Raw genomic sequence first — 288,358 nt, 5'->3', positions numbered from 1 at the left:
AGCATTGGAGAATATTATAAATTTTTGCCCTTACAAGTAGGGCAGGACATGTTCAAGGGAATGAGAGACGCCTCCTCTGAGTGGAGTCACTGGGCATCAATGACGCAGCTTCCCACAGGTGCTGAGGACCCAGGACACCAGCCCCCTGGGGGTCACCTAGGATGCTTGCAGTGTGGCCACCGCCAAGAGCAAATCTCTTTCAGCTAAAGGGAGCAGGCTGGTCTCCTTGGCCAACAAGCCTCAGGTCTCCCCTCCAACCCTTACATTTGAGATGCCTCTTTCTGACTTTTTACATTTAGAGACTCTCTATGTAGGGACAGCCTACATCCCAGAGGAGCCTGAGGCTTGGGACTCTGGTCTAGGGCTTAATTTGTCTGTTTGGGGAAGAGAAATGCTAAGCAGATGGAGTAATTGGTCACTGCTTCCCAGAAACCCGGATAATGAATGGACTGTCCCCCCCAGCTAAGCATTCAGCTGCCAGGCCCAGCAACCCGTCCCCAGCTACCACCAACACCCCGATTAGTGATTCCAGCCCCGGAGCTCACCAGTTTGGAGAGTTTAAAGTTCATTATGAGTTTAAATAAATCCATTCATTTAGGTTTACCTTAAACAGCTTTCTGTAATCACCTTCATTACATTTTTAAATGGGGTTGGGGAGGGAAGCAATTAGAGAAAATTTGCTTCAGCCAGGGGCACTTTGCTGTTGTATGCAAGTATGTCACCCTGTGATGCACTCCCCCCCATCATCTGGAGGTGACTCAGCCCTGAGCCTCAGCCCTGGCCTGCCGTGAATCACAACCTACAGAGATGCGGAGACAACAGCTCCAGAGAGAGCTCTAGAAGGAAGGGCCTGGCTGGTGAGCAGGATGGGAATGTTTCCGCTTTGGCCTCTAGGGAAATGGTATTTTTTATAGTGCTTTGCTTTCAGCACTGGTCCCAGGAGCTCCGCTATCTTTGGCTAGCATTGCCTCTGTACCCACTGTGCCCATAAAGGTTTGAAAATTGACTTGAAATCTTCTATTAGGATTGTCAATGACAGATGAAGGCATTGGGCAGTTGCACCGTACTTGGTCTATTCTCTATGAAGTCATAGTCAATAATATTGCCATGTGGTTAGTTTAGACATTTCATTAAGGAGAATATTGTCAGTGGAATTAGGAGTAAAACATGAGTCTGTAAGACCAAAACAGATAAGGCTTTAAGTATAGGGCAGTGAAAAGCCCAGGTTCTTGCTGAAACAGGTTCTTGTTCCTAGGCACCGCATAATTCGCGTCACAAATTAGTTTCTAATTAAACCTGCAAATAAAATTTCTAATGTGGAAGCACCTGCCATGCTCCAGTGTGGAAATTTTCTGAGCTTCTGGCTTTGGAAGCTTTACTTTTGGTTCTCCTGGCGGCTTGACTGGAGATATTCTGGTCTCTTTCCCAATCAGAAAGAATGATGCTCTGAGGCAGCCACGGGGAGTTCCTGGGGTGCCCTTGGGTGTAGGCCCACCTCAGTGATGGGATCACCATCCATAGGCAGAGGTCCTCCAGGTGAGCCTGCCCCTCCATCCCTCACCTGCCCAGCTCTGAGTCGCCAAGCTGTATGTCACTTACTCCTCAGTTCCAGCATGGGAGTCTCACATCTTAGGATGAATGAGTCTGGTTTTGTGTCTCCTCAGGAGAATACAACACAGACTCACAGATCCATGGGGAGCACCGCCCTCTGCCAGCATCCTGATGCACTTGGTGCTCCTCTGGACCCACCTACAGGAAAGGCCGCACCTGACACGTCTTGGTATCTCTTCAACATGTCCTTGCTGGTAAAGGACATGCTCTACTTTAATGTGTGAGGGCCCCATACCCGGGCTCCCTGGGAAGCTGTACTTAAGCATCTACCAAGCTCAACATGACTCAGCAAAACTTCAAAGCACAGGCTGTATTTCTGCCCCCAGCACACATTGTACATCTGCTTCGTTAAAGAAAATAACCAAAAAAGAGCATTCTAAACACAAAAGAAAAAGTAAGAAATTTCCCTGGTTCCCATAAGATTAAAGTCACACAGTCCTGCATATATTAGAAACTTAAGATATGGTCTGCTACTTTCTGAATTGTTCTTTGCCTACTGATTCGTAACTTTTTATGTAAGAAATATGTGTAACCCTACGCTAAGTGTTCCTTTGCTGGAGCCGAGCACTCTTCTCTTTGTAAGGATTGTGTATCCCGGGCAGCCGTCCTCACTTGGGCTTGAAAACAACTTTCTTTCCTTTAGAAAGTCTAAAAGGCTTTTCATTTTGCATTGACACCACCCATGGCTCATCTGCACCCAGTGTCTCCTGTTTGAGACTCACTGGAGGGTGCATCCATCTGGGCAGCTGTCACAACACCACAGACCTGCATCTCTCACAGTCTGGAGGCTGGAAGCCCACAGTCGGGGCTCAGGCTGATTTTGTGCCTGGGGAAACCCTGTTTCCTGGTTTATAGATAAGCCATCCTCATGTGGCAGGAAGGGTGAGGAAGCTCCGGGGGGCCTCTTTTACTAGGGCTCTACTAGGGCTCTAATCCCCTTCATGAGGGACCCACCCTTATGACCTGATCACCTGCCAAAGGCCCCCCTCCTAACACCAGACCCTATACCTCACAAGGGCAGGTCTGACGAGAGAGGGAGGCATCTGGAAACCCTCTGAACCCACATCATCCACTGGGGAACAGAGCTCTGGGATAGACATGGCTGGACTGACCATGGGGAGCCAGTGGACAGGTCAGTAGGCAAGAACCGTGAAGCATCTTGGTGAGCACTGCTCTGCAGTCATCTGCCTTCATCTTGGCTTGCATGTTCTCTGTGAAGATGGGAGGGGTGGCAATCCCCACGGAGCCTGGGGGCAAGCCGGGTGGACCTGGGGTGGGTGTTCTCTGAAGGTCATGCAGAGGACAAGGCCCCTAATCTTGCATCAGTTTGAAATTGTTCTACAGATTATAAGCATCTATTGCCTCCCTTCTGCATGTTCCTTCCATGAATTCTAAGCAAAATTTATGCCTCAGCAGCACTACCCTGGTCAGGTAGGAAGCAGGATACTGCACCAAAGAGACCAGAGGATTGCCGGGGACCAGCAGTCCTCATGATTTAGAGTGATTATGCTTGGCTGTAATGAATGCATATTAGCCTTTCCTTCAGAGCCCACAGAACATTTGAGTCATAAACAAATTACTCTGAGCCTGTAATGCAGGAGAGAAATAGCAGCTAATTTAACCAGTGAATCAATGGCGAGACAGCACAACGTAGATCATGTAATTTGAAGCATAATGGAGAAAATGTAAGTAATAACAAGAAGCCCACATGCTCGTAAGGACAACCCAGTTCTGCAGGCTCTCAGCACCAAGATTCCAGCCAGGGCCTCTGCAGTGAAACTCTGCTTTGCTCTGGAGGATATTAGGAAGACAGCCATGGTTAAGGTGGCCTCCACTCCGACAGGATGTCTTCCTCTAGAACAGAAAACCTGGCTAGCCTTCACTGGATAGCATTAGGCAGTGCACGCCAGCCAGCCCAGCAAGGCACAGATGTCCCAGAAAGACCATGAACTATGGAATCAGCCAACTAGCGTGTGAATCTGGGCTCCCTTGTGGTCATTGTGGGACTTTGGATAAACTACTGTACACTTCCCAGCTTACAGTTCTGGAGAATGGAGATAATACTTAACAAGTAGAGCAGTTGTTTATAAATTAGACGCAGCCAGCCCAGCATGAGAAGCAGAGTCTCTGGCTCTGAATGCTGGCCCTACCTCTGGGCAAGTGCCAAAGACTTGGCTTTTCCCTGTCTACAAAACGGGTTGATGCAGGATTAAGTAACACAAGTGAACAACTAACCCCGGGGCACAGTAAACCCATGATAAGCCAACTAGCCTCTGTACCTCCTCACAAATGTGACACTGCACATGTCCAGCCCAGTTCCAGGCTTGTTCCCCACAAAACCCACAACAAATGTCATTTACTTCTTTCCCCCAAATCCTGGATCTCAGCTCTGGGTGGGGAAGGGTCAGCTATGCTTTCTTGGTATAATTATCGTTCCTTTATTTGGATGTTCCCAGGCTTGTTTTACACTAATTGTTTGAATCTTCATTTCTGTACGTGCTTCATACTGTTTGGGGAGAAATCTCTCAGTAGCAGTTCCCCAGAATGTGCCTTGTGGAGACATGGTGGAAAGGAAAAAGAACCCAGTTCCTGGAGCTCCAGTAGGTGCCTGCATGTGGTCACAGGACTTCTTGACTTCAAGGCGTTGACTTCTACTGAAATGATGAGCCAAGTATGCTACAGGTGGGTTCCTTTCCATTCCTTTACCACCTCAGAGTAGAAACAATTACCATGTGATTGGTAACCCAAATTTCCTTTCTGAGTGTCAATATTCCACCTTTCCTGGGCCGTCTCGGTTCCAATACTTTGTGCCTAAACATTATTTTGATTTACTTCCCTTGATGAACCGTGTCTTCTGACTCAGACCCTGTTTCATCCTGCCTTGACTCATCATTTCTTCCGATTTCAAAAAGAGAGGGGGGAGCCCATTTCTGGCAATATTATGTAAATGCCCACGCACCAAAAATAGTTTACACACTTCAGAAGGGCATGCAAAAATGTCCTGTCACATTTGCTAAACCTCTAAATCAAAATTTTATGACACTGGAGAGTTTGCTCAGACACCAGTCTAGTGATTTTTATGGGATTCATTTTTCTGAAAGGAAAGAGGGAGGTGAAATAGGAGTTGTTAGCCAGGCCATTTGGAAGGATAAATACAGAAACCCAATGGGAATGAGGATAGTTTAAAGGCATCCACGACTGAAGCAATCAAATAGAAAATAACAAAGCTCAGCCACTCTTGGTCAATGTCAACCATATCAAGATGGCGGACTTCAGAGGATCAGGTCCCCTGAGAACGCTGTCAGAGCCTCCGGTTTTATTGGGTTTTACAGTTATAGTTCCAGGAAATAGTACTTATAGGAGCCTGGATGATGGCCTTGCTTGATATATGGAATGAAGATTTGGTGTGATCTTTGCTCCTCAAAGGAAATGAAAGATAACCATGGGAGTTTCCGCGATGTTAACAGTGGGCAATGCATGCATGTGTTACTTCTGAAAGTCTGACATACTTCACTATGCAGGGCTTTTAAGTTAAGAAGGATGGGTGTGTGCAGCCTAGTTTTTGGAGCTGAACTTCCAGCACCTCAGGGAAAGGGAGCACTGGTACTCACTAGCCTGGACACCATTCAAGTGGGCATATATGATGGGCATGTGCAGGTGTCCAGGCTCCAGGCCTGGTCACAAATCTGACAGAAACTTGAGACGACAGGCACGATGGTTGAAGGGGGCAGCATGGCACCACGTTTCTGAATTTGAGTCTGGATCATATGGATTTCCCATCTATAGAATTGAATGGGAGTGTTGGAAAAATCACCTGCTGTAATTCAGCACCGGGAAATGAGTCATGGGTGGTAACAGGTGGCATATTGATGGTGAACACCAGGCTCATGCTGGTTGCTCTGTTGGGAACATTGGTCCTGGACAAGGCCTCTCCTCTTGCCCCCAGGCTCTTTTAGAACACTGGTACTATCCTGCATCCTTGATGCTCTGTCCCTCACGACCTCCCCAAATGTGAGATACGGTTGTTCATACCTGTGACAGATTGCTCCACAGTTCTGAGCCAGGCTGAATGAATGAATGAATGAATGAATGAATGAACGAACATGGAGCCTTCAGGGGAAGGTTTTCCCAAATGGTCTCTGTGAAGGTCTGGTGCCCAAGGACTGGAGATGTTGCTTGCACATCCTATGTATTCCATCTTAGTAACAACATTGCTATAGACTGAATATTTGCATCCCCCTAAATTTCACATGCTGAAATCCTACCCCTTGAGGTGATGGTATTGGGAGAAGGGGCAGTTTGGAAGGTCCTTAGGGACCAGTGTCCTTACAAATGAGGCCCCAAGAGTTCCCTCACCCCTCCTGTCAGGTAAGGAGGACATAGCAAGAAGACGGCCTGGCCATTGATGAACCAGGAAACAGTCCCCCACCAGCTACCAAATCTATGCCTCCAGAACTATGGGAAGTAAATGTCTGTTGTATTAGCTGCCAGTCTCCAGTGTTTTCGTTGTAGCAGTCTGAGTAGACCAAGGCATATGTCCAGCACTATGAAGCCTCTCATAACAGGGGCTCTGGAAAGGCTTTGCCCACATCATCTGTGTTAATGGCTCATGACAACTCCTAAGCAGGAGTCACTCTTTTCTCCACACTGTGGACTCAAGACAGCAAAGGCTCTGGGGGCTGCATCTTAGGCCACAGATGGTAATTGGCTCCTTTGACTCTGAACATTGCAGCTGCCTTTCTTTATCACTGAAGGAGGGGAATCTGCTCACACTAAACCTGACATCCTGTGGCTTAAACGCTTCTCAAAAGAAAAGAGGGAGCAAGACTTCTTTAGGTGATGAGTCCTTGAAATTGATGGTGAGAGCTCAGGGATGGGACAAGACCTCACACAGTAAAGGGAGAATACCAACAAGTCCAAAAGGAGGCTGGCTTGCTCCCAGCTCTAGAACGGCTTATCATTGCTCCCTGCTTTCTCCTCAAAGCCATTTATCCATTCATTCATTCAACAGTTCTGAGCTCTGTGTTAGGCTTCTCTGGAGACAAAGAACCAAAAGAAAATGTATATGTAAAGAGAGATGTGTTGTAAGGAATTGGTTCATGTGACCATGGAGATTGGCAGGTCCAAAATCTTCAGGGAGGGCCAGCAAGCTGGAGACCCAGAAAAAATTGCTGACGAAATCCAAGTCCAAAGGTTGTCTGCTGCAGAATTCAGACATTGCTTGGGAGAGGCCAGTCTTTTTTTCTAGGAAGACTTTCAAATGATTGGATGAGCCTCACCCCTGTCAGGGAGAGCAATCTTCTTTACTCAGAGTCCACTAATTAAAAATGTCAGTCTTCGGGCACCTAGGTGGCTCAGTCAGTTAAGCATCTGCTTTCAGCTCAGGTCATGACCCTGTGATCCTGGGATCCAGCCCCACGTCAGGCTCCCTGCTCAGCAGAGGAGTCTGTTTCTCCTTCTCCCTCTGTTCCTCTCATATGTACTCTCTTTTGTTTTCTCTGCCTCTCAAATAAGTAAATAAAACCATAAAATAAAATGTCAGCCTCATCCAAACACATCCTCATAGAAACATCCAGAATAATGTGTGACCACGTCCCTGGGCCCCATGACCCAGCCATGCTCGCACATTAAATGGTCCATCACAGGTTCCTATTCTAGGTCATGAACAACTTATTCACTGTGGCAGTGATGGCTGATTAACAGTGAACATAATAAAGAAGTATATACAGTTCAGTGGGCCGGCAGGGAGAGATGCTGAGCAGGACAGAACCAGCCAGGTAAGGATCAGCAGTGAGTGAGTGGGAAGGAGTGACTGGGGTGGTCAGGCTCAGCCTCATCAAAGAGGACACACAAGCTCAGACTGGAGAGGCCAATGGCGTGAACCAGGCAGACACATGGCAGAAAGGACTTTTGGATTCACACCCAAGGGGTGCTCAAAGGGGCAGCATGCGGGCCCTGAGGCCCCAGAAGAGGAGTGAGGGGCCACAGATGGGACTGGAGGTGGAGAAGCCATCAGGGTTGGCTCGAGAGCCCCTGACATCTTCTTACTCCCTGGTATGGTACAATTTTAGACCACCAGCATCTTTTCCTACATGTCATATCTTTGACACACTGGAAATCACTGATGTTGGATGAATATACGTGTCTGCAAATTTGGGATGAACTCTCTTCTGCTGTTGGCTGTGGTTTCAATTGTCCAGTATCGCTGATCAGGAAAGTTGTAGCTCTACAATCAGGATGGTATGCACTCAGCACGTGCAAAGGATGGTTCTCCCCTGGAGATGCTGCCCGTAGCCCCCTGGGGATTTAGGGGTGTGAGAGTCCCAGGGTGATGATGGGGACCATCAGTAGATTGTCCCAGAGCTGTTATGAATATTGGGCGCCTCTCATCCTATTTCTTCTGATGTATCATGAACTGCTATCCATCCCTTTTAGTGATTCCACTTGAATCCCATGTTCCCTGCCCTTCCACTTTTCACATTCCTGGATCAGCCTGAATGAAAGGCATCTCAAGAACAGGACACTGGAGAGTGTCACCACTTGTCTGCACCAGAGTTCGCATGTTTGCCCCACAAAATGAGAAACCAAGATTCCTATCCGAGTGGAGTTTTGTCCATCTACAAATCTCTGCATTTTGCTTTTGGTATTTTTGATTCTTGTTTCTTATTGATTTTGCTTTAAGATGATGAAATAGGACCACTTCAGACTTGTGAAATAGATGTATACTAATACACACCAGCGTCCTCTGTTGTCTCCACAATGACTTCCCCAAGGGAAGGGCTGTGCTGGCTCAGGACATTCAGACAAGGGTTGCTTCTGGCTTTGCCACCAGCCCCCTTCACTTCCTCCAGTTGCCAACAAGAATTTTCTCACAGAAATACATTTTTATTTATTTTCTGTTGATTTGGAGGAAGTGGAATTCCTGTGTCCATAACACAGGTGGGAAAGGAGCCCCAGGGCAGCACTGTGTCTTTGGTATTTGTGGGGCCACTATAAGGTTTCCCTTGTCTTGTCCCATCCTCTTGCAAGAGGCTCAGGAGTCTGGATCACAGAAATCCAGACGTGTATGCAGAAGGCTTCTCCTGTCCTTGAGGGTTAGAGAACGGAGACCCAGCAAGGCTGGCAGTCACCTGAGATCCCTTCAAGGAGTATCAGCAAGGTTGGGCCCCTTGCTGATGGGATCACCCCATGCTGAGAGGCTGGGTCTTTTGGGTACAGTGGAGGCAGTGGCCAGGTGACAAAAAGCAAAGAGTAAATGCTCTTCATGTTGATCCATCCAAACCAAGGTATGTGGGTGGCAATAAAAAGAAAAAAAAGGAATCAATAATAATAAATAGTAGTAATTAATATTGTTAGCATTCTTGACAACCATACCAGCCCCAGTCATTTCCTAGGGGTTTGTTATATTCCCAGCATTGCATTAGGCAGTTTGTATGAACCATCCTAAACCCACACGCCCACCTAGAGATGCTTATTGCATCATGCTGTGTCTCAGAAGAGGGAAATGTGACTCAGAATAGTCCAAGACCTCACAGCCTCCATGGTTACAAGCACATGGCCCCAATGGGGTGAGGAAGGTTCTCATTCTGGACAAGGAAGCTGCAGAAACAGTGCCCATCTTAATGGTTTCTCTTTATGACCCCCTAAACAGTTGGCTGTTTGATGAAGGAATGTAGAGCCAAGGAAGTAAAAGGAGACCCAGTGGCCTTCTTGGGACTTATTGGGGACTTTCAAGAGAGAAATATTGCTCATGGGATACTTGCCTCCAGGAGGCATCAGCTCTGGCACCGCCAAGCTCCCACTTGGCTCCTTTGCTTAATTCCAGAATCACCTTCTGGGGGTGGCCACTGAGCACGACTCTCAAATCACTTAGAAGCACAGGCGGGACCTCTGGCTGCCTTCTCTTTATGATCAATTAGTAATAAAATTTGTAGTATGGGTTTGGATAATTTCCTTAAAAGGTATTTACATGCTTGCAGATTGACTCAGAGGTCCACCTAACACCATGAGAGATGGGTCGGCGACAGATGAGGGCCTAGCCCCTCTCCAGCTGTCTCCTGGCTGCCATCCTCCACTCCTGGTACAAAGGGGCTCACACTTCGATCTTTCCATGTGAAAAGGACCAAAAATCTACTCTCAAAGCTCAGAGTTCCAAATGGATCATTGGTGTCCACTCAAGTGTCATGTGTCACCTTCAGAAGCATATGAGTGTAGGGAGAGAAGTGTGTGTGTGTGTGTGTGTGTGTGTGTGTGTGTGTGTGTGAGAGAGAGAGAGAGAAGAGAGAGGGAGAGAGAGAGAGAGAGGGAGAGAGGGAGAGAGAGACAGAGACAGAGACAGAGACAGAGACAGAGACAGAGACAAAGAGAGGTTGATTGAGATTCATTCCCACTACTGGCAAATGTCTAGAACAGAGTTTCCTGATGCCTTATATTTGTCTGACATTTCAAAAAGATTAGTGTGTAGGTGTCCAGGTATTAATATTGATCTCTGTTCATTCCTTTGGGTAAACAACTGCTCGAACACAACACCACTTGATTACTTTAATTCAGAAATAGTAGGAGAAGAAAATCGCCTGTTTTCATCTTTATTTGATAGCTGTAGAAGGTTCTGGGTCAAGCAGGTGAGGTCAGTGGTGGTGATTTTAGTTGTAATAAAGGCATATTTGTGAGCCCTGTTCCTTGCAAAGGCTTTGAGGATCCTCAGTTTCTCCAGAGGTAGAGCAAGGAGCCTGGGACATGGCTGAGGTCCATGGCTCCAGCTTGTGGCTTCTTTTCCATAAGAGCTTCATGGTCTCTGGACCACAGAGAAGAACACTGTTGCTATGATCCATTTTCTCATCTGTCGCCGACCACATAAGTAATTTCTCTAGCTGCCCTCCAGGTCCTGTCAGGAGGGATGTGGCTTTTTCTAGTCTTCCTGTGAGGAGCAAGACATTCAATGTGGCTTAGCCCTGCTATCAGAGGTACAGCTGAGGAGCATGGAGTGCAAGCCTGGTGTGCAAGTCTGTGCTCCTTTCCAGAAACCCTGCCAGCCTGAGTCTGGCAGTCCCAGGGACTCTGTAGTCAGACTGGGGAGCAAGAGGAGCCGATCACATGCTTAATGCTCTAGTGTTAACTGCAGTATTTATTCCTGTAATTATTCATTTATTTAGCCTGTGTGATTGAGAATTATGTGCTTTGGCAGGGTCTGTCCTGCTGATGGGTGGTGATTAGTGTTAAGGGGACAGGTGATTAAAACTAATTTTCGCTCTGGGGTTTCTGGTAAGGACAGCACATCATTCGTGCTCCATGACAGGCTGTTCCTGGGGGCACAAGCTTTGGGCTAACCCAGGGCTCCTCCTCTAATTGCTTTCTGGAGTGTTTTTGTTTTAATAGGTTTCATCTGATGGTCTCGGGGACCAGAGGCTACATCATATCAGTAGCCAAGGATCTCAGTTTCCAATGAGATTCAGTGCAGAGATTTCTCCAACTTACTTCTTCCAACCAAGCATCAACTAATGATCTCTTGAGTGCCCTCTTAGATCTTCTGGGGAGGCAGTTTGTCCTTCCTGTAGAACTGTGGTTAGCCAGTGCGTCTTCTGGGCAGATCCTTGGGTTGGGATGAACACCATATCCATCCTGCCGCCAGGATTCCCTCACAGTTCCCTGAAGCTTACCTTACCAATAAAAGGTTTCTTGGGCAAATGGATAGATGGACAGATGGACAACAGATCTCAAAGGGGAATGCTCTCATGCAAAAATGAAAGGCCAAAGGCTCCTATCTTGATGGGTCCCAGGCATGTCTAGTTGGAGTTCTTTAACCCAGGAGATCTATAGAACATTTGTTGAGCATCAGGGGTTCAAGATTTTCTCCTGACCTTGAGTCACAGAATTAGTAGAAGGGCTACCCCTCAAATAACCTCAGGTAGCCTGGAAACTACTTGCTCCTTAGAGTCAGTATGTAGTCTCTGGAAGAATTAAACTGACACACATCCATAACTCCATCTCAGTCCTAACTGCTATAACATCCCCTCCCATTCAGTCAGCAGAATGGCAGCCCCTAAAGCATGTCCACACCCTAATCCCTGAACCTGTGAATATCCCATGTTATGTGACAAAAGGGGCTTTGTAGGTGGAATTAAGGTCAGGAACCTTAGGATATGAACATCTTCCTAGTTTATCTGAGTGGGCTCAGTGTAATCCCACAGGCCCTTAAATGAAGATGAGGAAAGAGGAGAGTCATTGGGAAAGAATCAAACCATCAGAAAGACTTTACTCTCTGGTGATGGCTTCAAAGCTGGAGTTGGGGGCATCTCAGCCTGCATGGGCCAGGTGACTGGTGTTAATGGACACTTACTCTCACTGTTCTAGAGGCTGGAAGTCCCACCCAGGTTGAGGTGCTGGCAGAGGCAGTTCCCAGTGAATGAGAGCTGCCTGCTTCATGGCTTGCACACAGCCAGCTTCTCAATGTGCCCTCACAAGGCAGAGAAACAGAGCTCTCTGGTGGCTCTAATAAGGACAATCCTATCATATTAGGGCCCTGTGCTTTTGACCTCATTTAACATTGATTACTTCCTTAAAGGTACCAACCCTAAATACAGCCACACTAGAAGTTAGGGCTTTAATATATTAGTTTAGGAGGGACAGGATTCAGTCCATAGCAGAAGCCACGAGTCAAGAAATATGCATGACTTCCAGAAGCTGAAAGCCAGCAAGGAAACGGAGACCTCAGTCCTAGGACACAAGGGACTAGATCCCTCCCTAGAGCCTCCAGAAAGGAAACCAACCCTGTTGCCTCCTTGGTTTTAGCCCAGTGAGACCTATGTCAGACTTACGATCCACAGAACTGTGAGACAATAAACTCCTATTGTTTAAGCCCCCAAATGTGTGCTAGTTTGTTGTAGCAGCAATAGAAGACTAATGCACCCAGGATGCAGGCAGCCATGTTTGACCTTCTTCTCTCCACACTAAGCTCATCATTCACTGAACACACAACTGCAGCATCTCAATAGCCTTCCAGGGCCCAACTATATCCCAAGGCCAAAACACAAGCTTCCTTGTCCTCCACACACCAATACCTTTGCCTGGAATCAAATTAGGCTGTCTTTTTGGTGTCTCTAAAATCCAACTGTCCATCCATCTGCCCATCCACTCACCCACCCACTCACCCACCCACTCACCCATCCACTAATCCACCCATCTACCAACTTATTTACCTATCCATCTATCTATCCATTCATCCACCCATCCATCCAACCACCCACCCATCCAGTCATCTATCCATCCATCTATCAACCATTCATCCACCCATCCACCCATCCATCCCTCCAACCATCCACCCACCCACCTACCCACCCAGCCAGCTAGCCAGCCACTCCAGTGTGCCAGGTACCATTCCAGATAGCAGGAATGTAGCCATGAATCAAATTCTGCCTCCAGGTAGGGAACACTCAAAGGAAAATTGAATAATTAGGTGATTTGTCTGGTGTGGTGAGTGAAAGGAACAGATTGGGGGAGACAGAAGGGTGGTGAACTCCCTGTAAGGCTATGGTTGGTGAAGCCTCTGCAAGACACCATCTGAGCAGCCCCAGAGGAAGTGAGGGAGCCAGATATGCATATATCTGGGGACTTGACAGCCATTTATTGGGGTCCTGCTCTCTGCCAGGATCTGCCTTCAGCACTGGGAACAGAACCAAGACTGGCTCTTGTGTAGCTTGCATGGCAGGGCATTCTTTCTCTCTTTCTCTTCCCTGTCTCCCCACCCCCTACCATGTTCCAAGGAGTGTACGAAAGGCATAAGGGGGTTACAGGTTTGCAATGGGCTCAGTAACGCCTTTTAACACAGAAAAAAACAGAGTTGCTATGACCTTCCTCATCAGTCTGGCCTGGCTGTTCTTGCCCAGGGATTATAACCACTGAGCAAAGAGGAGTCTTCAGCAAGTAGCCACTTCTGAATGATGGATAGTGGAGAATAAGTGTTGATGTTAATGTACTGCCTTTGGGAGCAGCACAGGCATCCAGAATTTTAGAGAGAAAGGGACTCTATAGTGGGCCCGGTGGTGGCCCCCACAAAATCTTCCAAATGCTAATCTCAGAAGCTGCAAATATGACCTTATTTGGAAGAAGAGATTTGCAGGTACTGGAGATCTTGAGGTGAGATTATCCTGGGTTGTCTGGGTGGGCCCTAAATCCAATAACAAGTGGACTTCTAAGAGATGCAGTAGAAACACAGAGGGAAAAAAAAAGGAAGATCTTGTGAAGACAGAAGCAGAGACTGGAGTGACACAGCTATAAACCAGGGAAGGCCTAGAACACCAGAAACTAGAAGGGGTGAGGAACAGATTTTTTCTTAGAGCCTCTTGGGGGATGGGTCATGGTCTTGCCCACACCATAATTTTGTATTTATGGCCTCCAGAATTCAGACAGAATAAATCTGTGATGTTTGAAATCCCCCAGTTTGTGGGACTTCATTAGAGTAGCCACAGACTAATAGAGGCCCAGATCACAAATCTGTGGCATTAGAATTGCTGGGGCACTTTTAAAATGAATATTCTTGAGCTCCACTGTTAAGCTACAGATTTAGTGATTCCATGGTTTTTAAAAGCTCTCCAGATGACACTTATGTACCTAGTCCATGGACCTGAGTTTGAGAACCACTGTTCCCCTTATTGTACAAATGGGAAGACATAATCCCATCCTGACACCCCAGCACACTAACTCCTTAGGTGAGGCTCTTCGGTGCATAGCTAGTAAATAGCCCAACAGTGCAGGTTAGGGATTGGCAGGCCTCCACCTCCTACTTCACCACCTCCTCCTGTTTCCTCTGGATACCAGGCTCAAAGCTGGGCCCAGGCATCTTGAAGTAGGGATGTTAATATCTTTACCTTCAAGGAAGAGGACCCTTGCTTATATTTTACATTTTTCACTCCTCATCCAAGCCCCCTCACATCTTGGAAAACTCCAAAAGAGTACCAAGTTCTACCTTTATCTTGCGTGCTTTCCTCCTTAGCTGAGATTAGCCTGAGTGGTTTCTGACACACTGTATTTGTATTCCCAGGTAGATCTGGGGAGAAGATCACCATTGGCTCCATTCCATTCATTAGAATAATGAAACAAACCCACAAAATCCTAAGAACAGTAGGGACATCCTCATGCAACTCAAGTGTCCTTTGCCCTCCTCTCAGGTAGAAGGAAGACCTCAGCCCCCTGGACAGGGTCAGACATGGAGCCCTAAGAAGCAGCTTTGCTGTTAGTTGTATGATTACTATGTCAATATTCTACTACCATTTAGTTAAATTAAATCTACTCTTCAACTATTTTTGTAAGAAATCAATATATGGCACATGTATCTCTTTGTCCTGTCTTATTCTTTTCTATTTGGGTACATTTTAATGGTTCTGTATAATTCAGAAAGGAAATCGAAAATGAAAGCTGCCAGGATTAATTTGTCACAGATCAATTTTCTTGTATTCGGGACAATCACTAATGTACCAGAGCCCACCCACTCCCACGCTCCAAGGTTGTCATAATGGACTTTGGTCGATACGGCTTTTGATGGTAAAACGCACCCTTTGTGACCTTCTTGTGGTCCCTCCTGTCATCCTGTCTGTGCTGAAGACAGTAACTGGTTGTGATGAGCTATTTTATGTTATGACACACATTCTTTAATCTGAAATATGTTCACTGTTCCACAAATTCTACAGCAAAATGAAAGTCACTTCTCCTCATTGATCAACAAGACCTGTTGCTGATGGTCACTGTGCTGGGAGCAGATGTGGAGGTGAAAGATTCACAATCTGACCACAGTTTTAGTGGGGGACAAGTGTAACACAGCAGTTCCCAGTGTGGGGAGGGTTGTACTAGGGTTATATAGCTGGGGCTTGGGGGGAACAAAGAGGGAGCCCCACCACCAAAAGGGAATAGGTTTAGGGAGGGTTTTTCAGAGGTCTGTGATTCAATTAGGGAAGACCTCTTCCTCTCTCAGCAAAAGTGAGGGAGACAGCTGGTGGGGGGCTTGAATGCACAATGGGCTCCATAGTTTTATATTTCCAAATCCCAACCCCACAGTTAAACAGAATCCCATCCTGGCCCCCAGCACACTATCTCCTTATGTGAGGCTCTTTGGTGCATGGCTAGTAGCCCATCAGTGTGGGTTAGGGTTTGGCAGGCTCCACCTCCTACTTCACCATATTCTCTTGCTTCCTCTGGGTACCAGGCTCAAAGCTGGGCCCAGGCATCTTGAAGTAAGGATGTCAATATCTTTACCTTCAAGGAAGAGGACCCTTGCTGATATTTTACATTTTTCACTCCTCATCCAAGCCCCCTCCCATCTTGGAAAACTCCAAAAGGGCACCAAATTCTCCCTTGCTTTATCTTGCATGCTTTCCTCCTTAGCTGAGATTAGCCTAAGTGGTTCATGACACACTGTATTTTTATTCCCAGGTATATTTGGGAATAAAATGCACCATTGGCTCCATTTCACTCATTAGAATAATGAAACAAACCCACAAAATCCTAAGAACAGTAGGGACATCCTTGTGCAATTCGAGTGTCTTTCCTATGGCCCTCTTCTCCCCTTAAGTAGAAGGAAAACCTTAGTCTCCTGGACAGGGTCAGCTCTGGGGTCCTAAAAAGCACCCATTATGATTCTTGTATTTCTAAGCCTTGTGTGATAGTGAAGATGATTATGGTGTCCTCTTGGCAGAGCTGTGATGAGGTTTAAATGTGATGATCCATGTAAAGCTTAATGCCTGGTACATGCACAGGAGACTCTCGATGGATGTTGGCTGCTAGCCTCATGGTCACAGACACTGTCACCATCACTGTCCTTGCCTTCACTGTCCACAGACTCATAGTTACCCAAACAGCCTGGCAGCTCCAGTGACCTCATGCATGGGGCCCAATCCTGCTCTGTTGGTAAGGGAGATGGTTACCTGGGAGATGTGTCTTCTTTGCCCAGATGATGCCACTTACACAAGAATATCATTCATTTACATTCAACAGAAAAAGTGCTCCAGGGACTTCTTCCACTATAGGACAGATTTTTTTTTGGTCTATTTTTTTATTGGAGTTCAATTTGCCAACATATAGTATAACACCCAGTGGTCATCCCATAGGACAGATTTTTGTAAGAGTTCTGTGTGTGCATAAGAAAAAAGTGTTCACTTACTTGTTGGGCACAAGTCTCCATACGTGCTCCATATATCATGCCCACCAGGGACATTATTCAATTCTGTGTTTTTAGAAATTTTGCTTGCTTCTCTATAATTGAGGTAGGGAATATTGACATATCCCAGTAGGATAGATCTATGCATTTCTCCCATCAGGCATTGCTTTGTGTATTTTGAGGCAATTTTATTAAATGAATACAAATTGGAATTTCTGTATCTTATAGGGAAATTTAAATATATATCTCTTGTGGTGCCTTAGTTAATGCTTTTTTGTGTGTTATATGCTACTTTTTGTCTGATATTAATTAATATAGTGGCCTTGCATTCTATTGGTTATTAATCATATAGTCTAACTTTTCCATCCCTTTATATCCAATTGTGTATGTCCTCAATTTTTAGATATTCTTATAAACAGCATAAGGTTGAATTTCCTTTTTAAAATTGGATCTCACAATCTATGTCTTCAATTTGCAAATTTAGTCCATTTACATTTATTGTGATTACAGAGATGCAACCTTTGTTTCCACCACCTTTTTGTCATTTGTCCACTTTTACCATATTCTCCTCCTTTCTTGCCCCTTATTTTGAGTGGTTTTGTGCTTGTTTGTTTTTATCTATGTGACTCTGGGTAAGTTACGCAACCTCTCAGTGTCTTCCTCTGTAAAAGTAAGGCTAGTAATGGCAAATTACATCAGAGTAACTGTGTGAGGGTTAAATGAGTTACTATATATAGAATTTTAAAGCAGCACCTAGCATATCATGCTTGTAGTTTCTTACTTCCTTTTCCACCTTGTGGCTTAGAACTTCTACCTTTTTAGTGATGTATTCCTTTGCAATTCACCATGGATATCTCAACCTCCCTTCAAACCAGTGCAAGAACCTTAAAATCGTGCTGCTTCTGACTTTGATGCTTCTGTCTAAAATTTTAGGTTTGCTTTTTTCAAACTCTCATGAATTAGAAATGTTATTATTTTTTAGAAATATTTTTCAGGTTAAAATTTATTAATCATCAACTCCGTGCTGGACACTGATCTGGACTCTGGGAGTATAAAAAATGCTCTTTAGATTTATCCATTTCCAACTACACTTTTCCTTCTGGCACTTCACGTCTCCTTTCTGGGTCATCTTCTTCCTCCATACAGTGTATCTTTAATTACTTCCCAGGTTAGGAGGGTAGGTATTGCATTCACTTCACTTTTATTTATTGAACACATCTTTATTTTGCCCTTATTTCTGAAAGATAACTTTGCTCCATCCACAGTTCTAATCTGACATTTATTTTCTCTCCAGAGTTTGGAGATATTATTCTACTTACTGCTGCTATTTTGTACATTTTGGTACATTTGCTGCCAAACTAATTGTTATATCTTTGCAGGTGGCCTTTCTGTCCATATATCTTCTCCAGATTTTCCTCTTTCTCCTTTGTGTTCAGCATTTTATTACCTCTGCCAAAGGAGTAGATTTCTTTTCATTTATTCTACTAGGGTATAGTGTCTTTTATCAGTGCTATAAAATTATTGGTCATTACCTCAATATATTATCTCTGCTAATTTTTTAGCCATTTCCCCTTCTGAGATTTCAAGTAGATTTATATTAAAACCCCTCACCAAGTCATCCATATCTTTTGATCATTCTTATTTTTCCTCTCATTAATTCTCCCTGGTATATTATAAGTGATTGCTTGAGATCAATCTTCCCATTCATCAATTACTTCCTTAGCTGTGTCCAACCTGCCTTTTTTAAAGATTTATGTATTTATTTATTTTAGAGAGAGTGAGAGAATGCCCATGAGTGGTGGAGAGGGGCAGAAGGAGAAGGAGAGAGAGAAAGAGAATGTTTAGCAGACTCCCCCCTGAAAGCAGAGCCCAACCCTGACTTTCATTTCATGACCTCAAGATCATGACCTGAGCTGAAATCAAGAGTTGGATGCTTAACTGACTGAGGCACCTAGGTACTACTCCAATCTGCTTTTTAAACATAGCTTCTAAATTTTTCATTTCAACAATTGTTATGTTTCACTTTATAGAGTTCTATCTGGTTCTGTGCTCCATCTGCCTGTTGTTGCTTCCTCATCTCGTAATTCTATTTTATCTTTCTTTAAATAGTTCTCATAGTCCTATTTGGTATTCTTATTGTAATAATTCTATCATTTCATTTCTTGGGAGAGTAAATCTGAAACTGTTGTTTCTACTAACCATCACTCATGCCTGTTTTTTCTGGCGATTGCTGACCATGAGCTCACACAGATGGACCTTAACTGTAGGTGCCCAAATGGAGAATATTTTCCTCAAAAGAGGATTTTAATTAACTTCAGCCTTGAACATGAGGAAGCCACATCTCAGGGTAATTCCAGCCCTTTCCACATTCCCAGGCTTAACCTGGAGTCTCAGTGTTAGTCTTTCTCCTTGCTGCTCACTCAGAGTCCCCACTGCAAGGAAGTTTTGCTGTACATGTGGCTCGTGGCTCAGGGATTTTTTGTTGCTCATGCTGTTGTTGTTTTTTCACTTAAGGCCTTTTCAAGTTTTCCATGCAAGCCCAGAAAGGCAATAAAAATTATGTTTTATGCAAGAATGAATTGTTTTGTGGCAGGAAGCCTCCCCAAGGTATCTCTCCATTACTCACTGTCATCACCTGTGATTGAAAAGTAAAGGGAAATGTAATAATGAGTATGATGTCATTGACAAAAAATGGTAATGAATCACTTTTCAGATGATTCCAAATGAAGCTTTGCTTCATTTCTCTCTGCTTATGTTATCTTTCTTAGCTGCTATTACATGTTATCATGGTTTTAAGAGTGGTTCTGTGGGGTTGTAGGACCCCCTAGAACATAAACTGCAGAAGGAGAGGAATTGTCTCAACTTACCCACCCATGGTTCCCCATGACATACAATGGTCTGTGGCACATAGTAGGTGCTCATCAAATATTTTTCACGTCTTGAACAGATACTAGATTGACTTTCCAAGCATGTTAAGGAGTAAATTGTGAATCCTCATGTGCCCTCCTCCTATTCCTTCACCACCACTACCACATACACACAAACTGCTTGTATTGGGGGGATTGGATATAATTTCAGTGCACATGGTATTGTACCATGACTTTCTTTAGGCTATGCATACCCACAGAGAGAAGCTGTCTTGTAATTGTGTCATGTGACCATGCCTGGGCCTGTCACAATGGGAAAGTCTTCCCGAATGTTCATTTAGGTCACCACTTACTTTTCAGGAGTGTGACCTGGAGCAGTGGCTCTCACCCCAGAGCTCGTAGCAGGATCACCTTGAATGCTTGTTAAGACACAAATTGTTAGCCCCACTGACAGAGCTCCTGATTCAGTTAATCTGGAGTGGGGTCCCAGAATTTGCACGTCTAACAAGGTCTTTGCTGCTGCTGGCCAGCAACTGTACCTTGAGAATCCCTGCTTTGCAGTTTTCTTGCAACGACCATCTGCTTAGTGTACCTCTCTGTTTTCTCATTTGGAGATGTCTCCAGCTTGACTCTGAGAAACCTCTGCTACTCATAAGAAGAATACCAATGCTTGCTGCATTTTTCTGTACCTTCTATAATGGGGCATACTAACATTATAATTTAAAAATCCAGTGAAACACGCATGCATACATTCAGCACCAACCAGGTCCTTTCAGCCCATTCTAAAGCTCCCTCCATGATTTTGGGCTTACTGAAAATTAACTTAACAGCAATGTGCCAAAGCAAGCATGGGAGAAACAAGTTTGATGGGTACAAATTGCAAGTTCTCCTATGCAAATGTGTAATCATCAGTTGGTTCAGCAGCACATCTTTTATCTCGTCCCTTCTAGAAGGATGACATCTCTTGCCTCGTTTCATTGAGGAGATTGATGGTCTAGTGTAGGGATACAGACAAAGGCTCTCAGTGTTCCCTTTCATCTGCTCCTCATCCTGGAGCACAACCATTGGTAATAAATGCAGTGTAAAAGATGGGGGTGTCAGCGTAATTAGTTCTCAGCAGCAAGATTGCTGGTGATTTATAGACAAGGGTCCATGTGCCCCTTTGTTCTCAACCTAAAATCGATAGCAAAATGAGAAAAGTCCAGTGGACATTCATGGACAAACCAGATTAGTTGTCTTATGGACAGAGTATAACCTATCAGTATAATATCATTAACATCCCCCATAACGATAGATATTAAAAAACCTTTCCCGTTTTTCTTCAACCACATACTATGTCTGAACCCCGACACTTTAGGATGCTGCTCAGAAACTCCATCTCTCCTCTCCTCTTCCTGTCCCCCACCATCTCCCTTCCCTTCTTTCCTCAAATTGAAAGCTTACCTTTACAGAACACCCCTCCCCCTTGGGCACAACCAGGGTATGAAGATGTTCCACACCATTGGATTCCTTGGGGCCAGAATCCACTTGTGCCTTTTGTCCATGCAATGCAGCTGAGCACCCCGCTGTCCCCTGCATCTGGCTGAGATGAATAATGTCCAAAAACGCAGCCTAGCAAATCCAGGTTGAAACCCTAACTCCTAAAAAAAAAAAAGAAAAAAAAAAAAAGAAACCCTAACTCCTGTGAGTCACAGGGGTTTCTCAGAGTCAAACTTGGGGAATCTGAGCCAGTAGAGCTCTTCCCACCGTATCTGCCTTCACCACATTGCCTGAGTATGCAGGCGGGGATGCTTGAGGCAATCACAGCTGGGGCCAGAGCTCACCCTAGTTCTGTAGTGATTGAGGAGCAAACTGAACTCCCGTAACTGATAAAGCAGGTGTTGCAGCAACAACGAGCTGCAGGGGTGCAGCAACAACGAGCTTCCTAATTCTCAACCCCCAAATGAAACTTAACCCACCATGTCTGGGGGATCACAGGCATGAAGAGCAGGAACACAAAAGGAGCAAGGTGAAGATAGAGCCGAACCATCAGAGCCACTTCCTTTCCCCAGAATCATCAATAATTCTTGCTGAGAAGGTAGATGGGAGCCATAAGTGTTACAGTCATTAATATCCTTTCCCATGGAAATGGGAAGCCCGAAAAGGAGGTTCTACTTCACTTGCTTTATGAAACAGATTCCTCAACAACTTCTTGTATGGCCTCAGTAAACTCTGAGGAAGAGGATCCCTCATGTGGACTGCCACAGGGGATTGGGGGTGCTGGGGGTACAGAGAGCACGCTGAGCCTTGATTCCAGGAGGAGATGGGAGCTGGGGCATTCCACTCACAGCCTTCTCTCAGACATCCTCTGGGGTGTGACCCCTCTTGCCATGCTACACATGTCACAAAGAAATTCTCTTCATGGGGGTCTTTAGGGGAGAAGAGGGTGGAGGCAGAGGGGGAGGGAGAAGAAGGGTGGAAGCAGAGGTGTGTGTGGGGATGCCCATGATGGCTTCCGGAGCCCATTATCATCAGTGCCTGCAGGTGGGAGATGCACCAGTCTGATGACCTTGCAGATGGGAGCCTCAGTAGCAGGGAGGGAGAGCTGGCTGGTTCCTCCCTGGAAACATGCCCCCTGCAATGGCCCCACCCTAGTGTGAATGTTTTGCTCAGGTTCCTCCCCCACCCCTCTCCCTCCTTGTCCAGTCCATTCATTTTCATCACAAAGAAAAGGAACAGTCCTATTTGCTTTGGCCTGGCGTCCATCCGGCCTCCGAGATAATGGATTAGCCTGTCTTTAGAGCCACGTCTGGAGGTCAGAAGAAAGACTCCCCAGTGGAAATATCCAGGGGAAATAGTACTTCCAACAAAGACGCAGTGATGAGGTTGGAGGGTACAGTAGAGAAAGGGGAGGGATCGCCGGGGAGGGTCTCCCTTCTCAAGCAATGATCTTATAGGAAGGAAGCTGGGCAGCATGCCCTGAACTGGCCGAGCTTGGCAGCTGCCTCCAAACACTCCACATCTTCCTCCCTCTGGAACTGTCACCTTGAAGCCACTGCACGCTCTTCAGCATCCTCTGGCTTAGCTCTCTAAACACATAGGTGGGACGGGAAGCTTGCCTTTCCCAGCAGGTGCTTTGAACATCTCCCTGGGACGCTTAGTGGTCAGAGAGCAGAGCCTGGTGACCGGAAGCGACCCAGAGTCTCCCCACACTACTCTACAAGGGACTGTGGTGCCCCAGGCCAAGGCCACGTCTCAGGAAGCCACACTTGGATAAACTTCAGAAAGATGGAAGGGAACATGAAAGCATTGTGGGAGAAAAACTTCTTGTTTTCTGATTGTCTAACATCCACCCAAAACCATACTTTTTCCTTGTTTTATCTCTTCTTTGTCACCGTTGTGCTGCAAATGTCTCAATTCATCATTTCTATCCCGTCCAGAATATGGCGCTTGGAGAAGGAAAATCGTTGGTCTCGCAAATCGCAGTGTTTAATGCAGACGACTGGATGGATTTATGCCTTTAATTAAGGAGATGTTTCTGGAAATGCACTGGTTAAACGGCAGCACAGATGTGGCATCGTGCAGATTAGAATGTGCTTATTGTATTTTTCCTTTTAATTACAGCTCCAAGGGCAGCAGTTAAGAAAGTGTTTTTGGTGGAATCAGGGGGCCGCAGTGACTACAGTTGGAGAATCCTGCTGTGGATCTTTGTTGTGTTGTAGTCTCCCCACATCGTCCTTGGGCCTCGAATTGCTTGTGGTCAAATAGAAGCATGCAATCCAATTCCAGCCAGATTGCATGCAAGAGAATTATGAGCATTTTCTAAAATAAAAACCGCATCTCCATATATAAGTACAATTGCATTCCCAGTAGCTAACATTATAGTAATAGCGGAAAAACGGTTTCTATTATAAGTTTCTTTTTGATCGATAATAACTCATTCTGAAAATGGCTTTGAGGCCAAAATCATTTCCTGTTGGTCTTGGCCAGAAAACAGACTCTCCTTCTTCTTTCCTTTTTAAAAGCTTTTAGAACTTAATCCCTGTAGTCATCTTGGGAATAATGAAAGCCATAGGAAAAAAACCAAAATACAATGGTCATGATTCTGTTTAGTGTTCACATAATTTACAGACGAGCCAAAACTATAGCTCCCAGTGGTGACGGTGGCAGCTGTATCTGCCATGCAAGAAAGCAGCCGTCCGATAGGAATAGAGACTTAAAGAGCTTTTCCTGGGGACCTGAGTTTGCCCTGATGCCAAGCCAGTGTACATAATAACACTCCAATCTTACCTTGGCTGGTCCTCTTCTGAGCATTTGGCCAAATCAATTCCCCATTGAAATCAACACATCCTTCTTGTCTCATAAAACGGAAAACACAGGTGATCTCTCATCTCACGATAGGGTCAACAATCCAGCTGGGATGAAAACATCCTCAGCTGGTTATGCGGCTGACATTCACACCTCTCTGCTCGGTTCCCATCATTATGTAGTCTTTCCTTGGATTTCATTTCATGCAATCAAATTAAACTCTGCCAGTATTTTCAGACCCCTTATATGGGCAAGGAAGTGTCCTTCGTCCAGACCCAGAAGTTCCTGGGAGATCTGAATGTTTGATAAGATCTACCATGAGAATATGTCTGTGAGATGCTTCCCATCAAAATGTCAAATGAGGGTGAAGTCTATGTTGCAGATCATTATCACTAGCTAAGCACAAGACCTACTCAAGGGTCTAAGAGCCACTTACATGAGTTATGAGCTCCAGAGTATCCTTTCTTGTTTCTCAGTGAGGAGCTACATCACATCCCACTCTCCTGAGCTCAGGGAGACTGGTCCTAGCTTATTCGTTCCCTATGGGAGGGTCTGTTTCCATGTCAAGGAGGGACATAATCTGAAGTATAAGACTTATATATTCTCTATCTGTGATGCTTACTTAAAATCAATGCAAAAGCTCATCCTATATTCTCAGAAATCACCCATATGTGTACAAGTATATCCCCACATACGTGTGCATACAGGGCATACACATACACACATGCACACACACCCTCATACATTCATGCACATACGCATATGCAGTTACATGCTGCTAGAAGATGTTCTTTTGACATTGTGGCTTCTAGGTCCTTGCTTGCTTGTAATTCTGAACCCATCGTGATGAACTATATAACATTTTTAAAAATTATAATTGCTTATGAATAGAATAGGGAAGATACAGATAATTTCAGATTAAATATTCCTTCTTTCCTATAATAAGCCCATGGCACATGATTTTGACCTTGTGGTTCTTTCCTGCTCAAAATTAACTTGCAAAGGACCATTTCCCATAGATCTTGGAAAAGCTGTTTGTCACAGACCTGTGCCTATGATATCCAAGATGACCCTGCCGGCTCCATCATGCATAAAGGATTAGCTTGGAGCTATCTCCCAGTGGGGTGTCTTTGCAGAGATTGACACTCAGGTCCCCTGTGGCAGCCTGTGATAACCATCTTCATGTTGACAATTTACTTTCATGGAACAAAGTACAGATGTTTGGGCCACACGGGCCCCAAGCCTGCAATTTATGAGTCTTAAGTCTCTGCCATCCTCTTGTCTTTGTGTACTTTGAGAAGTCTCCTGGCCTGGTGGATGGGATGCAAGGCTGCAGCTCAAAACTCATTCTCTGCCTGAGTCCAACAGCCTCAGCTGTGTGAGCAGAACTAGACAGGCCTGGGGGCAAGCAGGGGGTGCCTTCATCTGAAATCAGCTGTGTCTTGTGTACTCTTTTAAGCATTTATGATTTTTAAAAACATCATCCAGTTCAAAATTATATTGTAAGTGGTTCCTCGAGATCAAGGTGAGTGTTTATAGGACCCAGAAATAGAGGAGACTGCATTTTCATCAATTTAATCTGATCGAGAGTGATCAGAAGTGTTGGGAGAAAGGGGCAGGATATACAGTTGTCTGGCTAGAATCCACTCTTGCTTCATGGACACCATTTTGAGTATCTTCTATGATTGTCAATCCTCTAGCTGCACCAGGTAGCACCCAAGAGAGATGAGTAAAGGATGGTGAGTTTGCATCCAGGTGTGTTAACACACGTCAGCCTGTGATGTGCCCATGCCAGTGGTTCCTCCCTTACAGCCCATCTGTGAGCCAGCCTTGTAATAAATGAGCCCCTGTGCTTTCCCACTCTCTACTTCACCTCCCCACCTGATTCCAGGAGGCACCCTCCTTGTGCCAGGATCCAATTCTCCACTGAGATTTCTCGGAGGCTTCCATGTCCAGAGGTCCCTAGGAGCACATGAGTCCATGCTCTGCAACGTTAGTGGACAAACATGCCAAAACACAATGACTACACCTCATCAGAGGCTAAGGCAAGGACAAGAAATTCACCCTTTCATGGGACACTCACAGCAATTAAAACCAGAGTTCTTTCCAAGAAACTGATTGGCAGTTAACTGAACAAGAGAATTCTTTCACTCATTAAACCACGTTTATTGCCGTTTTGGCACCAGGCACATAAGACCCCAACTTGTAAACAAAGCAAACCTCTGAGCCACAGACACCACTTGGGTCCCAGCCAATAGGTCTATGAAATTTCTCTCAAATTCCTAGTTAGCTACAACTTTGACCAGCCCAGTAATTAAGATGCCAAGATCAGAGATGCTTATTTTTTGGGAATTGATAAATTAACATTTGATAATAATCAGGAAAATTGAAGTGCCACCAAAATCCAAGTTCCTTAAAACACAAGGATTCCTCACCCTGGTGAAGTACCAGGAACACTGCAGATGCTAAGATGGTGCTATTGGCCATGATAATGGTTGCACTGGAAGACTCCCTCATTCTTTACAACTTGGATTAATAATTCTGTTGATGAAACATGTGGTAGATAAGAAGCAGCCTAGACTGGATTCCTCAGAATCGTGGGGGTTGTGTCCAATAGCTGATCTAGAGCAAGTCCTCTCCGCCAGTTGCTGGTTGTAGAGTTGCTGGAAAGTGCCCTGTCTTCCCATGCTGGGCCAAAGTGACATAAAAGGTGAAGATTGACCTCATGTGGGTCTTATGAGCCCGAAGGGCACTCTGCTAGAGTCCTAAAACTCTGTGATGGTTAATTTCATGGATTAACTTGACTGGGCTGTGATACCCAGTTTTTAGTCAAATACCCATCTGATTGTTGCTGTGAAGGTATTTTTTTAGATGTGATTAACGTTTAAATCAGTACTAAAGCAGATCACCCTTTAAACATGGGTGGGCCTCATCTAATCAGTTGGAGGCCTGAAGAGAAAAAGATTGGGGTCTCCCGTGGAGGAAGGAATTCTGCCTCTAGACTGCAGATTTCAGACTCGACCCTACCTCATCAACTGTTCTCTGGGTCTCTAGCCTGCCAACCTGCCTTACAGATTTTGAACTTACTGGCTTCCACAATCTTGTGACCCAAACCTTAAAAAAAATCTCTCTAGATAGATAGATGATAGATAGATAGATAGATAGATAGATAGATAGATAGATAGATAGATAATTTGTCTTCCAGGTGATAACAATTAGAGGCAATTGATGTGCCACCAAAATCTAAGTTTCTTAAAACACAAGGATTCCCCAACCCGGTAAAAGGTTGATATAGATAAGTTTATAGATACAGATATGGTATAGACATTGACATCTCACTGGCTCTGTTTCTCTACAGAACCCTGACTAATAGGGTATTCACGAGCCATCGCACTGGCATTCTCTGGGGTGTGTTCTCCTGGGGTTCTTTCCACCAGCCTTCAGACATCCTCCACCCCGGTCTTGGTGAAGTGTGCTCTGGCTGCAGAGAAGCTTCAGAACGGATCTCAGACCTCAAGCAGGAGGCACCCTCCCCTGGAACATTATCTCTAGATTCTGAAATCATTCCTCAATCCTATTTGTGTTCCTTCCTCAATTTCTCAGGGATCCAAGGATGCCCACAATGAGAGGGCAAGCCCCTGTTTCACGTGGGTTTCATACTGCAGTATGCTGCATTTCCCACCGAATTCCACCCCCCCACCCTTTCTTCCTCTGCTACTGCTTTTAGAGGAACTGAGTTTTCCTTCAACCGAAACCATGCTCAGGCTTTTAATTTTTGCCATGCATACTAATGCTGCAGTGCTTAATAAAATAAATAAATAAAACAAGACTGTGTAAGAAGAAATGCTACAATTTAACATTTTTGAGCATTGCTAATTCATTTAGGAGGTAATTTGAACTGAAATTCTCAGGAATGGTTATTACTATTCTGCCCCAAAGGCCATCCACCATGAGTGAACACAATAAGAGTTTTGTGCCCCTGCAAGAGCCCCATTTGTCACAGAGCTCATAATGTGGCTGTAAATCTGCTGTTCTCCTTCTGCCATATGTTTGCATTCTCCATTTGCCGGGTGCTTTGGCTGCACTTGGTCAGACGGAAGCTTCTATCCAAATAGTCCATTTGGATGTGTCAATTTCCCAAGCGGAGATCTGTTAGACTCTGAAATAGAGTCATGGAATTTAGGATAAACGGAGTAGATGAAACATCTGATTTGGAAATATGTCATTGAAACGTGTCCAGTCACAAATTAAAGCTCATCTGAGCCTACGATTCATCTGCCAAAGGAGAAAGAACATTGCACGCCAGGGCCCTGGGGCTGCCGTGGTGTGGGAAAGGTACTGCAGGGCAAAGACAGACCTGTGTGCTTAGGCAGAAGAGGCATGGGCACCTCCTACACAGAAGAGGTCCCTCCCCACCAGCCCTGGCCATGTGAGTGTCCTAGGGGCAGCTGTCTGTGGTGTGGAGTGGCGGGGCTACAGAGCATGAGGGGTCACATGCCCCCCAGGCATCTCTGCTCAGCAGCATTCAAGCTGTGAACTCCGACAAGTCGCTTTGGAGGTGTATGAAGAAGATGCCTCTGGCTCACTCTCATTCTCAGGGATCATGACCAAGTCATTTATTCATTTGGATTCTCTGTCTCCCCTTCTCTCTCATGGGGCAAATCATTCCCACCTCATGGGATTATGAGGAACAGTCAAAGAGGTTGTCCAGAAGGTGTTTTGCTTGGTACTCAGTGCGTGTTGGCGACACAGTAGGTAGGGTGGCCACTTGGTCTCACACAAATCAGACAGAGGTATCACCCTACCCTACAGCAAGGAAGCCTTGATTGGGGAAAGAAAGAGGGATGAGGATCTTTCCCTCTTCCAGTCGCAGGCTCGCCTGCCTGGACTTCCATAAGACGGGGTGAAGACAGATCAACAAGAAGAAAACAAACAGAAGCGTATGAATGTGTGCGTCTGGCACACACCAATGGGAGCGCCCAGCGACCGGTAACCCAAAGTGGAAGCTAGAACTCTGGCCAACAATGGAAAGGAGGTTTGGGGCTTTGAGGCCGGGACTCAAGCTATGGGAAGGGCACTAGGAAATGTATGGTGCATAAGGGTTGTTTGGTAGAATTTCTTAAGCAGATGCAAGACTTGCCTTCTCCAGCGATAAGAGTTGTGAAGAGTCCTCCTCTTCCAGGTACAGGAAGACATCGCCGCAGGTGGGAATTTCCTTTATAAATGAAATTTCCTTTACAAAAGGAAAAAGTGCTTTCTGTTTTTAGATCTTTTCCTGGGTCTGCTGGTTCTCCATGGCCTTTGGCTCAAAGTAGTCCATGTGCCTAAGAAGCTCATTTTGTGGTGGCACTAATGTACCCCTTGGGAGCTTGGTGGTGCTTGTACACTTATCCCCTCCCTTCCTTGGAGGGTCCACCTGCTGTGAGACTTGTGAGTCTCACTGGAACCCCACTGCACCCCAGCCTCTGCGGAGGTGTGGCCCACGTGCCCTCCATCTGATGCCCCCAGTGCTGCTCCACAGATCAGCAGGGACAGGTGTTCATGTTATACTTGCCTGCTAAATAAATAGGGTCTTTATTCTGGGGTGCTGGTGGAGGAGAGGGCCCAAGACCACTTGGGGCAGTGACTGGCAGGCCATGTCCTGGAGGTAGCAGTTTGGCTCCGAAGACCAGCAAAGAGGGTTGTGAGTGTCCAGAATCAAATCACATGCCCCCATGCTGTTGGAGGCAATGACAGACTCCCAGGAAAATGCTGCGTGGGGTTGAGGAGACCATGGGCTTAGAACCCAGATACAGCTAAGTCTGGATCTCAGCTGTGCCCCTCCTTATTGTACCATCTGTAAAATGGGGGATACCCTAATCCTGCATCCCTGCACTGACCAGGTGCCGTGGGGCCCCAGGAAGCATGAGCTGAGGCTGGCAGCTGGGGCATGAGGAAATCTTCTGGGGACCTAACTTCTTTTAACTCCCAGTGGGGCTCACCTTTGGAAGAACAATCCACTAGGTAAAGATGATCTTTGGTTACCACTTTCTGGGGTCATGTTCCACCGGCTGCCACCCTTATAATTGGAAAAAAAAAAAAAACATTTACAGTGATGTGTTGGAGTCTCAGTACACTTCGTCTCCCAGGAGTGCTTGCAGCCAACCAAGAAGGAGCACCTGTCAGGAGCTGGTGGTACAATTCTGCGTATCACATGGAGAGTTATTTTTGACAGAGGGACCCCCTCACCCCGTCATATCCTTGGGATCCCTCTGGACCCTCCCAATGGTGGGGCTGCTGGGATGGATAGGACTGCAGGAAGGGTAGAGTGGGGCAGGTTCTCCCAAGTTGTTAAAAGACAAAAGAGGACTGGTCAGTGAATTCTGGAGGGTCAGGTATGGGGATTTCTCCTCGGTGGGCAGGTGTCCTCAAAAAGCCCCTGCTGGGCCGACACCTCACGGACTTCTGTCTTCCCCACAGATGTCTCCCCAGCTACCCCTTCCTCCCCGGGCTTATCTTCACTGGCCTTGAATACTTAGGGCTGGCCACAGCCTGACCGTCACCAAGCAATCCTATCTGTGTCAAATATTTGCTGAGAGATGCCAGGTAGCCGGCTGGCTTGTTACCTGCACGGCTGATCAGCAAATGTTAGAGAGCTGGATTGTTATGCATTACCTGTGCAGAGGTAATAAAAGTCCCTCTCAGAGCATGAGGTGGAGCTAAATGTGAAGAATTTAGTACAGAGCTGCAGAGAGCTGGAACACAGCTGCATAAATACTCTGCTAATGTGATCTATAGCCTCTTCCCAGCCAACTCCCCGGCCAGCCCACCAGGTCTCTCCACACCAGGACTGCAAAGTTTCCCCCCTAAAACAATCTGTATTCCATATGTCTCCCCGCTCTCCTTTTTTTTTTTTTCTGGACTTAATTTCCTGAGTGATTGCTTTGGAAAGGGGGGATGATCACCAGTTTATTGAGAGGCGATGCAATCCCTAATCGTCTTTCTGGAAAGTTTTTCTTCCTGCATGCAGCAAACTTTCGTCCCAGGATCTTTGTTACCCCTCCTTCCCTGGCTGGCTTGTCTTCACCTCACCACAGGTAATACTGTGGCCCGGTCGACCCAACTGTAGGCTGAGATCCACAACCCTCATCTGTAAACCAGGAGGTCTTAGCCTCTCCACCCAACCTCATCACCAATGGCCCCTCTGCCCCCTTCCCATGCTCCAGTTCCACCTGCCTGCAATTAAAAAAAAATGTTTATGGAAGCATCATTGATATACAAACAATCGCACACATCTTGATGAGTTTGGACGTATGCCAATACCCACAGTGCCATCACTGTAATCAAGGTCCTAAACATATCTATCACCTCTAGAAATTTCTTTGTGTTCCTCTTCTTTTTTTTTTTTTTTTAGGTAAGAATGCTCAACATGAGATAAATCCTTTAACATATTCTAAAGTGCACAATACGGGGTTGCTAACGATAGACAGTGCTGTGCAGGAGACATCTAGAACCCCTTCCTCTTGCGTCACTAAAACTTTTTACCTGTTGAGCAGCATCTCCCCCTGTCTTCTCCCCTAGCCCCTGGCAACCACCATTCTACCCTCTGCTTCTATATGCTTGACTATCTCAGATTCCACATACAAGTGAGATCGTGTGGTATTGGTCTTTGTCTAACTTATTTCCCTTAGCGTAAAGTCTTCCAGGTCCATCTGTGTTGTTGCACATGGCAAGGTTTCCTTTTCCTAGGGCTGAATGGTACTCCATTGTGCATATATCCACCATGTTCTCTTTATCCATTCATCTTCAATGGACATTGGAACTGTTCCCATATCTTGGCTGTCGTGAATCATGATGCAGTAAACATGGGAGTGCAGACATCTCTTGGAGATCCTGATTTAATTGTTTGGATAAATACCCAAAAGTGGGATTGCTGGATTGTAGGGTAGTTGTACTCCTAATATTTTGAGGAATCTCCACTCTGTTTTCCAGAATGGCTACACCAGCTTGTATTCCCACCAACAGTGGAAGCGGGTCCCACTTTCCCCACATCCTCCCCAGTACTTGCTGCTACTTGTCTTTCTGACAATGACCATCCTGACAGGTGTGAGGTGGTGTCTCACTGTGGTTTGGATTTGCATTCTCCTGACAGTGAGTGTTGCTGAGCATCTTCCCACGTGTCCGGTGACCATCTGTGTCTTCTTTGGAGAAATGTCTGTCCAAGTCCTCTGACCATATTCTTCCAGTCTTAGCAACATTGGCTCCCTCTGTGCCTGGGCTTCACACATGCTGTCACCCCTAGATGTTCTCTAGATCCATGACTATCACCTTGTGTTTTGGGTCTTGGCTCAAATGTCATTGCTGATACCCACTGCAGAACCCCCAAATCCTTCCCATTGCCTTGCCTGCCTTTATTGTTCATGACACCTTCCCTTCCACATGTGTGTGTGGCTTGCTGCCACCCTGGAAAGGAAGTTCTGAGTAACCAGAGACCAGCCTGTCTCACTCAGGGCTGTCTCGACACGCACAGACGGTGTTTATTCATATTTGCTGTGCTAATAAATAATTTTTTTTTAAAAAAAATAGCATGTTCTTTTGTTTACCTTCTCCTCTCTCTGCTTTCCAGGCCCTCTCTCTTTTCATGGTCATCTTTTAAGATGAATGGTCTAAACCAGAGCTATCTCAGGTGCCTGTAAATCTCCTGAAGCTCTTACTGAAATGCAGATTCTGATTCACAGATCTGGGGCCTGAAAGACTGCATTTGAAAGGCGCTACCTGGTGAACCAGTTGCAGAATCTCTGACTCAATCCAGCCCCTAAGTAGACTGTGTATTTCACGAAGCTGCTGCCCAGGGGCTCGCTCTGCACTTTTCAGACCAAGCATCATGGTACCAATGTTCATCTGGCCTTCCTCAACCCCACTTCTGTGCACCTCCATCCCTTCCTACCCAACCCTTTGTGCTCCATTTCAACACACGGAGTCCACCCAGAGCCCATCTGAGGCAGCATGCCAAGGCCATGGCTGAATTTTCAAGCCTTGTTCAAGTTTCCGTCTTCCCCTTACTGCACTGTTGTTGCAATGCCTCCTTAGGAACTCATGACTCCAGGATCCTGCAGCAGCCATGTCCCACCTTACTGACCCAGAACCTCATCCTCTTCCCATGTCTGGACCGCGACTTCACCATCTTCTTTTCTGTTCTTTTTGTCTCTATTCTGCCGTGGTGTCTTCAGCTCCAACCTTCCATGATGATGTCCCAGAAACCTATCCACAGCACCTGCCTTCTCCTGGGTCCCTTCCTGACCACTGGACATTTCCTCCCATTGGCCCATCCTTTCTCATCTGGCACCATTGTCAACTACAGCTCCTATTCAAAATTTAAAAAGGAGGGAGGGAGGAAGTAAGGAAGTCTTAGATTGGCTTCTTTTTCTTTCCTGTATCTAGTGTTTCCAGAATTGCCCAACTGAGACTGCTAATCCATATCTGGGATTTCCTGTTTGCTGGTTTAGCTATGATAGGGTGCTCTGGTGGAAGAGGCTTCTACCATTCTGTTCCCTGAGCCCCATTTCTGGACCAGGACATTTTCCTGCATAGCTTATGTCTACAGAACAGGATACAGCATAATCTTTTTTTATTTCTAGCAGCTAAACTTGCTGTCACTTATTTTTTAAAAATCTTAATAGGCGATAGCTTCACTCTTTTGAAAGAAATGTTCTTTATGCAAATGTAAATCCAATGAATAAGCAAATAAACGTCTCCCATAAAGCATTTACTGTTATGATTCAAAACACAAATCAATTCCTATATCTTTCGGGTTTGATGGAAGTGTGTTGGGAAGGAAAATGGAAAGGTAGGCGATTTTTTCTTTAAAGGAATGCGTTCTCATCTGCCACTCCCCCACCTTTCTCCCATTTCCATGGTGAGCTCGTCCAAGCTTACCTTTAAATGAAATAAAAAAGAGATTTGCTTATTCTCTTTCTGTCCTAAGCTAGCCATGCCACTAGGTGCATCCAAAGAGGCACCATTTCCCAGCTGAGATGGAAGAAATTTGCTGGTGGGAGCTCTGTGATCCTGTGCACGAAGGCTTGCATAATTACTTCCCTGACTTAGTGATTGCATTGGGCAGGAGGCTATGCACAGGACATTACTCAGATTTATTGTTATTAATACAGTAGAATCCGCATAATCACCGTTCCTTTAACAAACAGCATGTCTACTTAACTGGGACAATGGCCAGGGGACTTTCCATGTGCTTCACACCAACTCATTTTAATGAGTCCAAGAGCTTTTCCTAGGCATGGCTGACAACCTGCCTCTTGCACTCCAAGCCTCTGGTGTAGCCAGGAACCTCGATTGCACTGGACTCTTAGCTCCGAGCGTCTCAGAGCCTAGAAAGAATGATGTCAACAACAGCTAAAAACACATTTTCTTCTGTTCCAGGTACTTTTATAGACATGGTCTCACGTTAATGCCACAGCAGCCTTGCCAGGCTGGTTCCAGCACACGGCCCACTTTGTGATAAACAGAAGCCTGGGAAGATGTTAAGTTCCTCGCCGAGGTCCCACGGATGGGAGCAACAGATGGGGAATCTCCACTGGGTCTGTGTGTTGCACAGCTGTGCTTTCCTCCTTCCCGACATGCCGTGATCATTAGGAATCCAGGCACCCTCTTTCCCGTGGCCTTTCCAGAACAAGGGGGAATGCATTGTGGAGCAAAGCCCCTTTCTCCATGTGTACATCAACCTAATAAAAGAAGAAGGTAGATGTAACAAGTGAGCTGCCAAGTGTTGGGTGTGATTTTTATTTTTTAAGGCAAATGCAAAACAGATCAAAACATTCTTTATTCTACCACTATTTCCCAAAAGAAACAACCTTAGCCTGAAGGTAGAAATCAATGTTCAAAGTCCTTGCCCATTTTTCAGAAAGATAAGTGCTGTGTTTAATACACAACGGAACGGCTGCTCAATAATCCATTACGGCTGGAAGTGAGGCAGCGGTAGGACCGTATTAGACCATGCCAACATACTAGAAAAGAAGAAAGAAAGAAAGAAAGAAAGAAAGAAAGAAAGAAAGAAAGAAAGAAAGAGTGATCCCTGGGTGGCGCAGCGGTTTGGCGCCTGCCTTTGGCCCGGGGCGCGATCTTGGAGACCCGGGATCGAATCCCACGTCGGGCTCCCGGTGCATGGAGCCTGCTTCTCCCTCTGCCTGTGTCTCTGCCTCTCTCTCTCTCTGTGTGACTATCATAAATAAATAAAAATTAAAAAAAAAAAGAAAGAAAGAAAGAAAGAAAGAAAGAAAGAAAGAAAGAAAGAAAGAAAGAAAAAGAAAAAAGAAAAATCATGTGTGGAGCAGCAGCTCTGTGAGCAGGCAATCTGATATTCTCAAACCAGTCCTTTGCATTTCTGATCCATGCTTTTCTGAGTACTGGGGTCCCCTGGCCACTGATGGGCAGCTGAAGGGGTTTCATCCAACTGAACTCAATTATGCACACACTTGTAACTGGCCTACTCCGTGCTTCAAAATGAGCTAGCTGCTAGATGGGCACTAAAACATGAATAGAACAGGGGTCCTAATCCCTCTGCCCAGTAAGGAAAATAAATGTAGTTATAATCTTATTATACCCAATACAATTCCTCTTCAGCATCACCTCTGTCAACAGGATAACTGACATCCACACTTGGGAAGAACCCGGTTTGGAAGCCCATGGTTTGGAAAGCAGACGTGCAGCATGGTGCTTGGATACACTGTTAGTGAGCCGTGGCAGAAAGAGAAAACCCCTCTCTCTAGGAGCGTGCTTTCTTAGTTCCCTCTAGCTCAGCACAATTAATTAAGTCAGAGACTAAGACTTGTTCTGACCTTAGCAGTCTATGCAAAAATCTCAGCTGCTCTTCAAGCCAGCAATGCATAGCTTATCGCTCAGACCTGGGAGGAAGGTGCTGTCTGCCTTCCTGCCCCCACACCCTCCAGGGCTGGTTCTTGCTGGCTGAGTGGCTCAGGACACCGTGTCTCCTCTCCAAGCTCACTCCAGGCTTGCTAAGGGGTGCCCTGAGATCTGGGGTAGGTCCCTGGCTACTCTCGGCTCCAGATTCCTCCCTGTAAAGCAGAGTAAAGCTTCCCGTGTCTTAAGGCAGTGTCTTAAGAGTAAATGATAGAAATGAGAGTAGGGTCAAAACTAGATTGCATTTGGCCATTGGCCATAGGAAGACACTGCTGAAAAGAGGAGATGATGGTGCCACTTTCAAAGTAAATAATTCTAGTCCACGCATTAAGATGTCAGAGCACTCTACGTGCCCTCCCCACTCACCCTCCACCAATCTTGGCTGCCCCTGGGCAGGTCCCTCCTGAGGCTAGATGCAGGGACTGAGGGGAAACTGATACCTCCGTGTACCATGGTGAATTAGTTTTTTGGGGCTGTCACATTACAGTCACACAGAGGGGTGCTTCTACAACAGAAACTGATTTTCTCAGAGCCCTGGAGGCTGGAAGCCCAAGATTAAGCTGCCAGCCGAGTCGGCCCCTTCTGAAGTCTCTCCTTGCCTTGCAGACAACCTGCCTTCTGAGCATCCCTTGTGCGCCTTCTGTCCTCCTGCTGGGGTGGAATCCAAGCAAGGCTGTGAAGGCAGAGCCGCCCTGGGTTACGACACCCTATGTTCTCTGCCCACAGCTTGGCGAGGAAGCACCGGACTGGGTGGCTGCTCTCTGACGTGCTGTGAGTTTGCTGTACCTGCTTCTCTGCCCACAACAAAGCAGTCTTCAGTCCCCTCAACCACTCCTGCCCCATGACTCCTCTCCAGACCAAGTTGGGCCAGTCTCAATGTATCACAGATCAAATGTGAGGAACTAAGAGGTAAGAAAGAAAATCCCCATTAGGAAGCTCCCCCCCCCCTGCCCCCGCTCTTTAAAGAGAACAGATGTAATGATTTTTTTAAAGTTTAGAAACTAACGAGTGTTGGCCAGGCTGTTGGAGAGAGTGACAGCCTCATATGTTGAAGAGTTGGCAGGTCCTTAAAAAGCTAGACACAAAATTACTGCAGGACCTGCTACTAGGTATATGCTCAAGACCTCAAAACATCTTCAAACAGAAACATGTGATGCATGTTCATAGCTGCACATTCACGATAGCCAAATACGGAAGCAACCAGAATGTCCATGACCGTGTCATGAGCAAGCAAAATGTGGTGGGTCCATGCACCAAAGCCATCACTCGGGCGTGAGAAGGAAGGAAGTGCAGACACCCATTGCAGCAAGAGTGAGCCCTGCGGACATCCTGCTGAGTGAGAGAAGCCAGAGCCCACAGGCCACAGACTGTGTGATCATTTATAGAAAATGTCCAAAATAGATTCATACGGACAAGGGACTAGTCTTGCAGGCTCTGTGAGAGAGAAGAATGGGCAGTGATGGCCAATGGGTACAGCTTTTCTTTCTGGGGAGACTAAATGTTCTGGAACTAGTGGTGATGGTTGCATAGCCTCACCAGTGTTCTAAAAACGGCTGCACTCTTCACTCTAAGATAATTGACACAGAGAATATTATGTTATATGAATTTTACTTTCAAAAAGTGTTATCTCTTTGGTAGGTTGTGGTAAGGAATTTCAAAAGAAAAAGGAAAAAGTCTCCGGAATGTTCCCACAGCTCTTAACCCCCTAGGCCCTATGTTCAGTACTTTGTCCTGTGCTGGGTACTCTGCTTGTGTTGGGTACTCTATCCTCTACTGGGTACTCTGCCTATTCTGGGTCCTCTTCCTGGACTGAGTACTCTATCCTGTGTTGAGTACTCTGCCTTGTGCTGGGTAACTCTATCCTATGTAAGGTATTTTACTCCTGGGGACCCTGTTCTGTTCTGGGTACTCCAACTATACTTATTACTCCACCCGGTCTGGGTATCCTACATTCTGCCTATGAGGGTGCTCTTCCTGTGCTGGATAACTCTATCCTATGCTGGGTACTCTATCCTATGCCGGGTACTCTATCCTTTGCTGAGTACTCTGTCCTATGCAGGGTACTATATCTTTTGCTGGGTACTCTATCCTATGCTGGGTACTCTGTCCTTTGCTGGGTACTCTGTCCTGTGCAGGGTACTCTGTCCTATGCAGGGTACTCTATCCTATACTGGGTACTCTGTCCTATGCTGGGTACTCTGTCCTATGCTGGGTACTCTGTCCTATGCAGGGTACTCTATCCTATACTGGGTACTCTGTCCTATGCTGGGTACTCTGTCCTATGCTGGGTACTCTATCCTATGCTGGGTACTCTGTCCTATGCAGGGTACTCTATCTTTTGCTGGGTACTCTGTCCTGTGCAGGGTACTCTATCCTATGCTGGGTACTCTGTCCTATGCGAGGTACTCTATCCTATGTGGGGTACTTTATCCTATGCTGGGTACTCTGTCCTATGCTGGGTTCTGTCCTATGTTGGGCACTCTAACCTATGCTGGGAACTCTACCCTATGCTGGTACTCTGTCCTATGCTGGGTAACTCTATCCTATGATGGGTACCCTATCCTATGCTGGATAACTCTGCCCTGTGATGGGTACTGTATTCTATGCTAGGTAACTCTGTCCTATTCTGGGTACTCTATCCTATGCTGGTTAACTCTGTCCTGTGTTGCGTAATTTATCCTGTGCTGGGTACTGTGCCTGTGCTGGCTAGTCTCTCCTGCGCTGTGTATCAGAGAGCTTGTTTACCACTCCTTTCCAGCTATAAGCTCCCAGGGGACAGGCTTTACTACGGTATGGTTTTGTGTCCCCCACAGAGACTAACACACCTGTCTGCAGAGTCAGAGCTCATAGGCTGTTTCTGGAATGACTTGGAAGGTCCTACTATGTGCCCAGGATAATGATACGCTAGTATGTGGATGAGGGCTCCCTAGGAGACAGTGCCTGGGGACTTGAGGAAACACACTACTTCATTGTAAAGATGAATTTTCTAATGCAAAATCTTAGCAAATAAGTGAGACCTTATAACACAAAGTGCAGCCTTAGTGAATTGATCAACAGAGTCTAGACTCATGCCCGAGGCCAGGGCTGTGGGAAAGGGGAAGAGATTCAGGGGGACCCAAATAGCTGTTCACTGGCCCCAACTTCACCTTTCATCCATCCATTCTCTCCTGCCACGTGCAGACAGTGGTGAAGAAGGGGAGTGGATTTGCTCTGAAGCCCGCAGAGGCCACTGCACCCTTGAGAAAGGCAGGGTCGTGGTGAGCGGGGAGACGGGTGGGCGGATCGGCACACACAGACCCAGTCCTGGAGCTCTAGGAAGTTAATTAGTTTTCTGTCCCTTCTACGTGGACTGAGAAGAAGCTGGCTGCTGTCCACATTGAATATCGTCCACCACAATCCTGTACACATCCAGCCTAATTTAATTTTGAAATTGCATTTGAAAAAAAGTGTGAAAATACCAATTGTATGGCATAATTTAGAAAACACATTATCTGCGGGTTGCCTGCCAATACAGTGATGTGGTTATGGAGAGTCCGTATTGTGTGGGTCCAAATGATAGCACAGCCTTTGAGTTCTCTGCCTCTCTCAGAAAGAACGAGAAAGAGACCGTGTCCACAGGCTGATTCTGGGCAGCAATTTATCTGGGCCCCCAGGGGATGAATCCTCTGAAAGATGTCAGTTCCGAATTAGAAGCAAGGGCACTGGGACCTTGTTTTTGGTCCAGGAGATGCCCAGCCGACCGTCACTTACTGCGTGCATGCATCCCCACAGCCGTGGTTTGGAACAAGTAAAGCAATAATGCTTGTATGGGACGAGGCAACGTCCCAGAGTCATTATTTTCTCCTTCCAGAATTTATTGCAAACGAGTTGTCAGGCTTCGGGGAGCTTAAATTTTGCACCATCAACTTTCAGCATAAAATATCAGAAGGAAATGGTTTATATCCTCTCATCAGACCCTTTGAGGGTTGTAATTCTCCCGATGCCAATTAGAATTGGACAAATCAACCAGGGTAAGACACCAACCGACCCCAGACTTGCCCTGAATCACCAGTCAAATCCCAAACCTTTACATGATGGCTGATGGAGTCCAATTAAAGAAACGTTTTTATCTGTACATTGCCAAGATTTGATTAGAACTATCTTTCCCTATCAAGAAAAAAATGTGGACATATACGTGTATCTAAGCAAATAGGAGACCGCCCACGGAATTCTAAGTATTCTCAGAAATCATATCCCGCCACTAAAATGCTATGTGATGCAAATTAATTTACTGAACAGAAATATTCCAATAAAGTTGGCTATAAACTGAGCATCTGTATTTAAAAATCGTATTTTCCCACTCACCAGTGTGATGAAAATCAGAATGTATTTCCTCAAGGGAAAATGATGTCTCTGGTAGGCCTGGCTCAGACGCGCTCTGTCAGCGGCTGTCACACCTCAGCATCTTTGCACCTGGGGCATCTGTCTCCAGGCCTGTCCTTACCTGATCTGTTAGCACCTACCTTGTGCCACTGCCCCTGGTGATGCAGCCATGGGAAACCTAGATGAAGTTCCATGCCCTCCTGAGCTTACTTCTAACAAGCAACAAGGTGGGGATGTAGGATATTTGCAAGGTTGGGCAGTGCCAAGCACCAAGGAAGATAGCAATGCAGGCAAGCAGGTGAGTGTGGGTGGTGGGAAGGTTGCAATTTTGTCCTGGTGCCCAGGAAGGCCCCGCTGCTTGAGGGTGAATGTCCCCTGCCAAGACCCTGAGGCCAGTGTGGGGTGTTCAGGAAAGACCTCAGTGGGCTGGTCCCACCAACTGAGGTGAGAGAGATTTGGTGTCCTGGCTTCCTGGACCTCTTGAGTCCTGAGCAGGAACTGGCTCTTTTGGAGAACTGGAAGCCCCTGGCTTGGAAAGATCTAAAACGATCACCACATTTCCCCCCATTCAGCTGGCAAGGTGGGGGGGCGTGCAGTTCCCTGTCTATTGACAATCCGTGGGCTCTGGTTCCTCATGCATGGAGGACCCATCACCTCAGAGCTTCTCCCCATTTTCTGTCATGTGGGTATTTTAGAGTGGGACCTGGGGTGGGCGGGGGTCACCTCTCTTGACGGCTTCCACAAAATCAGGCTTTGTCCCATGGATTCTCTGCGGAAACTTGATCTTCTGAGCACATGGATTTCTCCTTATCAATTCGTTCATTTTAAGAATCTGAATGCCGTGGCTTAGGGGTCTGCAGAAGACTTTTGGTAACAGATAAAACAGGTAAAATCCGAATCACTGAATGAGTGTTTCCGCCCCTCCTTGACTCACAGGAAGGGGCACCGAGAAGGGGATCCTTTGGCCAGATGGGTCTGATGCTTCATGTCTTTTCTGTGGAAGACAGGATTATCTTTGTGATTCCCGATGCAGCCCCTCATCCTGAAGGCAGTGGGCAGGGACGTGGGGACATCTTACTTCCTGAAAAGCGACTTTTCTCAACTATAGAATGAGTGTAACAATGTGCCACCTGGTCCCATCCTCGTACAGAGCACACAATGCCACATGCCCTGTAGCCTCTCCCTGTAGCCACTGTATGGTGTCCTCTATCCCACCCGGCTGCATGGGGTCTGTGCACATGGGTGACGCCATCAGAGGGAGATTCTAGGATCTTTACCTGGTTCTGTGAATTTCTCAAAAGAAGCTGTTGCACATGGGAGCAACATGAGATCCTAAATCCACCTCCCTTCTCCTAGAGGAAGGAGTGAGCCTAGTGAGTCTATTATGGGATAATTTGGGCCACACACACACACCCAAATTCATATATTCATGTCCCTATTCTCAGCATCTCAGAACTTGGCTGTATTTGGAGACAGAATCTTTACAGAAGTGATTACAGGAAAATGAGATTTGGGTGCCTGGGTGGCTCTGTCATTTAAGTATCCAACTCTTGATTTCAGCCCAAGTCATGATCTGATGGTCATGGGATTGAGCCCCTCATTGGGCTCTGCTCTCAGAGGGAAATCTGCTTGAAGATTCTCTCCCTCTGCTTCTCCCCTCACTTATGCATGCTCGCTCGCTCTCTTTCTTAAACAAATAAATAAATCTTTGGGAGAAAAGTAAAAGGAAATGAAGTCACTAGGGCAGACCCTGGTCTCATCTGACTGGTGACCTTATAAGATGAGGAGGTTAGGACACAGACACAGGCAGAGGGACGACCATGGTGGTGACACAGCGAGGACATGCCAGTCTGCACACCAAGGAGAGAGGCATCAACAGAGCCAACCCTGCCCACTCTGGATCACTGGCTTCCAGCCTCCAGAACCACGAGAAGTTAAAGCTGGGTTGTTGGAGCTGCCAGTCGATGGGGAGCTGCTGCAGCAGCTGCCCCAGGAAACCAACACGGCGCATTTCCACGATGGGAAACACGGCCGTGGTAGCATCTGGTAGCCTTGGGCATCAACGGCTGTCTTCTTTCCTCTGCCCCAAGTTTCCAAACCCCACTTTCTTTTGGGGAGAATTGTCCTAGTAGGATGGGGTGGGGGAAGTGGGTTCCTGGATCCTGCCCTGAGTGTTTTCCTCATATCAGGAACGGCGTCCTCATCAGCCGTCAGCCTGGCACCTCCACCAGCAAACAGTCCTGCCAGTTCAGCTCAGTGTTCTGAGCAGGGAAAAAGTTTTCAAATGACTCCTGAGCAGAGTAATTTCATTTGCTGTGAAGTAAAGTTAAAAGTAAATTGCACTAAATTAATATTGATTCAAATTAAGCCATTTATCTCTTTATGCATTTCAACTCCACATCAAATACAATCATTGCTTAAGCTACTCCACAGCAAATAAAATTACAAGTTAAATTGCATCTTGTGGTGGTTTCCCTTTTCTGGGAAACAAAATAAATAAATAAATAATAAATGTGCACGCACACAATCCGAAGCTTACAGCTGAACCAGCAGTGGTTTTCCAGCTGAATGAAACAGAGGAGGCTGGAAGGCTTGCTTGCTCTGTTCGTGGGGATGAGAGTTGCAAGGTGGCTGGATTCCCTTACCTTACGACAGAATGCTGTCCTTAATTGCTCCGACAATGGGTCCCCTGGTTCTGGGGAGGCTACAGGAGCCATGTGTGTGTTCCCCAGATGCAGGCAGAAGGATGCTGAGTGGACACCATCTGTAGCCGAGTCTCCAAGGTGATAAGTCTCTGCTTAGCAGTGAGCAAGGAGAACAGCCTGTCCCCCTGTTCCACGTCCTAGTTCTGATTTACTTCTGCAATCCTCCTCAGGGTCCTAGGAAAGGAAGACAGCTCTGGAGGGGAGGCTAAAGCCCCGAGACCAAAGCCACAGGCAGGAGACCAGTCACAAAGCCAGTTCCAGGTGAGCTAGCACCCTAAGTGGGTGCACACATGTGTGCTTGGTCTCGCCTGTTTGAAGACCTGGGAGAGACACTGATCTGCATACGATGTTGGTGGCCAAAGCCAGATTGTCCCCACTGCCCAGAGCCCATCCAACAGCTGGGCCTGACTGTGAATAATGTTAGAGACTCTTAGGAGTGAAAGACTTCCCGCTTTGCAGAAAATAGAAATCTGATCCTCCCACAGAAGCTCTATGGATCCCAGGATCATGCCCTCAGTTGGTTTGTTCCCTTGTGATCAGAACTCACCTCATGAGATTCCTTCCTGCTGCTCTGGGGGAGACCAGGAACCAGGCTTGTCTGCAGCAAGGGGAGCGGTGTGTATCCACCAGCTGTAACAGAGCACCGCAGACGGGAGCCTTATAAGCCACCAGAGTCTATCCAAGGTCAAGGTGATGGAAGGACATATCCTCACAGGGTGGAAGGGACCAAGGAGGTCTCTGGGGTCCCCTTACAAGGGCACTAACCCTTTCCATGAGGGACCCACCCTCATGGTCTAATCACTTCCAAGCAGCACTGCACTGGAGAGGAAGTCAGGTTTGGGAAACGGACTTTCAGTCCATGGCCAGGTGGAATCGGGGGGCTCTGAGGTGGGCCAAGACCCATTGCATCAGATTTCCACTGGGATAAGGATTCTTTGGTTCTGAGCAGTAACTCTTTTCTTACAAGATGGATGTTTGAGGTTAGTATTTTGCTCCCCAGGAGCATATCAGAGGGAAAGACCACCACATTTGGGTGTACAGGAATAAATGCCAATATTTTCACCTCAGCCTTTAGCCTCTAGGGCTGGTGCACAGGTGAGCCAGCTGGCAGACCATGGTGGGCTTTCCTTGAGCGGTGATATGGTGTGGGGGAAAGCCTGTCAGCCCTGTCCTCTGTTCCTTTGTCCTTCTTGGTGACTGAAATGCCACAGTTAAATAGTTTCCTTCTGGATGCACCTTGTTCTCATTTCTTTTTTGGGTGGAGGAGTCTTGATTTTAAAATCGAACTTTGCTGACAGCCAGTCTGGCCAGTTGACTCCACATTGCATGACTGCATGTCACTGAGTTTCTCGCTCCTACCAGCTATTAGTCTGACCAACCCCCCGCCCACCTCCCAGCAAGACTGCCACCATGTGCCTCCTTCACCAGGTCCCCATCAGGGTGGCACACCCGCTCTCCTATCTCCACTGGCATGCTTCCCACTTGGGTCCAGCCCCACCACCTTCTAAATGCAGCTTCATATCTCCTAGACTTAAGAAACCCACCTGCTCCATTCCCACAAAGCAGTGTCATGTCAGAGCCCAGATTACCTTCTGGGGCATTTCAGAAAGTGTCTTCATTGGGGTGATTTTCCGTGGTGTGGCAAAGAGGAGAATTTTAACAACACATAGGACATTTGGAGTATGGAGGAGCCATTGTAGGTTCCATCGATCACCCCCTCATGCACAGAAAGCATCCATGCCCCCTACCAGAGTCCCATCCATCTTTGCAAGCTGAGGCAGGACCCCACACTCTCAGGGGTCTCCATGGGGTGTGGTGTCTCACTCCAAAGTCTCCCTTTGTCTTCACCCAGACCAGTTTCTATCCTCAGCTCAGACATCGGTTCTTCCAGAAACCCTTTCCTGATTTTTTCCTTGCTTGCTCTCCCTTTCCTGCTGTCCTCCTCACAAGGCTCTGGCCTCAGACCATCCTGACCTTACTCACCTCTTTGCATTTGGCCCAAAGTATTTTCTCTACTCACCCAAGTGTACATAGCCAGGTCCCTCCCACACGTGTGTCCTGATGAGGACATACAAACAAATCTTCGGTCATCCGGAATACTCACCTCCTCTGGATGCGGATGAAACAATGAACTGCCTGCCTATTCAGTTACATGGCTAAGTGTCAGCATGAAGAATTAAACGGTGTGTGAGCAGGAACCACTGCTTCCCCTCCCCTGCTCACACTTCCCAGGTGATCTTCTCCAGACCTGACATGGCGGTGGCACCTTCAGGGTACAGCTAGGGTGTGGGGCTCCTGGAATCCTGGTGTGAGTCTGTCGTTGGAAATCAGCCATGAAGCCCACGGTCTGTGCATAACACCGGGGAGGCTGCTTCCTTCATCCTGTATAGGGGATTCCAATGGTCTCTACTCACCATGCCCTGTCTTATAGCCCCTTTAAAAGGTGCTCACAAGGGCACAAGATACTTGAAATCAGGAGGCTATATGCCAGGAATAATCACACAAACTAGATATAATAATAAGTATTCCTGCCTCTTTCTTTTTTTATCAACTAATTCTGTTGTCTTCATTCTGGGAGCATTGAGATCATCATGGTTTAAGGATGCTCCTGGGTAAGGTGTCCTCCTTGTCCAGCATGGCGTGGTTCAAGAGCAAGAGATCACCAGAGCTTCCTGTTACATGAGTGTCTCCGCGAGGACCTGGATACGGGTTCAGCTGTCTCTTCACTGAGGGACGACTTCCTGATCTCCCCTTCAGACATACAGCCCTGGATCATAAAGGGTGTGCCTTACTCGTGTCACCTGGTAAAAGGTCAGTTGACAATGAATCCATTCATGGGACTGACTGTCAGGACAATCTGCAGGTCCTAGAACACAATCCTTGCCCCAGCATGATCAAGCACTGGTGTGGGGTCCAGTCTGCATACCACACCTTCCACAAGAACCATGGCCCGTGTCCTGCTGTCTGTCCCCTTTGTACCTTATTTCCCACCAAGGACATTGGTTGGCAGCCCCACCCCCTCCCCAGCTCCCAAACCTTGTAGGAAGCAGGTAAACCGAATTCTTTGAACTTTCCAGGGCAGAGCTCAGGGGCTCAGGACAACCATACACACCCCGCACCAACCTGCACACTCCCCAAATTAGATAAGATTTGGGCTATTCTGAGCTGCAGCCCAGAAAGTAACCCAGTCCGCGGTGATGACGCTGTCCTTAATGGAAGCCAGTGCTGCTGCGCGTCTGTCCTCCTCAGAGAACAGCACAGTTGATTAATGGCATTTGGAAGATGAATGCTAGGAAAAGCAGCCCAATGCCATCAGACCTTATCTCGGGTAATGTCTCTCCTGCAAACTGCATCCTAAAGCACTTTTCTGGGTTATGGTAATGGTGATACTGAGGAGCGGCTGGTGGGCCAGACCGGGCGGGTGGAGCTGCATGGGGTAGGGGCCAGCTGGAGTCTGGGGAGCGGAAGTGTCCAGGCCTGGGGTAGGGGTTGGTTCAGGAGAAATCCATGGCATTGAGCTGCACGACGAGGAGTGGGGCAAGGGGATGGGTGGGAGCCAGGGTTAGGCGTCTTCGAAGAAAGAAGGAGAATCCCAACTGTGTCACCTGCCTTCTCTGGGTCAGACACTGGGGGTGCCACTTACTGTGACATTTTTCATAGAATTCTTCAAGCAACCCAGAAAGGCCAGATTGTCACAGAGCAGTTACATCTCCTGCCAAAGTTGTTCTGACGCTGTGACACCCAAGAAGCAGAGAAACCCAGCAAACTGTCCCAGATTGAGATCTGCCCTCCTGCCTCCAGCCTCAGGCTCTTTCCAAGACTGAACCTCATCAAAAAAGCTTGTATATTAGTTTCCCGTGGCTGCCGTATAGATTATCCCAAAGTTGGGGACTTAAAACAACACATTTATTCTCTTGTAGTTCTGGAGGTCATAAATCCAAAAATAAATCCAAAACCATTCTCACGTGGCCAAAATCAAGGTGTCAACAGGGCCAAGTTCCCTCTGGAGGCTCCAGGGGAGAATCAGATCCCTGCCTTTTCTGTGACTCTGACCTCATCCCTCCTTCTCAAAGCCAGCCCTGCAGCCTCTGGCTTCAGGTCACATTGATCCTTCTCTGGTCCATTTTTCCCCTGCCCTGTCCACACGGCCCTTCAGGTGACACTTAGTGTCCACCCACACAATCCAGGGTAATTTCCTTACCTCAAGGTCCTTAACTTGGTCACATCTGACAAGTTCCTTCTGCCATAAGAAAACATTCACAGATTCCAGGGATTGGGATGTGGGTACCACCTTTGGGGGGATACAAAGGACCCCAAAGGGATACAAGCAACCCTCAATCCTTGACTATAAGCCATTTATCTTCATCCTCCAGAGAGGTCCTGGTCATTCAGCTCTCCAGTGTCTCTCCAGCACCATGCCCACATCTTTCTGGGGCATGAAATGCCACAGAGAACTCAGATTTTGCTCGTAACCTCTCCTGAATCAAAGAATTATGAAAGTATGGTCAATTCTGCGGTAAGGCAACATCTACGCTCCCACCAGTTCAGGCCTATGCAGAACCCACAGGGCTCATGGGGAATGGGGTCTGGGACAAGAGTCAGGAACCTGGATAGTGATGCATGCAATGAGATACAGGCCGAATAAACATGGGAGCACTCTGTTCTGTGGGTGGAAAATCCACAGATGCCACAGCCAATGCAGCTCCTCACCTTGGAGGAGCCCTATGGTGGCTTGTGGATGTGGGGGTTGTGGATCTGCAGCTCCTGAGTTACTGAGTGGGTGGAGGGAAGGTTGTCTGAAGTCAAATGAGAAGTTGTCCCAGCTGCCACGGATGGCCTGTCTCCTAACACATGCGGCGTGTGGAGGTGGACATGGATGTTGAGGTGTGTTCCTAAATGGCTCTGCTCAGCTGGGCACAGAGAACTGCGCGCAGCTGCATTCTCTGCATCCCCCTGTTTCTTCCAGACAGAATCACACATAAGGAAACCCAAAATTTGGGGTTGAATCTTGCTCCCTAAGCACATTGGAACAAAGTCTTGTTTGCAAAGCCAGCATTAGAGCAGAACTGACGGGGAAGGACAGTAAGGGGATCCGCATCCATCCCTCTACCTCGGTGGGGATGAATGTGAACTGAGTTCCTAGGAAATCAGGAAGCTGGAGGGGAGAAGTGTCTGTGTGCTGGGGGTGGAGTGTGCATGCATATGCCCCCACACACACACACAGCTGCATGCACCCACATGCACACGCATGCTCACACGTGTGGGACCTGCTCAGTGTGGGACCTGCTCAAAGCCACCTGTTCCTCCCCCTGTTACATCTCCCAAGTCCTCACCACCTGACTATGCTGTTATGTATTCCATCTTTTTATAAAGTTTCCTCCATTTCTTGACATGCCCTGGAGGGATGGGGCCCTCGACTTTCCTGGATAATATGAGCCTGTCCAAAGGACCCAGGAGGTGGAAACTGCAGACAGAGTCAGAAATATGGCCACAGAAGAGTGGGGCATGGCCCAGATATGGAGGCCAGGGTGATTAAAATGACCAATGTGTCAGGCACAAAATAGTAGCTCCTGATATCGACCGAGCGTCGAGAATAAGGCCCTTATATCACCACAGGAAATGGGCAATTTTATGCCAACTCGGAGCAGCGTGTCTTGAGGTAATGGTGGGTATAATTCATGTCGTTTGCACGCCCCAGACCTGCTTGCAAAGAGCATTTCAGCCTCAGCCCAGGTTTCCTGGCTTCTGGGTTTTCAAGCCAGACCCTTAAAATATATATTGAAAATGCTAAAATATTTGCGTTGCTCTAAGGGGGATTAAGTACCGGTGAAAATGGCCAGATTGATGGTCCCTGGAGATAGGACTTGTCCTCCTTATGTCCAGACGAATCAGCCTGGACTCAGTCTCTGGTTCACACGCCCTTCTTACATGCACACGTGCACATGCACACTCCTACTGCCCCTTTTTTGTTCTCACCTTTCATTCCAAATTTCCTTGCGCTTTCATGCCTCTTCACCTGGGCAGGTGCCAGCGGATGCCTGAGGTGGTCCCACCGAGCAAGAGCAAGCTGTTAGATCCAGAAGGCAGTCCGTGGAGTGCGCTGTTTTGGCAGCCAGCACTCCATCGCCGGAGAAGACCTGGCTCCCAGAGCAAAAGTGGGGAGGTTGTCTCCCACAGCAAAGAGGCCTAAGGAAGAGGATATCCCATGTTCTATGTTACTCTTGAATGCTCTAAAATAGTACATATTTTCCTCCCAGCTTCTTCCACGAAGCCACATTACAAGTATGTAAAAACAAAAAAGTGAACCTTTAAATATGACCCAAAGCACTGCCAAACAGAAACGATTGCTGTTAGCAATTTGGTGTATTTTGTTTCACTCCATTTTCTAAATATATGCACACCTGTGTAACTCATATATATTCACACACAAAGACTTCCATTTGGGATCCCATCATCAATAATTTTGTCATCAGCATTTTCTGCATAATATTCTGTTAGATTGGAAATATTCCCCATAGACTGAAAACATGCTGAAGTACAGTTTTACTCTAGAATTTTTCTGCTCATATTATACGGTAGCCATTGTCCCACTACTTAAGTCATTTTTAAACCATAATTTAAATGTGAGCATCCCAAATTTTTCAACTGCTCCTTGGTTGCTGAATATGTAGGTGACCAGCAGCTCTTCAGCCCCCAGAGGAATGCTGCCCCCACCAGAGCCCTCCACACGTGGCACAGGTGTGATGGGTGCTTTAGGACACGTCCTCCATGGCAGCTTGCCAGAGGAGAGCTCTCCACTAAATGGTCTTCTCGGAAGTCTTTGCTGACCACTCTTCCCACCAGCAAGGCATGGTGGTGGGGCTTGGCTCCAGCTCCTGCTGCACTGAGTTGTATTTTCCTTCCTCGTCCTTGCTGGAGTGTGCATGCACTCAGGCAGTGCTGTGTTTGTGAACATTCTTGCACCTGCTGGGTTGTGCTCTGTCTCCATGACTTAGTCTGCCTCAGGGTCTCTTGATTCCATTTTCTGCTCTCTGGCTAAGGCAAGCCCGCTGTCACCTCCTTGGTTCAAGCTCCATATCAAGCCCTCCATCCCCCTCCCCTAACCCCTCCATCCTCACCTGTGTCTGGTGCTGCCTCCAGCAGGTGCATACTCTCCGTTTACTCCCCATTAAATTCCTGAGTTCAGCATGATACCATGCAGGTGCTTAATTATTATGGGCAAGTTGAATAAATGGGTCTCTGGTTCTGAAAGCATGATTGCAACCTCGACAGAGTAAAAAAACCATCTGTTATGGGTTGAGTTGTGTCCCCTGAAAAGATATGTTGGAGTCCTAATCCCCAGCATCTCAGAATGCAACCTTACTTGGAAATTGGGTCATTGTAGATGTCATTAGTCAAGGTGAGGTCATGCTGGAGCAGGGTGGGCCAATCCAATGTGACTGAGGGCCTTATAAGAAGAAGAGAGAGACACTCAGATGGAAGACAGCCCTGTGAAGATGGAGGCAGAGACTGCAGGGATGCCATTATAACCAGGGACCACCAAGGATCACCAGCAGTCGAGAGAGGCTCCCAGGGCCTCCAGGAGAAGTCAGTTCTGCAAATACCTTGGGTTTGGACTCTGGCCTCCTAAACTGTGTTGTTTTAAGTCACAAATCTGTGGTTGTTTGTTAAGGCAGCCACAGGAGCCTCATACACTGCCATCCCCAAAAAACCACATACGCATATTTGGAGAAGCAGGGAGGCTGTGACTTGCCGAGGGTCCTGAGGGTGCTGTGCTAGAAAGAGATGCTTCACAGACACACTGGCCTCTCTCTGGAGCTCATGCAAGGAGAAGGTGGAAATGAGAAACACAGCCAGTTCCTAGGGGTGGGCTGACCAGGCCACTGTGGGCTTAGGGCCACTTCCTTGCAGAAAGACAAAGCGGCTATCTGCTGTGTCCAGTGACCCTAGGTCCCCATCCTGCAAGACAAGGGCTGCTTGTTTCCTCGTGAATATTTGAGCTGGGCTTTGGTTGGGTGACTGCAGTGAAGAGGTGGAGGCTTGTTGCAGCATCCCCCCAAAACCTGCTTTCCAGAGTGAGGAACAAGCAAGCGTGTTATCTGTGCCTCATGCATATGTATTTATGGACATTTAAGGAGACCCATTGCAGAAATGCATATTTAGCTGCTTCACACAATGTTTTATTGCCTATGTAGGTCCTTTGTAATATCCTCTGGAAATTCATATTAAAGGAGATTTCAAACTCAAATGACTGACCCGGCAAGCCCTTATGGTCCCTGTCTATGAGGAGGTTTTATTTAATAACAAAGTATTTTATTCAAAGTTGTGCCTATTGATGAGATTGCCCATGGAGGCACTAACATTTCTGGAATGCAATATTATATGTATTATTGGCCGAATCAACCACTGCGCCTCTGTCGGGACAATTTCCCTTTTATGTTCTGGGTGCTTAAAAAGCCTTAGAAGATTCTCATGTATCTTTCAGCCAAAACGTGTTGCAGATTTTTTTCCCCTCTTTTGAAAACTGGAAAGGCTCTGTAAATCACGTCCTAAAGCAGCCCCTCAAGCTTAAAGTGGAAATAATGCACATTTAGGCAGAAAGACGTGTTCTATTAGCTTTAGTGTAAGACTGTATGCACGCAGGAGCATGTGGGTGAACCAGCAGAGACCAGCGTCCACTGCAATTTAGAGAATTTCCTGGTATGGGAAATCCAACCCCTGCCTCCCAAATCTGATGTCAGAGTATTGGGGCGGGGGGAGACACAAAGTTTTCTCTTAGGGAATCGAAAAATAAATTTTAAAGTGTTTCTTGTCACCCTGCCCACAAACCCCTGGTACCATGAATTGAATTGTGTCTCCCGCACACACCCCTGCAAAGTTTAAGTCCTAACACCTGTGTGGCTGAATTTAGAGCTGGGGTCTCCAAGAAAGTAATTAAGGTACATTAAGGTCATAAGGTGAGACCCTATCCTGTAGGATTGGTGCCCTTACAAGAAGAGAAGCCAGAGAGCTCTCTCTCTCTCTGTACCATGGCAGGATGCCTAAATTGCTGGGTCAGGCTTCTTGCTCCCTAGAGTCCGCCCACCCAGGCACGACTTTAATCCTGGCCAACATGGCATATGTGGACACCTTTGAGCTCTAGGACCTCATCAGCCAGGAGCCTGCAACCAGCGCTGGCCACTGGCGGAGACAGATGGTGGGAAGGGATGTTACAGGCCCAGCCTCGATTAGTACACCCTGGTATCTCTGTTTATCTTTCATCTGTACACATTTTCCCCCTGCTTAGATGAATACCCAGGGAGAGGACGTCCAGTAAATGCCCTTTCGTCCCTGTAAGAAGGTTTATTCAAGCCAGTGAGTCGAAAAGTCAACAAAGAAGGAGACAGAACCAGAAGGGCACGGGGGCAGACAAGCCCTTTCTACGTTTCATCGCACATATAATTATGCAGGAAAGTGACACCCGTGGCTCAGGCATGGATTGGCCCTGAATGGTTGATAATGTCTCTGATTTACCCTCTGTGCTCCTTTGACCACAATTTAAAAATGCAAAATATGTTCAGCAAGAGCGGCCCCTGACCTATTCGCCGGAGAAAAATGAGAACCAAGTAAGTATCAAAGAAAGTCCTTCTCTGGCACTATCTTTACTTATTCTAGGGCCCAGGTATGCTCAGGTTTCTCTGATGAGAGTCTTAAAGATCACAGGAGTGTTCACTGGGTCCTGCAGCATCCACCTGCTGGGATGGAGCTGGGGCAGGTATGGTTTAGTGCCTCACCTGCAGGGGAGATGCCAGTTGGCATCAGTAATGCCATCTTCATATGGAGGGCAGGATGCAGGACTGTCTGAGCAGGAGACTCCATACTATAATAAAAAATATATTTCAACACCATCCCTGGTTTCTGGCAGGAGCTTCAGAAGCCCTTGGAATGACCTCAGTGATAGAAGTGTCTTTGTTATGCTCCTGAGCTGACTCCTGTTAGGCCTCCCAGAGAATGTCAGGATGGGAGCTGGTCACCAGAAAGACCAACCTTGTGGTTCTAGGGCTGGGGCTTTGAGCCAGCCAGATCTCCAGGAGGGGAGAGGTGCCCGGAGGCTGGGTTCAATCATACAGCCGGTGATTTCACCAACTGTGTCTATATAATGAAAATTCCAATCAAACCTCTGGACACCCAGACTCAGTGGAGCTTCCTAGCTGGTGGACACACTGATGTGCCAGGAGGGTTACATACTCGGGCTCCTCAGGGAGAAGGCCCAAAGCTCTGTGTTCCCTCCCAGACCTCCCTCTGTGGGTGTCATTATATATCCTTCATAATAAAACTGTATCATAGCACTTTCCTGAGCTCTGTCTCCAGTGAATTATCAAACCTGAGGAGGGGTCTCATAGCCAGTCGGTCAGAAGTGCAGGTGGCCTGGGTGCTCCACTTGCAGCTGCATTTTTTTTATTTTTTATTTTTTTATGCAGCTGCATTTGAAGTGGAGCAGTCTTGGGAGAGGATCCCCCCTTTATCTATGGGGTCTGCATGTCATGCTGGGTGGTGTGTGTCAGAATGGTATTGCCGGCCACCTAGTTTGGGTGGAAGCAGAACAGACTCTAAGAACAAGGGAACAAGGGAAGAATGAAGCTCTGTGAGGATAAAACCAGCAGAAGGGCTTGGTTTATCTTAGCAGCTGCTGCCATTTCGACTTGGAGGTCTTCGTTCTGCAGAGAGGATGGCACTGCCACTCTGCCATTTAGAAAGTCATTGGTCATGTTGATCATTGTGTTTTCCCATCGTCTGAGTTGAACCATTTAAGAGCAGAAGTTCATAGATTACTGTCATAAAGACAGTTCTGGAAAACCAGTTCTGCCTCTGAAGGCTGATGAGGAGCCAAGAGCACTGGGGCTCATGGAGCTGCCTTGGGGGCTAAGAGCCCTGATAACAATGTTCCTGCAAATTTGATGATGAATGCTTGCCTGAGAAAAACCCACATACATGTTGTACAGGAGCCCAACAGGGGGGATAGCAGGGGTCTCACTCTTGACAGCCACCTAAGGATACACAGGATGGTGGTAAGACTGACTTTGGGGGATCCCTGGGTGGCTCAGTGGTTTAGTGCCTGCCTTCGGCCCAAGGGCATTATCTTGGAGACCTGGGATCGAGTCCCACATAGGTCTCCCTGCATGGAGCCTGCTTCTCCCTCTGCCTGTGTCTCTGTCTGTCTCTCTCTCTGTCTCTGGGTCTCTCATGAATAAATAAATAAAATCTTTAAAAAAAGAAAAAAAGACTTTGACTTTGGAAACAGGCAGCTTCAGATCCGAGCTATGCCCTTAATCTGCTTGGTAAACTTGGATGCCCTCCCTAAACTTATTGGGCCTCACTGTGGGTATCGTTATCTTGGGATCAGTATTAATATTTCCCAATAGGTGGTATTGATTCAAGGACTGGGTGAGAGGACACAAGGAACGCCCCAGAACCTGGCCTGACAGAGAGTGAGCACTCACTCACTGCCAAACGAATTATTTGTTTTACCTTTGTGTTTAAGTCCAGAAAACCAGATAGTAATCCAACCCTGGATCTCAGTATTCAGCTATGAAAATTATACCTGAAAGACAGACGGAGCAAACCAGAAGAGAGCAGGGAGCTTGAGGAAATGGGCTGGCAGGAGACACTGAAGGCATCCATCAGTTTTATTCTCTTTCTGAATTCTTGCATGGGCGCACCCCGCAAGGCACCAGCCATTCCAGCTGCGGGGTAATATTTACAGGTCCAGTAAAAGCCGAGGGGAGTGGAAGCCACAGAAACAGGTGCAGACTCAACCAGCTTCCCCACCCACTCCCCTCTCCTACGGGGCTGTGTTTCCTCACTTAACTTTCTCCTACTGGGTTCACACTTCCTTCCTAATGAGGAGCAGCTACTTAAAGATTCCTGAAATGTGCCTCGGTGAACAAACTCCTGGATGAATGGACAAATTCCTACTGCGGTCTTCATAGTCACGGGGGAGGGAACATCTAATTCTTTACTATGCCAATAAATTCTGTGTCCGATTTATCTTCCATCAGGCCAGCATTAATATTAAAGTCCTCCATGAATCATAAATCTATCATACATCAAGAAAAGCAGCACCAGGAAATCAAAAAAGCCCTCATTAACAAAAGCAGAATTAGTCCTCTGAGGACCCTTCTCAATGGCCAAACAGACCATTTACAGTCTGATCATTGTCCTAATGGACCATGCTCTGTCGTTGGGTCAGCGTTCTGAATCTAAATTGGCCAGCGATGGGCTGGTAATCACTGTCTGGAGTACCTGGGGTGACTTGGAGGCTCAAACTCTCAACACAGAAGACGAGTGAAGGGATGCATGAGCTGGCGGGTGAGAAGGAACACCTGGAGCCTGGCTGGGCTCTGCAAGTGGAACCCTAAAACCTCGCAGCTCAGTGTGAACCATACCATGGTCTATGTGTCTGTACCTGAGAACCTGCCTCCAGGAGGCTGCCACCAGGTGGAACTGCACTTCCCTGGGAATGTGCCAGAATGATTCCAGCACAACAGTCCCCTGGGAGACCCAGAGGAAAGCTGCCTGCTGCGTTGCAGGCAGGAGGTCTGGTCTTTGGAAATGTCCCCCAGAGGACATGCACCACTTTCTTGAAAGCTGTTTCCATGACGGCAGATTTTCACATTGGTTTTATGGAATTAGGCCGAGCCATCCAGGCTGATGGAGCAGAGAGGATGCTGGGTCCCCTGGAAGGGGACTGTGTCTGGCCTACCTGTGGGGCTCATAAATGACTTCAAAACACAGCTTCTAAATGGAAAGTGTCAGCCCTATTCTCAGGGCTGGTCAGACCTTTGGCCTAGATTTAGGACCTTTTCCAAAAGTAGCCCTTGTGCGTTGGGCAAATTCAGTTCTGTTTGTGTGGAAAGGAAGTTTTATCCCTGTCTTGAGAGTCTCCTTGTTCCCAATAGCAGCTTACAAGGTTGAGGAAACAGACAGACGTTTATAATAAAATCTCAGCAGCTGCATTCGCGTAGACGGAAGGAACGAGTCACTCACGATCACAAAACCCTAAAGAAGGCACTTCCAATCTTTGGGGAGAAGCCGTTCCAGAATGTCTCCCGTACACGCATCAGGTGTGCACACACGCATAAACCCACAGTTGGGCCACACCACACTTTTGTCATCTGCTTTTCAAACATGCTGATAAAAATAAATCTGCCCTACGACCCAGCAATTGCACTGCTGGGGATTTACCCCAAAGATACAGATGCAATGAAACGCCGGGACACCTGCACCCCGATGTTTCTAGCAGCAATGTCCACAATAGCCAAACTGTGGAAGGAGCCTCGGTGTCCATCGAAAGATGAATGGATGAAGAAGATGTGGTCTATGTACACAATGGAATATTACTCAGCCATTAGAAACAACAAATACCCACCATTTGCTTCAACGTGGATGGAACTGGAGGGTATTATGCTGAGTGAAGTAAGTCAATCGGAGAAGGACGAACATTATATGGTCTCATTCATTTGGGGAATATAAAAAATAGTGAAAGGGAATAAAGGGGAAAGGAGAAAAAATGAATGGGAAATATCAGAAAGGGAGACAGAACATGAGAGACTCCTAACTGGGAAATGAACTAGGGGTAGTGGAAGGGGAGGTGGGCGGGGGTGGGGGTGAATGGGTGACGGGCACTGAGGGGGGCACTTGACGGGATGAGCACTGGGTGTTATTCTATATGTTGGCAAATTGAACACCAATAAAAAATAAATTTATAAAAAAATAATAAGGAAAAACAAACAAACACACATGCTGATAACAAAGGACAGACGGAATACCTGGCTGTGCTAAAAAATATTCCTTCCTCCAGCTTTACTGAGAAATCATGGATGCATCACGTTGCCTAAGCTGAGCTATGGTGCGGGCATCGCCTTCGTGTATCTTAAGGAAGTATCACCACAATCGGTCAGTCAGCACAGCCATAGCCTCATATTATTACCTGCTTTTTTTTTTTTTTATTGTAGTGATAACATTTAAGATCTACTCTCCCAGCAACTTTCAAGTATATAACACAGTGTGATTAAACTCTAATCACCACGTTGCATGTGAGGGCCCCAGAACATGTCCGTCTTACAACCAAAAAATTGTACTGTTTGACCAACATCTCCCCATTGCCCCACCCCTTTGCCCCTGGGAACCACCACTCCACTCTGTTTCTACCAGTTGGGCTTTTTAAAATCCCATAGGCATGTCCTATTATATGGTATTAGTCTTTCTCTATCTCATTTCACTCAGCATAATGTTCTCAAGGCCCATTCATGTTGTTGCAAATGGAAGAATTTCATATACATATATATTCCACATTTCTTTATTCATTTATATATATATGCCACATTTTCTTTATTCATTTATCCATCAATAGGTGCTTGGGTTGTAGGTCTCATCTGTTGTGGATAATGTTGCAATGAGCATGGATGTGCAGATACCTGTTTGAGACGGTGACTTCATTTCATTTGGATATATTCCCAGCAGTGGGATTCTGGATCCCAAGATCTATTCTTTTTAATATGGATTCTTAACCTGAGGATGCCTCCGTGAGGGCCCATGGTGATAAGCACATTTTTCAGGAGGAGGACTTCCTTCTTTCATTAGACTGTATGAGGCCTTACTGTTAGGACTTCTGGATGGGTTATGGAGGCCAGAAGTTAAATATAGCAAAGAACATCAGCCCGGGTCCAAACCCAGAAAGGAAAATCACAGGTCACTCATGAAGAAGGAACCCACGTGGAGCCAGGGGTGAGTGTGAGCTGAAGGCCTCACCAGGGTTCTGGAACCAAGGCCTGAAGCCAAGCACTTGACACCCACTGGGAGCATCTAAGTCCTTGTTTGTGGGAACATGAATGGGGCCCCACATGGAGCAGCTGTGGCCTGGGCAGTAATCAGTAGAACTGAGAACCCCACACTGGTCATATGGGATGTGGCTTTCATGTTCACAATCGTCTCTGTTGTAGGAACCCAAGTGGGAAATTATTAGAGCTTTGTGTCTGGAATGGAGCGAGCAAGGGGTTTATTATTGTCACGCAATCAACGATCTGGGGGTGGACAGCCACGGCAGGCCACAGGGCCCCCCACAGGATGATGGCCCTGCTGAGACTCAGAGACCTCCCTGAGCTCCCCCACCATTCTCTGGGTGTGGGTTGCACACCAGCTCCAGCTGCATGCATCTGAGAGCAAACTCTTCGGCCCGAGCAGATCACCGATGGATTCACACCAGGGTTCTGCTAGCGAGGGAAACAGTAAGCAGATGCAGAGGGAGAAGCTGGGAGACCCATGAGACTCCAGTGAGAACGCCCCTTGGGAAAAGCAGCACAGGATCCGAGATCAGAGCCGTCAGATCCACCAAGGACAAAATCAGCCCCCGAGCGGGAGACGTAATAAAGAGGTGAGTGAGATTTCAAAATAGGTTAAAATTTCCAGGGGTATGAGAAGGGGGCAGGGACGGAGAAAGCATATGAATAATAACAGGCGAATGTGTCACAGGCCAGACGTTCCTTTCAGAGAGGGACCTAGGGGACAAGGCACAGCTGACAGGTGCCCTGAGAGAGAAGGGTGGCAGGAATGGCTGACGAGGCAGCAGGGGTGCAGGGACGATCTGCTCAAACAAGAAGGGCAGGACGAAGCTCTGGGCAGCCACAGAATCATGATCATACTGCTACCATGCACCCTTCCTCTCCTCCATGATTCTGAGAGCTTCTTAGATATGGACCCAGGCATTCCTCACCCCAACATCCCCAGACCAACTCTGGAACCAAGAAAGGCTGAGCAAAAGTGTGAGTCGGTGGATGGCTGGGCTGCCCCCAGCAGAGAGCCCCTGTATGAACCCCTGCAAGCACACAGGTGATTAGGCTTATCTAGAACCACAACCCAGATTCCACATTGACTCCCACATAATAGGAGTCAAGATGCACAGGGCAGGGGGCATGGTGGTAGCAGGCGATCACATGTCTCCACCTGGATTCTGAACCATTTGAGAAATGATATAAGAAGTGATGGTAAGACAGGAGGTAGAGACCATATTGGAGAATGTCACTTCCACCTGTCACCATGGAAACATCAGGAGAGTAGAGATTTCCCTACCCCCCACCCCCACACACAGCATGGAAGGAAGAGCAGGGGAGAGGATTCCTCTTCCCCCTTCCAATCCCCACCCTACAAAGCCACTGTGGGTCACTTTTTGCCACTTCACTCAGATAAGAAATTGTGGCCTGGGTCATAGGGAAGGTTCATTCTCTCTCTCTCTCTCTCTCTCTCTCTCTCTCTCTCTCTCTCCCTCTCTCTGACTTCAGTTGTTCTAGGTGGGCGGGCTGTCTTGGGGGATGACTGTGACACAGCATCATCCGTGGTCCTCATGGACAGCCGACCACTAGGCATCACCCATGAGCTGCTCTGGCAGGGCGTATGTTGACAAGTCTGGAGCTGTGTTGCAAATCACCCCTGCATCCAGCCACCTTTGGAACCACCAAGACAAAGGGAGGTGGCACATTTCATTTCTCCACAACTTCCCACGGTGGGAACTCAGTGGGGGTGCTAGCTCACCCTATATCCCAAGCAGGTCCTAGAGGAGAGAAGACAGTGCCATGCAAGGGCTGATGTTCTGCATGTGTCTGGTGCATGGACAGATGTGCATCTTTTCACCTGTCCTGTGGTTTGCAAAATAGGCACAGCATCCTCCCCTCATGCAGTCTCTGCTGCCGTCACAGACATGAGTGAAGTCAGGGTGGCAGAGTCCTTTATAAATTGTCTGAAACAAGAAACTAAAAGCACAAACTATCATTATTGCTGTCAGCACTGCTAATCCTTTCACTGGGGATGCCAGGGGTCCTAGACAGAGAACGGAACTCAGAGGTGTGATTAACTAAATTTAGCTCAGGACACAAAAGTCTGCAGCTTTGAGCTTCTCCTCGCTTTGACAAACCGTGAGCTTGGAACTGCTACCGATCTTTTGATTTCATTCCCTTGGTTGCCGAAGGAGCCAGGAGAGAATTACTTTCAGACAAGGATCTTCACTGTTTGCATAGCGCACATTTCCATGAGGCTGCAAAAGCATGCTTTATTAAATTTCCTTTGAAATATAATGCTTTGATTTAGGGACAAGAATGTTTTCTATGCCTTTAAAAATGCCATGTAAGTTAAGACCAGAGCAGAATGTCCTTGCAGGGTAAGAACCAGGCAGGGCCCACCTGCTCCCTCCCCAGTCCTGAGTGCAGAAACTCTGCTTTGCCAAAGCTACAGAGAAAAGAAGGGACATGTTGAGTTAGTTTGCTGGGGTGGCCATAACAAAAACCCCCAAACCCTAGCCTGGAGGCCTGAAGTGCAGACATTTATTCCTAAACAGTCTGGAGGCTGGAAGTCCAAGCTCCAGGTGTCAGCAGGGCTGGTTCCTCCTGAGGCTTTTCTAAAAGCCCCATCTCTAAATACAGTCACATTCTGACCTACTGCGGGTTAGGACTCAAGCAGACAAATAGGGGTGGGCACAGTGCAACCCACAGCACCTGGTATCCTGGGGCACAGAGCAGTGATGGAAGGCCAGTGGAGGGGGTACGGTGCATCTCCCACTCCCTAGGTTGCAAGGACTCACAGGTCCAACTCTGCATGATGCCCAACCAGCAGCACTGTTGTGCTCTTCAGTGGCCTGGGGTCTCTATTCATTTCTACTTCCCATATTGTTTTTGACATGTAGCAGTTTCTCATAGAAGTAGAAGAATCACCTGTTTTCCTAGAAACGGGTGTTTGACCTGAGAGGAGGGTCCTGGACAAAGGCCTGCTTCTGCTTGTCCATCACATCCTAAAGATTTCTGTGGGTAACTGCTCCTTTGGGAGTCAGGGAAGGAATAGAGGTGGGACAGGACCCACCCACCCAAAGAGGTCACTCCAGAGCAAAGGCAGAGGAAAGCACACAACAGCAGGACCCAGGCTTTCCAAAATAAATCAACCAGTGAAGTGGGTTCTCGATCCTCCATGTCCACTGGGACATCCACACAAGGGTGGCTCAGCCGGTATTCAGTCATTCCAGGCACATGCAGCCCTGGTGGAGGACAAGAACAGGGTAGGGTGGGAGTGCGTGCATGGTGTGCATGTGTATGTATGCAGATGTGTGCATATGCACAAGTGTGTGTGCATTGTGTATATACATATGTGCGTGTGACAGTGCATGCATGTTCGTGTGTGTATGCATGTGTATATGTGCGTAGCATTTGTCTGTGTATGTATGCATATATGTGTATGCACATGTGCATGTATGTGTGCACGCATGTGTGCATGTGTGGGCTTTGTTACATATGCATGTATATTGTGTGTTCGCATGTAGGTACTGTGCATGTGCATATGTGTAGTATGAGTCCACGTGTATGTTGCATTGTGCATGCATGTACACATATGTATGTGTGCGCATGTGTATGTGTGCAGTGTGTGCATGTGCATGCTTGTGTATGTGTGTGTGTGCATGTGCATATAGATATGTATGTATGTGTGCATCTGTGTGCGTGTGGGTATGTGCCTCGGCTGGCCTCCCGGGGAGACTTCAGTCACACCCACCCCCTCAAAACATCTTATCCTGACAGCCTGGAGGCCTGTTAACCTCCTGGCAGACAAAGCACTGAGGTGGGAGAGATTCAGAGAAGAATCGCATTAAAACATGGTAACAATAACACTCTTTGATGAATGTTCCCCATCAAACCTCCGGAGCATAAGTCTGAGAGTGTTAAGAAGGCAATTGTCGGAAAAAAGAAAAAAAACTGCCACTTATCCCTTTTAACCTATAGGCTCCATTTAGCCAATTAATCTTATTTATAAAAGGACAAGCAAACAATTTAAGTTTATGTGGTTTTGGTTTTGATCATTTTTCTGCTGCTAACAGACAGGGTCATTCTTCCTGATAATTAAGACTCTTATAGTCAATAAGACCTATTAACTTTAACTAATATTGATGGCCCACACCGTGGTTGCCATCCCTACCGCCTGCCGCGCGCTCCCTCTGTGCCCACGGTTCAAGCGCCTCCAGCCTCATTAAACACCGCGTCCTTATGAATCACAGGTCTGGGCTTCTGTGAGCCACTGGAGGAGCGAGGGGTCGCTGATGCACTGTGCTTCTGGCTACCTGGTCTCCACTGGGATGTGAGACGTGGAGGGAAGTTGTTTTAGTCGGACCCAGAACTATTTATAACAAAACAGAAGAAAATCCTTTGGGCCCCCGCTTCTAAATCTTATGTCTCCTAATCTCACTTCTTGCTTCCACCATCTGACTTCTCAATATATAGGTGGTTGTAGTGTAGGAAAGTCCTCTCCTCTATCCTCTTAAGTTCAGTACCTGGGGGCCTGTGAATTAAAACTGACAACACAGCCTGGCAGGAGAAAGACATACACACTTATTAATTTTTAGTTTTACATGTACAGGGACACTGCCCAAATAAGTGAGATTTGAGAGATTATATGCATTTTACTAGGGATATTCTTCTTGAAGAATAAATGACTTTGTGGTGGGAGACACTAATGGAAGCACCAGTTACTTTTTTTTTAGAGAGAAATGGGTCCTTAGGAAAACAGGTGAGAGTTACAATAGTCCAGAAGAGGAGATTGCAGCTGCCCCTGGGGGGTGGGGAATGGGGATTAATAGAGATGATTCTTTACGGAAGCTTTCCTTTTAAGGAGAAAAAGGGACTTCAAGAACTCAAAAGCTTTTGACTCAAAATAACTCTTGGGCCTAAGTGGCATATTTTAGGGGGCCCTTGGTGGGCCCCATTCTCTGCTTGCATATCCACAGGGATGCTCTGCCTCTATGTCTGTGTCCAGGCTCCAGTGCACTCATGGGGGAGACAGGAATCCTGGCAGGAGGTAGGTGTTGGGTAGGTTGGGTCCATGCCTGGCAGTGAGACGTATGGAAATATCAGGGTGCTGGGAGGATGGGGCCCGTTGGGGACTGTGAAAGTGGACCCTGGACATCAGGCTGGAGTACTGGGTTGGTTCTACATGGTAAGCAATAGAAAGTCTTGAGTTGGTTCTGGTGGTAGGTGATACAACTGGAGCAGTTTGGGGTGGGGAGCACGAGGTTAGTAATAATTGTGAGAGAAAGGAAGTAAGACAAGCCAGGAAGTGACTTTTGGGGAAGACTCAAAGGCAGTATGGATGGAGAGGGGAGTATAGTGGCCAGCTGCTGCTGCATAACAAGCAATTGAGAGATCTCAGGTGTACAACAAGGACTCTTGCTCATGCCTTTTCAGGTCACTTAGGCTGAGCTTTGCTGTGTCACGAGGCACCAGGCACAGATGAAGGGAGGAGCCAGGAATTCCATCCCCCACAAATGTGCTCCTACAACCTAACCTGCTCCTTGCTAATAAGTGAGGTTTTCTGAGGTCTACACTTTGTTCTTAAGGGGAAGTCATACCTGGAGACCCTGATTGCTTCCTACAACACACACACACACACACACACACACACACACACACACACACACACAATTCACATCCACTAAAGTGCCCAGTTTTTAAGTGTCCAGCTGAATGACTTTTGGCAAATATATATATCCACGCTCATTGTGAATACAGCACTCAAATCACGATATAGAACATTTCCTTCACTCTAGAAAGTTCTCCAGCCTCTTCCTGGCCAATCATCCACACCCACAGGCAGCCATCAGTCTGATTTTAATTCCTATAGGGTTTTTGCCTGTTCTAGAACTTCCAATGGGCAGAACAAAACGATGTGTACTCTGGTATCCCTCTTTTCTCAGCATGAGGGTACCTGGGAGCTCCCTAGGTTGTGCCAATGGCTTGTTCCTTTTACCGTTGAGAAGTATCCTTTTGCACCAACATAGAACTTGTCCGTCCTCTTGTGGGTAGGCACGTGGATAATTTCCAGGGTGGGTATGAATGTGGCTGCCATGAACATTCATATACAGGTTGGGTTTCTAACCACTTGTTTTTGTTTCTCTTGGATAAACACCTAGAAGGGGAACCACTGAATCACAGGGTAAATGTGTACTAGCCCTGAGGGATGCTATAGTTTTCCAGAGTGTTTGTACCATTTTACCTCCCACCTGCAACACAGTTCTGCTTGCTCCATATTCTTGGCAAAATTTGGGATTTCTGGGGTTTTACAAATTAATGTTTCATATTTCCTTGTGAGTTTGATATTTCAGTGTTTTAATTTGCATCTTTTATGACTAATGATGTTCCTTCTACATGCACTTTTGGCCATTTGCACATCTTCTGTGAAGTATCTATTCAAACATTTTTCCCCTATTTCCACCCTCCCTTTTTTTGGGGGGGGTTATTTGTCTCTTCATTATTGAATTGTAGGATGACTCTCCTCCTGACTCTTTATCCATCAATTCCAAAGAGCATCATTTGACAAAACTGGAAGTCAAGTCTCCCTCAGCTTCCCTGGAGTGGCCATCCTCTAGGAGAGGACAGGTCAGTGTCACAGACCCACAGAACCTGGTGGCCCAAAGAGAGATGCTTCCTGCTGTTTAGCTGGCAATACTGATCAGAGGAAAAGCTCATTTTATTAGATCAGAAGGTAAGTTATGGTTTGTTGGTAGGCATAGAATATGAAGTCATTTAATTTAGAGGAATGTGTCTAGGTCCCCCATCATTTTATGGAGTGATATACAGCTGGGGTTGCAAAGTTGTAGTAGGACAGGAGTGAGGCGAACCAAATAGAGCATGAAGCTCACTAAGTAGAGGCAACAACTCTATAGTCACGAGGTATAGATACTCCCAGGTGCCCTGGACAGCTGAAGACTCATAGTCTTGGTGACAACATCGCAATAAGAAAAGAATGGAAGCAGATGAGATGAGTAGAGGGGATGGTCAGAGTCACACGTGGCACCCTTAGCTCTCCCGCAGCAGGTCTGAGGAAGGGGTGCTCTGCACTGATGGGTTTCCCCCTCAGAAGCAGGGGCAGGGAGTGCGTGCAGTCAACAGTGCAACAGGAGCAGCCTGCAGGGCTACGAGCTCTGCTCAGAGCCAAGTCTTTGAAGCTGCACAGAAAAGCAGGCTTTTAAGAAACAGCATGTCCCACATTCCTGAGGCAGGAGTGAGGCGCAGAGAGAAGGTCAGTCAAGGTCTCAACACCTCTGTCTTGCCCCACAGGGTCTGGGATGTTACCCACCTCATGAAGCTACTCAAAGTTTTAAATCAGCCCACTGTCGTGGAAACAGCCAGCACAAGATGTAGGCCAAAAGGAGGTGAGTGTTTGTTGAACAGAATGAATAAATGATAGCTTATCTCATGGGGTGCCTGTCATGGAATCCTATGGACAGGAAGGAGTAATTCTTGAGACACTCAGTCACTCCACCAATTCTGGGGTTCAAAAGCAACTAGGCTGCCTTACCAGGGACCTCGAGGGCCCAAAGAACCCACAGAACCCCACAGAACCTCCTAGAACCCCTTGACTTATGACTCAGAGACTTGGTGTTACCCAGAAGGTCTAGCACTGTACAATGATTTTCTTTTTATTACCTACTGTGATTTTGATTCATGGAGACTATATTTGCATTCTGAGGTGAAACCTCCTGGAAAGTATCAATCTTTATTACACCCATGTTGGCAGATCCACCCAGGACTCATTTATTACATTTTTATTTTTAAACCAGGCAATGGGGTACAGAGAGGGATGGTCTGTGACCTGCCACTTCCTTCAAGGCACACACAAAAATTCTAAAGTATGACAATACTCAAACCTATACTCCAGGATTTGCAGTCTGCTGTGGAGGGTCACTTGGTTCTGCCACTGAATTGGGACAGTGGTTGGGAACCCCACACCCGTCTCCTCTCTCACCCTGGTTGTGATGGAGATCTCTGAAAACCTCAAAGGTGAATACCAGAATTATCTCGGGGGTAGAGATTCCAATCTTCTCAAAAAATAAATGCTCTTAACAATCCCCAGATGGAAAAGTCTTTGTAGTTGTCTAAGTCCCATCACTGGCGTGCTCTTGGAATGAACAGTGGGGCCATTCCCAGCATCTACTACTGATTGATTCTAGGAAAAGGAGCTCGTGGCCAACAGGGACCTGAGTACTGATCTGCAATATTGTGGGAGTACATGTTTAATGACCAGCTCTCCAGGGGACTTGGGAGGTTATTTGTAATGTTTACTGATTACCTTGTGTAAACATGCCCGCCATGACTAATTCTAAGCTATTGACAGGACATCACTCAAACACAGAATTGGGAAGAGAGTCTCACCATTGGCCCCTGCAAGCACATGGGCCCCAGCCACCACTGGGACCATTCTCTTCCTCCAGATTCCAGAGAAGCTTTGCACTTCCTGTTTATCCCTGAGGTCGGATCTGTTCCTTTATTGAACATCTCCCATGTGAGTGACCTTATGAGGCACCTCCCAAAGAAGCTCACAGTGTAATGGGTTAGACAGAGATTTCACAACTGTAGGAATGAGAGTGGGGCTCCTGGGACCTTCCATCATGGGGTATCTTCTCTACCCAGATCTGTTGAGGGCGTGCAGGATGAAGTGTGAAGGGGAGAGGCAAGGGGGCCCCACATTGGTCCACACAGAAGATAAGTGCATCTGGAAGCAGCACAAGAGAACTGTTCATGGTCTGGTGCTTCTGATGTTCTCAGGCAGCATAGAGTTGTTGAAGAGGTGCTTACCAGCCACATGCCATCAGCATGGACAGTCTCCCCTACCATTCTATTTGGATTCTTTGGGACTGTTTTTTTTTTTTTCTCTGCCAGCTCTTCTCACTTCTGTCTACTTCCTGCCATTCCAGAAGTTTATACTCAGCTCCTATGACAAGCAAGTTGCCATGGGTATCATCAGACGCCACAAAGAAGAGGGCGTCCCTGGCTCCAAGCGGAGCACAGAGACTCAGTTGAGACCACCAGGCTGCCCATGATTTGCACCATTGCTTTGCAGGGGCATGTGTCCTTTCCTCCACTTTCCATTACCAGAGGAGCCTCATCGCCTGATGGAAAATGTGGAAAATATTTAAAGAAAAATCTTTAAAACACCCCCCCAACCACCAACTACCTTTAGTACTTGATGCATTTCCCGTGAGTCTTTCTTCTGGTTTTGTTTCTTGCACACTTGGAGGACTGCTCATGTCATTGGGATCCTGCTTTTCACCCAAAACCACGTGATTCTCATCTGTCATATTATCAACATCCTTCATATTCATCATTGTTTCTTTTATTGACTGTTCATTGTAATCAGTTACCTGGGCACATAGTTATAGAATCAATTGAGTCTATAAGATTTATTATAAGAATCATTTGCGACTGATCAAACTCCTGCCTCTTCCCTACCCCCAGAGTTTACTGTTTTCCAATTTTCCTCCCACTTCTTTTGTTCTTTTCCCCATGTTTGTACATAACATATGCATTAATTTTTTTCAACTTCCATCTCTATTTACTGGCTTACTGCTAGGGACAAGAAATACCCACTGCCCACTCCTCCACCATCCCACCATGAGGATGGAGTCACCACCCTGGTCAGATTCATGTTGGGTGCTTACAGTTTTATATACATGCAAATTAGCATGGGCTAATATGCATTTCCAATTCAGTGGACACTCTGAGATCTCTTGTCTTTTCCTGAACAACTGTTTATTCTCAATGTAGTTAATCATCTTGGGTGTTGTCTCTTGCTTTCTTTGTCTGCCTGTCTTTCCCTAATTTTGTAGAAACTAACTCTCACTGGAGTCACTGCTCAGTTCATGCAAACACACCTGGTAAGCTTCCTCTTGGGGAAGCCCCTCCCAGTCTCCTGACCTGCTCTGATCTGGACACTGTTCTGATACACAGTTGTCATCCTAGAGTCTCCTTCCCCATGACCCTAGGGACCCAGCTTTCCTATATCCCTCCATTTCCTAATATTATGCCTTCCTCTGTGGTTGATTCCCTCAGGTTCCAGGGAAAAGATGCATGAGCCCAGGTGTATCTAAAATGTCATTATTCCACATTCACACTTCACCACTTGGCTGAGTATAGACTGCTAGTCTGACTCCCTGTCCCTCAAAACTGAAGGTGTTGCATTATTCCATTTTCTCCTTGTTTCCAGAATTGCTCTTAAGAAGAAGTCACATGTCATTCTGATTCTTGATCTTACAGGAAATGTGTTCTCTCTCATCTCTCTCTCAGCTTTTAAGATTTCTGCTTCATCCCCAGGGTTCTGAAGCTCTACCATGCTATGGTTTTATGTCTTAGTATGCACAACATTTTGTCCACTGTGCCAGACACTCCAATGGTCTCTTCAGTTTGGAAACATCAGGTCTGGAAAGCAACCTAAAGAATTTCTTGGATTTTATAAGGCTGTTTTACTGAAAGGCAGTCTAGTGAAGTGATTAGATCTTAGACAAGAGAGCCAGCCTGACTGGGTTCAAATCCTTGCTGTACCATTTACCAGCTGGGTAACCTTGGGTAATCAGACTGCCATTAGTTCTGTGTTTTACTGTCTTGATTTATAAAGTAGGATAAAAATAATATCTACTTCAAGAATTTTCATTAGAATTATGTGAGTAAATATGCAAATGCTTGAGTTAATAGGCAATGCTTGGAATAGTTTGAGGCACCTAGAATTACTACATCATGACTGGTTATCTCTGTTGTTCTTGATGATTTATTCCCCTGTGCTACATCCATTCTCTCTCCAATTTCTCTTTCTTTCTTTCTTTCTTTCTTTCTTTCTTTCTTTCTTTCTTTCTTTCTTCTCTTTCTTTTTGATCAATTCTGCAATTTTCTTATCTTTTTAAAACTATGGCATTTTGCTACTTTCTGAGAGATTTCCTCAGCTTTATCTTAAAACCTTTCTTCTGAGTCTTTATTTTTTGTCATTATCTTTTTAATGTCCCCAAGCCATTTTCTTTGTTTCTTTTCTTTTTTAAATGTTCCTTTTTAATGACATTCTGTTCTTGTTTCATAGATGTAATATCTTCTCTTATAAGTTGGAGGATATTATTGGCATGTTTCTTATTTGTTTGGCTTTGGTTTTTATCTTCCTATGTAATTATTTTCTCACTGGGGTTCTGTCTGCTTCTCTGGTATCTGTCTATGTTACAAGACTTCTTCAAATATTTGGAAATTTTTAAAAGTTTGCTCATATGTAATAGAAAGGCCCTCAAAAGTTGATTAGGACTCCCAAATAATGGTGACACTTGTCAACTGTGGTCTTACAATGGTGCAATCTGCCCAGAATGTCACTGTGGAGACTCTGCTATTCACATCTTTAGGTCTTTTCTCTTGAGCTGGTGAGATTTCCCAGAAAAGAGTCTTCTAATCTCTTCCCTGGAAGGGAGAAGTATGATCACCAGGAGCCTGAGAGTTAACCAGGAGAGAATCTCCATTCAATTATTATGTTTTCAATCTGGCTATTCATATAATCCTCACGTTTTCAGTGACCCTCTGTTTTAGCCTCTCCAGAGAATAAACCTCTAGCCTCCTGCAGTGCCAGCACATGTCTAGGGGAGGGAATGGTCAAACCCCATATTTGCATCCAGGGTGTCAGGTGCATAGAGCCCTGAGCCCCCGGGGGTCTTCTCTGTGTTGCATGTTTTCCTTTATGTTTGTGTTTTCTTCTGTTTTCTATGTTGTAGGTACTATGGACTGGATTCTCCTTTCTTGGAGAATTAACCTGGTTTATTAACACTTGTCTCTCTGCCTCTCAACATCATGCAACCATTTCCTTTTCTGTTCTCATGGTCCTTGTGATCTTGGGTGTTGCTAAAAATTTCCACTGAATCTCCTTTTTAATGGAATTTAGGTAGGCATTGAAGATAAATGTGTTTGCGTTCATTCTGACATCTATAACCTAAAATCCTAGATGCTATTTTTAAGTTACTGTATTATTCCATCAACGTATTTCCAAGTCTTCACTGTCACAAATAAACAAATGACATCTTTGTGTTAAATTCATCATGGGACTGCATATTTAGGCTCTTTCACAGACACGGAACAAATGAGTAAAGTCACACCAAATAGAACAATGAGAGAATTGGGGGAACGTGTCTTAAGTTCGAATTCTGTGTCTATTACTTGTTTTTTAAGATTTTATTTATTTATTCATGAGAGACACAGAGAGAGAGAGAGAGGCACAGACACAGGCAGAGGGAGAAAGCAGGCTCCATGAAGGGAGCCTGACATGGGACTCGAACCCCGGGTCTCCAGGATCACACCCTAGGCTGAGGGCGGCACTAAACTTCTGAGCCACCTGGGCTGCCCTCTATCACTTTTTTTTTTTAAGATTTCAGTTATTTATTCATGAGAGACACACAGAGAGAGGCAGAGACATAGGCAGAAGGAGAAGCAGGATCCCTGCAGGGAGCCTGATGTGGGACTCGATCCCAGGATCCCGGGATCACAACCTGAGTCAAAGGCAGACACCCACTATGGATTCACCCAGGGTTTTCTGTGTCTATCACTTACTAGTTGTATGACCTCAGGCCAATTGCTTGAGATCTTTCTCCTGTTTCTGTCCTCAGAAGACAAAGGGAAGATTATGGCATACCTGCCGGAAGAGTCATTGCACTGGCCACATAGGCCAGGGTGTCTACAGTACTTAGATTTGGACCTGGTGTCTAGTAAGTGCTAGCTATTCTTTTCATGGGGCTTTCTAAAGCCTTTGATAAATATTGCTCAAAAAATCAGTTTATATAGCCACTAGCAGTGACTAAGACTTATCATTTCACTAACTGGTTACTAAAAATGTATGTGGCTCCTTCTAGTTTAATAGGCAAACACATGCACATCCTTGTACACACATATTTTATCTATTGTTTGATTTGCATTTTTTAGTGTCAAAAATGGACATTTTCCAATTAATTTACTTCCTAGTTGTATGTTTACGCTTATGAGTCCCTATATGGCCTATAAACATATATGTTTTACGCATCAGTTGGTATGACATCACCAACACCCACCAAGACAAACTATAATATAGAGGAACAGTCACTGGCTGTCAGCTCCACCTGTTCTTCCTGGAAGCAAGTTTCCATCAGAAAGATTCAGACATCTGGGAGGTGGTGTGGACACCAGTATAGACGGGATGGGCTGCATCCATCAGAGGCTGCTACAGACACACTTTGGGGGTGCTGTTGACATTTAGTGGCATAGGGAACAGTCTACAGCTTCTCACCTCAAGCACACCTGGGATGGTTTGGAGGCACCCAGGGACTGGGCATAACATGTCTATATTTACATAATCAAGCTCCTGCCAAAATAATAAACCTCTTTCCATCTTGAAAATCTTGAGCAGATCTTTTCACTGAGATCCCAGTGCCAAATACCTTTGAGCTGTTCTCGTAGATGGAAAAGTCTGGGCCGAAGATGCAGAGTCAACCATCTGGGGGAGAGCTGTCTTTCTTTTTGACAACTGTTGCAATGGAGAGAGAACAGCAGTCCTTGTCTTTCACTTGGAGGAATGGAGAGGGAGGGCAGCTTCTGACCATTACTGCAGGCCGATTTGTCAAACTGAAAATGCAGAGGCCCGGCAGAAAGGTTGAAATGTCGAAATGGCACCAATGATGCATGTCCTCCAACCAGCACGAGGTAAAGGCTTTGCAGGGTCTGTTTGCCCTGATACAGGCCCAGGAAGGAGGGCAGTTTGTTTTACCCTCAACACCATCTATGGGGAAGGAAGGCTGGTATTATTTTTATTATTTAAGAGTATTTTCTTATGTGCCAGGTGCTATGCAGTTTTGTGCAATTAGCAGGTCACAGAGATTTTATAACTGCAGAGGGCCTTTGAGAACATTTCCCAGCGGTCTTCCTTTGGAAACTACTGAGATGATCCCATAAAAAATAATATTCTGTAGTCAGATCCACCTGGGAACCCGGCATCCCACGCCTGGCTCCCAGTGGATGCCAACATATTAAAAGCTAGAAGATGCTGTTCAAAGTGCTTTGTTTCGTCCAGTATTTGCCAAAGGATTGGATCTGAGGAACCTGTTTACCCACAGCAGCCACCAGCAGGCCTAGAAGAATCTTTAAGAGCCTTTGAATACTCATCCTGCCATCTGATGAGATCTAAAGGAGAAGGAGCTGTCCATAAACTCTCCAGGAAAAGACCCTGGATCAGAAGAATCTTGGCCTCAGGTCCTTCTCAATTTTGGTTAACTCCCAGACCTCAGGACCCCAGGCATCGCTGCTTAGCCTGTACCTCCCAGGGTTTGGAGAGGAATAAGCAGGCGTGTGTGGCAGGGGAGAGCTCAGGACAATGGGTGGCACCCAAGGGGGGATCCAGAATCACTGGTTACAAAGTAATGAGAATCATTGGTTATAAAGTAAATGAGGGTGAGCTCAGGGCAGAACCCAACAGGTTCTCTAGAAGCACTGGTTACAAAGTAAACCTAATGCTGCCAGCCCTGCTGTAGAGTAAGTGCTCTGAAAGGTAACTATTCAGATTTCTTTCCTGCTGCCTGAACAGAGCTTCTCTCTGACCAGACTCTAGTCAGAGCCTGCTGTAATTTCCTCTCAACTGAGCCACTACTTTTGGATTTCCACATCCACCTGTGCACCACCCAGTTGAAACCAGAACCCTGTCCGGTCCAGTCGGTTTAGCCAAAACCCCTGCCCTCAGCATATGATCAATCTGTATTGATTGCATATGATCAACCCCTTTTAACCCTGGCTTACCTTCATCAAGAATCCCATTGGGTCAGTTTAGTGAGGAATTATCTCTTCCTCTCACTAATTTTTCCATCCACTGCCTCCTTCCAACCCTGTGAAAAATCCCATCTTCTGTCTTTGTGTTCAGAGTTGAGCTCCTGCCACTGCAGACCCCTTTCCTGCAGAAGTAGCTCCCCTATCATCACATCATGGCCCTGAATAGAGCCTGACTTATGAGTTTAAACAAGTATCAGAATCATTTTGTCCTTAGCATACCTGCTTCCATTATTTCTAAAATAATTAATTAAACTTTCACCAATCTTGGGCAATAATCAAAAGCCCGTACCTAGTAGTCACAGGCCTGGATCACTGCACTTCATGCATATTAACTTACTGAGTCCTCAAACCCCACAAGATGCAAGTTATTATTACACCCATGTTGCAGATGAGATCACAGAGGCTGTAGAGTAAGTAGTAAGCGACCTTTTCACAGTCCCTTTGCTAAGCTGGGAGCTGAGCCACAGATGCACACCTGGGCAGCCGAGGTCGGAGCATGTGCCCTTAGACGTGGGCTGTGTGCCTTGTCTGTGCTGCAGCCATCGTTCATGAGCAAGAAGCCCTGTCCCTCTTGAGAAAAAGTGGTGGCCCATACAAGCTGAAGGACGCACATAGTCACCAACATTATTTGTCAGAATAAATAACCAATGAAGGGAAAATATGCAGTCCTGTAGGGGAGGGGAAAAACCCGTCTTCCTCCTACCCTTTCAGAGACTCGGCTGGTGCTATGAGAAAAGGCAGATTATTAAGAAAAACAAGCAAATGTAATTCATATAAGGATTCTGTTATATGAGTGTCTTCATAAGGAAACAGAGCCCCACTAACCGGTCAAAGCCTGGGCCTTTTCACACTAGGTCTGACGAAGAATGGAAAGTCACCGGACGGAAGGTATGAGCTCAGCCTGGTAAACTAGGGCACACTCAGCATGGCCAGCTCATGCAGATTCCTCTCAGCACCTCTCTGGCTTTTCAGAGATAAGGAGACTCCTTTCTCCAGGCGCAGCGAGGGCACCTCTCATAGGAGAGTCTGTGACCTGCTTCAGGGAGAGGTTAGAGGGTCCTTCCCACACCTGTCATTTCTCAAGTTCTTTCAGCTTAAAATATTTTATTTGCCAAATTGCCATATTTGGAGTAGCGCGTTCTGAACCCTATCAGTCCACATTTGAAATAAGGGAAGTGAAAACAACAAGATAGGCATGGCTGATCCATTTGCCCTGGGGAGCAGGCATCTCAGCCTCAAGGATCCATGCTGGCCCAGTGCCCCCTGAGTCTCAGGGTCCTATTTCCAGATTCTTATTTAGGCCCCCTTCACCCTGCAGTTTTTGGGGCGGGGGGAGCTCCTCTCTCATATATTTTCCTGGCAGGTGTTGAGGAACAGCCTAACACCCAGGAGGGTCTTTGCATGGTAAGATATGCCTGGTTCTTCCTTACTCCTCCTCTGGGTCTTTAGGAAACGTTAGGAGAAGGGTCTCACTGTCATCCTCTTGTCCCCAAGGGCATTCCTTGATGTTCTCATGCTAACCCTGAGAGTCTCATAACCCTCTCCCAGTTTACTCATCTGGCAAACACTCCCTCAGAGACAGACAGCCACATGGTGTCTCAGAGACCACCATGGTCAACACAAAGGAATGTGACTCTCATGGAGAATGCCAGCTGGTGACCCTATATCTGTCTACAAATTGAGAACCCAGGCTGTGGAGCATCTCAGAGCTTCCTGGGGGGGGGGGGATGTGGATGTGGGAGCAAGCAAAGGGGGGTTCAATCTCCCTGTGCCCAAAGGAGAGTGAAATGCCTCTAGTTGGTGATGAAAACAGAGCAGGATATGCAGAATATAAGAAATAGTGCAAGGGACCATAAAGGAAGGAGGGGAAACTGAGTGAGGAAAATTAGAGAAAAAGACAAACCATGACAGACTTTTAACTCTGGGAAACACACTGAGGGTCACTGGAGGGGAGGGGTTCGGGGGATGGGATAATTGGATGATGGGCACGAAGGAGGACACGTGATGGGATGAGTACTGGGTGTTACATGCAACTGATGAATTATTTAACTCTATATCTGAAACTAATGATGTACTATATGTTGGCAAATTGAATTTAAATAAATAAAAGAATAGAAGTAAACAGAATGAAACAAGCTCATTACAGTGTCCAGCTGCACCAAGCCAGTCTTGAGTGGTCCTTAGAACTGAGCCACCTGGAGAAGGTTCTGAACCTTTGTTTGAAGACCAGATCCTGGTGCCAGGTCCTTGCAGCTTGAAGAAACAAATGTCCCAATTAGAGGGCAGTGCTGCCCTGTCAGCCTCCCCGTGGGCCCTCCTGATCGGGCGAGTAGCCTGACCAGACAAGTCACACTTCTAAGCAAACACACCTTTGAGAGCTATCATTAGCAAGAGCATCTTCCCAATTTATCTTTTAGGATCTGTCTTCTGTCCCTAGATGAAAGTGAGCAGATGTGGTACCTTTGGCCTTGGGGTCCCCAGGGCAATAATTAAGGTATAGGCGCTCAGTCCTCTATCCTCCCTGAATTTCCATCCACAATCCCTGTGCAAACCAAGTCTCCATCCAAAATCTCTGCACTGATGTCCTTTTCACCCCCCACCAGCTGATGGTAGAGTTGGCACTGCACCCCCACGTTATGAATCAGGGTCTGAAGATGACTCCCTCTCCCTCTCTTAGGTTGGCACCCAGTCATGTGAGAGTTCAGAAATCCTGAACGTGCTCTCCTCCTTGCCTCGGGAGGCTGTGCCCATCTAAGATTCTTGAGGACCCCTTTCCCATCCCTCACCTGTGCCCAGGAGCCAGCTGGGTCTTTGCACTGCTGAAAAGCCATTAAATACAATTCTGAGCTCTTCTTCATTGGGTTGGTATATGTCTACTTGGAAGAGAGGCATTAATTGCAGGTGCTGGCACTTAACAGGCCAGGACCCTGGACTAAAAGAGAGAAAGGACATCTTCCCACAGATCAGGGATCCATTCATTCAATGGCCCTGCAGTGATTTGTGTCCTTCTAGAGGCCCCAAGGCCTTCTCAGCTTAGGGAACCCAGGCACTGGAACTGGTATCTAGCGAATCCCAAATCTGTTGGGATGAAACCAGGCTTAGGCTGGGATATTTGTGGTAAATTCAGAAGGAAAGCATAGAAGGGCTTCCCCTCTGGGGTTTTAGGAACACACGAACCTCCCAATAAACTGAAGACAAGTTCACATGCTCCAAGCTCCTTCCACACCACTAATTTATTCATTAAAATATAGGGTCACGTTGTGTTTCCTACGAGCTGATATATGTAACGAGATTTGCATTGGGCATCTCTCTGCCCCCCACTTCCTGAGGAGGGTTCCAGAGACTTGGAGGAACAACCCAGAGTTGTCCCTTAAGACACACGGTACCTCAGTGCTTGAGTCCCATATTCCACCTGCCAAAGGTTTCACCATCTGTCTGATCCTATAAGCCCATGGCTGTGACCTTGTCTAGTGAGTTGGTCAAGAAGTCCTCTCTACTTGCCAAGATGTAAATAGATTCCTCTTGAACCTTGTTGAGTGAGCTGGCCCTGTCACGGAGGAAACTGGCCTGTCTGGAGAAAAAAAGAACACTTCCATCTGTGACTAGGGGTAGATGTGGATCTGCCACCCTTCCTGGATGTTCAGACTCATTCTTCAATTTGCCACCCTGACCCTCAGGCTTTCCATCCCTCTCTCCTGTCCCTTGTGATTTAAGAAGGCAGCTTCAACTTCTGCTAAGACTGCCACTAACAAAACACCAAGGGTCCCCCCAGGTCCCTTGGGGAGGAGAGAGACAGGTACAAACCAGCCAGAAACAGGGGCTTTCAGAATAGATAAAGGGAAAAGCCCACCTACCTGTCTTGCAGAAACGATAAAATGGAACTCACAGAGATCCCTCTGTAGTGGTTAGACTGGGATGTGAATCTCTATACAACCACAATCATAATAAATAATCAATAAATAACCTTGGACTCTGGCAGCCACAGTATTTGCTGGGAATACTCTCCAAGCATCTCTGGATCAGCCTATCACTTTGGGAGTGGGAGATGCTTGACCTTGGCTTTGCCATGTCCAGCACATGCTATCATGTTGGCACTTGGGCCAAATTTAACAACTTCTATTTTCTACTAAAGGAGGTTGGGTTTTCTCTCATGTTGAAAGCCACCACCACTGACCTGCCTGTGTGGTATTATGGTGTTGGGGTGTGGGCAGGAGGGAGAACCCCAGATAGAGACCTAGGTCCTCTTTTATCCCATGGATGGGACAGCTCTGCCACTACGTCCTAGGAGAGCTAATAAAAGAAGCTGTATAAGCCCAGATTTATCCATATCAATGCACTGAATGAATGAATGAATAATGTTTTCTGTCCCCCCTCCATGGCTGACTCACTCACCCACTCACCACCCACCCATCCAGCGAGCAAGGCCTCTATGGGGGCAGGCTGTGCTGGGCTCTGGGAACAGTGAGTTAATTTTAGTTCAGTCCTAATTACTAATCAGCCTTGTAATGAGAGTGGAAACAAAATTGTCAGTACCGGCTATTACAGGCGTGTCAATGTGTCTCACGTGGCACAAGACAGAGACGCAAAGTTGGCACTGGAGCAAATAGGTACCAACCAAACATCCCATTTAAAAAGAAGCATTTCTGTGTGACCATCTCAGCATCTCAGCATCTCAGCGTCTTTGAAACTTTGAAACTTTTGGCAAGTATTTGAAACTCACGCAGGGAACACTCAGCTATGAGTCCTGCTCCACCTCTTCCTTGCTCTGACCCCTTAAGCAAGCTCCTGGACCTTCCCAAGCGTTTCTCCCCTGGAAAACCAGGACCAGGGACCCAGTTAGATAAGGTTGTGAAAGCCCTCTCCTTGGAAAGATCGGCTCTGAGAACCAGCTCCTTTCACACTGCTTTTGTCTACTCACCCAGCAGGGTTTGCATTTTGAGGTGGAAACTGCCCATTCTCCCCTCAGGCTTCAGCCTGGGAAAATGACCCTTGCAGAGCTGATAGCCCCTGGCTCTGGCGCTGGGTTAAATTGCTGGCAAGAGGGTGAGCCGAGTGCCAAATGGTGTGAGATTTAATCTGTGAATACAGGCCTTGCAGAGAGCCTGGGGAGCTGGGAATGGCGAGTTTTGCCGATGGGCCTGCAGAGGTTGGCTCCTATTATCTGGTGTCAGAAATGCTGGTGGGGAAGCTATGAAGGAGGCTGCTTTCTCCTGTTTCTGCAGTTGCTTGGCAGGGACTTTAGGGTGCACCCAACAATGATTAGAAGCCTAAAGGAATTGGCGAGTCACCACTGGAGGACCAAGGACCACAGGGGCCATCTGTGGTTGCTGTTCAAGCACCAAAGGAGCACAGCGCTATGGGAGCACAGGGGAGCCATCCCCAGCCACCTTCCACATGCTCGGGCTGACTCTCCCTGGAATCTTAAATCTTCTGCAAAATGGAGTCAGCGAAACCATAACCCAGGGACATTTCCGAGAAATTGTTCTCTAGAATTAGCTGCAATATGGCTCTAATAAAGAGAACAGTCTATAAAACATTATCAGTTCTAATTGATAATTGGATTTTTTGTGTTGCCATAAGTAAGGCTAAAAGCTTCAGATATTGTATTTAAATTTCTACTTTAAAAATCCGGGGAAACCCAGCCAGACTCTTCCATTAGAGAGATAGAGAGAGGGAGAGAGATTTGCATAATGTGTATCAGAGACAAAACCGTGTGGACAGCAGGGGAGCACGGCTTTAGTAATCCAGAGCTCTTAAAATATTTCGCTTCAATTTACTCTTCCTAATCACTTCACCTCTGGATGACACTTGCTTAGTGTACTGTTACCTCAACGTGTGACAGGCACGGCCTACTCTCTCCAGGGTTGAGAATGGAGAAGGTCCCACAAGGAAGCATCAGGCTGCAGGATGCCATTTAGGAAGGTCTGGGCCCACCCCCAGGCATGTGAGTGCATATGGATGGGGTTGCTGAGGAAGATCCTCTGTGGTGAGATGATCCATCCTAGAATCCCAGGGCTGGAAGGATCCCCAAAGAGCATCCAGCTTAACACCCTTCTCTGTGTGAGCCAAGTGTGCTACTGAGCCCAGCACCTCCCGAGTGTTCCAGGGGCAGGGGGGGATGTCAACTTCAAGCCTCAAGAGGGCACAGCCAGCAGGGAGTCAGCTGGTGTCCAGTGTTAGTAACTGGACAAGAGGACATGCAGCCGTTATATAAAACACTGTCATCCAAGCTTCCTGGCAAAGATCCTCAAAAGTTAAGCATTCTACACTGAAAGATTGATTCTTCAGGTTTAAGCCTTGGCCTCTACTTCCCATTTGTCAATATTGAGAAAGCAATGGCCTCTCCGCAATGCCAGTGGGGGCACTGGGGTCAAGGCAGGGTGGGCGGAGTGACCCAAACACTAGAGCAGGAGTTGCTCTACCTGGTGGGTGTTCTCTGAGAAACTGATGAGAGGCTTGGGGACACAGTAAGGCTGGTGGTTAAGGTTGAGGTGGGGACACAGATCTCGGCTGAGGAGAAGCACAACCTTGCATGACCTTGTATGACCTTGCCTGACCCTCACAAACAAAACAGGTCCCTTTGTGTCTCAAAGGGCAGATTTCTCTGCCTGAGCTGATATGAGCAGAACCATGGCCAGGTAAGACTGCCCAGGGAATGGAGAAAACATCTACCAGTTTCTCTGCATCCCTGAGATTGTGGAAGAGGACCGTGACCTCAAAGGATCAAGTGAATATAGTGGGTCCCACACAGAATGAGGGGAGAGGTCACAGAAGAGGCATGTGTGGTGTGCATGTGTGTGTGTGTGTGTGTGTGTGTGTACATGTGTGCTGGTTGTGTGAGATGTCTGTGCATGTGCAGGGAAGTGCAAGAAAAAAAAAAAAACCTGGGGCTTTGCTGTGGTAAAAGATGGTCCCTCCGAGTGTCCCTGACACCCACAGTCTTGCTTCTAAATCCTGAAAGCACCTAGGTCGACAGTGGAAGAAGCGAGCTCGGGACCATGCAGAGCCAGCAGGGTGCCCACTGGAACCCCCCTCACCGAGCTGCCCTGGCAAGGACCCCAGAGTTTGCGTTAGGAAACAGCCCACAGAGCCAGCCTAGGTTCCAGCAGGATGGTGCAGTCCTTAAATTTGCCAAATTGCTACAAATCAGCCTACAATCACTTCTGTTTGCACTCCAATTATGGAGGAGGTGAATTTTACCGACTAAACAATTCATCAACTGAAATTCCCCTGGAGAAATATTTCTGATGTCGAGACCGTCAGCTTTGGATAGAGACCCAGCACCCGTGAAGGCACAGGTAGAAAGCCCTGGGAGGGGGGTCGGCTCCTGAAACACCTGGCCCTCACTGCGTACCACAGGGTCCAGAGAATCAAAGGATGTAACTTAGGAGAGAGCCTAACCTAGGAGACAGCCGCATGCAGCCCCAAGGAAGGGAGCCCCATGAACGCAGCATCCTGCTGAATCTCCAAAGCCCAGACGGGGCATCCCAGTGTGCTTGCTGTTCTCCTCCTATGACCTTGACCGTCTGGACTCTGACCCCATTCACACCTGACTGGCTGGTGCCCAGTGTGGTCCACAAACAACTCCCAGGAAGCACCAATGGGTTGCATTTGCCCTATTAGAGTGGATCTCAGGAGTGGTCTAACCTGTGCCAGCCTCCTTACGCTGCAGTGACATGTAGGGCAGGGGTCCTTAACAACAGAAATCCATCTTCTCCTGAGTCTAGATGCCCAGAGTCCAAGACCCAGGTGTGGGCATGGCTGCTTCCTCCATTCCAGAGCCCCCCTCCAGCTCCTGGCAGTCTGCTGGCATCTCTGGCATTGCTCGGCTTGCAGAAGCCTCATTCCCGCCTCGTGTCCACATGGCATTCTCCCCATCCACACCTCCCTCTGATGAGGACACTAGGGACATTGGACCAGGGCCACCCCACTCCAGCACTATCTCGTCTTAGCTAATGACATCTGCAATGACCATAATTCCAAATGAGGCCTCCTCCTCAGGTCCTGGGCGTTAGGACCCAATATATGATTGGGGGGAGGTACACAGCCCAGTCCACAACCTAACCCACCTCCTACTGGCACATCCATAATGGAGGAGCTTCAGGATGTGTGCCAGAGGGCCATGCAAATTTGAGAGCCACCCTGTCCCTCAATCTTGCAGACTAGCTCCCAAAGGGATCCTCCCCCTTCCAAAACATTAGTGCACCCTTGTCGTGGTCCTACCTGTCATGCCCCCGGGGAACTCAGCAGACAGTGCCCAGGGTTGTTCTGTGTGCTGGACTGGTCCCTCCCACCTTGGTGAGCCTTGGCCTCCTCCTGTGTAAAGGGGACGTGGGACTCACTCCAGGGAGGCACATGCAGATGAAATTGGGCCAGGTAAGTCCTGGCACCTGCCTCCTGGTCCCCAGCAAGTTCCCTTCCTGGTGTCACCCCCCAGATGCCTGTGCTGTTGTCCTCGTGTCCCCACTATGCTGAGGGGCTGGCCTGGGATCCTGACGGCAGAACTGCCTCCATCCAGAGAGGCTCTCCGGGCTTCCCCCACTTACACCATCATCTCTGCCCAACTCTCCATCCTCCTCCCAAACTCTAGTACCCCTTTCATGGGACTCTTCCTCCAGTGGCCTTGTACTGACAGCTGTACTAGGCCTAGATGTGTCTTCCAACACTTCGGAGGGCTCAGGACCCAAATTCAATGTTCCCTGTCTCTGAGCTCTTTCCAGAGACTGGAATTGAGATCCAGTCCCACTGGCCGACGTTGGTAAGCCCCTGGGTACCCTCGGGTGGCAGATGTCGTGGGGGTGGCTCATGTTAATGTGGAAGGAGCTCCTGCCTTGCTCCTCACTCAGTAGACACAGTTCCCATGGGACTCACCGGAGCACACGAGGCAGGGCAGGTGGCCCCTCAGCACCATGTCCTCGTCACACTAATGAGGAGAGAGTGTGTGCAGTGAGAGCTCCTCTAATGGGTGTCCAGAGCAGCCAGCTCTAAATGAACTGACTCTCCTTTTCTTACTCTCTCTACTGGAAAAAAAAAAAAAAAAAAAAAAGATTCCCTGAAAAAAATTAAAAGTTGAAGGGAATTTGTCAAAAGGCCATTATCTGCAGACATGTCTACCAGGTGCCTCTCTGAGTACTTGTGCATAATTAATTAGCAGCACAGCCTTACAGTCCCTACATAAAAGTTAAAAACCCATTTTACCATGTTCCATATTTTCTGCTCAGCATCACTGTCAAGCGGATTTCTAGGGAGACAGGTATTTGCATACAGTGGCAAGCTGGAGTTCTCACCGAGACAGACTTCCCCAGAGGATTAAGGACGGGCTTCATCCTCACTTTTGGGTTCCTCCCAAACGCCGTGGGCGAGAGATGCCATGTGGGGCCGCGGGCACTTTCCAGCACTAGAGATTGGGCAGCTCTCCATGCCCAGCGATGTGTGCACACAGCAGGCTGAGATGCCCAGCAAAAAAAAGAAAAAAAGAAAAAAAAGTGATAGGTGATTTGTAGTTACAGTTTGAGATTAAGCAAGAAAAATAGAAAAAGAGTAAGAAGAGAAAGAAAAGGAAGAGAAGGGGAGGAGGAGGAGGAGGAGGAGGAGGAGGAGGAAGGGGGAGGAGCAAGGGGAGGAGGAAGGAGCAGAGCATCTCTTTTGACTTTCTTGCCAAGGAGAGATGGGGCTTTCTTCTAAGGATTCAGGCTCCTCTACTCCCGGGAGAGTGGTCCTATGACTCGGGATGACGGGGGAAGCTGGCGTGAGCTGTTTTGCAGGGGGAAGCCCGTCAGAATTGTGTTACTGGAAGGGAAGGCACTGGGGTCTGTAGTCAGGGGAACAAAGAATGGCCCAAACCTTGGGCAGGCAATGCCCGAAGATCAGGAGAGGGCCACCCATGTGGTGGGTTCCCTGAGGCGTGCAGGAGACAGGACCCCCACAGCAGGCACCTATGGAGAGTCGGTCTCTGAATGTGAGGCCTCAGGGTCCCCTGCATAGTGCCCTGTGGCGGAGCTCAGGCACGAGAGAATCCTGGGAACAGGGTCCAAGCAGGGCAAGGAGAGCAGAGGCTTCCAGGCTCCGACTGGGGGTCGCCCAGAGCACTCCACTCCAGGCGACACGGGAGACGAGGTAATAGGAAAAAAGTGAGCTGTGGTGGACTCGTCTCTAGTCTTGGTTCTAAAAGAGCTGGCAAAAACTGCATTTTGGAAATGGCATGTTTTTAATCGCACCTCACACCCGGTGGAGCAGCTCACGCATCTCTACAGGGCGATGCGTTGCACAAGGCTGAACACGGGTGCAGCGGTGGATAAAACTGTGCATACGAGAAAGTGAGGGGAAGGGTCCCCTCCCGGCACACAGTGCTTACACTTTCAGGGACAGAGCCACACGCTTCATGCCTTTCAAGACTTCGGTCAGTCTGGCAAATCAGGGCCTGCACCTCCCTTTTCAGTGAGTGAAACTGAAGCACAAGGACTTGTTGGAAATTTCACAGGTGATCATTGGTGTCATCAATGCTGGCTCTTATCTGCCTTTGAAGAATAATTCAGGATTGCCTCAAAATAGGGGGATCACTGAGATGTCTCATAAAAGAGTGACTAAGCGTTCTGGTGCTGGGGTGTATGGGTTCAAATCCTGCCTCTTCAGGACACCTGGGTGGCTCAGTGGTTGAGCACCTCCTTTCAGCCCAGGGTGTGATCCTGGAGTCCTGAGATCCAGTCCCACATCGGGCTCCCTGCATGGAGCCTGCTTCTCCTTCTGCCTGTGTCTCTGCCTCTCTCTGTGTCTCTCATGAATAAATAAATAAAATCATTAGAAAAAAAAATCCTGCCTCTGCTGTGAGCTAGCTGCATGACCCAGAGATGCACTTCACCTGTGCTTCCTCATCGGGGATGTGGGAAGGAGATGGGATCTCCCTCCCAGAGCTGGGCTGTTCAGAATGACACAGCCACGCAGGGTGGAGGGCAGAGCCGGTGTGTAGGTGCAGGCTTGTGGCTGGTGGTGTCGATGTAGTGAGACAACCGTGACACATCCGGTACTCTTGGAGATGACAGGAATCCCTCCTGCGAGTCATTTTCCCGTACTTAATTTCCCAAAATGCTCACCACCTTCTCCAACCTCGTGAGAGATGTCGTTCCTGTGATGGCCAGTGGGTCGAGGCCGCCTGCCTAAGCTATAATCCCCAGTGATTCAACCCAACACGAGTCCAAACGCTGCTGTGAAGAAATTCAGCAGACGTGGTCACTAGCTGCAATGAGCTGGCTCTCAGCAGAGGACATCACCCTCGATAACCTGGGTGGGCCTGGCCCAATCAGTAGCACCCAAAGCCAAGGCCCGTGTTTGTCTCGGTTTCCCATGACAGATCTGGCGGCCGTTCCAAGAGACCTTCCCGAGCCAGACAGGAGAGCCTTTTCTTGGACGGCTCACTTTGACGCTGAAGAACAAGCCTCCACGTTGAGCCGTTTCATCAGAGCCGGGTCCCTGCTTCCTGTGCGTGCCGCGGGAGGCAGGCACTTTGCCTGTGTTTATAAACACGCATTAATCAGGGGCATAGGGCTTCCTAATTGCCATCAATCTCTGAAACCCCACAATGAACACAGTTTTCTTCTACATTATTTTACATCTGAAAAGCCTTGTTAGGGCTTCATGTTTCTCAGTGATGTATACAGGCAGAAAGGAATAAAAATGCATGGTCTTTATTGTGAATTATAATCTCACGGCGCATTGTGCGGCAGAATGTGTAATAGCGAGAGTGCAGGTGAGCATCTCGGGATACTTAGGCGGTGAATGGGGTATCATCAGGGATGATAATGCCTGCCTGATTAACAATTACAGAATTTACTCTAACACAGCGCCACACGGCTGCTCTTCATCAGCACCTCTGTGCCTGTGCTGGTGGCCGCGATGACATGTCTGGCCTGATGTGGGCTGCGGCTTCCTTACTCTTTCCTGCCAGGCTCCTCATGAGGCTGGTTGAGTGACCCGCGAGTTTATGCCACCATCATAACTCCACCCGTGGGTTCACCGAAGCCCTTTCTGTAGGAGACAAATATGCACCCAGACCCTGCTTTTTAAGGCCTGCAACAGTGTAGGTTGAGCACATTTTCAAAGTGTTGCAGTGATGCTTTGGGGCAGGACATTTTTTTTTTTTTTGATGGAAAAATAAAGATTGGAAACAGCACAGCTATCAGGGAAAGCTAACATGGGGACATGTGATTCCAACCTACCTGCTTTTCTCCATGTGGAACTGTAGTTGGAGGAGAGAGTTTTTTCCTCCCTGATTGTCAAGTAGCCTTTGAATAGTATCGATGATGGGTAGGAACACCATAGGACTCTCTTATTTGCAGAGATGTTTCCCTTACATTACCTAAGCGATCCTTAAATCCATCCCACAGACTGGAGAGAGGAGGAGGAGGAAGGCAATTTAGTGCAGGCCCCAGCTGTCCAGCACATGGCAGTCAGACTGGGATGGCTCATGTGTTGGCCACTGTACCACTAACAGCACCAAGAGGTGATTCGACGTCCTCCCTGTCTTGCAGCTGGGAAAACAGAGGCTCAGGGAGTTCAGCCAGCTTGTCCAAGACCCCACAGACATTTAATACTCAGCTTCAAAGCAGCTAAGAGAGAGACCTCCACGCTGAGCACACCATGAGTATGTGAGGGGACTGTCCTGCAGACGGGAGATCAGGTCATGGGGCTGAGAACCACGGGGGAGCTTTTGCTGAAGAGCAATCAGCTCGTTTGTCTAGAGGGCCTGGTGACCACAACTCATTTCTTGAGCTGGTGGCTGCTGAGTACACTTGGGATTGTGATGTCACAGCAGCATTTGGTGAATGTGGAAAAGGATTATTTGTATGGCTTCTTCTGCAATCTGGTCTAATTTAAAGGGTTTTATCAACCCTTCTTTCCTCATACTAAAGTCCTCAAGGGGAATAGTTTTTTTTAAATATTTTATTTATTTATTCATGAGAGATGCACAGCAGAGGCAGGGACATAGGCAGAGGAAGAAGCAGACTCCATGCAGGGAGCCTGATGCGGAGCTTGATCCCAGGACTCCAGGATCATGTACTGAGCCAAAGGCTCAACCACTGAGCCACCCAGGAGCCCAAAGGGAATAGGTTTTAAAGTGAATTGAAAAAAATAGAGTTTGGAACAGAGGCTGTCCATGAATGGACCCTGGTGGGGAACAGGAGAGCCTGAACAGGGCAGGTGCATCCAGGAAGGCTCAGGTACGGTGCTGTTTAATGAATGAATGGACGGACAAGTCAAGTTTATTCCTAACAAAAGCTTAGAGATGTGCTAAAATCTTACATGTTTAAAATGTCCCAGGCTTGCTGAGCACCACACCCCTCAGACACATCACCTGTTCAGCTTCACATCAACCCAGTGAGGTAAGGGCTATTTCCCCCACTGCCACAGATGAAGGAACTGAAGCTGAGATGTTACCTAACTTTCCTCCAAGGGTCACAGTTTACAAGGATCGGAGCCCTCACTCCACCCCAACCCCCCTTTGACCCTTCCATCCTGACTCCCCATGTCATGTCATAGAGGTCATGCCCCATGGCCGCCACTCACCCCCACCCCCTTGCCCAGGTCGGGGCAGACCAAGGAAGCCACTTCAGTCAAAGCAGGAAGTTGTCAGCTTCCAGCTGGGGAAAACATTTTCACATCCTTCGTAATTCCGAACCAGCAGGTGGAAGCCCTTCCCCATCAGTGGGAGCAGTCTCCATGGAAGCCAAGCTCCATAAATGCCCTTGGGCTTGGAGAGTTTGAGCATAAAGCTGTGTTTGCAACCGTGCGACAGGCTGGCGAGTTTGACTTCTGAGCACCCTCTGGATAGTCCTACATGCAGACAAGGGCTTGCTTCTTCCTCAACCACGTCCGCAGTGGGAGTGATGTGCAGTACAAGCTGCCGAAGTCAGGAGAACCACGGTGACCTGGGCTGGTGTGCGGTGATCCAGAGCACAGAGGACCCCACCTCAGCAACCAGTCCAGACAATGCCTCTCCCCAGCCTATGACAGAGAGCAGTGGCTAACATTCACTGGGCTCTTACTGCATGCCCTGTGCTACCCTGAGCACTTGGTCTGCAACTCTAAACCTCATATTTACTCTAACTCAGTGGACACCATCCTTTTTTATAGATGAAGCCCAGAGAGGTTCAGTAACTAGCTCAAGGTCATAGAGCTGGGAGGGGAATCCAGAAAATCCCCTAGATCTTGAGTTCTTGACCATCACACTCTAAAGCATACCTCCCTAGTTCCAGTGAGTTAGTGAATGGCAAGATTCTAGTGTCCACCTGCAGAAAAGACTCATTCTTCCAGCTTATCTCATGTGAAAGACAATGAGGCTGGAGCTGGCTCATCCACGTTGCCACCAGGACGGGAGAGCTGGCACTCCCCGGTTGGAACCGGCGGATGGAAAGCAGGGCTAAGTGACAAAAGTTCTGAGAGCTTTTGTTTGTGTCTTGGTTATAATTCTGTCTAGAGCTGAATACATCCCAAGATTTTCAGTTGCATAAGCCAATGAATCCCCATTTTTGCTTAAGACAGTTTCTATCAAGTTTTGTCACTTTCAATAGAAAGAACCTTAACTGATTCAATATTCTCTCATTTTTCACAACTTAAATAGCATGTGAAATCTAAAGATGAAGTTGGCCTCTTTCTTCCTCAAGATAGAAGCCGAAAACGGAAAAGCTGAACAAGACGATCAGCATCTTGGGGCTAGCTCCGTGATGACAGGCAGGTGTGCGGCACTGCCGGCAACCCTAGGACTTGGCTATGCCTTTGCCTCTGACGTCAGCTTTGGGCCACCCCAACTTGTAGCATGTGCAGAAAGGGGACCACCACCCCACATGTTCCATGTTGAAATGTGCTACTCCCCTATGGGTACACAATCAGATTGCAGAGGAAATGTACTTTGATACATTTTAAAACTTGACACATGGATGTTAGCAGGAGCCTAGAATAAGAAAAGAGATGGTGTGAGTGAGAGGTAGCTGTGCTCTTTACAGACAGCGGGCACACCACCTTTTCAACTATGAATGAGAGAAAGCGAGATGATGAAGTGAGTGAGCCCTTCCCACAGGGGACCAGACATCTAGTGCCGCTTGTTATTAAATCATTATTGCTTGTGCATGCTCCTGACAACACGATATGCCTCCAAACTGTTTCATCCACAGCTGATTAATGTGTTTTAGAATTTTCCTCCAACTATCAACATGGATGAGTTGATTAGCTCATTAAAAATTTTCCTCTTCTTTCAGAGTCCAAGAAAATCACATTTGTTGTAATTCATTGATTTAAATAGAGATGGTTGCCCTCCAATAAGTCCTAATTTCACAGGGAAAAATAATTTGAAAAGTTATTTATCTTAATGTCAATTGAGACTACCTAATTAGACATAACTCCAGTGATTTGTATTTACTGAACGCTGGGCCCTTGAGTCCTGTGATGGTGTTTATGGATTTGAAAGAGTTTTGAGGAACAAGAAGTGGAAAGGAGTAGGGAATTGGGGTTCTGGCCAGCCCATCTGGTCCATTAGTTTGTGATGGTGTCCCATCTCTTATCCTATGTTCCTGCCAGTGGAGTTGCTACAGATCACTGTAACCAGTCCTGCATGCAGGCAGCATTCAATGCACTTCACACATAACAGCGCATTTTATCCGACAGCACATCTTTCCTCCTTATCATGGAGGAAGCACCAGGGGACGCCGTCACTTAGCCCAAATCCTACAACCAACCAGTAAGTGACAAGTCAGGATTCAGACCTGCATTTGCTTTCTCACATCCATGTTGTTGTTGGCTCCTCTCCGATGAACACATGAGTTGGAGTTAAGGGTCAAATGCAGATGCAGAACCTGGCACCTGCACCCCCGGGCAAGTCACTTGAGTCTGAGTGTCCACCACTTCATTTGTAAAGCAAGGATTGCAGTGTCTAGTTCATGGGGCTACCAGCAACACTGGGGAGCTCATGTATTTGGAAGGTGTCTGGCGTGGAGAAGCTCTCCAGGTAAGTGTGAATGTGATGGAAAACTGCTCTTGTGATTAGGATACATTAGCTGGCCAAGATGAAAGGACTCTGCAGGTGCCGGTAAGGTCCCTCAGCAGCTGGCTTTGAGTTTCTCAAAAGGGAGACTATCCTGGGTCGACCTGGGTTCTATATATAGAGAAAGATAAATGGCTGCATAGATAGAAAGATAGATGCAGGCAGAGTTAGTTATATTGTGTATCAATTTTCTACTGCTGTGTAACAAATTACCACAGATTTAGTGGCTTAAAAAACCACAAATCTGTTATCTTATAGTTCCTGTGCATTGGGAGTCTGGGTGGAGTTAGCCCAGCTCTCTGCTCACGGTGTCACCAGGCTGACATAAAGGAGCCAGCTGAGGCTAAGTCACCCCTGGGACTAGAGTTCTTTTCCAAGTTCACTGGCTGGTGAAATTCTGTTTCTTGTAATGGTAGGCCCTCAGATTCTAGAGGTTGTCCACTGCTCCCCGCCATGTGGTCCTCTCCACAGCATGGCAGCTTGCTTCTTTCCAGACCAGCAGGGGAGCACCTGCTGCTTCGCATCATATTCAAGGGATCACCTGATTAGGCCAGGCTCATCAAGGATGCTCTCCTATTGAATTTTTTCGAATGAGTGGTAGACAAAATTCAAAGACGGTCCCCACAGTTTACACACCATGGTGTATGCAATCTGGATATCTCCTCCCCATGAATGTGGGCAAAATTTATGAATATGATGAGATGTCATTCCCATGAAGGGTCAGGTTATGTGATATGACAAAAGTGAAGGGATCTTGAAGATGTAATTAAGGCCCAAACTAGATTATATAATAAGGGCAATCCAGAAATGGGTGGTTCTCAGGCATGGCTTGATCAAGGACCATTTCCTTTTTTTTTTAATTAATTTTTATTGGTGTTCAATTTACCAACGTACAGAAAAACACCCAGTGCTCATCCCGTCAAGTGTCCGCCTCAGTGCCCGTCACCCATTCCCCTCCACCCCCCGCCCTCCTCCCCTTCCACCACCCCTAGTTCGTTTCCCAGAGTTAGGAGTCTTTGTGTTCTGCCTCCCTTCCTGATATTTCCCAACATTTCTTTTCCCTTCCTTTATATTCCCTTTCACTATTTTTTATATTCCCCAAATGAATGAGAACATACACTATTTGTCCTTCTCCAATTGACTTATTTCACTCAGCATAATACCCTCCAGTTCCATCCACGTTGAAGCAAATGGAGGGTATTTGTCATTTCTAATGGCTGAGTAATACTCCATTGTGTACATAGACCACATCTTCTTTATCCATTCATCTTTCGATGGACACCGAGGCTCCTTCCACAGTTTGGCTATTGTGGACATTGCTGCTAGAAACATCGGGGTGCAGGTGAAGGACCATTTCCTTATGATAATCTTGACTCTCTATTTCTCCGTGCAAAGAATGACTACCTTCATGAAGGGCAAATTATTGTAGGAAATCTGTGTGCATGTCTGACCATCCACAATGCAAGTGGACATGTCTTTTCCTCCAACCATCAAGCAGCAGAATTTCTCAGCACCCAGTTCACCAGTGCCTGGGTGAAGACAACTCTATGCACTGATTCGCCTCTGTCTGGGCTTCTGCCCATTTCTGAGCAGGATCACCCAACATGATACAGACTAATCAGGGCCCACTCCTGAGCCTGGAGCTGAGGGTGATACAAGCCCTGCCCACACCACAGCTGCTGCAGAACAGGGAGGATGCAGTGATTGCCTGAGTGGTTGTCCCATAGGGCCACAAAAATGTTGCTGAACAATTGAGAGCAGTCATCAACCTGTTCAGTGCTGGGCCGGGTGCCAGGCTAGATATGGAAGACACAGCCCCTGCCCTCCAGGAGCTCACAGCTTTCTGGGAGACAAGCCACTGCCAGACAACGCTAATAAAGCATGAGCTCATACAGAGGCATGCCACATGAAACCCCTCCTTAAACTGGGGCACACTCGGTTGGTATGGGAGAGTGGGTCTGTGGCTGTGCAGAGAGACGGCGGGAGGAAAGATGGTCCAGACCCTCTCCACTCTGCCAGCCATGCATCTGTGTATAGTCATCAGGGTTCAGGCCCACTTCCTGTCAAAAGTCTCTATTAGTTATCTAGGCTGTGTAACAAATGACCACACATTTGATAGATTGCAACAGCATCCACTGATGATCTTGAGGTTTGCAGAGGTCAGGGTCTAGGCGCAGCACAGCTGGGCTCTCTCTTCAGCAGTTCATAAGACTGGAATCAAGGGATCAGCAAGGTGGAGCTCTGAGTCCTTTTCAAGCTTGTGTGGTGTTGACACATTCAATTTCTTGCTGTTCTAGGACTAACATCCTTGCTTTCTTGCAGCCCATGGCCAGGAAGTGCTCACGTAGCTCACACCTTGGCAATGTTTTCTGTTAAGGCCAACAGGAGAGTGTCTCTGTGGCTTTGAGTGTCTATGACTTCTCCTTTCTCTGATCTCTAGACTGTCTTTTCAAAGGGCTCACCTGATTAGGTCAGGCCCACCTATACCAGGAAGGGAGTTATACAGGATATGCAAACCAGAAGCCAGGATTCCTAAAGACCAATTTCAAATTCAGCTTGACACAAAGTCCCAATCCACTGGTGTAGGAAAGTTTCTGGAGTGAATGAAGGCTTAATATTAACTATTTCTTTTTAAAGGAGTACCTTTATGGAGGCCGCATTCATGGGTACTAATGAAGCAACAGAGTCAAAGCTAGAATGATCTGTTTCCCAGAATGATGTGGGGGTGTGGGGTTGGGGAGCACCATGGTGGCCCTATGCTGGCTCTAGCCAGCCAAGGGCAGCTCAGCCAGTCCTGCTGCACTGGATGTGTGAGGTCCTTTCTATGTGGACTCCCTGCCCCAATACTTGGCACCTTCTATAAGATTCACAATAAGCCCCTGCTCAGGAAGCCCCAGGACCTACCTGCCATCTTTCTAGTCCGTGTCTTTGGAGGAGCACGATGTGCCTTGCGGTCTCACTGCTGACTTAAATGAAAGAGCAAGCTGGTGTGAGCTGCGTTAGAGGAGCCCAGTGCCCCCATAAAAACCCTGCTGAGGTCAGGAGATGTCGTCCTGTGGAATCAGTGTCCGACTCACTGCCAGCCCGCATAAGCCCGAGTTCAGGAGACAATCAGCTGTTGAGTTTAAAAAGACTAATAAGCCCCACTCAAACCAACCTGAGTAATTTCCATGCTCCTTTCTCTGCTGCAGCTTGCAAAGAGAGGCTCCCAATTTGTGGGAGGCGGAGGGAGCTGGAGAGAGGATCAAAGGGGTCTTTTCTCTCCCTTCATTAAAAGTGACACCTCTCGTTCATTTTGAAGGGAATGGGAGCTGTCTTGAGGTTCCTATGCTGACACTTTGAGATTTTTCTCTGTTAAGAACTTGAAAAATATGCAAATGCCCTGCATAGAACCAGGCATTCTGCTTTTTTTTTTTTTTAATGGGTTGGTTCTGATGAAGACTGATTTTTGCTCAAAAGTAGCTGGTTTTCCTGAGCTCAGAGTCTGTTATCATTCTTCTGCCTCAAATGAGTTTCTGCCATATTTCAAACCTCTGCTGAGGGAGATTGCAGGTGGAAAAGGCTTATTACAACAAATTACCTTGACATCAGCTCTTATAACATTAGCTCCTTACTAAGAGCTCACCTCAGCCCCAGGTGAGCCGCTCTGGCTCCAGAGCAGGAGGGAGATACCTCGTTTCAGACACTCAGTGTCTCTGGCTCAGAGGTTTCAGACTTGGTTGAACTAATGCACACTCTGTCCCCTGAGCACAGCAGACTGTGGGCTTTCCAAGGGAACTCCTTTGAATAGTAACATGCACATGGGCACACACACGTACACACACACACACAGGAATAGGTACTCACATGTTGTATGTACATATACATATGTGCAAATGCTGCATACATGTGCTCACTCATTCTAAACCACTGGGATCAGTGACTGAAATTAATGGACACACCTGGCTGCCACATGGAACCTCCCAAGTTCAACTTTTCTTGGATGGAAGCCAGTGAGCATCCAGCAAGCATCTTTCCTCCTTTCTACCTTTCCTCTCATCTTTTTTCCATTCTACTTGTATCAGCCAGGAAAGACTAGGTTATGATGCTGTAACAAGCAGCCCCCAAACCCAGTACTTCAACGTAACCAAAGCCATTCCTCATTCACTCAAGGTCCTTGCAGGTGTGTAGGGGATCTGTGAGGACTGTCATTCCTTGAGATGGAGGCTGGTGCGGCTTTGTGACAGCACAGCTCCCGCATCACTCTACAGATTAAAGAGGATGTGCCAAATGCACATGGGTGTGGGATTGTGTGCCACAGTTAATGCACTCTTTGCTCATCCTGCACTGCACTGACCAAATCACACCCCATGGGCACTCCTAACTTGAATGGTGCAGGGAGACTTGGTTCTACCATGTGTGCAGAAGAAGAACCAGAAATACTTGGTGAATAGCACAGATAATTACTGCACATCCTGAATGAGTCACTAGGGTGGCCATGACAAAGCACCACCGGCCAGGGGCATAAGCACCAGAGAGCTATTTTCTCCCATCTGGAGGCTGGAGTTCCAAGATCAAGGTATCAACAGGTTGCTTCCTCCTCCTGATGCTGCAAGGGAGGATCTGGTCCAGGCTTCTCACTGCCTTTGCAGCCTAAGAAAGCCATGCATGTATCACAGAGAATCAAGTATCTTCAGCAGAGCATGGCTTGGGAAATAAGTGTGCTTGGGAAATCTCTCAACTTTTCAAGCCTTTGCTTTCCCTTTATATAAATGAGGAATAAAAATACTACCCTTTGGGGTTCTCAAGAGCATAAAATAAAGCACGTAGAGGGTCCAGCCTGTTGTGAGCAGGATGGGTGAGAGGCATCCCTGCCCCCCAGGAACGGCTTCATGGGTACACAACCTACACAATTGCAAAAAGGCCTATGCTTAGAAGGGCCTGTGTTTGGTTTAATCTCTTGCTGTTTTGAAATTCATAATAATTCATTAACAAAAGGCCCTAGTTTTCTTTTTGCCATGAACCCTACACATTAAGAAGCTATTTCTCCACCAGAACATGGGCTTCGAGGTAAATACTGATTTCTTGTTATTTTTCTGTGCAGGGAAGACTCCAAGGAAAGACCAGAATGCAACAATGGAGAAGGGAGGAAATGCTCATGCCCCCAAGGGGTGTTCCATCCTGGTTGTCAGTCCCTGAGGATGGATATACTGACAAGTGGCATGAGGGAGGGATGGGTAGTGCACTTGGAGAAGTGGCCTCTCAGTCCTCCTGTCATAGAGGACATTGTGCCTTCCTATCAAATGGCTCCTGCTCATCTGTGCAGGGCTTAGCTTTGGGAGCAGAGTGTTCTGATTGCATGTCATCCTCAAGTCAACAAGTTGGCACCATGACCCCCAAAGTTATAGATGAGGAAATTGAGACTCAGCAATTAACCCCAGCCCAGGGTCAAGCAGCTGACAGCTGGGTCGGAGCATAACTCCCTGGGGTGCAGTGTCTCTCTGTTTTCTCAAGGCCAAGATGTCCATTGCTCCAAGACCACAGCTAGCTGGTAAATAATGGATGTGTAAAAGAGTCCTACCTTCATACAGTGTTGAACAAAAGTGCTCTCAGATGTTACTTAGGATATTTTCAAGTGAATAAAATAATAGAAAAAATTGGGAGAAGAAATGGAAGAGTCAGGAATCCTGAACAATAATAAGAGGGACTCACAAGAACAAATTATGTCCCACATTCTTTATTGCTTGTTTCTTCCCAGTTGGATTTAAAAAAAAAGATGATTAGACACAGTTGGTGCTATATATTTAGACTCATAAAATGTTTGATAGCATCTTGTGGAATTTTTACTGGTAGAATTATTTAAATTGGCTGGGTTTAGAACACTGTCACAAAGATTGAAGGCTGGATTACTGCCGGTGAATACAGGGTCATAATAAATGGCAAAAAAGAGAGCATTTGAAGACTAGTGTTCTGGGGTTTGCAGAAATTCCGTGTTTTAATTAACTTCTCTATCAATAATTAAAATAAGTAAATCTGGCTCTCTGGAAAAGAGAGTTGTAGTTGATGCACTTGGAAACAGATATAGTCCAAACATCAACAACCACCACCAGCATCACCACTGTCATCGACCACCACCACCATCACAACCACCACCACCACCATCAATCACCGTCAGCCACAACCATCAGCCACCATAACCACCACCACTACCATCATCATCAACCACCACCACCACCACCATCAACCACCACCACCACCATCACTGCCATTGTTGCAACAACTGCACAGCTACCAGCATCACCAACACCAACACATTACCAGTCGCAACCACTACCAGTACAACAACTGCAAAGTCAACAACTATAACCATCACTATCACCACCACCACATTTACCACAAACCACAATAAGAAGCCTGGTTTGAACATCAGGATGGAACTGTGTAGAGACCACTGTGCTTATGGCTCACCTGTCTTTGACCCTGGCTCCTGGCCGAATGGAGTCCAGCCCATGACTGTCAAGCAATGAAGAAGGGCTCATCCAATTCGATCTCCTCCACCTCCCGGCTTCCTTCCAAGACTGAAATACAAACCCCTTGAAAGCAAGAACTTTACCAGCCTCTCCACCTCTGTAACACCAGCATCTGACACAGAGCAGGTGCTCCAGACATATGTCTGAGCCAATGAACAATGGAAAATATGAAGAGGGGCTTTACAAGTGGAAATGCCCAGACAAGTAGCTTTTTCCTGGCATCAAGGTTGCCCTGCTGGTTGATCTGTGGTGATGGAGGGGGTTTTTTGGAGGCTGGTGCCCACCTTTCCCCCATGCACGTCAGCATCAATAATAACTGAGCTCCCTAGAATCCAGCATGGTTATAAAGCGCTCCCTACAGTGCTCAGAGTTCTGATCCTTGCAGCAACTGGAGGAGGTATGTGGATCTGGTGTTCTTACTGCTTGCTTTGCTCACCAGAAGAACATGCAGAGGCAACTGGCACAGCCAGGTTTCAGGGAGGCAGTGGGGAGATGGGGTCTGACCTCATCTCCTGAGGCCAGGGTACCTTCCTTTTCCATCTCTCACATCACTTCTGAGAGCTTCTGTCCCTGGAACATCAGCCCCAAACCTTTGCAACTGCTCTTGCATACCCTTTAGCTCTGACTGTTTTCCTTACTTAAATAATCTGTGGGTTTCTTGAGGGTTGTGTGGTGGTGTGTGTTTATAGGACCCACAGAAGACACTGCAAGCACAATTGTGAGCCACTTCAACTTCCCGCATTGCACTTCCCCTCCTGTCTGGGGACATGGCAGTGGCCATGGGATTGTGGCTGAGGGGTTTTGAATTGGGGAGGCCCTGGGGATGGGGGGGGGCATGTTTCCGGTGTAGGGCTTACGAACTCTGGTGTGGGAACAATTTCTAGAAACCCTCCTGCTGCCCTGTGTGCCCTCTCACCAAGACTTGTGAATTAGAATTGGATCTGTGAGGCCCAAGCCTGTAGTGCAACTACCGTCAGCAACATCTGTGTATGACCTGGAGGGCTTTAAACACGCTGAGATATTGGATCAAGCCTTGATAAACCCCATGTCCCTTGTCTTAAGCAAGGCTGAAATTTTTAGCTGAAGGAACAGGCATTGCCACCAAGCCACATGAAGCGTCTCAATGCAATAAATGTCTCAGTGACAAAACGATACAAATTCATCAATGATTCAACCTATACAGTGTGGGGTAATTTGATTACAGTGATTCAGCTCCATGCAACACAGCAACAGCAGAAAGACTCATTGGTTTCTAACTAATTTTTACAATTTGTTCAGGTTTATGGATTATACCCAAAATTCAAAAACGAGGAAAAATAGTATTCTAAATGAAGCTAAAAATGTAGACCAAGAGAAAATGTATTTGTCAGCCTTTTAATATTTCAAAGGCAATATGATTTCTTCTCATTTTAAATATTCATCTCATAATCTAAGTTTGTGTGTGTGTATGTACATAAATGAGTGTGTGTGTATATATATTTGTATTTTAAATATGAGGGCCCTAAAATTATGTGTTTCTTATACCACCAAACTTGATTTGCTTCTCCGGTGATGATTCTGAAGGTTCTCTGTCCCCAGGATAAGCATGATCACTGGTCAGATTCTGTTTCTGCTCTCTGGGAGTTCATTGTCCACTGCCTGTGCCCTCGGCTTCAAACTCTGGGCTCCCCTGTGCATCTGAGGGAAGGGTTGTAGTATGCTTCCTTAAAGGCTGAAGTTTCAGGGAGATAGAGCTTGCTTTAAGGTTCAAACGGTCATGGCTTTTGCAAGCAAAGGTTGCCTTCTATTTGGCAAACCAGTTTTCTCATGACTTTAGTGGCCTGCAGTGTTTCCCAGGCCTGGGTAACCACAGACAGTCATCCTTCATGCGTGAGTCTTAAGCCTGCAGTCCTTACTCATATTAGGGCCTCTGTGCTTGGCTCATCTCCTCAGGGATGGCTTCTTTGAGAGCATTAGAAGCAGTAGAGCTGGGTGTGGAGGTCCCACCCTTGACCGCCCACTGGAGTGGCTCTACCATGTGACCAGGAAATATTCATGGGGAGTCTTGTGGAAGGCAGAGGCCCCACGTTTACACCCAATTACTCGTGGTTCAAAGCCGACCATTTCCTCAAGCCAACAAGGTCGTGGGTTCTGAAGACTCAGGCCCTTGGTGTGTGGGCATGGGCAGAGCACTTTCCCCAAGCAGAGCTGTGATCCTCCTCCAGACCCCTCCCCATAGAGCCACTGGCCTCATCTGGGTTCCTCTCTTGTTGGACTTTGCTCAAATCAATGGGAAGCCGCCTACTTGTTCTAATTCTCTGATTCTTCCCAACCACTTTTCCAGCAGGTGATTGACTGTCACTGGTGGTCCCAATATTGTGAGACTGCCTTGCATGGTACCCTAACGGGCCACCACTTCAGCAGGCCTGTGCGAGCGGGAGCCTCCCTGAATCAGCCCACATCTCCTGGGTGTAACTATGGCAGCTCCCATTTCTGTACTTATTAGAGAACAGCTTGCAGTGCTCCAGCTAGGGGACCAGAATGATCATGGTAGAAATGTTCTCTCTCATGTTCTATTTCAGAAGTAAGCAATTCATGGCCAGCTGGGCATGTCTGCATCCTTAACTCAGGACATCCTCCTGTGGGTCATAGGGAGGCACCGACTCTTGCCACCCCTGAGCCAGCCAGGAGAGAGAAGGACCAGGGGAGAGCACGGCTGATCCATTTCAGGGAAAGGTCTTAGAAGCTGGGTGCCTCACTCCCACTCACATCCACATCCACTGGCCTGAACTGAGTCAGATGACTTCACTGTGTGCAAGGATGGATGGAAAAGACACTTCTAGGAAGCCGCCCACCCGGCCACAGTCCTTTCCAGAGGAAACTGAGAGGTTTAAGAGAAGTAACAGGGCAGCCAGGGTCTCCCACACGTAGCTGGGGGCTAGTTCTCCCTGCTAAGTCCCAGTGAGGGCAAATGCATTCACTGCAATGCTGTGGAGACCCCACGAGCTCATCCAACATGGGGAGCTTGCTTGCCACACAACAAGCACTTGTGGTTTACAGTTTTCATCCCTACCAGCTCCATTTCCTGGGTTTGGGGCAGACCCTCAGGCTCTTTGCACCTAAAAACCAGAACTATGATGTGGCAAGTAGACTGGTCGTCATCACAGAGGCCCCAAACTTTGTGCAGGTGCCAGGGCATGGGGATGTCCAAGAGAAGGAGGGTAAGGGGACTGCTTCTCATTGTCTTGTGTTCTGTGTGCCTGAGGCCATGCGGGGCATGTGTGACTGCATGTGGGTGTGCACACACACGTGTGTCTGTAGGTAAGACACTGAGACACATGCTTCCCTCTTCAGGTGAGAATATGAAAATGCCTAAGAAACCACCTCTCTCATATATTAAATAAAGTCACAGGTCCCTCCTCTGCTGGAGGCAGGTAAGAAGAGAAAGCTCACCACTGAGGAGTAAGAGCCTCCAGGTGGGAACGCAGAGACCATCTCACACGCCCCTAAACCTGACCAGTAGCAACGTCCATCTGACACATCTTGCATAAGCCTACGTCTTCACATGCGCCAGGTACACACAGACGCCCCCCACTGATGCCACTCCTTCAAATCCACTGTCCACTCAGTGACAGGCAGGTCCTCGGTGGCCCCAACCACATGCTCATGGACACGTGACCAACAGAAGTCTCTGCCACACTCCCCCACACAAGTGTGCGCACACACTCCTACACACCCAGGTTCCTGCAATGGCAGCTGCACACGGACTTGCCCCTGCCTTGTGTGTGCAGACACCCCACTCCCTCACATACCCCACAACGCCCTCTACACATCCTCATGGGCTCACGGGGTCCACACCTGTGCAAGCCCCCAGCAATTACACTTCCACTAACACCATTATCACCAGGAACAAACAGGAGACAATCCCAACCCATCAACATGTTGCTGCATTGACATCTCTGCCCAGTAGGTGTCAGGCGGATATTACCTGCTCCTGACTGGCAGCAGCCCCTTCAGAGAGTCCCCAAAGGAGAGAGAACAGTGTTCTAACAGGAGATACAGAAGCAGAAAGAGGCATAGAGGCACAGGACTCTTGGCTCCAAGGTCGGGGAGGAGCCTCTGTTACCTGGGCTCCCAGGGCTCATGAATTAGTGCCTGAGCACACCTGCACCTTTGGGCAGCCTGCAGGAGGCCAGGTGCGGGTTAAAAGCCTTGGGGCTACCGGCTGCATACAGTGCTCATGATGAGCAGGGTATGTCCATGGGGGCCTCCTTGTGCATTTGCACAAAATATGTTGAGCGTGTCTGTGGGGTTGGGGGGAGTAGTGAGTGCAAACCAAGTGCATAGTGGGAATTTGCAGATCCATCCAGGCATGTCCAAGTCTCCATGGAGTCCGCGTGAGGGGATGCTAGCCTGTAGGGGGCTGAAGCCCTGGGTCTTCCTGGGCATCACCTGGGTACCCTACATGGCACCCTGGCTCCGCACCATGCTGGCAACTCGTCTTGGGTCTGAGTGAAGTGAAACGGGCGCTGGGAACCAGAGGTCCCCGTGGTTATTTACGAAAGGGATTGCTACATCATATTGGGGCTGCTACCAGCAGCTTCCCGGTCCTGCTCGCCTTTTCTCAAAATGATACATTGACTGTGGCTTAAAATATCCCAGACATTCCTCTCTGCCTTAATTACAATCATTAGGTTTGGAAAATGGCTAATGATGGGTGGGTTCTGTTGTTGTTGGAGTTTTTGTGTTCTTTGCCCTGCTTTCATAATAAGCCAGCTGGCCTCCAGCCCACAGAGACCAGGAGCACCGAGGCCGAGGCCGAGGCCGAGGCCCATTTCTGACCCAAGGTCTCTGCATCTCATGCCAGGGTCTCTGTTCTGGTCCAGTAGCCCAGGACAGCTACTGAGAGCCCTGGGAGGTTTCTGATGTGAACCCCCACTTGCAAGGAAACTGTTCCTCTCAGACCTTGCAGCTCCTGACCCACTGTGAGTGCTCCCTAATCGTGAGCACTTCCTGGTGTCCTATTCATAAATTACAGAAGAGAAATTCTCCTTTCCTCTGTCTGTCTGTGTCTCTTCCTCCACGCCCCCCTCTCCAAATGGTGGGATGACCTCTGACTCCTGAGTCACATTCCCAGGGTCTCAAGGACCAACGCTAGCCCTCCAGGCAGGTATCGGCCTGGGCCTAGGATGGGTTGCTGGGGGTAGAGAGCCCCTGTGAATCCCCTTAGGGTATGTGCACAGTGCTGGGCCTGCATCACCTTCGGGGGGCGGGGCTGTGGCTTCTCTCAAATTTGCCCAGTCCTGAAGCCCTGAGGGAAGTTTTGCTTCACTGACTTTCCCAGGAGCTGGAGTTTCTCCGTCAGACGCTGAATCCCTATTATCATGCTAATATGTTAGCAGAGTAGCATTTCTCTGGGTCTGGAATCCTTAACCTGACTTAATCCACAGAATTAGAATAAGAAATGGGAAGGCCCCTGGGGGCACCGCCTGACTTTAAACCCTGGACCCTGAGGAGGTGACATCTCATCTCTGAGCTTCGGGTTGTGTCCCCAGTGAAACGAATTGACACAAAAGGACCCTGCCTTGTGTGTGCACAAGGCGACCGCAAGTCCCCATTTGCAGGAGAGGCTGCAGCCACGCCTTTGGTCACTTTGATGGCCCCCTCACTCTCACAGAAAATCCTTTGCTTCTTCCCTGGAAGGGCCTGGGGCTCTGACCTGTGCCGCTCTGATTTGGGTGACTGTTGGGTGGATTTGGGTGGGAGACAGGAGGCTATACTCTCTCCTGCATCTCATGGATGCAGTAAGAACAGCTCCCTTGCAAGTGGGGGTTCACATCAGAAACCTCCCAGGGCTCTCGGTAGCCAGTAGCCAGCCGTCCTGGGCTACTGGACCGGAGCAGAGACCTTGGCAGGAGATGCAGAAGGGAGCATTGAGAGCAGGGGAGGTTCTCTGGGCATGGCTTCTTGAGGGGCTGGATGTCTCCTCCTGGCTTCTCAACTCTCTCCCTGAAGCATCTACTGAGACCTCCTCAGGTCGCCTCGCTTGACTCAGTTTTGGCAATACTGGTGTCTGTGTGAGTGGCTCCTACGGGTGTTGTAGGGTGCACAGCCTGTGCAGCAGTGCATGGTGGCCTTGTGTGTCTGAAGTTTTCAGTGACTGCCCCATATTCTGCTGATCTTTCAAAACTTTTAGGTTGTGAGGTGTAATATACATAAAAGTGCAGATTAAGAAACAGTGGTAAAGCATACATCCAAGTAACCTCCACCCAAATCAAGACACGGAATATTGGCCCAGGAAGATGGCAAGTCTTCCCTCCACAGAGCACTCCTTATGTTGACTTCTAGGATGACTACTTCTTGCTTTGGTTGTTGCTGTTGCTACGGTATAGCCGGCTAGATGCACATCCCTGAGCACCATACCTGCCGGGAACGCAGTATAGACTGAATCAGGCCATGTGTATTCCGTGTCTGGCTTCTTTCAGTCAACATTCCATTTGTGAGATTCATCCATGCATATCGATGTCCTTTCGTTCCTTTTTATTGCTGCTTAAGCATTTCATTGTAGGAATATGCCACCCTTCATGTATCTGTTCTACGGCTCATGGCTTGTTTGTCTGGCTTGTTTCCAGTTGGGGGTTATTGTAATCAGGGTTGCTATGGACGATCTTGTACACATGACCAGGTGCATTTAGGCACCAGGCTGTATGCCTGCGAGTGTGAAATCAGTAGGTCATGGAGAATGTGTATGTTCAATTTCAGTAGATAATGCTCACTGTGTTAGAAAGTAGCTGCAACAATTAATGTGTGTAGAATTCTGTTCTACATCCTCAGCGAACAATAGATAATGTCAAATTTTTGCCAAACACGTAAGCGCAGAGGGGTATGTTTTGGGATTCCTTTCGCATTTCTCTGATGATTAATGATTTTGTGCACTTTTTCTTGTGTTTATTGGCCATTTATAGGTCCTTCTTTGTAAAGTATCTGTTCAAGATGTTTGCTTTTTTAAAAAAATATATTTTATTTATTTATTTGAAAGAGAGAGTGAGTGAGAGAGTAAGTAAAAGCAGAGAGAGGGGCAGAGGGAAAGGGAGAAGCAGACTCCCCACTGAGCAGGGAGTCCTACACTGGGCTCAATCCTGAGACTCCAGGATCATGACCTGAGCCGAAGGCAGATGTCCAACCGACTGAGCCACCCAGGCAACCTGCCCTATTTTTTTTTATGAGCTATCTACCTTTTAACATATTTTTTACTTGTAGATTTTTTTAAGTATTGCCTCTCCCTCACCCCTCAGCAAATCAATTTCCAAAGCCACCTACTTCTCATTCAACATGCATTTTCATATTTGACTTCAGATCCTGGTCTTCTGTACGGCCTCTTACAATTTACCATCCACACGAGTGCCAGATGTGAGCATGAAAAGCAAGTCTCCCTGTGTCAGTCCCTGCATAAAACCCTTCATCAGCACACCATACAGGAAATGATCTCTTAGCTGCCACTTGAAGATCTGTATGTCCTGGCCTCACCCACCTTCTCAACAGCTTTGGAGAGTCTTTTTGTCAATATTATGACACCAGAATGCTAACCCGGCTGCAGGTGCCCCATGGGTTGCTGTGTGCTGGCTGGTTCACTAGTCTCTGACACCCAGCTACTTGTCCCTGGAATATCCTGCACTTTTTTGAAAAGCAGCATTACTGAGGTTAATTTACAAACAATAAAAAACACCCATTTTAAGTGCAGACTTTGATGAGTTTTGACAAATGTGTGGACATGTGTAACCACTAAAGAAGAAGAAGAAGAAGAAGAAGAAGAAGAAGAAGAAGAAGAAGAAGAAGAAGAAGAAGAAGAAGAAGAATTATTTAATACTGTGAAAAGTAGCCTCGGGCTACCTTGCAGTAAACCCCCCCCACCCCCACCCAGGACCTTGCACCAGACAAACTCTGATCTGCTTTGTGTTTATTGGTGCCTATTCTAGAATTCCACATACATGGAATCATTATAGTAAGTGCATCTTGTTTTCCTTATTTTGCTCATCCACATCATTGTTTATCAGCACTTGCATCCTTTCCAACACTGGAGCTTTCCTTAGTGTGGAGATACCATGATGTCATAGCCCTGTCACATGTTGATAGACAGCTGGGTCTCTTCCACTGGGGACTATTATGAATAAAGCTGCTATGAACATGTGTGACTATCTCTGTGTGGACATGTTTTTATCGCCCTTGGGTTATTGGCTAAGAGTGCAGTGCCAGGATCTCTCTAAAGTATATGCTGATCTTCCTGAGAAGCTGTCCAACTATTTTCCTCAGCATTTGGGTACCGCCCGCAGTACGTGAGCATTCCCATTGCTCACTTGGTATCTTCAGCATGAATTTAGCCGTCCCAGAGGTATAAAGTTGTACCTCGTTTTACCAATTTTAATTTGCGTCTTCTGATGACAAGGAGGCTGAGGGCTTTTCATGTGTTCATCAGCTGCTCATCTATCTGTTCAAACATCTTGACCATTTTTAAAAATCAAATTATCTCCTTTTATTGGGTCCTTCCTAATATATATTGTAGACATTCTCTCTCAGTCTGTGAGTTAACTTTGTTTAACAGTGCTTTTTTTTTTTTTTTGAGAAGCAAAAGTTGAATATTGAATTAAGTCCAATTTATAATTATTTCTTTTCTGCTTTGGTCCCTCTGTGTCCTATGAGAACTTTGCCTACCTCAAGGCCATGAATATTTATTTATTCCTTATTTTATTACTAAAGTTTATACTTTTAGCTGTCACTTTTAATTCTGTGGTCCACTTCATATTAATTTTTGAATGTGTTGTAAAGTGAGAATCAAAGCTAATTTTTTTCTGCATATGGGTGTTCAGTTGCTCCAGCACTGTTTATGAAAAGACTACCATTTCTCCACTAAATTATCTTGACACCTTTATTGAAAGTTAATTGACCATATAAATGTGATCCTATTTCTTGAATCTCTATTCTGTTCCATTGATTTATATGTCTGTCCATATGGCTGTACCACGCTATCGTGATTACCATGGTTTTATAGTAAGTACTGAAATCAAGAAGTGGTAAGGCTCCCACTTTGCTATTTGTATGGATTCATGCATGTGTCCTGTCCCCCAAATTCATATGTTGGAACCCTAATCCCCAATGTGATGATGATATTCAGGGGTGTGGCCTTTGGGAGATCATTACTTTTAGGTGAGGTCATGAAAATGGAGCCCGGGGGATAGTTAGGGTTACTGCCCTTCACCAGAGTGTCCCCCCCACCATGTGATCTTGAACTCACCAGTCCCCAGAACTGTGAGAAACACATGTTATTTAAGAGACACAATTTATGGTATTTTGTTAGAGTAGCACCAACAGACTAAGATTTTTTTTTTTTCAAAGTCATTTTGCCTCTTCTAGGTTTTTAAAAACTTCCAGATAAAGTTAGGATCAGTTTGTCAATTTCAAAAAAAAAAAAAAAAAGTCTGCTTGAATTTTGATTAGAATTCCATTGAATCTATAGATGGATCAGGGAAGAATTAACATGTTAACATGGAGTCTTTCAATCTTTGGACAAGATATTCCTCTTCAGTCACATAGGTTGTTATTTCTTTCATCAATGTCTGGTAGTTTGTCAGTGGACAGTTCTTGTATATAAGTATGCAAACATGCATATGTTCCCAAATATTTGTATCATATACGTATATATAAACACACATAATACGTGTATATATACATATATAGTATACATATATATACTATGCTAGATATATATAACTATAGTAAATAAATCTATATCCTTAAATATTTTGCTTTTGTAATGCTATTGTTTAGAATTTTATTTTCCCTTTTTTGTGATAATAGGGCCAAAGTGAATTTTGCATATTGATTTTGTTTCCAGAGAACTTGTTAAATTTGGTTATCTGTTCTGGGAAATCTATTCTAGATTCCTTAGGATATTCTACACACATGATCATATTATCTGCAAATAAAAACAGTTTACTCTTGTCCAATTTGTATGCCTCTTATTTTTCTGCCCGTGTTTTATGATAGTGGCCAGGACCTCCAGTAAAACAGTGACTAGAAATGGTGAGAATGGATGTGATTCCTACATTCCTGTAAATGTTCAGGCTTTCATGTTAACAATACACTTTGGTTGGTTAGGATTTTCTTGGAAGTCCCTTTATCGGTTGAGAGTGTTTCCTTCTATCTCTACTTTACTAAGAGTTTTTAACATTAAGAGTGGTAAATTTTGTCAAAAGATTTTTACTAATCCACCAAAAGAATCAGATATTCTTTTTTTTTTTTTTTTTACTGTCCATATAATGAAATATCTGTTGAGTTTTTGAATACTAAGCCAAACTCACTTTCCTGGGATGAGCACCAGGTGATATCATCCTATTTACATGTCCTTGGATTTGATTTCTTGAAATTAAAGATTTTTTGCACATACATTAATGAAAGATATTAGTTTGTAGGATTTTTAAAAGATTTTATTTATTTATTTATGGGAGACACAGAGAGAGAGGCAGACACAGGCAGAGGGAAAAGCAGGCTCCATGCAGGAAGCCCAATGTGGGACTTGATCCCAGGACTCCAGGATCACCCCTTGAGCCAAAGGTAGGCACTAAACCACTGAGCCACCCAGGGATCCCTCTGTAGGATGTTTTGCTTCTCTATTTGTTTAAACTCCACAGAACACTATAGAGTTTTTTCCCCCCAATTGAAACAGTAAAGTATTTTTTTAAGGCAAGATAAAAAGAGCTTATTTTAAATTTACCCACATATTTACCATTTCTGGAGTAGATCTGAGTCTCCCTGTTATCATTTTCTTTCAGCCCAAAAACCTTGAACATTTCTAGTATGAACCCCCTGGCCACACATTCTGCAGCTTCTGTTGTCTCTAAAAGTGTCTAGTTCCCTTTTTAAATATATTATCCCAATGTCTCCCATTGTTTTCAATGAAACATCTGTGATAAGTCTTCACTTTGTTTCCTTGTATGGGACGTAGCTTTCCATACTCTGAGTATTTTTAAGATTTTCTCTGCCACTGGTTTTCGGGAACTGGGTGACAATGTGCCATCATGTGGTTTTCTTTATGTTAATCCTGTTAGGGTTTGTTAGGCTGCTTAGACTTGTGGGCTGTATTTGTATCATATTAGGAAAATTTCAGCCATTACTGCTTCAAATATTTTTCTGACCCTTTTTCATCCCCTTCTGGGACCCTGATCATATACATGTTACACGGCTTGGATTTTTGCTCACCAGATCACTAAAGCCTTTGGAGTTCTTTTCAGCCTTATCTCTTCTCCGGTTTCAATTGGATAATTTCTGCTTCTGTTTCTTCCAGTTCACTGATTCTTTCTTCTTAAGCATTTAATCTGATGCTCAGCTGATCCAGAGAAATTTTTTAAATTTCAGGTATTTTATTTTTCAGCTTCAAGAAGTTCCATTTGCTACTTTCTATATCTTTTACTTTCTCATTATTTTCATATTTCCCTGTCATATCTTGAACATATTTGCAATTACTATTTTAAAGACTGGTTAATAATGCGATCATCTCTGTGACTTCTGAATCTGTTTCTGTTATATATGTTTCCTCCCTGTAATTGGTTACATTATCCTGCTTCTGCACATATATAGTAATTTTTTATTGGATGCTAGACATCTTGACTATTACATTGTTGAATGTCTGCATTTTGTTACCCTTTAGAATACACTGAGTTTTGTTCTGGGTGGATTGTTATTTGTGGATTTTAAAAAATGTGATCCTTTTGGGACTTGTTTTTAATTTCTTTTAGAACAGCCTGGAGTAACTTCTAGTCTAGGTGATTTAGTCTTACTAATGAGATGTAACGCTGGAGTCTCTCTGGAGTGTCATAGATGTTATGCAATGCCACTCTGGTTGATCAGAGTTCACGATTCCAGGAATACTGTGTGGATTTCAGAAAATGTTTGCTTTGCAGTGTCTTGGTAGTTCTTTAGAAGCCTTACAGAATATTACCCTATGCTGCTTAGTATTTAGCAATGCACTCCTGAGAACCTCTAGGCAGATTTCTTGAGCTCTTTGCTTCAACACCTCTCTGTTCTCTCTAGTTCTGAGCTCCTTCCAATTCCAACTTCTCTGTCCTCACCTCAGTGAGCCTGCTGTCTGCTTGGTTCCTCTCCCTATGCTACAGTATGGGAAGTACCTCTGGGGAGAAAACAATCACCTCACTTTTCTTCTTTCACAGATCACAAGCCTATACTGCTCGTTCTCCAATGTTTCATACATTTCATCCAGTTTTCTAGTTTCTTCTTACAGGAGTACAAGCCTGGTACTGTTTACTCTGGATTGGTGGAAGCAGAGATGTATCTTTCTTCTGATTCTAGAGTCAGTAAATCCAGCCCAACCTTTCACTAAATGTCTGGCTTCTCATCCCTAATTACCTAGAAGACATCTCCTGCCCTGCCATTATCTCTGAGTCACGTGTTCCAAATGAATTATCTTTCCCTTCCCATCTGCTATTCCTTCTAGTTTCCTTTTGTCTGATAAACTCAAAATCTTGGTCATCTTTAAACATTAACTTAATTGTCCATCTCTTTAAAATCAATTCTAGTTTCAAGTCATGCCAATTCTTCCTCAAAGGTCTTTTAAATCTACTTTTTTTCTCTTTGTTTCTACTGCATTCTTATTGGAACAGGCTCTCATCCACCCAATAATAGCTTTCTAAATAAGACTGTGGGGGAGGCTGGGTGATAATATGTACATCAGAGGCAAAGAATACCTCATAGTAGTCAGCAGTGCTCTTCAAACCTGTCCAGTCCCCCCATGTCCTGTGTCCTGGGTACTGGGAGGGCCATATTAATCCCCTCCACCATGTTCTCTCATCTTCCCACATACTGTTGCCTCTTCTTAGACTACTCTTCTTTACTCCCCACAAGCCTTACTTTATTTCCAAACATCTACTCATCCTTCATGTCTCAAATCAGATATTCCTTCTTTCAGAAAGCTTTCTCTTCTCTCCTCTTCCACAGATAAGGTTTGGTGTCCTCTCCTTGGTATTTTTTTCCACTGAGGATCAACTATCCTATTTCTCAGTTTCACAATTGTCTATATCCTTCATTAAATCCTGGGTTGATGCTCATGTGTCCCATGTATTCCTGGTGCTGCAACAATCACCATCCTTTCATCAGTGCTTGGCACAGGATTTAGCATGGCAGGATGCTCAGTACATATTTGCTGAATAAATGAATGATCAGATAAACAAGAGTGATATTTACACTGTAGATTCTCCATTCCATCAATGAATTAAAAACAGACTTAGATACTTACAGAAAGACCTAGAAGTAACTTACTTAATCTTCCATTCAGTACATGTGTCCTTTTGCCACTTCCTAGTAAATAATCAGATAAACTATGTTGAACCTACTTACAATGGGAATTTAATCTTTGTCATAGCAACCTGTTCCATTTCCAGACCATTTTATTATTCCAAATTGCACCAGAATCTTCTTCTATATATCTTGCATCCTTTGGTCTCAATATTCCTTCTGAATCTGTGTAGGCAAGAGTTGTCTTATACTCCAATAACAGCTATCAAGTGTCCAAAGACTTCCTGTAGCCTCCAAATCTTCCTGCTAATGACAATGATTATCACTATATCAGCTGATATTTCTCAAGTATTTACCTGCTTGTTTGAACTTCACAACAATCCTGCAAAGATGGTTCATATTATAAGTACCATTTTAGAGATGAGGAAACTGAAGCTTACAGATGGACCACATAGAGATAAAGAGAGATGCCTGAGGAGCCTCAGCTGTTAAGGGCTCCCCAAATCAGCTCCAGACACATGAATGAAGATTATTGGGGATTCCAGGTCCACTCACCATCTGACTATAATCAGATAAGAGGCCTTGAGGGACAATCATGCAGTTGAGCCCAGTCAATACCCACAAGTATTAGAGATTATATATATAAAAAAAGAACATTTTTGTTTTAAGTCACTAGGTTTGAGGTGGCTTGTTATGTAATAGGGAACCAGACCACTGACATAATCTTGTACTGCCCATTCAGGCCAGAGTCAGGGAAGACTCTGGTTAGGTGTGCATTAGGTAAATTCTCAGCAGATGCCATCTGATGCTGCTACCACTTCCTTGAGTACTGCTGAGTCAGTACTATACACTGTTCCCTACTCCTAGGATGAGTAGGGAAGGGGGAAGAGAGACTAGTTGGGTAGGGAGCAGTCTGTCCAATCTGGTGCCTTTTGAGGAATGACAGCAGCTTCCTACTGGCAAGAAGCATCCAGGCTATGGAGACTCCTTCATTTGATTCTTCTGTGTGGGGTTATCTTACCCCAGTGTCAGAAACAAGAAAAAACCCACCTTATCTGAAGAGTAAACAGGGGGATTTATGAGATGCCAGCAGAAGGGCTATAGCAGTAAAAGATATGACCCTAATTTGGCCATTGGCCCGCCATATTTTCAGAAGTTAATGTTGTAAGGTCTTGCTTGGGCAGATTCTCCTTCTGACTCCTTCCATGTTCAGCCCAGTATCTCTGGCTGTAGACAGGGAGCTGCAGAGTTCATGCCTATGCTTCTGGAACACAGCCAGGAAAGAGTGCAGACAGAAGCTCCCCCTCCCAGGCACCCAGCACAGGGCCTCCCAATGCCTGATTTGTAGGCTTTTAGTGACGTTTGATAGTCTTACACCCATCACCAGCCAGAGCCCAAACCTTAACAAAAGGGGAAGGAAGAAATCCTTTTCTGATGGTGAGTTTCTCCCTGGTTGGCCCTCCGACTAGCACAGATGACAGAAGAGCAGCTTTGGGAGAAAACCACAGGTCTAACCATAATTAAAGTAGATCCAGAGAATCTGGTTGTACCTGAGAAGTAAGAAGCCACCATCAAGGAGAAGGTAGGAAATACCCCTAAAATAATTAGGCTTTATCTTTTTTATTGAATAAAATGTAACTTCTCCTGGTTGTCAATTTCCAAAGGACTGCTCTTTTCTAGGCAAAAAGTGAATTCAAGGGTGTTCATTCCCCGGGTGAGCAGATGAAACAAAACCCCAGCTGTTTCCCAGGACTAACACAAAGACAGGAAATGAATGGATTTGAAGGCTCTGTGAAGGTATTTGGAGCCACTGGAGATTTTTGTGCAGAAATTATTTAAGGCCAGCTTTGTGATGGGCAGAAGAGGCAAAAGAGTGGGCATGCCAGTGACGGATGGGTGAAGGGCAGAGCAGCGTGATCAGAATGACTCAGGAGGGATGGAGAGAGGGGTGGTTGCAGAGCCATTTCTGAGGAATGCAGATGGCCTGTGGCGAGAATAGGGCTCCCCAGCGATGGAGCCTTGGTGACTCCCTTGCCTTCCTGAGCCCTGGGTAGCCCCCACACTCTGCTCCAGCCCCCGCCCCGTTCACTTGAACACACCCCAAACCCTTCTTCTCTCACCAGTATGTGTCCCTTCCTTCTCTGTGGCCAGCCCCCTGCCAGGCGGAGACAGAAATCCCAGTGGGTGGTGGGTGAGAGGTGGGCAGTCTGGGACCATGGGGCTCTCTGGGCCTGGTTGGATCCCTGGTATCTGTTCACTTCCATGCAAACCCAGTCCCATTGCCTTTGGGAAGTGTGCCTGAAGCAGCCTTATGTATGGACATTTCCAGCACGGACAGCCAGCTTCCTGGCAAGCACCCCAGATGGCCATGGAGACAGCTCCGTGTTCTGTTCCTCCCACAGACGCTTGCCCGGGGCCATGGCTCTGCCTTGGATGGCCTTTTCCCTTGGCTGATGACTGTCATATCTTCCCTCGGACTGCTGGGTTGTGTCTTATTGCCCTCCTACCCCAATGCCTACATCTTTGTCCCCCAATCTCTGCTCTGTCCATGTAAGCCCTTTGCTCAAAGTACCAGTGGGTCCTCATCACCTGAAGAAATGATTCTGCCCCCTGGGGTACATTGGCATACCTGGAGTACCTTCCAAAACCAGAGATATTTGATCTGAATGTGAACTCTTTGTCCAGGTGATCCAGTAAGTGGAAACTGAATGTGTCCCACTAGTCCACAGAATGAAGTGGGGATGTCTAACTCATCCTTCAAAGCCTGGACCCATTTCCATAACCTTGTTGAAATCATATCCTGGACAAACCTCTGCAGCAGACTCGTCTCCCTCAATTTCCCTGATGCTGCCACCAAGCTGGGATACCTTCCCACCCACCCCCTACACATGGAAGCCATACTTTTTCAAGACCCAGCTTCGTCTTCATTTAGATTCCCTAGAAACCAGCCTGAGGAGGATGCTCTATTGGAGGGGTTGGATTCCATAAGTGCAACAGTTGTGGAGGGGAAGGGAGGTGACGTAGAAGGGAAATGAATGTAAGATGCTGATGAGCTACCATGCTGCCACAGCTTCCCCAAAACACATAGTGAGTTGCTTGATCAGGCAGGGCTTCTCCAGAGACACACTGTGGGAAGAAAGGAAAATAATTTACCCACAGTCCCTTCTTTCCTTCCCTCCCCTGTAGGGTCTTAGCTCCTGTGTTCCACTAGCAAACCCTGGTCAGGTGATCTAGAGAGGCAAATGGAGGGAGTATGGCATCCTCACTCTTGTTGGACCTCCCAGACCCACTCATCTGTAAACTTCCCATGCCTGAAGCACACACTGCCTTGGACTTCACATTTTGAATCTATCTGACCCAGTTTCCCCTCTGCAGTTGTCAATGAGTCTTCTTCCCAGAACCTGCAAGTCCTCCAGGAATGTTGATCAAAGAAGACCTTTCCTCCAGAGGACTTTGCCGGATCCTCTCAGCCACCACCAGCAAGTGACATTCTGGAGTGGCCTCCTTAGGAGGTAGCTTAGCAGGGCAGTGAGTAGAGAGGAGCTAGAGTAGGACCACTGGATCCAGGTCAGCATGCATGACCATGGATGAGTTACTCACCTCTCTGTCTCAGTCCCCTTATCTGTAAGGCTGGGAGGTGCCAATGCTTCCTTCCTAGTGTGGTTGTGAGGGGCAAATGAGGCAGTGCAAGTGGTAGTGGTATGCTGAGGGCCGGATCTGTGGTCAGGAAGGGCTCTGTCCCTCTTGTGGTGGCACCATGAAGGAGAGGGGGAAGTTCAGTTCTTGGAGGGCTGTACACTGTCTGGCCCTAAGACATTTCTTTCTTTCCCTCCTCACCTTCAGCAAGTTGCCCCACTGTCGTACATTGTGTCTTCTTGCTTTTATGTGATAATATGACACAGAAGGTGACTGCCAACCATTGCAAGATGCTACTCACTTTGGGAGCCACACCTGTGGGCGGTTGGCAGAGGCTTAGCCGTCAAAAAGAGCCCTTTGTCAGCAAGACTGACACATCATCTTTGGCCTCCTTTTCAGAAGAACAAGTGAAAAATTCTCATTTATAAGTGCAGCATCTGCTACCTGGGTTGGACCATCAGGAAGAGGCAGGTAGGACGTGTCCAACATGGAGGTCTGGGATCAATGGGACTCAACTGGGAAAGCTTGGGTCTCAGTTGAGATGGTCTCTCTCATATTCCCCTAGCCCGTTTACCTTTACCCCTGGGCTCTTGGCCATTTGCACTACCCCTGCCCTCCAATCACAAGAGACATTTCTATGCCTATTGACATTCAGAGGAAAAGCCCCAGTGTCACACTTCTCACCCAGTGTGACCATGGAGCTTCTCTCCACACACTCTTCCAGCCTGACAAGCTGGGGCTTCCCTCGGAAGGTGCAAACCCCACACCACCCCCGCCTTCTGTGCTCTCTCCCAGTGCCACATCATTCCAAGTCCGTTTCCTGTGTCATTGATTCCAGAATGAGATGTTCATTTGCTCTTTGAAAATAGCATTCAGAGCCATTCAAATAAGCCTCTTCGGCTCAGATAAATCACAGAGAATGGAATGAGAGCTCAGAGTTGTTTTTCATTTAGCAGAGCCCCGCTCTCCTGGAAAACACCCAGGGCTTCCCAACTGAAATACAGCCTTCTTCTTAATTTCATTCTGCAAGCCCCCTGCCCACTATCAGTTTGATTTAAGCGGTAATTCAATCCCAAAGTGAGCAGCCCCCTTTCAATGGTTCTCATTACTTTTCTGCATAATGTTATCATATATAAGGACCTGGGCTGAGGGACACTCACACCCCCACCATTACTCAGACACAGTGCCTGGTCTGGGAGCTTGGTTGGGGTCTGGTTTGGGGAATCAGGTATCTGTCTCATTCTTGGGAAATTGTGGTGTCATTTCTTCTCTCATGGGAAGGACAAAGCTCCGCTCATGATAAAACTTCATTATTTTTTTTCTCCATGACCCAAGGTAATATAGTATACTGAGGGCCTCTTACTACCTGGGGAGGGTACATGATAATCCAGGTCACAGACTGAACCACCTCAACACGGAACAAAGACTTCTATAAGGCAAGGATGAAGCATTCTCAGAATGCTTGGGTGCTCTCCTGACTCAGCTGCCTTTGGTGATGACAAGCCCCACCAAGCCTGCTGGTACTAATGAGACCAGTTGGAGGTGGTTTGTGTTCCTAGGAAAATCTAGCCTGTGTCCATAGTTCATTCAGTGTCATTATAAAAAACTCAGGATCTTGTAATTTTTCAAAATTCGTTTGTGTGGAAGTGTTCTCAGTGACCACACTCTGGGTGATTGTCTCTACAGCCATCAGCAGGATGTCTACACAGCTAGCTCTTGTTATCAAGCCAAAGAGAACAAGTGACCCAACCGTAGCACCTCCAGCACCAAGGAGAGCTCCAGGGGGATTTCCCCTAATAGGTGATGAAGCAGAGGGGCAAGAACCAGAACAGTTAAAGTATAGACTCCCTCTGAGTCACAGCTGGATGTGGTTTCCTCTGCACCCTCTCACCCCTGCCTCTGGCTCTGGCACATCCACTCACTTCCCAAACCCTGCAAGCCCAGAGATTTGGCTGCATAATTTTCTGCCAAGTTCAAAGCCTGATAGTTAGGATGCACAGACAGATGTGAAGAGGGAGTACAGAGCATGGGGTCTGGACAGATCTGAGAGAAGAGGGTCCTTTCCACATCTGGGCTTTCTTGTCAAAGGTGAGCAGGGGGAGAAATGTGAAGAAGAGCCAGCTGGGTCACAGGTAGAGTTTCCAAAAGTGTTTGCCTCCTTCTTTTTTTTTTTTTTTTTTTTTTTTGCCTCCTTCTTGATAGGTGCAGCAGAGCCTAATGGGGCATGCTGTGATGCTGCAGGGTGGAGCATACAGGAGCAGGATAGGGAGCTCAGAACATCAGGGACAAAGTGAAAAGAAATAAAGAATCACAGATGCAAACATGGGGCGGGGAGGGGGGAGGCACATCTTTGCATTGGCAGCTGCTCCCAGTGAAGAGTGGTGTATTCAGAGTTACCTTTCTTCCTAAGTTTTATGACAGCATATAACAGTGGCAACTGCTTCACCTTTGTCTGGAAACCTGAAACCAAAATAAAAACACCATTCTGGGGATACTTACTTTAAAAAGGAAGTTGCATCTCCTTCTGAAGTCCAGCTGGGCCTCCAACTAGAAACCTAGCTGCCATGGAGGGAAAAGTTTGTGCCACCGCTGCTCCAGTCTTCCCTGGACCAGCCCCCAGCCTCACGGGGAAGGAGAAGGAGCTTGAACCTCCTTCTGGATGCACCTGCCAACCCCCTCTCCCCACACTCTTTCTTAGAGAAGATACAGAACAAGATAAGGGGACATAAGTTTGACTAGTGATGGCATTGCCCTCTGACTCCCCAGTGTTCTGGGGTGAATTGTGTCACAAGGCCAAGTCTTAGCTAACATTAGCGCACAACGAGACCTTATTTGGAAATATGGTACTGTGGCTATAGCAAGTTAATGAAGTCACATTGGAATGGAGTGGGGCCCTAAACCAAAAGGACTGGTATCCTAATGAAAAGGGGAAATCTGGACACAGACACACTCACTCACACTCGCACACACACACACACACACACAGAATGCCACAGGAAGATTGGAGTTCTCCTGCCACAAGCCAAGGAATGACCAGAAGCCAGGAGACAGACTGGGGTCAGACAGAGCACTGCCTTGCTCACACCTTGATTTTGGACTTCTGGCCTCCAAAACTATGAGACTATAATATCCTGTTGTTCTAGGGCACCCAGTTTGTGATACTTTGCTCCAGCAGTCACAGAAAACCAATAATCCAGGTTGAAAACCAAAACACAAAACCCCAAAACAAACCAAACAACAAAACAAAAAGGAAATGTGGAAAAGGGAACCTATGCTTTGCTTCTGGGGATGCCGCAATGGCCTCCTGACCAGGTCACTGTTTTAGGGAAGATTTGGTGTGGGTCAGTCCTGGAAGCCAATCATGGCAGACCAGAGGTCTTGAATGACCAACATCCAGTCTATTTAAAATTACTCTCTGTAGAAAGAAGCAAACTATAATTTCCCTAAAGCAGGGTTTCTCAGTGTGGAAACTGTTCCATTTGGGGCTGGGTCACTTTTGCTGGGGGGCGGGGCACTGTCCTGTGCATGACAGAGGTGTAGCAAGATCTGTGGCCTCTATACAGTAGATCTCCAGATGCCGGCAGCACACCTCTCCCTGGCTGCAGTGATGACCAAGGCCAGATTTCTCCTTAGGGGGAGGAAAATCCACCCTGATTGAGAGCACACTGTCCTAAAGGAGCCCATCATGCTTTCTTAGACTCCATGTTCTTAATTCTGAAGCTAACGATCAGGAGTGAAGCCGGAACTAGAGAGCCCTTGTAGACTAGGGGGCTGTGGGACCTAGAAGTGTGTAGTCTTTCTCAGCCATTCCTTTGGCTGGTTTTGTAGAACCTAATGCCCCCTTTGATTGTTAGACCCCTGAATTGGCTTCCTCTTGAGTAAAGTGACATGGGGACCTACAGCTCCCCGCAAACCTATGTTCCTGCCATCTTGGTCCTTGGGAGTTGGGGCAGGACAGATGCTAATGAGATCCTGTGTAATAAGCCACACCATGGGACACTCAGCCATCTCCCTGCGGCTGGAGAGAAGCCTCTCTAGCCATCCTCCCACACCAAGAGGCTTCTGCTGTGTTTGTATATTGGAAACCCCTCACAGTCAACTCTGCCAAATTCATTCACCCATTTTGGGTCCCCATATTTATTTTCTTGGCTTGAGTTCAAAAGCAAGAGCTCTATGCATTAGTAAATGGATACTAGAATCCCAATTTCCTCCTCTCACTGGTGAGCAAATTGAGTTTATTTTAATGGTATACAGGCTGTTGATTTGTTTAAATCAATTAAATGACCAAAGTGGTATTGTTTTTTCTGCTTGTTAAAGACAGTTATGTATCCCATTCATCAACATGTCTCAGGGCATTCAGCCCCTCACTGATTCAGGAGAGGATTTCCCTGGGGAGCCCGTGGTCACTTCAGCCATCTGCCAGTTCACAGCCTCAGAAACACATGGAAGCTCCTGGAGTGTGTTTGAGAAGCAAAGACAAAGGCATCACTTTAAGATAAAAAGGAAGCTGATGGTCCTGTGTGCTGGAGAAGGCAACACATAAATTGTCTATCGATTCTGCAGTGGGTATGCGGTGGGGGCAGGAGACAGAGTGCTGCCTGCTTTCCTGAGCTCATTAGGGGGAAGGAATGGTCCATCCTAGTTGTAAGGAATGCTTTCAGTTATTGGACCATCTGAATCTTAAAATGTTTTCCTTTTAAGAAAAGATGGTTTAGACTTTCTTTCTCCAGCTCTGTAGAACTTTGGCTGATGTGCACATCAGCTCTTTGGTGTTGACTGATCCCTAGTAACCATAGCTCCTGGCTGCATCCCTCTTGTCCTTCTGGGGTTGGTTCTTGGTCTTGGCAATGGCTTCACCCAACAAAGAGGACTGTAAAACTTAGCAGAAGGTTAATAATGACATAGACACTTTTTTCTGGGTGGGGTGGGGTGGGTGAGGTTGTGGTTGAATTGAGGGTGGACTGGGTGAGGTGCTGGGTCCAGCATGGTCTCACCCATCTTGGGCTAGAGGCGGTTCACAAGTTATGTGCTTTCAGGGTGACTTGGTCTGTCCCATCCATTAAATGGGACAATTGGTGAGGCATATTACTTTGGTGGTGTGTTCAAATAATTCCAAATATTTGAAAATACATCAGACATGTCCGAAGGTGCTTAGCAGATATCGAATGTGCTGAGGCTGAACAGTGTGGCTTTACTGAAAAGAAGGCTGCCTTATTGTCTTTGTTTTCTTAGACTAAGCCTTAGTACCAGCTGGTCTAGGGGCATGAAAACCTCAGCAGTTTGGGTAGGGACTTCACCTTGACGTCTACATCAGGATAAGCAAAGCCCCCGCCTCCATCCTGCAACTCCTGAAGGTGGAGAGCATCATCTCTTGAACTCAGCACTATCAACATTTTGTGCCAGATAATTCTTTGGGGGGCTGTCCTGTGCATTGTCAGGTGTAGCAGTATCCCTGCTTTTTCCCAGCAGACTCTGCAGACATTGCTAGAGGTTCCTTGGAGACCAACACTGCTGTGGTGAAGGACTGCTGTTCTGGCTGTAGGACGCTTACTCACACAGAAATAGCCTGATCTGAACCTCTGTAAATTCTGTGTGTTCCATGGGACTCTTGGCTCCAATAAGGAAGGCCCTTTGGAATTTCTTGCCTGCACATAGGCACACAATTATAAGCTTTGGGGACTATCTTATTCCTAGGAGGTGGTTTCCTCTGCAGGAATCTCTGCAGATGTGAGCTGGACTCCAACTGTTTCATAAAAGTGCGAAGGGAATGCCCAAGCCTGCTCTTGTGGATATTTGTGGTCTCAAGCACAACACTGGGGAATCATTTCAATTGGTCCAGACTCAGTGACACCCAACCCCAGGACCCACACATGGAGACCCAGAAATGTTTTCTTACTTGTTGAGGTAGGAAAGCTTTGTCTTGAAAATAATGATCCAGGGAGGAAATTTTAGAATCTGTGAACTATGGCATAGAAACACAAATGCCCACATTCTTAGAGTTGGTCTCAGATAATATTGTTAAAAAAAATAAATGAACAAATAATATTTTTTTTAAAAAGCCCTTTTGAGGTCATGGCCTCAACTCATGGCAATTCTTTTTTCATTTTTTTTCCATATTATGGGTTTTTTTTAATAGCAACATCAGAGTACTAAATATACACAGGAAAGTTGATATAGGTGTTGCATGTACAATGTTTTCCAAATACATAGCTTTGAGATACAGAAACAACTTAAAAAAAATTTAGAATAAAAGTTCACCTGTATGGAAATCACACCCAACCCCCCACCCCCACTCAAATATATCATGTCATTTCTGTTTATTAACATGATTATGATATGCATTTAAAGAAAAACACAACAGTAAACTACAATAGTTTAACTTTCAAGAAGATGGTATATAAATACGTCTATAAGGACAGCTGTGGTATAGATATATGTATAACACTTAAACAGAGAGGCTTTCGTTTTGCTGTTGAAAAATAACAAGTGCTCCATGTAAAAGTATAAATAAACAGTTAACAGTTTATTGTATCAGAAAATAATTTAGGAAAATCAAAATAAACCCAGCTTTACTATACATGAGGAGGGGGGGGGCGGATAAAGTTCTACAACATTTAACTTAAAACCTGTGAAAATAGGCCATTTTGGCCATAAGCATTTAATTTCTCATCCTGTGGTTCAGGGTCATGATCTGTGAGTTTTCCAGTTCCATGGGTGAGCTGGGGAGGAAGAGGAGGAGGAGAGAGATGGGCCTGTCTTTAAATTTATGTAACTAGACATGGCAAATTCAAGTGTTATTTAGATGCACTAGGAATGTGGAAAATGGAAATGGATCCTTCTGATTCTCAGGTATGTGTCACAAAGATGCCCCATGTGAAAAACCCAGCCAATAATCCGGATGTTTCTCTGAGTATTCTCTTTATCTCACCCAAATGCCCAGGTGTGCCAATGGCTTGGTGATGTGAAAGTAAAACATCCAAATGGCTGACTGCCTTTTCCTTCCTAGTGGCACTCCAATGATCAATGATGAGTTTAGTCAATGACAAATTAAACCAGCAAAGAGGCGTTCCAAAGCTAATAGGACTTTTTTTTTTTTTTTTGTATAAAACATACATAGGTGCCAGATTTGTCAAGTGTGCAACTCCAGAGGGATCTCTGCAACTGGTCCTCACTGGTTCAGCATTGAACAAATAGTTTCCACTGAATGAAACAACAATTGAAGCGTTTCAGATATTTCCCTTCTGTTTGGTTACTGGTAGTTTCTAAATGTTTTGCAGTAAACATTTATTCCTTCTGGGAGAAAATGTAAAAATAATGTAAAAATATGATCCATGTTTCCTCCAATGTCCATTTTAACACTTTCTGGGTTTAACTGATGTTCAAGAAGAGTCCTGATCAATATCATGTGTAGAGAGACTGAAAACCTTAATCTATGGCTGATCCATACCTCAATCACAAGGTAAGTAAACTTAAACAACTTAACAAGTTAAGGTTGTTAAAGATTGGGGAAGGATTTGTTGTTGTTGCTCTGCTTTTCATTTGACTCATTTTAACTGAAGGGTAACTGAGTTCTGGGCTCCAGCACTCACCATCTTACTTTGCAGGGAAGGTGAGAGAAGGAAATGATCCAGATGGGGCTGCCAGAAGAAAGGGAAAACAAAACAACACAAAACTCTAGTCTTCAAGAAAACAATCACCTGGTCACATGTTTCCCCTAAATCTCATTTTCATTCCAAATTCACAAGTTCCCACATGTCCCTCTCACCACGACTGGTGAGTGTTTCTGGGAGCAACAAATGCCATGGATGTTGTTCTGTCTTCCCACCGAGAAGTACAAACACGGGGGTCTCTGAAACGTTCGCTGAACCTCAAGCCATTCCATGTCATCTTGGGCTGGGAATTCATCTCTAAGAATTGGTTCTATGGTCAGTTGACTGAAAACCAACTTTGCCAAGGACCTTTCATCCTTCTGAGGAAGAAACCCAAATGCAAGTGAAATGGAAACAAAAAGCCTATTTTTTAAAATGTGTCTGTCGGTCATGACAGTTCAGTTCAAGGAGTGTGTGACCAAATGTGGGATCCGCCATGCCCGCTGACTTTTCAAAACCAGCTGCCCATCCCTGTCTTTAGTGCCCTTCACTGGGAGAAGAGTTGTGCTTTTATGCAGAACTGGTGTAGTACCTTGGAGCACCTTAGATCCCTCCTCTCTGGGACTTCCATTAAGTTTGTGTTTTCCTGCTATAAACTCATCAAGAAAAATGCTCTAGTTGCTTTGTAGACCTTAAGTAGTAGGTACTCACATAACATATTAGAAATCTATATGCATAAGAGAGAAAATATTGAATGGAGTTCCCAGCCCAAAATAGACCTTGGAGGCAGAGGGGAGGGTCCCTTCCAGTGGCAGTGGCTGCTTCACAAAACTTGGTCAAGAACAGTGCTGCGGGCTTACTGTTACACCCTTCCATGGACTTCAGCAGCTTACGATGTCAGCAAAGCCCCTGTCTCTTACTCCTGATGGTCTCTCAGAATTTGAAAATCGAGGTTGGATGTTATAATGGCTTTGAGATTGGCCCTCTTGGCTTGTAATGATTGAAGAGTGAAGAACAGATGGTTGTCATAGAAATGGGACAGTGGCCCAGGAAGTTGGCATAGTGATATCTGACTTTACAGTTCCTTGTATAATGATTTGAAATCATTATATGAGGGTCCGCAAGGGGTTCCCCTTTCCTAGACTTTTGTGGCTATAAGTGTTCATGGTACAAAGTACGATGGTGCCAAAAAGTAGATGTTAGGACTGCATATAGTGTTCTAGCTTCTCCTATGTCTAATATTCTCTCCGATTCTCTGGAAGCAATAACTTGCCATATTTAGCCAGACTAGCAAGAATTGACAGGTGCCAGCCCAAAAGCTATAAGCATCAACACTAAAGCATTTTATTGCAGAATTTAAGAAATCTGATAAAGAATAACCAGTGTGATCAGCTGAGTTAATGTCCACATAAGAATGAAGCTTGTAGGGATTTGTTATTTGGTGTTGCAGATATTTAGATGCTGATTTATGTGTGAAAACCCAGGTCTCCAGGGTATTCTATTTTAAGAGAGAGACCACCTGGGAAAAAATTAATTAACTTTCATACAGAATTTCCTAAATCTGATCCTCTGCATCATTCTCGCCACACGTTTCTCACCAGATGTTTTACTCTGAGATTCAAGATATTGGCAAGAGTTAACTCAGCCTCAGGGGATGTCTCAGCAACTCTCTCGGCTTATTATATTAACCTATTTAATTTACACTATTCATGGTACGTGTGTGTGTTCTGATTCTACCCTACACAGAAGACATAACATGACTATACATCCACTGACCCCTGCCCCATACTTACTAGCTGTTTAAACTACCCCTACCCCACATAAACCTACGTGTCCCAGATGGGTAAGTTTGGCCAGCTTAAACCATGTCTCTTAAGCTACATGACTTAGATTTATGGATTCATTCAAAATTATTCCCTTGATTCTATGCACACTAACTCTTGGAGCATTTGACAAAGAATCCATCAAGTGGGAAATGCAATGGAAAGATTTATTTTAGCATTTCAGCTCCAACACAGACACATTATAACCAAGTTGACTATTCTCTTCAGTTGCCTTTACATCTGGGCATGGGCTGTGCAATTACAAGGGTGAAGTGTAGACCTGTCACTGGCATGATGTCTGAAAATCCATGGAGAGAAGCCGCTTGCCTCCACGTGCCTGCTGTCCATGCACTACTGCCTTAAAGAGCCCATGACAAGCATCTGTCCTCCTGCTCCTGGGTTGTTCTGCACTCATGGTGCCAATGCTTGCACAGCTTTCTCCTCTGCTGCAGCCTGTGTGTTTAACCCCCTCCAGCCAAAATGAAATGGAGTGGAGGGGAGTATGTACAAACACATCAGAGCCTGGCTGTCTGTTCTGGTGTGGCAGCTACTCTGATTAAGCACAAGCATTACTAATGGCCCTTTGGCAGGAGGAGAGATTGTGCAGAGTTGATTCCTCAGCCAGGGATTGTCTGCTCACATGGTGACTGATTTGAATTCTAGAAATTGAGTATCCTGTGTTTGCTGGTTGAGATCCTTCTAGAATCATCTGAGGTCATAAAAGAAGTTTACTTCTGTTTGCTTGATAACCAGGGTGATCTAAACAATAATGATTCTCTGCCCACACCTCTATTTACCCACTTCGAGTGTAATCGAATGGAAACTCTAACCCCAAAATGCAAAACTATACTCAACCATGCTCCACACTTTTTGGAAGGAAGGGCAGGCAGCATATTTCAAAATGTCAAACAACTATTTAAGACCTCGCCAAAACCCCACAAATTATGCTGAGTGTAACTAACACAAAAATCTTGGCTCAGAGTAGGGGATGAAGAGCAAGTTTGTCTTCATAGCCGGAAGCACATCGATGTAAAATAAGTCAGGAAGAATAATCAAAAACTCTCAGATGGTGAGAGTTTTGCTCATTTATGTGGGCTGTGCTATTTACATTGGAAAACAAACAAACGATCAAAAAACAGTATGGCATAGCAAATTGACAAACTGCACCAAAATAACCATTCCAAAATTACATGAATCATGGCGTGTTTTGGAGTATCTGCTTACTTAAAAGCAGATGTTGTTTAAGAAGTACGTTGCTAAGTGTGATCAGTATTGAGGGTGAGCTTTGGAAAAGGCAGCTGCCTTCTCTTCTCAGGAGGAATGACTCTCTCTGGGCCCCCCAGTCCCCAATGGGCTGTGTCTCTGTCCTTGGATTCCTGTGTCTTCCTTGAGAATTGGTTGACCTAAGTAAGACTTGGCAATGTACATATGTGCACAGGAAGGGTCCATGGAGAGAGGCAGTGGTCAAGGGAGAGGGAAGTTCATCATCTTGCTTCTCTGCTTCCCCTGCAGGGCCACTCCCTGCCAGAACGGTGAGGAGTTTTGGGGGAAATTAGGTGGATGGTTTGTAATGACTGGGACATCTCCTTCTCGGCACTGCACTGCATTTTCATCCAGAAGGTAGGAGCAAGGTTTCCTTATTCACTTCAACCCCAAACCAGCCCTCCTTAAGCAAGTGACGGTTCCCAGGAGACACAAACAGCCCTGCCTTCTCTTCCTGCTATCATTTTGCCCCATTCTCTTCCTGTCACATATCTCTTTCTCTGGAAATCATTAATTTTTTATTCTATGTTAATTATCTGCCTCCTCCCAGAGTAGAAAGCAAAACTCATTAGGGTAGGATCGTGTCCATCTTGCTCTTCACCATGTGGCCAACATAACAGAAGTTCAAGTCTTTGCATGAGCAGATGAATGACAAATTCGGGCAAGCCACAAAGAATTGCTTCTCTTCCAACTGCCTCTGTGAATAGTGTCTTCTTAAGGGGCTCTTGTGGTGAAACAAGGGTGGCCTCAGTGCCCTTCCCCACTGTGATGTGTGGGGTGACTGGGTGGAGACAGGGCAGTGTGTGGAAGGACAGCTCAGGGGGGTGCCGACACTCACTCATGCTGGGACCTCCTTGATGAGACAAGATGACGGTGTCACAATACAGACAAAGAAAGGTATGGATTGATGTAAGTTATGGGAAGACCCAGCCTGACCTGACAAGGCTGCAGGTCCCGACTCTGAACCTCAGCCCTGGCTCCTCGTCTTATCTCCCAAGAGACTGGGGTCAGCCTAGCTTCCTGAGCTGCTGATGAGACTGGACAATCTGGGAAAAGAAGCAAAAAAAGATGGAATAACTCCTCGGACAATAAGAGTCAAATGGAGACTTACAAGGCAAAAGGGTCAATTCTCTGATATGTGCATTTCCTTGATATGACAAATGGGGATGGACGTCCTCACACAAAATTTCAAAAGACCAAAGCCTATACACAAGATTCTGCTCGGTGCTGAAATGTGGTTGAGAAAGAGCAATGTATCTGTAAGAAGGAAGAGTGCTCGAAGATGTCAAAGTCGTGGGAGTAACTACTGAATTCAGAGTCAAATTCAGAGTTGGTAGGATTTGCTGGTAAGTCCATGTAGTCCATGTTCCTAAGTTTCAAATGCTCCATGAAGGATTGAGATAAATATCTAGTCAAATGCAGCATAAGATGTCCACCCAAATTCAGGATGGGGAAGGACCAGACACACTTGGGAAAACTCAAGGCTTCCTAAGTGGTGTGTCCTTCCCGCGCAAGAAGGACATGGATTGTAGAGACTAACAGCCCTCTGATGTGCCCCAGGGGTCCCTACACTTCCACACCCCGTGAAAGCAGGCTGTAGCCAAGGAGACAAATGCAGTGGGCACATGGCTGGGCTTTGCCCTAGATGTTCCTGGAATTCGAGCCCAGTGGGGAATGACCAGGAAGCCTTCCCAGCCGAGCCTGGAGCCCCTTCCCCTTGGCACTCAGAGCTTGTCAACAAAAGTAATTATACTCATTATTTCAACCAGATAAAAATGACAAATGCACAAAGATTAGAAGTAATTAAGCCTAGAAACAGACTTGACTGGACAGCAGAGTGCCCAACACCCAACCCAGTTGTTCCAAAAACTTAAACAGTAGATGATGGACAGTGCTCTGTGTGCCGGCAGGGGCCTTGACCTTGGATTTCAGTCACCTCAGGGATGAAATAGAGATGAACAAAAATTGGAGGACTTACCAAACTGTAAGGCTCTTCCTCTGAGTGCTTTTCTTGAGGGAAAAAATATCTACAGCAAATTAAGGACCAGGCAGACGGAACTCTGGCGGAGCACTGCAGGCCTGCAGGAGGCTGAGGAGAGCAGTGGGCAGAGCAGAGCATGCCCCCCCCTTCCGCTGCAGGGGCACGGCCACACCCACCACATGGACACACACCATGCAGGACGTGTGCGCTGGTCCTGACTCTGGAAATCCTGTGCTATCTCACTTTATAGACGTTCTCCTGGGAGAGCTGAATTCTGTAAGCCTGTTCACTTGCCTCTACTATCCTCTTGTACAGAGATGATGCTTCCACGTTTCCAGGTGACCATTTAAAAACTAAAATCCCTATACACACTCCCTCCATCATCACGAAACAGTAGCCTTCACTGAGTTGGATTTGTTTTGACAGATGTCAACTCAGAACAGACTTCCTGGTGGGGAATGTGCAGGCATCTCTTGGCCGTGCGTGTGTGCAGCGCCCAGTCCCGCCCTGAGCATGTGCCCAGTGGGCTGGGGCTCTGTGTGTGTTGGGGTGGGGTGGGGAGCTTTGTTATCGTAAGTTTCCTTCAAAAGCTCGGCATCACATGGCATTCTGGAAAGAGTTCAGGCATCAGGAGTGCAGCCCGAGGTCTGAGGAAGGGGTTGAGCAGCAGTCAGAGGTATGGACACCAAATTGTGGTGTCATGAGGAATCCCAGGTTCCTGCTGTTAGTGAGCAAACAGATACCCTGCCATTACCTCCTTCTCGGCCAGGTTCCCTGGCTCAGGGTGTCAGAGAGTGGAGAGCAGCTTCCATTGCCCTAGTAGGCACAGACAGCTCTTGCCTCATGCTCACACCAAGCTGTGCCCACCTGAGTCAGGAGGGCCTCCATGCCACCTCCAGCCACCTGAGGGTAATGAGATGGATGATGGATGGGGAAACGTGTGCTTTCTAATGCCATGCAGGTGAGCCAGTGGCAGGTGTGTGTGTGTTGTCTCCATAAGTGCTGAAGCTTTGGGAAATGACAAAACCAAAACCAAAACCAAGAATCGGATTTTCCCAGATGGTAAGCCATTCCAAACAAAATAGACCTAGCACTATGGTCTTCTCCTCCCCTGGCATTGCTTTGCTCCCCCATATGCTAGGAGGTGCAGAAGTACATTTCAAGGTGTTCTAGAGGGGAACTGAGTCTGATGGAAGAAAGAGGTCACCAGCCTGGCCAAGAAGTGGGCACAAGGCTAACTGCCCACCTAACCTTCAACCTTTTGGCCTGGTTTGCGGGTCATTTCACGAGATGGGTTCGCACACCCTACTGGTGAAATCATAGTCACATGCGGGCCATCCATAGAAGACAGGTCACATGCACCTAATCTGGGATCCCTGTGAGGAGAAAACAAGATCCAACGGAGCCTCCCATCCCTTACAGTGCCCCTACACGCCGCACAATGGGGCACCAGGGCACTGTTATATGGCTGGGACTGGGAGGGAGTTGCCTGCCCCAGACATGGCAGTATTTCCAGCAAAGTATGTGTGGTTGGGATTCCCTTCCACAAGGCTCCAGCCTCAAGCCCCTATTTCCACTGGGAAGCCCCATTGTAGGATTCTTGATGGCAAAACAGAAATGTTGATCAACCAGCACCAGCAAGAGACACAGCCTCTCTGCTACAATCCCCATCAAGGTTCAAACTCATGCTTGGGTTCTAGAAAGAGCAGCAACCTGTCCACCAATGTGTGTGGAAGAGAAGTGAAACACGCCAGGGCACAGCTCCCATGGGGGTAGCCTGGGTCCCTCACACATGGAATGATTCCTCCTTTTCAAACAAACTGGGGCCCTTGTATATTTTTGGGTTCTGTTCTGACATACGCACACACATTATAAGGATATATTCCTTTAATTTTTGGAACTGGAAAATTTTCTTTAATTCGGTCTATGCTTGTATAACACAAAGATGGTCAGGAATCCACCACCCACCCAATCTGACGCTCAGCCCCATTTGTAAGCAGCTGGCTACATAAATGTGTGTGTGGCTGTTAGGTAGCTTCTTCAAACAATTAAATGAAAAAAGATCGTATTTATGTGTCTCTCTATATATATGTATGTATATAAAACCATGGCATTCTTAATTCTGGCCCAAGATAATAAATTATACATCTAGTGCCACTCACCAAATACCAGCAAATGCAGGATGTGTCATTGAGGGGTCTGTCTGCGTGGGTCCAGGCTATCCCCCGGGATGGATGGCAATGGGATACCAGGTCACCAGAAGGAATGTGCTCACTCGTGGAACTGCATTTCCAATAGATGCATATATATGCGTGTACGTGTTTGTGTGTGGGTATGTGTGCATGTGTGTGCCTGTGTGTGCGATATGTTGCCAAAGTAGAAAACACCAGTTTATTCTGTTCATACTAAGCATGTTAAATAAATCAGATTTTGTAACCGATAACATTTTTTTAAAAAGGAACATTGAAGATATTCAAAAATTGCTACAGTACAAAAAAAGTGTGTGTGTGTGTCTGTGTGTATTTATATATTTATATATGTATATTAACCAGAAATAGCGACTCTATTGGAAGATTCCCACCCCCCATTTTCTGTAAGATTTCTACGCGTGGTTCGCTTGGCTTCGGCTTGGTCACCAAGTCTTTCGGGTCAGTACATGGCACATAATGGTATTATTGGCACAGGTTCAGAATCAGTACAAATCCCAGGCTTCAGGTGCTTCCTGCTGGCCTTCTCTGTCTCCAGCTTCTTTCTTGCTTTTCTTCTTTCTGTTCTCCAAAGAAAACTCTGGCAGAAGGCAGTCCCCCATAGGCGTGAGCATTTTTATAAAAATATATTTGGCCTATAGCGTCCTGCTCTTTGAGCTCCCCACCGGCAAACTGAAGCGGTAGGTATGGGGACCCTCCCCGTAGAAAGTTTAGTTTTAGGTTTTGTGTGTGTGTGTGTGTTTTTTTAATTTAATTTTTTTTTTTTTTTTTTTACAGGTTCACCAACGGAATCCTGTGTGGAAAGAAAACAAGAAGAGATTAAATAGTAGGGAGCCAAGGGCAGGATCAGTCTGTGCAGCCCCTCTGAGCCTCTGCAACCAAGCCCCAGGCTGCTCGCTGGCTTACAGACACCAGTGTCCCCAAGCAGGCAGGGTGTCTGCCAGCCTTAGGCACCAGGAATTGGTGCACATGCGAGGAGTCCCAGGGACCTCGTGCTAATCATAGTAATTGATGAAGGGGCTGTTTCTGCCCACATCAGGAGTGAGCCTGCGCTTCCTAAGAGGGGCTGGGACCACCCCTGCATTAACTATGAGGGCACCACGCACCCCAAGCCTGTGGGACTGAGCGCATATAGCACCACGCTGAGTCCCTTTCCAGCTCCTACCCGCCAAGAGCGCAGGTGCTGCCCACTCCATTTATGGATGGTGGGAAGCAACAGAGTCCATTTCATTCCACTGCTCAGCTGGAGGCTCAGTGAGGCTGGGACTTGGAGAGATTCATGGACTGCATCAGAAAAACCACGTCCTGGGTCTCCCCAAGAGATGATCTTGCTGACAACAGGAAGAAGGTGAGTCACATGTGCCTGCAGGCCAAGTTAGCTGACTGCAAAGGAGGGGTGGCTCTTACCCAGCCCGGGCATAGCCTCAGAAAGTAGGAACCCCAAAGTCTTCCCGCCCCCGTGACAGATCTCAGAGGCCAGCATCTCCCAGAGAGTCAGGGAGCTACGGCTGTTCTGGGCATGGTGGTGGGTGTTGGAGCACGTCACGGCTCAGCCTGGAGGCGCTGTTGCTGGAAGGAGGGGGCATTGTTTCTCTCTGCTGTCACTTGGAGCCCTCTGCACCCACAGTTACAGGAAATGAGGACCTGCAAACAGCATAAAGGGGGGTGACACTGCACCCTCATCTATGCTGATGACACAACTAGAATGGAGGCAACAATTCTAAAATGAAACACAGAAGGACACGGCTGGGGCTCTCGCATCTCCGTAGCACCTTCCGGCACAGCGGCCGGCCTGGCCCCATCCTAGTCATAGGCTGAGCTGAGCACTTCAGAAAATAGGGTCCTACACCCGCCTCTGCTCCTCAGGGTGGGAACTGTGAAGATGGGTTTCTGCAAGCTCCCCGGGAGACTCTGATCATGTGCCCGGCCTCGGCTCATTACCCCTTTCTCAACAGACTAGGGGGTAGGGTTCTTCATCCTGAGTTAAGCCCGTGGGATGATCCTCCCCAAGAATGAGGGCTTCAGGGCACCCAGGCTGGGGCGGGGTGGGGGGCACATCTTCAGGCTGCAGGAACTCAGACCCCTCTGTACCGGGAGCCTGAGCACAGTCTCCTCCACCTGGGCAGGGGGTGTGGGGGTTCATTTCCTTTCCAGGAACCCTCCTGGTCTGGACACGAAGGCAGGGCCCCTGGGGGCCTCCTCACCTCCAAACGACACATTTGGGCAAGTCCAGGAGGCCTGAATAGAACATCTACTCATCTCTTGTGGGGCTGCCCACTCCACCATGAGTGGGGGGGTGGGGGTGTGTCATGTTGTGTAAAGAAACAGGACATCTCACCAGATGGGTGCCACCACCCTCGGCAGCTGTTCTCCAGCTGTGCTCTGCACTTGCTCACCTCCACTGTCTAGGATGGGGTGGGGGTGGGGGTTTAAAAAATGAAGCCATTATAACAGAGAGAGATGTCCCTCCTGTGTGTCTATCTTCATTCTAGTTTTTGGAAAGCTAAGAATTTGGAGACAAATCTTCTATGACTCCACTCATATGAGGTCCTAGAGGAGCAAAAAGCATAGAGCCCGAGAGGAGAAGGAGGCACCAGGGGCTGGGGGAAGGGGTTGGGTTGGGGGGCAGTCGGTGTTTCATGGAGTCAGAGTTTCGGTTTGGGACGATGAGGAGGTTCTGGAGACAGGTGGTGGTGATGGATGCATGATGTCGTGAAGGTGCTTGATGCCGCTGTGCTGTTAAAAATGGTTAAAATGGTCAGTTTCACATTATGGACATGTTACCGCTAAAAACTTAAGAAATGTACATCAAAAAAAACATGGAGACACTGAAGCCTGTGCCTGGTGAGTGTCTGGTTTGGGCAGCTGTCCCCTGTCCCAGGACGAGGACGAGCAGCGCCCCCTCCTCACTGGCAGAGGGTCCTGCGTTAGAGCACAGGTCACACTAGCTGCCCCGGGACGGAGGGAGGTTTCCTGCGAGAACCTTGGCAGGGCTGCTTTCTGATCCTTTATTCTGAGCTTAACCAGACAGATGGAGGTGCCAGACGCTGCTTCACCCCTCCCCTCGGGCCAGCCATCTCGTGGGGGGACATCTGTAGGGACTTCAGTGCTTCTGCCTCTTTGCCCTGCATCCCTTTGCCTCAACGTTCCAGGCAGCTGCCTGGCCTCCAATGGCAAATCTCTGACTCTGTGTCCTTCAGGTTTCTGTGGTTGGTCACCACCCTGGGGAGGCCTTCCTGGATGTCCCTTCCTTTCCTAACTGTGATCTCTATTTCAAGTTTGTCTATTAGAGTGTGCTCTTGTAGGATGAGCTGCACGGGCTCTCACCTGAGTGTGTATGTGCCATGTGTCTCCCCAGCTGTCACAAGTCCTGCGAGGTCCACCTTGGCTCGCTGGGGCTCCAGCTCTGTGCCTGGCCTGGGGCCTTCAGTACTAGATGCAGCTAAGGGAAGAGGCATCTGTGTGGAAGTAGCCTTGTCCGCAGCCCTTGAGACTAAAGCCTGAAATGACCTTCACATGCTGCCTACAGGTGGATTATGACTAGGAGAGCCTCATGCAAGGGTTGACAGAGGGGCCCTTGTGCTGCTCGGGGACAGAGCCTCTTCCAAACCTACAGGCATCTGTCTCTACCCAAAAATCTCAGGATGAAGAGGCAGAGAGAGAAAGAGAGGGAGGGAAGGACAGGGACATGGCTCCAGCCCTGTGCCCTGAATATCCACTTGAAGAGCAGTACTGGCTTCCCGCAGAGGTTCACGGGTTCCCTGTGAGGGGTCCCAACAAGGGTGGCATCGCCCTGATAGGACAGGAGGAGGGCGTGAGACTACCCTGGCCACCTTCCATGTCTGCCCTAGGTTCCTGCTGCTTGCACTCAGCTCCTGGGAGGGCTTGCGGTTTTCTGTTCTCAAGGCTTGGTGTGTGAACCTCCCAGCTGGACACTGACCCTGACAGGGACCAGAGAGGGACGTGCATCCCAGGCCAGTCGGGAAAGATAGCCAAGAGAACCCCTCCACCCCCACCCCCACGTCCTGGCTGGAGGAACGTGGCGAAGGCGTCCACACCTGGTTCCCGGCCAGAAAGAGAAGCTGCGCCTTGCAAAGTGAGCTGAGAGATTGGGATCTGGGATAAATTCTGACTTTGGAGAAACTAGTGCCCTCTGCTGCCTGGAAAGAGATTGTGGGCTTGCCTGGCCCCACCAGCAGCCAACCACATGGTGGGTCCCAGGCTCAAAGATCAGTGACTGCTTTTGCAAAACAATGAACAGACTATGGCAAGAGGGCCCTGGAGCCACTGGCTGCTAGTTAAATTTCTCCGCATCCTGAAAGGGCTACTTTGCCACCAAGTTTGCCTTGCTGCTGGTGCTCAGTTTAGATCAGTTTGCAGAGTGGTCTGCATGCTGCTTGGAAAACAGTGTTCCTCTGAATTGCAAAAGCTGGGTATTCTGTTAATGTATTTTTTAGAACAAAGCAGGAAGGCTCAGGTGCATTTCTCGGGTTTTATTAGTTATGTCTTCAGTGTGTTTTTGAAAATAATAATAAAACATGATTTATTTCTTACTGGCTTCAGATGCGAGAACTTTTATTACTTTTTGGTCTCTGTGGGGAATAAAGTGGCCTTGGCAAATGCAAAGATCTGAACACTAATGAGGTTTTCTGAAGTTTACTTGTTATATGAAAAACGACAGGAAATTAGCCCAAGAGCCAATGGCAGGCAGGTGTCCCCGGCCTTTTTCCACGGAGTATGGAAAAGGCCAGTTTCATGGTGTCACATCCAGAACAGCCGGGTGCCACTCTGGAGGTGGTCTGAGGCACGAATTTGCTGGAATCTACTGTAGAGGCCAAATAGGGAAGACAGGGTGAATACCTGCCCAGATTGGAGTGCTATGTCCCAGAGTGCAGGCACCACCACCCACCTGCCTGCAGGGAAGCGAACGTGGCCACCTTTGGGTCCCACATGTGTGTGGGGGTTAGCATGAGCCGACAAGATGGTGTGCTAACAAACTGCTATATCATCATTAAAAATGCATTTGCACAGACTTAAAAGCTATGCAAGAGATAAATATCTCCGCTGGCTCTTAAACCTTAATTAAATGTTTTAGTATTAATTGCTATTTATTTAAGGGACAATAAGTACCCTAGTAAATCTGAGCGATCTTCCTGGACATTCTCCGCTCGATGCTCATGTCCAGGCATTAATTGCAAGAATCAGGGATACTTAGAATCCGAATGCTTTCCTCCCCGTGAGTGATAAACAGTCTGTCCGGCACATGGTGAAGGAATCTTTAAGCATTTATCAAAGGCTAACAAGACTGCGTGGCCTTCCTGTTCTGCATCTGCGGGAACAGGTGGTGGCTGGAGCACCCAGGTGTGGCGGCTGCTCAGGGTGGGACTCAGAGTAGGTCCTGTTGGCACTTCTCACCTCCCCAGATGGCTCACCTGGGATCCACAGTGAATGGGTCAAGATGCATTACTTCCTACAAATGGAGGTGGTCCTGAGAGCTGCTGGGGTGAGCTGGCAGGTAGGGTCCAGACACCCTAAGAGGAATGTGGTCCAGGCAGGGCCCACCTATAAGTAGCAGATGGGGAGAGCCCACCAATAGTCCATGGGGTCCTTTGATGCTCTCTGTTGCTAGAAGAGAGAACTGGGACACAAAAGCTTTCTGGAGCAGAAGAGTCAATAAAAGCACTTTTTTCTACTTTTTTTTTTTTTTTTAAGTCAGGGCTGTGGCTCCCTGTTCCAATGTGGATGAGAAGGCTGGTGGCTCAGGCTTTTGGGCACTCCTGTCTATGTGGTTTCTGCCCTGCAGAATTGAGATGAATGTCCCAGGATGCCAACTTACTGGGAAGGCCCATCTTCAGCTGCCACCAACTTTCTTCCCACTTGGGGTTGGGCTGGGTGTGGGACAGGGGACAGAGCCAGGCCACCTGGGGGTGATCTGGCCACACCACTTGCAACCTGACTGACCTCAGGCAAGTCACTTAACTGTTTCATGCCTCAGCTTCCCCTCTGTAAAGTGGCATTTCTGGGAGAACAGTATGAGTCCCTAGATGTAAAGAGTGCTCCATAAGTACCCTCTGAAAGTCCACGTTAGGGCACCTGTCCCCACCTCCACCAGCAGGGGCTCCCTGGAGCATAGGGCATGCCCACCTCCACGCCATGAGCCTACAGCCCTTGAAAGAAGGGAGCAGAAGCCTCGATGTGCAGGGCCAGATCAATGTCTTATGCTTTTATGCATTTTTAAAATCCTAACAGGGATGCTGGCGACCACCAAGCCATCCTGCAGAGTTTCACCAGGCAGGCGGGAACTCCACTGCTAATAAGAAGCTCCCTGTTGCTAGCCTGGTTGGAACTCCAACGGGAGCTCTGTCCCTGGCCTTAATGAGGTGAGTCACATTGAGGAAGTCAGAGGCACGAGCTTCTGATGGATGGGCCATGCAGGTGCATCTGGCCCTTGAATGATCGGGAACAGAGGGCATCCTACCTAACACGCCTGCACAGCCCCAACAAAGGCCTTCGGAGCGGGTAGGGAGGAGTGCTTTCCATTCTAATCTAATCATAGTTCTCTGCCCGATGGCTGAACACCAAGCTAAGCAGGTCATTTTGGCTTCAGGACAGGAAGTGAGGGCTGGAGATTTGATTTGGAGCAAACATTCGATTCATTAGGGCTGGATTAGGACTGACTCGTTGAGTTCTATTTCTGAAAGCCATAGGCTCCTCCAGCTGCCCTCTCCCCCCGGACTCTGAGCTGAGAGCTGGCCCCTGAAGGGGCACACCTGCGCGCCCGGGGAAGCACCTGCTGCCCACTTGGACAGTGATTCCTGCACTGGGAGGCGGGCAGAAGGAAGAAGCAGTATTTTCAGATACTGATAATGTCCTAGAAACCGAGTTCCCTACTCAGGGAAGGGATCTGATGTCACAGAGTATCTGTGGATGAGAAAAAATGAGGATCCTTAGAAAACCCAACGTCAAAAAAGAAAAACAAACCAGAAAGCCCAAAGCCCGGGTTGCCTCTACTGACTGTGCGTCAAGCATGTGCAGTCATGGGGGCGAAATGCTCTTTCTCCCCCCAGCAGCCTGCGTGTTTGGAAGATTTGGTGCAGAAGAAAGCAATTTAACGTTAGCATTAAAGTTAATATCACTGAAAGCAAACCAAATGTTCCTATCCAGCAGAGCGTGGAAAATTCATCCTGTTTTGGTGCCGGTCCCTGGCTTCAAATTAGTAGATGTCTCAACTCTTTGCTTTCTTCCTTTATCATTTCCCTTCTTATCTCTTATTTTTATATCCAAAATTGTATTTTAATTCTCCCCCACGCCCTCCCCGCCGATGTAGAGACATCCGATGCAGGTGTGATGCCTGCCGGCGCAGCCACTGCCCTGGTCTTGCCTGCTGAGAGACTGGGTTTCTCTGCCAGTGGCCAGCCACACAGGCCACACAGGCTGGGGCCTTCCTCGGGGCCGGTCCTCTGTGTCTGTCCCTCCCTCCCACCGGGGCATTTCTAACAAGTGCAGCAGAGAGACCACAAGCCCAGCTCTCCGGCTCACACTCTGGAAGGCAGCACTATTGGAATTCCATCTGCCATGTGGAGAAGGGCTCCCAGGTGTCCCAGAGTGAAGGCAGGGATGGGGAAGGTGAGGCAAAGGGGGGAAAAAATTAATCAATGTCCAGAAAAAGAGGTACATACCATAAAACAGACACATGGCGTCTGCCCTGCCCCCAGGAGGTAAACAAGACTTCGGCCAGTCAGCAGGAGATCTCAAACCATTTCTCAGACACAAAGGCCACAGGAATAAGATGTCGATCAGAAGAAGAGGGTCTGCAGCAAGCAGAAAAATGGGCTTGCACGTGTTGGTACGGGGCACCCGACAAGCAGGCGGGCTCAGACCTGCTGCCGAAAACTGTCTTCTTGAGCCAAGAAGAACCCAGGAAGGCCAAGCTCCGTGTGGACCCACTGGCCTCCGGCAGGAGGCAAACCCCCCCGCCGCCCTCCGTGGCTAGCCTCACTCTCACGTCCACCCTAGAAGGCCTTGGAGGACACAGAACCTGAGGGAGCCATGCACAGAAGGAAGCTGGCACTCCAGATTTTAGTTTTTTAATTTATGAACATGCACAAAGTTTGGGGTCTCCACTTCCGAGGATAGAAATGCCACCCACTTTCCTGCACATTACGGAGTGGGCAGGCCTGACTTCTGAAGCGGCTACCCTGTAACTGGTCACCTTTGAGACCTAAGCTCCCCTCTCCAAAGGCCAGTGAAAGTCAACAGTGCATCACGTCAGGCCAAAAAATAAGAACCTATTCCATCCGATGCTTCGGAACCAGGGCTACAAGCACCAGCTGTGCCCACCTTGCAGTGGACAGGGCAAGGCCAGAGGGGGACAAATGGAAACAACAATGCCCCTTGGTAACCCACTCCCCACCCCAAAACCGAAGCCCTGGCTGGCCAGCATCCATATCCAAACCGACACACACGCACTCAGTGAAATGGTCTGAAAATCCTTTTGCCAGTTCTCTGCTAACTAGGCTTTCTGGAAGGCTGGGATGGAACCACGGTGCTCCCCAAATGTTGCTAAGTAAAAGCCACGTGGGCTGGAGGGACAGTCCCAAGAATCCTGCTCTCCAGTCTCCTCGGCTGGGAAAGGACCATCTCGGGGAGTACTACAGAGTCCAGTGTGGAGACACAAGCGGGGGAGCCTAAGGAAGGCCCCGTCCCACGGCCAGGACAGGGGCCTGTGAATGACGGGCAGCACAGCCAAACGTCACTCTGAGTCTCCTCGACCTTGGTTCTGGGAGGCAAGCTTTGGGTCCCTTTGGGCATTTATCCCTAGCTGCTGCTAGGTCCACCTGGTTTCCTACTGGTTTCTTCCTAAGATTTTTAAGTGGTTGTTGTTTAAATTTACAAAATGATACATATGTGCATGCTCCCTTAAAAAAAAATAGCTTATTGATATTTTAATCTAATTCTGGATAAACCTCGGAAGCTGACTCCAGGGTTTCTTAAATGTTCCCAGGGATGGTTTTCGGGTCATGTCTTCTTTGAAGGATTACACATGATTAATAAAAAAAAGCATTTAATAACCAGGAGTCTGGTTGGTATTTGATATTTTTGCTAGATGCGCCGCTGACATTTTATTGCTGGGCGTTCAGAGAGACGGACGGGTAGTGTGTCGATATCAGAAGGCCCAGCGCTCCAGGCTGGCATGACGCCTGCCCAGCCTCCACCCCAGGGTGTCCAGGGGGTGGGGGGCTGCCTGTCTCCTCCCCAAGTGTGGAGTCTGAAGGTCAACCCTGGCTGCTCTGTTCTGTCTCTGGGTGCCACACACCTTCTGTTTGCCCGCCCCTCTCGTTTCACTAGAGGAGCTGTGTCCCTTTGCTTGCCCCTCCCTGCCCTGCAGAAACACGTGAAGGATGCCCCCCACTGGTCAACAGGGCCCCTGCGACACTGCTGTGGCCCCGGGGTCTGGCCCAGGCCTGAGCTTACCGGTTCCCGTTAAATGTGGATTTGTACTCCCCGGTCGGGTGCAGCGTCTCGTCGGTGTACACGGGCACAGACGCCCGGACACACTCGTGGGAGCACTGGAGGGTCTCGTTATAGGCCGTGAATATGTCCAGGCTGCTGGGCACCCGGGCAGGGGTGAAGTCCGTCAGGTTCTGGCAGCTTTCCTCCTGCTGGTTGATCTTCCGCTGGTGGCTATTCCTACGCGTGTTCCCGCTTTGGGCACAGCTGGTGACAGAGAAGTCGGGGTGGGGGTGCAGTGGGCAGATGCCAGAACCCGGCACTTAGACCATGGGACCTTTGTCTCCAAGCATTAATTATTCGTCATTTAATATTAAATGGTAATTCCCAGCCTCTTCAGAAAGATCAACCACAATCAAACAATCAGTTCACTCCCTCTCTCTTTCTCTTTTTTTGTTAATAAAAAATAAAATTTGAATTTTAAGTGTGGCCATTATTGTGGGGCAGATTATGAGGGAAGTGTCTCAGCTGTGTTCTCCCAGGGATGAGGCCTTGTCTGGCCAAATGATGTCAGCCAGGCAGTGGTGCTGACTCAGTTTCCCCATGAGCTGATGGGTACTGGTGGGGCTGGTCTGGTGGTTCATTCTGGAATGGACTGTGTAACTATCTTTGGGGAGAATTATTAAGTGGGGAGCCCTGCCTCCTCAGCCCCGCCCCTGCCCACGTCCCAAGTTGGAAATGAAAGTGGATCGTCCACCCTTCACTGGGTGATGTTCACCTGCTGTCAGTCTATGGAGAGAACTGTCCTGAACACCCTATGGATACTTTCCTGATCCTCTGGGCCACAGAGGCCACCCAACACCACCAAGGATGGACACGGAACCCCACCCTCATCAGCCACGGGAGCTGAGGGAGGAGACAATGGGGGACCTCTCCTACTCACTTCCAGCAAGTCACAAGAATGAGTCCCATCCCCATGGAGGAGGGCAGCTAGAAGGAAATCTGGGGTGCCCCCAGTCTGGGGACCTAGCTCCCTTTCTCCCCTGCCCCACCGTGCTCAGAGTCAATGCAGAAGGAGGGCCATGAGTGGCAAGGGTCCATGAGCCCATCTTCCTGTAAGTCATGGACATGCCCTGTCTCAACCTTCCAGTAAGAGGAGTCCTGCTTCCTGGTCCAGAAGCCCCACCCCGTAAACAAAGGTGGAAAGATCAATGCAAAAGCCAGGGGAGCCCCCCCAAGGTCATGAACCCCCTCATCCACTGCCTGGGTTGGCCTACTCAGAAGAGCTCTCTGAGGCTTCGCTGCAAACCCAAATGTGGGAAACCAAGAGGGAGCTGGCCCGCCTGTCACACTGCAAGTGTCCCTTCTGAGGGCCATCAGGATGATCGATGGAATTTGTCCTGCCGCACATCCCCCTGGTCCTAGGCTCCAGAGTCCCTCCTCCGGCCCGCTGGCCGGCCTCTGCCCAAGACGCCCTGAAGTGGCAAGCGGAGTGCTGTCCTCATCACCTGTCCTGGAAAATTCCCCAGGCCCCGGCTTTGCTGGCCTTTGGGAGGCCTCACTGGTTTGCTCTGAGGTCTGTTTTGAGGTTGTGCCAATCCCTACCCTCCCACCTTCACTAACTCTGGGGACTGGCTTTCTCTCAATCCCCATTATCTGGACCCTCGGGGCAGCTGCCACCCATCAGCCCCGTATGGTTTCCTCTCAACACCTGCCGGTGACAGGGGGATCATTTGGGTGTATTATTCTACGAGGGACTTGGAGCTTTGATGCCAAATGGAGACACATTTGCTGGAGGAGTGGCTGCAGGCAGATGGGGCCTCAGAGGTGTGTGTGCAGCAGGGTCACCCAGCAGGGCCCCGGTGTTCCCAGGGGTGTAGCAGGTGTGTAAACCTAGCAAGGCCAACCTCAAAGTAGGCCAATTTCCAGGAGGAAATAGGCAAAGACAGGCTCCCTGGAGCAAAGCAATAACCTAGTTCAGTAGACACGGAGCGGCTGCAAGAGGAAGGAAGGGTTCCAACTGAGCACTGCCGCCTGGACAGCCGGGGGCAGCGAGAGGTGGGTGCAGACCCGCCGGGGCTGCTGGGACTGGCTGGGCGGCATGGAAAGGCATGAGCGAATGCAGCCACTGGCTTCAGGAAGAGGAGCACCTGCTGCCCAATGAGGAGGAGGGGGCTAGGCTCGCTCACATCCTGCACACAAACCCCACATTCAGAGGATGCTCCCCAAGGTGTCTCAAGAGCCAGAGCTGCACCCCATTCTCTGACCCAAATGAGAAAAACAATGCCCTGGGATGCAATGGGGCCCAGGTTTGAAAAGTAGGAGACTCTCTGTGCACACTTCCCCAGGAGCCCCCCACAGCCCCCATTTTCAGCCCAGAGGGGCTGAGGAGCCTTACCAGTTTTTTAAGACAAGAGTTGTAATCAGAGCAGCTATGACCATGATGAGGGAGACAGTGATGGTGATAATCTGATGAACAGCCAGACCTGGAAAAAAGGAAGGAGGGGGGCAGCCATGAGACCAGGGCAGGAGACAAAGGAGCCCAGGAAGGGCAAGGGTCTTTCTTCCTTAGAGCAGGTCCTGGCAGGTGCCCTGGGTACCAGGACTGCTCTCACCTGGAGTCCAGGAAGAGAGCCCCAGCCTCACCATCTCTTGGCTCCCCAGCTATGACCTAGCCCATAGGCAGCTGTGTCCTTTCTTGCAACTGCCAAGCTCCTCACCTGGCCCAGGTAAGCTCTGGCTGAGGCACGCCCCCAGGACCTCATACTTCCTTTGTTTCCTCCCATCTGGGTAAGTTCTCGATTCTGAGCACCAGGCCTTTGAAGGGACACAGGAGGGACCAGGGCAGCCCAGGATTTATTGGGAAGGTAAGGGAGAGGGGTCATGGGTTGACTGACCCCCTGGCAGACTCAGGAATAACTGGATCACTGGGCAATGTCTTCCTCTTTCCAGAGTCCCCTCCAAGATGCTCATAGCTTGATGATGTTCCCAAAATAAAAGACCCAGGCCTAGAGACTCATACTTTCCAAAGGCCCAGAAAAGGATCTGCAGTGAGGCCTCACTGCCCTGTGTCTGCAATGTGTGTATGCATGGGGTAGGAGGAGCAGGGGTGCCCTGGGGGGTGAGGAGTGGAAACAGCAAGTCAGAAACAGAAAAAGGGCAGCCTGAGCCCCACCTGAGAGCTGTCTGCTAACCACAGACAGGGGTGGCAGGGGACCCGGATTCCCTCCCATCCTCTCCCTCTGCCCCCAACCCCCTGCACTACCTTCCACTAACCACAGATGCAAGTGGTGGGAGGTAAAGCTCCTACCTCCGGTCTCCCACCGGAGACAACACACCTGTCACATCCTTCCTGGAACACGGACACGGGGGCATGCCCAGCGGACTCACTGGTCCAAAAAAGCCACCTGCAAAGGCCCTGTTCTCTGATAAGAAGGAACCCTACCTGAGGAGCGGGACCATAAAGGTCCTGGGGGTTCTGCAGTGAGCCCTGCAAGTGGCAGCACCCTGTCCCACGGAAACATTAATTTCTCCATGTTCAAGCACTTGGGATGTGTAAGCACTTGCCTCTGTCCACCTCTGGAGTCTACCTGCAGAGTCCCGCCCATCACCCCCGAAGAACCCAGCAGGTCCTGGGGTGAGAACAAGGAGCATTCAGGTCCCAGTGTGGAGGATTTCAGAATATAAGGTTTTTCTGGCGGTCTCCCAAGGACACAGGCTTGCAAACAGATGTTACCTCTCTACTGAATATGATCCTCGTGGGGGAAATTGCTAATAAATGATTCAAAGTTGGCATGACCAGAAAACAAGCTTTCTCTTCCTGTTTGCCTATCTTCTGGACTATTTCTGTTTGTCATGAGGGATTCCCATCCTGAGCCCACAGCATAGGCACCACGAGGGAAACTGGAGAAGGCACATGAATGTAATGGAACTCCCTTCATTTATTCTTTTATCCACTAATTCAAGAACCAGTTATTGAGCACCTAACTGCATGCCAAGCAGCATCAGTTTTGACCAACTAAGCCACAGTGCCCCCTTCTAGGGAGCAGCTGCACTAGTGCCCATTTTCTAAAGTGGCAGCCTTCACTGCTGGTTCTAGCCAATGGCTGAACATACACATGTGCCCAAGTTGTGACACTTGCAATAAACCTCTGGGCCAGTTTGCCTTCTCATATAAGACTGCAAATCAGCTTTCCAATGGGATTGATAGCTAGGTATGCCCCAGGGATCACCCTCAGTCTCATTAACAATGCACTACCCACCAGCCTCAGTGACCCCAACTATTCAGCAGCTTCCCCAACACCCAACTAAGACCTTGTTGGCAGAGGAAGGGTTGGAAATGACGGTGATGGTGATGATGGTGGCGTTGATGGTGCTGGTGATGGTGGTGGTGGTGGCGGTGATGATGGTGATGATGATGGTGCTGGTGATAGTGGTGGTGATAATGGTGATTATGGTGATCTCAGACATGCTCAGTAACTATAACAATTGTCAGATGTGCATTGTCCAAATTATTCCTGGTAACAGCTCTCAAAGGGAGACACTATCATCATCCATTATGGAAGCAAAAATTATGTGGCCCCCTTGGTGTAAATTCCTTGGATCACACAGGATCTGCTGGCTCAAAGCCCATACTAAGAGCAGTAGTGTATAATACGATTCTGAGCTCAGCCTTCACTTCTGTTTTTGCTCTGACCTTCTTTAATCTCAGTTTGGGCCTCTTTCTTCCAAGGCGGAGGCTGGCACCTCTCCCATCTACATTCCTGGGAGAGAGTTAAGCTTCTACATCATAGAGGCAGGTTCGAGCCTCACCACCTCCTCCATGGATAGACCCCATGGGAAAGGCTCCAGGCCCATGCCAAAAGCTTCTCAGTCATTTGTTGGCAGGTTGTACCCCAGTCTCTGAGTCTTCATTTCTTGGGCTAAGCCTTCCATCTTCTAGGTCAGGAGAATTCAACTTATGGAGACTGGCAATGTGGAAGTACACACTGAGTGGGTGAGCCAAGATGGGCAGTGGGGGTTGGTTCAACTGCTAGGGTGGGCTCAGCTGAAGGCACTGAGAGGCCCCAGCACCTGCAGGACCACAGGAGGCCCAGGGCACTGCCAGATTTTGACCTCTTATCTTCTTACTATGGGAATTCTTTTGGGTTGAGTATCTGCAGTGGCTAATGCCCTTGGAAGTTAGAAGTTCCATGACCAGCTGAATCCTAGATGTTTGCTTGCTTCCCATTCCCCCTGTGGGTGAGGTTGGGAAAGCACTGCCTCTCCTCATCTGCTAGATGTAAGAAACTGAGGCCTGAGGGCAGAACAGTGGGCTCAAGGGACTCTCTCCCTCCCTGATGACTCTCAGAATGGAAGACCAGCTCTTTGCCTGAGGTCCTCATAAGTCCCTGCGGCTCTGTAAGAAAGGAGCATCATCATCATCTTCAAACCCACCCGTAACCCCGCACACAATCTAATGCAGTCTCTCACAACTGTAGCTGGGTGACTTATTACATGTATAACTGAAAAGTAGAAAATAAAAACCGGGGCAACAGGGAGAAGGGTAATGATATAACCCTAAAGCTTGCCTTCTTCTGGAGGCCCTTCTGCCTTCGGTACAGAACTCCTCCATAGAACTCACCAAATTAAATTTTGGAGGAAATGATAAGTGGGTTAATAACTAGCCAGGATCATCTGCTATGCTTTCTAGAAGGACTTCTTTATGCCAGGTACCTTGCCAAGCCTTCACATGTGATCAATCTAATCCACCAGCATCCTGCACTTTTGCACCTGCCTCACCGATGAGGAACCTGATGCTGAGGAGTAAAGTGACTTTCCCATCATCATTTGGCAGACCCAGGATGAGAGACAGTTCTCTGCTCTGGAGCCTTAGAGAAAATCAAATATCTAATACCAAACAGACCCATCTGTAGCTACATTCTGGTCATGGAGCTAGCTAGAGGCAAACATCTGACTACTTCTTACATACTTTACTTGCAAGGCAAACTGCCTTATGCTTCAATGCCTTCCCATGCGTTTTGATGGGCTCTTGGGCTCATGCATAAAAGATCAATAGCTATGTAAGAAGAGCCCATAGACCCCATTCTTATGATGGTTTAACAAGGATCAGGCCTTATGACATGTGGCAAGAATGACACTGGTAAGAAGCAGGTAGGAAGACAGAAAAACCAAAAGGATGCCTCCTCACTTCCTCTTTCTGGGAGACCGGCTACTAAGGAGAGAACAGGACAGCAGTGAGCAGTGGTGTCCTGTTTCAATCATCTGCCCTGTCACTGAGTCCTCCCCAAATGCCAGGAGTCCTTTCTTCATCTGTATAAATCCCTTAAGTCTTTCCATGGATGCTGAGTAGGCAAACCTTGCCATTAAGGGCCAGAGAATAAATATTTTAAGGCTTTGTGGCAGTATGGTCTCTGTCGCGACTTCCCAATCCGGCCATTACGGGGCAAGAGCAGCCACGGACAACATGCAAACAAGAGGGTGTGGCTATGTTCCAATAAAACTATTTACAAAACTAGACAGCAGCCAGATTTGGCTCACAGGCTATAGTTTTCTGGCCTCTGATTTAGGTGAACAGCTGAGGGTGGTTTGTCTTATAAATTAAGTAGAATACATATGTATTTTGAACGATTGGTTAAGGCTGGAACTCAATCTTCAAACCTTTGGTTCCCAAGATTAGAACATTCACACCCCATCATCAAAGGTTTACTGAATTCTGAGAATTTCACTGGCCACTGCCAAGGTGATTTCAAAGATAGCCACGGGTCCATCTTAGCAAGCTGGACCATAACAATCAGCAATGGGCAGCTTTGCCCTGCTGGGTTTGTGATGTGATGTTGGCCTGACCACAGATCACTTTGTGTGACAGTTTCCTTGAGAACTCAATTAGACAGGATTCTTGATTTTTGGAAACCAAACTCCAGGGAGAATTTCAACAATTAAGTCCAAGGACCCTTAGAAATATTTCAGCTACAGGTCTTACAATTTTCTCCATTGGCTGAAAAGGAGCTGCATTTTGCCAAAAGACAAGAATGTTCAGATCTCAGAACTGGTGTGTCAAGAGGGACTTCAGCCTACTGGCTTTCCCTGCCCCACGAAAATAGCAGGGTTCTTGGGAGGTTATCTCCCCAGCTTCACTCCTTCCTCACTAATTTCTCCCTATAGTCCCACCTTAAATAGTGTTTCCTCAGGTCAGGTCCCCTATGGCCATTACTCAGCTCAGGCAGGAACATCTGTCCCACAAACCCTACTGACTCCCGGCAAGGCAATCCTTGAACAGTATCTACACCAGCTGTCAGGCAAGCTGTAATCGGGAGAACCACGAGGTCACCTTAAAGAGAATGTACACTCTAACCCCCAAGAAAGGGAAGAAAACACAAACTTTCTCCTCTCCATTTACAAGGTCAATACTGAATCCATCTTCAAGTTCTTTGCAATTCAGACTCGGTCCCAGAGTGCAGAGCATACTGCGTGGGGGTCCTTGCTTCCCCTTCCTGACAGGTGTTATTGTTCCTGCTAATTTAGGGGCTCTTTCTGCTCCTGGTAATTGCCACTGTATACTAATGTGCTAGGAATCAGCTGCCATCCAGATAATGAAAAATTATACCTGGAATAATGGATGGGGACAGATGGATTAGCAAACTCTGCATCAATCAATAGGGCTTTTATGGTTATATTTGTGGTGGTTTGTAATAAGATCAGGCCCTGGAGATTGATGTGGAGTTGGTAATCCATCTCTGAGTCTGGAAGACTTTCTCATTAAATGAGGCTGAATCAAACATGGGCCACTGTCCATGGCAAAAACAAACCCTTCCAGGGCCTTCTTTCCTAGCACTTGAGGAGTGGTACAGTTGGACGAAGGCAGAACAATGGCCTTGGAATTTGCTGAGCTAAACAAATGGATGACATATCTTTGTCAACAGTAGCTCATTTTACAAGCAGGGATCTCATGTGCCAGCACTGTGGGAATGAAGAACAGATGACCAATGGATCCAAGGACATCTGTCTTCAGGGGCTTGATAGGTGAGAGGTGACAGGGGGTTCCCAAAGTACCAATCCCACCGTAGAAACACCATTGCTTTTCCACAAAGCCTGAAGACATGGACTCCACAGCACATCTTTGACAGTCTCTGGGAACACGATGAAGCTCACAGCATCCCCTGCAAGACGGGTGAGAGGTGGCCCTGCTTTTCTGAGTAGGAGGCACTCCACGGTTTGGGCTCATTCTGAGGCACTTGGCCGCCTCCTGGGGTGGGAGAAGGCTGCTCAGGGAAAATGTGTCTTCCAAAACCAGGGTGTTCTCAGGGCTTCTCACTTTTGTGGTGGGGACACAAGGAGCATGCCATCTTCTGAGTGACCCTGCAGAGCATTGCAAGTGGTAGGTGATGGGGGAGCCTGAAACCAGGACTCCATGGAGATAAAGTTGCCCCTTGTTAGAAATCTCTCCAGCTTAGGGCAGGACCACCCCATACAGAAAGAGAGCCACAGTCTGGAAACAGCGGTGCTAACAACTCATGATAACACGGTGAAGGTGAGTCCTCGAGCAATCAGCCCAAAGGACCCAAGTCAGACTGTCCTCAGCCAGGGACATCTGGCCATGTCTGGAGACATTTTTTTTTTTTGGTGACTACACAGGGGTGAAGGGGTCCTACCAGCATCTAGTGGATAGAGGCCAAAGATACTGGCATATGTCCTACAACGCATGGGACAACCCCATAGAAGGAATGATCTGGCTCAAAATGTCAACAATGCTGAAGTTCTTCACTAATGAAAGAGATGCATGAATGACACCAGGAAACAGGTGTCCCCATCCTAACCTGGTCACACCATCCAAACTGAGTTGCCAGAACACCATCACTGTGGTAGCATGTGGTTAGTGGCTCAGACATGTCCCCATCACACCTTACATGGCCACAGAGGCTGAGATGGGATCCTCTGCCCATCATGCCTCCTGTGCTCCCTCCAGCTACTTCCTTCTTAGTAGCAAATGAGGCTGGGGGAGGCATACAGGACTGATCCCCTGCTGCGGCTATGAGTTGGCCATTTAAGGAAGTCCTACGCTTCTTATAGTAGTGGGTGTCCAACTGGTTTGGGCGAATTACCCACAGCCTCATGAAGTGGGTGCAGAGAGCTCCCCATCTCCACATGGAGGCTAGGGGACTTTCTCAACACTGCATAGTGTAATTTGGGAGGTCCCCAAGACCACTTTCAGGTTCAAGAATTCACTCAAGGATTCACAGAATTGAGCTGTTACGTTCAGTTTTGGTTTACTACTGTGAAAACACACATATTAAAATCCACATTGGGAAGAGGCGTAGGGGGCAGAGTGCAGAAGAGACCAGGTGTGAGCCTGCAGCCCTCCTCTCCCGGTGGAGGAACGTGGGCAGCCCTGCTCCCACCAGTGATGATGTGTGACACCATGCACAGGATGTGGCCAGCCAGGGAAGCTGCCCTGAGCCCAGGCATCCAGGGTCTCTGCTATGGCTTGGTCACGTCAGAATGTCTGGTCTTCACCCCAGCCAGACGAGAGGTAGAGCAGACACCCTGCAGCCCAAGGCCTCTACTGTCAGTCCCACTAGTAGTGCAGACTATCTGGTAAACCAAGATACTCCTATCAAGCAGAAGATTTGGAGGACTTTCAGTGACCTCCTGGGAGCCAGGGTCAAGGTCATTTCTCTGAGCAAGGTTAACCCTTCCCTGCACATATAGCTAAGGCCCAGGAAACCCAGGACTCAAACCCCAGAAGTCTTCCTTTGGGGCCCGTGCCTTTAGCGGCTCCCCTGCACCACCCACTAGAGAACAGAGGCCCTTTCTCCAAAGGGGGATGGCCTGTGGCCATGCCACTGTGAGTGCGAGAGAACGTAGGGGTTGTTGTGCGCACCTCTCTGACTATGGCTCCCAAAGGGACTTGAAGTGAGACTCAGGCCCCTGATATGAGGCCCCACCAATGCTATCCCATCCTAGGTTGGCCACATCCAGGGGCCAATTCCTCGGATGATGAGAACCATCTCTGCATTCGGAGACTCCTCTGAATTTTAGAGCCTAGTGAGGAGGCAGGGAGCTAGGGACCAAAAAGATCACGCCAAACACACTGAGATCCCCAGAGAGTTTGGGGGAAACTCCATTCGCTGCCAGGAATGTGGTTCTCACTTTGGGGTTGATCTGTGTCTCCCCCAAAACTCACATGTGGAAGTCCTGACCCCTGCTGCCTCAGAATGGGACCTTATCTGGACATAGGGTTGTTGCAGACTCAGTTAAGATGAGGTCATGCTGGGGTCAGTGGCCTTAATCCAGTATGACCAGTGTCCTTATAAAAAGGGGAGATTTGGAGACACTCACTCCCACAGGGACAAGATCAGGTTCCCCTCTATCAGAGCCCATGAAGCACCAGAAGCCGGGAGAGGCTTGAGCATCCTTTCCCGTAACCCTATCTTGCTCTCATTTCTGGCCTACAGATGCAATAAGGCAGTAAATCTCTGTGGTTGACACCACCAACTCTCTGGTAAGCTGTGATGATGGTGCGAGGAACTGAACACATCTGAGCGGAAATGCTTCGTAGGGACCCAGGAACCTAGGGGGGCGGTCAGTTAGAGCCACAGAAGCCCATGGCCCTTACAATACTTTGCAAAACCAGGCCCCACCTCACAGCTGGATTCAACCAGTCTTGAGACAGCCGGCATCAGCCCCTGGGAGTCCAGACCCTGGACAAGTGACCTGGTCTCCCTGTAGTGGGATGGATAGCATCACCCTCCTGACCCCGAATTCAGGTCCACCTGTCCAACCTCAGAATATGATCTGATTTGGAAAAAAGCTCTTCATCGATTTAATTAATTACCTAAGGATCTTGAGATGAAATCATCCTGGATTTAGGGTGGACAGTCAATGAATGGCTGGTGCCCTTACAAAACCTCAAGGGGGACACAGAGAGACATGGAAGAAACCCATGTGACTGCGATGGGGGCGTGGAGGCTGCCATAGAGGCTGGAGGCATGAGGCCACCAGCCCAGGGCCGCCAGCAGCCACCAGAAGCTGGAGAAAGCAGACAGGACCTTCCCCTAGAACCTTCGGAGAAGGCATGGCCCTGCTGGCACCTTACTTTCTGCTTCAGTCCTCCAAAACCTTGAGAGGATAAACTTTTGTCATTAAAAGACCTCGGCTATGGGACTTGGCCCTGGCGGCCCCAGGAGATCTGTATACTTGCTTTGCCTCACTCGACTCCTCTGCAAATAAGATCCCAGGAGAATTTATTCAGAGGATGAGGAAACATCGTTAGCCACATGGCCGGGCACAGTAGGCCTCAGTGGGGGCAGGTGTCCTTCCCCGGTGGCCATGAGGAGGGCCTCTAGAAGCTCTGCTTCTGCCCCCACCAGCCCCCACACATGCACAGATCTGGGGCAGGGTGGCAAATGGGGTTGAGGTTTGCATCTCTCCCACTCCCTGGGGTCGCTGACACCACACTGAGTAGAAAAGCCTTGAGGCCGAGGTCAGAAAGTGGCTGAGGGCCAAATCCAGCCCACCATGTGATTTGCTAACTAAGATTTTAGTGGCATAGGGCCACATGAGATTAAATGTCTGAGGCTGCTCTTGTGCTACCAGGGCAAGATTCACTCGTGTGGCCCAAAAGCCTAAAATATCTGCTATCTGTCCCCTTAGGAAAGAGTTGGGGACCCCTGCCCTAGAGGACCCCCGGGAATTCCACGGTAGATGCTGCTGTGTGTGCCTGGTGGGGATGGGGTGGGGGCAGCTGGGGAGAGGGTGGTCTGGCCCTCGTGACCCTGCCCACCACTTATCTTGGGGCCTCTCCCACCGCAGGACTGCACACACACGGTCACCCCTCGTGGAAGAGGGCACAGGCTAGATGAGCACTTCTGAGCTGAATTTAACAGCTAGGAGGAGGGTTACACACGGAGGCCAGGCCCTGTCCATCTGCCCTCGGACTCACATTCCCGGGTCAGCAGTGACTGGAATGCTGAAGCGGGGCCCAGGGAACAGGCCTTCCGCCTTGGGCCCTGGCAACCGCAGAGGCTGGGTCAGACCTGCTCGTTCACAGGCAGCATCGCTTCTGAGTAGAAAGGCCAGTCCTGCGTGAACATAACCCCTCGGAGAGGATGAGATTCTCAACTTCAGGAGCTTTGAAAGCACGAGCACCAGGGCTTCTTTGGCCCACCCCTGCCTCTACCTCTGCCCTGCATCATTTGCTGCTCCCTCCCTCCCACTCACAGGCATGGACACACGGGCACACACGCATATACATGCTTGCATACATGTACACACGGCACACTTGGGCACACATGCATACATACATGCACACACAGCCACACATAGGCACCACATGCACACATACACACAGGAACACATGTGCACACATTTACACACTCATGCATGCACCCACAGGCACACAGGCACACATGTGCATGCACACACTCCCCGCATGTACACAAGGCACAATGCACCACATGCATGCACACATGGGCACACATGTACACACGTACACACACAGGCACAAATGCACTCAGGTGCACCCATGCACACACTGAATTCACTGCTCATCTCATTCAAGAACAGACGCTGCCGATATTCAGCTTTGAGCTCAGTAGCCAATATGGAAATGACCCACTTCTTTCACTTAACTCCCAAGCACGTTGGATATTTCAACAAAGGATGGCAGGCGAAGAAGGAGTGTGCAGGGGAAGCCAGCATTGCTCCATGCTAAGGAGGTGTTGGGGGCTGGGGAGGGACACCCCCGTGGTGCCCATCAGCCAGCCCTCCTGACCCACAGAGAGGCTTCTGCTATGAACACACCATGGTCCGTGGGCACGGGCCCAGTGGCTGGGGCTCTGGGTCCCACGAGTCAGGTGTGGAGTCAGTAGCTGGATTACTCAGCAGCAGCGCCAGCACCCGCCATCAGTAAAGTCCATATTTAGCCCATACAGTAGTGAATGGATCAAACCTCTAAGCAAACAGTGCTGCCCTCCCCCACAAAACCTGGCCACCCTCCCTCTCAGAGCATCCTCGCCGTGCCACCTGGATATTCACATTCCGCAGATGATGCTCCGGGACTGCCGTGTGCTCCAGATCACGAGCTGGAGCACCGTGGGTGCGCCTCTCACCCTGGCTATTGGTATCTACGGGGAGTGTGGGCAGAGGCTCAGGCTGCCTTCCTGGTGCAGGGCAGGTCAGCTGGGCTGGGCACGCCCACCAGGTGCATGGCCTGAAGCAGATGCTTGACAAATGCATTCTAGATAAAGGGATGGACCAAAGCCTCATCCGTATTGGAAAGCCCAGGTGTGCCCCATGACCAGATTCCCACCCAGGGGCAATCCTGGGAGCCTTTGTCCTGCTAATCTTTTTATTTGGGGGGTCTTTTTAAAAATACAGTCCCTGCACTTCAGACTCCCAGCCAAGCCTGAGGAACGGGCCCACACTGCAGGGTATCCGTTTCCTATGGCTTATGTGCTTGTTTCCTACTTATTTTCAGCGACATTTCAGCACATTGACTGTGACCCAGTACAGAGCCGCTGTCTAGCAGCTGCATCTCACAGGGGCAGATCTAGGCATGGCCTCTCCCCTCTACAGGCAAAAACACCCTGAGGATGGAGTGAGCGGCTCTCAGATGCTGGCTGCATTCAGGAGGTGCACTCGTGGGCTCCAGTGGGAAAAGCCCTCATCCGTCCGTGCGTCATAGTAAGGACAGAACCACGGGACAGCCACAGACGTCCTGAGGAGCTCAGCCAGGCCTGCAGCGGGCACACATGCGTCCTGCCCCCCCCCACAGCTCTGAGGCTCTGAGCTGCCTGCCTCCCAACCCGGCTCAGAGGCTGCAGAGGATACACAGGAAGCCTCCAGCCGGCGCCCAGGGCAGAGCAGGTGTGATCATTGCTCCTGTCCCAGTTGCTCAGGCAGAGGAAAGCATGGTGTCTGCACTCGGCCCCGAGAACCCCATTTCTGGCGGAAACTGCCCCCATCCACAGGGTCGCTCATGAGGTGCCTTCTGTGCTCTGGCCATCCCAAGGGGGCCACACTGTCCTGGAGCAGTGACACACCAATTTGCCCTACACAAAGAGTAAGGTGGGTGGGGACAAGTCTCTGCATTGCACCTGCAGGACACTTCTCTCCCTCATCCCCGTGCAGGATGACAGTACTGCAATGACAGTCCCCCAATGTCACACGATGGAACAGCGGCACACCTCATCTCTGTAAGGTCTCTGTTGGATAGAAAAGTGCTATGTGCCTGTTCAACACCTGAGGACCTACTATGTGCAGACACCAGGTTGGATATAAGCTGCAGCAAGGACAGCAGCACCCAGTCTGCACAGGCTGTGCTCCCGCAGGCTGAGGGCAGGGGCCAACCAAGCATGCTCAGGAGCGTGTGTGTACTGCGTCTGTAATGAAGGCTTCACCACAAGAGGTACCATGATGGCCCATATGGAGCCAATCATATGGAAGTCAGGGCCCTGAGAGGCTGAGATGGGCACCACAGGTCAGGCATGTTACCATGGTTGAAGGCAGGGAGGGGGGGTCCCATGTCTTCAGCCCTCCCTCCAGCCACACTCTGCTGCTACATCACTTTGTAGGGCCGCCCACCTGAGAATGGGGCAACCTACCCCCGTTCTTGCCCCCAGGCCATGCCAGCAGTGGGGCAGAGGTTGGCCCTGGGCATGTTGAGGCCTTGGCTCTTTTGCACTTTTGTCACCAGGAGAACAAACCCAGGCCAAACACACAGAGCAGGGCAGATGGCCTCAATGACAGGAACTGCAGCCAACCCAGGTAAGCCAGCAGGCGGACAGCCACCCCGAGGTGCTTCCACAGGTGCTCGCCCCTGAGGTCAGGTGCTATTTGTTACATGCTGTCATTTCTGGGACTCCAGCTAACTGAAGAGGGGAGGGGACAGTCTTCCAGGCCAAGAGGAAGAACTGCAGGGAGAAAGGTCAGAGGAGGCCCCACCGACACAACACAGGGGTCACTGCTCCCTGTGGGGCAGGGCAGGGCAGCTTCAGGTCCAGAGAGCTCAGAGTGCCAGATGGTACCAGACGCAGAATTGCCAAGTCCCTGAGTAGCTACCCACTCATGAGCCACGGTCTCAAGGTCTCCCTTTGGGAGCCAAGTTCTGACACATAGGAGGAAGGAGAAGGATATGGGACACACTGGATTTGCTTTGAAAAGAGGAGAGTTTAGGGAGGTGGCTGTGGGCAGCCGGAAGGCACCTGCCCACAGAGGCTGTGCTGGACGCAGGCCCGGCCTTCCCCAAAGATCCTTCTCAGAGTTCTGAAGCAAGAGTTTTGTGCTGTCCTTGGAACCAGGCACTCCCTGCCAGAGACTCCTGATGCACGACTTTGAGAACTGTCCTGTAAAGAAGCCTGTTTCATGAAGTTGGTTTGACCCAGCGTTCCTCCGGACAACCTCACACGTGTACTCTCCCCCGACAGACTATGCGTGTCTGAACCCTGGCACAGCTCACTCTCCGTGGAACTCGGCAGCACACAGGCTCAGGAGAGGAACGAGCCCCTAGCCTGTGGTCCTATTTCTGCTGCATTTTCATGTCCAGCCAGCCACCTGTTGCACCCCTGGCCCTCAATAAACATTTGTGGGGTGAAGAAACAGAACTCAGCTTAGGAAACATGATCCAGCACAGACGTTCCTTGTTGTCTGGTCCTGGCTTGGACGAGCCCCTACTCGGACGAGCCTCTGTTCATAATCAGAGGTCACAGGAGTGCCACCCAGAGCATCCCGGGCACTGGTCCTGGGCTCCGAGCCGGGTGGCCTTGCTGTGTAGAGCCACCACCGAGCTGTTTTCTGCACTGTCAAGTCCCTCACCTCAGCTGGCACCTGGTTAGGGCCCCATGGTGGCCACTGTTCCGTCCGCGTGCGGAGAGACCCTTGCTCACTGGCAGAGCTATGGAACCCCATCAACGGCTTCCTTTCAGTGACCCGGTGAGCTCTGAGTCAAACCTTTAGGGTCAGACCAAGTCCGAGGGGCAGGGTGGGAGAGTCCAGCATAGTCTCTGCAGAGCATTGTGCAGCTCGCGAACAGCCTGGTGGCTCAGCTGGCTGTCAGCCCTGCCTTAAGAATTCACTGACAGTGTCAACGGAGCCAGCAGGAGGGAGATGCCTATCCCTGTGTGCCATTAAAATCCCCATGAAGCGCTAAAGTTTGGGGAAATTGCAATGCAATTTTGATGGGGTAGGGAGGATAGGAGAGGAGGGGAAATGCAAGAGTGCCCACCAGCTTCCCACAGTGGTGCTCTGAGCACTTTTTAAAAGCTTCCTGGTGGGGAATATCTTTAATCCCAAAAGCAGCCACTATTTTTCTGCTGATAACTGTCATTTTATTAAAAACAATAAACAGACAAATAGATGCATCTGACAGACCCCAATACCCACCCCCTCTACCTAGAGGCCCTGTGTACCCATCCCAGTGCCCTTGGGCAGTGGTCTGATCTCTCTTCTCCCATTGGGAGGGGGCGCTCGATGAGAATAACTGCTGTCCTCACCCACCCCAGCTCCAGGGCCACCTGTAGGGCCAGCTGAGGAGTGCAGTGGTGCCTCTGGGCACTGGTCCCCACAATGCCAGGAGAGCACGGAGGAGGGTCCAAGGGGTGGGAGGTACAGGGGAGGAGTGGTGTGTGGTGGATGACAGAGGCTGACAGGGAAACATCTGCCCTTTGCTTTGCTGTGTGGTCCTCATGACATCTGAACCCATGTTTGCAAGACAGCCTTTCAAAGCCCAAGACTGAGGCCCCATCAAAGAGAACCAACAGAAACCAACAGAAAAATGTCCAAGCTCAATCTGGGGGACCTGAAGCCAGGAACTCCCTGTGAGTTTGGAGAACAGAAGAGGTGTCATGCTCCTGCCCCCAAGATCACAGCCATTTGGAGTCAAGGAGACATGTATGGGCTGCAGACAGAGATGGGGGCTGAAGCCTTCTGAGGAGGATGGGCCTTCCAGAAAGGTGGAATCCCAGATTCCAGTCCTTGTGATCCCAAACTACGTGGCTGGGGCAGGAATTGGCAGATGTTTCCTGTGAGGGGCCAGGGGCTAGCAGTTTGGTCTTGGAGGTCCATAAGGTCTACACTGCAACTGGTCACTTCTGCCACTGTAGCCCTGAACCTGCCATAGGGCCAGGCACAGAAATGGGTCAGCCATGCCCTGACTTTAGAATTCCAAGTAATTTTCAGGTGCTATGAAACAGCATCCTTCTGCTTTGTGCCTACCTCTCATCAGATTTTTGTCTATAGCTTTTTGTCCACAATGTCCAGCACTGAACCCAAGTTTACCAGGCACAGCAGGGGATAGCACCGAAGAACAAAATCCAGCAGCAAGGGCACAACAGACAAAAGAAATGGTCTCACAGCATGACCAGGCTTTGGTGTTATCAGGTGCTAACTTGAAAATTACAGGTGATTAATATGGTAAGGAGAATAGATGGCAAGACGGACAACTTCCAGAGAGACCTGCGACATCCATAAATACTAACATCTACATATAAATCATGTCCGCTGATAATTTACATAGGTACACATAAATAATGCATGTGGGTATTTCTGAAGCAAACAGAATCTATTCCTGCTAATTCCTGTGGGACTGGCCGTGGGCGGTTGTAGCTCCCCTTCTGGGTCCTGGCTTCCCCACCCATGCAACGAGTAGCTGAGTCTCCAGCTGTGGTCCTCCAACTATCCTCCTGAGCCGGGACACTATGCTTTCAGGGGCTGGAGTCCTCTCTCCCTCCTCAACTGTGCTGTCTCCCTTCAAGCTGTTCTGCATATGAGAGATACAAGATTTCACTGAAAACAACTGTGAAAATCTTTTTGGATTGATCCATGTGGGGGGCCTTTACAGCAGCAACGACTTACTATTCTGTCAAAGAAGGAGGTTTGTGACAGGCTCCAGCTAAGCTCCTGGGAGCGATGGGATGGTCAGGAGAGTCCCCAGAGGGGGATCTGTCTGGTGGCCAGCACAGGGGCCACATGGCCAAGGATCCACAGGAGCATGATGAGGCCTCTCTCCTCCTGGGGCCCCAGCCTTTGTCTCAGGCCTTGAATTCACCATTTTGGCCCTGGTTTTATAGATGTCTTTGGAGAGGCAATTCCTTATAGGGATAAATCATTCAGGTGACAGTGTAATTGGGTGGGGGTGTGTGGGAAGGCGTGGGAAGTCAAGATCATTTCTTATTGGCTGGAGGGATTCAGAGAAGCAAGAGAATCCTGGGTCCTGATGCAAGTGGTGTCACTGAGGAGCCAGGGACGGAAGGAGGCCAGCCCTCCCCGAGGACCCCACGCAGAAGCTATATTAGGCTCTGCTTAGGTATCTGATTTACACTCTACAACATAATAATCGTTTGCTTGGCACCTACTGTGTGCCAGGCGGACCACTCAGCCTTCCCAGCTCCGTGGGATGGCAAATACGGGGCTCACGGAGATGGCACTGCGCTCCCCGCCGGGCAATCCCATCTGCTCTTGGAGCTAGGGTTACCATGTCTATCCTGACAGTGGCCACAGCACCTTCTCCTGCTGGGACCTTGCATTGGCTACCTTCTCCTATCTGTTGGGAGCTTCCTCTGGGGTAACCGCACCCCCAAGCAGAAAGCAAATCTGTTCCTTCCTTGTCCCCCATCCCAGTGGATGTCACCAGTGTTCTCTCTCCTCCTGCTCCTCCTGCCCCTCCTCCTTCCCCTCTCCCCCCTCCTCCTGCCCATTCAAACCCTCCTTTCATGACGCTGCTGGGCTTTACCTTCCTCAGGTATCTGTGACACTGTTTCCTCCACACAGTGAGCCCTGGACTCTGCACAGCAGCCTTCCTGGCTAACTCGCCCTGTCTCACCAGGGGCACTGCCATCCCATCCAGGGAGATGGCAGGTGCATGGCATGGGATGGGGGTCTGGTGGCATTAGGATGGGCAGGGGGGCGAGCAGGAGGCCCAGTCCAGGAGCCAGGCCCCCCACCAAGCCCCTCAGCCTCTGGGGGTGCAGTCACCTGTGCACTCAGCCTCTGTCCAGGCCTGGCCATGTGTCAGTGCCCAGTGACCCGCTCTTATCACTCCAGAAATTGAAACACACTTTGCAGGGAGCAGGGATGCTTTTCCCTTTGGCTTTTGTCTCCACTGCATTCTGTCCTCTTGGACAAAACACTATCATCTGGTCTGCTCACCAGGTCTGTCTTTGGATGACATGCTGGATCCTGTATGAAATTGGAGAAGAGACACTTGGGCAGAATGTGCACAGTCATGAGGACCGTAGCACACCTGGCTGTGGGCCGGGCTGTTTCCTTCCGCTCCTGCAGACAGCGCTGCCCCAGGCTCATCACAGAGCCCACATTCTGGAGCTGTAGGACTCATTCACAGTCACCCCATGTGCCTTAGGCTGAGCTGGACGAAGACACCAAAATCCTTTCCAGGCCACAAAGTGCTCTGTCCCATCCAGTAACCATGACGTCATCTCAGGATGATGGTGAAGAAATGATTGTGACAGGGAAGAAACCGGTGGTCTGCAGGAGAAGCACCTGCCCAGGCAGGGTCTTCAGGGGCCACTGGCATGGGAGGCCCCTGGGGGCAACGGAGGGCTGGCCTCAGGGCCACCCAACTGGGCTGCAGAAGTGGCCTGGGCAAGGAGTCCAACTGACCTGACTACTCAGAGTCTTGGGTTCTACAATGGGAACCAGCAAAAGCTGGCCGCTGCCTCACTGGCCCCCTCCAAGCTCAGGTCAGGGTGCGGGGGGTGGGGGGACTCATCCCTATCTCTTGGTTGCTCCATCTGATATGTCACCCTCTCCCTGGGGCCGCAGACGGTGCTATTGGAGATGAGCATGCACATCATTCCTCCCTCCTTCCTCCCTCCCTGTCTCTTGCAAGCTTGGATCGCTTCCTCTCTAGCCTAATCAGACCATCGCCCTCCTCCTGAGGGGACAGCAGGGGTCCCCCTGCAAGGATGGAGGGTGAGGGGGTTTACAGGAGATTTCTGAGGTTTGTTGTGTGCCCCCCCCCACTGTGGCACAGACCCCACTTCAGCTCATCCTTAGGGGACGCACTAGTCCTGGCCTGGTGGGGAGGACAGCTGGCAAAGGTCATTCACTCCAGGCTTGCTCAAAAATCATTCCTAAAAGAGTTATGAGGTGATGAGGTCCCCTGTCGGGTTCCTTTGGTCACGCCTGTGTCCTTTAGTTGGACAGTTGTCAAGGGCAGGGAGGCAGTCCAGCCTTGGTAGGGTGAGGTGCGTCCACGTATCCTGTCTCCCTCTGCTGCAGGCATGTGCTTGCACACGGGCAAACCCCGGTACACACACACACACACACACACACACACACACATACACACACACACACGTCCTTCCTCACACGAGGCCCCGGTGTGCCTTCAGCACCCAGGTCACTGTGCACCTCTGTGTGTACGTTACTGGTGGAGAAGCAGACACACCAAATCCCTTTGTTTTCCCTGGGCTGCCTCCCATCAGCCCCCATCTCCTGCACAGCACTCCTTCCTGTGTCCGGGGAAGGCCAGTCACTCGTCCTGGAGAGCCTGCTCTCAGAAGGGCAGATGCAAATGCAGAGCAGCACTGAGGTGCTCAAGTGGCCCCACACCCTGGCATTACAGCAGGGTCCCTGCCTCCATCCGCTCTTTGCAGAGGCCCAGTGGGTGGGGAGTCAGATGTTATCTCGGTTTTGCAGATAAAAGGACCAAGGTTCTGGGACAAGGTGACTTCTCCAAGGCGATTCCTCAGCATGAAGCACAGCGTGGCTTGCAGGCAGCACTGGACACCATGCCCCATGCAAGGCAGAGGCATAGGTCCTCGGGGTCTGAGGATGTCCTGTCCATTGTTCAAGCTTTCCTGGGGTCTTCATAACCATGCAGGGAATACAGAGTTAATGGGATCAAAATGCCAGGAGGCTCTTGGGCTGAAGTGTTCTGGGGGGACTAGGGATGTGTGAGAGGATCGCCTGCTGTTACTTGCTGAGTGGGCCCCCATAAGAGATAGGCTTTGGGGGTGTCCCCATTTCCAGAACTTCAGGATGTGACCTGGCGTGACACAGGGTCACCACAGCTGTGACTAATAGGTTGAGGTCATACTGGAGCAGGGTGGCCTCTACTCAAATGTGACAGGTGTCCTTGGAAGAAAAGGAAGAGATGCATGGAGATGCACAAAGAGCATAGAGGGCCACATGGAGACAGAGGCGAAGGTCGGGGTGACTCCCAGGCACCCTGGGAATGGGAGAGGTGAGCAGGATCGTCCCCCCAGGGACTGTAGGGAGCACAGCCCTGGCCACACCTGCATCTCAGACTTCGGCCTGCAGACTGTGACAAGTATATCTCTGCTGCTTTAAGCGTCCTGCTTCTGGGGCTCAGTCACATCAGTCCTGAGAGCCGGACACTAGTGGTAAAGGCTGGATTCTGTGGGGTCAGGTGGCCAAGTCTTCTTGGGGGGGGGGTGGTCTTCTGTGGCAGGGGCATAAAGCCCTGCCCTCTCCATGGGGCCAGTGTTCTTTGTAGACAACTTGCACCCTCTGTGCCAGCAGTGCAGGGGCTACAGGGATCCAGCACCATCCTAATGCCATGTGCAGTGACCCATGGTGCACTGTTGTCTCATCTGAGACACTAAAGGTCACTGGCTGCCTCCTCAACTAAAACTCCAATGTGCAAGATGCAATTTCTCAGGGCAGGGATCCCTGATTCTCAGGGATCATTTCCAGAGGCCAAGCTGCAAACAAGCAAGTGAACAGGCAAAGTAAAGCCTGGCGTTCCTTCCGCACAACCACCGCCCCAGCTGGCGCCCACCAGAGAACAGAAATTCAAAACAACGGAATGCAATGGAAATAGTCTGTAGTAAGTAAAACTGTTTTCTCCTACGCCATACAATGGTGGGAAATGGGCTTCAGAGCCGACCTGTAGTCTTCCCACAGATGACGATGGCCCCGTACCATTGGCTGGGCAGCTGGGTGCTGTGTCAGGCCCGTGACACACAGCATTGCTTATCTCACCTTAATGAGCTTACAAAAGTATGTGTAGCAGGCTGAGGAGCAGCCCCGAGACACACCCAAGTCCTAACTCCCTGCACCTCTGAATGTGAGCTTATTTGGAAACAGTTTTTTTTTTTTTTTTTAGAGATAATGAGCTAAGGACCTCCATTGCCCTGGACTTTGGGTGGGTCCTAAATCCAATGAGAGGTGGAGACAAGGGGGGGGGGGACTGGGACACAGGGAGACAAGAGGGCAAGTCCACAGGAAGACGGAGCAGAGGCTGGAGCCGTGCCCCCTGGAGCGCCCAGGTACTGGAAGAGTCAGGAAGCATCCTCCCCAGGCGCCTTCAGGGGGTTCATGCTCCTGCCCACACCTGGTTTGAGACTCCTGGCCTCCAGACTGTGAGACAATACGTTTCTGTTGTTTTAAGCACCAGCACCACCACCCCGCCTCTCTTTGTGAAGACCTGTTCCCAGTGGCCCAGGGAAACTCCTACAGTAGACTCTGCCGTCTTCACCTTATGGGGAGGACGATGAGGCTTGTCCAGGTCACCTGTAGTCCCAAACGGGGCAGAGCCCGTGTTCAGACTCAGTTCAGCCTGATTCCAAAACCCTCCCTCTCCATGTGTACTCAAGTCCCAGCCAAACACCGAGGCAGGCCATGCACCCCAGCAACAGGGGGTTTGGAAGGAGGAAGTGCTCCAAGAGACCGTGTTTCCCAGCTCCCAGGGGCCTCCGCTAGCCCGATTCTACCTCAGATCCCCAAATGATCTGCCTACCCTGGACTCTAAGCCAAACACAGAGGGCATGCCTCACAGCTTTCAGACAGCCTTTCATCCCCACCCTCCATCAGGGGAGGGAGTTATGGAAACTCTAAGACATGCATCATTCATGCCCGAGCTAAATCAATCTGAGAAGCTGACTGGCAAGGGAGGGCGGTGCGTGCGTCAGGCCGAAGGAGATGGGAACCCCTGAGGAGTGCTCCCTCAGGCTCTCTGCTCAGTGTTGGGCTGAGCTTTATTATTTTCTAATCAAAGCACCCAGATCTGTACCTGCCATCAAGGTTGGGAAGTGGGGGCGGCGTTCCTCCCAAAGATATGGAGAGAAGCCAAAGGCTCATAATGGGGGAAAGAAAACAGCAGAGCCGGGGACGTCCACCTGTTCCTCTTCAGAAGAAGGGAGCCCGAAATCACACCTGAGTCGGCTTCTGCACCGGAGCCCACGCCTGCCGCTTCCCCACGCTGGCTGAGCGGGAGGCCCCGGGACAATTAATTTAGGAAATTGTCATCCCGGGCTCTCCAACAAACTCTAGCTTTTGAGGGTGTCTCTGATGACCATTTGTTATTGTTATTCATTGTTATTTAGCATGATTGCATGTGATTATTTTGTTTATTTCAATTCTAGCAGTGGAGGGGAAACACAGCTGGAAGTCCCACTGGGATTGCCTTGTTTCTTTCCTTCCCAGGGCGCTTCGTCTAAGGGGCTCTATCCTTGGCGTGGTGGTGTTGTTGGTCTGGGATGGAGGAGGTGCGGGTAGAGAGTCTGGACCCCTGCAGCCCTTGAGAGCTGCCGAGTGCAGGATTGAGGCCCTGTGGAGGTCTGCCTCTCTCCCAAAGCCCCTGTCACCCACAGGTCTTCTGCTTTCTGGTCACTCTCCATGGTGCTACCGGTACGCCGGGGGCAAACCTCTGTGTTTGGCTGGAAGCTGGAATGTGTGTGTGCATGGTGTGTGTGCCTGTGTGTGTGTGCCATGCTGTATGCGAACGGCTGAGCATGGAGGCACGTTTGTCTAAGTGAATGCATGTGTGCGGGTGTGTGCATGTGGGACTGTGCGCCTATGCATACACGTGCCTATGTGTGCCATGTGCAGATGGCCGAGCATGCCAGGGTGCAAGCATGTGTGCGCACACACGTGCCTGCATGTGCATTCAGATCCACCCTGTGTCTGGCCGAGCTCGGCTAGGCCTGTCTTCCTGCATGGGGCCTCTCCGTGGCACTCGGCACCGTGCTCTCTGACAGAGTGCAATTGTAGCTCTGTTGATTGATTCATTGACCTTGGACAAATCACTTAAATTCTCAGCCTACTCATCTGCCAGATGGAAAAAAAAATGTAAGAGTCCTTTAAAAATCATGAAGCATTATACAAATGTAAGGATTATGTGTAAGGCTGAAAACAAAAGAAATGGCCACATCCAGCACTTGGGAGCCGGGTCTCCTTCTGAGCTCAACACACATACAAGTGGCCGCACCCTGTGCTATGAGGCTCTGGCCTGGCTTCGCTGCCCTGGACAAATGACTCAGGAACTCACAGGGCCAATTTGGACTCAGAGGTCCCTCAAAGTCATGGTGGCACTGACTGGAAGCCCATGTGCCTCTGTGCGTCCTCCCTCCTACTTCTGGCCTTTAACTCCTCCCAACAGCCCCCTAGCCTGTCCACACAGACCCCATTCCCTCCCAAATGAAAGCACCCATTCACTTTGCCTCCCCATCCCAAACTGCAGTCCCAGCCTCATGCTGTGACAGTTCAGGGCACACCATGGCCCCATCTTCTCCTGTAATTATATCATCAAGACTGAATCAGCACACAAGCCTTATTGAAGTCAGGAGGCCAATTATTCCCCAATCAGTTTTGAGTAGGTAAGTCAGGAATTGTTCTTGGCGAGACCTCCTATAGATGGGGTTGAGCCAACCTGACCTTCACTTTGCAAATCCGCCCCAGCTGCACAGAGTATTTAAGGGCTCAGGTCAAAATGTAAAAGACAAGTCCACTGGGGGGGTGGGGAGAGGAAAAAATGAGAAAACCATTCAGGCCTATGTGGCTGTGATCTCCTGGCAAAGCCTCAGCATTTATTTGATGGCCTATGGCTGAATAAATGAATCGATAGATGGATAGGCAGGTGGGTGGATGGATACATGGATGGATGAATGGATGGATGGATGGACAGATGGATGAAAGTATGGAAGGAGACACAGACAATTGGGTGAATGGGGGTTCAGGGAGAGAAGGCACAGATAGTTTGTTTTTTGTGCTTCTGCACCTGTGCTGAGCCTTTCTGGGATGGCTGATCCCTTTTTGGGATGGACAGATGGATGGAAGGATAGATGGATGGATGGATGGATGGATGGATGGATGATGGATGGACAGATGGATGGAAGGATAGATGGATGGATGGATGGATGGATGGAAGGATAGATGGATGGACAGATGGATGGAAGGATAGATGGATGGATGGATGGATGGATGGATGATGGATGGACCGATGGACAGATAGATGAATGGATGGAAAGACAAAAGGATAGATGGATGAGTGGATAGATGGATAGAAAGATAGATAGATGAATGGATGATGGATAGGTGGATGGATGAATGGATGGATGGATGAGTGGATGGATGGATGGACAGATGGATGAAAGTATGGAAGGAGACACAGACAATTGGGTGAATGGGGGTTCAGGGAGAGCAGGCACAGATAGTTTGTTTTTTGTGCTTCTGCACCTGTGCTGAGCCTTTCTGCCCTGAACTCCCTACAACCTGAAGCGTACCCTCTAGCTCCTTAACTACCTGCCTTCCCAGTTCTAATTCTGCCCCCGACCCCACCACACAGGGCCCCATCTCAGCAGAGTCAGGTATTCAGATCTTTACTTTTAATAATTCTGTCCTATGTCATGTGTGCAAGGCAAGCCTTAGGGTGGAGTAGAAAAGGGTGATGGGCTTTTAGATTTTGAGATTTATTTTACTTTGTATTTTGAAATAATTTCAAACTTAGAAAAAAGTGGAGAGGATGAACCAAGACCCCTGCCCTGGATTTTCCAGTGGTCCCAGAACTACCTGACCCCAGACCACATGTCCTGTGTAGTGACAGCTTGTCTCCAATTCCTTTAATCTGGAGCCCCTTGCCAGCCTCTCCTAGACTTTTGTGACCTCGACATTTTTAAAGGCTACAGAAATACCAGTCATTTGGAACATTTGTCCATGCTTCCTCATGGATTAAGGGTTCAGGGAGGGAAGCCATGAAGCCATGCTGTGTTCCTGGAGATTCCTACCAGCTGGAGCATATAGGAGCCCTGGTCCTCTTACAGAGGTTGCTGGAAACCAAGGCCTATGTGTTAGGTGTGCTCATTGCTACTGGGGTGTCGTAGTTTCTCAGGCCCCTCGGTTAGAGAGCCAGGACACGTCTTTATGAGCACTCACCTGGAAAACCATGAGTGCACCAATACTGTTCAGTGGGTTGAACAGTGTCCGCCCCAAAATCTCATCTACTTGGAACCTCAGAATGTGACCTTGTTTGGAAGTAGGCTCTTGGAAGATGAGACTGAGTTATAAGACAAGGCCGTATTGGGTTAGGGTGGGCCCGGACTCTACCGACTGGCATCCTTGTGAGAAGAGGAGAGGACACACAGACTCACACGGGAGTACTTCCGTGTGAACAGAGGTTGGAGAGATGTGGCCACAAGCCAAGGGACGCCTGGAGCCCCCTGAAACTGGAAGAGGCAGAAAAGGATCACCTCCTAGTGCCTCCGGAGGGAACATGGCCCCACTAACACCCCAATCTTGGATTCCTGGCCTCAGAACTGGGACAGAATACATTTTCTTTGTTTCAAACCCTCAGCCTGGAGGACCTTGTTACCTAAGCCCCAAGAAACCAATACAACCTCCAAATGCAGCCCAACACCATGAGATGGTTCCAGCTGCTCCCTGCTTCTCTCAGAGAAACTGCCCTCAGTGTGTGTTTACTGTTCCCCTGGGTACGGCCACCCTCTAAGCTCCACCAGCCACTGCCCTGCTCTGATGTACCCCTGGAACAGCTTTCCACTTGCAGGTGACTCTCCTCTGCTGCTGCTGGAAAGTCTCTCTGCTTCGGATACTTCCACCTGAGGACAAGGACCGGTGCCAGAAGCAGGACACCCCAGTCCTTACACTGTACAGAGCTTTGCCAAATATTGTCCCTTATTTTTTTTTTTAATTTGAGAGATTTGTGATAAAATACTCATCATCTGAAATCTATCCCTAACCATTTTGAGGTGTACAGTTTATTTTTTTATTTTTAAAGATTTTATTTATTTATTCATGAGAGACACAGAGAGAAAGAGAGGCAGAGACACAGGCAGAGGGAGAAGCAGGCTCCATGCAGGGAGCCCAACATGGGACTCGATCCCGGGTTTCCAAGATTATGCCCTGAGCCAAAGGCAGATGCTCAACTACTGAGCCACCCAGGCGTCCCGAAGTGTACAGTTTAGTAGTGTTCAGTGTATTCACACCGACAGGCGGCTAATCTGCAGAACGCTTCTTGCACATCCGAGCCTCTGCCCTCATTAACCACAAGCTACCCACCCTCTCGCCTGGTCCTGGTGCCCACCCAGCCCTCTCCTCTCTGCCTCCATGAACTGACTCCTCTAGGGACGTCAGAGGAGAGGAATCATATGGTATCTGTCCTCTGATGTCTGGATTATTTCGTTCAGCATCATGTCCTCATGGTTCATGCATACCATAGGGTATCTCAGAATCTGCTTCCTTTTTATTTTTTTTTTAAAGGCTGAGTAATACTCCATCATATGGATCTATCACATTTTGTTTACCCATTCATCTGTCAATTGGCACTTGGGCTCCTTCCAACTTCTGGTGATTGTGAAAAATGCTGCTGTGAAGACGGGTATATAGATATCTATTCAAGTCCCTGTGTTCAGTTCTTTTGGGCACAAGACCTGTCAGATCCTTTTCCTCTCCCAAGACAAGAGGGTCTGCGAGCTGCACGAAGATGCCCTCGGGAAGGGGATGGGCCTGGAAGCCCTCCCAGGGGTCAGGGTGTGGGTGCCTGCCGTGGGCTATGTGGCAGGGGATCCCTATCTCCAGGAGCCACTTGGAAGCTAGAAACACAGGAAGAGATCCTGGACTCTGGCTGGGAAGCAGAAGGAAATGTGCATTTGACCAAATACCCAAGTCAAAGTCAGAGTCAAGGGCTACATCATCCACTCCCGGCTAGAGGAACAAAAACCAAAGTACAAAAGAAAATGGAAAAACAAAACAAAACAACAAAAACTACCTACACACAACAACTCAGAATCTGTTGCCTCCTCTCGTTCCTCAGATGGCTTCTTTAAAAAAAAAAAATGCTGTAAGGGTCAAGTCTGTGCAGCGAGAGAACATGAAAAATACCAAGAACCCATGCAAAATACCAGCCAAGATGACTAAGTAAGAGAAGACGGAATGCAAATTGATCTCTGCCTCCTGGGAACTGATTTAAGAATCTGTTCAAAATCAAATTAACTTTTTGACTTATTTCCCCCAGAAAGCTCGGAAAGGCAGCAATGAGACCCCAGGTTCACATTCTTGCGGGGGAGACACAGAAGCGTGGGGGACCCAATCACAGATGCATTCCCGGCACGGGGCTCCTGGCTGTCACCTGCAGTGGGTGCTCACAGAGAGGACCCAGTCGCAGATGCATTCCCGGCACGGGGCTCCTGGCTGTCACCTGCTGTGGGTGCTGTGTGGACCAGTTCCACAGCTGGCAGATCCTGAGGCCCAGCATGGTCTACTGGCTCGGCCAGCACCTCGCTAGCACCTGTGTCATCCAGATCTGGGCAGTAACAGGAGTCTCATGCTGGTGAAGAGGGAAATGTAGTCCTCCGTGAGTGACAGAGGGGGACAGACAGCTGTGCCTCCCCACGTCTCAGCCCTGTACCTGGATGTGTCTAACGCCGAGGTATCCCCCATTTCTCGAGCTCAAGGCTCGGCAGGACCTCGGTGTCATCCGTGTCCTCCCCGAGCTTCCGTCACCGCTGACCCGCTGAGTCACAGGGTTGCACGTGGGTCCTGTCGTCCTTCCCCTTCTCCCCCCGCCCCAACCTGGATCCCAGCAGGCTTCCCTGGGCCCACGCTGCTTTGAAAAATAGCAGCCAGCGAAATCCCTGAGAGCAGAGATCAGACCTTGTCTCTCCCCAGCTCAGACTTCCAGTGGCTTCTCCTGGTCTTTAGATGCCTCAGAAGCACTGCCCATGCCCTGAACACCCTTTGGTGACTTCACCATCCCACTCACACCTTACTCTTCCCCCCTGCTCCTTGCACACTCTGCCCCCTGCATAGCCTGCCCCCTGCACACCATGCCCCCTGCACACTCCATCCCCTGCATGCTCCACTGCCTGAACACCACACTCCATGCACACTCTGCCCTCTGCACATCATGCCCCATGCACACTCTGCCCCCTGCACACCATGCCCCATGCACACTCTGGGCCCTGCACACCACACCCCATGCACACTCTGCCCCCTGCACACCATACCCCATGCACACACTGCCCCTTGCACACCATGCCCCCGGCACACTCCACCCCTGTACACCACACTACATGCAGATCCTGCTCCATGCATGCTCTGCCTCCTGCACACACTGCCCCCTTGAACACTGCCTCCTGCACACCACACCATGTACACGTTCTACCTCTGTGCACACTCTGCCACCTGCACACTATGCCCCATGCACACGACACCACATGCACACTCTGTCCCTGTGCATGCTCTGTTCCATAAACACTCTACTCTGTGCACACTCTGCCCCTATGTACACACTGCCCCCTGCACACTGCCCCCTGCACACTATGCTGAGTGCACACTCTGCCCCCTGCACATCATGCCCCATGCACACATTGACCCCCTGCACACTCCCCCCTGTATACCACGTTGTATGCACACTCTGCCCCTGTCCACCCTCTGCCACCTGCACACCATGCCCCATGTACACTCTGCCCTGTGCATACTGTGTCCCTGTGCACAATCTGCTCCATGCACACTCTGCTCCCTGCACCTCATATCCCATGCACACACTGCCCCCTGCACACAACACCACATGCACCCTCTGTCCCTGTGCATGCTCTGCCCCACTACATAGGCCTCCTGACTACTCCTCAGGCCCTGCATGCACATGCTGCCCCAGGGACCAGGTTCTATGCTGCCTGATGGGCTCTCCCCTTGGACTGCTGACCAACAACTCCTAACTGCCCTTTCCCTTTTCAGGCACACAAATTTCCTGGGCAGAGCAACACACCTCTTCTGTAAGCTCTCCCACTATCTTCCACATGTTTTCAGCTCACTCACTGTAGTTTGCAATTAGGCATTTGTTTGAGTGAATTTCCACATCACCACCTGCCTGGACTACCAACTCACAAGAAGAGTCCGGCTAGCTCACCACAGTCTCTCCAGGTCCTGCCACCATGGCCTGCATGTAGGAGGTCAGTGATGATCTGACACATGAATGAGTGAATGACCTCTGCGACCTCTTTTGGCCTTGACCTTCCCCTACTCTGGGGCAGTCACCTGAGCTCTGGTCATCCCACCTAGGACACTGCATGTTGTAAGGATCGGGTGAGGAGAGAAATGCAGCTTCAAGGCTGAGCAGACTGTCCCCGGCACCAGCGAAAGGTCCTTGTCTCCCCGGGCAGGCACCTGGCAGGTGCACACGTCCAGCCAACTCTGCGACACTGGGCTCCAGGTTTCCCCCAAAACCCAAATGGCGTCGGACCCTTGAGTTCCCTGCCCCCTTTTTGGTCCCTGGGCATAATTAGGCAGCTGGTGCTTCCCTAGTTATGGCCAAGCCCATGGCAATGGGCCCCGGGAGGCTGGGCCCTGCCATGACCCTGACTCTCCACCAGGGCACACCCAAACCGATGGCCCTAGCCCTGTGAGTCTCAATCCAATCAGAGTAAAGAGAACACGGCATGTCCACCCCTCCCACCCCACCCCTTCCAGGTGATCAGTACTGCTCCGTTTCTGTACAAGACATGAGGAGCGGGCTGGTAGAGCGGTGGGCTGGTCCAAGGTGCTCCCCACAGAGCCCCCCACAGCCCAACCCGGGGCTCGGCCTCCAAGGGCCCTGCTCCTGCCCAGGCCTGGGCTCTGACGAGAGCCCCCAAGTCTCACTGGTGCTCTGTCCACTACCCCAGAAGTAACTACAGTAGAAGAGGGACAAGCTCCTCTCAAGAAACAACTTAGAATAACCCTAACTGTGCTTTTGCTTCAAACCGTGCACAAATAATCTCCATTTATCCAATGTATGCATGTCACCTCGGGTCTGGCGGACTTATCCTGTCCTCAGGGAAGCTGCATTGCTTGACCAGGGCAAGGAGAACCATCACAGGATGAACCTCCAGGCGTCATTCCACAATTGAGATCTGGCCCTGGGACCCCGTGTCCAGGGAAGGACCCAGGGGAGCCCACCTGAGCTGTGCCTCCCAAGTGTTGATATGTCCCCTGCCCATGCTCCCCCCATGCACAGGCTGGCCAGGAAGCTGACACATGCTCAGGAGCACTGAGGGAAGGAAGAGATTACTTCTGGCTACAAGGGATTGAGAATGATTTGCATGAGGGGGGATGTTTGTGGTCAGGGGCTCTGGAGCAGGGTGGGGAGGGCATTCAAGGCTACAGGGAAGGGATTCAAGGCTGTGGGGAGGGGGTTCAAGGTGCAGAGCCACGGACAAGGAGGGTCCCGCAAAGCCACGTGTGAGGGTTTTCACAGCCCTGGAAGCCGAGGACAGCCCTGGACCTTGGGTACTCTATGTGGAAGGAGGAGACAAAGTTAGCCCCTGCCCACCCCTGCCAATAGGGGCTCCTCATTGGGGCTGCCTTCTTGCTCCTTCTGCCAACACCCACAAAGTCGGCTCCTACGCTGCATCTAGCATTGCCCCTGAGGCTCACGCCCCCAAATCAAATGGGGTCTGAGATCACACAGTGGCAAGGTCACCAAAGCACCGGTGCTGCTGTCCAGCTGGGTCTCCAGGCTGCTGGGAAGAGACAGTGTTTCCCAAAGTGGACCTTAGGGATGCTGTGATGTCGGGGTGCTGGTGGCTTTCTTGCCACCCTCACACACCTTCTGCCTGCCCCCCTCCCTTTGCATCAGATGCTTTAAGCACTGTCACCGGGATCCCCCAGGGCAGGCGTCGGCTGCAGCGGGGGTGAGGGAGACCAGAAAGGTCTGGAGGGCAGTGGAAGGCCTAGGCCTCCCCAGGGGACGGCACGGTCCCTCAGGGTGCAGGGCCAGAGTGCTCCCAGGTTCCACCTCTGCCTCTGCCCCACCACAGATGGTGTTCAGACACCCTCATCTCTTTTGCTCTCCACTTCCTGATCTGTAAGGCAACTTAAAAAAATACAGATATACTATATACCCTAAGGAGCTGTGGCCAGGATTGAATGAGGTAAGGCCCAAGGCAGTGCAGTACATTACAAGAACACCCCGGAAGCTGGATTCAAATCACAATCCTACTCTGTACAGGCTGTGTGACCTTGGGCAAGTCACTTAGCTTCTCTGTGCTTCTGTTTCAGCCAATGCTGAACAGGACATCACTTCTGTCTCCCAGGAGTGCTGCAGATGTACAAGATTTGGCTGAAGTCGAGCACTTAGAGCATGGCTTGTGGTGAGTACCTCCCCCCCTGCCGAGGTAACCCTTAATAGGAAGGCGGGAGTCACCAAGTCACCAACTGGAGCGCCCTGCATTTTGCAGCACTCAGGGGATGTGCTCCTTCCTTCTAAGAGTGCAGTATCTGAGCTGGCATCTTTTCCCCCCACCCAGAACAAGTCCTGGGGTTCGGGGGGATCTGTGGGCTGTATCTGGATTCGAATTGTCATGACTGAAGGGGCTTTTGCAGATCACACCCGTCTTCCCCAGGCTGAGCAGAGTCCAGGCTTGGGACATGATCGCTTGTGAACGCAGCTAATTGGAGCGCGGCGAGGCCCTGCTCACACCGCTCAGACCTCGCGTGAACCGTTCTGTGCAGCCCGCTCTCTCCCCCACCATCACTTTGATCCACATTTCGTAAGGGCATCTTGCCCTAGAATTATGAGCACAGAAATCAGAGCAAGAATCTTCCGCGTTCTATTTCTGGCTCTGACACAGACGCCGGCGTGTGGGCAGATCATAATGCCAGAATTTTCTCTGGTCTCTGGGAAATAGCACAAGTCACAGTGGCCTTCTCCTGCCCCTGCCACCGGAAGGGGACAGGGCTCGTCCTGGACCAGCCACGGGTGGGTCAGGACACCCTGGACCTTGCCCCACAAGGCAAGCCTGCTGGGAATTCCCATGTTTGGGAGCAGGGTCGGTTCTCCTTGCTCCATTCTTCTAGAACAGCGTCAACGGGGCCCTCGGAACAGGGAGGGCAGCTGTTCGGCTGCATTTGGTTCCCCCTGGATACATCTTGATGAGGACAGGGGCGGGCGCCATCCCGCTGGCTGCGGAGGCCTCAGCCCCCAGCACAGAGCTGGGCACTGGGTGTATTTTCATTGGTGCAATGAATGGAGGATGGAACAGATGAGCAAGCACATGGGATTCTCTTGGCAGCTTCTCCTTACTGTGTAACCTGCTTCCAGACCCAGGATTTGGAGACGATGACTCTCAGGGCAGGTGGGGCCTTAGGCAAGTGCAGACCCACATTTTCTTCCTGTGATCTGAGCTCCAGGTTGTGCAGGCAGGCTGGGGGGAAGCATACTGTTCCTATAAAAAGTAAATCAACTGAAACTCTGAGCCAAGCCTGGGGTTGTGGGGCGGGGTGGGGGGAGGGGGTTGTGGTGGCTGCTGCCTCCGAGCCTCGACTACAACAGAGAGAAAAGACTGGGGAGGGGGCAGCCCACACTCAGGGGCCAGGGAATCCCAAGAAGATTCCCAAGTTGAAAGTAAGTGTCTTAACAACATTTCAATCGTCCTCCATGCTAAATGGCTCTGCAGTAGCCCTGTGGGCAGAGAGACCAGAGTCCTCTTTCAGCTCCTCTGTGGGAATCTGGAGCAGAAGGGCCACAGGTGGGCACCTGGGTCCAATCCTAGCTCCATAATCCGTGTGCTAAAGGTCACCCCATGTTACAGACAGGACAGAGGCCGGGGCCCTATGACCCGTCCTGGAGCTGTCAGGGAGGCCGAACGCAGGGTGGGCACGGGCATGCTTCTCTCCAGCCCCTGCGCCACTCCTTCCCCCCCACCTCCCCACACGCTGCACCTTGCCCAGGTTGGCCATGAGGTGCCCCAGCACCAGAAGGTCCTCAGAACAGGAGGCATTAGGGTTCTGTGGGCCTGCGCAGATTTCTCAGTATGCTCAGACCCCAGGGGTCCCACTACCAGTCCTGACCCTCCTCAGGTCCTCTGGGGAAGCCCGCTCTCCCCAACCTGGTGCGCCAGGGGCTCTCTGAGCAGGGAGGCTGGCAGAAAGCTTGTCCCTGGACCCTCGGAGGCCTATGGAAACATGCTCCTTGCTGGCCCCAAGGGCAGAGGCACCCACTCCCTCCTGGTGGAGCCTCTCTCTCCAAAGGTACATCCTGCTGCCACCCCAGAGACTTTGAAACCCCGGCCTCTCAGGAGGGGTGCTGGGGGACAGGCAGCGTGGGGAGCACCACTGCTGGTGACGGGCCTCTGGCCTCCCAGGACAGAGGGGGAGGAGGGCATCCTCCCAGGAACCCAGTGTGACTTGGGCTTTTCCGTCGAAACTAGAGGCAAGGAGACCACTGCGTGGGCATCTCGGCCCTTGTCCTAGCGGGCCAGCCCTTGCAGAGCACCGTGCAAACAGCACCCAAGTCCAATCAGGCTCCCTATGTCACTGCAGGCCCTTACAGCACCTGCTTCTTTCTCCTCCTCGAGCTGTCCCCGCAAGCCTAACCTGATGGCTGCCCAAATGGGTGCCTTTTAGGCTGCTGCCACCCCAGCCCCACAGCCCCTGCCTGCTCCCCTCATACTTTGGTTTGCTCTTCTTTGCTCTGACCCCTGTAATTTTTATTGAAGTATAATTGACAAACAAAATTGTATATATTTAGCATGAACAATGGGATGTTTTGATATCTTATACTTTTCTCAACTCTTTGGAGGCATTAAAAATGCAAAGAGAAGGGCGGAGGCATGGCTCAGATGGCAGCAATGGAAGGAGTCTAAGCACCTCAGCTCTTCAGTTACTTAAAAAATAAAAACAAACAACCAGTAAAATGTCCTCACAGTAAAAGGTTTTGCAATCTCAACCTCCTTTTAATTTTGGGAGTTGAATCCGAGTGAGACTAAGAGAAGATACCCAAGGGAGAAGCAACATGCATTCTGCTTAGGGGGAAGGTGGGGTGCAGGCAAGGTTTGATCCAGCCAGGCAGGGACGAGAGCTGCTCAAGTGCCGAATGCAAGAGGGGGTCAGGATGACTGCCAAGTGTTGCTCCAGGTGTCTGTTCTTCCTTGAGCACCTGTGCGCACCCAACTCCCGGCTGTACCTGACAGGTATGCATGAAACACTCGTCTCAATGGCGGATGGGGCTGCCACAGGCCAGGAGCTGCAGGCTCAGTGCCAAAGGACAGACAAGGAGCTGGTGTTTTCCCACTGGGAGAGACACGTGCCCCCTCGACTCTGGCCTGGAAGGCTGGCCTTGGGTTCCGTGGTGCCACCTCCCGCTGCCAAGCGCAGAGGGCCCACAACATTCCCAACACCTGGGTGAGAGGGAAACACTGCATGCCTTCTAGGAATCAATCTGCACCAATGACAAATCCAGCAGGGGAAGGAGAGGCTCGTGTTTCTGCTTTTCTTTAAAATTTGTAAAAATGAGACAAGATCAAGAGGGAGGTAAAGCGCTTTCCCACCGCCCGCCACCTCCTCCTCCTCGGCACCGGGCTGGGTGTGTGGCAGATTAATCTGGCTTCTGGAATAGCCGCGCTGAGCTGCTCTGTCTATGATTCTCTCCTAACGTCTGGTGAGTTATTTTTCCCCCTGAAGCCAAAGTTAACAATAACATCAAACTTTACAAGGAACCTCTGCCACCAGCACAACAGCGAGCCTGCTTTCCCTCTTCCCCGTCTCCTCCTCTGATAAGACGTGAAATAATCCATGTGCGGTCAGGGAGACTCCAGAAACTTCTCTTCTTGTGGGTGAAGAGCCCCTCCTTGCTCAGACTCAGGCTTTGTCCCAGGGCCACACAGGTGCTGTCTGCTGACACAATTCCTTTGCTCAGAGGCAAGAAGGAAGAGTGGGATTTGGCTGGCAATGGGGTGCATCTGGGGTTAAGCTTTGTCCCCCCACAAAGATGCTAAAGCCCTACCCCCAAAACCTGTGAACGTCACCATATTTGGAAACAGGGCCTTTGCAGATATAACTAAGGTCTCTAGATGTCATCATCCTGAATTACCTAGGTGCACCCTAAGTCCAGTGACATGTGTTATGAGTTGGACCGTGCTCCCCTCAAAAGACATGTTGAAGTCCTAGCTGCCCAGACCTCAGAACGTGACCTTACTTCGAAATTCAGTCTTTCTAGGGGTCATCCAGTTGAAATGAGGTCATCAGGGTGGGCCCTGATCTAATATGACCAGTGTCCATATACAGAGGGAAAATGTGGGGATGCCTAGGTGGCTCAGTGTTTGAGCATCTATCTTCAGCTCAGGTTGTGATCCAGGGGTCCTGGGATTGAGTCCTGCATTGGGCTCCTTGCAGGGAGCCTGCTTCTCCCTCTGCCTATGTCTCTGCCTCTCTCTGTGTCTCTCATGAATAAATAAAATCTTAAAATAAAGAGGGGGGGCGGAAATGTGGACACTGATGCACACACAGAGAAGACCATGTTGGGACCACGGAGGGGATGGCCACTTGCAGCCCAGGAGCCCGGAGGCCGCGGGAAGCTGGAAGAGATGCCTGGAGAATGCTGCCCCATGGCCCCAGAAGGACTTTACCTTGGGCCTTCAGCCCCCAGAGTGGGGACAATAAATGTGTTGTTCAAGTCATCCGGGCTGCAGCAGCTCTAGAGACACTCACGGGTCCCTAAATAGAAAGACCCCCAGCCCCTTGCCTGTGGAGCTCCTATTTGGCTCCAGCTGACGTGCTGGGGCAGCAGAGTGAGCTCCAGCAAACAGGTGTGCAGATGGGGCAAGCACGTCCTCTTGAGGGGGAGCTCAGTGCCCCAAGGAGGGGCCTGGGCATGCAGTTCAGGGCAGGGGGCTCTCTCGCCTCGAGGGCCAGGTGCATCCTGCAGCACGACTGGTAGAGCATCTGGGTTGGTGTAGGGACACCCGTGGGGACACGCGTCCAGTTGAAGGCAGTTCCCGCTCTGACCTGCTCTCCTGCCACCAGCCAAGGGAGGACCTGTCAATACCCAGGCGGGGCGCCAGGCTGCTTATTCATTCACTGTAAGTGCTATTTACGGGCAGGAAGTTGAGATGGCCGAGTTTATTAATTAATGATCCATCTCTGGTGTTGATGTATAATTCATTTCCATGATCTTTCCCAGGACACAGCACAACATGGACCCCGTGCTAGCCCAGGCTAGAAGGGAGTGGGGGAGAGGGGTCTTATGGGGAGACCAACAGGGGGTCTGTGGCCAGGGCTGGAGGGCAGCGGACGGCCTGAAAGCCCACACATCCGGTGACAGGCCCAGCGAGGTCGGCTCCAATGGGAATGACGACAGTGCCCTGCCCCCAGGACCGTAGATCAGAGGAGGAGGAGGTCCCAGGCTCCGGGTGGGGAGCAGAGCACAGCCATCTGTGCCCAAGATGGAGTTTCTCTCCAAACTGGCCAAAGCAAGGGCCACAGCAGCCAGCAGGGGACGGCTAGGGCCTGCAGCCCACTTGGACCCAGCATCCATGACCACCACCGACTCATACGATTACTCCCTCATTCCAACCTGCTTGCTGGCATCCCAGGGTTCCAGGCTGGGGTGGTCATCAACACCGAGTAACAAACGACCACAGGCTCCGAGGCTTAAACCTCCCAATCATGTCAGTTTCGGGGGGTCAGGAGTCCCACTCTGGCCTGGCCGGGTCCTCTGCCTGGGTCTGAGGGCCAATAGGGCCCAGAGACCTCCACCATCTGAAGCTCCTGGTGTCTCCATGGCTGGGCCACGTTCTCACCTGGATGCCTGACATGGGAAGGGCCTGCTTACAAGCTCATTCCAGGCTTCACTTCATGGCCATGGGACTGAGGGCGATGGCTTCTTGCTGGTTGCTGGTGGGTCTGGCCCGTTACATCACCAGGTGAGGACACCGACCTCACCTCCCAGATGAGGGACCTCAGGAGAGGCCCGAGGACACTGCCAAAGCCAGCGGGGTCGGCCCTCCCACAGCATCTGTCTGCACTGAGGAAGCACCGGTTCCTGCCCCTGACCATGACCTCTTGGCCTCCACACCATGCATCCCCATCCCCAGCCTCCCTAGTGCCAGGAGGCCTCCACCCCTGCCCCAAGCCCCGAGCTCATGTCCTCCCAGACACCCCCTCCCACCAGTCAGACCCAGCTCACATACTCCCACATCCACCTGAGACTATGTCTGGGTGCCTGCTGATTATCTGTCCCCCCTGGGGATGGCGGCCATCCCTGACCCCTCTGTGCCATCCCCCAGGGGCACAGGCCCCTCCAGCCAACAGGAGAGATAAGGGCAGACTTCTGCAGCCAGGAAAGCGGGATTTCCCAGACAGACCACCTCCTCCTCATCTCCTGCTCCCTGCACAAGCCCAGCCCATCCTGCCTTCCACTCTGCTGTGTGCACAGGTGCTGGCCGTCCAGCAGCCATCGGGGCCGTTCTCATCTGCACACCACCAGCAGCCAGTGTCATCCTGTCCTGCACCCTCCACACTGGCAGGCACACCTGCCTCCTGCTCGCTCATGACAGAACAGCAGCAAATGTGTCCTTCCCCTCTGGGCCCTGCACACCAGGCCTTCCCACCCCGTCTGGCCCAGCCCCTCCACCACTCTCCAAGGCCTGCACACCCACAGTCCCGTCCTCCCCCATGTGCTCCATCGGGCCTTCCCATCAAGCCTCCAAGAGGCTCCTCTGTGGGGGACAGAGGTGACAGTCATCTCTGTGCTCTGGCCCCGTAGGAGCCCTGATGCAGGACCACTTCCTCCATCTTCTTCCTCCTTTCCTGCACTCCTCTATCCTGGGCACCCCTCCTATACTTTGGGGACTCCCTGGGGCCCTGTCCTCTGTCTCTGTCACCCTCGCACACCATCCACACTCCCTCCAGGTGATCTCAGAAACCACCCATGTGTCTCCCCAAAGGCTCTGGGGTCTCCACCGCAGGCCAGACCTTCCCCCGCTGCTCACACTCAGGCTGGAGGAGCCCACAGACGTCCCCTTTGACAGCCAATGGGCAGGGGCAGGGAGGCAGGGCCCAAGGGGCTGCTGGCCGCCCTTTCCCATCTGTGCCCATCCCACCGCAGCTCAGGACAGGCCCCACTATGTCAAAGGCACCAGCTGCTCAGACCAAGCACCTGGGAGGCCTTCTAGATTGCTCTGACCTGGACTCCCACCCTACTTTGTCTTCCCAGAGTTGCAGGGCTTCAGGGGGTCCACGGTCCACCAGTCAGGCCACGCTCTGTTCACCCCACTATCCTCAGACTAAAACCAGGAGCCCCCACGACAGCCTCCAAGCCCTGAAGACCCTGCTCCAGTCCAACCTCCGACGCCCCCTGCCCCCACCACATGGCCTGCCACACCACAGCCCTGGCACTGCTTGTCCCGCTCTGACAACCTCAGTGCCCGGCTGCCACCTTCCTTCTCCCTCCTACCCTGTCTTCTCATCAGCCGGTCTCAACTCCAGAATCCCACTCCCTGCCCCATGCTCCAGGCATCCTCTCCACATACCTGGGCTGGTCTTACGCATGTTCTGTATGTGTGTCTGTCTGTCTGCTGCCTCTGGAAGAAACAGGGACTATGTGTTGTCTTGCGGTATGACCGCACTGCCTGCCACATAGTAGGTGTTCAGGAAACATTCAGGCGGGTGGGTGAGTGAAGGATGGTTCTTCAGGGCATGAGCCCAACCAGACCTTAGGCATCTTCATCTGTGACCTGTTTGTGGGACTTACTTTATACAGAGCATTTTATACAAATGGAGGTAGTGTTTTCTCCAAGCCCTGGTGGCTTCCAAGGCCTCATGAAGTGTGGGTAGGAGTAAGGATAGGGCCAATGCCCCCCCCGCTCTGCCGCACGCCGACCCACCTTCTTCTCCAGTGGGGTGAGCAGCAGATGATGGGTCTGCAATTCTCCCAGCTTCTGGAGAAAATCCCCGGGCACTGCCAACCCCCAGGCGGAGCAGATGGCAGCTCCCCCTGGAGTGGCTGGGAGCCTCATGGAACAGATACGTTCTCATTCTAACCCCACACCTCGTGAATGTGACCTTATTTAGAAGAGCAGACTCTGCAGACGTGATGACATGGAAGATTGCAAGATGAGACCATCCCGGATTCCCAGCTTGGGCCCTGATCCAATGGCCGGTGTCTTTACAAGGAGAGGAGAGACACAGGCATGCAGGGAAAATGCTGTGTGAAGACAGAGGCAGAGGCTGGGCGGTGCGGCCATGAGCCAGGGAACACCTGCAGCACCACAAGCGGCAGGAGGCAGGAAAGATCCTACCCCGGGGCCTCCAGAAGGCCTCTGCCCTGAGACTAGGAGATATCAAATGCCTAGAGTTTCAAACTCTACACTGGCAGAGATGTGTCACTGCGGCCCCAGGACACCCGGGTGCAGAGGGAAGCTGGTCCGTTCTGTGCAGCACGCAGGTAGGGGCAAGGCCACCAGTCTCCGGGGTGGGAGGCTGCCTCTGGAACGTCTAGGATGGGAATGAGGGTTCTTGGGAGGCAGGGGCATCTAGGAATTGTGGCGGATGTTTCTGGTTGTCACAATGAGTGACACTCGTGGCGTGGGGCCAGCACACTACCTGCCCTGTGGTGTACGGGACAGACGTGCTCACCCACGGCCAGCCCTCCGTTCCATGCAACTCCGAACATCCTTCTGCTCACTCCTGCTATAAATGCGCTGAGCCCAGAGCGGCTCCTTCTGTTCCACGTACAGACCCAGAGTATTTTTTGCATGGTTTTAATAAGCACCAAAGTTTCCAAGAACACAACCACCACGTACGTGGAAAGAAGGCTGTGTTATTTTCGTACTGAACGTTGCCGGGAGGTGTTCACCATTTTCAGAAAGTCACCTGCCCCCCAGGCTCAGACGACACACCTGTCTCAGGTCGAGTTGTGCTCAGGCTCCTGCTGACGTCACACGGGGGCGAGGGGGTGAGCCTGTAGTGAGGACGTGCACAGACCTGCATTTATCGTACATTACTTCACATTGCACCTCCTCTCAGGTCCACTCATACGAGTCAGGAGGACATAATACGGTCAGTTGTTATTTCTCCGAAAAGGTGCACTTGAAGTGAGTAAAAGGGGATTTGCCAATATGCTTTGTAAACCCAGGTCCCGGGGCTGGAAGGGCAGGTTGCTGGCTGGAGAGAGTTAGCCTTTCTTCCTGCCCCACTGCATAGACGATGGTGATTCTCTCCTGGCACAGGTAGGAACAGGGATGGGGACCCAGGGATGGGGACCCAGGCACGGTTCCCAGAGGCTCTGCCTCTGGCCTGAGCCACCAGCCTCTCTGTTCAGCACATGAAACCACAGAGTGGAGGCGTCCAGCTCGTCCCTCCACCTGGCATGGGCTCTGCTGATGGAGGGGCCTCCCTGGAGCTTCTAGAAGTTTCCTTCATCACCACGCCTCACATATGGGCCAAGGACTTCCCAGTGAATACGGCCATCAGCTCCCTGTTGGATTCAGGTCCCAGTCAGGATGTCCGATGCTCCAGGCAGCAGGGGTGTGTGGTGAAGAGGGACCCTCAGCATCATAGAAAGGGCCCCAACCCACCTCCCTCCGACTCACGCGAGAGGCTGAACTTCCCTGAACATCAGCCCCACAGCCTTCTGAGGGCAGTTTTGGGAACACTAAGAGTGAAGCACAGCTTTGGTAACAAGCCACTTAAAGGGACGTGTGCAAGGGACAGTGTGCAGAGACACCAACTGGCCCCTGATGAAGGACATGCTGATGGGTCCTCCAGCACGCAGCCCTCTCCTAGGCAGGGGCGCTGGACATAGTGCTCCCACAAACCACAGGACTTTGGTGGGAGCTGCTAACACTGTGGGGTATGGGGTTCTGCTGACGGTTTGTTCCCCGGGTGGGTCTCTTTCCCTTTCATCTAGGACTGAGAAAGGTCATGAGGCAGCTAGGACAGCACTGGCCAGGCCCCTGCACGTCCTGACCCCAGCCCGGTTGGGGGATGCTGAAGGAGACAGGAGGCACACTTCTCCAGCATAAGTGTCCTTCCGTCTGTGATGCTGTCACAGAGTGAGGGGACCTGCAAGTGCCCAGGGCCCCAACACTTGCTACGTGTGTCCAGCTTTCCTTGTGGGTAAACTTAGCCACGTCTCAGAAGCACCCCTCGAGGTGGAAATCATTTCCCAGTCCGCTGCCCAAGAAGCCACTTGTCCCTGAGGTAATGGGGCATAGCAAGGGCCATGGACGGCGGGCAGCCCAGGCCCAGGTCATGCCTGAGTCAAGGCAGGGGCTCCCCCTATCAGCACCAGCTTCACTGCCCCCACGTCCTACCCTTGGTCCACTCAGCAGACACTTCCACCTCTTCTCCTGAGAGAGACTGGGCATTCCTGCTGCTGACGGAAAGTTCTGGAAGAGATACTTAATCCTCTGGCATTGTTGATCTTCATCTCTTTGCAACAGACTCCCAGGCAGAGATTCACTGGACCACAGTGAAAACCAAGACGGGAGGCCTTGTATGCCCGTCGGACCATACAGCATGTCCAACAGGCGTGTGCCTGTGATCTTGGCTGAGCTTCCAGGACCAGGCAGTGACCTCTGGGGCACACTGGTGCTTCACCTGGAACCCACCTGCTGCAGCGGTGAGGGCTATGCTCTTCCAGCAAGCACATGCACATGGGGCCCTTTCAAGCTGGACACCAGCTCCGCCAGGCTGCTCCTGGATGGGGGTGGGTGACTTCTGCTCAGGGACAGGTGACTTCTCACCTCAACTGACAGCTGGGAAATCCCGGCCACAGCTGCCCGCCCCCACCAACCCCAGAGCTTGCTGTGCATGGGAACTACTGGGCTGAGTGCCTGGAGTGACCCTGGACCGGAAGAGGGGCGGGCCAACGCTCATCAGCCTTCTCCTTTCACTGATGATGAAAGGGGCAGGGCAGGCCACTGTCCTGGCTGTGGGCAGAAGAAACACAGAGCCACGAGCGTGCTGATGGACCTTCAGAGTTGGAGGCGAGGCCTCGGGGGTTTTTCCTCCAGTGTCTTTCTAGATGTGAGGAAACTGAGTCCCAGGCCTCCTGCTCTGTTGCCTCCACCATGCAGGCCTCCAGGCTCTAGTCTCCGAGTGCTCCGTGTGCTCTGCCCACCCCGATGCTCTGCTCATGCATACCCTCCCCGTCGGTCAGGACCAGCCTCACACCCTCTCCAGGAAGCGTGGCAGGGCCCTTGCCACCAGGACTGGCCCCCTCCTTCTTTACTGGGTTTTCAGGATTGCTATATGATTGCCCAAGCTGGGGCTTTCTGACATTTCCACTCCCGTCCTTAACTGTCACTACTCTCTTAGGCAGGCTTGTGTCCTTTCCTGTCTGACTTTCCCAAATAGATTTTAAATTCCTTGAAAAGACAGCAAGGGCCCAGGTTTTCGTACCCTTTCATGCCTCCCCCATCCTGAAGCGCGGTATTTCATATCAACCAAGCACGGAGCTGACAGTTCCCTGCAAGACAGATCAGAAGCTAGAAATTCCAAAACCAGTCCTCTTCACATCGTCAAATAATTCTAAAAATAATGTTCTGTCTAATATTTAATCTCTACGCTTAGAATCATTCCCCTGTGAGTGCATGAAAACCATAAATTCAATCCACAGTATATCAAATGGGTCTGTTACCCATCCAGTGTTTAGTGAAGCACTAGATGTCAGGAAGGCACATTCTGCAGGGATGGGGGGCAATCCCCCAATACCTGCATTGCCAACAACCCTGCCTACAGCCCTTTGAGGAGACTGGTGCCCGGATTGAGGGGGTGTGAGCTCAGGCCCCTTCCCACAGTCCTGAGGGCTGGGCAAAGGGAAACAGAGAAAGGCTGCCAGGACAGGCACCACAATCCTGCAAGAACTCAAGAACCTTCCTGATGCCTAACTTGCTCTTGGGAGGAGAAGGAGGTTCTGGCGGAAACCAAACAAGCATAAGAAGTGCTAGATGCAATAAGCTGGTGAGACAGTCATCTCCAGAAGACGTTGAGGCTGGCTCTAATGAGTTGGAGCTCATTTATCCATTTGGTGTGAACACAGCTTTGCTCAGCAAAAGCAGAGGAGCGCTCTGGGAGGTTGGACGGGTGCAGAGAGCTGTCAGCTGACACGCGCAATCCCACCCGTGCCATGACAGGTCACCACGCAAAACCAGGCACATCCACTCCACAGTCCCAGTTAAGACCCTTTAAAGCCCAGGATCACCAGCTACTGAGTGCAGGATGTTTAGCGAGCTCTGAACACTCATTTGTTCATGGTTGCTCTTAGCCCAATTAAGCCGCTCAAAACTTTTGAAGTTCATGAGTCATTTGCTTCAAATATCTTTAAATTAAGGAAGGATTCACTTTCCTGGTAGCAAACACCCAGCAAGTTAATTAAAAGGGGCTCAGCATTTAAACCACCATCACAGCTTTAAACAGAAGGAAAAGAGCCCATCTCTCCCTGTCGCAGCTGCTCCTAACTCCCTTCCACTTTTACCCCAGCATTTAGAAAATATTTCCCAACGTGAGACTTGCTCCCAAGGTTGCTCTGCTGTTTAGGTCAGCTGACTATCGGTGTGAGAGAGGATGTCACCGGCCTGTCCTCTTGCTTACAGTGGGACACACATAAAGGACACTGAAGGCCCCCTGGTGACAAGGACAAAGCAACTTGGAAATCATCCCTGGAAACGCATGAGTGAATCCCAATGTAAAAATTACCAGGCAGGACTAGGATGACATCCGAGCCATCTTTTCCTTGAGCTGCTGGGTGTCATGAATACATGATTAATCCAAATGGGAACAAACCTTGAATGACACTGGAGACCTTTCAGGGCTTCTTAGCCCCTCTTGGGTGGCATGCCTTCTAGAGCTATGAATGTGGACGATTGAGGAAAGCAACAGATGTATGTGAGCAGGCTGGGGAATCTCAAGGTCCAGGTGCCAGCAGGAAGGTCTAAGAACATCAGGTCGCAGAAATCTTTACTGAGCACTAGCTGTATGCCTAGCACCCACAGCCTAGGAGATCCGCAGTGGGCAAATGCAATAACCAAAATCAGCTGGCTTGAATTCCCCACAGCTCCCTTTACGAGTTTTAAGATTAAAGCCCAGGAAATGACTTTGTGTTTTTCTCCCAGGAGACTTTGTGATTCCAGACTCAGAACATGACCAGCAAGAGAGTTGTCACAGGAAGATGGTGCTTCGCAGTGGGGAGTCCTCGTCTCTCGACCTCAAGTGAACTTCTGCCCCATCTGACACTCACCCTCTGCCAGCACCATGCAAGGCTGGAGCTCAATGCCTCAGTGAACCTCAGCCAGGTGATTTTCCATCCCAAGTAGTTCGTACCTAGTGCCATCTATACCTCCACAAAGAGCACCAAGGTCAGGGATGAAGATGCAGGACTCCATCAAATCATCTCATCAAATGACCTCATCAGTGGAGCAGTAAATGTAGCAGCAAGTTAGTGGTAGCAAATCATCACAAGGGTAAGAATCGTTATTATCATCACTATCACCATTATCACCATCACCATCATCACCACCACCACCACCACCACCATCATCACCAGAAGCCTCATCACCATCTTCATCATCACATCACTATCATCATTACCAATATCACCACCATCACCATCATCACCATCATCATCACCGTCATCACCAACATCATCACCATCATCATTACTATCATCATCACCACCATCATCACCACCACCATCATTACCATCACCAACATCATCACATCATCATCATCATCAACATCATCACCATCTTAACAAGGCAGGAAGCCACAAATGTTGGAGAGGATGTGGAGAAAAGGGAACCCTCTTACACTGTTGGTGGGAAGTGAACTGGTGCAGCCACTCTGGAAAACTGTGTGGAGGTTCCTCAAAGAGTTAAAAATAGACCTGCCCTACGACCCAGCAATTGCACTGTTGGGGATTTACCTCAAAGATTCAGATGCAATGAAACGCTGGGACACCTGCACCCCGATGTTTCTAGCAGTGATGTCCACAATAGCCAAACTGTGGAAGGACCCTCGGTGTCCATCGAAAGATGAATGGATAAAGAAGCTGTGGTCTATGTATACAATGGAATATTACTCAGCCATTAGAAATGACAAATACCCACCATTTGCTTTAACGTGGATGGAACTGGAGAGTATTATGCTGAGTGAAGTAAGTCAATCGGAGAAGGACAAACAGTGTATGTTCTCATTCATTTGGGGAATATAAATAATAGTAAAAGGGAATATAAGGGAAGGGAGAAGAAATGTGTGGGAAATGTCAGAAAGGGAGACAGAACATAAAGACTCCTAACTCTGGGAAACGAACTAGGGGTGGTGGAAGGGGAGGAGGGCGGGGGGTGGGGGTGAATGGGTGATGGGCACTGAGGGGGGCACTTGATGGGATGAGCACTGGGTGTTATTCTGTATGTTGGTAAATTGAACACCAATAAAAAATAAATTTATTATAAAAAAAAAACATCATCACCATCATCATCACAATCATCACCAATCTCATCACCATCATCATCACCACCATCACCACTGCCATCATCACCACCATGTTAACAGCAGCAAACATGTAATGAATAGCTGTTATGTGCCAGGCACTGACTACCAGGCATATGCTATCTCACTTTATCTTTGCAACATTATAAGATCGTTAATACTATTACTCCCACTGAGGTACAGAACAGGTAACCAGGTTGTCAAGTCCACACAGCTAATACAAGATAAAGCCAGGAATTTGAAGGCAGACACTCTTAGCCACTACACTAAAACTAGAAGAGACTTCCCAATCACTCACTTACAGGGAGGTCACTGGGAGAGGGACCATTTGATGATTCCAGTAGCTATTTCACGCAGTATTAGCTCCTGAGGGATTTCAGAGTGCCCCAAATCTCTAGCCATCTACTTTTCTATGCCCACTGATATCTGTGTTCTGGACAGATGGGCAAACGTAACTTTTCCTTTCCAAATACCTCTCTCCAGAAGCAAAAATAAAAACTCACAACTCCCCAAATCTGATTCCAAAGACATCTCTTTGGACAACAGAGCTGACTTAACAAATTCTTCCTATCACTTTCCAAAACCTTAACTCTGTCTTTTGGGGTATCCTCAGCAGTGAGGGGGCAGAGCTGGGTGTGTCTCAGATGAGAAGACTTCCGTGTCCCTGGTGGCTTGTTGGCCCCTGACACCTGCAAACTTCTCCTTGGACTCATTCTTGCTGGGTACAGAAGCACCTGGGCATGTGCTTGGTGTTGTTCTGCTGAATCCTCATGACCATCATTTGGAAGAGATATTTCTAAGCTTTAATTTTTTTTTTTTTTTTTTGATGAAGAAGATGAAGTCAAGAGAGAAGAGAACTTCCCCAGGGTCACACAGCTACCTGCAGGAGAGCCCAATGCACAGGCGGTCTGTGGCCTGCAAGCACATAGGGCCTCCTAGACCACAGCTCTGGGATCTCCAAGGCTACTCTTACGGCCTTAAATCTGTTTGAGAAGAGTGAGCAGCAGTCATGCTCCATGAAGAGTTGGGAGCCCCGGTCTATGTGTGGTCACTGCCAGGACAAGCAGGGACTTGGCTTCGTGGGGCTTCCGCCAGGGCTCTCAGTGCCCGGGCTTGGGCCACTTATGTGGGATCCGCTGGACTGTGATGCACCGAATTAGAGGCATCAGCTCAGCACTTCCTGTCTTGCTTTGCCTTGGCCTGGATGCTGAAGGCTGCTGGCGTCCTTTCTCAGCATCCAGCATCACTTCCCAGAATTAACATTTCTCTGCACTAAAAGCAAACACACATATTTCCCCCCACCCTTTAAATTTGTTTTGCTAAACAAATTAATCTAGCACCAGATTATATTATGAAGAACCATAAATCTTTTCCAAGATAAGCATCTGTCGAGTTGGATTAGCAACATCCAATGTACTGTGAATTAATTTGCTAAGCCTTCTAATGCTGTCCCGAGCATTTAACTTTAGTAATAACAAATGTAATTTGGAATAAATGGGAACTTGTTTTCTCATCCGTGCCTATATAGTAAGTGACGTATGTAGAGGGGATGACAGGAAATGAACACAGCACTGTAGTCTATTATGATGATGGCTTGCGAGCTTATTGAGGTAAAAACAAATGCTTTTGTAAACAGCTTTCAGGCATCTGGCACAGACAGGATGAGCTGCAGGCTGTGCGTCCATAGGTTCGGAACAAAGGCCACCCGGAAGATGGCCTGCGACCCCCTGCAGACCTCCTCACTCCGTGCTCCAAGCTCACAGCCTCCAGCCCTGGGCCTGGCCCCTGGCTTTGAGATGGAGTTGGGTTTGCTTTCATAGATACGTTGCTCTCTAGGGAAGAATTGCTCATAATAAAAACTGCAGTTCTCTTGTCCAGGTAAAGGAAGTAGGTCATCGAACAAAAGCCACCCACTCTGTGAAAACCTATCCAACTCCTGACTATGGCCAGACGCAGAGTCCAGTGCTGATGAGGCCTGTAGGAAAACCAGAGCACCAATGCTGCCGACTGGCCCTGGGGAGCAATTGTCTTCTTTCTCCCAGGTCCCAAAGAGGGTCTGCCTGGAACCAAGGAGCCCTGAACCCTTAGGATGTGGAGAAGCAAACAGACAGGGGATGGAGAAGGCCACACGGCACCACCACCCCTTCGTGCTGATATCCTGTAATCTGCATCCCATTTTAAGAGCTAGCAAGTGGGCAGCCCGGGTGGTTCAGCGGTTTAGCGCCGCCTTCAGTCCAGGGCATGATCCTGGAGACCAGGGATTGAGTCCCACGTCGGGCTCCCTCCATGGAGCCTGCTTCTCCCTCTGCCTGTGTCTCCGCCTCTCTCTCTGCATCTCCCATGAAAATAAATAAATAAAATCTTAAAAAAAAAAAAAAAAAGAGCTAGCGGGTACCGCCGCTTGTCTGGGATGTGCAAGCACAGGCCCGACCTGTGAACATCCTGGTCCTGGTGGGGCGTGGGGTGGGGGCCTGTTCACAGTGGCACAGGGAGCCAGAGGCAGGCTGGAACATAGGGGTCCTGGGCTCTGCATCTCCCTCAGCCAGCCGTGGGGCTGGGGACATTGCTGTGGCTACCCCTGATGGGACAAGCTATGGCCTGGCAGATATTCAAGGGCTACTCCTTCTGAAGCAACTGGAAGAGGAGGTAGAGGAGAAGAAAGAAAAACAAGAACTACATTGCAGTGGCTACTTCGAGGCCAGGAAATGTTAACCGTCCTATGCACCTAGAATAACAGGGGGAGGAACCAGAGCCATTTGTCCTGACCCCTGTCCTCCAAACACCTGTGACACCATCTCCAGAGAATACACTCCCCAACCTGAGTCGGTGTGCAGAACCTCAGCGAAACCACAGGAAGTTCTTCCTTATACCTGACCTCAATCTCTTCTGCTGCTTAAAGGGATCCCTAATCTGGCAGTCACTCCTCCACAGGGCCACACCCTTGCACATTTCCAGAGACTCCACATGGGCCCTAATTACACCAGCAGCTGTGGCCATATCTTATTCCCAGGCTGGCCCAGAAGTCAAGGCGCTGCCATTTGGGAAGATGTGGCCCTGTGCCTGGTGGGGTTCAGATGCCCGTGACACTGGCAAGGCAGCCACCACGTCCTCTTCTAGGCCACCACTAAAGAGAGACCCTGTCCCATCTCCCTTCTACTAGCCACACGCCGGCTGGAGCATGACTGGAGCACAACCCACCTTTGCCAGGACACACAAGTCCCTGGACGCACATCCCCCCTCCGTCCCCAAGGCTGCCACCCAACTGTCAACACTTTTAGTTTTTGCCACCGAGAAAAAAAAAAAAAAACGCGTCCCGGGGCACGGCTCGGCATCCTTCGTGAGCCACACCCCCATGTCCTCCCACCCCAACGGAACCCCAACCAGAAAAGAGGCGGTTGTACCTGAGGTCTCCCCCAGGATCCGCGGGGGCTTGACGTCTTCACCATCGTCTCTGCTGGGACTGGTGGAAGGCTCCGTTGTGCTAACCCCAACCGGGATCCTATTCCTGGGGCCCAGGGGCTCCGTGACCCCCTTAGTCTGCAGCGTCGTGGAGGTGGCCACGGTGGCTGTGGTGGTGGTGGTGGCGGTGGCCACAGTTGTCTTCCGCGTCTGTGAGATGGAGGCCGTGGTGGGGCCGTAAAGCCCCGGAAACGTGTTGGCCTCTGGGGCCTCCTCCTCCCCCGTGGGCCCCCAGGCGATGAACTCCGTCTCCGTGGTGGGCCTGCTGCCCCGGAAGTCAAAGGTGTTGAAGGCGGCCCCCTGCACGTGCAGGTGCCTCTTTCCCCGCCGCAGGAGGGCCTGCTGGTCCGTGGCTGCCCCGGCGCCCGCCGCGGGGGACGGGGACGACGAGGAGGGGCCGAGGGAAGGGCTGGATTTGGCGGCGGCCGGGGGCCTGGCGAGCCCCCCTCGGGGCACCAGGGCGGCCACCTGGTCCCTGGGTCTGTGCGCCCGCTTAGCGCGCGGGCTGGGCATCTGCCCGTGGCTGCGCTCCACGCGCGCCGGGCGCGGGCTCCACACGGGCACGGGGATGCGCGCCGCCTGTCCGCTCTTCAGACTCCACAGCCGGGGCGGCCGCTGCGGTGGCCGGGGCAGGAGCCGGAAGTCGGGGCCCGGGCCCAGGGACTCACACGACGGCAGATCCATGGCGAGCTGAAACATGGCTATGAGTATCCAAGCATGGCTTCCTAGGGAGCAGCCCGGCCAGCGGATGGACATGGAACTGCGTGGAAAAGAGAGAGCAGCGTCAGGGGGTGGCGCGGGGCGCAGCGGCCTGTCCCTCCACCCCCGCCGGGGCACCGGAGCGCTCTTCTGCCGCCGAGCGCTGATCCTAACTTCAAAAGGGAAACCGAAACCCTCCATTAGCCGACCGCACGGCCCGTGCGGGTGCCACTTCATCAGCATCTCAGAAGCACCGTCCCCATGCACCTGCTCCCAGGAGCCGGCTCCCCCGCCTGCACGGCCCATCTCGCCCCGGGAGTGTGCAACGCACGCGGCGGCCGTGACCCGGGAGGGAAACTGAGTCTCAAAACCCCCAACTCGGCCGACAGGATGATCTCAAACACCTTCTGCGACCCGCTCAGCTTCTGGCCTGAGTAAAACGGAGAAGTGGTGAGGATGTGTGGTAAGAGGATGGCAGAGCTGGGAGCTCGGTCCATCCCCTGGGTCCAGGGCTGGGCTCTTTCCTCTGTGTCACAGAAGTGACCGGCCCGAGGCGGCTGTCTCTGAGCACACAGCCTCCCCTCCCCGAGGCCCGGAGGGGCGGGGGCTCCACTCTCTGTGGGGCTGAGCCCGCTGGACTTCACAGGGGGCACGAAGGCCAGGCATCTGCTGAGCCCCTGCCCCACGGTGTGGTCCATAAACCCCACTACCCCCTCCTCAGGCAAATGTGCAGGCTGCGGTCTTGGATGCTGTACGCTAGGAAAGCTTCTTATTTTTGGCCTCCTCTGGATTTTGTTCAGGAAAATGAGATCTGCTGTGGATAAGCTGGAAGTTTATCGATGCGCCAACTCTGCCCAAGTGCTGTTCTGTTGACATTTCGGCTTTCCCTATTTATCTTCAGCGCAGGTGCCCTCTGAAACCGCATCCCCCACCTCCTCAGCTCCAGGCAGGGCGGGAGGAAGGGCAAACCCCACAAGACCCAGGAGAGTGGCGGGGGCTGCAGGGAGGATGAGGCCAGGTGGGTGCACGGAGCATCACGTGAGCATCCAGAGCATAGCAGCCAGCCACGTGGAGGGCTGGGGGCCCCGGGCCCACGCTCCCTCTCCCACCAGCTTAGGTAAGTGAGGACCGGGCACAGGCGCCATTCAAAGTCGGTACTTGTCACCGGCGTCACGTCTGAAAATTGACACGGATCCAGGACGTTAGTGACTACTGTGGGCGGGGGCGGGCGAGGGCGTTCGGTGTGCTGAGCCGCCAGCCTGAAAAGCTGCTCAAGACCAGCCCTGTAGAAAAAAAGGCTTGGCAGTTTTTCTTTATGAGGTTTCGCGTGACTTTAAAAGGGAATAAATCAGTGAGTGAGCAGTGTGTGGTGTGTGTGAGTCATGTGTGCATGTGTGCACGGGAGTGTGTCTCAGGATGGCGTGTCGGCCTGTGTGACTGCTGCTGTGTGATAGTGCATCAGTGCCTGTGAAAGACCAAAGTACAAGTGTGTAAATGTGTGAGTGTGTAAGAGCATAAGTCTGTGGGGGCTGTGTGCCTGTATGTCACATGTGCATGTGTGTGTGTGTGTCTGTGCAGGTGTGGCCGAGTGTGGAGTCTGCATGTCTAGTGTGTGTGTGTGTGTGTCAATGAGTGTGCAAGAGTGTGAGTCCATGGGGGGGTGTCTGTGTGCTTGTCTGTTATATATGCATGTGTGTATCTGTGCGGGTGCAACCAAGTATGGGGTCTGCATTTTGGTGCACACATGTGAGTGTGTCAGTGTGCAAAAGTGTGAGCCTAGGGGGGGTGGTCTGTGTTCCTGCCTGTCATATATGCACAAGCATGTGCATGTGCAGGTGTGAGTGAGCATGGGGTCTACATGTATGTCGGTGTTCCTGTGAGTGTGTCAATGAGTGTGCAAGACTGAGTTTATGGAGGATGGTCTGTGTGCCTGTCATATATGCACGTGTGTGTGCAGGTGTGGCTGAGCATGAGGTCTGCCTGTTGGTGCTTGTGTGTGAGAGTGTGTCAGTGAGTGTGCAAGAGTGTGAGTCTATGTGCCTGCCTGTCATATATGCACACGTGTGTACGTGCAGGTGTGGCTGAGTGTGGGGTCTGCCTGCCGGTGCGTGTGTGTGAGTGTGTCTGCGTGTGAGCTCCCTCCTCATTCTGCACTGAGCCCCACGTGCCTGGGCTGCCTCTTCTCTGGTGGGTACTTAGGCACGTGCCATTCCCTGCCTGTCATCTGGATGTTGAAAGGAAGAAACTTGTATTAATGAACGCTAATTACCGAAAAGGACTAATCCCCAAATAAAAAGGGCCCAGTTTTTTAATCAGAATGAAAGTGCTTTGCTGCAGAAATTAGGAATCGCTCATTATGCTAATGCCTCTGCACTGAGTTTCTGCCGGTGTGCAATTTCTCTGCACAGCCAACCAAGCCCCGTGCAGGGACCCAGGCCACTGTCACCACACACAGAAATTTAGGTCAGTGTGAAACATCCCCATGCACATGGTAAGCACAGCTCCAGGGCGACCACAGGTGGCTCAGTGAGGATGGATGATTTAGACCCTCTGGTTCTCTCACCACCCTGCACATTTGGATGGGAGTCCAGGTCCCAGGGAACTAACACTCCTTCAAGCAAGAGCGATGCCTCAGCCCAGAAGGCCCCACCTAAGGCCCACCAGGCCCTATCAGGCCCTGCCAGTTATCACTAGGCCCCACCAGCTACCACCAGGCCCCACCAGGTCCCACCAGGTCCTACCAAGCACCACCAAGTCCCACCAGGCACCACCAGATCCCACCAGGCCCTACCAGCTATCATCAGGGACCACCAACTACCACTAGAACCCACCAGGTACCACCAGGCATCACCAGGTCCCACCAGACCTCACTAGGCTCCACCAGACCTCACCATGCCCCACCAGGTCCCACCAGGCCCCCCAGGTCCCACCAGATACCACCAGGCCCCATAAGGCTCCACCAGGTATTACTTGGCCCCACCAGGCCCCTCACACCCCACCAGGCCCTGCTTGGCCCCACCAGACAGGCTGAATGAAGAGCAGCCACAGGCAAACCTGTGTGCCGTCGGTACTTGGAGAAATATCGCCCCAGGAAATGAAACCCGCCGCACCTCAGCCTGTGCCTGCTTGCCTGCCCCAGCATAACTTCACACACAGGATATTTCTGTCATTTTTCACCAATCATGAGCTGTAATTGGTTACCATAGAAACCCCCTCATTTCCACACCGCCCGGCTGTTATGCAGAAAAACCAACCGATGGCAAGAGCAGGGAGAGCTTGCTTTGTTTCTCTTCGAGTCCGGCTTCTTCCTTCTTAAAGTGCTGGACTTGTCAGAGAGAGACTATTAGGAGGGCAGGTGGACGAGTGGGGACAGAGCCTCGTCCTCACTGTCAGCGTCGGGGGCAGAGAGAGCCCCTCCTTAGGGAGGCCAGGGGCCGATCCTGCAGCCCGCAGGGACTGGCGGTCTCTCTAGGGGAGCCGAAGGTCCCAAGCCCTCTGCTCTGTCACCAGAAGTGGCAGCCCATGTTAGTCTGGACCTTCATGCTCCAGAGATACACACAGGGCATCCTGGCATCAGGGGGTACATCCCATGTGCAAAGACCCCATGGGGGGCAATGCGGGCCCTCTCTCTCCATCCTTCCAGCTGGCCCAGACCCGGCACCGCTCTGCCCTCTGACCCAGTCCAGCACACCCCAGGAAGGTGCTGGGGTGCTGTCCGCCACTCCCATGGTGGTGAAGGACCTCTCCCAGGTGTAGGAGTGAGGCCCTGAGGCTTCCAGCACCACCACTAGCCGCCAGACCTGCCACGGGACACACCAGGGAGGCCAGGCCACAGGGTAGACAGAGCGGATGCCAGCTCCCCCAAAGCTTGGGGGCATCCACACGCCCCTTGAGGACATGCGCCCTCATCACACCGATGGGGACGGTCACAGCACGAAGACAGGTCCAAGTGCTGCCAAGGATGTAAGGAGATAGGGATGTAAAATGGTGTAGCTGCTACACAAAACAGCTCAGCAGTTGCTCCAAGACATAGTTACCAGTTGCGCCAGCATTTCCACTCTTGGGAATAAACAAAAGTCCACACAAAAAGGTGTGCACGAATGTTCACGGCAGCAGTAGTCACGAGAGTGGAAAGTAGAAACAACCCAAGTGTCCCTCAAGTGGATGGACAAAGAAAACGTGATCTGTCCCTACAGGGGAACACTCTTTAGCCTCATAAAGGAAGCAAGCACCGACACATGCTTCAACATGGCTGGAGCTTGAACACATTACATGGTGTAAAAGAAGCCGATTATGTCAGGTTCCACATCCTTTGAGTGTCCACGCTTATGAAATGCCCAGAATTGGTGAATCCGTAGACCACTGAACTGCACAGTATGGAGTGGGGTGAACTTAGGGTATGAAGATTGCAGCTCAAGAAGGGGATGCATGCAAGGGTGGACCGGCCTGGGGTGGGTTGCAGGGTGTCTAGCTCCTGGCACGGGTGCGGGCACAGGCAGGTGGGAGGAGGGAAAGGGTGCCCAGGCTGCAGCCAGCATCTGAGCTGCCAGCAAAGTGCAGAGAGGGTGCCCTAGAGACCTTTCAGGCTTGTGTGCAGTGCTCACGGGCGCTTGGGCTCGTCCAAGTGCCTGGCCCTTTGGCCCTCAGCCCGCGTGGGGCAGCATCCTGGCCCAGCTGTGAGGAGTGAGCACCCCCACCCCCACCCAGCCACGTCCACATAGGGGCCGCAGGACCATCCCTCTTATTTTCTGGTTCATGGCTTTCTTGCTTTTCCCCCTTTTAAATTTTTATTGAAATCTTTTTTCCCCCTAAGAACACTTCCCTATGATTCAGTGGATTGAGACTGAATTCGCTACCTTCTATTTTCTTCACAGAAGAAAACTGCGGTCAATTAGGGGAGAGAAAGACTTCTTTCCCACTTATGGTCACACGGTTCCCCAGGGGGCTCGCAGGGAATGCTTCCTGCAAGCGGCTGTCTCCCACATGCGAGGGGCCCGGGCCAGTGAGACTCCGCAGGGCCAGGAGCTCCTGCGAGCCCTGGAATCTGGCCACGGGGACGACGGCACCGCCCCCCTAGTCCCAGGAACACCCCTGCCCCCACAGTGTCCGCTCTTGAGCTCATCATCAGCTGGCCTGGGACACAAGCCACAGTGTGCATAACTGTTGGATGGAGAAGTTGGTTCCCGATGGTTTGGGATGGTGACTTCCTTAGATGTGTCCCATCCCATCTCCTCAGGCTAGGAATCAGGTGAGTTTTGAAGAGTTACGAAGAGCGGGTGTCCCCCAATGCCGTGTGCTGTGCTTAGTGACCTGCTTCCCAAAATTAGCACAAGAAAAGGGGAGGGAAGTCACTTTTCAGTGGAGACACCTGGCAAGCAGGACCTTGGCCAGTGTCAAGGTCACATCCGTGGTGGTGAGTCATGTTGACAGCAGGCGCTCCTGACGTGACGTGACAGGGAGGGCAGGGCACCTCCTCCCGAAACCCGTCACCCAGTCTCACCACGAGAAAACCGCCAGACAAGTGCGGATGGAGGCACATTCGGCAACATCCCTGACCAGTCCTCCTCGGAACTGCCAAGGTCATCAAGAACTAGGTGAGTCTGAGAAACTGTCAGCACCAAGACTGAGCCTCAGGAGACGTGACGCCTACGCGTCATGTGGTGCCCTGAGCGCAATCCTGGAAGACTAAAAGGAAGTCAGAGAAAAACCGGGGAAATCCGGACGAAGTGAGGGATTTCACGAATGGTCACGAGCGGTGTTTTTCCCTAGTTAGGACAGACACACCGTGGTGATGTGAGATGTTAGCCCGACAGCGGCCTGGGGGCGGAGAACGCAGGATTTCTATCTGCTTTTCTTTTCTTTTTTTCAATTTCTGTATATGTAAAACTATTCTGAAATAAAGAGTTTACGTAAGCAAACACACCCACAGAAGTGGAGGGGGGCCGGATCAGGAGGCGTCAGGACAAGGGGGTCATGCTGAGGGGTGAAGGTGGACTCACCTTCACGGGCTCCCCGGGGACCCTGGGTCCCGGGTGAAGGGACGTCCACCTGCAGGGATGGCCTGGGTGGGGGGCACCCACAAGGAGCACAGCCTCATCACCGTGTCTCCTCCTGATGGGACGTGTGCTTTCCATCAGGTAGAGAAACGTGGCTTTAGGTGAAAAGGAAAACCCTGGTGTCTGGTGAGGAAGAGACCCGGTGACCCCTCGGTCCCCAGCCCCCCGTTGCTCCAACTTCTCTGGCACAGAGACCCACACAGAAGGGGCCAGCAGGCTGCCTCCTCTCTCCCCATCACACGCTCGGGAGGCTTTCACCCGCGTCCCCGACTGCCAACGGGACGTGTGGCGTCTCCCGCTAGATTTCAGGAGCAGAGACCGCTCCCACTCGGGGCAGGACACCGCAGCCTTGGCCCAGGAAGGGAGCAGACACACATTCACACAGTCTTCTGGAAGGCAGTCGCTGGTCCCATTTTCCTAATGAGAGAAAGGGAGCCGTGACTCACCTGAATGATTCCCCAGCCTGTCGTCATTAGTGTCCTGTTAGAGCCACCCCTCGCTCGCCTTACCCTGTGACTTACTATGATTACAAGCATCCCTCTCTTTCAGGAGAGGTGCTCTGGTTGCCCATGAGGCTTTCATCTTCGGTGGCCCCATGGATGTCAGGCACACACGTGATACTTGATCCACGGGGAAGGAGCCGTGTAGGAGCCATTCATTCGCGTGGGATAGAAACCTCCAGAATGACAAGAAGTTTTTGGCTACTTGCCTGCTGCGAGGCAAGGGGGCCTGGGGCTGGATTCTGGGGTCTCTTAGCACCCTCCCCTGCTGGAGTAGGTCCCAGCCCTGGGTCAGGTTCCCGGGGTGGCCCAGGGATGTGCGTCCTGCCCGCGCAGGGGCAGCCAAGGGCTAGCACCCTGCAGAGAAGGTACTCGCAGGCAAGTGGCCTCCTCCGGGGATCATTACAAGGCAAGGGTGAGAGGACTCTGAGCATGTCCCAAATGTGTGTCCACTAGCTGCTCTACTGGTCTTTCCGCTGTACCCAAATCACAGGAAGTCCTAGCTGGAAGCAACAAAGACAGTCTCTGCTTCAGCCCACCCCAAAGTGGGTGTCTGAGCCCCCTCGTGCTTGGGAACCGAGCGGGTCTGCCCACCTCAGGAAAGTGTTTTGGGTCAGGCTCGTGTGAGAAGCAGTGGACAGGCCAATGCAACGCCAGTTTCTTGACAAAGCCAGTTCTCTTGAAGTGTCTGTGGATGGGCATTCTACGGGCACCATGCTACCGAACCCCTGTCCCATCCCAAACACTCCAAACACTCAATACTCACATGATGACAGCACAAGACCCACCAATGAAGGGGCCTACTCGGGGTCACAGAGAGCTGGCATCAGACCCAGACCCCGAGTCTAGGACTCAGGGACGTAAGGTCCCAACAAGCCCAGACCTGTGGGACTAGAGACATGATAAGAAAAGTAGAGGGAACAAAACCTTCGTGACCTGTGGCCTTTGGGAGCTCCACCCCCTTGGACCCTATATGCGTGGTGGCTCCGCCCAGAGGGGGTGGGCCCCAGACCTCCCCTCTGGGCGGAGCCAACACGCATATAGGGTCCAACCTCTTGCAGTCCCAAGGAATTGCCTCACATGCTCCTGAAAATGATAACCCCTGGCACCTCTGCGGTGCCCTGTGGTTCATGAAATGTATTTTATGTGTCAGTGACGTTCCCCTGGGAGTGACTTTACCCCGGGGGGGACATTCAGCAATGTCTGGAGATGTTTTTGGTTGCCAGCATCCAAGGGTGCTACTGGCATTTAGTGAGAGCCCTGGGATGCTAAGAACACCTTATAGGGGATAGGACAGCCCCGTGTCCATAGGGCCAAGGTCAAGAAGCCCTATTGCCATGTTCCATTTGCCCCCCCCAGGGCCTGATGACAGGGGTATGAGCATCTTTATCCCAAGAGTAAAGAGGCTTAGAGATGACCCACCCACTCAGGCTCCAGAAGGAGCAGGAGATGGTGGAGACACAGGGGCTCAGAGCCTGCTGCCCGGCTTCCATCCTGGCACTGCAATATGCTGGCTGCGTGAGCTTGGGCAATTCACGTGACCACCCTGTGCCTCAGTTTCCCCAAGCCTCAGGTGTCCCAGGATCCCATTGTGAATCCTTTAGGCTTAGCTCCCCATGAGCACTCACAGGCATTGGCCACAAGCCCCCCACTTCCCCTGAGGCCATCAGGGATGCCAAGGGACCCTCTGCCCTCCCCAGGAGGAGGAGCAGAGTGTCTGCAGGACTCGGAGGTACGGGGGATGTTCTCGACAGCCTTCGCAGGTGCCTGAAGGAGACTGAAGGATAGCAACGCGCTGGCGTTCTGGTTGCCTGGGCAACGTGCCCGCAAGCATTCCGGAGGAGTGAAGTGGTGACAAGCAGTGGGTGGGTAGCACCGTGGGTGGGAATGTTCTCTCCCCAGGAGTGGGGAGCAGGGCTTCTGCGAGTCTGACACACAGCCCTGCTGCTGCGGCCAGGTCCCCAGTGCCCTCCACTCTGCTGGGACAACAGGCAGGCCATCCAGGACTAGTATGTCCCCTCGGCTCAGCTCCGTCCCTCCTACATCATGCCTGTGTCCTCTCTGGGTGGCACTTTGGATGTGGCCAGCACCTGCCCCAGCAGCTATGCGGTCTCTCCAGGTACCCTGCGCCATACCTCCCATGCTTCCTCTGCAGGTGGGGACAAAGATCTAGATAGGCCCCCAGCCCAAGCTGGCCCATCCCAGGAGACACGTCATATCCCTCTGGGCAAAAGAACAGACTTGGCAAAGCCACAGAGTAAGAGGAGCTGGACCAGAATCCCGCTGCCTGGTAACATGAATCCTCACACTGAAGTCAGTGCAGAATGAGGAAGCTTGGAAGGACCCTGGAAAGCCAAAGGCAGTTCTGCAAAGCCCAGCACATGTTCTCAGCCTGGGCCTCATGTGAGAATCACTTGGTTGGGGAGAGGGTTGTTACAAAAGGCTGAGACCCAGGCCCCACTGTGGCCCCACTAACCAGCCTCTTTGGGGGAGAAGTCCAGTACCTGTCCTGTCTTGAGAAGCTCCCCTTAGATGCCTCTTAGGCATCCAGGACTAAGAGCCCAGGGCACAGTCCATCCCCACCTGGACCCAGTTCAGTACAACTTTAACGAGATAGAGGATAGGGTGGTAGGGAAGCAGGGATGCTGGGGCATGCCTGGTACGGGGTGACCCCTCAGAACAGGGCTCTGGACAGAGCACAGGCACACAGCGGTCCCTTCCCCTGTGTCACATCTCCTTCAGGAACTGGCTCATGGGCAAGTTCTCACGCAATCCTGCAAAAAGACCCAGTGCACAAACGCACACTTACAGAAATCTAGACTAAAGAGAAAGGAGCTCAGGGAGAGAGGATGGCACCACACACTGAACCACAGCCCACGCGGGCTGAGCAGCGGCTCCACACCGGGCACGGGGCTCAGAGCACTGCACGGCTGGCTCCGGGAACCCTGGGGGAAGGGCTGTTACTCTCATCTTTCACAAGAAAGAGAAGCACAAAAATAGCAGCTGTGTGTTCTCTGGAAAGAAGTCTCTCGACACAACGGAAAGCATGGAGGAGGCAGGCACGGAGCCGCGGGAGGGGTGCTGGCAGCACGCGCTCCTCCAAGGCTCCAGGTGTTGAACCGTCATCCCTCTTACACTGCAAAGTACGCATCCCAGTTGCTCACGCGCGGCTCCTGGGGATACACACTCACTGCCCGTGATCTCAGCCCTGACACGGGGACTCACAGGAACGAATGCCCGGCTTCCAAAGCACCCCCTGAAGGCCTTCTACCTTTTGGTTTGGTTGCCATCATGACATTGGCGTGTACAAGAATCACTGCATTCAAAGTGTGTCGAAGCCACCCAAGGATGGCGGAAGACAGGGACAGAGTCGCTGCTTCTCAGAACAATAAAAGCAGACCCATCATGGGCTCCACGGGTTTCCCAGATTGGCGGAGGGGGGAGGACGGTGGCGGTGGCGGTGTGGAGGGCTTGATGGGGACAGGAGAGCAAGCCGCCTGAGGGAAGCCCTGTGGCCAGGGCCACGGGGGCCAAAAGCCCAACTTCACAGCCAGCTTACCAACCACAGGGGCAGGGACCTGTCCGGATACCGTCTCCCAAGGTGGTCACGTGCTCATCTTGTTCAGGGGGATAGGATGATAACCAGAGCTCAGCAAAGCTCTTAGCAGAGGGCCTGGGACTGGCTGAGGCTGGGACCTGGGGCTGGGGGTGGGCAGATGACCTTGGAGGTCCTTCTCCATCTGTGATGTGCAGATTTCATACCTCCCACCGTCCAAGCAGACTCAGCGCACCTGCAGGAGCCCCGAGGTCCACAGCCCACCACACATACTTCACCATCCTCGGCCCTTTGCACCCAGGCATAAATGAGACTGAAATAAATGAAACGGGCCCTCGCAGGCGATCAAAGGACTCATTCAGTGGCTGTTGCGGGGTGCAGGGCCTGTGGTGGGGAGGGGGCAGTCAGGGCTCCTCTGTGGCCCACCTGACGTCCCACCTTTGATCCACAATTAGGGAAAAAATGCAATGGTAACTTGGAGATGAGCTGGACTTGCCAGAAGTGCATGAATCATCCATGCAAATCCCCCAATGTAGGTCACGGCTCCATCTCATCTCCAGCCACAGAAAGTCCCCATGTCCCCGTCAGGAGAGGCTGCAACAAGGAGAGAAGCCCTGCTCGCCCCACCCCGATGCCCTGCCTGTGCCCAACCTGCAGATGGGAGGCACCTAACACAAGTGGGCCTAACACAAGCCCCCACAAAGGGGTTGTTGGCAAGGCCATGGGAATGCTGCCCCAGGGAAGTGCCCACCCCGAGCATCGGCCAAAGCCCCAGACAGCCCACCCGGGCAACTCCCACTTACCCACTCACGGCCCTAGAGACGCAGCCCCTCTCCCCGTCATCAATGAGATGTAAGTGGGCTTGCCTAGGGCCACCCCTGGTGCACGGCACCCTGGGCACCCTCTGCGGCTGCCTGCCCCACCTTGTCCCAGGCCTGGGTGCAGAGTGAGGCGAGGACAAGCTTCCAGACGGTTTCACAGTCACAGGGAGCTGGAAGGAGCTCTGCCTGACTCAGACATCTCTGCTGCAGCCACCATCAAAGGGTCCCCAGGCTCTGAACACAAACGGTGACAGGCACTCATGAGCTCTAGAGAGCAACACTGAGCAAGTGCGGGGCAGTGTCTCAGAAGAGCCTGCGTGTGAACCAAAGACCGCATCCGGGGGGCTTCTGCTTCCCAGTCCTGCTGTGTCCTGTGGGGGACACAGGACTAATCCGATCCCTGAGCAGCACTCCTACATCCTTGTGGTGGCATATACCCCAACACATACACACAGACGCACATATAGACACACCAGACACACAGACATGCACACATTCACACACATGCTTGTACATGGATAAGCCAGGCATGCACACATATGCCCAGACACACACACACACACACATGCACTTGTACATGCAAACACATGCATACGTTCACACACAAAGTTGTTCATGGATAAGCCACGCACGCGCGCACACACCCTGACACACTTGTGCACACACAAACACGTGCACACATTCACACACAAGCTTGTACACGGATAAGCCAGGGACACACACATTATGTGTATCTCTGGGTGGTGATAGGGGTGATACACATAACACACCTATAGATACACATAACACACACACGTACACACACAGACATGTGCACACATTCATACACATGCTTGCACAAGGATAAGCCAGGCATGCACACATACGCTCAGAGACACACAAAACACATTCACTTATACATGCAGACACATGCACATACTCACACACGTTCTTGTTCACAGATAAGCCAGGCACGCACACACACACCCAGAGACAGACACACCACACACATACACTTGCACATGCAGACACATGCACACTCACACACAAGGCACTCACACACAGAAACATACACACACATGCACACACATGCACACACATTCCCATCCACCCCTTTCTGGTTCCGTCTCCTGCAGCGGAGCTGAGAAACCCCACTGTCCTGGCCACCTCCACCAGGCAAACGCCGTGTTGCCTGAGTCTCCCGCTGGAGTGTCCGGAGCTTGGCTGCAAACACGGCTTGGCACAAAGCTAATGTGACAGCCACCGCTGGCGTGGGGACAAAACACTGTCATTTGGGGAAATTCTTCCCAAAAGAACCCAGTGGAGCCAAGCCAGCTGGGTCAGAGCTTCCAGTTCTTCCTGACGAGGTCATCCCATCCTGACACTGTCCCGAGGAACAGGTGTCGCAGGAGTTCTTGCTGGAATGTCTTGCTGGGGCATGAGAGCTTTCCCAGGAAGGCCCAGGGCTTCTGGGCAGCTGTGATTTGAAAGGGAAAGAAGGTCTCTGTTTTCTGGGAAGGCCAAGTCCCCAGTGAGGGGCTCTGATGGACCAAGGGCCAACGAGGCCTCTGTCCCTATCCCCATCCCAAAGCACCTGGCTTCAAGCTCTGGCTGGTGCTGTGCGAAGTCCCTGACCACCTGCTGGTTACTTCCAAGAGGGGCTCAGTTGCAGACACACAGCATCAACATCTCACGAGAGGGTTTCAAATGATTCTCTGGAAAGTTCTCCACCTCGTGCCCCAGCATGGATGGCCGCAGGCTACTGACAAGTTCCTTGGAACCACAGTTCTCTCTTGTGGCATCAATAACAAGCAGGCCTGAGTCTGTATCTTCTCACATGCATGCATCTGAGCTCCGCACTCCAAAGAGAGTTTCCGTCACAGGCGGGGCAGGAATGGTCATTCCCGCTGTACAGACGGGGACACTGACAGGGATAAGTGGAGGGATATGGGGATACGAGGGGCAGAGCTAGGACCTAAGTCTGCTTGGTCTCCCTGTCACCCACACCACCCTCCACCATCTTGGGGGCTGCTCCCCGGCACAGAAATCAATGATCCTCAGTTGTCATTGAACATCATTCAACCGGGAACACAAGACCCAACGCTGGCCCCTGGGGGCCAGGGTGAGAGCTCCATGCCCCTCCCCGAAGACAACCCATGCTGATTTTTATGGGAGTGGGGAGGATGGAGAAAAACGCCACCTACAGAAGCTGTGGATCTGCTATGCATGAGCTGGGCCCTCAGGGAACATTCCCTGGTGTGAAGAATACACCCCAACGCTGGAGCCCAGAGACGTCTTGTCGTCTGCCGTGGTGGGACGCTGGGTAAAATCTTCTGGAAAGGGCCCGTTTCCACACTCCCCGGGGAGTCTGGAGCCCTCGGCTTGCTGCCACACCCCGCTCTATGCACTCTGTCAGGGTGACCTATGACCGCTGAGTTTCAAACTCCAGTGGGCCTGACCCCTGGCAGTGCCGACAATACTTGCCCAATGCCTCTCACCACGGGCTGTCTTCTCTCGGGGTCTCTCACGTCCCCGAGGCCCTGTTGTGGGCTGAGGTCTGTCCCTCCAAAATTTATATGTTGAAGTCCTAACCCCGGGACGTCAGAACGGGTCAGTACTTAGAGATCGGGTCTTTAAAAAGGTGATTAAGTTAAAATGAAGTCATTAGGGTGGGTTGTAATCCAACGGGACTGCGACTGCCGTTCCTATAAAGAGAGGCGATCCAGACACAGACACGCCTGGAGGGGCCACTCCGTGAAGACAGGAAGAGAAAACAGCTGTCTACACACCAGAGAGAGGCTCAGAGGGAACCAGCCCTGCCGACACCTCGACCTCAGACTTCCAGCCTCCAGGACCGGGACAAACTAACTTCTGTTGGATGGCAGGAGCCGGCCCATGCGGGCACCTTCCCTCCCCTGCTGCTTCTGCCTCAGTTCCCCCTGGGGGTGGTCGGGGCTGCCGTCTGCTCGCCATCCCCAGGGGAGCCGGGGATGGCTCTGGATCCTGCCCGGGCATGCGGGGGTCGCTCGCAAACACGGTCCCACCTCCTAGGTCTGCAGTCGTCTGGCTGCCCCAGGCTAACCGCCCTCCGGGCCAGCCCTGCAGAACCCTACACGGCCTCTGAGAACCTCTGCTCACCGCACAACGGAGCCCCCTTCAGCGCGCTCAGATGGCAGCACGAAATCTAAAAGCCAGCAGATCCCACCTTTCCCTCCTCGTCCTAAAAGCAAGTCCCGTCCCTCCCTCCCTCCCATGCAGGGATTCTCAGCCTCTGCACTCCCTCCTCTGGGTGGGATCTGTCTGCCTTGGGGGCTGTCCTGCGCACTGCCTCCACCCACAAGATGCTAACAGCTCCCTTCTCCCCCCAAGTGTGTCTAGACATTGGCACACTTCCCCCAGGAAGCCCCCTGCCCCTCCCTGGACACCCTCCAGCCTCCAACACCCCCCTCACCACCTCCAGGAAACCCCCTACTCTTCTCTGACTGCCCTCCACCTCCTATAGGGTTTCCTCTGATGCCCAGAGTCCATCCCGACTAGTATCTGCCTGTGACACCCCATTAGGTGGGTCTCTGCATCCTGCAGCATCAAGGTTCCCTCGGAAGCTTTCTCCCCATAAAATAAGAGAGGAACCCGGCCTCAGGGCTGTGGTGGGGAGACAGGACACAGAAAACTAAATTGCAGCCTGAGGTGGGAGCTTATTAAGTTTGATTATTATTTAATATTAATTACACTTTAATACAACCTTTAACTGTGCTTCATAATTTTAATTTTCATCCAATTATTCTATAACCATTGATTAAGCAACGACAACGATGGTCTCTGGGGATCTAGGAGCAAGGGAGTGATGTCCTCACCGTCTCCAACCCCATGTGCAGCTCAGGCTCACAAATGTGCCCTTAGCAATTGTTTATGGAGGGAGAGAATGAGTGAATGCATGCATGAATGAATGAATGCAAGTCAGGAGCACACAGTTCACTTGGGGAAAACAGGTGCTTTGGGTAACAAACGACCCAGAGGCGGGTCAGTCAACGTGCTGGGGTGGATTCAGCTCTGTGTGGGCAATCCTGGAGGGCAGCTCAGAGGCAGTGATGGGTCTCAAGTTCCCAGTATAAGTTTATGAGGGAGGACAGGTGAGAACTGAAGGAACCCAGGCTTGATTTGCGGGGGCTACTTCGGGAGGCCAACAGTGGTCAGGAGGGCCTCAGAGGAGGGCAGGCAGCAGGAAGTCCCAACACCCATCTCCTCTGGGGACACTGGGTGGCCCCTCAGAAGTCACGGAGGTCACTGCTGGCACAGGAACAGGGACCACTCCTATGGTCATGAGCTGCATCGGTCCCCACGGCAAGTGATGATGGAATGACACCTGCCTCCTGTGCCTCAGCCTCCCCATCTGAACACAGAGAGAGGCGAACTTCTGAGAACATGCAGGAAAACGGGAGCCAGGGCTCCAGACCCAGGCTCTCAGGCCCCGGAGCCCAGGCTCGCCACTGCTCCACATTCTGTGTCGTCAACGTGAAGGGATGTGTCTGGAAAATGATCCCAAGGGAGCAGAGCAACCATGAAGCCTCGCAGTCCCCGTGACTAGACCCGGTGGGTGGGGGAGGGGGGTTCAGCTGCTCCTCTCCTGACCAGGAACCTCCTTTCACCCACCCCATGAATCACACCGACACCACTTCTCTCTGGTGGATCCTGCCCATCGCCCCAAGTATGGGATTGGGGCCAGAGGGAGGGAAAAGCTGAGAGAGGCATGTGGAGGAGGGCAGAGGGCCACGGCACGGGCAGCAGAAAGACACGCCAAGGCCCCCCCGACAGCCCTCTTCCCAGACACGAAGGTGCGGGCGGGACCTAAGGGCAAGCAGGAGCCTCCATCTCCTCACCTGTAGATGGGACATCTGGGAACCCCAGGGGCCCCTCCTGTGGTTGTCCCCCCAGACGGTCTTTACACTCAGTCTCAAAGCACTTGCCCATGGCTCGCTCCCTGTTGGGAGCACCTGGTCATCTCCTAGTGCCTGGATTCCTCCTCCCACACCCACTCCCGGTGCCCAGAGGGAGCTAGCTGACTGCTCTGACCGCCCAGCCGGTGCTCACGTCTGTGGGGGTGTCTGCAGAGGACCAGCTACCCCCAGCATCTCCTGGGCTCCCACTGGAGCTGGAGCCTGAAACCCCACAGTCCACCTTTCTCTCTGGACACCCCCTTGGCTAGCCCAGCACGCAGGTCTAGGAATTTCCCCCAGATCTGTGTGTCTGGCACTCCCAGTGCAGGTGGGCAGCAGAGGGTCAAGGGAGCACATCCTCCATCCACCCCCAGCACTGGCCCCCCGACCGACCAGCAGCACAGAGCACCCCATCCACGGCCTTGCAGGGACCAAGGCCTGCTGCCCAGCCCTGGACCAAGGGGGGGTGGTCTGCAAGGCCCCCATCTGGATTGAGAAGGCTGGGGGAGGGACGGGGGCTTCGAGAACACTGGACACGCTGCAGCCTGGGTGTGCCCCCTTAATAGGAACGGGGTCATGCAGAATGGAGATGGCCCTTCTACCAGAAACGGCTGGAAGTGTCCCACAAGTGCCATTTCTCCGTGTAGACCAGGAGGCGGGGGCAGCTGTGGAGGCTCTCCATGGGCCCATCCATGAATAGACTAGAATACTACGCAGACTGGATTAAAGGAAACAAAGCCAAGGGAGGACCCAGATGCCTGTCGGGGCCCGATAAACGGGAAGGAGCCCTGTCCCTCTCCGACTGGGACAGCATCTGTCCCCAGCAGGCCCCAAGGTGAGGACAGAATCTGTGATGTCCTCTCCCTCTTGGGCCTCCCCAGGGCTCCTGGGGCAGCTCCTGGATTTGGATCCACAAAGGACAAGAGGACCACTGACTGCCACTCCACCTGCTTCTGTCTCTAAAACAGGAGCTAATGCAAAGATCTGGACCCCCCGGGCACCTCCGCAGACCCCACCCAGCACCCCAGACCGCAGCTACTGATGGTAGCAGAGTGAGCAGCCCTGGCTAGGGGACAAGGCAGGGCTCAGGGGGCTGATGTCATGCCCTCCTGTGGGATCCGGCTGGGGGCAGCGTCCCAGAGGAAGCTTTCTGGAACGGGCAGTGGTGTGGCCCCACCCTTGACCCGATCTTGTCCAGGGAAGGGACTGAATCTTACTGGTCTCTGTCACAGAGCAGGAAATACATCCATCCATTTGCCAGGGGTGCACGGGGTGCACGGGGTACTACACGCGCCCAGAGCCGGTGAGGTTCTGTGCTACAACTGGGGCAGCCATGAAATCAGGGAGGACACAGAGCCAGACAGGGTGGGAACGCCTCCTGTCCTTGGAAGGGAAGAAAGAACCACCCTCTGCCCTGACCTGTCCCCGCCAGGGGCTTCTGTCCTCTGGGCTCGTGTGCTTCCCACCAGCCCACTTCCCCACCGCTCCGCGTGTCCACAGCCAGCCTCACGTGTGCCAAGCGCTCAACAGTGTGGACATCCCCTTTGCTCTGGATGTCAGAGCCCAGTCGTGTTTTGTGGGCTGGGGAGCCGATGTCAGAGGCCCAGCATCTCACCTGGGAGCTCCCCCCAACAAAGGAGCTGAAACCAAGCCTCGGGACCCCGGGACCCCAGTCCCCAACTCCTCCCGGCTCCCAAGGCCACCACTTCCAGGGGGGATCCCGCGCCAGGGCCCAGCCCAGAGTCGCAGAACTGGAGGCTCAGCAGGGGAGCCCCTCTGCTGTGTGCAAGATTCCACCAGGACCCCTCCCCCTTCTGCATGGAGAGCAGTCCTGGCTCTGCCGCCCCCAGGTCCCGGTGGCTCTGCAGACCCCCGCACTCGCCGTTCCACTCGGAGGCACGTATGGTGGTGTATCCAGCTGCTTGTCTGGTTGTTGCCCGGGCAGCCCTCCGGCAAGGGAGAACCATCTGGCCACCCTAGTCAGTTGAATTCTTCCCCGGGTCTGTTCTGATTTCTCAGTAACCCTGTCCTGTTTGGGAGCAGAGGATGTGGGTGTGTCACTCTCTCTTCTCACTCGCAGGACTTGTTCGGGATGGCCTGGCTCCTCTAGGCGATCTTAGGAACACTCCACAGGAAATAGTGTCCCAACCTCCCAATCACCACCAGCGTGCCTGCTGGGCCCGGAGCTCTCGCCACCCCACGCTCAGGGTAACATGGGAGGGGGACCCACTGTCCCCACCCTGTGGCCAGGACAGCCTCTCAGACTCTGGGGGGGCCAGCACCTCACACAGGGGTGTGCCCTGCTCCCTGTCCTTGGTCCCTGGAGGGGCGGGGCCTGGGTCTCCGCGTGGGTGTGACTCCAGTGCGAGGGTAACTCACAGCCTGGGAGCCGAGCAGTGAGCATCATCCAGGCCCTTGTTTTCAGAATTCTATTTTTAACTTAATCACTTGTTTGTTTTTAAGCAAGAAGCTACACCTTGAGTGTTTTCACTAAATAAGTCTGTGTTTGCCGGTCGATCAGTGTATTTAAATTCCTCCCGGATGCATTTCAGGCCAGGACTCCCCCTGTCCCCCATCTCCCTGTGTCCCTCTCTGTTCCCATTCCCCCCATGTCCCCCTCTGTCCCCGTCACCCTCTGTCCCCCACTGCCCCATCCCCATGTCCCCCTTGTCCCCCTCTGTCTCTGTCCCCCATGTCCCACTGTGTCCCCATGTCCCTCCCTGTCCTCTGTGTCCCCCTCTGTCCTGCTGTTCCCCATGTTCCCCTCTGTCCCTCTGTCCTCCTCTGTCTCTCTCTCTCTCCCTCCTCTCTCTTCTCCCCTTTCCCTGTCTCTCCCCTCTTTGGGGTCAGTCTGCCAATCCCCTAATATATATATTAGTAGCCATCAGGCCTGCCCGTGCCGGATCCCTTCGGGCCCTGGGGCAAAATACACCTACGGGCCTGGTTGGTGACTGTAAGTTGGTATCATGCTGACCGAGGCCCGGGGCAGCCCAAGACATCCTTACAGCCCCACCAGGTGATGGAGGAACATCTCCTTGGGGACAGAGTGACAAGGTACATGGGGGAGCCAGGCTTCAGCCAGGCCAGCCTCCTTCCAGCCTGCACACACGTGTGGTCAAGTCGAGTTCATGTCCACACTCACCATGGCTCAGCCAATACCCTGGGCCACACACCACCTTCTCCAAACCCACAGCCACCTTCATGGGGCTCACAAGGTCACACTCTGGCTCCAACAGAGCCTAGCCCTGAATTCCTCTTCCTGTCCTGGCTACCTGCTCCTGCATCCCCTGGCCTTGACATAAAGGTCCTTTCTTCTGAATGCCCTCCTGTCACCCCAGAAAAGGCTGGGCCCCTGAGAAATGTCCTCCTAGGTGCACCCCCTCATCAACGCTACTTAGAGCTGCAATCCTTCCCTCAGCTGGTGGCCCCAACATTCTAAGTCTCTATTCTGTTGGCCTCCCCAGCACCTCACCCAACACCCACACACAGAGATGCCCCACAAGTGCTGATAGATGGATGGATGGACACATGGATGGGTGAATGGAGGGACAAATGATGGACAGACAGGTGGATGCGTGGATGTATGGATGGTTGGATAGATAAGTGGGTGGGTGGATGGATGGATGGATGGATGGACGGATGGATGGATGGATAGCTGGCTGACTAGAAGGAGGAATGGACAGACGAAAAGACTGATGGACATATGGATTAAATGGACGGACAGATAAACGAATGGTGCCAGTGTGTCTCCCCTCTCATGGGATGTTGCACTACATTTGCCATCTGCACCAACTACTCAGGTCCTGGGTGCTCTTCCTTCTTTCAATGACAGCAATGTTCACATTTAATTCAGTTCAGCACTTAACAGTGTGGCTGAGTGGTCTATTCCACATGTGAATGTTCTCTTTTCTTAAAGAAGCCATAATTACAAAGGACAGAAATTGTCTCTATTCTTTGTATGTTCTTTGCCTGGCTTGGCAACATTTAACCCTTGCCCCCTCCACAATAAATGAAGAAAAGATGTTGGGGCAGCCCGGGTGGCTCAGCGATTTAGCGCCTGCCTTCATCCCAGGGCCTAATACTGGAGACCCCGAATCGAGTCCCGCATCAGGCTCCCTGCATGGAGCCTGCTTCTCCCTCTGCCCATGTCTCTGCCTCTCACTCTCTGTGTCTCTCATGAGAAAATAAAATAAAATAAATAAATAAAATAAAATAAAATAAAATAAAATAAAATAAAATAAAATAAAATAAAAGTTATTTAGGTCTTTTATTTCTAATCAAAGAGAAAACTAGGACCAGAAGGAGAAGATCTAGTATGCAAACTCCAGGGGTTCCAGCTCCCACCCAGAGGCAGTCCACCAGGCTGCTGCCGCCCAGGATCTGCCCTCATGCCGGGCCCAGTGGATTAGGGCTGAATCAGTGTGTTGAAGCCGACAGAAGGTGTGCCAGCATCTCTATATTTTTCTGTGCTGGGCTTAAGGGAAACCTACTCTGAATTTCAGCTGAGACAACAGATAGTTACGAGATATTGCAAAAATGATCCATGGTTTCCTTCAAAAACATCCCCCAGGATTCTGCTATATGGTGAGTGTCTGTGGTGGACTTCATGAGGTTTTCAAGCCCTCAATTCTATATTCTTACTCTGATGATGGTTTAAAAAAGCAAACACTTCCTACACTGTTGAATAGACTCTGTAAAGAGAAAGAATACAGACAGACACTCAGCAGTCTCCTAGCAGGGAGATGCCAAGCCAAGGGTCAGAGGAGGAACAGGACTCTTGGCTCCTGTCACCACCCACTGCCCCAGTCCTGACACTTACAGCAGGGCTCTTGTGGGGGACATGGCTCACGGCTGGCAGACAGCTGTCCTGGTCAGCTCAGGGGTAAGGAGTGGGCAGCAAGGACACTAGTCCAGCTCAGGGGCGCTGACCTTCTGTTCTGATCCTTCTGCAGAGCAGAGACCACCCTTTGCTTGGAGGCTGCAATCCTAAAAGGAGGCTGATACATGCCAATGAGTTACACTGAGGGATTGGAGGGATTGGTGACTTCCAGAGGGACAAAGGGGACAAACAGACCCAGGGGCTCATCTTACCCCAGACCTAAAGGCTGGGGCCAGCATGGTGTCCTGACCATAGCCAGGAAGGGCAGGCAAGAACCTTCTGGAATAATGGCCTGCCCACATTAGCATTTCAGCCAATCTCCTTATTAATTTGCTGGCATTGAGATTGGTAGAATAGTAGGAAGGGAAAAAAATTCCTCAGAATCGGTGAGGGATGGCGGAAGACTGGGGTTTATCATTTCACTGCCGGAAGCCCGGTAACTGTGTGGGCATGCTCTTGGATGGGGCTGTTCTAGAGGCACAGATAGATTAAGGGACTTACCTGCACTCTTGGGGAAGAAACAAAACTTGGAGCCAGCCCCTCTTGAGGTTCTGGCTGCAGGAAGGGAGACAGGGAGGTCAAGGGTAGGAATCTGGACCCTGAAGCCCAAAGGGCTCATCTGCTTGCTCCCTGCTATACCATACGGTAGACGCGTCTGGGACGATGGCACACAGACCACCATGCATCTATGTCCTCATCTGTCAATCACAAGTGATAGGGGAGGTTTTCAGGAAGAGGAGGGTGAGGGACACAAGTCCCTGCACACAGCAGGCGCTCCAAGGGATGACATTGCTATAGTGGGTGGAATGGCAGCCCCCAGAAAGAGACATCCACATCCTAACCCCCAGCCTGAGAATGTGCCCTTATTCAGAAAAAGCATCTTCGCAGATATGATTATGTTCAAGGTCTTGAGTTGAGACTCTCCTGGAACTACCCATGAGTGCCTTAAATCCAGTGAGAGGTATCCTTACAGGAGAAGGCTCAGGGAGGACATGTGAAGGTGGAAGCAGAGAAGGGAGTGATGTGACCACAAGCCAAGATGTACTGGAGCCACCCAGAGCCACCAGGAGCTGGAAGACAAGGCAGGATCGTCCCCCTGGGTCTTTAGAAGGAAGCATGGCCCTGCATACACCTTGATTTTGGACTTCTGGCCTTCAGGGCTGGGACAGACGCTGTTCCTGTTGTTCTGAGCTCCCCATCCATGGCACTTCATCGCCATAACCCCAGGAAATGCACACCACAGTGATCACTGGATTCGGGGCCGCAGAGTGGAGACAGCCCTACTGGCTATGAGGACAGTGAGGGTCGATCACTCTACCAGTTCAGCAACTAGTTCAGCATTAGCTGCCTCGTGCCTGCATCTGCTTTGTGGGAGAAGACCCCAGGGAAGAAGGAGAAGGCCCTGCCATCCAGGGCACCGTTTGGGTTTACCCAGGGAAAACAGAAGGCAATCCCTAAAGGAATGAGTCCTGCCAAATTTGGTGTGCTGCCTGGGTCCCTCTGTTTGTCACCTGACACTTCCTGCCATCCCCAACCTGGCGGAGGCTGCAGTAACCAAGCAAACAGACCTGGAGCCTATGGCCTCAGGTTGACCAGATGGCTTATCACTGGCCGCCAACAACACCTGCCCCCACGGTTGGATGTGCGGCAGGGGAGGCAGAGGGGAGGCACCCACAGTGCACGCTAAGGTGGCACCAATGAGCCTGTGTGTCCCCTGCCTGGCAGCGGGTGGCAGCCCTGGAGTGGGGTCTAGATCTAGATCTCAGGAAGGAGCTCTGGTCCCAGGAAGGAGCTCCTGCCAGCAGCAGTTTGAAGACAGAGACGCTGCGTTTGGTGATCTGTCAATGTTATTAGTTAGGATGGTGGCTGCCGCCAGGCTCCCACAAATTGTGATATACAAATTGTTAGCAGCTTGCAGACCATTTGCAAATAAACCATCGCAGCGAGGCATTAAAAGATCCCCTAAATAAGCATCCTCACGGAAGGTAGTGACATAGGAGCTTGTTTATATCCTTTCTGCTTGACACCTGTTCCATCAAAGGGAGGCCCCGCTCGTCCCGTGGAGAGGCTGTGCAGGCAGCATTTAAAATGCAAAGATCTGCTGATTTTTCATACGGAATTATACAAATGGAACTGCTCTTCCATTTTATGATTGAATTAGGTAATGTATTGACGGTGCAGAAAGAACCAAGGTTATGTCCTTGTTTTTCATGATTTATGGGCTTGGAGCATTTCACAGCTCCTGGTTCTGGACACAATCTCACTAACACGCGTCGGGTGCCCAGGGAACACTGGCTGTCGCATAGACACGGGATGGCCGTGGGATGGACAGGGTGCTGGGCCGTCAGCACATCCTCCAGAAAAGCCCTGCTAGGAGGGGAGGCCCCAGCTGGAGGAGGTTGGTTTTGTCTCGTTTTGTCTTTCTTCCTCCTGCTATGGTGACTTATGATGACAAAGGCAGAGGACAACTGCCAGGAACCGGGTCGGACTCCATTCCGTCGACAGCCGGCTGCTTGGAAGTCGGGGAGCAGAGCTCACTGGACCCTCTGTTCTGCTCCATCTCAGCCCTGCTCACCATTTGGTCACTGCCCTCAGACAAGCCGTAGGCCCCCTGCCTCAGCCTTCCCACCTGGGAAATGGGAGAGACACGTGTCGGCCTCTGACACTTAACATGCAGCTCTGTTTAGAAGCAAATGGTGAGCCAGACGTGCTTGCAGAAAGCTTCTTGTCCCAGGATTGCACCCAGGAAAGGCAAGGGGCTTGGATGCCTAAGAGGCAGGAGGGAAAGAGCTCCCTGGAATGAGGATGTGCTGACAACTTGCCTGAGTAGCTCCATCCCCTCCTTTGTCCTCCCCCTCCAGGCTGCTCACCCCCTCCATCCCTTCCCAGTTCCTCCCCTCCTCTCCCAAGCTGCTTGCCCGGCTCCATTCCCACCGGTCCTCCCAACAGGCAAGCAGGCCTGTAGCTGCCCTGGACCTTGCTCCCTGAACTCTCCCTCCTGCAGCTCATTAAGCTGGTGACCAGGAAGGCAGGCCCTCATAAAGATGGCCATAAAGATGGCCATGTAGTCCCTTGCCCAAGGCTCGAGGGGAGCCTCGCGGCCTATTCCTTCCTGCCTTCCCTGTGAACTCTTAAACCTGCAAGATGTGCTGAGCCAAGAGCAAATGAACGGAGGACGGTTTCTGTGGAGGAAAATTATCAGCTCCTTCACAGCTGCCCCTGCACAGCTGGGGGTGAGTTCCTGGCCCTGCACAGGCGTAGGGTGGCAACAACCTCGGAGCCTCAAGCTCTGCAGACCGCAGGAAATTAAATCACTAGACTGAGCCCGCCATGCCCACCCTGGAAGCCCCAAGGCTCGGCCCCTCTAGGCCCTTTGTGGAGCTCCTGGGGACCTTCTGCCCAATTGGCCTCCCTCTACTCAGTTCCTCTTTTCCTGCCCCTGACCCCTTCCTCCCGCCCCCCAAACCCCTGCCTCCTGCCCCCGACACCCTGCCTCCTGCCCCCAACCCTCTGCCTCCTGCCCAACCCCCTGCCTCCTGCCCCTGACCCTGTGTATCAAGTTCTCCTGACCTTTCTCATGCCTTATCCACCTAGTTCCATCCCTGGGGCTTTCTGAGGGCAGTGACAGCCCTTTTTTCTGCCCGTGACCCCTGCACCCCTTCTGGAGCTGGGACACAGGCCGTGACCCCAGATGGTTGTGGAATCAGGGAGAAAGCAGGTGCAGCTTCATGCTAGCCAGGTGCCCCAGGGAGGTCTTCCAAGTATTTCATGTCAGAATGCCCAGGGGGAGTCAGGGCGGCAGGCGCTCAGCATGGGAAGCAATATCCCCTAAAACACACGGAAAGCACATGTCCTATGTCTCCCTGCTGTCCCAAGTTTGTGAAGTCACACTTGCTTTTCGCACACATCAAGGTCACAGAAGATCCACCAAAGCAGGAGGGACAGGCTCAGAGGCCCTCAGAGGGGGTCCCCAGGCCAGCGGCATCAGCACCACCATGGGCCCTGGTAAGAACTGCAGTTCTTGGGCCTCACTCTGGTCCTGCTGCATCAGACGCTTGGGCCCAGGAATCTGCATTCCACAAGCCTTCCAGGGCGCTGATTCCGAGTGTTGCAGGCCAAGTGGGCATCTCAGCTGACCTTCACAGAGTGTGTGCTACAGGCAGGCATCCATGGCCTTGGTCGATCCAATCCTCCCACAGCCCTGAAGGACAAGATGCTAATGAACCCCATTCTACAGATAACAGGAAAGAGGCCCAAGAGGGTGAAGGATGCCCAAACTTTGGCAGATAATGCAGTTGGGGCCACAGCGAGGAGCAGAGGGAGAGCTGGGGCCCTGGACCCACACAGGGGCTTATTGCCATCCTCATCACAAGTCTAAAACCCCACAAAGGGCTCAGCATGGCTCTGGATGCCATGGGGGTGGGCGTGCAGGAATCACTCAGGTGGGGCAGTCCTGGGTTTCAGACTGCACAAATCCAGGCAGACTCTATAGGGTGCTGTGGAGCCAGGTTCAAGAGTGAGCCTGGAGGGAGGTCAGGGGCCTGGAATCAGGCTGGCCTGGGCGGGTTGATCGGCCTCAGGCTGGAGAGGGGAGAAAAGGGGGTCTAGGTGGAGGCTCAGGTGGAAGGAGGCAGCCACAGGGGGCGAGGCACCCCTGAGTGTCCCTGAGCAAGGAGACTGTAGCCAGGACGCCCACAGCGGTGACAATGGCTCGCCAGCTGTGGAGAGCCCCATGCCCAGTACAGCCCGCCGTGTGCCGCAGCATCTAAGGCTAATGCTGCTGGCACGCTCAGCATCGCCAAGTTGGCAGATGGGGATGTGTTGCCCATTCCTGGCATTGCAGTGCCAGTCGACTATGGCACTGTCAAGGCACTCGGCGCCAGACTCCCTGGCGCATCCTGGCCCCTCCCGGCCGTGTGACCTCATGAACTTCCTGACCCTCCTTTGTCTCAGTTTTGTCATCTGCGAAATGGGGACCACTACAGGGTGCTGAGGAAGGCCCACAGCCCATGTCCAGCATGCAGAGTAGCGCCTGGAACCCGCTGCCCTTTGCAGATGGGGGGACCGAGGCAGAGGATGTGAGGAAGCCCATGGAACTGACTCACGCTCCCCAGGCTGTCCCCAAGACCCCAAACATGCCACCTTCCGCACTCGGCTGCCTCTTCCCTGTGGAAGATGGACAGGAGGTGCAAATTTGGGACACACCATATTTCTAAAAGGCCTTGCTTATCTGGAGCAAAGGGCATTGTCAGGAGGAGGAGAGGGGGACTCTTCTACCCCAGGAGCCACCCAGCCTGGGCCTGTCCCCTCTGCTCGAGCTGGGCTTGTTGGCGAGGTGAGCAAAAACACCCCGAACAGACAGAAGCTTGGCCAGCTCCAGCCAGACTCCCAGCCTCTGGACACAGGCCGCTCTCAAGCGCCTGCCTGCCCACCCGCCTGCGGCTCCTCCCAGAGGCCGGCTCTGGGCAGGGTGTGGCGGGCATCCTGGCCCCGCTCTGGCAGGCGCTTGGCCTCCTCTCCTTGGCCTGTGGCTAGCAGACGGGGACGCTGACAGGGTGGTCCAGTTGACACCCCTCTCTGCTGCAGTCTGTGGCGGTTTTGCATACTGTCCGTGCTGCCGAAAACACGGGCTTCCGAAGGGCTTCACCAAACACTGCGGGCATTTAGCGGGCTGTGGGTTAACAGTGGGGCATTTCATCAAACTCTCTGAAATAACACTTGATGTTTGTCCAGTCTAGACAAAGGGATTTTGTATGAGTTTGGCTGTTTAATCTGAAACCTGCACCTGTCTCTTTGATTTATTTAACTCTTCCCTCAGGATTTTAAGCCAATAATGGGTGCTGGAAAACACTCCATTTCAAACAGAACTTGCTCAGAAGTTTATCTTTGCAATATTTCTAAATCCTCCTGCATTCTAATGTCAAAGATCTATTATTTAGCTCCCATATCGTATAGGTTATAAGACACTAAACTGTAATCCTGCAGAGAAATGTTCTCTTTCTACTCCCCTTCAGCCAGAAGTCCATATAAAAACACCTCTAGGAAGACGCCGGTGCTGGAATCAAAGTTCCTACGTGGAAATGCTATGTGGAGCTTCACCATTCTTCCTGGGATGGAAACAAATTTTGTTTGTCTAATATATAAAAACTTGAGTGTGCCTGAAAGCACAACTGTGATTCTTGTCTCCAGACAGTCATCTCTGCCCAGCAGTAGCAGCAGACCCACGGTGACTCTGCAAGGGAGCAAAATGGACAGCAGCGACCTGAATGGGGGCTAGAGACAGGGCCAGCAGGATGGTGCTCCATGCAATCCCATGCTGGTCTATTCGTTTGCAAGCATCCACCAATGCAGGTGTCCAGGGATGAAGGAAGGCCAGGCCCAGCAGACCCACAGTGGGAGGATGGAGCACCCAAATTCATGTCCACCTGGAACCTCAGAAAGTGACCTTATCTGGAAATAGGGTATTTTAAGATGGAGTCAGTTAAGAACAGGTCCTGTTGGGTCACAGTGGACCATGAATCTAAGGCCCGGTGTGAGGACGAATTTCATGTCTGCTGGATTGGGGCGCCAGACACTCAAAGGTCATTCTGGGTGTGTCTGTGGGCTGTGTCTGGATGAGACTAATATTGGAATCAGTAGACTGAGTCAAGCAGAGTGTCCTCTCTGATTAGAGTGGGCCTTGCCTAACCCGTTGGAGAGCTGAACAGAACAACAACAACCAAAACACAAAAAACCCAGAAGGTTCTCCCTGACTGTACTGAGCTGGGACAACAGTCATCTCCTGCCTCCAATTTGAACTGGAGCACCAGCTCTTCTTCGGGTCACGAGCCCGCTGGCTTTCAGGATGGAGCTAACGCAGGGGGCCCTCCTGGCTCTCTGGCTTGCAGACTGCAAATCTGGGGACTTTTCAGCCTCCGTGATCACCTGATTTAATTCCTCATAGTAAATCTATGTCTACTTACACATATACACACGTCCTCCTGGCCCTGCTTCTCTGGACAGCCCTCATACCCCTGTGTCTTTCCAAGAAGGAGACGTGAACACAGATAGAAGCAGGCCTTGGGAAGACCGAGCCAGACACTGCAGAGATGCAGCCACAAGCCAAGATGCCCGGAGGACTGCCGGTGGTCGCCAAAGACTAGACGAGGGGAGTATGGATTCCTCCCTGGAGCCTTTAGAAGGAGTGCAGCCCCATGGACACCTTGATCTTTGGCCTCTGGCCTCCAGGACCAGGAGGGAACAAAGTCTCCCTGTTTGAAGCCCCCCTAGTCTGTGCTGTTTTGCTCTGGCGGCCTCAGGACACTGATCAGCCATGGCCACTTAGGATCTGAGGCCCCTTACCAAAGACTCCCATTCATTCATTCATTCATGGTGTACTTGAGGGTCCCTGTTCTGGGATCTTGAGACACGGGGTACAAGTCGCTGAAGAGGTACAAGTTGACATTCTAGAAAGAGGAGACGGATAAGACATAAACCAGGCAGAAGGTACAGCCGATCAGAGGGTGACAAGAGCTCTCAAGAGGAGGCTGTGTCAGGAAACAGGACATGGCACACGGAGCAGGGAGAGTGTATGAAACAGGGCTACATCTACCACTCCAGGGAGCTCAGGTGCCCAGCCCAGCACTGCCTCCAGGGCCTGGGTCTTCGTCAGCAGCTCACCCTTGGTCTCGAGGGCTAACACAGATCAGGGCATGCACACCTGATCCCGTGTTCCCAATACTCACTGGGTGGCCTTGGCTGAGTTCCCAAGCCCACCTGTGAGCTGGTTTTCTCAGCCGTCGAACAGGGATAATGGCAGGGTCACTGGACTGTCTGAGGATGCAATGAGATGTTTCAGGGCAGGTGCACCTGGACTGGGTCCTGTGGAGTCTACAACTGTTAGCAGTTATTTGGAGAACCCCAGACAGTGCCACTTGCCACATGCTGGGCAGACACCGGGTAGCAGAGAGCCATCCCCAGGGTGCCCGCCTCCTGGTGTTCACACATTCTATAATCCACTCTTGGGTGTGGGAGGGACCTGACCCACTTCCAACCAACAGGAAACAGCAAAGGCAGTGACGTCCCTTCCAGGATAACCTTACATAAGATCACAGCATCCCATCGTGCTGGGGGTGGGGGGCTCTCTGGCTCACTGATTTTGGGGGAGGAAGCTGCCCTGTTGTGAGCCACCACTGGGGGAAGGCCACAGGGCTGGCAGCTCACAGCCAACAAGAAAGGGAACCCTCGGCTGACAGCCTTGAAGGAACTGTGTGCTGCAGCCGCCCCATGCTCGGCAGGGACCCCTGCCCCAGTCCAGCCACATAGGAGACCCCAGACCCACCTGACATCCTGACTGCAGCTTTGTGCAGCAGAAGGCCACTACATTAGGCCCAGGCCTCCCCCCACCCTGCCCCCGGACCCACAGGAGGTGTGAGTTTGTGATGACTGGTTATACAGCAGTCACTCACTAATACAAACATCTTCAGAAATAGGCCGGCTCCACAAGCCATGAACCAGGGCCAGATTTACTGATGCCTGTGACACGCACTTTCTGTGCCAGACACCTTTCTATGTGAGTCATGGATACACGGAACCCGCAAGAATCCCCACGCAACAGGGGAGATTCATCGGGAAGTAGTTCTATGCAACCTCTAGTGCTGGACAAAGGGACGCCTGTCACATTGGCTGGCAGGACATCCCTACTGTGGGGGGGGGACGTCTCCCTGCCCCCAGGAAGGGCGGCTGCACCCGCCACCTGCCGGCCAGCCAGGCTGGTCCTCGCTCCCCAGGCCACCAAGAGGGACAGGACACACTTCTCATGTGAACAACAGGACACACCTCCCATGTGAACAGCACATGCTCACTCCGTGTGATGCCTATATGTGTTTCTATATTATATTTACTTTATATGTAAATGTACTTGTACATTTACATTTCTCTGAAAGATAATGACTTGGCATTCCAAAGTGAGCTGATAGTTAGCTGTAGGAGCACCGTGGCCAGAAGAGAGGAGTGCTCCATCTCGTCATTGATGGGATATATTGAACTATGGGCTCTTAATGACCTGAACACACACTCACACGTACACATTTTTTTTTTTTTGAACTTCAAGGCATTTCCATTTGGAGCATTTTTAGGAAATGACTCTTCCACCTGCTGTGAACGTCAGCTGGCTGACTTTCAAAGAGTGTCTCCTGCAAGCCACGGCTCCACACCCCCCCTGCATGGCACACCGTGGTTTCTGATGTTAGTTGTTGATTTTGTTTTTTAAACCCTCCCTTCCCTCCTTCATCCCCTCTGTCTTACACTTGGTGTAGCAGAGCAGGCCAAGAGAGGGTGAGATCCCCCGTGGGAAGAGGAAGGAGAGGCCGCTGGCCAGTTCCCGGCGAGGCCCTCCTCTATCTGAACAGCTCATTTACTACAAATAAAAGCAATTAATCTTAGCAGCACGCTCGGCAGGGCGGCTGCAGAGCTGGGGCAGCCTCTCTATTAGCGGAAGCAGAGTGTGTGCGGTCAGAGCTGGAAGGTGCATCATTAAAGCCCACCCTGACAGTCTGCTAGGGTGCCCCCTCTGCGGCACCCGTGCCACCTGTCATTCAACCTGGGTTACATGCCTCCTCCAGTGGGGAACTCACTGTCACCACAGGTGACTTGTCTCACCACTGGACCTCCATAATTGAGGTCCACAAGCACTGCCGGACAGCCTTCCAGACCTATAAGCTCCGTTCTCCTGGCCTTGGAATCCTCCTGACTCTCCCAGACCACCCCTCCTCCTGAATGACAAACTCCTCCAACACGTCTACACATTCAGTGCTTCCATCACCCACCCTTCCGTCCACGGGCCACTGTCTAGACTCACACTGGGGATGTGCCAGGTCTGAGCCAGGCAGCAGGACCCATAGGGAGCCGCCACGCTCCTGGAGCACCTGCCCCAGTCTCAGGGAGGCCCTTTGAGATAAGATGTCCAGGGACAAACATCAGAACAGACACTTGCAGGAGTGAGAACAGACGAGCCAAGGGAAACACGACACAGCGTGTTCATTCTATCTTCCAGACCATTCATTCTATCTTCCAGAATGTTCTCTCCCTAGCACTCTGTGGCACTGGCCTGGCCTGGTCATCGCTGCGAGGGCACAGAAGGAGAGCAGTGTTTGTGGGTCGGGATCTCCACCATCACGTTTCGACCTGCCCCTTGGGCTTCCGCAAGCTCCTCACTCCCTGGGTGGGGTCAAGCTCAGCACCTGGCTGGTGTGCTCTGCAGAAGGACCCGGCATCTTCAGTCCACAGAAGCCAGGAGGAGGCAAGAACACACGTGTGAGCCTGCTTCTTTGTGGGCCCAAGAGCTCTTCGTCACCGCACTCCCTCCACCCAGGCTGGGGGATGGCCAGCCTTCTACCCACATCCAACTGATAGCCATGCATCCACGATTTTTTGTTTTTTTTTTTTAACTCCTGGAACCAATACCATTGCATCTGGGTTTCCTACTCACAGCAAATCCAATACCGTAATAATCTAGAGGCTGAATTCCTCGTGTTACCATTGTTTATCACTGGCCCCTGGGTGCGGACACTGGTAGAGAAGACATGTCTGCAGGCCACATAACCCCAAAACGTGGATGTCTGATGAGCGGGGGACCCAGCAACCCTCTGCCTCTCCCCTGGTCTGCTGCCAACCCCAGCTCAGCATCCAGGTGCTCTGTGGGCCCGAGTTCCCAAGGAGAAGGAGCTACCTTCCTTCTCTCTCATATGTGTTACCACGAAGTCCCTCGGTCAGCACTGGCTCACGTGTCTCCAAGAAGGCAGCATAGAAGTGGACATGGGGAGCCCAGGAGGACGGCAGTGAGGGAATGGATCTCACCCAGTCAGGTCACAACCTCATGTCACGGTGACACGACCAGGCACTTTCCAGAAGCCAGTGTGGCCTCTTCTGGGATCCTTGGCCAAAGCTTGGATTCATTGTAAATAAACTCAGTTTTTACTGCCTTCACACAAATCATCTTTTTTTGGAACTGCTTTAAAGAAAAAAAAAAGGGAAGGGGGAAAAAACGAGCAAGTGCACAGAAGATGAGGAAATTGAAGGAGCGTGAGTAATACACAGGCACCAAGCTGACACGAGGAGGTGGTGAACACACGGTGCCCACTGATCCTGCAGCAGCCGACGGACTGGAAGAGCGTCCTCTCCCGAAACCGGCCCCAGAAGGGGAAGTGCAGCAGGCAACCCACAGGACGGGCTGTCCTCACATGGACACGGCGCTGGGAGCCACAGGGGGACCCTCTCACGCTGCAGGTGTCCAGGTCCCAGTGGGAGAGCAGCCCCGATGCTGCTTCGGCAGCAACTTCGCCAAGTGCCTCAGGGATGTCTCACTGATTAATGGAGAAACTTCTCTGTCTACTCTCTCCCATTTTGCTGCCCAGAAGACCTCTGGGGCAGGGTTCTGCTGGCTTTAGCGACACCATCATCCATAGTGGGATTACGCAAGATCCTGGACCTGGCTAGTTCCTCCCTGAACTCCACTTCCCGTGTCTCTTCCCTTCACTGATTTTAATCTGGATCCGCTCCCTGGAACAAACCCTCGCTGTGAGTATAGGGCGAGTCCCTCTAGCAAATCACTGAGCCTGGGGGTAGCACTGGAGACCCCCAAGGGCTGCAGCTGGTGTCGGGACTAGAGGGTCCCAGGACCCCCCAAAGCCTGGAGTGGGTGTCAGAGTGAGGGAATCCCCGGGGACAGCACCCTTGGACTTCGCTGAGGCATGCTCCTGGGCTCACCCCTGGGGGGGTTTGGAAGGAAGACGTGGCCCAGCAGAGGGAGGTGCAGGCTGTGTGTGCGTCCAGTCCCCTCCACCCAGTCCTGATGCTCTGACACCTGGGCCTCACAGTGAAGGGAGAGCCTTCTCCCGCCTGCAGGAAGATGCCCGAGCCAGGACCCAGGACAACGTCTCCACAGCCACATGGCACCGTGATTCATGCCCTGCGCACAATCTGGGTTTGAAAATGCTGAATGTCGAGAAGGAACAGCAGAAGTACGCAACAAGACAGAAATAGGAGGGCACAGATAAAACGAGGCTTTTGTTTGCATAGAACTTTCTGCCAGAGACCCCAAAATACGGAGGCGGGGAGGCAGAGAAGGGTGGAGGCTGCTCACTCTGCCCTGTCCCTGTGCCATCAGAACAGGAGCCCCGAGAGCCTCCCATGGCACCAGAGCCCCAGGAGTGGGGGCCCGAGACCAGCCGCCAAGAGCCTCTGCCCACTGCTCCAGCAGGCCAGGCCAGGGGCCCCCCAGGTCAGAAAGTGCCCCCTCGCGTCTGACTTGAGTCCTTCCCTCCACTCCCCACACTAACAACTTCCTGCTAATCTCTGACCACACAGCAGGCATTCGCCAACTATTTCTAGAAAGGCCCAGAGGACAAGTGCTTAAGGCTCTGCAGGCTTGGCTGGGGGCTCTGTCACAACCGTCCCATCCTGTCTTTTGTAGCACAAGAGCAGTCACGGACAATATGCAAACGGGCATGCACGACCATGTGCTAATAAAACTTTATTGACAAATATCAGGCAGCCGTGGGATATGCTCCTGGAACCATAGTTTGCTGACCCCTGCCCTTGAGAAGGGTTACTAACACCCACAGCTCCCCCCTGCATCCTGTCTCCAGAGCCCTCTCCCTGCCCACTGCCCCATCCGTGCTCTAACCCAGCCCCTCGGCCAGTTTGCAATCCCTGGGAACAGGGCAGCCAGATTTAGCAAATAAAAGTACAGGATGCCCAGTTACATTTGCATTTCAGAGAAACAACAGCTTTTTTTTTTTTCTTAAGTATAAGAATATCCCATGCAAAAGTTAGGACACACAACAAAGAAGTATTTGTTGTTTGTCTGAAATTAAATAATAACTGGATATACATTAAAATAACTGTGCTTCCCATATTTTATCTGGTAGCCCCCTATCTGGGGGGGCAATGCAGTTCAATGCATTCCACAGAGATGTCAAATTTTCTGCTCCTCTCTCAGGAGCAGAGCCTCCCCTGCATCAGTGATTCTGGTAAAGCCTCGACTGGAGCAGGAAAGAGGATTCATGAATCCAAACCGCCAGTGGTGAGTTCACTCTGTCACTGACGAAGCACAAGGCTGAACCAGAACTCTCACCCTAATTGGTCCGCCCGGACACTGCAGGCCACCAGTGAGCCCATCTCCTGGGACGGCTGCCAGCTACATCTGTGTGCACAGCCCACAGAGCAAAGGGGTCTCGGGAACCCCCGCCACACCCCACATCTGGGAGGGAAGGAGTCGGGGAGAAGGCTGGATAGCCAGGGGCATCTCATCAACTAATTTACATGTACCTGTTGTCTGTTGTCCAGTGACAAATGACCACAAAATTTATGGCTTAGAACAGCACCCACTCATCAGCTCACAGTCTGTGGGTCGGGGGGCTGGTCCTCTGCTCGGGGTCACACGACTCCCATCATCAGGGCACTACTGGGCTGCATCCTCTCCTGGGGACCCTAGGAAAGCTGACTCCTGTCCCTCAGGCTTCAGGACCAAGGTCCTATCTCCTGCCCTTTGAGACACATCACATCCAATCTCCATGCCCCTATCCCTGTATCTCTCCATCCTTTGTCTCTGGGTTTAAGGGAACATGTGGTCACACTGAACCTTCTGCATAATCTGGGATCATCTCCCTAGTTTCAGGTTAGCTGATTAATGATCTTAATTACTGGTGTGTCAGGTGACATATTGAGGGTGTGGCATCACACCACAGTCCTGGCCCAGGAAGGGGACAGGACCACGTAGTGTTCACAGTGCCCCTCATATCACCCATGGGTTCACAGTGCCCCCCACATCACCCATGGGCAGATGTGACCTCAGCCATGGAAATGGCTCTGGACAGAGCTGGTATTTGCAGTGAAAAGCCCCCACTCTGGTTTCCAGTTCCCAGCAATGGGTGCTCTGGGGCCTCCCAAGGAGTTTGTGCTGGACATTCTGTTCCCAGACTCCAAGGATGGGAGGTTTACCATCATTTGGCAGGACAGTGCTCGGTCCCCAGCAGAAACCCACTATATCCTGACAGCACAGGGGCAAAGCTGGTGGAGACAGCCCTCCATCCAGACAAAAGTCCTGGTTGAGTGTGGCCCTTTGAGGCTCCCAGTGGCTTGGCTGTTTCGTCCCTGTTTGCTTCATCCAGAGATCCTTTATGTGATGGGGGCAATGCTGGCAGGCATAAGGTCTGGCTGTGCAAGGCCCATGCAACCCCCTACTGCTCCGTTTACCTGATGTAACAGTGCACACACCCCACAACAACACCCCGTCAAAATCCAACCCTGGAAGACGCCTGGCTGCCTGGCTTCAACATGCACAAAATCACATGATTCACAAGCAGCCCAGAGACCCCTAGACCCACTGTGCCCAACCCCACAGGAACCCCAGGACAGAGGGCAAGGGCGCTGTGAGGACCCCACCAAAGAGGGGAGAACAGGGCTCACGAGAGCGTCTCTGCTCTTCCCGGGCACCTGAGCGCAGGTGGGAGGTCTGTGCGACGGGTCCCCGGTTAGATCGTTACAATGAAGCAGACGCTAACCAGCTTCCCTGTTGAAATGCTGTGTTCCCATTAATTACATTTTCTGGTTACCCAGGGATTCAATTTTGTTCAGTCTCTGGATTTACAAAAGCAGGAAAAATAATGGGCCAATATCTTTTAGATTAGAAGCAGCTAATGAGGCTTCCACGTCCTGATGCCATCATCCTTTGAGGGATGGGGATATGATGGGGCACGGACCAGCGGAGATGCTTGGAGAGGACAGCCGGACCCGTGGCAGGTCCATCCCCCCACTTGCAGACTGCACTCAGGAGGGCGGGCTGTCCCGAGCCTGTGACCCCGCACCTGTTAGATGGGAGACCCGGCTCCATGCTCCTGGCAGGCTCTCGGATAAAGGGGGAGGATGTGTGTACTCTATGCCATACGACCTCGGCCCTGGTCACAGGTGGTTTGCTCTTTCACGAAGACTGTCATCATCATGTCAATATTATGATCACTATCATACTCTGGGCCTCAGTTTCTAAGTGAGCAAAATCACCCAAGTCTACTCACTGCTGTGAAGACAAACGGAAACAATGCATGGGAAGTGTGATGCACACTTTAAAATGCCAGCAAGTGTTACTACTACCACCGTCTCTACAGAGAAGTAATGATGGGTAAAGTTCAGGACGTTCTCAAATGGTTTCCATGCCAGGACATCCCTTAGAAGGGGCTTTCCAGAAACTTAAATCCCCAACACGGATGAAGTTTGTGGCCATTTTCTTTTGCCTTCCTCCAAAGAGGGAGAGGGCGGAAGAACATTCTGGAAAGCTGTGTTCCGGTTCATTGGGTTTGCTCTCGGTTTCATATGTTTTCCTGAACAGCTGACCCCGCGGGTTCTTGCGACAGGAAACCTCGGAGGCATGAGGCTGGCGGTGACTCCGCTCGGGGACCGGGTGCCCGGGCGGAGGGGCAGCAGCTCCCTGGGAGCTAGCGGCCGCGCAGCAGCGCACTTCTGTGCCAGCAAGATGCTGCTCTCAATGAGAAGTGACAGGCTCAAGAAGCCGGGCCGTCACCGGAGAAGCTCCAAGTTCACGGCACGTGGCTGGGTCACAGAGGTCCCACGCTCCTGCGGGGTCTGGGCTGGGATCTGGCTAAAAGGATAAACGTCGGCTCAGGTATTTTCAATAGACCATACAGCTTAGCTTTGAGGTCCAGGAAGAGGGGAAAGCAAAAGTCACCGAGAATAAGATTCATCCCAGGGGCAATTGCTTTAATCCATTCCCAAAATGGCTCATAATCCCTCTTTAGTGTAGAGCTTATAAAAAGTGCCGCTTCTCACCCGAGCCTCCTCCCTGGGGATGTGTTAGGAGTAAAGACAGAACAGCTGCTCCTCGCCGGGCGCTCCAGCGCGGCCCACAGGCAAAGCAGAGGCCCGGCTGCTGCTCGGAGATGGGGCGGGGGGTGGGCCGGCTGTCACCGCGCAGCCACCGAACAGCCACCGAGCAGCCACCGGCAGCCACCGGCAGCCACCGGCGCTCGCCAGGCCCCGGGCAGGGTGACCCCTCCACTCCCCATCCCTCCAGCGAGGAAGCCAGGCTGGGAGGGAGTCCGGGAACCACCCAGGGCCGCACAGGAGGTGCAGCTGTGGACAACACACCCCAGAGAACCGGAGACAGACCCCGTGCGCCCACGTTCCCAGCAGCGCTACTCACTCCAGCTGAAAGGCAGAAGCACCCAAATGTCCTCGGTGGACGAGCCGGAAACAAAGCGTGGTCCGCGCAAGCAAGGGAATATACTCAGCCATTCGGAGGACGGGAACATGCACTGCGGTGTGGGTGAGCCACCGACGGAAGCCGGGCCCCAGAGGCACGCGCACGGCACGCTTCCGTGGTAGGAACTATCCAGAATAGGTAAATCCAGAGACAAAGAGTAGACCGTGGGGTGCGGACGACAGGGATACCAGGCTTCCTGAGGAAGACGAAAATACTTTGGAACCAGCTACTGCTGATGGCTACCCCACAACACTGTATACCTACTAAGTGCCACTGATGCGTACACTTTAAAATGATTAATTTCTTTATGTGAATTCCACCTCAATGAAAAAAAATATAAACTAAAAATATTGGTTGAGTCTGGGTCCCTCCTGTTGGCTGAGTCTGGGTCCCCCCTTTTGGCTTAATCTGGGCCCCTCCTGTTGGCTGAGTCTGAGTCCCTCCTCCTGTTCGCCTAGTCTGAGTCCTTCCTCCTGTTGGCTGAGTCTGGGTCCCTCCTATTGGCTGAGTGTGGGCCCCTCCTTTTGACAGAGTCTAAGTCACTCCTGTTGGCTGAGTCTGGGTCCCTCCTTGTTAGCTGAATTTGGGTTCCTCCTTTTGGCTGAATCTCGGCCCCTCCTTATGGCTCAGTCTGGGTCCCTCCTATTGGCTGAGTGTGGGCCCCTCCTGTTGACAGAGTCTGAGTCCCTCCTGTTGGCTGAGTCTGAGTCCCTGTGAAATCCAAACATGCCCCATGGCCACCGGTACATACTCTACCCACCGTGACCCTGGAATTCCTACACAAGACAGGGTCTCAGACTGATAGGAGGGGCTAGGAGAGATGATAGGGGGGAGGGAGGTGTGAAGCCAACCCACCCCGTTGCCTCTCAGGGCTGCCCTGGACTGCTGACTGCCACTGAAAAATAAGTGAGGGACAATTAAGTGCAAGCAGAGCCCAGCAAGAAGGCCCAGTAGTGAAGGCTGCACCTCAGGTACATCAGCCCTGGACCCAGCCCATCTCCCCAGTGGGGATACCAGACGTCAGGACACACATCACATGCTAAACACAGAAAGGATGTGCCCATGCTCCCCAGGTGTCCCTGCCCAGGACTGCAACGGGACAGCAGGACACTCAGGGGTCTGGTCAGGCTCCTCTGGGAGCCCTTGGGTGCCACTCTGCTGACCTTGCACGGCCTTAGACATACTGCTGAACCATGCAATGCCTCAATTTACCCACCTGTGAAATAAGGCTAAATGACATTTTCTGATCATGGAGGGCTATTGAGAGATTTTGTTAATTAAGGTTCTGAACTACTGGGCACCTGATGGATGAACAGGGCACAGATTTATTAATTGATTATTTCCAAGTCACTGACACCCCACACCCACTCTGCCCCACTCTACAACACACAGACATGGACACACACACCCGTGCACACACATATACACACAAGTATATACCTGCACACATACTGCACACACACCACACATGTACACACAGACACACACACACTGACACACATACACCTCCATGTATACAACACACACACACCCCTCCACACACATCCCTATAGGTACCCAGACACAGAAACTGACACATACACACTTCCACCTTCACAGAGACACACACATACACATACTCTACAACACACAAACCCATAGTCACTGACACATACACCCTCCATGCATGTACACACACATGCACACACACAGCTTTCTTCCTAGGCTACTTTAGCTTCACTGCCACACACGTTTAGACCCATAGGTGACAAAAAGATCTGCCACCCTGACCACATTATTTGAGGGGGAAACAAATTCCCCCCAAAGCTCCCCTTTTCTACCGAAAGATCCCATGTTGACTTGATGGTGCTGCTTGACACCTTGAATCTTGGGTCTTTTCTCAAAATGAAAACATGCATTTCAAGGGTGGGCAGGATGGGTTGAGCACAGTCTGAGTATGGGATGGGTTTTTCCCGGGTGGGGGGGGGGACAGGGAGAAAGGTGGGGTGGTTGGAGCGAGTTGTGTGCTGTCCCCCCATATGGTCTCGAGCCAGCGCTTTTCGGAAGAGTAATTTTGAGTGAAAACAGCTGGAGGATGGCCAGGCAGCCACATCTCTGATTGAGGGACCTGGCCAGACTATCTTCTTGTCCTGAGCCCCTCACCACCTGGGGTCTTTTGAGGCCTCTGCGGGGACTGGCAGAGGACTGCACTCACTGGCCAGGGCAGCAGACTCTGCTTGTGGGGCAGGGGTTCCCATAGATCTTCTCACTCCCCTGCTCTCAGTGACTCTCCTCCTCACCTCTCTCCCCAGGATCTGTCTTTCCCTTTACACCTGAGCACACTGGGGCAATGGAGCAGCACGCTTGCCCCTGGCACCTCCTGAGGTTCCCAGCCTGAGGACAGAAGCCCAAGTCCTGGCTAGCCCTGCTGGCTTGTCCAGGCTCCTCCCTCTGGTGCTCCACACACACTCCTTCCTCAGCTGTGCAAAACCTACAGCCTGATCCAAATGCACCTGCTCCGCCCACGCCTTGCACCTGGATTCCCCCCTAAGCCAAGAGGTGGGAAGTCTTCAGCAAGTCACTAGCTGCTGGGTGCCTCCATGCCCCAAGGAGCACAGACACCAGAAGCACTCGATGAAGAGCAGCCACCCTGCCACTTCTGCCCAGATGCATCTTCCTTCTCATTCTTTCTGATGGGAGTTGAGTGTTGCTTCTTCCATGAAGCCTTCCCAATTGCTCCAGGTGGAGCTATATGCTTCTTCCCCTTGGCTCCTGAAATTTCATTTGCACCTCTGCCCTCATTCCCCTTAAAAGTTCCTACAGGGTCAGGATCGGGCTCTCCTGTCTCCCCAGCCAGCACAGCACCTGCACGCAGTGGGCACACCATCTCTGTCTGCTAAATAGAGGCATCAGAAGGGACTCTGCCCTTCTGCCCCACCAGGCCCAGAGCCAGCCTAGGCTGCAATCCTAGGGATCACCTGGGTAGCTGGTGCTACAAAACCATAGCTCTGACCTCCCCTGTCACCGTGGACGTGAGAACCTGAGGAACAGATGCCATCAGAGTGAGCTTGGGGCTCCGGGTTTCTGAGCATCGAGCTTCTGTGAAGAGAATCAAATTATCCTGAAAAATGCTGAGGGAAGAAGGAACCTGGATATGTGGGAACTAAAAGAGACCTCTGGGGTAGTGGCGGGCAGTAAATTAGCCCAGTGTGGAGCTTTCGCTTAGAGCCTGCACATGCCCCCTGCAAACTGCAAGGTGTAATGCCACAGCATCGGGGGGGACCCAGGCGCCTAATGGGGCCATTCCATCAACGTTTTCTGGGATTTTGAAATGCGGTGTCGTAAAAATAAACATGCTTACTCTTGTCTTGCATAATTGGCTCCCTAAAGAATCCTTGCATTCTGAAAGCCACCATGTCCCTCGGCAGGAAGTACAGCTTTTTTCAGCATCTGGGTACAGTCCTGCATTTTCTCTTTACAAAAAAGAGGGGATGGGGGGAGCGAGAGAAAGCAGACTCCTAGGTGGGCTCTTTCCCTCCTCATTATTATGTTCTCCTTGCCAAGTGCTGGAACACAGTTTTCAGCGGGTCTAGAGACTGGGGCTTTTGTCACAAGGCTGGCCTTGTGGTTTCAGGAGGTTCATTGCAATAGGCAAGATATAAGGCCCCTGCCTGCCAACTGATTCTGTTTTAGAAAAGTCAGTTTTAGAAAATAGTAGTTGCACGTCAAGCCTATGGGCTGTCCCTGGGCAATTTCTCCACCTTCGCCTAATATGGCTTTTTGCAACAGTTTGGGAGATTGAATCCACAGAAGAAGGTTTATTTCTGATCACAGGTCCAGGAGGCCAGTGATGGGACTCTCACGAAAGGTGAGCTGCATTATTTAGATGCCAGAGCGGTAGTGGAGGTCACCAGATGTTTTCTAGGGAAAGAAAAGCAGTCATGGACTTGACCTGCTCCCTCCCCCAAATCGCCAGTTATTTCCTAGGGCCATCCTTGACTGTATGAGGACAGTGTTCCCAACCCACTCCCAGCAGGAGAGTGTTGTCTGGAGGTTCTGCAGCCAACCGTGCGGCATTCATTCCTTGTGGCTCCCCAGCTGGTCCTCAGGCAGGCCTGACTTCAGGGCTCTGGCCCCCCAACCACATGGAGAGACTTCTGTTGTCACATGGGCACTCCTAAACCATCATCTTTCCTACTAGGCTCAGAACACCTGAAGGTCAGGATGTGTCATTTTCATCTCTGTATCTTGGGCCTCCATATGCGTGCTCCACGCTGAGCCAGGCAGGAAGGACCCCACCCCTCCACACTGGGCTCAAATCCCCAATTTTGCCACCTGCCTGGGCCTGGTGGACATCATGCTCCTTCAATACAACCAACACCCATGCATTGTCTTCTAGACCAGTAAGAGTAGCTCTTACTGCTAGCTGCCTGGGTGTGAGTCCTGGCTCTGTCATTTCCTTGTTGTGTGACTTGGACAAATCACTCAATCTCTCTGAGCCTCCCTGGGGATCAGGACATCATTAAACGTCTACATTACAGCAGGGTCGTAGGGATGAGTTAAGATGCGTCAAGTGTTGGAGCAGTGCCTGGTACGCCATAATCACAAGCGCTCACTAATATAAATGGGCCTCCATCAAGGTGTTCAGCCCATGACCACTCACAAGCCCTGTTGTCCGTCCTTCTGGGGAAGGAGGGAGGGAGGGAGGAAATTTCTCTGACACCCCCATCCCTTACCCAGCACAGATATGATGAATGGTCTAGGACACTTCCCTCTGGGCCTCAGGAGAACTCAGATCTCTTCTCAACATGGGGCTCGAGGAAGCGACCACCACTCACACTGGTCCCACAGTAGAGGTCTGTCTGGGATGCCCCTGCTCTCAACACCAGCTGCTAAGTTGGCACCGGGGAGCGAAGGCCCTCCAGGGCCAGCATGGCCATTATTCTTGTCCAGGCACATGGGACCCGTGCAGGAGGGATGCCAGGAGCCCAGGCTCGGGGACAACTGGCAAATGTGCTGTCTCACCACGTAATGGTAAATACTCGTTTCACCTTTTCCTTTTATCAAATCAGGTTCTTCAAAGCTCCCAGATCCCCCTGGAACTGACCCCACCTTGGAACATGCACGTGGCACCTATAATTCAACTTAACCTGTCCTCAGGGAAGCTTCCTGTGAGCGCTGTCCTGTGCCCATATAGGGACTCGGCACCATCTCTTCCATCTGAAAGGATGCTCTAAAGCCCTCTGCTAAAAGGTACCCCAGAGGATGAACTAAACGGGCAGCACTGTCCCTCTGGAAGGAAGCCCACGATGAGATATGCAGCTGCCTCCCTTGGATCCCTGAGCCAGGCCACCCTCACGCAGCAGAAGCCTCAGGGGCTGGGGGACTTGCTGCAGGGCCACCTGCCAGCCCCCTCTGCTCTGGTCCCAGGCCACACCCTCCTCCTGCCTGGGTGACCACACCCAGGTGAGCCAGGAGCCCTTCTAATGACTCAGATGTTCCTCTTCACGGTATCTTTGCACCAAGGCAGAACAGAAAGCTTTGTACTGCTCTTTATCTCGCCAGGACGCAGCACCATAGTGAGACATGGTTGACACTCAATAAATGTTTATCAAATGAAAAATGAACAAATAAACAATGGCTTGTGTGTAGTCAGCTCTTCCTTTAGGGCAAAGGGAAGGAACAAATCCAAAACCAGAGGTGGAATCCTGGACCCCTGCCCCGTGCATTTCTACCAACTTGGTGATATAAGGGGCTCCTCGAAGCTCCTCGAAGCCTTTCCGTCTATGACCACGGAGGACATGGGGTGCCAAGAGAAATGAAAGCGGTGTTCACAGCTGCATTATGTGCATGAACCACAAAGCAGAAGGAAGCCAAGTGCCCATTAACCAGCAAATGGACAAACCAACTATAGTACATCCAAAAATGCAGTGCCCCTCAGAAATAAGGCAGAGGACAGAGAAGTGCACTACGACGTTGAGAGACCCCAAGGATGAAGGCGCAGTGAAGAAAGCTACCCAAACCAATGGACCGTTGCCTGGTTCTGCCTTCAGGGAGTGCCCAGAACTGGCAAATCTACAGAGATGCACGTCAGGCCAGCGGTTGCGTGTGACTGAGGGTAGAAATGGGGGTTATCTGGAAATAGCAGGGATCTTTGCAGGACAGCGAAAATGTTTGCACACATGGCACATTTGCTAAAATCACTGGGTCGTACATTTAACATGGGTGAATGTCACAGAATATAAATTATAATCCAGAAGTAAGCATGCATGTGCACACACACACACGGCAGACCATCCCGCTACCCAGACCTGTGTCACACTAACCCAGCTTTGTCGATGGGCTCATTCATTAACTTCTGCGGTATGATTTCACACGAGCTCTCAGGAGGGGCCTCCATGGATTTGGTGACACATTTATTTTTAATTATTAAGTAGACTGAATAACAGTATCTGTGTCACAGACGTGTTTTCACCCCTTCATGACATTTCATCAGTTCTTGGCCACAAAATGATCTCTCAGTTAGACTATAAAACTTGCACCCAAAACTCTGGTTGCCATTAGGACCTGTTATTCCAGCATCTGCTGGACACAAGGACAGCTGGATCCTCAGAGTGCTGGCCTGACATCGCAGCAAGCAGGTCCTTCTAGTTTTGTTTTTTGTTTGTTTGTTTGTTTTGTTTGTCCCAAGAGGGCAATGTGTAACTTAACCAAAGGAGTAAGAAGGAGATTTTGTATAAAACACTGGAACCATAAAGAGCCATGGGAGGAGCACAAGTGGACCTGGGAGTCCGTGAAACCTGGGTCAAAATCTCAGCTCTCCCACTGGCTAGCTCTGTGACCTTGGGCAAGTCACTAAACCTCTCTGAGCTTCCGTCTCCAACTTTGTAAGATAAAAGCAACAATGCCCACGCCACAGAGCCATCACGGGGATCCTGAAGACTGAGAGGATGTAGCCTGGCTACGTCATCAGCACAAAGCCTGGGTTATGAGAAGGTTGGGAACTACGGTGGCCCAGCACCTCCCAGTTGGACCTGAAAGGAGAGAAAGACAGCGGGTCTAGTCCATGGGTGTCTCAGAAGCTCACAGTCAAATCCAAGGTAGAGCCTCCCGCTGCATTAACCGACACCATTCAACAAATGTTTACAGAGTGCGTGTGCTCATGTGCACGCATGCACACATGTATACACACATGCACATGTGTGCACACACAATACACTGCAATTCTTTTACCATAAAGACCAAAATAAAATGAAAACAGCAAAGCCACAAACCAATGCTCTGCCTTCAAGAACTGGAGGCTCATGTCTTACTCGTCTAGAAACAAGAAACCAACTGTTCCTGTATTTGACTTAAAATCTTTGGAGCATGGTCTTGAAGCCACCCTACGTACCGGGGTAGGAAAGTGGGACTGTCCCCAAAAAGGTTGCTCTATTTTCAGAGCTGACCTGCTTTATACAAGAATCTGGACAGCTCTTCTTATCCAATAAATATGCACCAGGTCATTTATTGCTGTCACTGATGATGGATCTGGTAACATGAGCAACACCGTTCATAGGCTACTGTATTTTCTTAAAAATGTGGCAGAACCACAACATAGCAAATTCCATAATGTTTTTACCCCTTTCCCCATTTCCACAGTGCCCAACTGTCATTAAATCTAAAAACACGGTGCCTGAAAGGTATACACACAAACCCAACACTCTGCTTATCTTGGCAGATAAGTAGAGGCTCTTTGGTTTTTAATTAAATTTTTATTTTGAGTTAATTGTAGATTCACGAGCACTGTAATATATAACAGAGAGAACCTGCCCTGTTTACGGGGTTCCCCCAGCAGTCACATCCTACAAAATTAGGGTACAATAATATAAGCAGGATATTGGCATCGATGCAATCAAGACAGAAAGCATCCCCATCACCACCAAGATCCCTCGCGTGGCCCATATCATCTCCTCTGGTACTCCCCGCTCCCTCTCTCACTCCTAGCAATGACTACCCTGTTCATTTCTGTAATTTCACCGTTTGAAGCATGCTATGGAGACATCATGCAGCACACAACCTTCCAGATCGGCTTTTTCTTTTAGTATCACTCTCCAGATATTCATACAGGTTGTTGGGTGTATCAACGGTCCTTTCATTGCTATGCCTGGGCACGATTCCACGGTGTGAAGGGCATCTGGGTAGTTTCCAATTTGAGACTATGACAAATAAAACTGCCATAAAACAGGTGTGCAGATTTTGGGTGACCATGTCTGCATTTCTCTGGCATAAATGCCCCGGAGTGAAAAGCTCAACTGCATGGTCACATTTTACCTTCCCACCAGCAACATGCAAGAGACCCAGGTTCTCCACATCCTTGTCAGCACTTGGTGTTGTCAGTATTGTTCATTTTAACCACTCTCATAGATGAGCAGTGATGCCTGTGGCTTTAATCTGCATTTCTCTAATGAGTAACGATGTCAAACATCTCTCCATGTACTTTCTGACTACCTGACTACCCTCTTCACTGAAATGTCCCTTCATGGTTTCACCTGTTTCTAGCTGGATTGTGTTTTGAGAGGTATTTGTCTTATGGATACTAGATCTGTTTCAGGTATATGGTTTGCACATATGCTCTCCCACTCTGTAGTGTCTTTTTCACCCTTTTGGATGAGACTTTCACAGAGAAAATTATAAAATCTTATAATTTTATAAAATACATAATTATATAAAATATATAATTTTATAAAATCTTAATCAATTTATCATTTTTTCCCTTTTATGGATCGTGCTTTCGGTGGCAAGTCAAAGAGCTGTCAGCTGAGTCTCACATCGTGAATAACTTCATTTTTTTTCTTTTTCTAAAGCCTTCCTAGTTTTACATTTTACATGTAATTATGTGACCAATTTCGAGTTAATTTTGTATTAGGTACAAGACTTAACACTGAGATTCTTGTTTGTTTGCTTGCTCTTGGCTTTGAATGTCCCATTGTTCCAGCACAATTTGTTGAAAAGGCTACCCTTTCTCCACTGAATTAACACCTTTAACCAAAATCAGCTGGGCATATTTGTGGGAGTCCGCCTGTAGATTCTCTGCTCTGTTTCGTTGATAATCTATCCCTCCATCAATGTGACACAGTCTTGATATGACAGCTACATAATAAGTCTGGTCATCAGACTGATGCCTCTCATTTTATTACCTTATCAAAACTGTTTTAGGGAGTCCCTGGGGGAGGGATCCGGGGTTGGGTCTCTGCCTTTGGCTCAGGTCATGATCCCAGAGTCCTGGGATGGAGTGTCACATCAGGCTCCCTGTGGGGAGCCTGCTTCTCCCTCTGCCTATGTCTCCGCCCCCACCATGAATAAATAAATACAATCTTTATGAAACAAAAAACTATTTTAGTATTTCTAGGTCCTTTATTTTAGAATAATCTTACCTGTGCAAATATTTTGCTGGGATATTGATAAAAATTATGTTAACCTCCTATATCAGTTTGAGAAGTGACTTCCTTCCTTAAGTATTCCCGTCCATGAATATGGTATGACTTTCCATCACTTAGACCTCCTTTCATCTCCTCCATCCGCACCCTGTTGCTCTGAGCATGTGAGTCATCAGCATAACACTACTTGTTAGGTTTACATTGAAATATTTCATTTTGGGGGTGACTGTTAATGGCACTGCATTTTTTATTTCAGTGTCCACATGTTCATTACTAACAGAGGAAGATACAATTCATATTTATACATTTATTGTATCCTCCAACCTCCCTGAACTCATTCATTAGTTCGAGGAGTTTTTTTTTTTAAATAAATTAATTTTTATTGGTGTTCAATTTACCAACATACGAGGAGTTTTTTTTTTTAATGGATTATATAAGATTTTCTATGTCGACAATCATCTGCAAATAAGGACAGTTCTATTTCTTCCCTTTTGTATGTCTTTTATTGCTTTTTCTTCCTCTGTCACACTGGCTAGGACTTCCAGCACTATGCTGAATCAGAGTGAGGAGAGGAAACACCCCCGGCTGTTCCTCATCTCAAGGGGAAAAGCTTCCAGTTTCTCAGCACTAAGCGTGAACTTAGTTGTAGGCTTTTGTATATGTTCTTTATCAAGCTGAGGAAGTGCCCCTCTATTTCCTGACTTTCTGACATGCCTTCTCATGGATAGGTTTGAATTTATCAAATGCAGAGGATCCTATGATATTCTTTAGCCTTTCATTTGATAGATTACCGTGATTGATCCTCAAATACAGAACCATTCCGACATCCACGGAGCAAACCTCACTTGGCCACGATATAAGCTTCTTTTTATATTTTTATATATTGTTGAATTTTGTGTGCTAATATTTTGCTACGGATTTTTTTTTTTTTTTGTCAGCAGCCAAGTTCTGATGCGGCGTGTTCCATCATTTCTTATTTAGACTCTCAATTGTGTGAACACAGCAAGTTTCCTTCTGCAGGAGGAGTTTTGTTTTAAAAACTGTTCTTTTCACCTGGAGTTGGAGCTCCTGATCTAAGTGCTTTGGTACCCACTGGTCCTCAAAATGCCCAACGCACACATAGGCACAGACACAGGCACACACGCACACACGCATGCGCACATATACACACATACACACCCCCATATCTGCAAGAATATTTGTAAGTGTCTTCATTGGAACCAGACGTTGGCAATTCACCATCTCTCCTCCTCCCACGAGCCCAGGGTGGCACAGACTCTCAGCATCGTGTCGGTGCTAAGTGCTGAGTGCAGGGCAGAGGATGAAGGCCCTGCCCTCAGCACAGGTCTGGTGTATGTGCATTGTCAGAGAAGCCACTGGGACGTCTGTCACCCCAGGGTGTGTTGCTTGGTTCCAGCAGGGTGCTGGCTCCAGGGCACACTGGGACAGAACCCTAGAACCATCCCTCTAGGAGGTCAGCTCTCCCGTCTGGAAGGTAGCCTGGCTTCTGTCTTGCTCTTTATTTGCTGATCTTACCCCTCCACTGACTGTCCCCTGGCCTCCAAGACTCCGTTATAAGTGAGCAGGCTTTGTCACTCCGTGTAACAATCCAGGGTGGGAGCTACTGAAGAGCACCATGCTCACTGGCCGGCTCTCTCTCGCTTGAGATCTCCGGCCTCTTCAGCTGCTGCCCCAACCCTGGTGCGACGTTCTCCCCCAGCACTGGCACAGCCAGGCCCAGATCTGGCACTCCGCAGATGTCCACTGTCAAATGGGGAGGAGAGCCAGCCAGCCTGGCCCTTCTCAGGGCTCATACCTACGAGAACCAGTGCCCAAGCTAGATATGGGTGGGGCAGCGGGGGTTGGCAGGCTCTAAAACATTTACTTTTCTCATGTCTGTGCTTCCCCAGGAAACTGTCCGATATGACAATCGGCAGCCCCATGAGGCTACCAAGCACCCTAAAGGTGGCTCATGTTACATTTCTATTGGATAGTGCTGGTCTCCCCGATGCTAACAGTATCTTTATCCTCACACATATTCTAGAGGAGAAACCCACTCACTTCTGGATCTGCAGGGCACCTGCTCACGGTCAGCCACCCCCCCCCCAGGCATGCAAGGATTGAGCAGTGAGTGAAAAGTGTGGATGAAATGAATGAAATCCGAGATCAGAGCATCTTCTCTATGTTACAAAGACATCTAAAGTGGACATGTGTGATTAAATAGAGTCGCCATGCTGCTGTGCCTGACACCCCAGGACTTATTTATTTTATAACTGCAAGTCTGTTCCTTTTGATCCCCTTCACCTCTTTTGCCCATGCCCTCACCCCCATCCCAGCACCCACCAGTCTGCTGCCTGCTTTGCATATCTGAAAGTTGCTAAGAGAGCAGATCTTTTAAGATTTTGTTTATTTATTCATGAGAGACACATGCATAGAGGCAGAGACATAGGTAGAGGGAGAAGCAGGCTCCCTGTGGGGGGCCCGATGTGGGACTTGATTCCAGGACCCCAGGATCAGGACCTGAGCCCAATCCAAGGCAGACACTCAACCACTGAGCCACCCAGGAATCCCTACGAGACCAGACCTTAAAAATTCCTATCACAAGAAAAAAAAACATTCTGTAACTGTGTGATGGGATGGATGCTAACTAGACTCACCATGGCCACCATCTCACAATATACGAATACTTAATCCCTATGCTAGACACTTGAATCTAATATAATGTCATAGGTCAATTATACCTCAACGTTCATAAAAAAGCAGACATGTTTTATCGGAGTCCAGTGCAAATTCTGTAGCTCACATTCAGGACAGGAGCCAAAGTGCCAGAGACTTGTACACATCACTGCCTGTCCTCAGGACCTACCAACCTACCTACCTGCCCACCTGTGGACTCACATACTGACCAGAACCTTCTTTTTCAGCCAAGCTCTGTCTCGATTTAACATTCCCTAGTCCCCAGTAAGGGTATGAACTGTCCCAGTCCCTGAGAAAGCCAAAGGGAAGGGAAGACTCTGCAGTTGTAAGGCTAATAGCTTGCATTTGGCCCCAAGCCCACCCTCACCCCGTATCTCCTTCTCTGGTGATGCCTTTTCCCCTCAATCCCATTGGCATACCTGTGCCACCACCTTTCATGTTCTCCTCCCATCTATACCCATTCTTCCTCCCAGACACTTAAAAATCATATATTTTCACTCCTACTGAACTGTTAATAACTGAAAGAGCTCAATAGAACTGTTTTTGCTAGACATGTCTGCATTCCAATGCAATGGAATCTTACAGCAAAGGAAAGAATCTCTAATGGTGGAACCCTGAGCCTCAGTAAGTCAGGTGGAAGAAGTAGTCTATCTATTTGGGGCAGGACAGGGCCTAAACACACAGTGGACCTGGCTGTGAATTCTTTTCCTAAGCTTCAGTGTGGAGTTAAGGACGAGTAACCACAGGGCGAGACTAGATGAAGCCAGGGCACTGAGCCAGGCAGACACATTTACTCATGCACACACATCTCCTGAGCACTTGCTGTGTGCCACACACTCTTCTCACGAGCTCCTGAAGAATAAGACTCAGTCCTTGCCCTCATGAGCCCATACTGCAGAGACCAGGACTCCTCTTTGGTGTAACACGGGTTTCTGGTGGACACACCCACCCCCTCAGTCTCCACTGAGACTACAAGGTCCAGATGCTGCCCTTTCCAGAGGCCCCTGAGGCTGTCACAGGCCCAAGCATGGATTCCCTGGGGAGGGCAGGAGACCAGGCTTCAGCAGCCACATGGCCCAGGCAAGTGCCCACACGGGACTGGAAATGGTGGGAGGGCAGAGCTGCAGCAGGCCCTGCCACGCCAGCCCTCCTTGGCTGGCCACCCAAGAGAAAGTGCAACAAATGGCAGACGTCCCAGTGAGTGGACAGAGTAAGCACAGTGAATGGCAGGCTGTAAGGCTAAGGCACAGATGGGACCAGCATGGCTGCCACCAACCTTTTCTTGGAGGGGTGGGGGGCGGGGGTGAAGAAATAAAGTGGCACCCTTCTGCAGAGCACACGCAGGGGATGGAAATGCAAATACGAGCCCCAGCTCCTCCCCGCCAACACCAAGTCCCCTTAGTCTAGCCGCAGGACCCTGGCCTCTGCCAACATGCGACTCTCAACGTGCCGCCCCTGCCCTGGGCTCTCTTTCGGCCACGTCGGAGATACTGATAAGGCTGAAGACCCCCACAGAGGAATGCTGGGTTTCTGAATTGTCACTGGCCCTGGGGCCCTTGCCAAAGAGAAGAGGAGGCCCAGCACAGCTCCCCAGGTCACTTCTCCGCACCTGCCAGGTGCCCCAATTAACTCAGCCCGTGCAGAGGTTGCTGGGAGATACCTAGGCAGCTGCCCCCACCCCAGCAGCAGAAGGGAATGAATCCCACACCATCTTCTGGAAGGGGCTTCGGGGACTCGGCATTGAAGAAATATCCTACACTTTCTCGTTGATTGCCGGAGTACAGGGCACTGCCCCCAGTGAGGGGGTCTCCTCCAGACAGCCAGATCTGCTCCAGCCCTGATGTGCTCAGAGAGCGGGGGTACCCCACACCAGGGCCCCCGAAGCTCTGACATGGGCACACGGCAGCCTCTGACTTTCTATTACCTGAGAGTTCATCTGAGTTATGTAACTGCCACTCCCCACTCGGCAGCCTTATGACTCACCGACTCCTGTGAATTCCTGGAAGGGGGTCTTAGAGAAAGAATGTCGGTGGGCCCCATGGCCTGTCTGTTCCAGCTCCAGTGAGCCCGGCTCCTGCTCCCCCTCGAGTCTGACTGGCATCGGGCAAGAGGAACCCTCTCGAGCCAGACTTCAAACATGAAAATCTAGATCAAGGATATATTTGGCTTTCCAAGCTAATCTTTACATCCAATTTGGTCTCTACTGACTTGTAGCCCTTTGAAGAAAACTTGGCAACCACGCATATGGAAAGCAGATGACTCTTACGTAACCCCAGACAGGAGCCCCTGGGCTCTGGAAGGCTGGGCAGTCACGGGTGGGTCGGGGTTTGCTGTTTACCCACTTCATCGTGACCTAGGGGGCAGCTTTTATCCACACGGCTGGGCAGCAGAGTTTTCCCACTAGAGGCCCAGGGAAATAAAGGCGTCAGGGAGCACACCCAGCCCGTTCGTGCCAGATATCTTGATAGTGCCCGGGGCCAGTGGGCTGGGGGGTGCCGAGGCCGGGCGGGGCTGCCACCACTCCCACTGACACCTGAACGACCCCAGCTAAGAGGATGCAGGATGCGGTGGGGAAGTGGGCTGTTCCCCCTCTGGAAGTGCAGAGACAGACATCTCAGGGAGGCATGGAGCTGTCTCCGCTCGGAGCTGGCTTGCCCTGCTCCCTACTTATCACCCTCTTGGACGCACAGAAGGAAAGGAAGCAGTTGATTACAATAAATCAGCAGAAGGGACGGACTAGGAGGAGCCTGCCGGCCCCTCCTCCGTGTGGATGCTGGATCCCCAGGGTGGGCGTGGCATGAGGGGAGGGGGACGCACCCCAGTGGTGGAAAGGTTTGAGCTGCCTCTCAGAATGGCCATTTATTTCAGCATCACTCTCCCTGATGAGCATCCCAGCCGCTGACACTCGGTGGATTCCGGCTGCAATCAATTTGGTAGCAGCAGCTGTAAATGGGCACGAGCCAGGATTCACCAGGAGGGCCATGTCTGTGGACAGAGCGTCTGACTCCGTCCGTCCTCTTAAAGGCTCTGCACAGCCCCAGCTCCTGGACTTTAGAGGCGGGGAGGGTGACAGGCCACCCGCTGGGTCCATATGGTGAGGCCCAAGCATGGTACCGCGTGCACGGCCAGAGCTCGGGGGACTTGCAAAGCACCCCACAAGAAGAGAGAGCCACAGCACTCAGTTACACACCCACCCCCACGCAGACACGCACACCCAGGGCCCTGGGGCGGGAGAACATGCAGAGCAGCCCCGAGGAGCACTGCCGGGAAGAAGCCGTGACGGTGGCTGGCCGAGGCCCGCCCCAGGACACCTAGCAAATGCTCCCAGCCCCTGACAAAGCTGCGGGCGCTGTGGGCTGCAGCCCCAGAGGCCACTCACCACCACGACGAGGCAGCCAAACTCGTTGCTGCGTGCTGAGTAAGCACCCCTCCACGCTGGGCTCGGTGCTCGTTTATGTCTGAGCTCCAGAGCAGCTGGTCAAGCTCCTGGCTGCCTTCAAGAGATACCTTTATCCGTGCTCAGTGCTTTGATACAACTACCGCCAAAAAGGCACGAAAACAGCTCAATAAGACTCAATCTGTTTCTGCCTCGTGAGAAGAAAAGGCTCCATGCACAGCTCCGGTCAAACGCAGAAGCAGAAAAACCAAGCCCAGACTTCATCTCAGGAGCCTGAGCACAGAGCTTCGGACTCAGGTGATGCCCAGGCTGCCCCCTCTCACCTGGGCTCCCGGTCAGGAACTGCCTGACACAACCAGGTTGGAAGCCTGGCAGCAAGATGCCCAGTGCTCACCTGGAGGGCCAGGTGAGCTTGTAAGCAAAGGTGACAGGTTTTTATCGAGGAAGAAGTGCATGTCCAGGTCTCGAGTAAGCAGTCCTGGCTTTGTTACTGTTATTACTACCCTTGCCTGGTGTGATGGGGAAACAACACTGACCCTCCTGGCAAGGCACCTCTGCTGGCCAGGGGATGGCTCTCCCAGGCATGACGGAGCTCTCTCCTGTCAGTCTCCTAGATGGGTGACAGCTCGTCCTTACAGGCACACTTACAGAAAATCTCTTGTGCTAACACTGAAGGAAAAAAAAAAACCCACAAAAGGTCAAACTTCAAAATCACCAACAGAACTATTTCCTACAGCAAAATCCCAAGGAGATCTCACTTGGGGATGCTTTAGAGGAACTGTTTTAGTGAATTTTGAACCAGCACAGAGGTTTCCTTCCATGGTATTTACTCTTCTCTTCCCCTTATCAAAATATACTAATCTTTCAATCTAGCAACTTAGTAATAATGGGAAAAAAAAAAAAAAAAAAGCACACATAACTTCCCAGCAGTCAGTCAGCAGCCAGGCGGCCAGAAAGTAGCTCAGGAAGCATCTGGGAGCCAGAGGGGCCCCCAGAGCCAAGGCTGGGGCCCGGGGTGGTCCTTCCTGAGGCCCTGCGGGGCTGGCTGAGACTTGAGAGGCGGATGGCAGGGCACCTGCAAGGGTCACCAGGCACGGCTGCCCCGCTCCATTTTGTCCGTGTTCCAGAACAGGGAGCCTAAACGTTATCTAGTCCAAGCACACGGTATCGATTCAGGCCAGCCAGTACCCAACAGGATCCGCTTCGCCATTAACCCTTTAAAGCCCACACTGGCAAACAAGACCAGCCACCAGGAGAAGGAATGCCGCTTTCCAGAAAAAGGCGGATAATAACATCTGACAATTTTCGCTAGATGTTTTAAGAGCAGTCTTTCCCCCGGGGTGGGGGTGGTCTCGTAAACCAAGGGTAGCTGGAGAAGGCTCGGGGCGCTCCGACCTCTCCCGATTTCTCAAAATCAGGACGCGCACTCGATCCTCCCTCCTGCTCGCTCCCCCCAGCTCCGATGGGGCGACGGTGGGGGCGGCTCGGGCGGCCTTTCCTCCCCAGCGCGGGAGCGCAGTGCATCCCAGTGGACAAACTCGAGAACCGCACCGCTTTCTCCGCCTCCGCCTCCGTCGTCCCCTGCTTTGGGTTGCAACCCGGGACCCAAAACGCGCACCAGCTCCGAGAAGCCCCCGGCAGGCCGGCGGGCGACGGTGCGGAGGCAGCCGCCGGGCCAAGGAGACGCCAGTGCCCTCCCGGGCCGCAGGCCGCCCGCCCGCCGCCCGGCCCCAAAGCCCGACTTCCACAGCAAGCGGGCAAAGTTTGCGGAGAAGGGTCTTCGCGCGTACCCCTGCCGCGAGTCCCGGGCGCGCCCTCCGGGGTCCAGGGGCCCTGGAGCCCCGACCCCGACGAGCCCCGGGGCGTGCCCGCGGGCGTCTGCGCGTGTGGGTGGGTGGGGGGTGCCCGCCCGCCCGCGCTCCCCCGAGCCCCAGCGTCGCTCGCCCCAGCTGCCCGCCAGCTGTGCGCGCCCGTCGGGCCCGGAGGTCACCGGCAAACAGCTGGATCGGCAGCTGGGCGCCCAGGCGGCCCCTGCTCAGCCCTGGGGCCCCGGGGAAGGGGGAGAGAGGGCGGAGTGGCTGTTGGGTTCTGGTTTCCTCCAACTCCTCCTGCCAGGCTCTCTCGCCGGGAGCCGGGAGCCGGGAGCCGGGAGCCGGGGGAGCTCTAGCTTTCTCCGGCAGCCCTGGCCCCCGCCCCGGGTCCACGGCTCGGCGGGCCCCGGGGAGGAGGCGCGCCGGGGCGGCAGGCCAGGACACTGCGCTGCTGGCGCCTGGAGCCGCGGGCTCGCCCCAGCCAGCCCGGCTGCGCGGGGAGCTGGGGCGCGCGCCCCTGGCCGGACCCGGACGCACGCAGCCGGGAGAGCCGGCCGCTCCCTGCGGGGTCGCGGAGCTCTGAGCTCAGGGCTGGCACCGCGGCCCGGCCGGGCTCCCGAGACCCCCTCCGGCCGCCGGCGGGGAGCGGGGCGCGGGGCGCGGGGCGCGGGAGCGGGGAGCGGGGCGCGGGGAGCGGGGAGGGGGTCCCCTGTGTGCAACGCCGACAAGAGCGCTGCTCCAGCCCAGCCCGGCCCGGCCCGGCACCCACGCACCCACGCACCCACACGCACCCCGGCGCTGGCCGGGTGGCTCACCTGAGTCCTAAAAGCTGTTGAATCCACATGGTCACGTTTCGGGGAGCCGAGCCTCAGACCTCGCTCGCCCCGGCCATCTGCGCGGCGCCCGCGCCCGCTCGCTTCCGTCCCGCGGCGCCGGTCTCCGGCTGTCCGTCCGCCGCCGCCCGCCGCCCGCCGCCCGCCGCCCGCCGCCCGCCGGCCGCGGGGCGCAGAGCGAGTCAGAGCGCGGCCGCGCGGGGCTCCATGCCGGCCGGCGCGCCGCCGCCGTTGGGGCGCATGGCTCAGGCGGGGCGGCCCGCGGGGGCGCACATCCTCCAGCCGGGGCGCGGGGCTCGCCGCCCCTCCGGGGGCGAGCGGGCGAAGGCGGCAGCGAGGCGGGGCGCCCACGGCCGGCCCGGGAGGGGCGCGCTCCGGCGCTGCGGCCGCGCGGGGAGAGTCGGCGGGGACGCGGCGTCGCCTCCGGGGCGGCGGGGAGGGAGGCCGGGCGGCGCCGAGGGCGCGTGTCTCGCAGCGCCGCGCCCGCCTGCGGTCCGAGCCCCGCGCCGAGGGGGCGGCGCGGCCCGGGGTGCGGGCGGCGGGACGCGGCGGGACGCGGCGGGACGCGGCGGGACGCGGGGCCCCGCGCGGGCCAGGTCAGGGGGCTCCCGGGGGGGCGCGCCGCGGGCCGGCGCCGCTCGAGCTGGCCGGGGGCTCCGTCTGAGCGCTCGCTCTGCAGACGGCCGCGGCGCCGGGGGCGGCGGGAGGCGGGAGGCGGGAGGCGGGAGGCGGGAGGCGGGAGGCGGGCGCGGGGGGGCGCGGGGCGAGGGCGCCGTGCAGCGCGGGGCGTGGGGACGCGCGGCGGCGGCGCGGCGCCGAGGAGGCGCGCGGGGATCCCGGGGCCCCGCCGCCCGCGCCCACCGCGCCCGCCGCAGAGCCGCCCGCCCGCTCGGCCGCCTCCCTCCGCGCGTCTGCCTCCCGGCGCGCTCGCCCCCGCCTCCCCGAGCGGGTCCCAACTCCGCCCGCCCGGCCCGGCTCACGTCACCCGCCTTCCCCGCCCCTCGAACTGGAGCCCGAGCCCCCTGCCCGGCGCCGGCTGCCGCTCGCCGCCGCGCCCCGCCCCGCCCCGCCCCGCCGCGCCGCGCCCCGCCCCGCCCCGCCCCGCCGCGCTGTGCTCGGCCCCGCGACACCCCGGGCGGGGGCCCCGGCCGCCCCTTCCCCGTCCCCGTCCCCGTCCCCATCCCCATCCCCATCCCCATCCCCGGCCCCGGCCTCGTCCCAGTCCCCACCTTGGGAGCGGCTCGAGACAGGCCGCGGGCTCGGATTGGACCGCCGGGCGCCGCCGGATGGCGTTGCCACGGTAACCGGATGGCCTGCGGAGCGGTTCGGGGTTCCGACCCGTTTACGGGTGCGCCGGGTGGACCCGGAGAGCTGATGTGGGGAGGGGGCGTCCCCGAGGGGGCGCTGCCAGGGGGCGTCTGGAGCCAGAGGCTTCGCGGAAAGTTTCCTCCGGCGCAGCTGAAGCGCGGGGTCCGCGGCCCGCGGTCCTCTCTTCCCGCCTCCCGGCCCCCGCCTCCCGGCCCCCGCCTTGGGCCCCTGCGCTCCAGCTCAGAGCTTAGCACCTTGTATCGCATCCCAGCCCCGACCCCAACCTCCACGCTCCGGCAACCCCCCCCCCCCCGCCGGATCCCGCAGCCCCCCGGGGTGGGGCGGGGGGGAGCAGCAGGCAGCAGCCGCTGCTGGCCAGGCCCTCGCTCCGGGAGGAGCCGCTGACTTCAGGGTCCTCGGCCTCCCAGGTTCTCTGCCGCAGCGGGTATCGTGGCCCCCCTACCCCATCCCAGAACCTGTCCCTGCCTTCCCCGGGTGAGGCTCTATTTGCAGGACAGCGGCCCCGGGACGAAGGGCCTCCTTTCCGGCCTCTCACTGAGAGGAGTGACCTACGGTGAACTGCTCCTCCGAAGGCCGGCCCTGCTCTGCCACCTGGGAAACGTCCCACAAAGCCCAGCTGTCCCCTTGGGGCCCCCGAGGCAGGTGCAGAATCACAGGCCTCAGAGGCCGCCTAGCACAGCTCTTCTGCAGCAAGCCTGCAACCGGGGTCCGGGAGTGGAAGGAAGGTCATTAACTCACTCCAGACCTGAGCCATCCAGCGGCCTCCCTTAGCCCAGCTCTGGAATCACCTGCTCTTGTGAGGTCAGCAGAGACCCCACTTGGCTGGTCAAGCCTCCCTGAGAAGGGGCAGTTGGTGGCGGGGCAGGTCCAGGCCCTGCATGGCCAGGACTTGGACTCCCAGGCAGGGCCTTCATCCCTGGGCATCAGGTCCTGGAGAGCCATAGGACTCTGCTCCACCCAGACAGAAGATGCGGGTGACCTGCGTCCCCACCACGATCCCCAACGACAAAGGCAGCAGGCAAGGAAGCACAGTGGCAAGAACCAAGCTTTGCCAGGAGCAGACCAGCCAGTGCTGTTCACCATTGAGGGGTCCTGGGTGCCTGGTTGAACTTCTCTGATCCTGTTTCCTTCTCTGTAAAATGGATTTCATGTTCGGTTCCACACAGACTTTTGTGGGGAGTAAATGAGGTGGCCTCGCACACAGTGTCACTCTTAGGGTTCAAAGAAGCACCAGGCTGCATCAGCACTTTGCCTGCCTGGCCGTTCCTGGGTGGTCTTCCCCCGGACCCCTCTGTCTGAGGAGTTTGGGGGAACAGATCCCACTAAAGGCTGGGCTCAGGATAGTCAGGGGAGAAGGGGGTGCCCACAGTGCTGCCACCTAGCGGGACGAAGTGGGGGGTGCTGCGGCAGGGAGGCCCTTGCAGGAGCCGGCACAGCCAGGAGTGAGGCCCCCAGGGGTGAGGGCAAGTCCTGGCCCTTCTGTTCCAGGGACCCCGTCAGTGGCTGTGTGCAAACCCACAGACCTCGTCTCAGAATGTTTACAAATGCATGCCCTGAAATGCACCAGGAAGAATCATTAGGAAGTCAATTATATAGCAATGCGTTATCAAATTTTTAAAACAAATTTTTGAAACAGCAATGTGAGTTCTTTAATATTAGGCCCAGTAATGAATGAGTGGATCAAAACACACCACGCTGTAGGAGATACGTGGCAATGGTAGTTTGGGACATCCGAAATGTCCATGATGTGAGTGGAGAGGGGATGCCTGCAGGTTCCCGGTTTGAGAGCAGGTCACAGGAGCCTGCTGCCTTCACTTGTAATGGAAGGAAATGCTGGATTTCCTTTGGAATTTGTGAGAATAAACATATCAGTTTTTTCCCACCCATATATAAAGGCCCATTGGGTTCTACCCACATACCTTGGGGCTCCCTGGACCTCGGGCATGAACCCCTGGATAGATAGGAATGTGTGTCCTGAAAACAACAGAGCGAGGGAGCATAACTAGCGGGGGACGTCAGGATCTAAAGTACACAGTGGTTGTTCACCTTGTTCACCAGGTGAGTGCAGGGCTCTTAAATCTCTGGGCCAGCAGGCTGCCCTTCCCACACCTGGACAGTAGCATATCAGTAAGAACTGGGCATACAAGTTCCCCTCTTCCTCCGGGCACCGATATCTACAGCATAAGTCCCTCCAATAAAGCACCCACCTGGTATCCTGTTGGTTTTTATATTTTTCTCTTGATGAAAACATTATCGTTTTTTACATGCTGTAAAACAATAAAACCAGGACCTGTATGTCACCGTTACTGTAACTGACTTCCTGTACTTTGAGGACATCTCATATTTCTGACCTTTTCATTTTCCTCCTCTCTTGGGAACTGGGAGGGTGGGTGCATGGCATCCCACACCCCACACACAGACTGTCACTCCCGCACACACAGGCCTCCCAGCTTCAGCAGGTGCAGAAGGGTGGTTTCTAGAGGCACCCGCTGTGGAAAGCTCTCCCAGCGCCCTCCCACCTCTGCTTGCTACCCCCTACTCAGGGGCTAGCTGCGCCCTGAAACCCTAGAATCAGCGGGCATCACACGGGTCCCTCTGAGCCCCCTTCGCCTCTGCCCTGCCCTATTTTCCCAACAAAGGAGTCCGAGGACCCCCCTGCAGGTGGTCCTCTTTGAAACTCTCTTAGGCCATTTACCTAATGGCCTTCCCAGAGTCGACTATTTTTAAAACCCATCCAAAGCCAAATTGAGCTGCCATTGTTCATTTTTCTCCCAAGGAGGTAAATGTGTCTTAAGCATGACATTTGATTAAGTAGCTAAGTTTGTGATTTTAAATGGAAAGAAAAATGCTGATTAAAATTATAAGTTTCTTTAAAGCATTCACACTACTGTCTTCTCTGCCCCCTGCCTTAGTGGCTCCCCCACACAAGAAAACTTGCCTCTGGTGGGGTGGGGGCAGGGATGAACTCCAATCACTCTGCCTTGGGCTGGGGTTAAGTGCCCAGATTTTGGAATTCCTCCCTGGTCTTCTGAGCTGCTTCCTAGGTGAGGCTGGCACGGAGTTGCCCACTCCAGCTGAGCACAAGAGTAAGGCTGCCTTGTCAAGGGCCAGAAAAGAGACTCCCCCAGACAAAATGACTCCCGGGATGGTTAGCCCAGCCCAGGGCCAGCAACAGAAAATGCCAGGTCCCTACTGTCCATTCAAACACACTTGTGTATCAGAAAGAGGCAAAGTTGCTCCCGTCACTTGTTCTAAGCAAGTGATGGACTCTGAAGGCAGGTGGAAAAAAGGACTGCCTAAAAATTTGAGCTGGCCTGGGATGTAGGAAAAAAAAGCCCATTTTAAGGCTTTTAGGGATTCACTGTGATGACAGTTTTGCTTCTTCTTTTTGGATGGGCAAGGATGATGAGAAAGAGGATGAATTTGCATTGCAAAGTAAAGTGACAATTGAACACCTTCCCTTGGCAGTGTGGACAGTCTGGAGGTTTGAAGCCTGGAGCTGGAGAGATGAGAAAGTCCAGAGGTGGGCGGAGGCACGCAAAGCCAGGCAGCGGCTGGGGTGTCCCCAGGGGAGAGGCCACAGGGCCCACCTAAGTCCTTACATTTTCTCGTCACTGTGGCTGAAACCAAAGTCTGAGGGTTTTGTCCTGTGTCATGGTTCTGCTCCAAAGCAGTTGTGCTTGTGTTAAAGGCACGTCGGTGAGTGATGATGGACTCTGCAGTGGGACCGGGGAGAGGACAGTGGCCAGCGAAGCCAGAGGATGTGAGGAAAAACCCCCTTCCTCTCCCATACTTCGGAAAACGCTGGGCCTTGGGAGGTAGAGGAAGGGGGTACTGGGCTTCACAAAATACTCAGGATGGAGCTCATGTGGATATTAAAAGAAAAGAGGGGAGAGGAGATCAGGGACATGGGAGATCAGACCCTTGGGTGCTATGGGGGATGAGTCTCTTGCTGGCATCCAAAGGTCTGACACCTGCTAGTAGGAGGATGAGAGGTTGAGTTCATCCCATTGAATGAGCTCTGAGCATGTACAGAAAGGACCGGTGAGGGAGGCTCCCTGGACAGAAGCATGCCTGGCTGGAGAAGCTCCTCAAGTGGGGATGACCTCACAGGGAAGGAAGTCTGATCTCGGAGCAGTTGCTGCTACTGACTGGTCTCAAGCAGGAAAGGCAAAGCTGGGTGCCAGTGCATCCCCCACTATTGATGTCCCTTCCACATTGATTCATAAGCCACATCAGTCAGCTTAGACTAGATTATGCTGTATCAACAGACAACCCCCAGAGCTGTGGCTGAACTCAACAAAGGTCAATGTCTTGTTCTTGCTCACAACCACCAACGGTTGCCATCAGCTTTGCCGCACGTTGTCTTCATTCTGGGACCCAACCTGAAGGAGCTACCCTTATCTGAACATCCCCAGTCACATAACACAGGGCATGGAGTCATGCTGGAAGCTCACAGTGGCCCTTAAAGCTTCTGCAGGGAAAGAACACGTGTCACTTCTGTGCACATTTCGCTGGCCAAAGTAAGTAACATGGCCAAGCTGATATTAGAGGATGATGAAGCATAAATCTCACACAGGGAGGGACAGACGACACTCTGGATACTCATACAGTCTACTAAACTCACCAGTAGATGTCAATGGTTCAAGAAGATAGTTTCTATTTCAACTTCACTGAGCCCCTAAACTCTGCAATGCCAGAATCTGTTCAAAGGAAGGAGCATGTTTTCTGGGAGGCATGCTGAGTTTGTATATCTTTTCTACCTCCAGATTCCAGAGTGATAGACTCTAAAGTCCTTCCAGCCTCGACTTTGAAGGAGGGGAGGACTCTGGACCTGAACCAAGAGTAATGCTGGAAAAAACAGACACACTTGCTGACTATAGTTGGGTGGTGGGGGTGATTTGCTTACCCCTAGCTATAGCCACGGTCAGACAATGCATCTTTAGGGGCTCTGCTTCTATCTAGAGGGCAGAGCTCTGAGTAGTCAAGAAAAATCATCATCATCATCATGAGCATCATCATCACCATCATTGCCATCATCATCACCACCCTCATCACCATCATCACATCATCCCCCTCATCACGATCACCTTCACCATCATCATAGTCACCTTCATCATCACCATATGAGCACCATTATCACCATCATTATCACCACCATCATCACCATCATCCCCTTCATCACCATCTCCGTCATCATCATCAGAGTCACCTTCATCGTTATCATAGTCACCATCGTCATCTCCATCATCACCACCACCATCACCAACATCATCACCACCACCATCATCATCATCCCCATCATCATCATTACCTTCATCATCATCATAGTCACCATCATCATACCCATCATCACCACCGTCATCACCATCACCACCATCACCACCGTCATCACTATCATCACCATCATCATCACTATAATTATCAGCTTTAAGAGTTTTATTGGTGCTCAGGATCTACCGAGAGATACTTTCTTTTTTTTTAATTTTTATTTATTTATGATAGTCACACACAGAGAGAGAGAGAGAGAGAGAATGAGGCAGAGACACAGGCAGAGGGAGAAGCAGGCTCCATGCACCGGGAGCCCGACGTGGGATTCGATCCCGGGTCTCCAGGATCACGCCCTGGGCCAAAGGCAGGTGCCAAACCGCTGCGCCACCCAGGGATCCCCAAGAGATACTTTCTTAGCACACCCAAAAGCTCTGACCCTTCAATGGCCACCCGTTTTTGACCTGTGATCATCATAGCCCGTCTTCCCCAAGCAGCAGCTCATGTGACGTCAAGGCTGCTCACAGCCAATCCAGAGAGTAATCAAGCAGAAAAGCCACTTCCTGTAACGATGCCTTGTCCAAGCTGTTATTCTCAGGCTTGAAGAGGCTTCCGGAACATGCCAAGGAGGGAGGAAGACGTGTCACTTATTGAGTGCCCTGATGCAGAGCAAATACCCAGCTGGCTTGTTACAGTGTGGCCTGAAATTCACCCCAGCCTATAAGCATCAGCCACCATGATGAATTTTACATTTCTAATCTCATTTAACCACCACAACAACGCAGAGAGGTTAATAATATCATCCTAGGTGGACCTAACATTTAAAATATTAAGCACTGTGCAGCTTGAGCACTGGAACGGAGGCCGGCTGTGACCACAGAGCCAAGCAGGCATTATGGGTGAGGGGATGAAGCTATATGGGGTGGTGCTGAGAAAGTTCAGGGGCTGTTTCCAACTGGCATGTAGACATTTCAATATTGTAATAGTGTAGTATTTGGGCATGCTGCCTGGATATCAAGCCTGCTCACATAGGTATGCACATAGAAGTAGTTCAGAGAGGATTGTCCAAGATCACCCAGCAGGGAGGGGATGGCTCTGTGATCCAGCCCCAGCCAATCAAAGCCAGGGTTCTATCCAGTGTACCACATGGGGGACACTTCAGGCAAAATCACTTCTCCCCCATGTTCGCCCCCACTTCTGAATATGTCAAAAACAGAACCCCTGATAGGTTGCAATATTCAAAGACTACCAGTCGCTACCTTGGGTCATTACATTCTTTTTTTTTTTAATAAATTAATTTTTATTGGTGTTCAATTTACCAACATACAGAAAAACACCCAGTGCTCATCCCGTCAAGTGTCCCCCTCGGTGCCCGTCACCCATTCCCCCCCACCCCCCGCCCTCCTCCCCTTCCACCACCCCTAGTTCGTTTCCCAGAGTTAGGAGTCTTCATGTTCTGTCTCCCTTCCTGATATTTCATTCTTAAATACAGTATAGCTGGTCCCTGAATCTCACCTTTGAAACTGTGCTTATATGAAATGGTCAATTTTGTTTAGCCTTCCAGGGAGCGTGCCTACAGTGACATGCTGCTGGCCACCCAATATCCATTCTCCCCTTCATCCTTACCAACAAAACTTATGGGTGTGTGTGTGTGTGTGTGTGTGTGTGTGTGTGTGTGTGACAAATGTGCCAGGCCAAAAATGCATCTAGCTCAGCCTTTCTTTGTACCTGGGGTGGCCCATGACACAGTCCTGGCCAGTTACACGCAGACAGGCATTGCTTGATGGGACTTCCCACAAAATTCTCTGGGAGAGTGCTGACCCATTAGCCCACAACTTTTATTTTCCTTCTTCTCCTCGTTCCTGCCTGGAATGCAGATGGGATGCAGGAGATGCAGCAGCCATATTGTCAACCTGAAGTGACAGGTATGTGGGTTGAAGCTACAACCCAAGAATGCCAGAGTGAATGGATGGAAACAGTCTGGGTCTCTGAGGTGTCATAGACATCCGTACAAACTGGTCTACAGACTTTCTAGCAGGCAAGAACAACAAATCAGTTGTAGCTCAAGCTACAGTTCATTCTAGATTTCTGTAACTTTTGGGCAAATGTAATGGAGCAGGTCAGTGCTTCCCTGCAAGGCTGGGAATACCTGAACACAGACTGAGCTTCTTGTCAATTGTCTGGGGAGGAATTTTACTACCCCCACTAAATATCCTAGCCAAAAAGGAGGGACAGAAATCTGGAAGCTAAACAGAGACACACCACGTGGGTTTCACGTCACCCACTGCACATCCTGAGCCCGGCCTACCTCACCAATGCCTAACAGGCATCTCTGGCTGAGTTCTGACCTGGGGTGGGGATGGGATGGAGCTATGGATTCCTTCTCGGCTTTTTGTTCCCAGGTTTCAGAAGGCTTTGCTGAGGGAGCAGGCAAATGCTGAGTCTCCTGGGAGATGGTGATTCCTGGCTCTGGGCTTGATGTCTGGTGCTCCTGAGCTCTCCTTTGTTGCAGGAGCCAACAGAAGGCCCTGGAGAAGGCAGCACAGATCTGCCGTGTCTGGAGCAGGTGTTTAAAAGCTGAATCAGGCCCACGACTTCCCAAATGAGGAGTTTCATTTCTCCCGGCTATATAAAGCGAGGGTAGCAATCCAGGATCTCTTTTCGTGGAGCAACTGTACTAGAATACCTCCCCCCACCACCCCCGGCAGCCCCTCCCACTCACCCACCGCAGAGATCTGCAAAATCAGCGCGGACACTTGTATCCAACTAGAGGAAGCCTATGGTAGCCAGAACAACACTGTGTGTGTGTGTGTGTGTGTGTGTGTGTGTGTGTGTGTGTGTGTTTAAGGAACAAGGAATTCAGGTCTTGCCTCCACCACTCATCAGCTGCATGATGTCAGACCAGTTACATCACTTCCCATACTGGTTCTCACATCTTGAAAGTGGAACATAAAGGGGCAACCTGCCTCGGAAGATTAAATTTGATGAGCTACGGAACGCTCCTCCGTGTTAGGCACACATGGTTGCCATTATTAGGAAGAGGCCCATGGTCAGCATCAACGACTTATTAACCTTTTCTTCCTGCAATGAGCATTTATTGTGCAGGGTCCCATGTGCCAGTTGCACCTTCTTAAATGCACCTAATCTCTGTGCTCATAGGATTTACAGCTCAGGGTGGAATTCAGACGATAAACGGATACAGGAGATACAAATGCATTATTGTCCATTGACACCCTTCCGAAGGCCACCAGCTGGATACTGCCTGGTCCTCAGCCCACCCGCCTTCTTAGCTCTGTCTGCTTTCAGGAGCTACAGCGTGTAGCTATATTCCTAGACTTTCTTCCTGCAGGAACCTATGATCCTGTGAATTGCTGTGGAGGGATCGTGTCCAGGTCTCACAAGAGAGTCAGCAGAATAATACTGTTGGAAAGCAGGTGCTACGTCCATGCGTGTCCAGGAGCGTGATACCGTACCCGACAGGAATGGAGTGCCCACCTACTGCCGATGAGAATCTGCTAAGTGCTGCAGGGGGGTGTCAATCCACCTGTGCCCTGAGAGCTCGGTAGGGAGAGGATGACGCATGCACATTTGGGTCAGCTTCCGTTCAGGCAGAGTGCCCAGCATCTTAGGGTCATTCTTAAATTCATCCACTCACTTAGCCAGAATGTGTTCTGTGACTGCTGAATCAGGCAAGTGAGGCGTCTGCTCAGGAGGCTCACTATTTCATTCCAGCGAGTTCCAGAAAACGTAGACTGGACAAACATCCCTTTGGAACCTGGACTTGGGATTAGGGGCTTGTGCGATTGCACATTTGCCATGCCCAGATTCCTGGGTCAAATCTCCAGCCCTGAACATCCAGGAGTGATACTTGTTAAACTCTCTGATTGGGGCATCTGCTATTAAAGGTTGTTTGGAAATGGGGAGATGGGCACCTATTCTCATCTGCACAGTATTAAAGAGCGTGAGCACCAATCTAGGGGAGGTGGGTGTTGCAGAGGGAGGCTCTCAGCAAGTAGGGTGACCCTATGTCCCAGTCTCCCTGGGGCTGCTGTCCTGTAGTAACTGTCTACCATGCCCCATCTCCCCTCAAAGTGTCCCAGTTTGGACTGTGTATTTTGTGCTGACCTGATCAACCAAGCACTCCCACATCAAAAGCTACCGGGCATTGGGAAAGCCCACCTGGGGACTATAAACCAGCAGGGTCTTAAGAATGAGAAGCAAAGGTCTACATGGAAACTTGCACATGCCTATATATGGCAGCATGATTCACAATAGCCAAAAGGTGGACGTAATCCCAATGTCCATCAACAGGCAAGTGCATAAACAAGCGTAGTCCATCCACACAGTGGAGAAGTACTTGGTCATAAAAAGAAATGAAGCTCTGACACACACACTACAGCAGAGATGAACACATTATGCTAGAGAAAGAAGCCACGTACTGTTTATTGATGTAAACTCTCCAGAACAATTTCTTTTGGGAATGATGAAAATCTTCTAAAATTGACCATGGTGATGGTTGCATATATCTGTGGATATTCCAAAAAAACCACTGAATTGTACATGTTAAATGGCTGAAATATTTGGTGTGGGTACTATATCTTGATAAAGCTGTTATACGTTAACTCTACTGGAATTAAAATTAAAAACTTAATAAAAAATCATGCATGGGTGAAATAGCCATCCAAAGTAAGATAATCCAATAGATTTTAATTTAATATGGGGCAAAAGGCATGGATATGGAATTTCTCATTGCAACTAAACTTTAGGAAATGACCACTTGTCAAATGTTAGCGGACAATCAAACGAGAAGCCCACGATCGTCTGAAAAGGCAATGTCCTGACTACATATATGTCTGAGGCCAGATTTTCTTCATATACTTTAACCAAAGCAACTATGAAGCTGAATAAGGACACAGATACGAGAATCCAGATGTCTTATGCAATTTATTTTTAATTTGGAAACATTATTCTTAGTAAAAAAATGTTCTTTACATCAACAACATTTTTTTAAGGAGAAAGGAGATGGAGACTCAGTGGCAAGCTACTGGCCTTGGCTAAAGATTGGCATAGTATGATCACTGAACTTGCACAGCTATTCACGTATTCGTTTATTCCTTCAGAAAATCAATGAATGCCCACTCTCTGCCAGAGTGATGAGGAAGATGTTTATAACTGTATTAATTCTAGCTAATATTATAAACTAGTTACCATGTGTCAAGTGCTCTCTGGATTTGAGCTATTTATCCCCCACAGCAGCGCTGCAGTATGAGAATATTATCAGCCCAGGAGAGAGCCCAGGATACGTTCTAGGTATGAGGCATGGCCCTCTGCCACTGTTGCTCATGCCCAGATCCTCTCTGGGAGGCTTGGAGAGGTGGGTATGTGTGTCAGTGGCTGTCTCGTCCTTAGCAGGGTATGGATTAGGCATGCAGGGGATGTTTGTGATCATCGATACAGGGGAACATTGGCCCCCTCCCCAGCCTTCCAGATGGGACTTCCAGTGCAAATAATTCAGTTCTGGGGGCAAAGTTAGAAAATCCACTTGGCTGCCCACCTTGCTCGTGTCCTGACTCATTTGCTTTGCACCTGCCTATTACCTGGTTGGCCTATTGGGTAGGGCTACCCAGTGGTTAGAGAGTCAGCTGCCAGACCCGGATCTTGGCAGACAAGCCACCTAGCAGCAGTAAGGCTTCAGGCCAGTGACATCACCCCACATCCTCACCTGCAAAATTGGGATAATGGGTGCATCTGCCTCACAATTGTTGGGAGCTGCTAGGGACTAAATGCTTGTGCTCCCCAAATTCGAATGTTGGAGCCCTATTCCCTAAAGTGTGATGGTATTTAGAGGTGGGGCCTTTGAGAGATGATTAGCATTGGATGAGGTGATGAGGGTGTCCCACAAGGATAAAAGAGACCCCAGAGCTCATGCTCTCTGCAGTGCAAGGGCCCAGCGAGAAGCCAGGAAGAGGGTTCTTGCCAGGAACAGAGCCCTGGACTCTCAGCTCCGAAGCTGTGAGAGTGACAGGTCTGTCGTCTAAGCCCCCAGGGTGGTATCTGCTGCAGGAGTCGGAGCCCCCAGGACAGGCCCTCAGGGAGCCCACGCAGCCGTCCTCGGGTGCTCTCTGCTCCTCCAGTTGTCTCTTGCAGATTCAGAACCCGGCCAGCATGGGGCACTGAATTCTGAAATGCACAGAGTGAAGGGCCATCCTGCCTGTTCCATTCAAACCTTTCCCCCACGACGGGCGTGCCTAAGTGAGGTTCCTGGATGGAGACCATATCCCACCGCAGGAGGCTCTGTTCCTATGCTTTTGGCCGAGATGTCCCTTGTTTTTCTGCAGCTCCACAGGGATGGCTCACTGATGTGAGCCTCTTGTGATGTCTGTCACCGCGCAGCCTGCCTAGCAGGCAGCTCCCTGTGCTCCCGGGGTGGGGAGGGGAGCAGACATCAGGGACAGGAGGGTAATGTGGCCAATGACGATTCCCCTGGCAAGGGGTCCACTTCTCCCCTCATCCCACCCCAGGTAGTGGGGGGCTCCAACGACTCAAATGACTGTATCCAGGGGCCAGCAGCGTAGGATGGACATGTGACCCTGAGCTGCTATGGAAATTGTCTTGGATTCTAACACACTGAAGTCCCCAGTGGTCCCAGAGGCTCATGTGTGCCATTAATGCATTTTTGCCAGATCTTCAAAAAGTCCAAGGCAGGGAAGAGAAAGCTCAAGGTGAGAGCATTAATTTTCCAAAGCCCTACTTCTTACATGAGCCACTTTCCTGGGCCTGATAGGATTCCGACTTCTAGGAAGGGCATGGCACAGGGTTTGAGCATGAAGTCAGAGAGCACTAATTAGCCCTCCCTAACTTCAAAAATAAAATCACCATGCAGTATGATGATCGTGATTATTGTTCCCATTACTACCACCACTCCAATCACTGGTGCTCCAGCCCTTTCATCCCAGAATTTCAAAGTAGAATGCTTTATAAGGAGATGGCTATTCATTTGCACAATGAGAAGCATCTTTTGAAAATGGAGCTTTCAGACTCTTGATGGAAAAAAAAAAAAAACCCTTCTGATTTCTACCCAGCATGATTAATAGGATGACAGAGTCCCTGAGAATGGATGTGTCTGGTAAGTGGGGCCCAGGCACTGATGTCAGAGGCAAAAGGTCCCCACTCGCTGCAGGACGGGGGACCTTGGGTGTCTAAGCTTCTGAAATTCTCTGCAGCCAACTCTGTGTTCTTCACACCCACCCCTTCCCTGGAGCCACGGCATCCGTCGAAGGTCAAGGCACACCAGATCCATGTTGCAAAGGAGAGACACAGCGATGGTGTGGCTCTGGCCAGACTGCTTGGGTTCCAGCTTGGGCTTTGCTCATGAAATTTCAGTTGTGCTTCCTTGGGCAAGTCACTTAACCTGTCTGTGCTTCTGTAAAATGAAGTTAATTAACACTAGTTTCTATCCCTTGGGAGTTCTGCATACTGTATAGGTCCAGCCTATAGGTAGTGTTTGACATAAAGCAGGTACTCGCTATGTTATGGTGACATGGATGATGCTACTTCCTAACTAAAATTCAACAGTGGCTTCCTGCTGTTCCGATACAAGACACACGTGGCTCTTTAGGGCCAGGGCCTCTTTCCCCTCCTGCACTGCTTGCCCCACCTCCCACCTGGCCCATCCCTGCCACTGCCCGCACTGCCCCACTTGTCCTTAGGCCTCTCTACTGGCCCGTGGTCCCTGTAGGAGAGTTCCTGCACCTTGTGCTGGTGTTCCTTGGCCAACTCGCCCTGGTCCTGGAGGATTCACTTCATACGTGTCCCCTCCTCTGGAACATTTCTCCAACCTCCCTGTGAGATGAGATGTCCCACCTCTGTGTGCCCATGGGTCCTCTTCTTAGACATAACACTTTCTCTTCCATCTTCCTGCATCCCCATCATCATCATCACCATCACCATCATCTGCTGTTCCTCCCGCTGGTCCACTCTTTCCTCCAGGGTAGAACTTGAACTGTGATCTTAGTAGCTGGTCCATGCAGATGCCCTTCCCAGCTCTGCCAGGAATAGACAAGCCTCACCATGGAGTTTGGTGTTCACAAACACCTCTTGGGAAGCTCTTTCCCTTTCATAGGGTGTCTCAGGGGTCATGGAGAGATGGCATGGAAGAGCCCCTTGAGGCCTGGCTCCTTGAGGGTGCTGAGTGCTGGTGGTGTACTGGATGCCTGGATGGATGAGCAGGGATGTAAGCGGTTGGCTAGGTGTTCAGGGGGAAGTGCAGGTCATCCGTGCAAAGGCTGGGGGAAGGCTACTTCCATCTCCTCTGTCTTGCAGGAAAGGTCCCCTGGGGCACCTGGCAGACCCACTCTCCTGTGTCATCATAAAACCTTCTGACACATTTAATGGAAGTCATTTCTAGGGAGGTCCCCAATGAGCAGACATCTCCTTTCATTGTTGTTAAAGATCATAAATGGCAAATGCGTCCTGGAAGCATATAGCACACAGGGATTTTGCTAAACGCCAGGCTTTTGACTGCTCTTTGGGAGTAACTGGCTGAGGACAAGACGCTGGTTTAGCCAGGAAGGGAAGGCAGATAGGGGTTGCTTGCAGACAGGATCTCCACGCGGCTCTGCCTCTCTGACTCCGGTATTGTACAAGCACGCAAATTCTCATAAATTGCCTTTATGTGCCCAAGGAAGATTATGCTATTTTGGGCTCTGGAGACTTTTAAAAACAAATGAAAAGCAAAGCACAATAGCTCAGGATGTGTGACTCACTCTAGAGGAAAGCAAGCCCACCTTCTAGGAGAAGAGAGACTAAAAGTATAGAGAAACGGGGTCCCTGTGGGAGGACAGGCCATGGGGGCTTGGCCCCGGAGAAGTAGTGGAGACATCTGCTCATTGTGAACTAACACCATCATCTGCACTGGTGTCCACACTTCCCTCCCAACTCCGGGTCATGCGGGTGACTAATGAGCAATGATGTAGGACCTTCTGGAAACTGAGGGATGGTTGATGGGATGGTGGGAGGTGGTGGCACCCCTAAACTCTCCAGTGCAGATGGAATGCTGGGAGACCTGAGTTCTGCTTGGTGTCTTCCTGCTACAAGGGTGTGAGAGGGGGTCAGGCACCCCAAAGCCAGAGCCCTTCCTAGAGTTCCAGGTAATCTGTGTCTCAGATTCCCAGCTAAAATAGCATCCCATGGGTGGTGGGACTGCCAGAGAGGGGATGTAGCTCTGTGTTCCATGTCATGGGGACAAGGTGGGAGAACCAACCTCCATGACAGATCACAGCCTAGCTTCTCCCTGGGACCACCTGTCCACACTTCTCAGAAGCAGTGCTGGGCATGTCCAGCCTCCAGGGTGTGACCTGCCAGCCCCTAGGTCGGTACCCTGGGTGGGTGCTCTGCATCTACCCAGCTGCGTGGAGTAAAGTCTCAGCCCTCCCTGGGGTCCATCTCTACATTCCCTCTGAACCTTCTCAAGAAGCTCAATGTCAGGGACTCAGCAAGCACCCCTGGAACCATTTATTCATGGATCTGGATGGCCCCCAACTATGTGTCCACACTTAGTAGGACCTGGGAGTGCACCAGTGCCCCCAGGAGACATCTAGTTGGGTGTGGGGGTGGGAGGCAGACAGTCAGTGATGGAAGATAATGCAAAGGTACCTTATAGACATAGATGGTCAGGTGAGAGATGGTCCCCACAATGTCCCCATGTCCTGACCCCCAGAACTCAGGAATATATGACCTTACACGGCCAAGGGACTTTGCAGAGGTGCTTAGTATGGCCCTGGATCATCAGTCGGGCCCCATGTCATCAAAGAGGCCCTCCTGAGAGAGAGACTGGGGGTCAGAACCAAAGATAGATTGGAAGATGTTTCCCTGATGGCTGTGAGGAGCATGGATGGGTCCACCAACCAAAGAAGCCAGCAACCTCTGGAAACTGGAAAGACAAGACAAATTTCTCTCTGGAGCTTCCAGAGGGCATGCAGTCCTGCTGACGCCTTCAATTCAGGACTTCTGGCCTCTAGAACTGCAAGATAGTAAGTCTGTGCTGCTAAGTCCCTAGTCTGTGGGCTTTGACTAGAGCAGCAACTGGAAACTAATAACCTCCCCACCCCACCCCCCCAAAAAAAGTCCATGAGTGAGGGACTGGGATCAGAAGGATGAGCTCATGGCTGCTTCAGGCAGGAGACCGGATGGGTGAGGAGGGGTCAGCCCAGCACTGCTGAGGCTGGAGGCAGAGTCTCCTGCCAGTGGAGGCAGCAAGCACCAGGGTGGGTGGGCAGATGAGCATATGGCTGTGCAACCAGAGGTCATGGCTGGAGTGCTGGTCTCCACGCCCTGCCCCGGTTCAGCCTCCTGTCCAGCCCCAGACAGTCTCACGACTCCTGCCCACAACCTGGTCACCAGACTACAGACTATTTCTCTGAGTGTCCTGAAATGTTGTCTCCTGGTTTCAGGGGGTCTTTTAGAGAGGGTGTGGGCTGGCCGTGGCAGGGGCTCCCATGGAGTCTGGAGCCGTAAAGAATTTAGTCCTGCCCTGAGAGTGGTCTGGCCCTTGCTCTTGGCTTCTGAGAGGTGACATGTGTCGTCCTGATAAGAGGGCCTTTGTTTAAAGTGGGGCTGGCCACATCAGAAAGATCAACATGGGACTGGCTGGGGGTGGAGGGTGGGGGTTGGTTCCTACAGTATCACCCAACCTGGTGACAGAGAAGTCCAAGGCCATCAATCGCCAATCCATTAATCATCACTCAATTGTGCCCACCTCATGGAGCCCTGATAAAGCCCCAGGCTCAGGTGAGCCTGCCTGGTTGGTGACATCCAATGTATGCTGTCACACGTTGGTGCTGAGAGGGCGGATGTGTCCTGCCCCCATGGGGAGAGGGCAATGCAAGCTCCATGTGGGGAGCCCACCCAGGCTATGCCCACATGCCTATGCCCTGGGCTCGTTCTACTTACACCCCAGCAGTGTAGACCATAGCTGTGAGTGTGCCATGATAGTGGGTTCCAGGCCTTTCTAACAAGTTATCCAACCAACAGTGGTTTGGGGATCCCCCCAACTATGGGGGCCCATGTCAGAAGTGGGGTCAGTCTCTCCCTCTGACCTTAGCAGTCTCGCTCACTTTAGGTACCCTGCCCCTGTGTAGGAAGTCACACTGCTCCTGAAGGGATGCCCAACATTAACCCCAGGCCCCAAGCACCAGCCTCCTCGCACAGGGCAGAGGGTCGCAGGAACCCTCAGCCTTCCCCATCCCCAAAAGGGTTCCAACAGCTGCTTCCACATTCGGGTCCTCCTCTGCTCTTCATTATGGCTCATGATGGAGTCTTCTCTCGAAGAACTGTGAATTAGAAATAGCTCCAGTGGCTGACCACCTCAAAAATGCAAATCAGTATAATTTCAATCAATACATGCAGCACTGAGCATTAAAAATGCAAATTTCCTGCTGTGCAGAGAGCAAGGAAGAACAGTGCCTTGTTTAGAAAGAAAACTCAGGGGCAGGAGGACCTTTCTGGATCCCACCAGAAACTCAGCCCTTGATTGGGACGGAGGAAGAAGGTGTGGCGCAGCCGGGGCCGGGGACGGTGGCCACGTCCTGCTGCACCAGCTCAGCTGTGCTGTCAGGAAATTGGGCTCAGCTGGCAGGCCAGAGCGCACCCCAGTGCCCCCTCACTGAGAGGGAAGAGGGCCCGCCTTCCTGCGCCCTCGCCAGCCTGCTTACTCCCTGTGGCCCTCCATTCGCCGCCCCTTCCTCAAGCCAGAAGTGAGCGTGCGGTGCTTGGAGGGCCTCCAGCTCCCCGGCGAAGCAGGAGCGAGAGGTGCCGTGAGGGCCACTCCTGGGGGGCCACACCCCAAGGGATCCCGGGTAGGGAGCGCTGGGGACCCTGACTCAAGCCCAGCCCACACCCCTGGTAGGTCTGGGGGAAGGTTCACCTCTGTCCTCTCTGGGTCAACACACCAAACCCATGAAGCTAATTTCACGGAGCCACGTCTTCCTCATCTTCCTCCGGGAAGCCCTCCTCCCCCCTTCCCTGCACCACATGCCTTGTTTTGCAGCACATTGCAGCTGCTGTGCGTCCATCCACGTCTTGACTTCTGATGGTTCTGCCTGTGTCTAGGTCCTCGAGGGCAGCCATCACCCATGCTTTGCTCTTACACGCACCTTGCAGCGTCCTGACATTAATGAATGGAGCCCATCCAGTCTGTCCAGGCACCTGGAAGGACAGATTCCAGGTTCCACGGTGAGTGGTCTGGTGCACCCCTGCATGCAAACAGCACCCCTCTTGGGTAGCTAACTGGCTGCTTCTTGAGCTCTTGCAGGGGCAGGAAGCTCGGCATCTGCATTCCTACCTGTACTGTGTAACAAATCACCACAAATTCAGCAGGTTAAATGGCACCCACTTATTATCCTTTACTTGCTACAGGTCTGGAGTCCAGGCTCGTCCTCTGGGCAGGTCTCCCAATGCTGTAATCAAGGTATCAGTGGAGTCTGGGGGGTCTCACCTGAGTGTAGGGTCCTCTTGTGAGCTCCCACAGTTGTTGGAAGAATTTAGTTCCCTGCTGCTGTAGAGCTCATAGTTCCTTCCACAAAGCCAGTGGGAGAGACGGTTCCTGACTCAGGAAGGCCCCTTTGTAAGAACCTTTACTTAATTAGGCCAGGCCCAATCAGGATAACCTCCCTTTTTTTTCTTTAAGATTTTATTTATTTATTCATGAGAGACACACACAGAGAGAGAGAGAGAGAGAGAGAGAGAGAGGCAGAGGGAGAAGCGGGCTCCTTGCAGGGAGCGCAACGTTGGACGCCATCCCAGGACTCCAGGACCATGCCCTGGGCCAAAGGCAGGCACTAAACCGCTGAGCCATCCAGGGATCCCCCATAACCTCCCTTTTAATAAACTTGAGCTCAGATGATCAGGGACCTCCACGACACCCACAGAGCCCTGTCTGTAGTCCATGGGTGAGAAGCAAGTCACAGGTTCTGGCTATACTCAGGGTATGACCCCATCATGGGGCCATCTCAGAATCCTGCCTGCACAGCATGTCCCAGGGCAGTCTTTTCTTCCCATGTTTGGACCCCTCATCACTGTCTGGAACCTTGGAGGTTCTGGCCTGACCCCTCTTCTGCCCCTGTACTGCCTGACCCAGGATGCCCCCAGACACTCTGCACTCAGCTCAGGTCAGCCCCAGGCCTCACCCTACCCTACCCCCAGGGCACCTCCCCAGCCCACCTCAGGCCTCCCCACCCCAGGGCATCCCCAGGGCCTTGCTTCCCTCACTTCCTGTCCACTCTGAAAACCAAAGCAAAGGCCTCCCCACACTGAGCTTCCTCCTCCACTTCCAGCCTGAGGAGCTCTGCAGACACTGTCCCCTCCAGGCTTGGACTCAAGACTCTGCTCAGCTTCCAGGGCCATTCTCAGTGCCTGAACCTATCTGCTCCTGTCCAGCCCACCTTCCACGCCCCAGAGCAGTGCTTTGGCCGGCCCGCACTGACAAGGGCAGCACTGTCCCACACCTGGGCCTGCCCTGTCCCCTTGTGTGGCTATCTGCTTGTTTCCTGTATGTCTGGGACCCTGGGAGGGCAACCAAGACTCAATGCTAGCTTGAGAGGTCTTGCCTATGGTCTGCAGCCCCGTCCCCTGGAACCATCCTGTCCTGTCAAGTGGACTTTCTTTTGGGGAAGAGGAACCCGAGAAATTGAAAAGAGCTGAGGCTTGCCTCAGTCTAGGATTGCGAGATAACACACAGGATGCTCTGTTGAATTTAAATTTCAGATAAACAACACGTATTTTTTTTTTATAAATATATCCCCAATATTCCACAGGCTATACCTACATCAGAATGTACTTGTGGTTTATCTGCAATTCAAATTTAGCCGGGCATCCTGTATCTCACAGCTGGTGACAAACAAGGGAGCAGGAACCGGAGCCCAGATCCATCTCCAGAGGCCAGGCTCTCCCCCTTGCTTTGCAATCTTCTTGAGGACACAGACATGTTGACATCTGTCACCCTGCTTTCCTCTGCCTGCCAGTGGGGTCCTCAGTCATAGCCATGGTCGCCTAGAGGCAAGAGCCAAATGCCTGTGGATGAGTTGGATGAGACAGCAGGCTTTGGCTGCTGGGGGTGGCAAGATGACATTCCTGCTGGTGTTGTCCTGATGACCCCACAGACTAGTGTCCCCCCCCCCCGCCACCCCCAGATGTATACATCAAAACCCTGATCCCCAGTATGCTAGTGTTAAGAGGTAGAGACTTTGGGAGGTCCTGAGGGTGGGGGCTGTTGTGAATGGGATTGGTGCCCTTATAGGATGAGACAGGAGAGAGGGTCTCTCTCCACCGTGTGTGGGCACTGCCTGATGGTAGCCGTCTGTAAGCCTGGAAATGAGCCCTCACCAGGCACCAAATGTGCCGATACCTCCATCTAGGTAGGGGCTTCCCGACCTCCAGAACTGTGAGCAATACATGTCAGTGGCCTAAGCCTGCGGGCTGTGGTGTTCTGCTGCAGCGGCCAGCAGACTGGGACCACCGCCCCCATGCACCAGCTCCCTGCAGAGGCCGGCTGCCTCCCCTCCAGAAGCCCACAGCCTTGTTCTCTGCCGGAGCTGTTTATCAATGCAGAGCAGGCCTGTTCCATTAAACCCTCAAACAGAAAGTTATGGGGTTACCCATAACTTACCCGTCATTTCCGTGATCTGTCTCTGCTGGGAGTGGAGCACCTTTTACTCCCTGGTACGCCACCACCCATCTTGAGACGTCGTACTTAAATGATTAAGCCGACAAACAGTTTTATTTCCTCCAGCAGCTGACAATTCCACAAAATGGAGAGATTTTAATTTGAAGTGGCACAATAAAAATCCTTCCCCGTTACTTCAGAACTCAGCGAGAGGCTCCGATGAGAGCCCCAGGGGCCAGTGGCTCAGGAGGTAGGGAGACCGCCGCCCCCACATGCAACGACAGGCCCTCCCGCCCTACGGAGCCCACTTCAGGACGGGCGTCAAGGGCCCCGCACAGGTGGCCCCGGGCCAGTGTCCCCACACCCAGCGACTTCTCATCCTGGAACATCTCTAAATGCACGCTGTTTGGCAATGCAGAGCTTTTTTTGGAGTGTCTTCGATGTCCATGTAGGTGGTGGGACTGTCGGCTGACTGTCCATGTGCGGCTGGTCCCAGCTTCCGAGCTGCCCGTCCCCAGCACAGCCGTGAGGACATCGACTCCTCTGTGCCTGGTGGAGGTGGAGCTGCTCATCCCCTGCGGCCACAGAGGAAGCCCCGGGGTCTGCTGCTCCCAGATGCATCCTGGAAGGAGGAGCAGCACCCCCAGCCTACAGGGATCACAGGCTGCATGGGCAGGTGTTGCATGCAGTGGGCGACCGAGGCCACCACGCCCCTGCCACCATGTGTCCAGCCTTTCCTTGCCATCCATCCCCTGGGCTGGCCAAGAGAACTATCTTGGGCTGCTGTCCCTGCTCCCATCCTGCCCCTCCTGGGCCAGGTGCGCTGGCAAACAGGCCGCCCGGAGAGAGGAAGGTAAAGAGGAGTCCTGCTTTGCAGTCTTTGCCGAGGCCCGTGATGACACACTCCTGCCCACACCCATTCCAGCTTCCAACCTGCTCACCACGAAAGTGGCTATCTGGACAGTCGGCTGTGCGGACCTATGCGGGCTGCATCTGATCACTACCATCCCCGATGGCAGGTCCCCTGAGTGAGCCCAATCACTGAACTTGTTCTGCCTCTGCCCCAGGATGGGGGATCCACGTCTTCTCCACCATCCTGCCCCCGCAGAGCCAGGATGAGGACATCCAGTGAACGGGTCCCCCACCCACCCCTGGTGATGCAGACCACCCACCCTGCCTTCTCCCAGACCCCGCCCTCACCGGGCATGCCCACCTTGGGCTCCAAGCTCCAACAGCACACAGCCTGCTGTCTGTACCCCCACACCTTCCAGAGGCGGTCCTCTAATGTCCTGGCTCCCATGCCGCCCTACTCCCTGTAGCCTCAGGACGGGTGGCCTTCATCAGGAAGCCCCACTAACCACTCACCTCTTGGCCAAATTTAAAGACCCCCTCAACGCAGCACAGATGCCAGCCCATTCCCTGCACTAGGTTCTGTAATTACCTGTCCTGTTTCCCCTATATGAGTGGTCTCGGCGGCAGTCCCGTGTCTCTGAACACCATCCCGGTGTCCGGGAGCACAATTGCTTGGTAAACCTCTGTCAAATGAAAGGGTCGGGTCTCCCCAGGCCACACACATGGCATTAGGGGTAGTAGGAGACTTTGGCAGGAAATCCCCCGAAGCTACTTGATCACCTCCTCTCTGGGATTAGCTCTGGTCCTCTGTTCTCTCCCCAGACTCACTTGGGCAGGCCCCAGAACACCGTGCATTTGGCTCTGCCACACACATAATAGGTGCTCAATCAAAGCACAATCAGTGAGAAGGTGAAGGGCAGTCTCCCATGAGATGGTTCAGTTTTTTCGGTCATTTACAGACCGGATGGTCACGGAGAGAAGGGATTACAGGCTTGCTCTGCATCTGCTCTTCTCGTCACAGAAACACATGGAATGAAAGCATCTCCATTAATTGCCATGGATCTGTCTGGAAAGTCTTCCTGTTTATAATTTGGGCAAATTGTCCTGTATCCTCTCTCAATGCACGTCTGCGTGCAATGTGCCTTGGGGAGGTATTGATTTATTTTCTGTTGTGAGACTAGCCCCCCGTGAGTGTCTGCTTCCTGCAGGTGCATGGATGTGGCCTTCCTAGGGCAGCAGAAGTATCTCAAGTGCATTCCCTCCCCAGATGGGACTCCCATGCTCCTGCCCATGAGCAGGAAGCCTGGAGGGAGATGCACTTACTTCAGGTCCCCTGGCTGTGCCTCAAGAGTAAGGAAACAGGGTCTTAGGGGGAAGCCAGACAAATAAACAGAGGTGCTGGTCATGGGGATTAGGGGGCACCAGAGGCTCCACACAGAGGGCAGGGGTTGTCCCCAAGGAAGCCAGGGAAGGGACAGAAAGTTGAGTCGAAAGGTCACCTGGACACGGATTCTGGAGTCAGGCACACGTGGGTTTAAAGCTCTAACCTGAGAGAAGCAGCCATGTGACCCAGGCAGAAACAGAGAAAGCATCTGGGCTTCAATTTGTTCACCTGCAAAACCTAGGGGGAAGAGGGGTGACCTGCCCAAAGTGGGTGGTGTTTGCACAGCATCCCTCCCAGGGAACCACACCCCTGAACATGCTGTGGGTCCTGATGAGAATGTCCCTAGAGCTGCACCCCAGAAGCTCTTCTTCCCACATGGAGGAGGAGGAGACATAAGCAGAGCAGGGCCAGTGGGAGCCCACTCGGCTATGATCACAGGCCAGAGGAGAGGGCTCCAGAAATTGCTGTGTATTCACAGAGACCTCCTTCCTGTCCTTCTGCACACGTGGCCAGCCAGATTTCCTGGCCTCCCTTTCTGTAGACGAGGCCGTGTGTCTGCCAGCCAATGGACGCTGGACAGAGAGGCGGCATCCATGTCCAGGCCTGGCTGCCATCAAACCTTCCCAAAGAAGCCCTTCCATGGACTCCCCCATTCTGGTGGCTGGGGGGGAGAATGTCCCCTGGGTGGCCTCAGGGGCAATGTGTTGAAAAGGGAAGAGCCCAGAAAGAGTCTGCTAAGAGACAATGCTATGAAAAGCTTCAGAAAAGCTACTCCCAGATGAGGCCAAGACACCAGGCCCTGACACTTGGGGCTAAACAGAGGGAACAGCTGGATAGAGAATAAGCCTGGCCTGCCCGTGCAAAGAGCGCCTGTGAGGATCAAGATCCTATAGTGAGAATCTTGACCTGTGAGTGGTCAGGAGAAGTCCCAGGCACAAGGTTTGGGTTCAGGGACCAGCCCATGGGGGGCTAGCTGCACCCCAGGCAACCCAGACGCAGGGTGAAGACTCACTCTGTCATTTCAGGGAGTTTGGGTTGCTTTTCTTCCAGAGTCATGGTGGGAGCACTCTGAGGCTGGCTGTAAAGCACACAGCACCGCAGGTCACTGGTTCTGGCAGATCCAGGCTCGTAGCCTCTGGTAAAGGCTGGTGTCCTCATTACAGGGGTGAAGGAGCTCTCTGGGCTCTCTTTTATAGGGGCACCAATCCCACTCACAAGGGACCCCTCTTAGGACCTAATTACCTCCCAAAGGCCAGCCTACAAATACCAAAACACTAGAGCTTAGAATTTTATCATAGATTTGGGGGTCACACAAACATGTGGTCACAGCAGTGACCTTAGTCCTGGTCTATACCTGTTGCCACTGCACCTTGTCGGTTTGGCTTTTGTGCCAGATTTTTCACTTTCTAACCGAACATCACAGTGAACATTCACATTAAAGTAAGTAAGTGTAGTCTGGTAAAGCCACCTTTCGGTCCCTGGCTTCGGTGATGGTCTTGTAGCTGGTGCATTTTAAAATAACATGTGGTCCAAGCTGAGAGACCACCAGTGATGATAGCCTGTTCTCGACCCTTTCCAGACCCCATGTCTGTCTCTCCTGCCTCCCAGCAGGGGCAACACTTGGTGGACAGCCAGGTGTGCTATGGTCCATGCCAACACCCCAAACTCCTCAAAGTCCCCAGTTGGCAGTCACTGAGATCAGTAGGACATTACAAACCAAACATGAAGGTTGAGGCAAGCCAAGCTGCCCTGCCGTAGAACATACAGACAGGGAGCAGCAGGCATGCTCTTGCCACAAACGAACCTTTCTTTATTGCAAGGATAAAGACACAACCAAGTATTAATTTTATTTTTTGCCAATGCTTTTAAAATTTTGCAATAAACCCCTTTGGCAGCAATGAGCTAAAATAATGAAAGTACACCTTTATTGAAAACCAAGTACTGAACTCCTCTTGGTCATTAAAATTATGCTGAAGCTGGAGTTTGCGCAAAATGCTCATTCACGTAGTCCACGGACCGTAGCAAGGACGCCGATCACACAGCAGCTTCTGCAGCCAACGTTAGTGGTCGCTTGAGGAGGACCTTGCCCCGAGTTGGGATCCCACCATATGTGGCTGCAGTTCTGCACATCATGCCTTGAAGCATCATTTTTCTTTTAGATTACAGGCTGTGCTTCCAAACTCCGTCTGCTCATTTCAGCTTCTAATTTTTCTTGTGCACGCGTGAAAGGTGAGCAGTTAGCGGTTCATATGCCAGTGCCACTAGCAGAAGAAAGACTTTGTAAACTCGTCAAGGAAGCTCATATTAAAGGATGACATCAGAAACTTCAGACAGGAAATCAGTAAATTCCAAGAACCGCTCAAAGTTTTAAATCCCACTTATGAACCAAAAATGCAGCTTTCAGAATTTCATCCTGTTGGAGGCAACACACCTGAGACTATTGTGAGCGCTGTTGCAAATTCACTTAAGAAGTTCCTCGCTGAAGATAAAATTATTTGTTTTATTGCGGTGATAGTATGTATACGTGTGTGATACAAGTTTCGGGATAAAAGCCATGTTCTGATGGTAAGAAACCTGTGGAACAGGAAGGAAGGAGGAACACATAATTCAAAATTGTGTCCACTGAGTTGAGACAATCTAACAACCAAATCGCATAAATTGTCCTTGACAAATTATAAATATTTATATGCATTCAAAGTAACTAAATAGCAACATGTTAGAACAAGAAGATACTGAATTAAAATGAGTTTTAAAAAAATACTCTTCCATGTGGCAATTTGTGCTCTTCTTTCTGTTTACCATGAAGATTGTGGAAATGTGTGAGCCTTTGGAGAGCTTCTTTGTAAATCAATCTGAGTGTCCTGTGATGGCATGAAAACTTTTATAAATAAATCCTCTGAATTGTTGGTTGCATCAAACCAGTTAACAACAATGACAATCACAACAGCAACTCCCGCTTTGGAGCCTTTGAGAAAATTATAATTATTGAAAACAAAGCTTGCAAACAGGAAGACGTTTTATTTATCAATGTACAAGAGGAAGGGGTGTGTGGAGAGAAATGAATCAAGACAAATCCTGACAATATGTAGGATTTGGTTTGGAAATGATAGGATTGTGCTTTGGAATAGCTCAACTAGTAGACAGCATCTTTTAATGAAGCTCTAATTTTAATTAAGCAAATTAGTATCCTGTACTAAAATGGAACAAAATTAAAATATCCGCAAGTTTGCTGCATCTAAATATGAAGGAACATTCAAGACAATCATACATGAGAACAACAGCAAAACAATTTCTTTGATGAGTTTTTATCTTGTAAGAATATTTGTCAAAGAAAACTTCTCAGGGTGGTAGCAAGTAGCCAGACTCTGTAGATGCATTTGGGTGAAATATTTACACATCTCAATGCAGAGAAAAAAATAGCTGTGAACATCTCCTCTATGGAGCTGAATTTGCTCTGAGCTTACCAGGTACCCCTGCACCTGCAGAGAGAAAATTATCTCAATTAAAAATGTTATGGTCTAACAGAGAGGAGTCATCTTAAGGTGTCAACAATTTCAAATGTACTAACAAAAAAATTACAGCTTTGAGGAAGGGCGTAAGCAGTTTTACGGAAAAATTTTAAATGTTAACATTCTAATGAAAAATGTTATTCTTTAGAAAAATCCCAGTGGGTCCACAAATATAATAAAACCCACATAGTTAAAAAAATACCTCAAAAACATATACCTGTAATTATTTTTAGTGCCCCCTTCACCCTGAAACATGCCCCAGTTTGGTGGCAGACTGAATAATCCGCCTGCTTGTCTGCCCCAAAGATTTTCGGACTTTGGAGTCTCCCGGCAGCTTATTCCATTCTGACGCAGGGAACCTGAGATCTACGTCATTGCTGTGTCTTCAATCAGGGTGTTTTTTATATTTATGATATAAAAATTTTTATATTTATAATACCGTGGGATGCTAAGATCTTAGGTGCACAATTCAACAAGCTCTGACCTGTGTGTACACCCGTATGACCAACACCCAGCCAGGATATGGAATGTTTCCATCACTCTGGAAAATTCTTTATGCCCCTTTGCCATTAATCCCCGACCTTCTAGGTGACCACTCTTCCTGTTACCTGAATGCAGAAGGATCTGGGTTGGGCCCTGGCTCAGTCACGGGCTGGCTGTGTACAGTAACTTGGGTAGATGCTCAATCTTTCCAAATGTGGACCCTCCATCCATGGAATGAAGACTAAGGGTTGTTGAGAGATGCCACGAGTTAAGGTGTTGGCACGGTGTTGGGCATACAATTGGCGCTGAGTAAACCAGAGCACGGTCAGTGGTGACTGAGGATGGAGCAGAACAGCTTCGCACCAGTGCAGGATGCTACCACTATGGAGGGTCCGAGAGAAGGAGATTCCACAAGCAGTTCCGTCATGGTGCCCTGCTCTGCCCTACCTGTCTGCCAGATGCCCTACCCGTCTGCCCTCCACCCCCCCCCACCCCCACCCCGACCTGTCTTCTTGACACAAAGACTTGTGGCCATCTCCACCGCCTGGAGCTCTATCCTCTCCCTAAAAGCTCTTCTCTGCTGACACTCCAAGAAGGAGCCAGGTCCCCACCCCCCATGCATAAGTCCCCCTCCTGCAGCCCCTTGCCATGGCCCACGGGACACGCGGTACTAGTTGCCCCATAAAGATAAGCCCAATGTCCCTGTTGCATGTTGCCCTTGGGGTTCCAGCCACCGGACACAAACAGAAAGACACAAGACAAGTGAGCCTCCGCACAATGGACCCACTGACCTGTGTCACCGTGCTCTCCACCGCCGTGATTGGTTCATCAGAACACCGTGCTTACGGGGGCCCACGAAGTGCTGTTTTACAAACTGAATGCTAAGCAATCCTACATGGGAAACAGGGAACCCTACTGTGCCCACTTTACGGATGACAAAACAAGCTCAGTAAAGGTTGGCCACCCACACCACCAGCTGAAACGTGCTGGATCGAGACTGTGAGGCTGGCTCTGTCCTGCCCAGCCTGACGGAGATGTGGGTGTGCACATCCTGTCTGCGTCTCATCCTTCACTGGGCTCCAAAACCACCTGGGAGTATTCCCTGGCCTGGTTCCCAGGAACCCAAATTCAGCAGGTCTGGCTGTGACAGTCCGTCTGCCTGCTTGGAGTCCCGAGGAGATTCTAAGGCAAGGGACGCAGGTGCCGCCAGCCTTGGGTCTCCCAGTCTGGAGCGCAGGGGAGCCCTGTCCCATCTCAGTGGCTTGACCTCCCTTGCGCTCAGTCCCTGCACAAACCTGTGGCCACAAACGGGAGAGGGAATGGGGGGCTCACATTTCCTGGCTTTTTGAGCCCCTGTTCCCTGGACCCAGACCCTTGGGGCTCTGGTCCCCACCCCCACCCCCCTGGGGAGAGACGATGCAGAACAGCAAACATCTCACCGAAACTCAGTCTCACATCTGTGTCCCACAATGCAAATGCCAAGGGAATTATTTTTACCTTGCAAGGGCTTGTTGAACGTGTCTGATAATGTATTTATAACGGCCCGAGGAACTCAGCTAGTAACAACCGCCCTGAGTGACAAGGAAAATTGTTAGAAATTGTTCCCTGTAAAAATAACGAGCCCTGCTGAAATGAGCCAATCAAAACAGCCTTCTGATGGCTTCCTGCACAGACAGGTGTGATGGGATGGGGAGCCCATCCTCCGCTGGATTGTGGGCCCCAACCGGCCGGCTCTTTGCCCCTATTTCTGATACAGGATCTGAGTGTGCAGGGGGTTGGGGGCTGCTCTGTTTCTTGATGCCCACGAGCAGCTGTGTCCCCTGGGCACAGCACTGGGAGAGCCTGGGGCATCAGGGTGGCCCAGAGGGAGATGCAGAGTTAGTACCATGGCCTGGGGGATGATGCAGGTCGGTTTGCACTAATCCCTGGAGTCTCCAGGACCAGGGTCAGCCCACTGGGAGGATGCCCCCTTGGGATGCTCAGGCTCCCTCTACCAAGTGTGGAACAAGCCACTGCCACCCAGCCAGATTCTCAGGCCGCATCCATCTCTGCCTCCTCAGAGCTCTCCCTGCACCTCCTTCTCCTGGCTGGTGGCTCCTTCCCAGATCCCTGCCCAGTGGAAAGGAGGACCGCCTTCTGCACCCCAACAGAGCCAGCCTGTATGTGAACAGAACACATTGCAGGGTCTGTGGGCACTTGTCTGCTCATGTTTCCTCTTCTAGAACAGGATCTTCTGGGGCCCATGAGCTATGCCTTCATCTCCCAGGTTTCCAAGATCGAGGGAGGTTGAGACTAGATGCTCAAAACCTGAGCACTGGATGAACAGATGAATGAATGAATGAATGAATGAATGAATGAATACGGTGGAGCTTGTGTTTGCAAAACTGCACGCTGCACGTGCGTGGTCCTTGCTGTTAGGGACAGGTGTCACATATTCCCCAGTATCATTATGTATTTCACCCATCTCTCCTCCTCACTGCTGATTTCGTGACCAGGTCTGCAGATTTTGCAATCTGACCGTCTTTATCTCTCCCTGGTCCCCATTCCCACCCTCCGCCTGGGTTCAGGGCTCATCAGCTGTCCCCCGACTCACTTTTGCAGTCTCCCTGCCTCCCCCAACCCCTCCACAGCTCCCCTCCTCAGGGCTCAGAATGAACATGCCTCTGCTTTCTCTGGCTCAGCTGTGGCTCCCCAGCACCCTGACGTGGAAGCAGCACAGGGAGCAGAGCCGTCCACCCTCTCCACCCGCTCAGCTCCTCCCTGCCAGCCTCTGCCCAATGCTCTACTGCAACGAATTCCTGCCACATTGCTACACAACCTGGGGCTTCTTACCTGGGGGTCTTTGCTCACCCTGTCCCCCAGCAGCCCACCATCCTCATCAGCTCTCCAGTGCTTACTTACTCTGGATTCTCCAAGCTCTGGGGCCCAGTTCCCAGGATTCCCCGAACCTCCCACTCTCCCACACCCTGCACCCTCCTGCCCACCCCCAGCTCCCTGCAGCTGGGGCAAACTCTGCCCTGGCCTTGATGCTTTGAAAGCAAGAGTGGGTGTCACCATCCTTGTGCCTCTGGCATGGTCCTCTCTTCCTGGGGTGGCCGCCCACCTGCACACCCTGATTATCAGAATGCACATTCAGCAGGCTGGCTCTGAGCTCTCGTGGAAGTGGGAGTGCCACTTGGAAAAGTCACAACCAGAAGGGTAAGGTTTTCTTCCAACCCATTTGAACAAATGGAGTGACCCTGGGCTCGGCCACACTGCGTACAGCCCACCCACCCCCGCCATGGCTCTGTGGGCTGCTGTTGGTCCTCTGTTACAGGGGGAACAGGACATGTGCAGTGTGGAGCGGCCATACAAGCAGGTGTCCAGGCTCCGGGCCCCCTGGCTCCGCAGCACCCCAAAACATCCATGAGAGCCCCATGCATACAGCAGTCCAGGAAAGAGACTGAGGCCGACATGGCTGGAGGCCAAGCCCTCGGGGAAGCCAGGGAGGCTGTGCTCGCCTGTCAGTGAGGTTCTAGGTCTGGGGCTCATCCTCTGGGTCCAGGTAACTGGGAGCGTCCACCAAGCCCCAAACGAGCAGCTGTGCAGTAGGCGAGGAGGCACGAGTTCAGTGTAAAGGTCGGCAAGTCAAGGCCCGGAGTGAGGAGGGGCGGCCAGAGCCGGGACGAGCACCGGGCGCGGCGGCAGAGGGGTGGCTGACTCGGCGCCCGGGGCAGGTGCCCTGCGCCCCTGCCCTCGGAGCCGCGGCTGACTTCAGAGTCGACTCCCTCACTGCAGCGGACCCCAAACCCGGTGGAATAAAAGCGTTTTCTCTGCCGCTGCCAAATGACGAGTGTGAAAGCGACAGTGTCTATGTCAGCTCTTGGTTCAAACCGAGTCAGGGATGAGGTAAATTGGATCATTATTCATTTTATCGGTTACTTATTTTTAGAGCAATCTAACAATTACATGTAAAGTGCAGAGCATAAACCTGATTTACAGCGAAACTGTTCATTTACTGCCCCCACTTGGGCACCTGACAACTCGTGCTTCTACTTAGCGGGCCCACCCCTCCTCCCCTCCTCCCTGCCTAGGGGTCTGCATTCACCCAGTTCATTGACAGGAGAACCTTCCAGATGATGAGGCTGACACAGAGCAGGGTTGAATGCCCCTGGCAGGTCCAACGGTCCACATGCTATCATCCGGAGACCTGTGTGGACACGTCAGAGCCACTATAGCTGAGGCCCTGGGGTGGGGAGGGAGGGGGCAGGACGCAGCAGGGGGCCAACTGGAAAGGGCCCCCCCATAGGTGTGGCTCCAGCATCACCCCTCCCCCAGAGCTCCTGTTACCTGGACCTGTGGCACCAGCCCCATGACGTGGCACCTGGGGGATGGGCACCCCAAACAGGAATGGATTGATCTCTGCACAGGAGCCCCTCCCGTTCTTGGATGTCCTTCCAGTGTGAGCAATCGGGCTCTGGATGTGAGTGTGATCCCACCTAGACTGTCCCTCTGCAAACACAGCCTGCCGTGGCCTGGGAGCACCTAGAGACCATGCAGTGGAGGATTTTGCCCAGAGAGGATTTTGACCTTGGTAGTCAAAGAGGAGCTGTCATTGTGTGCTGATCCCCAGATAGATAAGCTACTGGGCAGAGGGAAGCAGAAGCGGGAGCTGGTGGCAGGAATGGGGGGGTGAGGTAAGCAGCCCCCTGGTTTGCCGGGTGACAAGAACATCCAGCCCAGGCCACAAGCTCCACAGCCAGCCCAGAGACCTTCTTTCTGGGTTCTCACCCACTCCGTCCTGGCTGAAGGGAGCAGGAGGCACTGGGGAGAAGGCTCCCCACCCGGAGTTCTGGGCAGGCAACTATCTACCTTCCCACCTGCACAGTTTTCTCTTCTAATTGCACGAGGGTGAAATGATAATTCATTGCTGTGGATTTGTATTTATTTGAAAACAAAGAAAAGCACCTGAGATTGTGAAGGGAACAAAGCCAATTGATAATAGAGAGCTGCCTCAGGCTCTCGGAAAGACAAAGCCAGGCCCCTGATTACTCCTGGGGTGCGGTGAAAGGGGCCTGGGTCTATAGGGCCCTTTTGTTGTCTCTGCTGACAGAGCTCCTCTTAATTGCCATTTAAATTATTCAGGCAGTAGGTCAGGCCCTTCTGCAGTGGGTGGAGGAAGGGGCTTCTTTTCAACTTGGCAGCTGGAGTCCCGTTGCCTGGTGTCCTTAATATTTGTAAGGGCTGTCACCTTCCCTTTCTCCCCTGGGCACCCGATTTTTGCTGCCCACCATGCACTCCTGTCTGAGGGAGAGGACACCCTTATTTCCTTTTGGAAGTCCCATCTCGTGCTCTCTCGGGGGTCCTGTGTGGTCTTGACCAGCTCCAGCCAGGTGACAATTCTCACCTCCCTGGCAACAGGGATCTGTTCACGGGAGGGCACAAGAGTAAAGCTAGCCTGGTTCTGGTGACGTCAGAGCATCTTCTGGGAAAGGCAGGGCAGAGACCAGACTCCAGTGTCTCTCATGGGATGAGCTACAGAGAGGTGGACCCTAGTGGCCACTGGCTGGGCAATCATTCTGCAATGATGAGGGGAGACTCAGAAAGTCAAGCTTGTGTTCCCCCAAATTCATGCCCACCTGGGACCTTTGAATGTGAGGATTTTACATATCTGATTGGTTAAGTGAGGTCACACTGGACCTTCCTAAGAAGAGGAGACACACAGACGCAGGAAAGATGGCCACATAGCAAATAGGCAGGGACTGGAAAGATGAATCTGCAAGCCAAGGAAAACCAAAGATTGCTAGAAGCCCCTAGAAGCCAGGAGAGAAGCAAGGGGGGAATCTTCCCCAAGAGCTTCCAGAGACAGTATGGCCCTGAGGACACCTTCATCTCAGACCTCTAGCTGCTGGCACTCTGATGTTGGCGCTTGACACTCTGACAAATCCCTGCCACTGAAGTTCCCCAGGTGGAGGTGCTCTGTTAGAGCAGCCCCAAGGAGCTCGTTGCAAAGTGTTGCTGAGCTGTCTGGTGTGGAGGTTTGTCCAACCTGTGGACCATGGCATCAGGAGGCCTCATAAATGACCTGCTTCAGCTTGGCCAGTGTGACATAGGGTTTTGGTGACTTGTGACCAGAGGATTTCTAACTGAAACAGTCTCTATAATGAATGCAGGGGCATAGCTGTCTGGGCAGGAGCTAGGGGTGTATGTGTTTTCCCTGGGAGACATGTGCTCGGGTCATGCAACCAGCATGTAGCCAGGCACCCCCCCCAAGTACCCTTGTAACCTCAAAGATGATCCAATAAGGCCCTGCCTTTAAAGACCTCCATGCTGCAGAATAAAGCAAAAGTACAGAAGAGCCACCTAAGAATTCACAGATGGCTCGATCCTTTCTGTCTGGTTTCATTATCAAAGGCTGTATTTAGACGGCAACATTTAAAATAAGACTTTCCAATGTCTCATCTTAAATGATTGGGGGAAAATGTGTTATTTCTGAGCAACATTTTAATATGCTGTATAAACATTCCTTCAACTTCTATTACTAAAGTTCATAAAAATTGAGTGCTTATTGATGGAGAAGAAAATACAGCTCTTGAGTGTGGAAGGCATGGGACCACTCCTCACAGACAGCTCACCTTCACTGCTTAATCCTGTTTCACGCTGAGGAGGAGGATAGGCCACCACATTTCAGTGCTTGTATCATGGGGTTTGGATGACACATTTTCAAATGCAGTAACAACTGGTTGTTGATAACAACCTGATGAGGAACACATCTCCCATTTATTTCAGCTCAGGAAATAGTTAAATAACTTTGTATAATCACACAATTAGGTATTTTTGGAATGAACGTCTGTCTGTTTCTAAAGTTCATGCTTTTTTTTTTTTTTTTAAACTGGATCACGCTTCATCCCTGGGGGTTTTAAAGAAAGAAAGGCCCAGTGTGGTTACAGCCTAAGCTATGGTTGTACAGAAGGTCTGGGGCAGAGTGGAGGACTTGCCTGGTTAATCCCCAATTCACCATCTGTGTATCCTTCCCTCTTCCCTGTGTGTTCTAGAACATGACCCAAAAATCTTAATATGAGGAAGTGCTTCTCAGAGGACTTATTTGCATTTTGCTTTCCAGCAAGAAGGAAGAAGTGAGCATTCACCTCCTCCCCACAGAGGGTCTGCATCTTCTTACTCCACAGTATGATAAACTAACTTGTATTCCTACTGTCTCTCATGTAGGCTTCTCCCCTAAGGACAATGTGAGCTAGACCTGGAGTAGGTACTAAAAGGGGCCCCATGTCCCAAGAGAGTGGACTTCTGAGTGGCACACGGATATGTGTTCCAGGAAGGGAGCAGCTGGGCAGCCAGGAGGCCAGCCCCATGAGGATCTCAGGCAATGGAAAACCCCCTCCCTCTTTCCCCAGCTGTCCCACTCAAGGGGGATCTAGAGGTGATTGTCATGGGGGGGGGGGTCGATGTATCCCACTACAGATGAAGGAAGACGAGGACCACTGACCCACTGCTGCATTTCCCTACCCAGGAAACGTCCTGTGGTTTCCATTCAGATGCTTCTTGACACACCGTCCCCCCAGGTCCTCTTCTTCCCCAGCTCATCCCATTGGGGAAAGATCACCCCATCCAGCAGCTGTGCCTGCAAGGGCAGCTGCCACCTCCCTTTCTTCTGAGCACAGGGCTGCCCTCCTGCCCTAAAAGACAGAAGCGTTGTTTGCTAAACAAATACCACGGTCTTATCTTTTCATATGGAGGATATTCCTGCAACAGGCAGAAAAGCTACCTCAAATGTCATGCTGCTACAGTGGCTGCCTTGACCAGGTTATAGGATATGCATGGGACCTTCCTTTTATCCTCACAGGAAGGTGTTCATGTTTATTTAAGAAACTCATAAAGGAGAGTGTAGGGGGCCAAACAGTGGCCCCAAAGATATGACTGCATCCCAATCTCCAGAATGTGTGACTGTGACCTTCTCTGGCAGAAGGATCCTGAGAGGAAGAGGTTATCCCAAAGCATTCAGGTGGACTCTAAATGTGATCATGTGCATCATTGTGGGAGAAGGGCAGAGAGAGTTTTAAGACAGTACATAGTATGGAGGAGGCAATGGGAAGAGCTATGATTTGTAGGACACCCAGAGCCCCCAGAGGCTGAAAAAAGGCAGGCTCCCCTAGAACCTCCAGAGAGCTTGGCCCTGCCAATACCTACATTTTGGACTTCGGGATCCCAGACTAGAAGAGAATACATTTTTGCTGTTTAAGCCTCCATCAGTGGTACTTGGTTATGATGGCCAGAGCAAATGAATACACAGGTGTAAGAGCAAAATACTCCTTCAGAGGGGGTTTCCATAAGAGGACAGTGATAAAGCCCCTCTCCCACAAGGAGCCTGAAATGCCCTGAGCCTGGGGGCCAGTGCTCAGGGGAAGGAGCAGAGACCAGCCCACAGGGACCACACTGGCCACACCTCAGGGTTTAGGTTTTATTCCAAGCATTCAGGACAGTATTGAAGTGTTTTAATGAGGAGAGTGATGGATCTGACTTACATTAAAAACAAACAGGTTAACAAACCTGCCATGGAGGCTGTTTACGGAGAACAGACCTGCACTGGGCTTAAGACACTTGGTCTATTTTCAAGTGGAGAAGTCAAGCAAGCAAAGCAGTTAGATGTGTGTTGTCTGGAGCCCCAGGGATGAGATAGACTCTTGTGGATCACTGGCTGCTAGGGGTTATTCATAGCCATGGGGCCAGATGATACACATAGGGTGGGTGCAGTTGGAGACATGGGGCTCTCCGACCCTTAAAGATTGAGCCAAGGAACAGGAGGCAGGATTGGGAAGATTCTAGGAATCCAAGGAAAGAGGGTTGGGAAGAGTGAGTGGTGAGGTATGAAGTGCCCAGGGGAGGGTGAAAGTGGGAGGACAGGGGTGTTCAGGGAAGGAGGGGTCCAGGAAATGCACCAAAAGCTCTAATGTAATGAAGATGGATGCGTTCCTTGCATGAGGCAGCATGGAAGTCCTTGGCAACCTTGAGAAGGTTAGGTTTTAGTCGTGAGGATGGAATTGACCATGTGCCAGACAGGTTGCTACTGATGAGAAGTTGAAGCAGTTCCTGGAATCCACTTAACCCGACGCAAAGCATCAGTCATAGCCGCCACCCTTCCTGAGAGTAAGTTATTAGGGAGTCATGCTTGAGATTTTCTGAGCCTCGAGGTCGGTGGAAGTGCTGGCAGGTGCACAGGGAACTCTCCCTCCAGTGGCATAGGTCCTCAGAGTTACCAGGCAGCTGTTGGGTGCTGGCTCAGTAAATCCACAGGGGGATATGGGAGCCACCCGATTGACAGTCTGTTTTTTCCTTTACGGTGGCCTGGTCAACACTGGCATCCAGGGAAAAGGCTCTTTTAAAACACTGATAACCAAGGTCACTGTGTCCCAGTCATGAGGGCTCATCACGTTGTGAAGGTACTCTAAATGGCACATCCGATAAAGGACTGTGATCTAAAATACACGAAGCACTATAAAAATTCAACAAGAAAGTAACAAATCACTGGATTAAAAAAAAAAACGGGCAAAAGGTCTGGGCAGGTACCTCGGCAAAAAACCTGGAGAGATGGGAAGCAAGCATATTAAAAGATATTTCACATTATATGCCACCAGTGAAATGAAAATTTAAAAAATGAGATGTTGCTATACACCTACCTATCAGAAGAACCAAAATCCAGGACACCAACACCACCAGATATTGGTAGTAGGGAGGGATGTGGAGCAGCAGGGAGACTCACTCCTCACTCATCTCCTTTGTGGGGATATAAAACAGCACAGTCATTTTGGAAGACAGGTTGGTGGTTTGTGGTTTTTTGTTGTTGTTGTTTTGTGTTGTTTTTACAAAACTAAACGTACTTTTATCATACACTCCATTAGCTACTCTCCTCGGTATTTACCCAATGAGTAGAAAACATACACAAAAACTGCGTATGAGTGTTGATGGCAGTTTTATTCATAATTGTCAAAACTTGAAAGCAACCAAGATGTCCTTCCCATAGGTGAAAGGGGAAATAAATAGTGCTCCATCCAGACAATGGAATTTTATCCCACATTCTTTTAAAAGAGAAATGAGTTACTAAGCCATGAAAAGACATGGAGGAACATTAAATGCATATCACTTAGTAAAAGAAGCCAATCTGAAGGCCACATACTATATGATTCTAACTACATAATGTTCTGAAAAAAGGCAAAACCATGGAACAGTAAAAGGATCAGTGGTTGCAGGAGGTGATGGGGGAGAGAAGGGATGAATAGGTGGGGAGCACAGAGATTTTTAAGGCAGAGAAACTACTTTTAGGTGATGGTGGACACACATTATTACCTATTTGTCCAAACCTATAGAATATACAACACCAAGAATGAACCATAATGTAAACTATAGACTCTAGGTGATCATGACGTGTCGATGTAGGTTCACGGATCACAATGGAGGCACCACTCTGGTGGGGATCCTGATAATGGGGGAGACTGTGCATATGGGGGAGCAGGGGTGTATAGGAACTCTGTGCCTTCCCCTCAATTCTTCCGTGGACCTAAAACTTCTCTTCTCTAAAAAAGAAAGTCTACATGTAAAAAAATATATATACCCTAAATGTGTCAGGATGAGTAGCCTTTCCCGCACCCCCAATAACTGCATTAGAGGCTCAAGACCAGGTATGCAAACTGCAGTCTGGAAGCTGGAACCCCCAAATTCCTAAGTTCCTTTCTAAGTCACTCCTGAGAGTCATGAAATTAAGGTTGGAAGGTAGACCAGCTGGCTCAATAGATTCCTCACCCCTTGCTCTAGTGTGACTACTAAATATTACATATGCATGTGCTAGGTTAATGTAATTATACACCTATTAATTCACAGATTCCTGATTTTGTCCATGTGTAGGAACGAAATTCAAAACCAGAGCTGCCTCACGGTCTCTTATGTGACTCCTCTAAACCTGAAAATCTTCTCAAACTCATCCCAAGGGGATGTCCTCAAAATACAGCTGGAATTGAACGATTAATTCTGACATTTTCCTGTCTACAGCCGATGATGGAATTTTCAAGAACATGAAAACAAACCCCTCCAGAGGATGGTGCAACGTGGCTCCCAACGGGGACTGGCCGGTATCCCCTCACTGCAGCCAGGTTCCATTCACCTGACAGTGGCCCGGGGTCTCATGGGCACATCTGACACCAAGCAGGACTGGATTCGTTCCCAAAACAATAACCCTCTTTATACCTCTAAGAATTGATGTGCACACCTCAGACTTCTACTCTAATAGTGATTCTTATAATTCTGCTAATAGGACATGAAACTCCCAGTGTCCCTGAATTTGCTAGAGCAGAGAACAGAGAAGTCTGGAATCAAGGTCTTGCCTGGGTATAGCATGATGCTTCCCATCTCTGCCTCCGCAGAGATCCAGCCCCTAACAGAGCACGGCAGACGGAAAAAATAAGACAAAAGTGGGAATTGAGATCCCTTGCTAAAACCGCCCTCGGGGGACATGTCTGGTCTGATGTACGAGGTGCTGTTGACTCTTGGTTGAAGGGTGACAGAGCTTCTCCTCCCAGCGTGTTCGCGGCTGCACCCCAGCTGTGCTCCGTGAGGGCAGGGCTCCCCACTTCACCTCATGTCACTACTGCCGGGGTAGAAACTCACAAGCAAGAGGCCCTTGGAAATCATCATTCAGTGACTCAATTATTTAAAATAAAATTTGCAAAGGGCATCGATCTGGCCTGCTCCATACTCTGCCATTTGTCAGAACACAAGTGCCATTGAAAGGGACAGGCTATGTCCAACGTTATGACAGGGAAAGCTCTTTTCACTGGGGATTCGGCGTCCGTCTCCCGGCAAAGGCCACCGGAAGGACGCCTCCGACCCAGCTTCCCACTCCCACGTCCACATTCAGAGGGCCTCTTGCGTTACGCAAATCTCTCTCCTGCTGTCTGCGTCTGCCTGCTTTTTATCTGTGAAGTTTCTGCCATGAGCCATCTAGAAAATCTTAATTCTCAGGCTTTAAAAGGAATTGTGTTTTGCCAGCTGATACGCTGGTTTTTATGACACCGTTGGGTGCAGTCCCTTTTCTTTCAAACAGAAGATTGCTAAAAAACAATTGGAAACCTGCCCGGATGACAAGTGTGAAAACAAACAAAAGCAGAGGCGAGGCGGACGGAAGGATAAAGTGTCCGCGGGGACCGGGTGGGCCTGGGGCAGCTCCAAGAGGAAGCTGATACACCTGGTCCAGCCTTTCGGGCGATGCACCCTGGCTCCTGGGGAAGGCACTCCACTCTCCGGGGAGCTCTGTCACTGAGCCCTGGGCCCCTGGGGCACAGCCTAGTCGGGGGGAGAGGCTGCAGGTTGCAGGGGGGCTCGGGGAGCTGCCTCCTGGCTGGAAAGGCCACTTCTTTATGGTCCCTGAGTCCCACGGAATTCTGCTCTTTGGGGGAATTAGGGTGGAAATACGTGTCTGTTGGAGGGGTTACAGTTGTGGCTATTGGGAAGCCCTTGTTTTCAGAGCATCAGACAATTCTGGGGTTTCTAGAACACTCTGGAGGACAACAATGTGTTCTCCTGTAGCCCCCATTCAGGTGGAGGTGTGTTACCGTGTCTGCCAGGAAGAAGCAGCCCCATAGAGACAGTACCCAATGGCAGGGGACCCAGGGAGGTGCCACAGCCTGCACACTCACCCTGAGCAGCACAGCTTTTCCTGACACCCTCAAGATGTCAGGTCGAGTGAGGTCAGGGAGGAGGAGTGAGCCCATTCTACAAGTACGCCTGTCCCCCCTTTTCTGGCAGGAGTGACAAACAAGAACTCACTGACACCTGATTCTATTTGGCTATCTCAGAGTTGACGGTGACATCCACCCCATGGCATGTTCCTATCAGCAGCCACCTCACCTGACTAGGATGAATGGGGACACACAACAATCACCCCATCAGCAGCAGAGGATCCGGTGGCTCAGAAGTAGGGTGACAGGCAATGTCAAATGTCAGGACAAAAAGGAAGAGGCAGGACAGGGTGAGCTGACTTATGGGTTGGCTGCATATGGGAAGGAACTGCAGGCTCTGAGTGCTACATGGGACTGGTTTTCATGAGCTGGCTGGGACAGGGGGGAGAGGGCACAGGAGGGGCTCGGGGCCCCCCTCACATAGTTCCAAACTGACCCAGGAGCCTCACAGCTGTCTGGTCCATGGAAGTGATGATTTGGGCAGCAGTGTAAGTGGCCCTTCTTCCTCACTCTGGTCCATCTGCAGAGGTGGCCCCCACCTCCCGTTAGGGTCTGGGGTTGCTGTGACAGTCCATGAGCATCACGATCCTAGGCTCCAAGGGGCCATGGACTCCCCTACCCAGGACGGCACGAGCCCAGGCCGCAAGCACTCCAATGTCAGGCTGGGAACCTCAGAGGTCTGCCTGGGGAAAGAGGAAGGGCAGACACAACAGGTGTGTGTCCAGGAGGACGGTGGAATGGGAGATGTATTTGCAGGATCTCGGTCAAATGCTTCACAAGCACCTCCCCATCTTGATGCTCCGAGTGTGAAAAAGTCAGATTATAGTGCACAGCCAGCTTCTGCATCCTCCACATGGGCGCGGTGCTACCTGCGTGGTCATCTTCCCGGACTCGGTGAGTCAGATGAGGTGGCCGTGGACTCGGCACACACTGAGGGTCCCTGAACTGCAGGCCCGCCTCTTCCCAGTGCCACCACCCCGTTCAAGGCCTTTCTAGACCACCATCACCGCACCCTCATAATAGGCTATGGGGTCTCTGGCTGCAAACCTGCTCTGTCCCTTCATGATTCCCACTTCACAGTCAGGGAAACCGAGGCCCAGAGAGACTAAGCCATTAGTCCAGGACACATAGCTGGCTCTAGATGACGTCCAGAGCGGGCTCCCTCTGTGTCTGACCCCTAAGCCCCCGCTGTCACCCGGTCCTGCCAATTTTCAGCCAAACTCAGCTTGCTCAACCAGAGCAGCTGGAACTCCTGCCCATCCAGCAATTCCCAGCCATGTCTCAGGTCCCAGAGCTGCCCAGGACAGCCCCCTGCCTCCAGCTACATGATCTCTGCCATCTCCGTGCTTGGCACAGCAGACCCCTGGCAGACGTGGGTAAAAATCCCACAGGTGACAGCAGTTTACTGGAATTTTGTTAGGATTTGGAAGTTAGGGACCATGAAGTGTGCGGGGAAAAGTGAATCACTTCGCTAAGAAGTGACTCGAGCCATGTGCCAAGCACCCACACGTCGGTAGCTGATCATGTGTTGCCTGTGGTATGTTTGTTGGGTCACGCGTGATTCCCCAGGTCCTGGGTAGGTAAGTACCTGGTAGGCACAGCATAAATCCCAGCCTTTCCAATGTTAGGCACGTCTCCTCTACCTAATCAAGGTGTACCTAGTATTTTGGTGGTTAAACAATTTACTAGGTGCCACTGAGAAAATCTGATGACACCATCAAAACTTCACTTCTTTGGAAAAATGAGTCTGGAATGAGAGCAGCTACGGGAGTCCAAGTGCTAAACTCACAAGGCGAGGGCACCTCCCACACATCGGTACCCGGACGCCTGCTGCGTGCGGACCCGTGTCCTCCCTCCTGTGGGTCTGTGAGCTCTTCGCAGGGGCATCTGTCGTCGTCCATGTCCCGTTGCCTGGATTGGAGCTGGATCAGCGAAGACTTTCTGCAAACCTTCCTTAAGTAACACGTCTCCTGGGGCACCTAAAATATGCTTTTTATTTATAAACAGTGTGATTATATCCAGCCGTCCAAGAACTCTATTAGCTAAAGTGAGGCTCTCATGTGTGCATCACCACTAATTCTCACGGGGTCTAGACTGCCGTGGCGCACAGCCAGTTTCTCACGTGGGAGGCGCGATGCCCACCTGAAGTAGAAGGAGAAGAGGTAAAGGACCCACCGCGCTGCGTTTGTGCACTTGAGGAGCAGCGAGCTCACACACGTATGCACACCTGTTCACACTTACTCACGGGAGAGAGCACCCCTGGGGGTTTCCTCTAGGAGCAGCCAGTGAGAAGGCCGTATGTGAAGCATGGGAGATGCCGGGAGATGCCAGGAGATGCTGGAATATTGTGGCTCGGCCTTCTGGAGCCTGTGAGGGCTCCTCTGTCTCCCAGTGGCCCTGGAACCCACTCTGAGCCCACCTGGCTTATGTCAGCACGTCTGCTGAGCTCTGATGCCCCCAAGAGAAGGGGGGAGTCCTCGGGGTACCCACTGACTCCCCATCCTGGGACCTGGCCCCACACTCCAGGAGGGGAATGCCAGGACCAACCACGGGGCTTCCCAGGGGCGCTGCTTGATTGGTGCCAGCTGAGGGGCAGGTTCCACAGGTCAGGAAACCAAGCCCAGCAATGTGGGAGACACTGCGATAAAGGGGACTGCTTTTTACTTCCTTCTTCCGGACTTGGGGCGCTGCCCAGGACACATGCCCCATGACCAGCTCAGTCTGGTTCAGCCTATAGTGGACAGACAGCTCAGATGTCCAATGGTGGGGGACAGACTGGCAACTCTCATTTATTGCATGTGTTGAGGTGGGAGAAAGCCTCAGACCCAGTTCCCCGGTGGTGGGGGCCGTAGAAATGGACAAAGCATCGATCCTACCCACGAGGGTCCCCAAGACCAGCAATGACAGCCCTAGGCTGAGGCTGATTATAGCACAGCCTCTAGCACTCCTGGGATTTGGTGTTCCAGCAGGTGACACAGAAGGAGGGACCGGTGGCAGCCACCTCCACACTCCTAAGGAGTCCACTTGGTCCTTGCAGGGGAGGTCTGTGGCCAGCCTCTCCGGGTGAGGCCTCTCCCCCTCCAGCTGAGGCCCCTCCCCCTCCAGGTGAGGCCCCGCCTTGCTCATCCGGTGTGGCCAGCATCACAGATGCCTGAAGAATGTCTGCCCAGCAACAAATGCTGTCACGGGTGTTCACGTTGTGCTGTCAACTGAAATTCTGGAATTTCAGCACCTGGAATTTCTTAAATATTTGGCAACTCCTTCTGCAGTTACAGGCATTCATGAGTGTAAGCTCCATTTTGCAGAAGGAAAACCTGAGGTCTAGAGAAACCGTCAGTGAAAAGAGGGTATGTGGCCCACGGATGCCAGGGATTTCCACCGTGAGATTCCAGGATGTTGTTGAAGCCTGGCCCCTGCCAGTGCTGCGGGCTTCTCTGGAGTGCATGAAGCATCCGGTCTACAAATATTCGTGGGAAGGGCCCACTGTGTGCCAGACCTTCCTCTGGGGGCTGAGGAGCGAGCAGTGAGCAAGCACACAGATGCCGCACCCCTCCTGGGGCTCACACTCTGGCAAGGCCGTCTCTTCTACTGGAGGATTATGCTTGCATTTGGGTTGAAGAGGGACATGTTTCTTAAAGTTTTTAATTCCGGAGACCTTTGCCCATTATTCTCTAAATTCCAAAATATGCAGGTGGCCACATTTGCACCAACTGGTGAGTTTTTCTATTTTATTTTGTTTTGCTTTGTCTTAGTCTTAAAGGAACATCTTGTGCCTTTTAAGACTGTGTCGCCAGGTGTCTTCAGGCCCTGCTGACTGGATCAGAACCAGCAGAGAGCCGTGGGGTGCAGGCCACACTGTTGCCGGGTCTGTCCAGGCCCCACTCGGTAAGAGGAGCCGTGGCCGCCCAGGGCTGGGACACATCTGTGTATCAGTGCCCAGACGTGGTTCCTGGGATTGGCGGATGGGCTGAGACCCTGTCTTCCCCAGAGATGCCAGAGCTGTGTCCGCCCCCAGGTGGGAGGTAGTGGGGGGTCTCTACCTCCCTGCCCAGCCTGGGGCTGCCGGTGGAAGTGACCAGCAGCAAGTGAGCAGACAGCGGTAGGAGGGTGAGGCACACTGTGGCCGGATGGCCCGCGTTGCCACTAGAGGGCTCAGGCTCGCGTGCAGGCCGCCCCAGCTCCCACGGGAGGCCTGGTGACCTGGCCTGCACAGCCTCACTGCCCCTGGAGCTGAGTGAGGGCCCCGGCTGCCCGCAGTGCCCTCAACCTGTCTCCAGAGGCACTCGGAGCCCCTAGGAGGCCCCAGCTCTGTGTTCAGTGGATGTACCCCAAGTGCATCATCTTGGGCTTCTTTTAAGACATCTTTGTCCTTTGTCTTTTCCTTTCCTCAAATACTCGGGGCTGCTTGTCACCTGCAGGGCTGCTTCCGAAGCCCTCTGCTGGCTCTTGTCTCACTGGGCTGGGGGAGCAGTGATAGGGAAGGTGCCTGCTGCCCCTGCGGCCCCAGATCAGGCCCCCCACCTCCATGTCACATCAGCCCCAGGGGCCCCAGAAGCTGTCTCCTGAGACGCCCACAAGCTCATGCAGTGGAGGCATCAGAGGATAATCTATCGTCTTTGAAATAACAGCAGCTTCTCCTGGGATGGGAGATCAAGAGTGAATTCCATAGCAGGGTGGCTGGCGTCCCCCAGTGAATCCACATCCTAATCCCCGGAACCTGTGGATATGTCATTTTATATGGAAAATGGGTCTCTGCTGTTGTGATTAAGTTAAGGATCTTGACATGAGGAGATTATCCTGTTCTGCCAGGTGGGGCCTGGATACCTGCAAAGCATCCCTAGAAACAGGAGGCAGCGGGCAACCTGACACAGAGGAGGCCACGGGACACCTGAAGATGCTGCCCTGCTGGCCACAAGCCAAGAAATGAGAGGAATGCGGTTCTAGAATGTGGCTGAGGCAGGAAAAGATTCTCCTCAGGAGCCTCAGGAGCAAGGACAGCCCTGCGAACACCTGGAGTTCAGACCTCTGACCTCCCAGTGTGCAGCTTTAAGCCAGCATGTTTATGGTAATTTGTCAGAGTGGCCATAGGACCCTGATAGGGGCCAACTCCCTCTTGTTCTTTCTAGCTCAGCTCAGACCTCACCTCCTCCAGGGAGCCCTCCCTGCCCATCTGCTCACCTGGCTCTGCTCCCTAGGCAGTCTACATTCCCAGAGCCCTGTTCCCTCACCCCCACCCCACCTGCTGTGTCCCTGTCCACCTCTCTGCTCCGCCGTGAGCTCCGTAACTGAACTTGCATGAGGGCACAATGAACCATCCTGTGCCTGCAAAACCTCCAAAGATGCTAGCTGTTAAAACCCGACTACTGCAGCAGTGACAGAGTGTAGCAAGAAGCATACTGGACACCCAGCAGGGTGGCGGGAGGGGTTTTCTCCTTCCTGGCATCCCTGTGGGGCATTTGGTGCCACCCAGTTCTCTCTGCCCCTCCTGCCCTGGAGGCCTGGGTTTTGGCATCTGAGAAGGAGTTGGATCTCCTCTCCGTGTCCTCAGGGGGGCCCTCGCCTGTACTGCTGGGGGTAGTAAGGGTGGCAGGACTAGCTGTTCTCAGACCTAAGTGTCCACCACTGGGCTTCCAGGGTAGAGAGAAAGCCCTTATAGTTACAGGGCCACTGACGGCCTCAAAAGTGCAGTCACCTCTGGAGTCAGAGGAAATGGCTCAGACTTGTTAACTCGTGGCTCTTCCAGGACGGCTGAGTCTGGAAAGAATGGCCAGGCTGTGCAAAGTTCCCCGCGGAGGAGGGTCTCCAGTCCACTTCCAGACACAGAGGAGCCAGGAGGCCCATGTGAAGAGTGGATGTTCTGGGTCCAGGCTGGCTGGCCCCACCCTACCTGTGTGCATAGATCCTGCAGCCTTGAGGCCGAGGGTAGCAGGAAACTCGGGGGACTGGCAGACGTGCGGTGGCCAGAGAAACCACAATTCTGTTCATCTCACCAACAGATATTCACGACAGCCATGTGCAGGCAGTCTTCTGGGCAGGAGAGAAGTAGCAAGGACAAGGACAGAAAACAGGCCTCCTGGAGCTCACAGCCCAGTGGACGAAGCCAGACAAGAAACAAA

The 288,358-nt window shown here is 50.7% G+C and overlaps 1 protein-coding gene across 1 annotated transcript; it reads right to left on the bottom strand.

Moving 5' to 3' along the window:
* Positions 1-126,530: 126,530 nt before the first annotated feature.
* AJAP1 (adherens junctions associated protein 1) lies at positions 126,531-242,150 on the bottom strand. The gene is made up of 6 exons (XM_041769811.1): positions 242,019-242,150; positions 186,164-186,981; positions 138,700-138,787; positions 136,326-136,568; positions 134,531-134,662; positions 126,531-127,644 (listed from the first exon to the last, which is right to left on the bottom strand). Exons 1-5 carry the CDS (start codon positions 242,045-242,047, stop codon positions 134,590-134,592), a joined length of 1,251 nt encoding a protein of 416 aa, XP_041625745.1. The 5' UTR covers positions 242,048-242,150; the 3' UTR covers positions 126,531-127,644; positions 134,531-134,589.
* Between the last annotated feature and the right edge of the window lie 46,208 nt (positions 242,151-288,358).

This window comes from Vulpes lagopus, chromosome 10 (assembly GCF_018345385.1).
Source record: "Vulpes lagopus strain Blue_001 chromosome 10, ASM1834538v1, whole genome shotgun sequence".
NCBI classification, from domain to species: domain Eukaryota; kingdom Metazoa; phylum Chordata; class Mammalia; order Carnivora; family Canidae; genus Vulpes; species Vulpes lagopus.
The sequence above is the reverse complement of the archived record's forward strand: the minus strand, read 5'-3'. Positions and strand labels throughout refer to the sequence as shown.

What these genes read in the sequence shown, in the direction of transcription:
- AJAP1 (XM_041769811.1), bottom strand. Translation starts at nt 242,047, where the DNA reads ATGTGGATTCAACAGCTTTTAGGACTCAG. An exon ending in GATCCTGGGGGAGACCTCAG is followed by an intron (nt 138,788 to 186,163) that starts GTACAACCGCCT and finishes CCTTTTTTCCAG; the next exon opens with GTCTGGCTGTTCATCAGATT. An exon ending in ACTCTTGTCTTAAAAAACTG is followed by an intron (nt 136,569 to 138,699) that starts GTAAGGCTCCTC and finishes CTCTGTCACCAG; the next exon opens with CTGTGCCCAAAGCGGGAACA.